This window comes from Girardinichthys multiradiatus, chromosome X (assembly GCF_021462225.1).
Source record: "Girardinichthys multiradiatus isolate DD_20200921_A chromosome X, DD_fGirMul_XY1, whole genome shotgun sequence".
In the NCBI taxonomy this organism is placed as follows: Eukaryota; Metazoa; Chordata; class Actinopteri; order Cyprinodontiformes; family Goodeidae; genus Girardinichthys; species Girardinichthys multiradiatus.
The window spans coordinates 13,226,543-13,436,517 of NC_061817.1; the positions used below are offsets into that span (position 1 = coordinate 13,226,543).

The 209,975-nt window shown below is 40.0% G+C and overlaps 7 protein-coding genes across 10 annotated transcripts; 5 read left to right on the top strand and 2 right to left on the bottom strand.

Annotated features, from left to right (window-relative positions):
- The first annotated feature begins 2,600 nt into the window (after positions 1 to 2,600).
- Positions 2,601 to 9,401, top strand: LOC124862235 (WW domain-binding protein 11-like). The gene is made up of 12 exons (XM_047356050.1): positions 2,601 to 2,785; positions 4,043 to 4,129; positions 4,259 to 4,290; positions 4,375 to 4,468; positions 4,606 to 4,802; positions 5,100 to 5,233; positions 6,047 to 6,201; positions 6,292 to 6,516; positions 6,644 to 6,769; positions 6,859 to 7,140; positions 7,259 to 7,444; positions 8,365 to 9,401. The coding sequence occupies exons 2-12, from the start codon at positions 4,066 to 4,068 to the stop codon at positions 9,009 to 9,011; spliced, it is 2,142 nt and encodes a 713-aa protein (XP_047212006.1). The 5' UTR covers positions 2,601 to 2,785; positions 4,043 to 4,065; the 3' UTR covers positions 9,012 to 9,401.
- Positions 9,402 to 9,570: 169 nt separating this feature from the next.
- On the top strand, positions 9,571 to 17,396 carry LOC124862454 (probable ATP-dependent RNA helicase DDX47). Its single transcript, XM_047356370.1, has 12 exons — positions 9,571 to 9,747; positions 9,955 to 10,048; positions 12,981 to 13,169; positions 13,250 to 13,321; positions 13,530 to 13,648; positions 14,865 to 14,936; positions 15,033 to 15,149; positions 15,248 to 15,394; positions 15,498 to 15,635; positions 15,726 to 15,796; positions 15,907 to 16,036; positions 17,043 to 17,396. The coding sequence occupies exons 1-12, from the start codon at positions 9,625 to 9,627 to the stop codon at positions 17,196 to 17,198; spliced, it is 1,428 nt and encodes a 475-aa protein (XP_047212326.1). The 5' UTR covers positions 9,571 to 9,624; the 3' UTR covers positions 17,199 to 17,396.
- Positions 17,397 to 22,187: 4,791 nt separating this feature from the next.
- On the top strand, positions 22,188 to 114,630 carry LOC124862636 (myosin-10-like). Its single transcript, XM_047356682.1, has 43 exons — positions 22,188 to 22,304; positions 25,231 to 25,608; positions 33,949 to 34,105; positions 72,712 to 72,739; positions 76,558 to 76,660; positions 78,201 to 78,230; positions 83,702 to 83,794; positions 85,347 to 85,410; positions 88,139 to 88,237; positions 88,682 to 88,825; positions 88,935 to 89,030; positions 89,759 to 89,877; positions 90,652 to 90,804; positions 90,943 to 91,116; positions 91,197 to 91,370; positions 93,725 to 93,839; positions 94,215 to 94,277; positions 97,631 to 97,824; positions 98,296 to 98,417; positions 99,107 to 99,176; positions 99,320 to 99,480; positions 99,586 to 99,694; positions 99,777 to 99,908; positions 100,654 to 100,860; positions 101,007 to 101,144; positions 101,313 to 101,436; positions 101,523 to 101,694; positions 103,194 to 103,406; positions 103,484 to 103,628; positions 103,718 to 103,924; positions 107,112 to 107,216; positions 107,308 to 107,460; positions 107,543 to 107,791; positions 108,642 to 108,854; positions 108,944 to 109,156; positions 109,276 to 109,437; positions 109,522 to 109,650; positions 109,780 to 109,868; positions 110,138 to 110,261; positions 110,419 to 110,627; positions 110,711 to 110,819; positions 110,920 to 111,092; positions 111,467 to 114,630. The coding sequence occupies exons 2-43, from the start codon at positions 25,264 to 25,266 to the stop codon at positions 111,618 to 111,620; spliced, it is 6,033 nt and encodes a 2,010-aa protein (XP_047212638.1). The 5' UTR covers positions 22,188 to 22,304; positions 25,231 to 25,263; the 3' UTR covers positions 111,621 to 114,630.
- Positions 114,631 to 129,909: 15,279 nt separating this feature from the next.
- Positions 129,910 to 131,325, bottom strand: LOC124863423 (pleckstrin homology domain-containing family F member 1-like). The gene is made up of 2 exons (XM_047357788.1): positions 131,046 to 131,325; positions 129,910 to 130,933 (listed from the first exon to the last, which is right to left on the bottom strand). The coding sequence occupies exons 1-2, from the start codon at positions 131,287 to 131,289 to the stop codon at positions 130,470 to 130,472; spliced, it is 708 nt and encodes a 235-aa protein (XP_047213744.1). The 5' UTR covers positions 131,290 to 131,325; the 3' UTR covers positions 129,910 to 130,469.
- A 9,327-nt stretch (positions 131,326 to 140,652) lies between these two features.
- On the bottom strand, positions 140,653 to 145,352 carry LOC124862550 (matrix Gla protein-like). 4 transcript variants are annotated; one of them, XM_047356528.1, is made up of 5 exons: positions 145,196 to 145,350; positions 142,522 to 142,609; positions 142,391 to 142,420; positions 141,797 to 141,890; positions 140,653 to 141,631 (listed from the first exon to the last, which is right to left on the bottom strand). In XM_047356528.1, the coding sequence occupies exons 2-5, from the start codon at positions 142,580 to 142,582 to the stop codon at positions 141,466 to 141,468; spliced, it is 351 nt and encodes a 116-aa protein (XP_047212484.1). In that variant the 5' UTR covers positions 142,583 to 142,609; positions 145,196 to 145,350; the 3' UTR covers positions 140,653 to 141,465. The 4 variants fall into 4 exon arrangements, with proteins under 4 accessions (XP_047212484.1, XP_047212485.1, XP_047212487.1 ...); XM_047356529.1 differs by having other exon boundaries at positions 142,522 to 142,606; positions 145,196 to 145,348; XM_047356531.1 differs by lacking the exon at positions 142,391 to 142,420 and having other exon boundaries at positions 142,522 to 142,606; positions 145,196 to 145,352.
- A 45,062-nt stretch (positions 145,353 to 190,414) lies between these two features.
- On the top strand, positions 190,415 to 192,655 carry LOC124862531 (retinal cone rhodopsin-sensitive cGMP 3',5'-cyclic phosphodiesterase subunit gamma-like). Its single transcript, XM_047356506.1, has 3 exons — positions 190,415 to 190,562; positions 191,542 to 191,697; positions 191,789 to 192,655. The coding sequence occupies exons 2-3, from the start codon at positions 191,555 to 191,557 to the stop codon at positions 191,904 to 191,906; spliced, it is 261 nt and encodes an 86-aa protein (XP_047212462.1). The 5' UTR covers positions 190,415 to 190,562; positions 191,542 to 191,554; the 3' UTR covers positions 191,907 to 192,655.
- Positions 192,656 to 200,078: 7,423 nt separating this feature from the next.
- On the top strand, positions 200,079 to 207,081 carry LOC124862505 (retinoic acid-induced protein 3-like). The gene is made up of 4 exons (XM_047356460.1): positions 200,079 to 200,425; positions 201,955 to 203,135; positions 206,187 to 206,242; positions 206,374 to 207,081. The coding sequence occupies exons 2-4, from the start codon at positions 202,013 to 202,015 to the stop codon at positions 206,461 to 206,463; spliced, it is 1,269 nt and encodes a 422-aa protein (XP_047212416.1). The 5' UTR covers positions 200,079 to 200,425; positions 201,955 to 202,012; the 3' UTR covers positions 206,464 to 207,081.
- Positions 207,082 to 209,975: the final 2,894 nt, after the last annotated feature.

A 209,975-nucleotide genomic window follows, 5' to 3' on the forward strand; every position in this document is an offset into this window, starting at 1 on the left:
ACAAAGTGGCTCAATAATATTTAGATCTGGTGACTGTGCAGGCCATGGGAGATGTTCAACTTCACTTTCATGTTCATCAAAGCAATCTTTCACCAGTCTTGCTGTGTGTATTGGTGCATTGTCATCCTGATATACGGCACCGCCTTCAGGATACAATGTTTGAACCATTGGATCCACATGGTCCTCAAGAATGGTTCGGTAGTCCTTGGCAGTGACACGCCCATCTAACACAAGTATTGGGCCAAGGGAATGCCATGATATGGCAGCCCAAACCATCACTGATCCACCCCCATGCTTCACTCTGGGCATGCAACAGTCTGGGTGGTACGCTTCTTTGGGGCTTCTCCACACCGTAACTCTCCTGGATGTGGGGAAAACAGTAAAGGTGGACTCATCAGAGAACAATACATGTTTCACATTGTCCACAGCCCAAGATTTGCACAATTAGTCCTCTTTTGAACTCTGGTATGTCACCCATAATGTTGTGTGCATTTCAATATTTTGAGCAAAACTGTGCTCTTACCCTGCTAATTGAACCTTCACACTCTGCTCTTACTGGTGCAATGTGCAATCAATGAAGACTGGCTACCAGGCTGGTCCAATTTAGCCATGAAAATGACAGGTGTTTCAGTTTCATTGTCCAACCCCTGTATATACGGTGGGGAGAACAAGTATTTGATACACAGCCGATTTTGCAGGTACTCCCACCTGCAAAGCATGTAAAAGTCTTTAATTTTTATCATAGGTGATCTTCAACTGTGGGTGATGGAATTTGCATTTTATTGCATGACATAAGTATTTGATACATCAGAAAAACAAAACTTAATATTTGGTACAGAAACCTTTGTTTGCGATTACAGATATCAAATGTTTCCTGTAGTTCTTGACCAGGTTTGCAGACACAGCAGCAGGGATTTTGGACCACTCCTCCCTACAGGTCTTCTCTACATCCTCCAGGTTTCGGGGCTGTCGCTGGGCAATGTGGACTTTCAGCTCCTCCAAAGATTTTTAGTTGGGTTCAGGTCTGGAGACTGGCTAGGCCACTCCAGGACCTTGAGATGCTTCTTACGGAGCCACTCCTTAGTTGCCATGGCTGTGTGCTTTGGGTCATTGTCATGCTTGAAGACCCAGCCACGACCCATCTTCAATGCTCTTACTGAGGGAAGGAGGTTGTTGGCTAAGATCTCCTGATACATGGCTCCATCCATCCTCCCCTCAATACGGTGCAGTCATTCTGTCCCTTTTGCAGAAAAGTATCTCCAAAGAATGATGTTTCCACCTCCATGCTTCATGGTAGGGATGGTGTTCTTGGGGTTGTACTCATCCTTCTTCTTCCTCCAAACACGGCGAGTGGAGTTCAGACCAAAAAGCTCAATTTTGTCTCATCAGACCACATGACCTTCTCCCATTCCTCCTCTGGATCATCCAGATGATTCATCATTGGCCAACTTCAGACGGGCCTGGAGAATTACAGGTCAGTTGGGAGAATCTGTGGACAAGACAGCTAGTCATATACTCCAAAAATCTGGCCTTTAAGAGTGGCAAGAAGAAAGAATATGGAGTAAACCTATGCCAAAATAAAAGTATTAATAGTTTTGTAGTGGCTATTGTGAAAAATGTTACGCACTGTTGCTTGTTCTGCTCTTTATAGACAAGTGTAACAAGCTGATAATTGCTGGTTAATAAGTTAATGGGTTATTTCCTCGGGTAGTCTGCCAACTGTAGCTTTAAAACAAAGGTGTTGGACTGTCCGCATTTTGAGCTCTTGGAAGTCAACAGTCTAATTTGTCTTTCTGGTAAGAAAGAGAAACGTGCAGTAGCCATCTTTCAGCCAGCTGACTACCAGTGAGCAGCATAGGTGCAGAAAGCTCTTCAGTGCTTTCTCTAGCATCTAATTAAATTAACTTTAAATTTAAACCGTATTACCAAATATTTGAGTGGTTTAGAAATGTGTTTCAGAAATCTCAAACTTTATTTTGAAGTATTTTTGAAGTACTACAGTTTGGGACTCAGCAGTCTAGGTGTTTCAGAATTTGGGCTAGAGATTCTCAAATGCATTCCAGATTCCTGAAAAAACAAACACTTAAATAGCCCTTTACCAAACCCCTGAATCAGAAGATGTAAATCAGATGACGTCAGCCAACTGTTGATGTAAATAAAGAATAACAAATTTCATTTGGTTGTCCCTAAGGAAATGAGCCATATGGCCCACATCAAATACCTCCACTGGACAGGCTAATTACAAGAATAACCCTCAATCCTTGTTCATAGCTTAGTTATTTGGAAAAGTATATGCAGTACTGGCTGGTGGGTTACATTTGCTTAATTGTATTAATTAATTATATTTTTAATATATTTTAATTATTTTAATGGATGGTCGTGTCACTTGGTAGTATCTGCTTGTAGTTTCCCCTTCTGGCTACTAGAGGGCAGAAAGTTGTAACGCAGGATAGAACTGTCTGAAAAGATATTAAAATATATTTATACATCAGATTCGGGCTTTTAATAAAATATGTTTTATAAAATGAAAGGAAAACATAGCCCTCACAAATCTAAGATAACAGAAATGTTTTTTATTTTTTCTTCGTGGTGACGTCACATTCGCCTTTCCGCTCCTGCGTGCAGCAGCAAACATGGCGGACGGCTAACACATCCGTTGTTTTAAAACAAGTCCTGGACGGGGATTTTTTCTTTAGGACTAAAACCAGTAACCTGTCCGTTGCTGTGTGTACCCAGAGGGGTGTGTAAGCTTCGCCGCGGCCTGTATTTATTTGCCAAGGAAAAGGTAAAGCCAGCGTTGCTTCCCGTTCTGCTGCAGTTGATGCTAACGCGGGCATAGCTTCAGTTGCATGCTAATATGACCAGCTACGACTTCACAGCTAATATAGTTTAGATCCAGGGGGGTAATCGTTTTTAAAATATGTGCATCATCTTATCTCATCTGCACTGAATTATTGCGACTTGTTATTTTGACTTGGCCTGATTAAATCGTTTTAACATGTTAGCTGACGGTGGCTAGCTAACTGCCAAATCAAAGCGTGCAGTGGTCGAATCTTTACGAAGCTTCAAGTTTATCAAAACGTTTAACAAAATAACGGGACAATAAATGTACCTTATTGCTTGACTAGAATTTAGTTTTTAGAATACTACTAAACGTAGCAATCTATGTTTAGTTAACGTGAGCAACATGTACTGTAGTTTAAAAAATAATCAGATTCATGTGGTAAACATAAGTATGTTGGCTGACGCTGTTAGACCTGTATGTAGATCATTATAGTAGAATGAGCATTAAAATACCTTTCAAATGATACCAAGAGGATGTATGTAGGTTAGAAAATACGACCGTTATGGCTTTTTAAATGAATGCATTCTAGGCTAATTTATCTACCTCAATTTACATTAAAATCTGTTAAAATAATAACAAGACATTGTTTAATTCCTAGTTTGTCTTTTATAATATTTCCATGAAACGTTCAGGAAACATTCTTGCGTTAATATTTAATCTTTTTTCGCTGGCTACAATAAATGTTTGGTAATTGACTGCAATCATTCTTTACTATAATTACAGACTGTAATTCTGCAGGTATTTCTTTTTTAACGTAAACATCATGGTTAAATTATAAATCAAGACACCATACTTTGCTCAAACCAAAAAAAGGCAATTGCTTACGGGTTAAATCAGTCGATTTCTGGTGTACAAGTACTTGAAAACATTAAAAGACTGTTTGGTTCAAACAGAGTCTAATCATCCTCAGGCAAATTAAAGACTTTTAACTTTGTGCTGTGTTGGTAAGAAGAATGAAAAGAAATAGATCAATTGTGTTCTGGTTGTGTTTTCTGTACAGAAACGGTCTGCTTCTTCCAACCTAAAATGGCAAATAAAATTTGGATACGAGTGGGTCCATTTGCCTGATCACAAATAAGCAGCTGCAGACTCAATGATAAAACACATGTTAAAGAAAGCTCCGATTTTTAATAGATTTGCATTGTGAACCTTGTTAATTGTGTTTTAACTCATCACTGGAGGTTTGATTTTTGGCAGGGTCAAGAAAACAAACTGCAAGAATGGGGCGACGTTCTACCTCCTCCACCAAGAGTGGGAAGTTTATGAATCCCACCGACCAGGCTAGTAAGTGTCAACCTGTAAATAGAGCTGCTTCGCCTGCCACTGACCTGTTTACCAACACTGGAAAAACATTTTACTGTATCAGTGGGTTAATGTGGGTGCAATAACTATTATTGTGTTCCGTTTTTACAGGAAAGGAGGCCAGGAAAAGGGAGTTGAAAAAGGTAAATACAGCCTTTAAACCCAACATTGACTTAAATGTACAAGGTGTTGCATTGAGTCGCTGACATTGTGAATTTGTTTGTTAGAACAAGAAGCAGAGGATGATGGTGAGAGCAGCTGTGCTGAAGATGAAAGATCCCAGGCAAATCATCAGAGACATGGAAAAGCTGGATGAGATGGGTGAGAGGGAGGAATGTTGTGCAGTAACGTGTTTTTGGGAGAATTTACCTTTTTTAGGTTAACGTCAATGAGTCCGGTTTTTGCACATTAAACCCTTTAAATGTCAATAAAAATGGAACGTCTTTTTCGTTTCTCAGAGTTCAACCCAGTCCAACAGCCCTTATTGAATGAAAAAGTACTAAGGGACAAGCGAAAGAAGTTACGTGAGACATTTGAACGCATCGTCCATCTGTATGAGAGGGAGAATCCTGAAACCTACAAGGAGCTCCGCAAACTGGAACTCGAATATGAGACCAAACGAGGGCAGCTGGCTCTTTATTTTGACTCGGTCAAGGTACGACTCAACCCATGTGTACATTTATATCCTAAACATTAGGTAAACATTAAAACATCTGTTGGATGCAAAAAAAAAACCCCAAAACAAACGGCTGTTGTGGTGAATGTCTAGTCTATTGAAAAAGTCCTGTTTGATCCAGTCTAGCTTATTGGAAGCACTGTTACAAATTCCTTAATATAAATTATGAATAGATTGTGTTATGTTTGAGCTCTTCGTATCTGGGTTCAGCATTATTTAGTCCATGCCCTGTATCCTACTCACCTTCTGATATTAGATACATGATCTTTTGTTCAGAATGCAGAGTCAGTGGAAGTGGACAGCATCCCCTTACCCGACATGCCTCACGCCCCATCCAACATCCACATCCAGGACATCCCATTACCAAGGGCTCAGCCTCCCTCTATACTGAAAAAGATCTCCTCCTTTGGGTAGGCTCAGTTTGGTAAAGTTTTCACATCCTGATTTGCAAAAGTATTTACACCCCTTGGATGTTTCTATTTTTAACCACAAACCTTAATTTATTTTTGGGAAATTTTGTGAAAAGAACCGATGTATGATTTTCCGAATTGTGGAGCTGCAGAGATCCACTTTCAGGTGGGAGAATCTGTTGGCAGATTAGTCGTGCACTTGACAGATCTGGCTTTTTTGGAAGAGTGGTAAGATAAAAACCATTATTGCAGGAAATCCAGTTTGGAAGAAGGTGCTCTGATCATAATGAGACCAAAACAGACCTACATGCAAAAAGCTATGGGTGGTGTAAAACACTGAACAGCATCCCCATGGGAAAACCTGGTAGTGGCTGCCTGATGTTAAGGGGCTGCTTTTCTTCAGCAATGCTTGTCAGAGTTGATTGAAATTTGATGCTCAAAGATGCTCTCCGTCCAATCCTTCTATTTTGCCAGTAAAAATTGGTAAATTAGGCTCTAAATGTGCAAAGCTTATAAAGACTTGCAGCTGTAATTGCGCTGAAAGGTGATTCTGCAAAGCATTGACTTAAGGACACTAAATACAAATCCTTGTCACACGTTTTAGGTTTTTATTTGCAAAAAAACATGTAGAATTTCCCTTGCACTTACTTGGGTTGAACTACTAGATAAAATCCCGCCAACGTGCATTAATGTATGTGATTGTATTTTGATGAATGTAAAAAAGTTCAAGGGGTATGATTACTTTTGAAAGGCTCTGTATAAAGCTATAAACTGTTTGCCACAGAAGTAATTCTGTTTTTCTCAATATTTCAGCAAACCATCCTCTGGAACAGGACTGCCAACAGTTCCCAGTGTCCCGCGTTTACCTCCTGGGAAGAAACCTCCAGGACCCCCTCCAGGCCCACCACCTCCACAGGTGCTGGCGCTGTATGGCATTCCATCTCGACGAACGTACGGCACAGATTCAGGTAACATTCAAACAGATTCTGACCATTCTGACTTCTTAACGGGCTTTCTTTTAGATGTGTTTCATCACTTTGTTTGTTCTATTTGAGCAGACCCTTCCGTTCCTGGGTTAGAGAGGGACTCTGCCATGGATTTGGGACGGGATCGCGACAGCGGGAGTGAGAGTGACAGAGATCGGGATGATGCGGATGACGACAGCGACTCTGAGGAGGACAGCGACGAAGACGCAGATGAAGGAGCAAATGGAGATAGAGCACGTGCGAATCGGCAGGGTGATGACAGGGAAAGGGACGAAGACAGGAGCGAAAGACACACTGGTGAGTGTCACTTCAAAGATCCAGTAGGTTTTAACTCTTCAGCAGCCATAAGCAGTTTGTAAAACAGACGGCATGTGTTTTTGTTCGTTCACTTGTTCCTTCGTATATTGATGTCTGATTCCTGTAGGTCGCAGTGTTCGCTTTGCAGATATAACAGCAGATGAGTCCCAGGATGGAAAAAGAAAGAAAAAGAGAGTAGTGAAGAAGACGAAGGCCATTACTCCACTGCAGGCCATGATGTTAAGGATGGCAGGTACTCACCATCGCTACCTTGTTAATACATCTTATTATTGTTTAGTTTACATAAGAAGAGGTTGCATGCAATTTCTTTCTTATCTTCAGGTCAGTCAATTCCTGAGGAGGAAGAAGAAGAGGAGGTAGAAGAAGAATACACAGATGAGTCAGACGCCTCTGACACTGAGGATAGAGGGCCACCAGGGGACTCTCAGACCCATGTTATGGCCAATCAGCATCTGCCCCCTCCTCCTGGGGCAGTTGGACAGCAAGTACCTCCGCCCATGCAAGGCCCACCAATGACTGGACCTCCTCCACTAGGTCCTCCACCAGCTCCTCCAATGCGACCCCCCGGTCCTCCTTCTGGCCCACCCCCTGCACCCCCTCCAGGTTTGGTTTTTTTTTTTTTAGACAAAGCTTGGTGACATGGGTTGTTGTTTTTTTGGGTGTTGTACATATCTGCTAATATAATGCCATGAGTAATTTAGATATGTTCTGTCATTTTTAGGTGCCCCTCCATTTTTGAGGCCTCCTGGTATGCCTGGAGGAATTCGGGGTCCAATGCCTCGTCTCCTGCCCCCTGGTCCTCCACCTGGCCGACCACCAGGCCCTCCTCCGGGCCCCCCTCCCAGTCTTCCTCCAGGCCCTCCACCACGTGGACCACCTCCCAGACTACCACCCCCAGCACCACCCGGTAGGTTTATGTACAGCTCCTTGCGAAAGTATTCGCACCCCTTGAACTTTTCATATTTTTCTCTGTTACGACAAACTTTGATGTGCTTTTGTTTGATGGCCAAATAATTCTGAACTGGTAGAAAGAGGACACAGTTTTCAATACTTTTACCAAAAAAAATCTTTACTCTGATGCCCCTAAATAAAATTGTGCACAATTAGTTGCCTTTAAAAGTTACCCATGGTAACTCTGTAGGAGCTGCAGAGATTCACGGGACAGGTGGGATCTGTCAACAGGCCTTAATGCAGGGGTGTCAAACTCCAGTCCTCGAGGGCCGGTGTCCTGCAACTTTTAGATGTGTCCCTGCTTCAGCACACCTGAATCAAATATCTAGGTCATTAGCAGGACTCTGGTTATCCAGCCATTTGATTCAGGTATGCTGGACCAGGGAGACGTTTCAAAGTTGCAGAACACTCGCCCTCAAGGACTGGAGTTGGGCAACCCTGCCTTAATGGAAGAGAGGCATAAAAAAATCCAGTGCTAAAGGAAAGTTGTAAAAGTCCCATTTAAAGTTTGCTTCAAGCCATGTAGGAGACGAGGCAAACATCTAGAAGAACATTACGTGTGGCAGAAAAATAACTGTTCATCACTGTGAGCACACCATCCCCACAGTAGAACATGGTGGTGGCAGCGTCATGTTGTGTGGTCTTTTTTTCCCTGATCCTAAGCTATTTTAACAGATTTAGTAAAACCTTCAGGTTCTAGATGTGCTGAGCTGATAGAGAACTACCTCAAAAGGCTTGAATCTTTATTTGTAACTGAAGTTGTCAAATAACAAAATATTTTTACATGACACTTTACACAGAGGTTAAGAGGAATATTTTATGTAGTTTTCTGTATCTGTTTTCTTTAAATGACCATTTTTGTGTGTCCCTGTCCAGGTATCCCACCTCCTCCCCCAAGAGCAGGAGGCCCCCCACGTCCTCTTGCGCCCCCACTCACCATGTTTCCTCCACCTCTCAATTCCAATGTGCTCAGTGCACCTCCCAACATTGTTCCAAGGAAAGGCCCAGGTTCCGGCCAGGAAGGTTCACAGAGCAACATGCCACCCCCTGCCATGCCCATGCGACCTGGAATCATGCAGATGCCCCCTCCCCCAGGTACAGCTGGCGCCCCTGGCAGCCATCATCACGCGGCCACCATTGAAAAAAGAGCCAACATCACTTCCGTGGCGGGTGCAGGAGGCAGCCTGGCGGCAGGTGCTGGCGCAGGAGGGGCCACCATCTCAGCCAAACCTCAAATTATCAACCCCAAGGCGGAGGTCACCCGCTTCGTGCCAACGGCACTGCGGGTGCGTAGGGACAAGGGTGGACCAATGCCAGGGGCAGCGACCGAGAAAGTGGGGGGAAGTGCTACAGGACGGAGGGGAGACGAAGGGTTGGGAGGAGGACACTGGCAGAAACAGCAAGCGGCTGCTCCAATGGGGTTGGTCCACCCATCCCAAGTGGGTTCTGTTCCTCAGCCTACCATGAAAACTAAAGACCAAGTTTATGAAGCTTTTATGAGAGAGATGGAGGGACTGCTGTAAGACTAAGGAGGGTCTTTAACTACAGAAGTGTTTTTCTTGATTGCTGTGCAGAGTTGTAGAAGTAGCTGTATTTAGAGCCTTCAGCAATATCATTTTCTCTCTGTCTGAGCTGTAACCATAACATTATAAATTCGATCCTAAATTTATATTAAAAATAACATTTCAATTATTGGTTATCTCAAGGCAACTGAACACTATGTGTTTTTATTTTTTAAATCTAAAGACTTGTTTCCTTCCAACAAGTTATTTGACCTCAGTGAAGCAACTTTGTGTAATTGATTTTTATTTTTGCTTTAATTATTGATCATCTAAATGGATTGGTTTTCAGAATGTCAGAAGCAAAGTGTGAAACAGTTGTCCTGCAGCCAAATAAAAATCGGTTCCGACATGTTTTGTGGTCATGTTTTATTGAAGAAGATATAAGCAAGCATCTTAAAAGAATTAATTTTCTGGTTATTTAAGCGTAAAGATATTGTTTAAAGTTCAACGAGACGTTTCTGTTATTAATAATGAAGAATCTATCGGAAAAACCCAACTTCCCGTCATCCTGTGGGTCGTGACGTGTTTCCGCATCTGCGCACATCGGAGGTGACCACACGTTGCGACGGAAAGCATGGAGGACCGGAGCCCGAAGGAAAACACAGCTCAAAGTGTGAAAGATTCTAGCAGTGATTGTGATGAAGAAAAGGTTAATAACGGAGGATGCGAGGAGGCAGTGAAGACTTTTAAGGACCTGGTTGGTTTCTTCTCACACAGACAATAAGAGTAGATTTGGTAGCAACAACGTTTTTTTCGGTTAGCTAAACCAAGCTAATGCGTTATGTAAACATTAGCTCCTCAATTGAGACATCCTTACTGTGTCATTGTCTGAAAACTGTTCGTAACGCTGAATAAAAGACATCTTCCATCTTGTAAAAGTGTACCCGGTATCTGCCTCCTGCAGGGTGTAACTGAGGTTCTCTGTGAGGCCTGTGATCAGCTGGGATGGAAGAGTCCAACTAAGATCCAGGTGGAAGCTATACCTGTCGCTCTTCAAGGTTAGAAACATGTTACCTCTCTTACCTTCACTGCCACATACACCCCTCACATTCCTGCAGATCTTTAAGAATATGTTTCCATGGGACAACGCTGACACTTTGACACAATGAAATGTAGACTGTGTGGAGCTTATATAAAAGTGTAAATTTATTCTTTCCTCAAAATAACTAAAGATACAGCCATTAATGTCTGAACCACCAGCAACAAAAGTGAGTACACCCCTAAGAGACTACATCCAAATTGAGCATTCTTGTCATTTTCCCCCCAAAATGTCATGTGACTCGTTAGTGTTACTAGGTCTCAGCTGTGCATAGGGAGCAGGTGTGTTTAATTTTGTAGTACATCTCTCGCACTCTCTCATACTGGTCACTGAAAGTTCCAACATGGCACCTCATGGCAAAGAACTCTGAGGATCTGAAAAGACGAATTGTTGCGTTACATGAAGATGGCCAAGGCTACAAGAGGATTGCCAACATCCTGAAACTGAGCTGTACCACAGTGGCCAAGATCATCCAGCGTTTTAAAAGAGCAGGCTCCACTCAGAACAGACCTCACGTTGGTCGTCCAAAGAAGCTGAGTGCACGTGCTCAGCGTCACATCCAAATGCTGTCTTTGAAAGATAGGTGCAGGAGTGCTGTCAGCATTGCTGCAGAGATTGAAGAGGTGGGGGGTCAGCTTGTCCGTGCTCAGACCATACGCTCCACACTACATGAAATTGGTCTGCATGGCCGTCATCCCAGAAGAAAGCCTCTTCTGAAGTCTGTCCACAAGAAAGCCCGCAAACAGTTTGCTGGAACCATGTCCTATGGTCTGATGATTAATTTGTCTGGTTCAGATGGTCTCAAGCATGTGTGGCGGCAATCAGTTGAGAGTACAAAGATAAGTGTGTGTTGCCTACTGTCAAGCATGGTGGTGGGAATGCCATGGTCTGGGGCTGCATGAGTGCAGCAGATGTTAGGGAGTTACATTTCATTGAGGGACACATGAACTCCAATATGTACTGTGAAATACTGAAGCAGAGCATGATCCCCTCCCACCAGAAACTGGGCCGCATGGCAGTGTTCCAGCATGATAATGACCCCAAACACACCTCTAAGACGACCACTGCTTTATTGAAGAGGCTGAGGGTAAAGGTGATGGACTGGTCAAGCATGTCTCCAGACCTAAACCCAATAGAACATCTTTGAGGCATCCTCAAGCGTAAGTTGGAGGAGCGGAAAGTCTCAAATATCCGCCAGCTCCGTGATGCCGTCATGGAGGAGTGGAAAAGTATTCCAGTGGCAACCTGTGAATCTCTGGTAAATAATGGTGGCCACACAAAATATTGACACTTCAGGAACTTTCATTAAGGGGTGTACTCACTTTTGTTGCCGGTGGTTCAGACATTAATATCTATATCTTGAGTTGTTTTGAGGGAAGAATAAATTTACACTGTTATATAAGATGCACACAGACTACTTTTCATTGTGTCAAAGTGTCATTTTGTCAGCATTGTCCCATGAAAACATATACTTAAATATCTGCAGGAATGTGATGGGTGTACTCACTTTTGTGATACACTGTAGTTTTACATAGCAGTCCGTATAGCGTAAGAAAAACAAGACAGATTTAGCTTGATTAGAAACTATAACTTCTGACCTGATGTTAGTATATTGTTTTTACAAGTTAAAAAATATAGTAATCAAAGTTTTCATAACCCTTGAACTTGTTCCCTTTTTCCCACATACATTTTTTTTTTCTAGTGATGTAATGTTACTGCCCATAGTAGTGCATAATTGTGAATAAACATCTGCAAAGTGTGATGTGCATTTATATTCAGCACCTCCATGAGGAAATATGTCTAGGTAAATAAGTTTTTTGGGCTACGTTCCTTTCAGGTTTTGCTAGATACCTTAAAGACAGATTGGACGAAGAGCATCTGTCAGCATCAGTTTTCTACTCGGTTGACTCAGATTCAATTGAATTTTGGTCTGGACTTTGACTAGGCCATTCAAACACACAAATATGCATTGCTCTAAACTATTCCACTGTATCTCAGGCTCTATGTTGTGGATTATTTGCTGAAAGATGAATCTCTACCTGAGTCTCAATGTTTTTGCATCCTTTTACATGTGTTTGCCTCCACTCATCTTCCCATCAACTCTGACCAGTCTGACCAGCATCGGATTATGCTGTTACATATTTTATAGATCAGGCATACACTGGAGGATGATACAATGTCTGCTCTGTGCATGCTGCTGCAGTTAGTGACTGTTTTTGCTTGGATGTCACATACCCTCAAGAATGATCAGCCAGCCTCTGTGTGCACTGGCTTCTCTGCTTCAGTTAAACATCCCTCAGTCCGGCGCTACAAAACTATACCTGTAACATGACCAAATGAATACCACAAGGCCAACCCCCTCCCCTCCAGAAACACACACACAAACAGCAACAAGATGGAGATAAACATTGGTTATTAATACCAGCCAGTTTTACCAATGGGACCAATACCGATATCAATGCCGATATAATTTGCATTCCTGGCACTGGAGGATCTCTCAGTCGAAAGCTGAAATGAAAGGATGATCTAGAAGGCGCTAGGGGCGAGGTGGAGTAGATCTGCAAATATGATGGCTGTGAGCAATGTCAAGTTTCTCCACTACAAGATCTCTGGAGACAGAGAATCAGCTGCTGCTTCAGCCACCTCATTTCAGCATCCTCCTTGTACTTCAAGAAATGAGCAAGTCTGAGCTCAGGGTTTAAAAAAAGATGAAATAAAGAATAAATCGTTTTTCTTCTGATTAAAGCTGAAACAAACTTTCAGTACGTTCCACCCTAAAAGTAAAACTCAACAGCCAATATATTGTGTCAGATGAAACAGTATTTGGTTCTCTGCAGTAGGGTAATGTGGCTCAGCTCTCTTTGTGTCCATGTATCCTCTTTGACCCGCAGGCAGGGATGTCATCGGCCTGGCAGAGACGGGTTCAGGGAAGACTGGCGCTTTCGCTCTGCCTATCCTCCAATCACTGCTGTCTTCACCTCAGAGGCTCCACACGCTCGTCCTCACGCCCACCAGAGAGCTGGCCTTCCAGATCTCCGAGCAGTTTGAGGCTCTGGGCTCCAGCATTGGGGTTAAATGTGGTATGTGTCTGTGAGAGGTCACCTGGTTTGTTGTGGATGGTGAACACTCTTGTTTGTAATTTGTCACACATCTGTTGCAGCTGTGATTGTTGGTGGAATCGACATGATGTCCCAGTCCTTGGTGTTGGCTAAAAAGCCACATATTGTTATAGGTAAGAGAATAGTTGTTCCCTTTTTTCTGTTTATTGTTTATATATTGATGTGTTCTTTTTCTGAAGAGATGTGGTCAAAACGCATGTTAATCGTAAAGAAAGGCAGAAACATTGTGCAGATATCTATCAGCCATTAAGTGCACTGTTTATCTGCTTCTGTTCTGAGTCGTAACCCTTGTAGTTATGATGCTGATTCAATGTTTTTCAGCCACTCCTGGTCGATTGATCGATCACATGGAGAACACAAAGGGCTTCTCCCTACGAGCTCTGAAGTTCCTGGTCATGGATGAAGCAGACAGGATCCTCAACATGGACTTTGAGACTGAAGTGGGTCCTCACGGGAGAGTATTCACTCTCCTTTGACCTTTTCACATTTTTCACGTTACTACAAATTTAAAGGAAGAAGATCCATTTTTTTCCAAATAAAAATCTGCATAGTGTGACATGTACATGTATTTAACATCTTTTACTCTGATACCCGTAAATAACATCCAGTGGAACCAATTGGCAGACAGGTCCATAATTAGAAAAGCAGCAAAGAGGCCCATGATAACTCCAGAGGAGCTACAGAGATCCACACCTTGAGTGAAGAAACTGTTAAAAGGATAACTATTAGTCAGCCATTTGACAAATCTAGTCTTTGTTGAAGAAGTGCAGGAGTAAAGCTATTGTCCTGTTTGCAATTTGCCATAAGTGTAGGAGGCACCACAAACCTCTAGTAGGAGGCGCTTTGTTCAGATGAGACTATACTTTGACCTTCTGTCCTACAAGCAGCATGCTACATTTGGAGGGAAGCTAAAACATCACATCACCCTAAACACATCAAACCCTAGGGTGATAATATTTTTCTTCAGTAGGGACCAGGGCGCTGGTCAGAATAGAATGGAAGACGGATGGAGCTAAATGCAGAGGAATCCTGGGAGAATATCTGTTAGTAAACCTGAGACTGGGACAGAGGTCATCACCTAGCAGGAAAACGAATCGAAACATAGCCAGAATTGTATCAAAGCAACGTGTTAGAATGGCTCAGTGAAAGTCCAGACATAAACCCAACTGATAATTTATTGCAAGACTTGAAAATAGGTGCTCACCAACGCTCTCCAATCTGATTGAGCCCGAGCTATTCATACTCCCTAAAGACCTTCAGCTGCAGTAAAGGTGGTTCTAGAAGGTAGCGACTCAGTAGAATACACATGCATACCACACCTGGATTTCATTAAATATTTATATTGTGAAAACTATGTATTGTTTCCTTTCCGAAACCGCAAATATGTTGCTGTTTGTAGTTGTAATGTGAGAAAATTTGAAAAAGTCCAGATTTTATGAATACTCGATACAACTGGATTACACCGTGTTCTCTCGGCTTGTAAAAATAAAACTACACATTAGATGAACTTGCTATAAAATTAAACACCAGAGGAGCATGGATACATTATGTCACCTCTGAAATATGAATTAAATAGTGTAGATTTGCAGTCACATATCTATCACCTTGGCTGTTCACCCATTAAAATATATATATATATATATTTTTTTTTTTCAGGTGGACAAGATCCTGAAAGTTATTCCCAGAGACAGACGGACCTTCTTGTTCTCTGCCACCATGACCAAAAAGGTAGGCAAACACTTTTAGTGAAATTCCAGATGGTGTGGTGCTTTCGGGGCCAGTATGGGTTTCCGGGCTCAGATGTTGTGTTGCCTTCACTGACAGGTCCAGAAACTCCAAAGAGCAGCTCTGAAAGATCCTGTAAAGTGTGCTGTATCCACAAAATATTCCACAGTAGACAAGCTGCAGCAATACTACGTCTTTATCCCTTCCAAGTACAAGGTAGGGGGTTATATGATGTGATCTTGTATGTTATCTACTGTAGTCTCATGTCTGGGCTTTTGTTCGTTGGCGTGTAAAAATTGTCTATGCTGCTGCAGGACTGTTACCTGGTGTCCATCCTGAACGAGCTGGCCGGGAACTCCTTCATGATTTTTTGCAGCACATGTAACAATGCCCAGCGGGTGGCGCTGATGTTGAGGAATCTGGGTATCACTGCCGTCCCTCTTCACGGACAGATGAGTCAGGTAGACCTCACTTTGCTTTGTCCTATTGGACTGAAAATTCTGAAACATTGGTCTCTAAAACGGATCAGCTTGCTAAGTCATCTCTCTCCTCTCTTTTGGTCAGAATAAACGTCTTGGAGCTCTTAACAAGTTCAAATCCAAGTCTCGTTCTGTGCTCCTGGCAACTGATGTGGCGTCTAGAGGTCTGGACATCCCTCATGTTGACTGTGTCATCAACTACGACATCCCCACACATTCAAAGGTACGACAGGGTTGATTTTGCTGTAGTTATCCAAAGATTTGCTTCTCTGATAAAATTATAAGGGTTCTCGTTACCTGTCTGTCCTCACAGGATTACATCCATAGAGTTGGGCGAACAGCCAGAGCAGGGCGGGCTGGGAAATCCATAACTTTTGTGACACAGTAAGAAAAGCTTTTTTATTTATTTTAGCTGTGCATTCAGGTTTCTTTTCACGTTGTTAACTCCGTTCCAATCAAGTATTTACCTTGTCTTGCCATCTCTGATCCTGAAGGTATGACGTGGAGCTTTTCCAGCGAATCGAAAGTTTGATCGGGAAGAAACTCCCTGCATTTCCTACACAAGAGGAGGAGGTGATGATGCTGGTGGAGAGGGTGAGCGAGGCTCAGAGATTTGCCAGGCTGGTAAGTACCCCTCAAAGGATGCTCACTCTCAGATGTTGCCACAAACATGTAAACCTGGGTTGAGCTGTGGCTTGCCAATGTTCTGTCATGAGTGCTGTGCCTCTGATGTCTTCTAGGCTCCATTTCATTTTAATGCTCCAACCTGCAGAATTTTATTCAATCTGATTTAAATTTTTAATGGTATCCCTTTAATCGATGCATAGGTGCAACAATAATATATATTGACTGAATATTTTTGAGTGATGAATAAAAGGGTAGAATAGCTTCATGTTAAAACAATTCTTCCTTCAAATGTTAGTTAACATTAATTGAAATAAAGAAGTTCTCATTAGTTGCTATCAGTTTACTTAAATAATGAAATAATGATTAAACCAATATTTTAATAAGCTATAAAAAATAGAAATGGGTTCTTTCCCTACAGCCCTTTTCTTAATAACTTAAGCAAGTAGGTGGAGGCATTATGGGCACTTGTAGCTGTAGCGGGGTATGCAAGATGATGATTCTAGAAACAAACTTCCAAGATGAAAAAAAAACTAACTGTGATGAACCACAGGAGGAAAATGAGGTGAGCTCATCTTCAGGGTATCTGATTTTTTATACTTGGGACCTTCATCAGTCAGGCAGGTTATCTGTGTGGAAACTCTGAGCAGAACCGGCTGCTGAATTATGTCATGCCAGGTTGATGAACATCGTTATAGTTGTTTCCATCTCTGACTGTCCATCCATCTTCAGGATTCTTTGAGATTCATGTAAAGTGGGTGAATACGTTTTTTTTGTGGATGTAGATGTTTTCTAGACCCTAATATCTGTTCTCTTCCCCCCACATTTGGATGTCCTAAATATAAGAAAAACGTTCAGTAACTTTTTATGTTAACTTGGACATAATACAAAAACTATTACTTTAAGACGGCACTCAGTGATGTTCATTAAGAGGTTCCTACGCTCCCTTGAGGATGTGTGAAGATAATGCTACATATTTATACTATGCTTTTGGAACATCTTTCAGGAAATGAAGGAACAAGGAGAGAAAAGGAAGAGGCCCAAAGGTAGAGATGGGGATGAGGATGACTCTGAACAGGCGAGCGGAGTGAGGAAGAAAGTCAAAGGCGGTTCAGGAGGAGGGAGGAAGAAGGGTGGAGGAGCCTGGAGAGGAGGGCGCTGAAGCATGAAACTCATAATAAAATGTACATAACCACAACACAAAATGCCTCTCCTTTCTCTGATGTAAACTTTACTATTCTGACGGCTTGTTTTCCACACTTCATTTTGCAAGCTGACTATTTAATTACACAATAAGGTCTTTCTTTGTCCATGTATGACTTTTTTCCATTTGTAATAAAACGTTGCAGTAAAACCTAAATCCTGCCTGTTGGAGTTATGTTGGGCTTCAGATGCTGCATCCATTCAGAGAAATGAAGGAATGACGCTTTGCCTTACGGCCATTAATGTTTTAAAAATTTTTTCTTTTTCTGACAAAAGTGTTAAGATACATATTAGGTATTATTCTCTACTTCTACAACTGCATAGTGGTGCTTGTTTGATGTGGATTTTGTTATAGAGCAAATCGGTGGCGGTTTTTGAAACAAGTGATATGGCTTCCCGCCCAGGGCAGCAGCAGATTTGAGGGTGGCTCGAGCATTTAATGTGAAAGACTACATTTACTCCTTGAATGAGTTTTCTACCAAGTGTTTGCATGTCCAGTCAAAGCAGAGTGGCCCCCTCCCCTGTTGAGCTGTGTTTAACACTGTCAGTACCTGATGTGTACCTGAGTATAGTGCTCAATTTTTAATACTTTCTAACCTTTTACTATTTCATTTTATCTACTGCCTTCTGAAAAAATGAAGACAATCAAAGTCTGTTTTACCAAATTAATACATAGAGTGCATATGGAAGGTGTGTGATAATCTTTAAAGTCTGTCCGTCGTGTGGCCACATCAATCAGTTGTCAATCATCCTCAAATATCAATTGATACCTGATGTGTATTGCTTGCTTTTAGCCCATTGAGTCGATAATCGTCATATGAAACGGGTTTTATAAATAAATTACCAAATCATCAGCATACATCAAATGATTACTACAAAGGTTACTGACCATGCAACCAGTCTTACATTCATTTATCTTGACAGAAAGATCATCCAGATACAAACAGAAGAGAACAGGACCAATTATCAGTTATTATATACTCTTAAAATCTTACTCTCCTTAACTGCTCGCTGACATATTTGGGCCCTGCTGAGCACTCTTCTTAGATTTTGATTTTAACCTGCCGTAAAGCAGAGTGCATACCTCCTTCTGTCTGAAAGCAACCTACAGGTCCTTCTCAAAAAATTAGCATATTGTGATAAAGTTCATTATTTTCTATAATGTAATGAAAATTTAACATTCATATATTTTAGATTCATTGCACACTAACTGAAATATTTCAGGTCTTTTATTGTCTTAATATGGATGATTTTGGCATACAGCTCATGAAAACCCAAAATTCCTATCTCACAAAATTAGCATATTTCATCCGACCAATAAAAGAAAAGTGTTTTTAATACAAAAAACGTCAACCTTCAAATAATCATGTACAGTTATGCACTCAATACTTGGTCGGGAATCCTTTTGCAGAAATGACTGCTTCAATGCAGCGTGGCATGGAGGCAATCAGCCTGTGGCACTGCTGAGGTCTTATGGAGGCCCAGGATGCTTCGATAGCGGCCTTTAGCTCATCCAGAGTGTTGGGTCTTGAGTCTCTCAACGTTCTCTTCACAATATCCCACAGATTCTCTATGGGGTTCAGGTCAGGAGAGTTGGCAGGCCAATTGAGCACAGTGATACCATGGTCAGTAAACCATTTACCAGTGGTTTTGGCACTGTGAGCAGGTGCCAGGTCGTGCTGAAAAATGAAATCTTCATCTCCATAAAGCTTTTCAGCAGATGGAAGCATGAAGTGCTCCAAAATCTCCTGATAGCTAGCTGCATTGACCCTGCCCTTGATAAAACACAGTGGACCAACACCAGCAGCTGACACGACACCCAGACCATCACTGACTGTGGGTACTTGACACTGGACTTCTGGCATTTTGGCATTTCCTTCTCCCCAGTCTTCCTCCAGACTCTGGCACCTTGATTTCCGAATGACATGCAGAATTTGCTTTCATCCGAAAAAAGTACTTTGGACCACTGAGCAACAGTCCAGTGCTGCTTCTCTGTAGCCCAGGTCTGGGGAATGCGGCACCTGCAGCCCATTTCCTGCACACGCCTGTGCACGGTGGCTCTGGATGTTTCTACTCCAGACTCAGTCCACTGCTTCCGCAGGTCCCCCAAGGTCTGGAATCGGCCCTTCTCCACAATCTTCCTCAGGGTCCGGTCACCTCTTCTCGTTGTGCAGCGTTTTCTGCCACACTTTTTCCTTCCCACAGACTTCCCATTGAGGTGCCTTGATACAGCACTCTGGGAACAGCCTATTCGTTCAGAAATTTCTTTCTGTGTCTTACCCTCTTGCTTGAGGGTGTCAATAGTGGCCTTCTGGACAGCAGTCAGGTCGGCAGTCTTACCCATGATTGGGGTTTTGAGTGATGAACCAGGCTGGGAGGTTTAAAGGCCTCAGGAATCTTTTGCAGGTGTTTAGAGTTAACTCGTTGATTCAGATGATTAGGTTCATAGCTCGTTTAGAGACACTTTTAATGATATGCTAATTTTGTGAGATAGGAATTTTGGGTTTTCATGAGCTGTATGCCAAAATCATCCGTATTAAGACAATAAAAGACCTGAAATATTTCAGTTAGTGTGCAATGAATCTAAAATATATGAATGTTAAATTTTCATCATGACATTATGGAAAATAATGAACTTTATCACAATATGCTAATTTTTTGAGAAGGACCTGTATTTTACAATCATGGCCATGGAGGGTTTGTGTGTCCTAAAAAGCTTGGGTTTACATGTCAAATCTGCAAAAGTTTTTGAATTGAATCACTTGTAAATCTAAGTTTAATGACTTTTACGTTTTCTAAACAAGTCATATGATTTGGGTATTGAGATTTGTTTTTTCTAAAATTTGACCCTACAATTGAAAACGTAGAAGACGTAGGGGTGTCTGCAATTACATAATGAATGCCGATGACTTGATTTCTGACTTTATGATGCATAAAGCAATGATACCACCTCACTCTGATTTACATTAAAATGTTTTTATTATCATTTATGGATGTACTTCTTTAAAAATGTCTAAATACGTGTAAGATTAGTTGGACATAATTTCAGAAAAGTCCACAGAGCAGAGCACAGCATTTTAAGCCCTGGGTCAGATCTGTCAATTTAGATGTTCTGGACCGGCCGATTTCGGTCTCTGTTTGGGCAGCAAACATTAGCATCCTCATGTGAGCACTGATGATTGCTCAAGCTAAAAAGAGAAGCTGATACTACATATAGAGGGTTTTTTAACAGTGCAACAAAGGGCTGCACAATACATCCTTATTGCAATATGAATAATGCAAAGATTTGTTTGGAAGTCAGTATTTTGTTGGTTTCTTACAGCTGTCATGAATGCACAGTTTGCATGCCAATAAGAAATTTGGTCTTTTGGATGGAGCCTCAGTGCTGTGGAGGCTCCACACCTGCCACAGATGATGCTAAAGGTCATGGCGTGTTGGAGTAATATTACAATCTAATTTCCTGTCACCATGCAGCCCTTTTCTTAAGTATTTATTTACCAAAGTCAAAGGTTAGGTGGCTCTGTTTTTGCGAAACAGACTGCTGTTCTCAGGAATTACAGCTTTAATTAACATAATGACAAATGCTGTGAAATACATACAAGTTGCTCAATTCTTTTCAAAACCATAATTATTCACAGTAAGGCAATGCTGTATACATTTTCAGTTGTCTGTATAGACTGTTACCTTTTATTAATGCAATAAGAGTTTGGAAATCATAACTTTTTGTGTAAATGTTTTATCCATCCATCCACCCACCCATCCATCCTTTTATCCATCTGCCCATCCATTCATTTTTCCGTCCAATTATTCATTCACCTTTCCGTCTATTTGTTTCTCAAACTGATTATTTCTCAGTTCATCTGCTTGTCCATTGTCCAGTTGTTTGGCCATCCATCCATCCATCCATCCATCCATCCATCCATCCATCCATACATCCATCCATCCAAACCAGTCAATTATCCTGCCGTTTATTCATCTGTTTGTCCATGTATTTATTTGTTCGTCCATCTATCCATTTGTCTATCGTCCAACAATTTATCCATCTCTTTTAGATCTTTTTGTTTGTTGTCCATCATCTATCCATCCTCCCGTTTGTCCATTGTCCATCCCGATCGTTCAGGCTGGATATCCATCCATCAGTTAGTTTGTCTGGTTGTCCACACAGCTGTCCATCCATTTGTCCATTCGTATCTCTGTCTTTCCGTCTTTTTGTCCATTGATCCACCCGCCTGTCCGTCTACAACCCATTCCTTTAATTTACTATCCGCCCATTTATCTGTTCGTTAATTTTCCCATCTTCGTCCATTCATCCATCATCCGTTCATCTACACTGAAAACTCTGGAAATTTGAGTCTGGAAAAGTTTGCAATTTTGACTTGAAAAATATGTAGAAACCCTGGCATCCCATTAGAAATCCAATATAGAATTTACTAGCAAACATCATGTGACCCACCGTAAGGAACTGGCCGAGGGCGCGTTTCATGGCTGAACCGCCACTGGAGCAAAGCAACAGTTGTAAGAGGTTTGAAATATTCATATCGTTTGTTCCCAGCAAATTAAGTCTTTGTGTTTTTACAGCCAATGATAAATGAAGAGGAGCACCGCAAGCTGAGAGCCCAATTGTTCCGAGGGTACATCCAGGGAGCGTGCGCAGTGCATAGATATTTGTGCGCTAGACTTTAACAACAAGGTCCCAACAAAAATGTTTCATTTTTTTCAATGTTTAGGTATACGTAGGAGCGGACTTCATCTGGTATATTTACAATGATCCCCTGTCCTCTAGTGAGTGGGCGGACACAGCGTCCTAGTGCTGGCGTATTGATCTGGGTGAAGTGTATCTAGGTGCGCTCGGTCCGTCGTAGGCGGGAGCAGCAGCGGTCAGGTCTGCTCCGGTTTGGAGAGGGGAGGCTCCTACTTCAGAGGCAGCTCTCTGAGCCTGTGGTGCGCCCTCACAACCCAGAAATACATGCCTGCATCTCAGAGGTGTGGAGCTGTTAGCTGCTGCTGCTGCTGCTGCATACGACGGCTACGTCCATCTGACCGCTGAGTCGCTGACAAACAACAGGTAAGTTTGTGCTTGTGTGGCGCGCGGGCAGGTTAGGGATGATGGTGCGCGTGGTGAGCGGACCACCACGACCAGTCGGTCTCCAGCAGGGAGAGGAGCTGCTTCGAGAAACTTCATTATGTTACTGTTTATTCTATGGTTCAGTTTAAACCCGGATTCTAGCGGCTGTAGTTAAAACACGTCACACAGGGCTGCTTCACTCATGTAATTGTTAACGGGGTAACAGTGATAACATTGTAACAGTGTAATAGTAGCAGTGCTTTACTTGCCTACTGGTAGCTTAATTGGTATAATTAACAGGTTCGCTAGGGCTAAACATAACGAAAAATATCCAAACTGCGTTGTTAGTTCACTTTTAACGACACATTTCATACACATTTTTCCTTTTTATCTACGGTGTATTGCACATTCCTGTCACCTATTTTGCGTTAGCTCGTTATAGCTGTGGCGCAGGTTTATTACTGCAGATAGAGCACCGTATGCGAGCAGCAACTTTTATTAGCCGAATGACGGCATTATGGGCCTGAAGGGGACAATTTACTACGCGGTGAAGTCTCCAGGAGGAGGAGGAGAGGGGCTGGATATGTGTGCCATCCACGACGCCACGGCTTCCCGTATGATCTAATGCATAAGCGTCTAGCCTACGCAGTATGCGCATTGCTGTTGGGCAGGCCGATCCAATAACTCAGCCTCAGACCAAAACCTGCCATAAAAAGTTTTCATCTGGATTTGAAAGCTGCATTCCTTACCCACCCCGTCCTGTGTCTTTGGTGGCATTACATCAGGAAGAAGGACAGGACTGCACACAACGGGATGTGTCATGGACATTTAATACCCAATTTACCTATTTAGAATAAGACCAGGATCTCAAAAAGTCAGAGGACTAGTATTTATTCCAAAATGAGGGATAAATCAACTAATGTGACAAGGAAAAGAGTTTTGAATGTTATGGAATAGAAAAAAGTATGAATAAATAGAACATGAGACACTGGACGACAGACAAAATGTCAGTGAGGACATTAAGGCTGACTATAATGAGAGAGAAAATACCTGCTAAAGAGCAAAGTGACTAAATGGAAACAAAGATGGCTGCAAGAGATGCACTGATCAAGCATTCTGTGGCTGATTTCCGATCACGATTTTGTAAAGCTCTGACATGCCAATACCAATTTTTGCTGGGTTCTATGTTATTGCTAAAACAGTTCAATTTATCCAGCTGGATAAATTGAACTGTTTTAATTCATCCAGCTGAAGGTCCTGGGTTCTGGGACGTCCCTGGTTTCGAATCCCGGGCTAAGATCGTTCTGCATGGAGTTTGCATGTTCTTCTCGTGCATGCGTTGGTTCTCTCTGGGTACTCTGGCTTCCTCCCACAGTCAAAAAACCCGATGGTTAGGTTATCTCTCTAAATTGCCCTTAGGTATGAATGGGTGTGGGTTGTTTGACCTGTGTGTCTCTGTGTTGCCTTGCAATGGACTAGCGACCTGTCCAAGGTGTATCCTGCTTCTCGCCTGTAGACCGCTGGAGATAGGCACCAGCTCCCGTTCGACCCTGTACGGAATAAGTGGATCTAGAAAATGGATGGATGGATGGATTACTTCTTCAAAAATAATCCAAAGTTGCAGAGCTGTCTCTTCTAGAAAAATGTATAAATAAAGTAAAATCCTGCAGGTTATAGGAGAGAGGTAAACATGAATAAAATGGAAAAAAAAAACAAACAAACTACCAAATATCTCATTTACTCCTTTACCAGTAAATTATAGCTTTTCTTTTTTGCACACCTCAAAATGCCATGTGAATTACATAAAAATATATTTAGTTTTTCTTTTCATTTCAGTCATTTTAAAATAAATAACTCAGTGGTGTCCAAGTTAATAATTTGAAAAGAAAAAGCTCAGGTTTGCACTTCTGTGTTAGATTGTGAAGTTATCCATTCATTTATTGTAGCAATGCAGGGCCCTTAAAAAGCGTTTGTTTCTTGGTCGATCATCATTCACACAGTATGTGAGAGCGAGAGAGAGCAGTCAGTGCTACACAGCTCTGGAGTTAAACAAGGTTTCAGAAATACCTGGAAACAAAGAATGATTTAAGAGTTGTCATTGTAAACTGTCTTTCACATCATGGTAAAACAAAACGTCTTAAAAGTTTAGAGATATATCCCCACATCTTTCACTATGGTTCTTTTTCAACATATTCATCTCTTATTCGTCCACCTGGAATAAGTGCTGGTAAAAAAGCTGGGTGTTCCATCTTATCTGTACGAAACAAACTCCACATATTTACATTTGTGATGGTAGGACAGAGAGGTTCAGAGATTTTTTTAACCTCTGTTACCATTCTCCTTACTGTACACACTGGCTGGATAAACTTAGGTCACTATTCAGCCTATTTGTCAAAGGTGTTCCGGTTGTTTTAAACTTTTTAATTATTAATTATTATTAAAACAATCATTTTAATTATTTAAAATATCTATCTATCTATCTATCTATCTATCTATCTATCTATCTATCTATCTATCTATCTATCTATCTATCTATCTATCTATCTATCTATCTATCTATCTATCTATCTATCTATCTATCTATCTATCTATCTATCTATCTATCTATCTATCTATCTATCTATCTATCTATCTATCTATCTATCTATTCCCATGAGAAAAGTAGAAGTAATGGATTATAAAAGAAAGAGTCCTAAACACTTAATAAATCCATCTTTTGTTGCAGTAACAACAAAAGATGGATTTATTTTAAGACTTTTTATACATATTTATAAGTGGCACCAATAATTGTGGATGGTAATATATAATTCGCCCTACATTATCCATTGCAACATGTATAGTTGTATAATTCTGAATAGCAGTAAAATAAAGTTAATCTTAGTTGTAGCATCAATAATAATAACTCCGCCCCCTCTGCCTTTTACAGGTGTCTACATTGTACTGGTAAATCCCAGGGAAGATGTCCCATCGAAGTGGGCAAGAGGACCCGGAGCGGTACCTGTTTGTTGACCGGGCCGTTGTGTACAACCCGGCCACACAGGCTGACTGGACGGCCAAGAAGCTGGTGTGGGTCCCCTCGGAACGCCACGGCTTTGAGGCGGCGGGTATCCGGGAGGAGCGCGGTGAGGAAGTGCTGGTGGAGCTGGCAGAGAATGGCAAGAAGGTGGTGATCAACAAGGATGACATTCAGAAGATGAACCCGCCCAAGTTTAGCAAGGTGGAGGACATGGCTGAGCTCACCTGCCTGAATGAGGCATCAGTGCTGCACAACCTGAAGGACCGCTACTACTCTGGACTCATATATGTGAGTGTTTAAGCCTGAAGGCTTTTAAAAAAATTGTGATTTGGGACACTTTTTCCTGGAGATCCCTAATTAGATTTTTTATTCATGGTCTATTTTAAAAGGTAATAATCTGTGTATGTTCTTGTGGAATTTGACCAGTTTTGGTCATCTGTCTTGTGGATTCTTGTTAATTTAGGATATTATTTTTGTAGAAGTAATTTTAGAAAGGGCATTCAATAAGTACATACTTCCTCATAGAATGACTGACAAAGCTCGCATCCACCATAAAACCTCCAATCTCCTGCTGCCCATATATTGTTACCTTCTCTTTTATAATTATAGAAATATGAGTACTTTGCAAGACACTGTATGTTTTTGTGTTTTCTCAAACGTGTTCTTTGAATCTGAATCTGAACAAAACCTCATTAAAATGATACTTATTTTTTAATGGTCAAAGTTTATACTGTTTTTACACTGCTCTGTCCCCATGATCTTATTTCAGTAGAGCTGAAGGTTCTCTGTGATGTTCTGCTTGTGATGTCGACCCATTTAGTGGCATGTTTTCCAGGAATAGAATGTGGGCTATCACCTCAGAGACTCTGATTCGGGCACTGCAAGGCCGACTGTTGCACTTGCTGTTGTCCTTCTGCAGGACAAAAGATTCCAGCTGATTTCCTTAAGAAGTCAGGAACTATTTGGATGTTTTCATGGGACACTGCTGATAACATAAACAAAAAAATAGTCAGGAATATACAGAAGTAAGTGAATTTTTCCATACGATTTAAATTTGATCTCATTCCAGAAACCTCCTCGTCAGTTCTCCTGTAAACCAGGTTGAAATTGGTTTTGGAGCTTGTTAATTGTCCCCTTGCCGAAAAGAAATTGAAAACATGTGTCTGGCTGTGTTAGGTTTCTGTCAGGAAGAGAATCTTCCCCTTTCAGCTCAGTCATAGAAAACAGCCCCCCTCTGCTGTTCCTAACACTTTCCAGAACATTTACCCCCCCAACACCTCTGTAGGCATAATATAATGGCCCCCGCAGGGTGTGCTGTTTTTTGGTGTTATTGGAAAAATGTATTTTTCTGAATCATGCTCTAATCACGGTGAAGATGGTTTATTTTACTAAGGTTTATTTTCTTTTCTATTAATCACTCTAAGTGATAGCCCACCTGTGATCCGTAGTGACATCTTGTCCCGTGCTTTTGTTTTCTGTAACTCAGGAAATTTCATGAGACGTGAACAAATATTAAATCCTGCTTTTGGTCTGCATTACGGCACCAGCTATTGGCCAGGATGACGTTCTCACAATATTGGGACATTGAGTAAAAATACATTTTCATGGTGTCGGTGTGTTAACAAAAAACCTTTAAACAAAAAATTGATAACGTGATCTAACTGTTATTATTTCAAACCAAAATGGTGTTGCTGTTATTAAAATACTATAACATATTGATTATTACAATGATAATAATGTTATCTACAGTTTCTATTTAGTTTTTCATATATTGATACATTGACAGAAGCACACATATATACCAGGCACTCTCTAAATGTAATAGCGATTTCTTAACACTTAGTATATTATAGCTTTTGCCTTTCTGCTCTTTATAGTTTGCCAACTGCAATTTCAAAACAATATGAAGTTTATATATATTTGTTCACTGTCAATGTTTTTCATACCTGGAAATATTGGGCTGGAAAGAGACTCTCGAAGCATGAAAAAATCAGAGTAAAAATACCATGGCTTCAATGCTGTTAGCAAAACAAAATTAACCAAATAATGTGAAAAAAAAAGATTTTAGCACTTTGAGTTGAAAACAAAAAGCAACAGTTACTTTTACTCCTGCTAAAATTGCACATTGATTCTTACAGTTATTGATAATAATATCTATAACATGTTACTGTTTTTTGTATTTGATTCATAAACTTAAGCTACAATAAAACTGAATAAAGATCATTTTGCCATTCTTCTCCTCTAACTGCGTATTAGGCTGATAATTAGTCAGGTTATCTGCTAATATAACCAGCCTGCATACTTCTGCTTAACACAATTGCCACCCAGCGGTTGTTTCAAAACAGCCTTACCGTAACAAGAGTGATAGGAAGTGCTCCTTTAGTTTTTAACTATAATATAAAAAATGCTAAATTTGTCTTTCTTGTAAAAAAGGGAAAGGTGTAGTAGGCCTTATTCAGCCAGCTGAAGGGCAGCAAGAGGTGGGTGAGGGGCAGCACTTTTGTTCCAGGCTCCACGTGACCACAGAAAACTCGGGTTATTTTGGCACTTTTTGTGGCTTTTAAAAGGATTTTAACCCATAGGAAGGATATCGTTGAAAATGTAATCAGTTTTGAACCTTTAACTTTTTTAAACCGTGGTATAATTTAAAACGGTAACCTGGCCATATCTATTTCCAAGCAGTCAGATTTTTATTTCTTGTGAAAGAGGGACAATGTAGTAGCTTTCTTTTAGCTTGCTGACTGGCAGTGTGCAGGAATAAGCGGGGAGAATCAACCCTGCTTGACTTTTCTTCGTACATACGGGTAAAAACTCAGTTGGTCTGGCACTTTGTCTTGCATTACATGAAAAGGACTTGAAACGTTTGGAACATTTTCAAACCATATATTTTTTAAACCTTGGTATGTCTTAAATACCACTCCATGGCTATTGCACCCACCTTTTTTCCTAGTTATCCTATTAGCATTATCAGTTTTCTACCCTATGCAGCATTCTAGTCTGCTTCTGGTCCCTGTTTATAGATGTGAAGTCAGTCAAGTCGTTGGGCGAGCTCTCTATCTGTAAGGTAGTGAGTCACAGGTCCCTGGAGTGCTACATGCTGGCTAACTGCACTCGAGTGGTGCTACAAGCAGGCCTTTGTCTTGTCAGATAAGCCTCAGCTGTCAGAAAACCTCAGCATTTCTCCATAGCAATAGGACTGTCTGTCTATCTGCTTCCTGACGCCCACTTCGACCCTAATGTGGCTCAGCCTCTCTTCTATCTCCATCAGCTCTATTACTGTTCCCACTCCTTCTGCTTATCCAGTGTTTGACTCACTGATCTGACAAAACATTATTAACATACACGGCTTTGTTTCTTGGCATGTATCCGCACTCTTGCTTTCCATGGCTTTTCATTTATTGTTTAGTGTGAGGCAACAAAACGTCCCTCACATGGACAGAAACCTTGTATCTCCAAAAAATTTAACTTCTGCTGAAATGAAATAAACATCCTGCTTCTTAATGTAAATTCAATTGGAAGTGTATAAAAATCCCTAGACAGATTTGAAGAGGGATCAGTAGTTACTTTTTGCAAAAAACAAAATCACAAAAATTGAGGTTTTTACGCAGTGAATGACAGCAGGTAAAGCTGCATAGAAAATAAAAATAAAAAAGCCATTTTATTATCACATTTTAGTGCCTTACAAACATATTGATATCTCTAAAACGTTTCCACGGTTTGTTATATTACTGTGGTTATGTTTGCTAATATCACTAGCTTCAATTGTCTAATTGATACATTATGTGATAGACCAAAATGAAGTAGTACATAATAGTGAAATGGACAAAAAGGATTACATTATTTAAACTTTTTAAAAACATAATTATTGACATGTGTTTGTATTCAGCCGTCTTTATTTTGATACATCTAAATAAAATCCATTGCAACAGGATGCCATAAGAAGTCACCTAATCGGTAAGTAGAGTCCACCTGGGTATAATTTAATCTCAGTATAAATGCAGCTGTTCTGTGAAGGCCTCAGATGTTTGTTAGAGAACATTAGTGATAAAACATCAGGAAGACTAAGGGACCCAGCAGACAGGTCAGAGAGAAGGTTATAGAGAAGTACAAAACAACATCCCAAGCTTTGAAGTACTGTTCAGTCAATCATTGGAAAATGGAACAATTGTGGTATACATCCAAATCTACTAATCTACATTTACAAGCTGGACAAAGAGAGCATTAATCAGATGAGCAGCATGATTTGGTTCTCCAAATTATTGGCTCAGGGGGCTGAATATTAACACTTTTGCAGGGCAGTGTATATATTAAAGCCAAATATGAGTTATTTCTACAAAATGTTCAATATGATGCAACACACTACCACAGTTTTTGTCTCTGTACTGCTAACATTCAAACTATATGTCACCAAAGTTCTTGTAAAATATATTTAAAAATGCTGAAATTGTCCTGTTTCTGGTGCAATCATTTGATGTCATGCATCTCAGAGTTGTTGGTATATTTAAGATATGAGGTCTGAACATTTGTTAGCTTTGTTATGAAACCGGTGGAGCGCAGTCTCAAGGGAACGGTCAAAGTCTTGTGTGCTGCAAATAGATCAATGCCACAGTGGCGGCTTCTGCAGCCATAGCGTCGTCTTTATGGGGAATGTTCCTTTAATTTTGGCACGCTGACTGTGTGATCAGAGGCGGCAGATGGGCTCGGCTGTTGTGCCTGCTGTTACTTGTGTGTTGCTCAGCTGTTACCAGGTCACAGCATCCCCTCCCGTGGATCTGATTTCACTGTGGAAATTTCACCTTCTCTTTCCTGGGCTGAGCAGGGCATAGCTGGTTGGCAGGCAGTGTTGAGTTGGTTGAATGCTCTTCTGGCTGGTGTAGTAAATGTAGTTGCAGCCACCCCGGCTGTGAAAACTCTCCATACTGCACAGTTGAACAGAGAGAACAGAATAGACTCTATTTAAAGCAGCTCCAAATTACATTTTCATTAAAAAGAGAGTGCTGAGCTTGAATTTCTGCTTGGTCTCTCCCTCTCTCCTTCTCTAGGCTCTCTTCTTTGGTAGGTAGTAATTTACAGAATCGCTGAGAACACCACACACGGTTCGTTACACCTCTGCCTGTCATTCGAATCAGACCTCTGGGAGTTCTGTCAGCTGGATCGGTTCTGTACTTCTCCTTTCTGTCTGCCTACCTCTCTCACCACCTCCTTTTTTCCATCTCCCTTTTTTTCTGTATCAGCACTAAAGCATCAGTTGCTCTGTGCTGACTGAGGGGCCTAACTGATCTGTTACATAATGGCTGCAGCATGCTAGCTGCTTACTGGGGCCCCCTTTACTGAATATGTGGCTGCTCAGTCCTCCAGAACCTCAGTCTTGAAAGTAGATTTAATTACTTGGGAAATGTAAAATTATACATTGCTTTGATGTAAAGAGTTTCATGTAAGGCATACCTTTTAAATTGTTAAATATTAGTGTTACTACTGTACAGGTCCTTCTCAAAATATTAGCATATTGTGATTAAGTTAATTATTTTCCATAATGTCATGATGAAAATTTAACATTCATATATTTTAGATTCATTGCAAACTAACTGAAATATTTCAGGTCTTTTATTGTCTTAATATGGATGATTTTGGCATACAGCTCATGAAAACCCAAAATTCCTATCTCACAAAATTAGCATATAATTAAAAGGGTCTCTAAACGAGCTATGAACCTAATCATCTGAATCAACGAGTTAACTCTAAACACCTGCAAAAGATTCCTGAGGCCTTTAAAACTCCCAGCCTGGTTCATCACTCAAAACCCCAATCATGGGTAAGACTGCCGACCTGACTGCTGTCCAGAAGGCCACTATTGACACCCTCAAGCAAGAGGGTAAGACACAGAAAGAAATTTCTGAACGAATAGGCTGTTCCCAGAGTGCTGTATCAAGGCACCTCAGTGGGAAGTCTGTGGGAAGGAAAAAGTGTGGCAGAAAACGCTGCACAACGAGAAGAGGTGACCGGACCCTGAGGAAGATTGTGGAGAAGGGCCGATTCTAGACCTTGGGGGACCTGCGGAAGCAGTGGACTGAGTCTGGAGTAGAAACATCCAGAGCCACCGCGCACAGGTGTGTGCAGGAAATGGGCTACAGGTGCCGCATTCCCCAGGTCAAGCCACTTTTGAACCAGAAACAGCGGCAGAAGCGCCTGACCTGGGCTACAGAGAAGCAGCACTGGACTGTTGCTCAGTGGTCCAAAGTACTTTTTTTGGATGAAAGCAAATTCTGCATGTCATTCGGAAATCAAGGTGCCAGAGTCTGGAGGAAGACTGGGGAGAAGGAAATGCCAAAATGCCAGAAGTCCAGTGTCAAGTACCCACAGTCAGTGATGGTCTGGGGTGCCGTGTCAGCTGCTGGTGTTGGTCCACTGTGTTTTATCAAGGGCAGGGTGAATGCAGCTAGCTATCAGGAGATTTTGGAGCACTTCATGCTTCCATCTGCTGAAAAGCTTTATGGAGATGAACATTTCATTTTTCTGTACGACCTGGCACCTGCTCACAGTGCCAAAACCACTGGTAAATGGTTTACTGACCATGGTATCGCTGTGCTCAATTGGCCTGCCAACTCTCCTGACCTGAACCCCAATGGAGAATCTGTGGGATATTGTGAAGAGAACGTTGAGAGACTCAAGACCCAACACTCTGGATGAGCTAAAGGCCGCTATCGAAGCATCCTGGGCCTCCATAAGACCTCAGCAGTGCCACAGGCTGATTGCCTCCATGCCACGCCGCATTGAAGCAGTCATTTCTGCAAAAGGATTCCCGACCAAGTATCGAGTGCATAACTGTACATGATTATTTGAAGGTTGTCGTTTTTTGTATTAAAAACACTTTTCTTTTATTGGTCGGATGAAATATGCTAATTTTGTGAGATAGGAATTTTGGGTTTTCATGAGCTGTATGCCACAATCATCCGTATTAAGACAATAAAAGACCTGAAATATTTCAGTTAGTGTGCAATGAATCTAAAATATATGAATGTTAAATTTTCATCATTACATTATGGAAAATAATGAACTTTATCACAATATGCTAATATTTTGAGAAGGACCTGTATTTTAGTACCATGTAAAAAAAAAAAAAATGAAAAAAATAAAAAGCTTACAGTGCCTTGCAGAAGCATATGCATATGTTAAAACCAGATGTCTACTTACATGGAAAATGACCCAGCCTTTTATTTCTTAATGTTTGACAATAAATCAGACTAAACGTTTCCTGTTATATGTCAGTACGGATTACTAAAATTGTTTCTATTTACCAAATACCAAAAATAATGAGAATTTAGAGTTGTTTTTTTTTTTTTTTACTTTCTTCAGAGTTTGTTTGTATACTTTAATGTTTATTAGAACTACTACTACTACTATTACTACTACTATTACTTCTACTACTCCAAAACATTGACTTATTTGCATTTAAGCCCCTTTGTAACTCATTTGACTTTATTCTTAGAGTAATTGTACATTTAGGAGACCCATTTGTGTCCAAGCTTTAACTTCTTGGTTGATGTCTTGAGATGTTGCTTTTGTGTTTCCATTAGTATTGCTAGTATTCTTTATAGCCAAACACTTTCATTTTCGTTTCATTAGATCACAGGGCATGTCTCCCAAAGTTGAGGTTTTTGTCTCTAAGTGCCTTTGAAACTGTAATCTAGCTTTTTATCTTGATTTTGTCTTTGTACGTTTAAAGATTGAATTTCTTACACATTCATCTTTGCATAATAGCAATATCTCAAGCTCAGTCTGATTGGATCGTGAAACATTGCTTGGAAATGTGCCACAGATTCTCAAATGAATTTAGGTCTGAACTTTGCCTTGGCCTTTCTGTGCTTCGATCCAAACAATTTTATTGTAGCTCTGACTCTATGTTGAGGCTTATTGTCCTGCTTGAAGGTGAACCTCCACCCCAGTCTCAAATCTTTTGCAGCCTCTATCAAGATTTTATGCCCTGTATTTAGCTCCATCCATCTTTATATCAACCCTGACCAGCTTCTCTGCCACTTTTGAAGAAAAGCAACTCTACAGCATCATGCTGCCACCACTGTGTTTCACCATAGAGATTGAGTTTTCAGGTTGATGTGTAGTATTGGTGTTTCTCCACACATGGTGTTCTGTATGTAGGTCAAACAATGTAACTTTGATCTCTTCTGACTGGGGAACCTTCCTCCATGTGTTTGCTGTCCCAAACACGTGGAGGAAGGTTACATTCCTTCCTCCAAGGAAAAAAAAAGAAGAGTTGCCATTTTAGTGCTGCATTTAATCAAAGTTTTCTCAAATCTGTGTGATGGTCTGTTCTCTGTCTGTCACTATGTTGCATGCCGTTTATAACGATGTAACCTCCTAAAGGTCTTGTTGGATTGATGCTGTGCAGATGATTTAAAAATATAGAAATGCACAGGTCCCTTTAAATCTAAAAGGAACTGATGATTAACATCTTCTCTGTATCCACTGACAGTTCTCCAGGGAGTTTAAATATGTCCTGGATGAAAATTGGATTTAAAAAAAACAACTATGTTATATACACTTTTTGTATTTGTAAAAAGTGATTTTTTGCTCCACACTCATGTTTTTGTTTGTTTTGTTTTATAATTACAGACATACTCTGGTCTTTTCTGTGTGGTCATCAACCCCTACAAGAACTTGCCCATCTACTCAGATAACATCATAGAGATGTACAGAGGAAAGAAGAGACATGAAATGCCTCCACACATTTATGCCATCTCTGAGTCAGCATACCGCTGCATGCTTCAAGGTAAAATATACCCCCACTGTATCATTAGATGCTGTGTTATTATTGTAGGTGTGCATTGACACCTTGGAGGTGTCATTTCTTAATTGTTTAATGTTGGTAATTTGCTTGGTGAGATACAGAGATCTGTAAAGAATATTTTTTCTTTGCATTAGTTTATTCAGGTGAAATCACTTCCAGTAAAAGAGGGGGATAAACAGATCAACCCAGAAAACTGATATCCTTTTTTGTTTTATAATAAGCTACATTATTACCCTCCATTCTAATCATCCAACGCTCCTTTCTAATCATCCAACCCTCCGTTCTAATCATCCAACACTTCGTTCTAATCATCCAACGCTCCGTTCTAATCATCCAACGCTCCGTTCTAATCATCCAACCCTCCGTTCTAATCATCCAACGCTCCGTTCTAATCATCCAACGCTCCGTTCTAATCATCCAACCCTCCGTTCTAATCATCCAACGCTCCGTTCTAATCATCCAACGCTCCGTTCCAATCATCCAACCCTCTGTTCTAATCATTCAACCCTCCATTCTAATCATCCAACCCTCTGTTCTAATCATCCAATGCTCTGTTCTAATCATCAAACCCTCCATTCTAATCATCCAACCCTCCATTCTAATCATCCAACGCTCCGTTCTAATCATCCAACGCTCTGTTCCAATCATCCAACCCTCCATTCTAATCATCCAACCCTCCATTCTAATCATCCAACGCTCCGTTCTAATCATCCAACGCTCTGTTCCAATCATCCAACCCTCCATTCTAATCATTCAACCCTCCATTCTAATCATCCAACCCTCTGTTCTAATCATCCAATGCTCTGTTCCAATCATCCAACCCTCCATTCTAATCATCCAACCCTCCATTCTAATCATCCAACGCTCCGTTCTAATCATCCAACGCTCTGTTCCAATCATCCAACCCTTCATTCTAATCATCCAACCCTCCATTCTAATCATCCAACGCTCCGTTCTAATCATCCAACGCTCTGTTCCAATCATCCAACCCTCCTTTCTAATCATCCAACGCTCCGTTCTAATCATCCATCGCTCCGTTCTAATCATCCAACGCTCCGTTCTAATCATCCAACGCTCCGTTCTAATCATCCAATGCTCCGTTCCAATAATCCAACCCTCTGTTCTAATCATTCAACCCTCCATTCTAATCATCCAACCCTCTGTTCTAATCATCCAATGCTCTGTTCCAATCATCCAACCCTCCATTCTAATCATCCAACACTCCATTCTAATCATCCAACCCTCCATTCTAATCATCCAACGCTCCGTTCTAATCATCCAATGCTCTGTTCCAATCATCCAACCCTCCGTTCTAATCATCCAACGCTCCGTTCTAATCATCCAACGCTCCGTTCTAATCATCCAACCCTCCATTCTAATCATCCAACCCTCCATTCTAATCATCCAACGCTCCATTCTAATCATCCAACCCTCCATTCTAATCATCCAACGCTCCGTTCTAATCATCCAACCCTCCATTCTAATCATCCAACCCTCTGTTCTAATCATCCAACTCTCCGTTCTAATCATTCTAGTCATCCAACCCTCTGTTCTAATCATCCAACGCTCCGTTCCAATCATCCAACCCTCCATTCTAATCATCCAACCCTCCATTCTAATCATCCAACGCTCCGTTCTAATCATCCAACTCTCCGTTCTAATCATTCTAATCATCCAACCCTCCATTCTAATCATCCAACGTTCCGTTCTAATCATCCAACGCTTCGTTCCAATCATCCAACCCTCCATTCTAATCATCCAACGTTCCGTTCTAATCATCCAACCCTCTGTTCTAATCATTCAACCCTCCATTCTAATCATCCAACCCTCTGCTCTAATCATCCAATGCTCTGTTCCAATCATCCAACCCTCCATTCTAATCATCCAACGCTCCGTTCTAATCATCCAACGCTCCGTTCTAATCATCCAACCCTCCATTCTAATCATCCTACACTCCATTCTAATCATCCAACGCTCCGTTCTAATCATCCAACTCTCCGTTCTAATCATTCTAATCATCCAACCCTCTGTTCTAATCATCCAACGCTCCGTTCCAATCATCCAACCCTCCATTCTAATCATCCAACGCTCCGTTCTAATCATCCAACCCTCCGTTCTAATCATCCAACACTTCGTTCTAATCATCCAACGCTCCGTTCTAATCATCCAACGCTCCGTTCTAATCATCCAACCCTCCGTTCTAATCATCCAACGCTCCGTTCTAATCATCCAACGCTCCGTTCTAATCATCCAACCCTCCGTTCTAATCATCCAACGCTCCGTTCTAATCATCCAACGCTCCGTTCCAATCATCCAACCCTCTGTTCTAATCATTCAACCCTCCATTCTAATCATCCAACCCTCTGTTCTAATCATCCAATGCTCTGTTCCAATCATCAAACCCTCCATTCTAATCATCCAACCCTCCATTCTAATCATCCAACGCTCCGTTCTAATCATCCAACGCTCTGTTCCAATCATCCAACCCTCCATTCTAATCATCCAACCCTCCATTCTAATCATCCAACGCTCCGTTCTAATCATCCAACGCTCTGTTCCAATCATCCAACCCTCCATTCTAATCATTCAACCCTCCATTCTAATCATCCAACCCTCTGTTCTAATCATCCAATGCTCTGTTCCAATCATCCAACCCTCCATTCTAATCATCCAACCCTCCATTCTAATCATCCAACGCTCCGTTCTAATCATCCAACGCTCTGTTCCAATCATCCAACCCTCCATTCTAATCATCCAACCCTCCATTCTAATCATCCAACGCTCCGTTCTAATCATCCAACGCTCTGTTCCAATCATCCAACCCTCCTTTCTAATCATCCAACGCTCCGTTCTAATCATCCAACGCTCCGTTCTAATCATCCAACCCTCCGTTCTAATCATCCAACACTTCGTTCTAATCATCCAACGCTCCGTTCTAATCATCCAACGCTCCGTTCTAATCATCCAATGCTCCGTTCCAATAATCCAACCCTCTGTTCTAATCATTCAACCCTCCATTCTAATCATCCAACCCTCTGTTCTAATCATCCAATGCTCTGTTCCAATCATCCAACCCTCCATTCTAATCATCCAACCCTCCATTCTAATCATCCAACCCTCCATTCTAATCATCCAACGCTCCGTTCTAATCATCCAATGCTCTGTTCCAATCATCCAACCCTCCGTTCTAATCATCCAACGCTCCGTTCTAATCATCCAACGCTCCGTTCTAATCATCCAACCCTCCATTCTAATCATCCAACCCTCCATTCTAATCATCCAACCCTCCATTCTAATCATCCAACCCTCCATTCTAATCATCCAACGCTCCGTTCTAATCATCCAACCCTCCATTCTAATCATCCAACCCTCTGTTCTAATCATCCAACTCTCCGTTCTAATCATTCTAGTCATCCAACCCTCTGTTCTAATCATCCAACGCTCCGTTCCAATCATCCAACCCTCCATTCTAATCATCCAACCCTCCATTCTAATCATCCAACGCTCCGTTCTAATCATCCAACTCTCCGTTCTAATCATTCTAATCATCCAACCCTCCATTCTAATCATCCAACGTTCCGTTCTAATCATCCAACGCTCCGTTCCAATCATCCAACCCTCCATTCTAATCATCCAACGTTCCGTTCTAATCATCCAACCCTCTGTTCTAATCATTCAACCCTCCATTCTAATCATCCAACCCTCTGCTCTAATCATCCAATGCTCTGTTCCAATCATCCAACCCTCCATTCTAATCATCCAACGCTCCGTTCTAATCATCCAACGCTCCGTTCTAATCATCCAACCCTCCATTCTAATCATCCGACACTCCATTCTAATCATCCAACGCTCCGTTCTAATCATCCAACTCTCCGTTCTAATCATTCTAATCATCCAACCCTCTGTTCTAATCATCCAACGCTCCGTTCCAATCATCCAACCCTCCATTCTAATCATCCAACGCTCCGTTCTAATCATCCAACCCTCTGTTCTAATCATCCAACGCTCCGTTCCAATCATCCAACCCTCCATTCTAAGCATCCAACGCCTCCGTTTCTAAAATCATCCAACGCTCCGTTCTAAATCATCCAACCCTCCATTCTAATCAGCCAACCCTCCATTCTAATCATCCAACGCTCCGTTTCTAATCATCCAACTCTCCGTTCTAATCATTCTAATCATCCCAACCCGCCATTCTAATCATCAAACCCTCTGTTCTAATTCATCCAATGCTCTGTTCCAAATCATCCAAACCTCCATTCTAATAATCCAACCCTCCATTCTTAAATCATACCAACGCTCCGTTCTAATCATCCAACCGCTCTGTTCAATCATCCAACCCTCCTTTCTAATCATCCAACGCTCCGTTCTAATCATCCATCGCTCCGTTCTTAATCATTCAACCCTCCATTCTAATCATCCAACCCTCTGCTCTAATCATCCAATGCGCTGTCCAATCATCCAACCTCCATTCTAATCATCCAACGCTCCGTTCTAATCATCCAACGCTCCGTTCTAATCATCCAACCCTCCATTCTAATCATCCTACACTCCATTCTAATCATCCAACGCTCCGTTCTAATCATCCAACTCTCCGTTCTAATCATTCTAATCATCCAACCCTCTGTTCTAATCATCCAACGCTCCGTTCCAATCATCCAACCCTCCATTCTAATCATCCAACGCTCCGTTCTAATCATCCAACCCTCTGTTCTAATCATCCAACGCTCCGTTCCAATCATCCAACCCTCCATTCTAATCATCCAACGCTCCGTTCTAATCATCCAATGCTCCGTTCTAATCATCCAACCCTCCATTCTAATCATCCAACCCTCCATTCTAATCATCCAACGCTCCGTTCTAATCATCCAACTCTCCGTTCTAATCATTCTAATCATCCAACCCTCCATTCTAATCATCCAACCCTCTGTTCTAATCATCCAATGCTCCGTTCCAATCATCCAACCCTCCATTCTAATCATCCAACCCTCCATTCTAATCATCCAACGCTCCGTTCTAATCATCCAACGCTCTGTTCCAATCATCCAACCCTCCATTCTAATCATCCAACCCTCCATTCTAATCATCCAACGCTCCATTCTAATCATCCAACGCTCTGTTCCAATCATCCAACCCTCCATTCTAATCATCCAACGCTCCGTTCTAATCATCCAACGCTCCGTTCTAATCATCCAACCCTCCGTTCTAATCATCCAACCCTCCGCTCTAATCATCCAATGCTCCGTTCTAATCATCCAACGCTCCGTTCTAATCATCCAATGCTCCGTTCCAATCATCCAACCCTCAGTTCTAATCATTCAACCCTCCATTCTAATCATCCAACCCTCTGTTCTAATCATCCAATGCTCTGTTCCAATCATCCAACCCTCCATTCTAATCATCCAACGCTCCGTTCTAATCATCCAACCCTCCATTCTAATCATCCAACGCTCCGTTCTAATCATCCAATGCTCTGTTCCAATCATCCAACCCTCCGTTCTAATCATCCAACGCTCCGTTCTAATCATCCAACCCTCCGTTCTAATCATCCAACCCTCCATTCTAATCATCCAACCCTCCATTCTAATCATCCAACCCTCCATTCTAATCATCCAACCCTCCATTCTAATCATCCAACGCTCCGTTCTAATCATCCAACCCTCCATTCTAATCATCCAACCCTCTGTTCTAATCATCCAACTCTCCGTTCTAATCATTCTAGTCATCCAACCCTCTGTTCTAATCATCCAACCCTCCATTCTAATCATCCAACCCTCCATTCTAATCATCCAACGCTCCGTTCTAATCATCCAACGCTCCGTTCTAATCATCCAACTCTCCGTTCTAATCATTCTAATCATCCAACCCTCCATTCTAATCATCCAACGTTCCGTTCTAATCATCCAACGCTTCGTTCCAATCATCCAACCCTCCATTCTAATCATCCAACGCTCCGTTCTAATCATCCAACCCTCTATTCTAATCATTCAACCCTCCATTCTAATCATCCAACCCTCCGCTCTAATCATCCAATGCTCTGTTCCAATCATCCAACCCTCCATTCTAATCATCCAACGCTCCGTTCTAATCATCCAACGCTCCGTTCTAATCATCCAACCCTCCATTCTAATCATCCTACACTCCATTCTAATCATCCAACGCTCCGTTCTAATCATCCAACTCTCCGTTCTAATCATTCTAATCATCCAACCCTCTGTTCTAATCATCCAACGCTCCGTTCCAATCATCCAACCCTCCATTCTAATCATCCAACGCTCCGTTCTAATCATCCAACCCTCTGTTCTAATCATCCAACGCTCCGTTCCAATCATCCAACCCTCCATTCTAATCATCCAACGCTCCGTTCTAATCATCCAACGCTCCGTTCTAATCATCCAACCCTCCATTCTAATCATCCAACCCTCCATTCTAATCATCCAACGCTCCGTTCTAATCATCCAACTCTCCGTTCTAATCATTCTAATCATCCAACCCTCCATTCTAATCATCCAACGTTCCGTTCTAATCATCCAACGCTCTGTTCCAATCATCCAACCCTCCGTTCTAATCATCAAACGCTCCGTTCTAATCATCCATCGCTCCGTTCTAATCATCCAACCCTCCATTCTAATCATCCAACCCTCCATTCTAATCATCCAACGCTCCATTCTAATCATCCAACCCTCCTTTCTAATCATCCAACGCTCCGTTCTAATCATCCAACCCTCCATTCTAATCATCCAACCCTCTGTTCTAATCATCCAACTCTCCGTTCTAATCATTCTAGTCATCCAACCCTCTGTTCTAATCATCCAACGCTCCGTTCCAATCATCCAACCCTCCATTCTAATCATCCAACCCTCCATTCTAATCATCCAACGCTCCGTTCTAATCATCCAACTCTCCGTTCTAATCATTCTAATCATCCAACCCTCCATTCTAATCATCCAACGTTCCGTTCTAATCATCCAACGCTTCGTTCCAATCATCCAACCCTCCATTCTAATCATCCAACGTTCCGTTCTAATCATCCAACCCTCTGTTCTAATCATTCAACCCTCCATTCTAATCATCCAACCCTCTGCTCTAATCATCCAATGCTCTGTTCCAATCATCCAACCCTCCATTCTAATCATCCAACGCTCCGTTCTAATCATCCAACGCTCCGTTCTAATCATCCAACCCTCCATTCTAATCATCCTACACTCCATTCTAATCATCCAACGCTCCGTTCTAATCATCCAACTCTCCGTTCTAATCATTCTAATCATCCAACCCTCTGTTCTAATCATCCAACGCTCCGTTCCAATCATCCAACCCTCCATTCTAATCATCCAACGCTCCGTTCTAATCATCCAACCCTCTGTTCTAATCATCCAACGCTCCGTTCCAATCATCCAACCCTCCATTCTAATCATCCAACGCTCCGTTCTAATCATCCAACGCTCCGTTCTAATCATCCAACCCTCCATTCTAATCATCCAACCCTCCATTCTAATCATCCAACGCTCCGTTCTAATCATCCAACTCTCCGTTCTAATCATTCTAATCATCCAACCCTCCATTCTAATCATCCAACCCTCTGTTCTAATCATCCAATGCTCTGTTCCAATCATCCAACCCTCCATTCTAATCATCCAACCCTCCATTCTAATCATCCAACGCTCCGTTCTAATCATCCAACGCTCTGTTCCAATCATCCAACCCTCCTTTCTAATCATCCAACGCTCCGTTCTAATCATCCATCGCTCCGTTCTAATCATTCAACCCTCCATTCTAATCATCCAACCCTCTGCTCTAATCATCCAATGCGCTGTTCCAATCATCCAACCCTCCATTCTAATCATCCAACGCTCCGTTCTAATCATCCAACGCTCCGTTCTAATCATCCAACCCTCCATTCTAATCATCCTACACTCCATTCTAATCATCCAACGCTCCGTTCTAATCATCCAACTCTCCGTTCTAATCATTCTAATCATCCAACCCTCTGTTCTAATCATCCAACGCTCCGTTCCAATCATCCAACCCTCCATTCTAATCATCCAACGCTCCGTTCTAATCATCCAACCCTCTGTTCTAATCATCCAACGCTCCGTTCCAATCATCCAACCCTCCATTCTAATCATCCAACGCTCCGTTCTAATCATCCAACGCTCCGTTCTAATCATCCAACCCTCCATTCTAATCATCCAACCCTCCATTCTAATCATCCAACGCTCCGTTCTAATCATCCAACTCTCCGTTCTAATCATTCTAATCATCCAACCCTCCATTCTAATCATCCAACCCTCTGTTCTAATCATCCAATGCTCTGTTCCAATCATCCAACCCTCCATTCTAATCATCCAACCCTCCATTCTAATCATCCAACGCTCCGTTCTAATCATCCAACGCTCTGTTCCAATCATCCAACCCTCCATTCTAATCATCCAACCCTCCATTCTAATCATCCAACGCTCCATTCTAATCATCCAACGCTCTGTTCCAATCATCCAACCCTCCTTTCTAATCATCCAACGCTCCGTTCTAATCATCCAACGCTCCGTTCTAATCATCCAACCCTCCGTTCTAATCATCCAACCCTCCGCTCTAATCATCCAACGCTCCGTTCTAATCATCCAACGCTCCGTTCTAATCATCCAATGCTCCGTTCCAATCATCCAACCCTCAGTTCTAATCATTCAACCCTCCATTCTAATCATCCAACCCTCTGTTCTAATCATCCAATGCTCTGTTCCAATCATCCAACCCTCCATTCTAATCATCCAACACTCCATTCTAATCATCCAACCCTCCATTCTAATCATCCAACGCTCCGTTCTAATCATCCAATGCTCTGTTCCAATCATCCAACCCTCCGTTCTAATCATCCAACGCTCCGTTCTAATCATCCATCGCTCCGTTCTAATCATCCAACCCTCCATTCTAATCATCCAACCCTCCATTCTAATCATCCAACGCTCCATTCTAATCATCCAACCCTCCTTTCTAATCATCCAACGCTCCGTTCTAATCATCCAACCCTCCATTCTAATCATCCAACCCTCTGTTCTAATCATCCAACTCTCCGTTCTAATCATTCTAGTCATCCAACCCTCTGTTCTAATCATCCAACCCTCCATTCTAATCATCCAACCCTCCATTCTAATCATCCAACGCTCCGTTCTAATCATCCAACGCTCCGTTCTAATCATCCAACTCTCCGTTCTAATCATTCTAATCATCCAACCCTCCATTCTAATCATCCAACGTTCCGTTCTAATCATCCAATGCTTCGTTCCAATCATCCAACCCTCCATTCTAATCATCCAACGTTCCGTTCTAATCATCCAACCCTCTATTCTAATCATTCAACCCTCCATTCTAATCATCCAACCCTCTGCTCTAATCATCCAATGCTCTGTTCCAATCATCCAACCCTCCATTCTAATCATCCAACGCTCTGTTCTAATCATCCAACGCTCCGTTCTAATCATCCAACCCTCCATTCTAATCATCCTACACTCCATTCTAATCATCCAACGCTCCGTTCTAATCATCCAACTCTCCGTTCTAATCATTCTAATCATCCAACCCTCTGTTCTAATCATCCAACGCTCCGTTCCAATCATCCAACCCTCCATTCTAATCATCCAACGCTCCGTTCTAATCATCCAACCCTCTGTTCTAATCATCCAACGCTCCGTTCCAATCATCCAACCCTCCATTCTAATCATCCAACGCTCCGTTCTAATCATCCAACGCTCCGTTCTAATCATCCAACCCTCCATTCTAATCATCCAACCCTCCATTCTAATCATCCAACGCTCCGTTCTAATCATCCAACTCTCCGTTCTAATCATTCTAATCATCCAACCCTCCATTCTAATCATCCAACGTTCCGTTCTAATCATCCAACGCTCCGTTCTAATCATCCAACGCTCCCTTCTAATCATCCAACGCTCCGTTCTAATCATCCAACTCTCCGTTCTAATCATTCTAATCATCCAACCCTCTGTTCTAATCATCCAACGCTCCGTTCCAATCATCCAACCCTCCATTCTAATCATCCAACGCTCCGTTCTAATCATCCAACTCTCCGTTCTAATCATTCTAATCATCCAACCCTCCATTCTAATCATCCAACGTTCCGTTCTAATCATCCAACTCTCCGTTCTAATCATTCTAATCATCCAACCCTCTGTTCTAATCATCCAACGCTCCGTTCCAATCATCCATCCCTCCATTCTAATCATCCAACGCTCCGTTCTAATCATCCGTTCTAATCATTCTAATCATCCAACCTTCCATTCTAATCATCCAACGCTCCGTTCTAATCATCCAACTCTCCGTTCTAACCATTCTAATCATCCAACCCTCTGTTCTAATCATCCAACGCTCCGTTCCAATCATCCAACCCTCCATTCTAATCATCCAACGCTCCGTTCTAATCATCCAACGCTCCGTTCTAATCATCCAACCCTCCATTCTAATCATCCAACGCTCCATTCTAATCATCCAACTCTCCGTTCTAATCATTCTAATCATCCAACCCTCCATTCTAATCATCCAACGTTCCGTTCTAATCATCCAACGCTCCGTTCTAATCATCCAACTCTCCGTTCTAATCATTCTAATCATCCAACCCTCCATTCTAATCATCCAACGTTCCGTTCTAATCATCCAACTCTCCGTTCTAATCATTCTAATCATCCAACCCTCTGTTCTAATCATCCAACGCTCCGTTCCAATCATCCATCCCTCCATTCTAATCATCCAACGCTCCGTTCTAATCATCCGTTCTAATCATTCTAATCATCCAACCCTCCATTCTAATCATCCAACGCTCCGTTCTAATCATCCAACTCTCCGTTCTAATCATTCTAATCATCCAACCCTCTGTTCTAATCATCCAACGCTCCGTTCCAATCATCCAACCCTCCATTCTAATCATCCAACGCTCCGTTCTAATCATCCAAACGCTCCGTTCTAATCATCCAACCCTCCATTCTAATCATCCAACGCTCCGTTCTAATCATCCAACTCTCCGTTCTAATCATTCTAATCATCCAACCCTCCATTCTAATCATCCAACGTTCCGTTCTAATCATCCAACACTTCGTTCTAATCATCCAACGCTCCGTTCTAATCATCCAACGCTCCGTTCTAATCATCCAACCCTCCGTTCTAATCATCCAACGCTCTGTTCTAATCATCCAACGCTCCGTTCCAATCATCCAACCCTCTGTTCTAATCATTCAACCCTCCATTCTAATCATCCAACCCTCTGTTCTAATCATCCAACGTTCCGTTCTAATCATCCAACGCTCCGTTCTAATCATCCAACGCTCCGTTCTAATCATCCAACGCTCCGTTCTAATCATCCAACTCTCCGTTCTAATCATTCTAATCATCCAACCCTCCGTTCTAATCATCCAACCCTCCGTTCCAATCATCCAACCCTCCATTCTAATCATCCAACGTTCCGTTCTAATCATCCAACGCTCCGTTCCAATCATCCAACCCTCTGTTCTAATCATCCAACCCTCCATTCTAATCATACAACCCTCTGTTCTAATCATGCATCATGCGTTCTGAACGCGCTTCATTCTACTGCAGGACGAATGAATGCAGGAAAATGTTAATCAGCTGACAGCTTAGTTGGCTACTAAAAAGTGAAGCAACAAAACAAACCAGTGTACCCACTCCATTACTCCTCTGTGTAGATGTAAAGGCATTTTAGGCTAATGTGGCTAATGATAACACAGGTTATGGTGGAGCCAGAAGCTGAAGCTGACAAAAAAGCAGTAACCCATAGCAACTTACCCTGTTGCTGTAGTTAATAACTAAAGAAATCATTCTGTGAAATTGACAGAAAGACAGAAATTGTACTTGGCATTTGAATGGGCCAGATTATTGTTTACAGTGAAAAATATACTTTGTATGTGCCGGATCTGGTTTTTTTTTTACACAGTTTATTTTAGCATAGAATGATCCTCAGTAGTAAAATGTATTTGTATGTTGTTTTTGTAAATGTATTTGTAATTTATTTATCTAATAAGACATAATAAAATAAAATAATTGCATGACTGAATCAATACAAGGATGCAAGAAGGATATTGACATCTATACTAAGTGTTATCTTGTCTACTCTTTTGGCAAACAGGAAAGTTACATTTCTAAATTATATATTTTTCTAAACAAAGGATGAATTGTCCCCTACTTATTGGTTTTGCCCTAATTAAGTAAGTTAAAATATTGTCATATTGTAACTTATATTTCTTTGTCTTAACTACAAGGAACCCTTTGCCTTCAAAAAATGTTGCAGCAGTTTTGAAAATGCTATAGAGTTTGAAATATTAGTATCATGACAACCCTAGTAAGTTGATTAAGTAATCAGAGGCTGTATTACTAAAATCAACACTGCAAAAGTTGAGCAGAAGGGGTTTTGTTCTGACTGCATTGCTCATACTGAGATCACGGTCAGTTTTATTGGCTAGTATTGTGGTTCAGTTTTTCATTCTCTTTGAGAACCTTTCTCTAAAAGCCATTTTGTTATTTATTTACATATTTTCAAAAGTACATACGTTCAAATTCAGAAGGAAGAAAAGTTTTAGTGCTTATTTAAAGTGGTGACAGTTATTTAGTCAGTCAGTCATTTTCTACCGCTTATTCCATAATGGGTTGCGGTGGAGCTGGTGCCTATCTCCAGCAGTCTATGGGTGAGAGGCAGGGTACACCCTGGACAGGTCACCAGTCCATTGCAGGGCAACACACAAACTACCAAGCACACACCTAAGGGCAATTTAGAGTGACCAATTAACCTAACAGGCATGTCTTTGGACTGTGGGAGGAAGCCAGAGTACCCGGTGAGAATCCACACATGCACAGGGAGAACATGCAAACTCCATGCAGAAAGACCCCCAGCTGGGAATTGAACCCAGGTCCTTCTTGCTGCAAGGCAACAGTGCTACCAACTGCACCACCATGCAGCCCTGTGACAAAATGTAAATAAACAACATAATCAAAATATATAAAATACAGCTTGTGTGATGGTAAATTATACACAAAATACAGATTATATTGGACTACCAAGCTAAATTCCTCTTTATTGATTGGTCAACAGAGAAAATAAAATGAATATAAGTTTTTGGGGTTGCTTTTGCAATGATGAGTGAAAGTTAATGGTAAGATAGTTCAAGTGAACTGCCAAAAATATCTATCTTTGTATGTAAGACATCAGTAAGAAATGATGCTGTTACCATGTTAAACCACCCCTGTGCTAAAGGGTTCTTGTAACTGACCCATTGTTGAAATATATAGTTTTTCATACAGCAGCATGTAGGAATATTGTACAGCATTTTACTATATACATGTAGTATATACCACGTGCCAAATAATAAATTTCCTCTAACAATGGGTTGATGTGCCAGTTTGAATTTGGCACATAAAACAGAATGGAGGGTTGTGACTGCGTGTGTAGAGTCTTACTGGATAGGACAAGTACAGATTGTGATTTATTTTTGCACAACTATGAGTCTCCTCCCAACTGTTTGCCTCAGTGCTCACCCACGATTTATTTCCCATTTGCCTCATAAATTGGACTCTGAATACAGGTCCTTCTCAAAATATTAGCATATTGTGATAAAGTTAATTATTTTCCATAATGTAATGATGAAAATTTAACATTCATATATTTTAGATTCATTGCACACTAACTGAAATATTTCAGGTCTTTTATTGTCTTAATACGGATGATTTTGGCATACAGCTCATGAAAATCCAAAATTCCTATCTCACAAAATTAGCATATTTCATCCGACCAATAAAAGAAAAGTGTTTTTAATACAAAAAACGACAACCTTCAAATAATCATGTACAGTTATGCACTCAATACTTGGTCGGGAATCCTTTGGCAGAAACGATTGCTTCCATGCGGCGTGGCATGGAGGCAATCAGCCTGTGGCACTGCTGAGGTCTTATGGAGGCCCAGGATGCTTCGATAGCGGCCTTTAGCTCATCCAGAGTGTTGGGTCTTGAGTCTCTCAACGTTCTCTTCACAATATCCCACAGATTCTCTATGGGGTTCAGGTCAGGAGAGTTGGCAGGCCAATTGAGCACAGTGATACCATGGTCAGTAAACCATTTACCAGTGGTTTTGGCACTGTGAGCAGGTGCCAGGTCGTGCTGAAAAATGAAATCTTCATCTCCATAAAGCTTTTCAGCAGATGGAAGCATGAAGTGCTCCAAAATCTCCTGATAGCTAGCTGCATTGACCCTGCCCTTGATAAAACACAGTGGACCAACACCAGCAGCTGACACGGCACCCCAGACCATCACTGACTGTGGGTACTTGACACTGGACTTCTGGCATTTTGGCATTTCCTTCTCCCCAGTCTTCCTCCAGACTCTGGCACCTTGATTTCCGAATGACATGCAGAATTTGCTTTCATCTGAAAAAAGTACTTTGGACCACTAAGCAACAGTCCAGTGCTGCTTCTCTGTAGCCCAGGTCAGGCGCTTCTGCCGCTGTTTCTGGTTCAAAAGTGGCTTGACCTGGAGAATGCGGCACCTGTAGCCCATTTCCTGCACACGCCTGTGCACGGTGGCTCTGGATGTTTCTACTCCAGACTCAGTCCACTGCTTCCGCAGGTCCCCCAAGGTCTGGAATCGGCCCTTCTCCACAATCTTCCTCAGGTTCCGGTCACCTCTTCTCGTTGTGCAGCATTTTCTGCCACACTTTTTCCTTCCCACAGACTTCCCACTGAGGTGCCTTGATACAGCACTCTGGGAACAGCCTATTCGTTCAGAAATTTCATTCTGTGTCTTACCCTCTTGCTTGAGGGTGTCAATAGTGGCCTTCTGGACAGCAGTCAGGTCGGCAGTCTTACCCATGATTGGGGTTTTGAGTGATGAACCAGGCTGGGAGTTTTAAAGGCCTCAGGAATCTTTTGCAGGTGTTTAGAGTTAACTCGTTGATTTAGATGATTAGATTCATAGCTCGTTTAGAGACCCTTTTAATGATATGCTAATTTTGTGAGATAGGAATTTTGGGTTTTCATGAGCTGTATGCCAAAATCATCCGTATTAAGACAATAAAAGACCTGAAATATTTCAGTTAGTTTGCAATGAATCTAAAATATATGAATGTTAAATTTTCATCATTACATTATGGAAAATAATGAACTTTATCACAATATGCTAATATTTTGAGAAGGACCTATATTGTTGAGGGAAATGCTTCACAGTGCACTGTAAGAAAATTAAGACTCGGCTTCCCTGTCTGTTGGAACGAGATGTTCTCAATAATAAAAATATCATGATGCATCCATAAAAATAGGGTTGTATACCGCCATCTCTTGTCATGCTTAACCGTCTCTTTTTCTCATCTGTCAGTGAAGTCACTGAGAAACTGAAGACATTTTTGCAGCATAGCATCAATGGAGTTGTGTCCACTGAAGCTGTTGTCTTGTCTCCTCACTGGGCAGCATGGCCACAGCAGGCCGACCTGTAGCCCCGTGCTGCTTCACATCCTCCTCTGGCACTGCTTCCACAAACTTGAGGACCTTTGCCTGCTGCTTTGAACCCATAATTTCTTCTTATGGCTTTTGTGTTGACATCAGTGTCACACTTTCCTTCCAACACCAAATGTAAGGTTTGAGGGTGAAGACACTTCCTTTTGTCTTTAGAATGACCAGGGTGGCAAAAATACACACCAAATCGAGGAATCACACCGGACCCAAAGTTGCTGGGCTCTGAATTATATATATACATTAAAAAAAAAAGATTCTTCTTACCTTTTTGACATGGATTCCCCTTCCTCAACCACCAGAGCTTGAGAGGCACAAACTGTTTCAGACCACTCAGCCAGCTTTTAAAGCATTACAGCCTATACCACTGCTAATCAAAAGACTGTAGACTCCTACCTTAACTCAGAGATTTCCAAAAGACAGCAAAACATTTATAAATCCAGCATGTTCCATGACAGACAGAGACTGGACGCTCAAAAGGATGAAACAGAGCAACTTTCCTCTAATACATTTAGCCTTCCTGGACTCTGCTGAAGTCTTTGTCCCTTTGTAAATTCAACAAAACGTCTCAGAGGTTGCATGGATTGACGTGCTGTGTTTTCCAAAACTGCTAAAAGTCAAAGTGGTAATGGAGGAAAATAATAAGGACTCCTTGAAGCCTAGCTCCCTGTTGTAGCAATCTAATAGTTGGTCTTCTTATCTCAGTAAAAACATCCACAGGGAAGAGAGTCAATGTCAACTTTCACATTGTTGTGATAAAGTGTGGAAAATCATTTAAGCATGATCACAAAATTAGGACCTGACAGATGCAGGACAGTGACCCATGTTTGTTCGGAAAATATGGAACATGTCTGCTGTGCCACAATTCTTTTCCCTGACCTCTAATTCCCGGCTCATTCTTTCGGACCGTTTATAACGGGCAAAGCCGCCTGTGGAATGAGGTCACCGCTGCCCCAGCTCTCCGTACTGCGCTGTGCTAAATTCTGCAGGCTGAGTCATTGTCAAAGTTGACATAGCTGACTGAGCTGCCCATCAGCCTCAGCTGGATTCCAGTTGGAGGGGGTACCATGGCCACCATGGATACCTCAGTGTGTATCTCTGGGTTAGACCAAAATAACAATGCCTCTCTGTGAGGGACTGGAATTTAGCTGTTTGCAACAAGGTGCTTTGTATGTGAATATGGACACTGTCCTAATCTGATGCTGTCCTATAATGATTTGAAGCCTTAAAAATGTTTTTGCAATCTCCTGCTGTTACACTTGCATTCTTCTTTGAACTATTTTGAATACATGTTTAATTTAAATAAGTTTTCTTCTTCTTTTTTTTTTTACCCTTCTTTCAGCCAGAAAGTTCTGGCTTGGAATAAATAGAGAGAAAACTCCCCACATCCTGCCAGACGTTTTAGCTGCCTTTCACCAAACATGAAAACTACAAACCACAGCTCTGCTGCAGCTCAGTCTTCTTTGTCTCACTTTTCTTTATTCTTGAATTGGGAAACACAAGGGAAGAATTTGGAGGAATGTCCGCCTTCCTATCATGGCTCCATGTCAGGTTATAGCCAGGGTTGCCATGGTTAGCCCTCTCTTTTTGACTGTTTAACTTGAGATTTCCACCTTAATTTCACCTTTCAGCTTGTCAGCTAAAATAAATTGTGTCTGCATGCTTTTACTTATGTCTGTTCAGTTTTATCCATTTTTTACTTCTCTCTGTATTTACTGGTGCTATGTAAGGCCTCAGCAGACCTAGTCATTAGTTTATGGTAAAATGATCAAAGGAAAAACATTCATTGACTGGGTTATGTAACAAGACATTGATATGTTGAATGTTTTGCTGTTTGATTAATGAACACATACACATACACCTACACCGGGTGCAAGATACATTTTAGTTTCTTGAATATGTTTTTTATTTCATAGCTGAATTTATGGCTGTATCTTGGTCCCTGAAGCATATGACTGGTTTGAACCTCTTGGAACGTTATGAAGTCCTGTAATTTCGAGCAACACAGATGGGACAACAGGCAGAACATGTTTGGAAACGACTGAATGAAGAGAGCGAGGGAGCTGAATTTCTGTGTATTTGGGGATTTTTATTTTTAATGGATAAGCATATTTATAACAAAATTTTATGAAAGTTGTTGTTAAAGACAATTTTCTTGCTAAAAACATTGACCACCACTGTGGCCTCACCAGTTTGTGCTGTGATCTGCTATTCATATGAGTTATTCCATCTCTCATTCATATATAGTTTTTTAGTTATACATCATTAGACAGAGATAGATAGATTGTTTGGTCATTTCATAAAAATAAAACAACATTTTATCATTTGGCAATGTTTAATTGGTTGAATGATACAATATAATCATGTATTTAAGTTTAGGTTTATAGTTGAAAGAATAACATAAAGGTCCCTGAAAGTGTGTTCCCATGTGGGAAAGTCAGCAGATTCCCACCAACCCTGACCTCAAAGTCCAATATGACTGTCCTTTGTATTAAACTTAGTGATAGACACAGTAAAAAGTAGTTTTTATGCAGTTTTGATGATTTGTATCTCATTAAATATCCTTGTTGATTGAACAGGGTGTTACAGTGCTCAAAAGGACAAATTGCTGAGAAAGATACTGCCAATGGTTTGCTAGTAGATGTTAACCTAGTTGTTGAGCAGATCATTTAAAAAATGCCATTATCTTGAACTTGATACTGGAACATCAGCGTCGTCGGTTTACAGTCATTGCTAAATCCAAGTTTTGACTTCAGAGGTGAATAAAACACTTCATAAATAGCCAGTTCATTTGTATTTACTAAGTGAATACCAGCATTTTGTCTGTGTACCTATAAAGGCAGCCCAAGTACCACACACGGTCCGTGTACCACAGTTTGAAATACAAGAATTTAGATCAAAGTCTTCTCATGTGCAATTTGTCCAGTCAAAGTTCAGAACTTATTCTAGTTAGAAATCTGTGAAGAAATTGATGTTCACAGACACTCAGCATTGAATGTCATTGAGATTGAGCTATTTACTGAGGAAGAATGAGGAAAAAGTTCCATCTCTAGATTTGCAAAGTTTGTAAACACATACAGGTCCTTCTCAAAATATTAGCATATTGTGATAAAGTTCATTATTTTCCATAATGTAATGATGAAAATTTAACATTCATATATTTTAGATTCATTGCACACTAACTGAAATATTTCAGGTCTTTTATTGTCTTAATACGGATGATTTTGGCATACAGCTCATGAAAACCCAAAATTCCTATCTCACAAAATTAGCATATCATTAAAAGGGTCTCTAAACGAGCTATGAACCTAATCATCTGAATCAACGAGTTAACTCTAAACACCTGCAAAAGATTCCTGAGGCCTTTAAAACTCCCAGCCTGGTTCATCACTCAAAACCCCAATCATGGGTAAGACTGCAGACCTGACTGCTGTCCAGAAGGCCACTATTGACACCCTCAAGCAAGAGGGTAAGACACAGAATGAAATTTCTGAACGAATAGGCTGTTCCCAGAGTGCTGTATCAAGGCACCTCAGTGGGAAGTCTGTGGGAAGGAAAAAGTGTGGCAGAAAACGCTGCACAACGAGAAGAGGTGACCGGACCCTGAGGAAGATTGTGGAGAAGGGCCGATTCCAGACCTTGGGGGACTTGCGGAAGCAGTGGACTGAGTCTGGAGTAGAAACATCCAGAGCCACCGTGCACAGGCGTGTGCAGGAAATGGGCTACAGGAGCCGCATTCCCCAGGTCAAGCCTCTTTTGAATCAGAAACAGCGGCAGAAGTGCCTGACCTGGGCTACAGAGAAGCAGCACTGGACTGTTGCTCAGTGGTCCAAAGTACTTTTTTCGGATGAAAGCAAATTCTGCATGTCATTCGGAAATCAAGGTGCCAGAGTCTGGAGGAAGACTGGGGAGAAGGAAATGCCAAAATGCCAGAAGTCCAGTGTCAAGTACCCACAGTCAGTGATGGTCTGGGGTGCCGTGTCAGCTGCTGGTGTTGGTCCACTGTGTTTTATCAAGGGCAGGGTCAATGCAGCTAGCTATCAGGAGATTTTGGAGCACTTCATGCTTCCATCTGCTGAAAAGCTTTATGGAGATGAAGATTTCATTTTTCAGCACGACCTGGCACCTGCTCACAGTGCCAAAACCACTGGTAAATGGTTTACTGACCATGGTATCACTGTGCTCAATTGGCCTGCCAACTCTCCTGACCTGAACCCCATAGAGAATCTGTGGGATATTGTGAAGAGAACGTTGAGAGACTCAAGACCCAACACTCTGGATGAGCTAAAGGCTGCTATCGAAGCATCCTGGGCCTCCATAAGACCTCAGCAGTGCCACAGGCTGATTGCCTCCATGCCACGCCGCATTGAAGCAGTCATTTCTGCCAAAGGATTCCCGACCAAGTATTGAGTGCATAACTGTACATGATTATTTGAAGGTTGACGTTTTTTGTATTAAAAACACTTTTCTTTTATTGGTCGGATGAAATATGCTAATTTTGAGAGATAGGAATTTTGGGTTTTCATGAGCTGTATGCCAAAATCATCTGTATTAAGGCAATAAAAGACCTGAAATATTTCAGTTAGTGTGCAATGAATCTAAAATATATGAATGTTAAATTTTCATCATGACATTATGGAAAATAATGAACTTTATCACAATATGCTAATATTTTGAGAAGGACCTGTACCCCAAAAGACTTGAATATTAGGCAACCATAATAAAGGAACTGTAATTATGTCTTTCATTCAGTAAGATTTCCAACAACCTGCATTAAACTCTGTTTCTCAAATATTAATAAATAGTTGGAGAATAAGGTGTATTCTGTCATTTTCTATGTCTAGCATCATGTGCCACAGCTCGCCCAGTAATATCTATTCAGCAGAGCAGAAATGTGGGTAGATAAAAGAGCAAAGAAGCAGAAAATTGTTTAGAAATGCAATAGAAGATGGACATAGATACGGAATGTTAAAAGTTTTGTCTTTATAAGAATTTTCAGAAAGAAAGTGTAGCACAGATCTGAAAACGATAAAAACACAGGATATTCTCAGATATCAACTGGATTTGCAGTACAAAATAACAAATGCTAAGTTAAGGATTGAAATAATATGAGGCTAAAACCCAAAAGGCTGTGATTTAGGGGATTGGGGCAAGAACAACAGGATGCAGAAAGTGAAAGAGTTTTTGGGGAAGAAAGAAGAGGGTACAGGGGAAAGGCAAAGGGGGCGGCCAGTATTGTGCCTTACAATGGGCGCTTTGTGCAGTCTGAAGGGGGCTGGGATCATGGTGCTGCGAGCATGGATGCAGACAGGGAACTCCAGAGTTCTTTCCTGGGAAACGGGGCCTTTTGTTGGAGCAGTATGTGCTGCAGAGGAGGGCTGGTGAAGGGCACACCCAGGGTGTGAGTGACAAGACAGGTGTGTGTTTGGGACTTTTTCCTGTAGTGTTTGTACTTTTGCATCCAGGATAAATCTCCCACAGGAATGGAAAAGTATCCAAACAACATACCTTTACCGATGAACCTAAAGTATATCATCACTCAAAGAATCATGCAAGAAAAAACTTAAACCAAGCACATGAGCAGATGCATATTTTATATCAGGCAGCTAAGGGCTTCAGATAGTATACAATTGATTTTCTTCTTCTAGGATTATTGGGCATCAACCACATCAGCTTGCAAAAATATCCATACCCCTTGAAAATTCTTGTGTTTTTTTTTTTTTTTTTATGTGACAGAGCAACACAACATAAGATGTAGAATATACTTTACAAGTTTACAAATAAAATGCTCAAAAGTGTGACATGCATTTGTCTTCATTCCCCTTTACTCCAACATCCCTAAATAAATTCAAGGCCAACCCTTTCAGAAGTCATCTAATACATTCCCAGCAGAAAAGCAGCAGTTCTGCACAAAGGTTTAGTTAGAGAGCAACAGTGTAAAAACAACCTTATTACAACATTTAAAGTATTTTTCAAAATCAAACAAGTGAACAACAAACAAGTGAATTATCCAGATTAGCTCAGATGTTAGATTACAGGTTATGTCTGTCTACTTTTGCATGAGTTTTTACATATACAGTCAACACCGTATTGCTCTTAGTCACCTTAAATGCATAAGTTTTGTGTTTGAAAGAGCAAAGCTGTGAGGACATGATTTAAAAAGGGGGCTATGTTCTGTACTGCATTTGTCCTCAGATAGTTTTATCATGAGTAACGCGTATATGCCTGAAGCTTCAACAGATAGGATTACCTGTCTTATGCTTTCACTGCCCTCTTTCTGACACCCATAATTTACATCCTACTGAAGCCTCAGAAAACAGCAATCTCACTGCAAAGGACCGGGTTGTGAGTCATTGCTTCAGGTTTGTAGAAACAGTTTTTTTTATCTCCACATGTTACACTTTATCTAACCCAGTTTGACCTGGATAAGTCATATAAACTAGTTGTCTAACCTTTTGCCACATAGATTCATCAATCATTCAGGGCCTGTGGGCTCGTCGCTGCGGCTCCCTGGGGCTTCTGCATTGTCGCTGCTGGGTGGTTCCCCTGGGACTCTCCACTGCTCTTCTCTGGGGGGGTTGCGGTAGTCCCGGCGGTGGTTCTCCTGGGGTTCTTATGCTTTGGGGGGCCTTTAGATGTCTGTGGCTCGGATCTCCTCAGTGTCTGTCCAGGGACCATGGGGCAGGCCTGTGGGTCCTCACACTCAGAGGTGACTGTGGCTCAGTAGGAAGAGTAGTTGTCTTGCAATCGGAAGGTTGTGGGTTTGATTCCAGCTTCCTCCTTCAGTATGTCGATGTGCCCCTGGGCAAGGCACTTAACCTCAAGTTGCCTACCGATCTGCATGTGAGTGTTAGTGAGTGTAAAGCGCTTTGAGCAGTCTGTATGACTGGAAAGGTGCTATATAAATTCACTCCATTTACCATTTGCATATTTTTGTGGAGAAACCTTGTATACAAAAGCAGGTGTTAAGCTTCAGGTGTTGACAGATACACAGATGTTCTATATTGGGCTGCACCTCTCACTAAGTACATTTTACATTGAGAATTACCGTGTACTATTTTGTATAAAAAAACCAAAAAATAAAAAAACAGCTGCAGGTGTATAAGCAAGCAGGGTGTAATCTTGTATTCTCTTCATCCTCCTTTTCTCCCGTTTTTCCCCATCTCTCTCTTTTTTGAGCTTCTTTTTTCCTTTTCATTTCAGTCTCCGTGTCCATAACAGTTGAAATATTCCCAAAGAAGTTTATAATAAAGTTTCTTTTATAAATATCAAGCAGAGCTTTAAAGCATTAGCTGTGATGCTCCGCTTGTGAAAGTAAATCTGTTGGGCACTCAGACAACAATTCTGAGCGATACTCTGCTGGACAGGACACGGTAAAAAAAACAAAAAACAATAACATATAAAATGTATACAAAAGAAAAAAAAAAAAAAGATTCATCAATCAGTTTTATCAGACGGAGCCATGACACTGTTGACTCCCTGTGACTGCACTTCCTGCCAGGCTTCAAAGATTAACAGCGTGATATTGGATTTGCCAGAATGACATCCATGCTCACTTTCTAACACAGGAAAACTGCCTCATCCTTTTGGATTATGGCAGGCCTAGCCATCACAAAAACCCACCAAACAAGCCATCGGACGGCTGCCATCTGCAATCGATTACATTGCCAAATAGCTTCTACCGCACCAGTGTATCTCCTACAGCAGCGATCTCTCTCCTTACATTGGGCTAAAGGCAACACCCAGCAGCATGAGGCTAATTTGACTCCCTCTGTAGGCTCTGCTCGGCAACATAAACAAAGCTGTGCACATAGAAAGGTCTGTCCTTAAGCTGCTACTTAAGACATCAGTTGTCTTTATTGTATTCAGCAGAAAACATTGGCTTTTACAGAGTAATAAAATGTACTGTGTTTTTATAATAGTACAATAAACAGATAATCCTTTCTGACAGTGACAAGAAGCAGTAGTTGGATGTATTGAAGTATGTCAACAGGAGACATTTAGAAAAGTTATCTGTGATGTTCCTGGTAAGACAATTCATTAAAATCTAAAAAAGTATGGCTTGTTTGGAAGGGTTGCAAAAATAATTTCTCATCTCTACAAAAACGAATCAGATATCAAGACTTATGTTAGCAAGGTTGGATTTGAATAAACCACAGGACGTCTGGAATAATGTCATTTAGAGAGATGAGAGCAAATTAGAGACAATTAGAGACGTTCACACATAATCTACAGCACCTTATTTGAAAAAAACCATACAAAACAGTTTTAGCGTAAACACCTCTCTCCCCCTTTTTTTTTACATCGTCTACCCCTTGTTATAATTGAGGCCATCTGTCCAACAGCTGAAAACTGGCTACCATTGGGTCATACAACAAAACAGGAACTTTAATCACAGCAGCAAATCCACAACAGAATGGATAAGAAGAGGAAAGGATCTAGATGCTATATTGACCTAGCCAAGTCCTAATTGAAATTCTGTCAGTCCTTAAGAGCTGTGTAGAAACAAATGCCTGAAAACCTAAATGAACTGAAACAATGTTGTAAAGAAAGTGGGCCAAAATTCCTACAGAAATACAGGTCCTTCAGCACGACCTGGCACCTGCTCACAGTGCCAAAACCACTGGTAAATGGTTTACTGACCATGGTATCACTGTGCTCAATTGGCCTGCCAACTCTCCTGACCTGAACCCCATAGAGAATCTGTGGGATATTGGGAAGAGAACGTTGAGAGACTCAAGACCCAACACTCTGGATGAGCTAAAGGCCCGCTATCGAAGCATCCTGGGCCTCCATAAGACCTCAGTGCCACAGGCTGATTGCCTCCATGCCACGCCGCATTGAAGCAGTCATTTCTGCAAAAGGATTCCCGACCAAGTATTGAGTGCATAACTGTACATGATTATTAGAAGGTTGACGTTTTTTGTATTAAAAACACTTTTCTTTTATTGGTTGGATGAAATATGCTAATTTTGTGAGATAGGAATTTTGGGTTTTCATGAGCTGTATGCCACAATCATCCGTATTAAGACAATAAAAGACCTGAAATATTTCAGTTAGTGTGCAATGAATCTAAAATATATGAATGTTAAATTTTCATCATGACATTATGGAAAATAATGAACTTTATCACAATATGCTAATATTTTGAGAAGGACCTGTACTTCAGGCAAAATAAGTTACTGAGAAACGATTCCTCTAGAAGGTGTTGATACATGCGTTACAATTTACAAATTTATTTTAGTTCTTTTAACTCTGAAATTCTAATTCATGTGACTCACGTAAAAGCCAGACATAAACCTGTGTTTGCCAAATTTCATAGATTATGCTGTGGATAACGACAGGGCATGTCAACAACATGGAATGGACTCCACCCTCCCCTTCTATTGTGTGAACTGAGACCACTGTTGAATGTTTTGCTGCTATTTGGACACTGCCGGTAATTTGTGGGAATGCACCACTTTGCTTACTGAACCAAAAAAAGTAGATTATGTGTGAGTGTGGCCATGCCTCTCTGGTCTCCATATTGCATTTCAATATTAATGTTTTTAGATTTCTGCTTTTGTCTGTATTGCCAGTCAACCTTCACAATATGTAGGAGCCACAACTATTCAGTCTAATTTTAAGTTTAATGAATATCTATTTAAGTGCTATGACATAAATGTTTGTGTCATTACGTCATTGTTAATATGGTTGGAACATATTTTCAGAGCTGTAGACACAAACTAAGCCCAGTGATGTTTATCTCATCTATCCTGCACCCCAGGTGTGGTTGTCCACTACATCATTCTCTTTCCCACAGTCTGCTATGTCCCCCCTTTTTTCCTTCCAGATTATTCTCATTTCACCCCTGCATGAGAAGCATTTGAAAAATGTGTTTTGTGGGACTTGAAAAGAAAAGAAAGACTCCAAAAGCCCATCTGAATTCTCTCTGTAGAGTAAAGCTCAGCATAACATAAGTCTTAGAAGTCAAAGCCAAGCTGACAGGACACTGACTAAAGTAAATCAATATAACATGGGAAATATTTTACCTACCATATGTGCAATAGCTTTCTACAATGTTTTGCTTAATCTTCTAAATGACATTTTCCTTCAGAGAAATTTCAAAGCCATTGTCACATTTTCATCTGTGTTTAGTTTGTTTTTCTTCTCTCAGCTAAAGCTTTTGAGTCTGTACTGAATTTCAAGTTTATTTTGTACTAAAGATCTTGTGTAAAAAGGAAATTGGCAGGCCTTCAGACTAACCTTTTCACCTGTAGCAACAACTAGCAACTGAAAGTATGAACAACAACACTTAAATGTAACTTGAGTCCAAAAGTATGCTTGTCAAATATTATTTATAACCTTCATAATAAAAACTGACGTACTTTCTTGATTTTTCCACTGGTATTTTGACAATTTAACGTTGGTGATGAACTTCTTTTGAGGTTAGAAGGCCTCTTTGCCATCATCCTTATCTGCCTCCATAGATTCTCCATCAGATTCATACTGGGACTCTGGTTGGGCCACTCCTAAACATTAATATTACTTCCAGTCAGAAATAAACATATTGGTTGAATTAAAAGATTACTAAGATAACCTAAATCTAATAATTTAGAGCTTTACTGTATTATCTGAAGAAAACAGCAAACCTACCTTTAAATACAAAGGGACAAAAAGACAATTATTTTCTTAAATAATCTATCAATTCCTCAGAAACCCCTTGATTATATTTCTCTATATTTTCTTTTAAAATATAGCTGTTCTTCTTTTATTGGCTAATGGATAATTTGCTACCAAAGAAATTCTTTGCATCATATAAGGGCAAAATATCATTAAACTTCACATGCTATCTGCTATTTAGGATTATTTGAAATAATGAAGAGCATATCGTCTGTTAGTTGATTCCTTATTTTCAACATTCAGAATTTCCATGCAGTCTGGAAACATTTGGAAAGGTATTGAGCTTGATATAAGGGTTTTCACAGTTTGAAAATATGGAAGAAGAAGACAACAGAGTCTCTCATAGCTAAAAGTAATGTCCATCCGTTGGTCCATCCATCCAAAAGCTAGTGCTCAGACATTGCTGCTACTGAAGGTGTTGCAATGACTTCTGAGGCAGTTCTGCTGCTGCTTGGGTATCAGGAGGGTGTTGGTGTGTGGCTCTACTCCAAAGTGCTGCTTAAACCGTTGTTCAGAGTTTTTGAAGATCGGTTCTTTAAATTTATTATCAGCAATAATTCTCTTACTTGTAGTGGAAAGATGTCATATCACAGTGAACTTGTTGCAAAATTAAGAACATCTTTGCAGGTGGTCGAGACTAACACCATCTTAGATCAGGGAGGGTCCATGCCATTATAGAGTATTTAAAAAAAGTGATTAAAGCTAAAAATGCTTATAATAGTTTTTATTTCTACACAGAAACAGATTAGGAGCACTATACACGATTCCAAAGCAAAGCCTAAAGAATTATTTGCAATTATAATAAATGAGAAAAAAATAATCTTAGGTTAAAATATAGCAGTGACTTCATTCTCGTTTACAAACTCACAGACATTTAAAGTATAAACTGAAGAGATTCTTAAAGAATGAGTTTTAAAGGGAATCACTGAGCTAGTATTTGTCACGATGTGTTTTGGTTTGGTATTTCTTTACGTTTATTCAGTCAGGGGTTTTTCTGTTTACTTCAGTGTATGGTTATTTTGTGATTCTTTGCTTCAGGTGTGTTTTCAGTTTCTTATAGATTTGTTAGTTAGTTTAGGTTTTGCTCTGTTCACTGGGTTTTTAGTTGTATTCTTAGATCTGTTATGTTCCCTTGTGTTCTGGTCCCTTGGGTTTGTTTACTGTTGTCTGGCTCCTCATGTTCTCGTTCCTCCCTAATAAGGTTCACCTGCCCTTCTGCCTTCCCACATGCCGGATCCACACCTGTGTCCGGTTTTCCCGATTACCAGCCCTATTGTTTTGTGTCCACCTTTGTCTGTATTTAAGTCTGTCTGTGTCCTTGTTTCCACGCGGTCTCGTAGTCTAATTTAGTCATCTAAGTCGACCTTGTTTATGATTACACCTGAGATCCCGATTCCAGAACCCTGATTTGCTCATGTGCTGTGTAACCTGGATGACCTGTCTAGCAGCGTCTTTTTGTAAGTAGGCGTTCTGATTAAATCAAGATTCCAACTCACTCTGCCTTCTCCGTGCTTGTCTGCATGTTTGGTCCAGCACCAAACAACCTTATGGCAGTATTAAGTTGTATAACTACTGTTTCTGAGATCTGCTCCACATCTGTTTTGCATGGAGTCGACCATCTTCATGCACCTGGAAACGGGTATTCCAGCCAGGATGAAAAGATTATGTTCAACATTTACTCTGCATTTCATCTTTTTGCATCAGAAACAGTATGTTTTACGTCATCCCAGAGGTTACCTGTTGGATTAAGATTCATGGATTGGACTAGGCAACCAATAACGCACTGGAACCAAAGTGCTGCTCGCCTACTGATATGTATGCTGTCTTGCTAAAACACCCATTTCAAAGGCATTCTTCTTCAGCGTGAGGCAACCAACGTGACCATTTATAGTATTTTTTTTTTTTCACTTTGCAGGGGCTGCTTCCCAATAGCTTGGCTACATATAGGTGAACACAGTCACAGTCCTCAAAGCTAACTTTCTATCTTCTTTGATCACAGGAGCTGCTCAATGACTCTGTCTTTGCCATTTTGTCTGTTCATTTATCCATTGGAATTGTAGTTTTCGCTTTCTTCCTTGTCTTTTTGGTTTTGGTTGCCATTTATTTTCGATCGTTGCAGCTCAGAATCTAACCCTTATCTGCACTTCTTTATGTTTTCCCCTCTCCACTAAACTTCATCCTTAAATCCGTCATCCTGCACCTCTCACACACTCTCCCAGGTTTTTCCTTACACTCTGCTGTCATTTCCTCGAGGGTGGAGACATTCCTTCACCCATTATGAGCGTCTATTTATGTCCCTGATCTCAGCTGCCGACTGGTATCACAATCTGCAGCTAAATCACTGAAATATCACTACAGATTTATTTGCAAACAGTCAGCTGTTAAGCTGACCATATCTGTTAATAGACAATCTTATTTTAATCCCTTTTTTCCCTTTGTGGTGTTATTGAGCTGTGGTTGTCTGAGCTGTTCCTCTCTGATATCTCTATTTTTCTCTTTTCGCTCTGTTATTGGATCCCCTTCCCACCACACCCCCACTGTCTTTGTCCACACTCTCTTAAGAAGCATTCACTTCCATGAGGGAGCATCCTGCGAATGTCAGTGGAATTTACTGCTGTCTCTCCATTTGGTAATTTGCTGACGTATGAAAAGTTTCGCCACCCTACCTCACATTGTTACTTCAAATGTTTTGTCGCCGATTTGCAGAAACATAACTGTTAAATATAAAGCACTCAAAATACAAACAAAGAACCATAAAACCTTCCTGCATTTCCATTTACTGAGATTTTTTGCACCACTGACTTGCAGAAAACAACTCCTGTTTCATACCAAAGAGGTCCCTGTGCTGGGAATGAGTTAAATCCGGTCCGTCCAAATTCCAGCAATCACTCACACACTGAAACGTATACATCCACTCACCTCTGTGGGGCCCTCTGCCCTTCTGTTCCCCTGCCGTGTGAATGCCTAATTGACAGCTGATTCAACAGCCTTACCGCCATTGCAAATGAGTTATTTAGTTGCTCAGTGACTGTAAATGAACATACACTGGGTGGAAAGATGTGAAGCACAAGCTGAGCCAGAATACTTTAAATACTGCTTGTTTTTTCATTAATTTTATTTATTTCCCTAGTTTTCTTCTGCTTCCCTGTTCTGAAGTATATGTATTAATTAAAATTGGATATCTGATATATGTAACTTAAATTTTGCATTGCATTAATACTTTATTTTCACCAAATGCTGGCTAAATGTCTCATTGTTTAAGATTTCATACGACATACGACATACGACATAAAGTTTGGATTAGCTCAAAATTGGAAATGACTTGAGGATTTGCTCTTTGACACCGATTTGATACTATTTCAGGAACCTAAGGGACAGTATGAAAACTAACTTATTAAGATTTTAAAGTTTTCAGTCCTGCACAGTTAGAGCATATCTATCTTTTCTTCCACAAAGCTAATCTCTATATTTAATATATGATTGACTACTCTCTTATGTCCTCCTTCACACTAGCCAGAGACCACGACAATAAAAATCAGCTTGAGCATTGATGGTCTGTTTAGTGTTGGAGAAGTATGTTGGGGTGCAGAAAGAGAACAGTGCGATCCCTATTATGAGTAAAAGAGTGTGAGAGCTCCCTGAAAAAAACTACTGTGGCGGGTTTGTGCTTGTTTATTTTTGAGATGGAAACATATCAGGGTCTTGCGTGCTGCATAGAGGAGCCTGGTAGCACCAGTGTCAGTTTATCCTTAACATGTGGCATGTGCACACTAGTCATCAGATAATTTAATGGAGGAGTGGCCATCCTGGCCTAATGCCAAGGCTACAACATGACCCCCGCATTAGTCTGACACGGCTCCAAGTATTTTAATGTAACCCTTGGAGGCACAGCTGCTGCACGTATTGCATCCGGTCACAGCTATGGCTGCAACCTCAAAGATCTGACTCAATTGTTAAAATGAACAGTCCCCACCAATAAATACAGTGCCATGATCAGACGTCAAGCACAGAAAAGTCAGTAGGCGTTGTGCTTCCTGTGTAATATAGCCATTAGCTATGAAGAATTGCGCACATCTCCAAATTGCGCACATCTCCAAATTGCGCAGACTGACTGATTATTATCTATTATAGTTGTAATAATGGCAGTGCAATGTATAAAAAACTTCAGGCTTCAGAACCTCAATATGACTGATTTGGATTTTGTGTGCATGATACCCTCTGACTGCACTCACTGGGACATGTGCACAGATCAGTGTGCCAGATCATAAATATTGCTTAGGAGAGCACGCTCAGGGATGTCATGAGTATCTCCTCCTGCAGCCAATTAGTTTACTGGGAAATTCCACAGATTTGTAAGAAAAGTTCAAATATCAATGGGATTAGCGTTTATAGTAGGACAGTCAGAATAGTGGAAAAATCTAGGTGGGACGTAATAGAGCAGTGGTGCCTTTACACTAAAATTCCATGTTCCACATTTGCAGCATTCCAGCAGGGTTCAAACAATAATGGAGATCCTAGAGACAATAAGGGGGTCTCAATCCTGTGTAAATTGGGCCTTATAAATCAGCAGGTCAGACCTTAAAGAAAGCTGTTAAAACATTTTGTGTGATCACAATAAAGGAGGCTGTGTAGATTTTGAAATTGATGTCATTGTCTCTTCCGTGCTGTAGCCCTGAAGTATACCTTTTTTCAAAAATAAATTTGTTCTTTGATTCCATTATTAAACAATGTGTGCAAAATTATGTATTTACTTATTCACTGCAAACAGGATGGATGTTATCACAGTTGTTCAGGCTTAATGTGACATTTATACTCTGCAGATCTCCACAGACCATGACACTTCCCAGGTCCCTACTTCTAATGTCTGGGAATGTGAATGAGCTCTGTCTCACACACATCCATACACACGAACCTGAACACACTCACACTTGCTTTAGTCATCTGGTTTTAAGTAGCTCTGGACTCTGTTCAACCTCTGCTCTAAGCCTTTATGAGCAATTGGGGATATTTTTATATTACCTTTGTGCTAAAACAGTCGTCATATTCTACTGTGATTGGGGAGTTATGTGTGCATTAAAGTGTGCATCCATGTAAATGTTTAGGTAACTCTAACAACATGTAATAGATGTAAGACTAACTACTGGCTTCTGTTCAGGATTATCCCTGCGTGTAAAGAGGTTTCCATGACGCTTGATTTTCACTGTGTGCTGCTATGTTTTATGACTTCTTTTATGAAGCAAACTGTGCAAAGAGTTTGAGCTTCGATGTGGAAAAACTGGAGCACATACATCTGCCAGGATCCCAAAAAAAAAAAAAAAATTTTTATAGCTGTATGCAGCTTAGCATGAAATAGCATTTAATTTGGTTTTGTGAAGAACATATTTGTGTTGGAAAAAGGAAACTTGAGGATATAATAGCTATTGAATTTCCTTTTTTCTGTGTTGTAAGGCGAAAGGCAAATTATGCATGGTTTTCAAACATTTTTGTTACAAATAAATATCTAAAAAGTTTGCTGTGCATTTGTATGCAATCTTTTCTGGGTCAATACTCTATAGAGAATCATGTTTTGCTGCAATTGCAGTCTTTCGGTATATTTAAAATCCACCAGTGTTGCACAACCTGAAACTTTTGCCCATTCTTCTTTGCAAAATAGCTGAAGCTCAGTCAGATTCGATGGAAAAAAAGTCAAGTGTTTCCACAGATTCTCAACTGACTTTAAGTCTGGACTTTTACTGGGTCATTCTACCACATGAATATGAACAAAACTATTCCACTGTGTGTTGTATGCTTACGGCTATTTTAACTACTAAGAGGTTAATCGTTTATCTGCAGCCATCTTCCCATCAACTGTGCCCGACCTCTATGCCCCAGCTGAAGAAAAGCATCCCCACAGCATGATGGGGCAATTATTGACATATCATGCTTTTTCTCATGGACAATGTGTAAATGACAATATCGTGACTATTTGAGGATACAATTCCATAGCAGCCATTACCCATCTGCAACTAACTAGCTCTGTTTCCCTTAGCGCTTACTAAGAGGCCAGCTAGATACCCTGAGATTTCAGCGTTGGATGATATGTTACCAGAAGCACGATATGTTTGTAATGGAAAGGAGATCTGGATCAAGGATTGGTGAAAAGGTGGAGACGGTAAACAAACAGGCCTTTAGCGGGACGTCATCCTTGATGAAGGATCTCAGCTTAGCTCCTTTAAAACCTCCTGGGTTTGTGGAATCTCTGGTTTGGCTGCTTAATTGGCTAAAGGATGATAAACTTTAATATTGCGGCCCTTGTCAAAGGTTGGGTAATTTGGTTGCAAATAATTTGCTAAGCTGTGGCTTTGTAAAACATCTTTTATTGTGGTCTCTGGTGCTTTTTAGCCAATACTTGAGTTAATTTGAAATGGTCATTATATAACTTATGTTCCCATAAATACATAAAATGTTTTTGCTGATTATGATCTGGTTTCAGCTGGATATGTAGGGAAAGTTTTTATGGCGGTGGTTAGGAGTCTTCAAGGCTTTCTTAGTCAAAGTTTGAATGAGATGTTTTCTTTTCACTTCTGGATCTATGAACTGTGGCTGCTGGAAAATTCAAGATCAACCCATCTAAAGTCACAGTATTTAGCAACAAATTAAGAACATTAGTACATTTAAAACAAATCATGTATAATTAACATGACTTATTACCAAATATTTTATTTTGTTTTCCTTCCTTAGAACTTTCTTCCAAATTATAGTGGTGAGTGGCTGTAAGAAGGAAAATAAAACCCATGAGCAAACAAAACGTTAGTTAGCCTCTTGAAAAGTAGTCTTGAAAGTAGTCATATTTGCTAGGAACAGGACCTCTGTGGGATGGAGAAAGGTGGAGGTAAGTATTCCACTGTGGAGTTTGATAGCTTGAAAGATATAAAGTCACCAAATGGGTTCTAAGGCTGTACAAGGTTATAGTTCATAAGGAGGGTAATGGAAATGATCTGGAGTTTTGTGGAGAGGAGGTTGGGGTACCGGGACTACTCTGAAATTTCAAGAATGAGGGTTTGATTAATTGTCATAGGGAACTTTATATAGCAAAAAATACCACAAAAAATGCTAAAAAAAAATATTTATGCATGTGTCCATGAGATACGGAGCTTTACATGGCTTCCAATGTAGTTTAAGAAGTACAAGCTTTATTATAGTTTAGCCTGTGCTTTATCATCTACAACCACCTATGTTCCACTGTATATATCTGGAAATGGCTACTGCTGAGCTGAAAACATTGTTTCTGTAACTGCCTAATACCTGAAATGAACTAAAACATTAGGCCTTGACATGTCACTGCAGCAGTTTCGTATAAGGAACTTTGTTTTTAAAGTTGATCAGTATCTTTTCACTCCCTGAATAATTGGCTGTGAGTTGCAGAGGAAATTATGAAAGCAACTAAAAGCAATAATAGTGCTCAAATTAAAACCATCTGTAGCTGAGAAAGAGCATGTTTCTAATCTTATCATTCAGGGTTGTAGTTTTGGGAGTAATCTGTCTTTGCACCATTCATGGGACAAAAAAGGGAAATGAGAGCAACTGAGGGAAAGGTGAATAACAAAAGGAGAGAAGATTTAGTGAGGCGATAATAAGCTACTGGAAGAGAAGAGCATGTTCCGTTTTATTGGTTCACTCGAGCCTAGCCAGCAGGGCACCCTGGGTCAACTGGATTCAGGAGTTTGTGTACAGTGGCTTGCAGAATTAATCAAATCCCTTAAGCTATTTCCACAGTGTCACATTTCAACTAAAAACTCTGATCTATTTCACTAGGATTTTATATGACAAACCAATACAAAGTAGATCATAATTGTGAGGTGAATGGCATGTGGTACATGGCTTTTGAGATTCTGGCCTTTATGGAAGAATGGCAAGAACAATGTCATGGTTGAAAGAAAACCATAAGAAGTTTGCAGTTTGCTACAAGCCATGTAGCAACTACGTGGAAGAAGGCTGGTCAGATAAAACCAAAACTAAACTTTTTAACATGCATGTAAAATGCTTTGTGTGGCAGAAAACTAACAATGATCATTACCCTGACAACACCATCCCTATAGTGAAAGAAGGTGGTAGCAGCATTATGCTGAGGGGATGTTTTCTTCTGCAGGTACAGGAAAACGGGTCAGAATATATGGTAAAATAGATGGAGCTAAACACGGGGCAATCCTGGAAGAAAACCGGACTGGGATGGAGGTTCATCTTTCATCAGGACAATGCTAAACATACAGCCAGAGCTACAATGGAATAGTAACTTTTTATGTTACAATGGCCTAGTCAAAGCCCTGATCTAAATTCTATCAAAAATCTGACTAGACTTGAAAATGTATTTTTACAGATACTCCCTATCCAATCTGACTGAGCTTGAGCTGATCATAACGAAAAGAGTTCAGTCTCTAGATGTGAAAAGCTGGTAGATCTACTGTGGTTTTAAAAAGTTTTAACTCTTTTGGGGCTAAGTACAAAACTCACCAGTCTTTTATGATTTTTATATAAAAAAAGATTTTTAAAACAATGCACACTTTTCCTTCCATGTCACAATTATACATTATGTTGTGTTAATCTCCTATGTTAGATTCTACTTTAGGATTTGTTTTTGAAATATGGCAAAATATAAAAATGTTTAAGTTGTACAAACACTTTGCAAAGTGACTGAACATTATGCATGATGCACACAACAAACATCTAATAACAACAATTAATTGTTTTTATGATAAATGTATATAGTTGACCAATGGACGCACATGCAAAGACTATATGTTTGACTTTGAGTTAATTACCAAACTTGGCTCTCAAAGGTAAAAAGGAGAATTTAGTAAAAATGTTGTTCTTGCAGCCATTTAGGGATTTTTTAGGGTACGCCTCAGCTCCAACTGTTTTCTGCAGAATCAGAGGAGGCATTTTATAAAACTAGATTTTACCTGTGGAAGGTGAGGATCTTCATTCTGGCCGACCATAGAGCTAAATGTCAAGATGGGGATGCTGGATTGAAGGTTGAATTAAAGTTTGGTTGCCAATCAAGGAACAAACTAAGGAGACTTGATAATATCTCAAAGTCAAATAAAAAAGTGTGAGGGCATCAGAAATATCATTGGTTAATAGGTAGTAGATTAATTTAGTCTGAAGTGAGTATGTGAGGATTTTTTCTTGCTCTTTTCTTTCCATTAACAGTACATTGTGAGTTTTATTGTAAAAACCGGTGTTAAATCTTTTATATACACACACAAGAATAAATTTTTTCCTCATCATTTGAAGATTAGAAGCATGTGTTAGTGTCACAGAATGAGGTCACTCATTAAATGCCTCTTCTGTTCAATCATGTAATTCTTAGCTGATGATGCTCAGAAGCTGTGTAGCGAATGTGTGTTTGGTTCTGATATTCATGGTGGGTTTCACAGTTCTCCATGTAGTTTTCCAGTGGGAGTTGTGCCTTTGTGAAAAACCTGCCTTTAGTACATATGATAACAATCAGGTCTATGGAGAGCTATGAAATAAGAACAGGAAAAGTAATCAAGCTTTGACTCATTATCAAGAGACACATCTTTAAATAAACAGCTCATTTATCATTCAAAACACAAGCTTGCATATTTGATTCTTAGTATTTTTGCAGATGTTTCAACTTGTCTGGTTTACATTTACATCCCCTGTGAAAAACAGGCTTTCAGTGTATATGGAAGCTTTTTAAATCAAATAATAATCTGCACATCTACACAGTCAGTCAGTTTTACTTGTTACGAGCTTAACAGAGGTTTACTCTTCAGTGCATGAAGAAAAGGTGATGTTTCTGGGAAAGATAGCCCCTTCAATCTGTATGAGCCACCTGTGTCAACTGACCGACATAAGTAAGGTGTGAGGAAAATGTCCGTGGAGCTGCCAGTTCTGGTAAACCACTCACTTCTTTGTAAGGCTCACAGACAGGCGTTTATTCGATAGGAGTTTTATAGCTGAACCCCCCTTTACTGTCTGTAAAGGTGCTTTAATACTCTAATGTTTTATCAGAAAGGTATTTATTCTGTATATATTACTAAGAAATTCTTTAGGATTTTCTTACACGGTGCATAGACTAGATACAAGAAGCTATAGATTAATTAGTTTTTATGTCTTACCTTGGGTCTCAGTCATAGAAGGCATAGTTAATATGAAATTCTTCCTTTTATTTCAATTAATAAATTTTTTTTTTACTCAAACCATATATATGGGAACATGTTTGCAATTATTAGTTTTGTAATCTCTAAGCAGAAGCAACATGGGCAAAGGAGGAACCCATTACGTGTTGGTGCTGATACAAACTGAGCATCTCTCAGTTTTATTGTGTAGCAAACTGCTACATCACTGTTTTCCTGATGGGGTTTTGTGTGTTGCAATCTGAAGGTTGTGGGTTTCAGCTTCCACATGTAGATGTGCCCCAAGACAAGACACTTAACCCCATGTTGTATACTGATTTGTGTGTTGGTGTGTGAATGTTTCCGTGTCTGTGACTGTCAGTGGGTGCATTTGGCTCTTGTGTAAAACGCTTCGAGTGGTTGGGAAAGTGAATTAATGTTTTGTCCTAAATGAATGTAAGCCTTAATATGATGCTCCAGTGTGTGTGTGTGTGTGTGTGTGGGCGGAGAGGCATTTTAATTAGTAAGCTACTATAATTTCTGACAAAATGTAATTAAAAATGTGCATGGCTTTATTTGTTTCTGAACATATATTTGACAAAACATATAGCTAAATTGTTTTGATAAGCTCACATCTTGCTGTTGTTGAAAAGGTTTCCATGCGGAACTGTTTGTGAAATGCTAGGCTAATATTAGCATGTTTACTCTCTGCTTTGATATGACTCGCTGATTTAGCTTATAACACATTTATATCTTTTGCAGACAAAACTTGGAAAACAGTTGTTGTCTTACTTCATAACATTTTTCCTTTGCTTTGTGTCTTGGTGAAAAACATTTACTGTTATAGAAAACTAAGATGGCTGCACAGTGGCGCAGTTGGTAGCACTGTTGCCTTGCAGCAAGAAGGTCCTGGGTTCAATTCCCATCCTGGGGTCTTTCTTCATGGAGTTTGCATGTTCTCCCCGTGCATGTGTGGGTTCTCACCAGGTACTCCGGCTTCCTCCCACAGTCCAAAGACATGCCTGTTAGGTTAATTGGTCTCTCTAAAATGCCCTTAGGTGTGTGAATGAGTGTGTGTGTGGTTGTTTGTGTGTTGCCCTGCAATGGACTGGCGACCTGTCCAGGGTGTACCCTGCCTCTCACCCATAGACTGCTGGAGATAGGCACCAGCTCCCCAGTGACCCACTATGGAATAAGTGGTAGAAACTGACTGAAAACTAAGATTTGTTGGATTACCAAGATACTGTCCAGTGCCTCTAATATGGTTTTGCAAGTAGTGAACATTGATAATAAGCTGTGAATTTTAAAAATCCGCTGCAGAAATCATGCCTGTTCTACTTGCTGGGGTTTCGCAGACAGCACAGGCAGTAATCAACAGCAGGTATCTAGAATTGAGATTCTTCAGGGGCCCAAAACAGATAATTAAAAATGAAATAATCAGGAGCTCAAGACAGTAGCTGAAACAAATTGAGCCATTTTCTAGCTTTTAGTTGAATAACTTAACGTTTTTAGCGATCCTGAGTGATTTTCTCCTGGTTTTGCAAAGTAGTTGTGCAAAACATAAATGTAATTAAAAAAGAAGCATTTCCCCTGATGGCACTGAAGTAGATTTGGATGAAAACAATGAATAAAAAATTTTAATCTGTTTGTTGAAACAAATTAAATTGTGAGATTTATCTGATTAAATAAAATGCCTAAAAGTTGAGCGTTATTCACTCTATTTTTGGCTATTTTAATTGCCAATACATCATGCAGAAGAAATTCAGCACTATAAAAGATATATTTTCTCTATATCAGCATACACCTGGAAGTGTTATCCAACATCCAAAATAAAAATCTACCAAGTTCCCAGATTCCATTTGCAATTTGTACCCACGTGAAGAACTACTTCTTCACTTCTTAATCAGTGTGTGCTCTGATTGTAACAATGTGAAAAATGTTGAAAGTATGTTGTATGTAATTAGCATGTCTTGTTCTTGTTAAATGTTGTTTTTAATGTTTACTGTAGTGCACAGGAGGCCTTTGACAGTTGAGAGGTTACCCATTTCAGTGGGAAACACTAAACCTGTCATCTGGACTTGGAATGAGGTCTATTGTGTGGGATGGCTATAAAACTGTCAACACACTCAGTTAGTGTGACTTTGAAGCAGCATGTTAGAACTCTATGTCAGTAATAACTATTATGGATCATTTAGGAAGAATAAAAACCAGGCCTGGTTAACCTTTACAGTTTTATCTGCTGTCTCACCACTATGTTAGTAAAACAATTTGGTTTTCCTTTTTCTGTAAACAGATCGAGAGGACCAATCAATCCTTTGCACGTGAGTACTTCTCTCTTCTTTTCTTTGCTCTATTCCTGAGGTCGTGTCTAAGAACAGATGGTTAATATGTACCCTAAGTGGTTCTTGTTCTAGAGCTGCTCAGTGGGCTGGCAAATGAAAGGTTTAACAAATAGAGATTATATATCACCTAATAGCCTTACTTACTGGCCTCAGTTCATGCTCTTGAACTGCTTATACAGGTCCTTCTCAAAATATTAGCATATTGTGATAAAGTTCATTATTTTCCATAATGTCATGATGAAAATTTAACATTCATATATTTTAGATTCATTGCACACTAACTGAAATATTTCAGGTCTTTTATTGTCTTAATACGGATGATTTTGGCATACAGCTCATGAAAACCCAAAATTCCTATCTCACAAAATTAGCATATCATTAAAAGGGTCTCTAAACGAGCTATGAACCTAATCATCTGAATCAATGAGTTAACTCTAAACACCTGCACAAGATTCCTGAGGCCTTTAAAACTCCCAGCCTGGTTCATCACTCAAAACCCCAATCATGGGTAAGACTGCCGACCTGACTGCTGTCCAGAAGGCCACTATTGACACCCTCAAGCAAGAGGGTAAGACACAGAAAGAAATTTCTGAACGAATAGGCTGTTCCCAGAGTGCTGTATCAAGGCACCTCAGTGGGAAGTCTGTGGGAAGGGAAAAGTGTGGCAGAAAACGCTGCACAACGAGAAGAGGTGACCGGACCCTGAGGAAGATTGTGGAGAAGGGCCGATTCCAGACCTTGGGGGACCTGCGGAAGCAGTGGACTGAGTCTGGAGTAGAAACATCCAGAGCCACCGTGCACAGGCGTGTGCAGGAAATGGGCTACAGGTGCCGCATTCCCCAGGTCAAGCCACTTTTGAACCAGAAACAGCGGCAGAAGCGCCTGACCTGGGCTACAGAGAAGCAGCACTGGACTGTTGTGGTCAAAAGTACTTTTTTCGGATGAAAGCAAATTCTGCATGTCATTCGGAAATCAAGGTGCCAGAGTCTGGAGGAAGACTGGGGAGAAGGAAATGCCAAAATGCCAGAAGTCCAGTGTCAAGTACCCACAGTCAGTGATGGTCTGGGGTGCCGTGTCAGCTGCTGGTGTTGGTCCACTGTGTTTTATCAAGGGCAGGGTCAATGCAGCTAGCTATCAGGAGATTTTGGAGCACTTCATGCTTCTATCTGCTGAAAAGCTTTATGGAGATGAAGATTTCATTTTTCAGCACGACCTGGCACCTGCTCACAGTGCCAAAACCACTGGTAAATGGTTTACTGACCATGGTATCACTGTGCTCAATTGGCCTGCCAACTCTCCTGACCTGAACCCCATAGAGAATCTGTGGGATATTGTGAAGAGAACGTTGAGAGACTCAAGACCCAACACTCTGGATGAGCTAAAGGCCGCTATCGAAGCATCCTGGGCCTCCATAAGACCTCAGCAGTGCCACAGGCTGATTGCCTCCATGCCACGCCGCATGGAAGCAGTCATTTCTGCAAAAGGATTCCCGACCAAGTATTGAGTGCATAACTGTACATGATTATTTGAAGGTTGATGTTTTTTGTATTAAAAACACTTTTCTTTTATTGGTCGGATGAAATATGCTAATTTTGTGAGATAGGAATTTTGGGTTTTCATGAGCTGTATGCCAAAATCATCCGTATTAAGACAATAACAGACCTGAAATATTTCAGTTAATGTGCAATGAATCTAAAATATATGAATGTTAAATTTTCATCATGACATTATGGAAAATAATGAACTTTATCACAATATGCTAATATTTTGAGAAGGACCTGTATATGTAACTTATATAAATCTGTATACAAATCATGACTAGGGGATTTTTTTCCTTCTTTTCAATGTGGTTTTCCTATTTCTTTTATCTCTGTAAAGCCCTTTTCCATCTCCCTCTTTGCCTCCCTCACCCTAAGCGAGTTGCCCAGCTCCCATCATCCTGCTGTGTTGTATTTAAAGACTAGTTACAAATAGCTTTTTGCGGATGCAGGGCTGTGGAGTGGTTCGGCCAAATACTGAGAGTTATGAGTGTGGTTTGGTGGCCTGCCCTCATCCTCTACGTCAGAGTGTAATTAAGTGGCACTTTCTTTCAGCCTGGCATGAGTCGCCAGTGACGTCAAACCCAAGCTGAAAAATACATCACTTCTTGATGATAATTAATCCGTTTTGCTACAATTGTTCTAAAAACAATGATTTCTGTTGAAAGAAAGGTTAGACATTAACATGTGTAGCATGTCATGTCATTAATGACATTTGCACACATTTGTAGAACTTTAATTAAAAATGTCTTCTTGAAAATCCTGTTAAGCATTTTCACAACGCACCATTCTTTTATGCATACAAAGTTATAATGTAGCATAACACCAATCCCTGCTACACTGTTAGAAAAAAATTAAATCATGAGGTTGAAGAGTTACAAGATTTGTTTTTAGTCAGGAGAAACTGCTTATTTGCTACAAGAACTACAATATCTCCTAAAGGCCCCCCTTAATGCCAGAATAAGTTTGTCCTACAGTCCCCAGAACCTCCAGGACTATTCAAATGTCTCTGTATTCCATAAACATTTGAAAACCTACGTTCATCATGATGGCGGTCATGCTACTAAACCTTTTTTTCTTAACCATAAAGGTTTTTACTGTCAGCTTTCACAGCTATCCTACTAAAATGCCACCACCATCTGCACCAGGATGTTCCTAACAATCTCTGGAATTGAGAGGTTTGTGTGCCTCTGCCATCAATTTCAGTGCTAAACAATGTTTGAGAGCAGATTAAAGCCTTATGCTTTTTCTGTAATTTTAGCCTTTTATCATGTTTATAAATGTTTATTTAGTAATTTCTTTTAGAAATTTAAAGGAAATCAAACAAGGTTGTACAATTTAACTTTCATCAATATTTACTATATAATTTCTGAAGTAAGAAAGCTTTGCTTTGTAGCAGAGGAAATTTTTTCATCTTAGTGTTTTTTGTATGTTGTCAATTGTTCAACAATTTACTCTTAAACTGATCCTAGCAATGTCAATTTAGTTGCTAATTTTGGTTTGACTGATAAACTATGACTGAAGCATTTAGTCTTAGTTTATCAGCAAAACACCAGGAAATCTCATTTTACTTGAATTTCTTAAAGTAAAATGATCAGATGAAATATTTACAACTATCAGTATATTGTTTTCTCAAGCAATGTTCCAGCTTTTCCCGTAAAACTATGTTGCTTTAAAATCTTAAGCCAAATACAGATTGACGCCTAATTTGACCTACATTTTTAATCATGTGTTCAGCATTCGAGGTCTTGCCCCTTAGATTCTAGTGAATCATCTAAAACCTCAGTGTACTATGTGCAGTAGAACTAATAACCAGCTACACTAAAACCACTGGTATGTACCTAGATGTAGTGTTGCTGGCCTGATTTTGCTGTTGGCTCTGAGACCTGACTGCGGGAACTGTGGAAGGCCCTGCCTGTACACAGCTATCATTAGAGACAACCAAAAATCAGAGCCTGGAAACTTTGGAGACTGGCTCACCAGACCACAGCATTCTCCAGTCAAACATGGACAAACAGGGAATATATATAAAAATCCAGATGATTTTGGTGTTCGTCCAGTCACTCTTTACCGCAATAGTAATGATTAAGGGGGATTTTGTTCATGGTTTTCCAATGGTTTGTTAGTAATTTGCAAATCTTTGGACAATTTACACATTTTCATGTCAATAATAAAACATTTTGCTGTTGTTTTTTTTTCACCAATACTTCATTGGTCATATTTTTATCTACATGTTTCTGTGTAAACTGTTCTTTTTAGAGGAGAATCAGGAGCCGGCAAGACCGAGAACACAAAGAAAGTCATCCAGTACCTGGCCCATGTTGCCTCCTCACACAAAGGGCGCAAAGACCACAACATTCCTGTGAGCCTCACTGCCTGAATTTCTCCTACTTTGTCCCTTTCCCTTTTCTTTTTGCTCCCCCTTTTTCCCTTTTAAAAATTATCCCATGTAAACTATCTGTATAAACAGATGCAGCTAAATGAGCCTTGGAAAATAGTCATCTGTTTTGGCAGTACCATAATCTGACACTGTAAAATTTAGAAAAATCCAGATCCTAATTTGAGCACGTCACTGGTGGCACAACCCCCAACAATTTAAAATATATATAACTAAAGCTGCTTTTTACTTTTTAATGTTAATCAGAATATCTAAGAACTTTTTTATTAGCTATCCAGGATGTCCTGTTTCCTTGGGGTATAAAAATGACACCATGCAAAGACCCATTTTCAAAAGCCACTGGGCTCTAGGTTTGACCAGAACCAGAATTTTATTTTGCCACCACGCATATTGAGCAAGGTGGTAAGGGAGTTAAAAAATCTCCAAAGCTCACTGTTAGAGAGCTGCAGCAGAGGGGCATCTTTGGTCTTGTTAAAATGTTTTTTTTTCCCAGTGTGTGTGTAAGCATATTTTGAACGACTGCAAAAATATTCTACCCAAGGGTACAAATAAAGTGACCTTAAATCTTAACCTTTAGGTCACCAAGTCCCCATTATTAGATGTCATCTAGATGCCAAAATATACCAGAAAAAAAAGCCCATTATTATAATTGAGACCATGACTTTAACTTAAAATGTGTTCTTTGGTCAGATGAGAATAAGTGTGAGCTTTTCAGGGCAAAAAACACTTCAGGTTTAGCATTAAAATAGGAATGAATGTACAAAAAAGTACTTCATTCCAAAGTGTTAGGTATGGTAGTGGACCTGTAATGCTGTGGGCCTCTTTCTTTCCAAGGGCCATGGGAACATTTTTAGAGGGCACTGCGTTAGGACATCTTTGAACTACCAGTCAATCTTTCAGCATAACAACTGGTTGAACATATATGGCCAAATCAAAACACAAATGGTTCACCACATACAAAATCAACAATTTTCCTATCTCAATCCCCAGATCTAAATTAAGTAGTGGTGGGCTGAATAGAAGAGATTATAAGAAATTACCAGAGGGAACTATCTGGACTATCTGGAAAGATTGTGAAAGAAGAAAAGTATTTTCTGTCCTATTGGTGAAAGTGGGTTGTACAAAAAGCATGGGTAAACAACAATAACTGTGCCACCAGTGGTTAAATAAAAAAAATGTTTCCACTGAAAAAAGATTTGGGTTTTGTTTATTTTTTTGTGTTGGAACATATTACTGTAATAAAAAAATCCATTTTATTTTTGGAGTTTTTACACATGTAAGATTAAGCATTCATGGCCTGATTTTTTGGTAAGAAATGATGTAATAATCAGGAGCTTTCTAATGAGGTAGTGTGTTCTGGCTACAAAGCTCACGCTTCCTACCAGGCAGTGCCACTCTGGGACAGCCTAGCAAGATGTGAGCTGATGTTCTGTTTTCTGTTGTTTGTGTGCGATATGAGCACTTCAGCTTTTAACACATGCATTTGTTTATCCATAATGAACAGCCCGATTCCCCCAAAGCATTCAAGCTACAGGCAAGTGGATCTCCCGACGAGTGTGTCATCTATTTTGATGTTTGTACTGATCTGCATGCCCTCCTCTTTGAATCTCTGGCTTTTCCGTAATGATGCTGACAGACTAATCTTAGCTATGATGTTATGAGGTATTTGTTTGTGCTGGCTCAGTCTTCTCACATGGTTTTTGGAAAGCCGTGAATCTTCCATTAAACCAACAGGCTCGTGATAGTAAAACAACATTTTATCAGTTGGTCCTGGTTTATTAAAACTGTTTGAAATGAAAGTTTGATGAGAAACATATGCCAGCCAATAAAAGCTCTTCATTAAGCCCTAATGGAGCCTGATGTTGAGCAGTGTGCAGATCAGATGCAGCCACACCAAACAACTCTCCTCCAGCTTCTTTATTTTCTATTTGTTGATACAAATTGAAGAATTCAAAACAAATTTTCGGCATATTTATGCATGTTTTCATTTTGTTAAATTTTTAAGTGCATGCCAGTAGTTAGAGGCCCATATAAACTGATGTTATTATGTGTTATAGTTAGGATCCTATATCTCAATGGTTTTTTTCTAGATTTCTGTTCTGTTGTGATAAAAATGTCTACTGACAATACCATCCTTTGTTTTTCTTAGTTTTAAGCAAACTCTATATTTTCTAGCTCACATTGTTTCTGCATGATCTGTGCTCCTGCTATTTTTCTTTTTCACCTAAATCAGAACGTAATGTTTTCCAAATCTAATAACTGCAGATGCAGGGAGTCTTTATGACTCCTGTAACCTAAAACATTTGGCTCAGACAGTCTTAGTACATGGTTATTAAGCTAAATTCCAGCAGCTGAAAGTTAGAAGCTGTTCCATAAGTGCCTCTGTGGGTCCTTGACCTAGCTGTGCCATCCACACTGACCTTCTTAATGTAGCTTTCCGTCTGCTTTGCATTACAGCTGCCTCTGTGCACAAGCCAGAGGAATGTAGGGATTGAGGGAGAGCAAAGAAAATGGTACAAAAGATATGATTGAAAGGAGGTCAGGTGGGTGAGGAAGAAGAAGTGGAGAAGACACTTAGACTAGAAGAGCATTGGCTCCCATACTATGGGAGTGAGATAGCTTAATGGCAACATCATTTCTAAAAGCATGTACTGCTGTGAGTGGCCCAGTCATGGAGAATGCAAATGTGGCCAGAAAAGTACAAGGAGAGCAAATGCAATGTTTTTTTTGTATTTATGTATTGACACATGTAGGGTACCGAAGGACATCGATGCCAAAATTTACATAGCAAACAGTATTACACACTTAATTGAGAAATTTCTTTGCATATTATAAATCTTGTGTGAGCAAAATATCCGGTCAGAAAGATAAAGATTTGTGTTTAGCAGTGTGTTAGCATCCAACATTCTTAGAAAGGTCGTGTATAGTCTTTGTCTCCATGCCTCATTACTCTTTCTCAAGGCTGGACGTGTCAAGTTGAGCTTTTGCTACATAGAGTCAAGAGAGATTGAAATCTTTCTTGACTCCAAAAGTACAATTGGTTTTTATGTTGATCATTAGTCCTACAATTATATTTATGGGGTCCAGCAATGTTCACAATGAAACAGTAATCTGTTTTTAAAAGTACTTTTCAAAGACATGTTTGCAAAACGCCGTACAAGATGAGAAATTAATGATAAAAAAAGAACATAAAAAAACTAAAAGCACAGGCATAAAATGTATAAGACATAAAAGACAAAAAAGAAAAATATAATTATAAAGAAATACAAGTGCTAATATAAGCAATTTTTTGCTAAATAGATGGGTTGTTACCAACGTAAAAGGCTTGATCTCCTTTAGTTATACCAGTCTTTTGTGGGAAATGACTAACAAATTTGGATTTTGAGCAGAGTGAGAAACAATTGTTTAGTAAGATGATTAGATGTAGATATTAGATACTGTCTACTGGTGCTTGGCCTTTCACTGCTTTCTATGTGAACACTTAAACTAAATGTTTTAGACACACTTTCTCATTTAATGGTTTTCTTTATATTTATGATTATTTGCATTAGATTCTCGCTGAAGGCTTTAAAACTGAATGAACAAATATGCAATTACTGTAAAAGAACTTTAAATATGTTTCGTATTTTAGATTCCTTAAAGTGATTCATTGCTGTGATGACTGAAATATTAACCTTTGGCCCTCTTTCAATGAACATCTGGGAAGTTCTTTCAAGGCTCGTTGGAAAACCATTACAGGTGACCACCTCACTTGGAGAGAATGCTAAAAAAGCAAAGCAGTATTCAGAGCAAAGAGTGGCTATTTTGAAGAATCTAAAATAGAAAAAATGTTCAGTTATTTTTACACTTTTTATAGTACATAATTCCCATGTGTGATCATTCACAGTTTTGATGCCTTTGGTGAGAATCTACAATGTAAATAGTCATGAAAATAAAGAGACCCATTAAGTAAGAAAGTGTATCTAAAACCTTTGACCGGTAGTGTATATCTTAAAATAAAGTCTAAACTTAGTGCCAGTGTAACACATAGAAAACATGACTTACAGCAGCTTGCTTCTTAGAACATCTCAATATCCTGGCTGCAACATTCAGTTTGATTTGTAAATGCTTTGGTGATGTTTTATAGGCAAAAGAAAATACATTCATTAACCATTTTTTCAAGTTCAGCAGATTGCAAACGCGTTTGAAAGAGGGATGACCTTGGGGTGGATTTTACGTGAAAATTCAGTGTTAGGTTGTCTTGCCTTTTAAGAGAAACTCCTGTTGTTTAAGTTGGAGGAAACCAGTCCAAAGCAAAGCCAGAAATACAGGCCAGATGCCTACGCCTGTTGAGTAAAATACTTAACAGGCTGTATCAAAAACTGTGGTCAAGTAGATCTTTATGTACCTTTAATAGAGCAGAATTTATAGAATGCTGTTTTGACTGCTACAGTGCCTTGCGAAAGTATTTGGCCCCCTTGAACTTTTCAACCTCTTGCCACATTTCAGGCTTCAAACATAAAGATATAAAATTCTAATTTTTTGTGAAGAATCAACCACAAGTGGGACACAATCGTGAAGTGGAATGAAATTTATTGGATGTGTCAAACTTTTTTAACAAATAAAAAACTGAAAAGTGGGGCGTGCAATATTATTCGGCTCCCTTGCGTTAATACTTTGTAGCGCCACCCTTTGCTGCAATTACAGCTGCAAGTCGCTTGGGGTTTGTCTCTATCAGTTTGCACATCGAAAGACTGAAATTCTTGCCCATTCTTCCTTGCAAAACAGCTCGACCTCAGTGAGGTTGAATGGAGAGCGTTCATGAACAGCAGTCTTCAGCTCTTTCCAAAGATTCTGAATTGGATTCAGGTCTGGACTTTGACTTGGCCATTCCAACACCTGGATACGTTTATCTGTGAACCATTCCATTGTAGATTTGGCTTTATGTTTTAGATCATTGTCTTGTTGGAAGATAAATCTCCGTCTCAGTCTCAGGTCTCTTGCAGACTCCAACAGGTTTTCTTCCAGAATGGTCCTGTATTTGGCCCCATCCATCTTCTCATCAATTTTGACCATCTTTCCTGTCCCTGCTGATGAAAAGCAGGCCCAAACCATGATACTGCCACCACCATGTTTGACAGTGGGGATGGTGTGTTCAGGGTGATGAGCTGTGTTGCTTTTACGCCAAACATATCGTTTTGCATTGTGGCCAAACAGTTTGATTTTGGTTTCATCTGACCAGAGCACCTTCTTCCACATGTTTGGTGTGTCTCCCAAGTGGCTTGTGGCAAACTTTAAACAAGACTTTTTATGGATATCTTTGAGAAATGGCTTTCTTCTTGCCAGTCTTCCATAAAGGCCAGATTTGTGCAGTGTACGACTGATTGTTGTCCTATGAACAGACTCTCCCACCTCAGCTGTAGATCTCTGCAGTTCATCCAGAGTGATCATGGGCCTCTTGGCTGCATCTCTGATCAGTCTTCTCCTTGTTTGAGATGAAAGTTTAGAGGGACGGCCGGGTCTTGGTAGATTTGCAGTGGTCTGATACTCCTTCCATTTCAATATGATTGCCTGCACAGTGCTCCTTGGGAGGTTTAAAGCTTGGGAAATCTTTTTATATCCAAATCCGGCTTTAAACGTCTCCACAACAGTATCTTGGACCTGCCTGGTGTGTTCCTTGGTCTTCATGATGCTCTCTGCGCTTTGAACAGAACCCTGAGACCATAACAGAGCAGGTACATTTATACAGAGACTTGATTACACACAGGTGGATTCTATTTATCATCATCAGTCATTTGGGACAACATTGGATCATTCAGAGATCCTCACTGAACTTCTGGAGTGAGTTTGCTGCACTGAAAGTAAAGAGGCCGAATAATATTGCACGCCCCACTTTCAGTTTTTTATTTGTTAAAAAAGTTTGACACATCCAATAAATTTCATTCCACTTCACAATTGTGTCCCACTAGTTGTTGATTCTTCACAAAACATTTGAATTTTATATCTTTATGTTTGAAGCCTGAAATGTGGCAAGATGTTGAAAAGTTCAAGGGGGCCAAATACTTTCGCAAGGCACTGTAAATACCTACTTTTATATTTTGTTAGCCTCATAGCCTAAGTCATATGACTTAGCCAATTATGCAATAAGGCCAACGATTTGCAATTATACTTAATATTACTATAAAAGAAATGGCTTTAGTATTCTGATATTAATAGCTGTTAATAGACTTTGTACTAGATTCATAACAACATCCAACCTTAGAGCAAGTCAGAGCCATGTGAAAACACATTCTGTTCATTCTGGGCAATACAAAGTCCTCAGTCAGCTCAGAATACGATCCAATTTACAGTAGAAATAGTTTTTGCACTGTCATTATCATTGAAAAAAGAAATGATGTTAACTCTTGAAGAGATAAAATTTTTTAGGAGAACTTTTTAAGAATTTATTTAGTTATTTATTTAAATGTAACATGAGTGTTTCAGTCCATCATTTTGATGAGCCAGATTTAGCCATACAGGATAATTTCCATCTGCAGTCCCTGGCATGTTCATGGTGTGAAACAAGATTAGAAAAAGATTGTGGCAAACCGGCCATTAATGCTCGTTCGCTACATACTATACAGTTTAGATTATCACAGCGTGATAACATGCAGGCCAGCAGAAACGTCTCCAAAGTAACCTCTCTCCATAAAACATTTAGAACAGCACCCTTATTTCAGTGCCTTCATAGTTTAACAAGGTCTCTCAAACTGTTTGGTTGTCTTGGCCCCTGAATATTGTTGAACTCGCTTGACAAAAATACCACTGTTCAGTTGATTTAAGTAAAGACAACAGAACCTTGATGAATTGTAGCTTAGCAAATTGACTTGGCTTCATTTTTCTCTTTTTGCTGTCATGAAATATTTATTTAGCTTCACATACCTGTGTGTGTATAAAAAGACAGAATTATGAAAATAGTAACTAAAAAGTATTGGGAAGGAATTAGAAACATTTGGGAGCCTCTCATGTTTTTGTATTTGTTTACAGGGGGAGTTGGAACGTCAGCTCCTGCAAGCCAATCCAATCCTTGAGTCATTTGGTAACGCCAAGACAGTAAAAAATGACAACTCATCTCGCTTTGTGAGTTTAAATTATGTGTTTAAATGAATGTTTTCTTAATTTAACATATTGAGGAAGACAATCAATTTTTCACCCCCACAAGATCAGTTTTTGATGAACTTCTATAACTTGGAATACGTTGATTAGGAGTGTGACAGTTCCTGTGGCATGAGACTCATGGTAATAAACAATATTCTCATCGAGGTGAACTCTGTCTAAGTCAGTTCTTTTCAGCCTGTGTCTTAACTATTATTACAGACCCTAGATATAACGATGGCAGCTTTAAGCTTGATACACCGAATGTAAGTTTGACACTTTTTTGTAGTAAGATAGAAAGTAGTTCTTGAGTTTCTCTAGTGTGTCTACACAACATATAAAGACTTTTCTCGTTTTACGAAAGCATTGAAAAGGTCTGCACCACTATTGGATCCCTTGTGGAGCAGCATTTTGTATACTCAACAGAAAACAAAATGTAACAGATAAGATACAAATTATTTGTTAGCACTATGAGACTAAAGCAACTAGCTAACCTGTACTTGATCATTTTGCCACAGTTATCATCTCTTTGTATATTTAATATTACTTTAAACCTAAACATGGTAGAGATATGAATAATTCTGGGTTTAATCATATACTGGTCAAAGTTTAACTTGATTATTCTACACTGATTAATGATTCTTTAAAATACAGTTTGTGATTAATTTTTGGTTCTTAGGTGTAGCAAAAGTATAACTAAAATCTTATCTTGTTTTCTTGTGCATCATCTCATCTCATGACTTGGATGTTGATAGATATTACAAAACTTTTTTTTCTGTTTTCTTCTTGTTTTATTTTCCTATTGTAATTGTGAAACAAACATTAAGAACATTAAGGAAATTTAATGTAGAGGATTCTGCAAAACACACATACAAAATATTCTTGTAATTGCTCAAATAAAACTTTAGGTCTCTTGCAAGCAGCAGAAAAATCCGGAATGTCAAGAAACTGTTTTTGATCAGGCACAAATCTGTTGAAAAACCATGCAATATATTTTTGTTGTTTTTTTAATAAAAGGAGGTCACTTTGTCACCTTTTAAGGTTTTGTTAGGCTTTACAACATTTGAGCCACTAATTGAACTTGGTTTTGTGCACAGTAATGAAAACAATAATCGCCCCAAGCGTTTTACATTTCTTTGTGACTAAGTAAACCATGTGGTCTGGATTAAGCACCATGGTGGTCAGGTCCACATTAATCACAGGTGTGTCTGAAGAACCGCAGTGAATACTTGCAAACATAAGGGCACACGTTCCCACAGACTTACACACATTTGCTGTCAGGAAACCACAGGCATGCCTCAAATTCCTGCTTGACATGCTAACCTGGCACCTCCTAATATAGGCATTTTGGTTCCTCATTGCATTTTTGTCATGAATAAGAAACCACAGGGAGGTATGTAAAATACAGCTGAGCCCAGAAGGAGAAGAAATGTAGATGAATGAAAGATGCAAAACACATGAAGCCATAAAGTTACTATATGGATGTATCGTAGTGATTTTGATTAATAAAGAGTTGTACATTTGTCTTGTTCTACAGGGGAAGTTCATCAGAATCAACTTTGATGTCACAGGCTACATTGTAGGGGCCAATATTGAAACCTGTATCCTTAATGCCAGGTCTGCTTGAAGGAGCTGAATGATGGATCACTGTTTAAAACAGAAGCTAAAAGGGGTGTTGCGTGGTGTAGCGGTAAGGTGGGTGCCTCATCCATATACAGAGGTCATTGTCCATGATGTTGCTGTCCTGAGTTAGATTCCTGACCTTTAGACCTTGGCTGCATGTCTTTCCCCCTTCTCTATCATTTCCTGTCTGGTAACTGTCAATAAAGGGCACTACTGCAAACAAAACAACAACACTTGAATTAAAAACAAGAGCTAAACCACAGGCGTGTTAAGATGCAAAAAAACAAGGCGTGTTCAACACATAATGTCTTTCTTTCTCTACATACATTTACTTAATCTTTTTCTTTGGTGAGAGAACAAATGGAAAAATACTTGTACTCGTACTCGTCGTCTTCCGCTTCATCCGGGACCGGGTCGCGGGGGCAACAGACTCAGCAGAGACACCCAGACGTCCCTCTCCCCAGACACCTCCTCCAGCTCCTCCAGGGGGAGCCCAAGGCAAGGCGTTCCCAGGCCAGCCGAGACACATATTCCCTCCAGGGTGTCCTGGACCGTCCCCTGGGCCTCCTCCTGGTGGGACGTGCCTGGAACACCTCCCAAGGAAGGTGTCCAGTAGGAATCCGGTATAGATGCCTGGGCCACCTCAACTGGCTCCTCTCGATGTGGAGGAGCAGCGGCTCTACTCCGAGCCCCTCCCGGATGGTCGAGCTCCTCACCCTATCTCTAAGGGAGTGCCCGGCCACCCTACGGAGGAAGCTCATTTCAGACACTTGTATGCGGGATCTCGTTCTTTTGGTCATGACCCAAAGTTCATGGCCATAGGTGAGGGTAGGATCGTAGACCGACCGGTAAATCGAGAGCTTCGCTTTTCGGCTCAGCTCTCTCTTCACCACAACGGACCGGCACAGTGCCCCGATTACTGCGACAGCCGCACCGATCCGTCAATCTCCCGCTCCATTCTTCCCTCACTCGTGAACAAGACCCCAAAATACTTGAACTCCTTCACTTGAGGCAGGAGCTCCCCTCCAACCTCAAGAGGACAAGCCACCCTTTTCCGGTCAAGAACCATGGCCTCGGACTTGGAGGAGCTGATCTTGATCCCAGCCGCTTCACACTCAACTGCGAACCGCCCCAGCGCATGCTGTAGGTCTTGGCTAGAGGGGGCCAGCAGGACCATGTCATCTGCAAAAAGAAGAGACGAAATCCACTGGTCCCCAAACCAGACCCCCTCCAGCCCTTGGCTGCGCCTAGAACGGGGCCCTGACTCCATACTCCTGGAGTACCCCCCATAGGGCACCACAAGGGACACAGTCGAATGCCTTCTCCAGGTCCACAAAACACATGTGGACCGGTTGTGCAAACTCCCATGAACCCTCGAGTACCCTGTAGAGGGTATAGAGCTGGTCCAGTGTTCCACGGCCGGGACGAAAACCACACTGCTCTTCCTGAAGCCGAGGTTCGACTATCAGCTGGACTCTCCTCTCCAATACCCTGGTGTAGGCCTTACCAGGGAGGCTGAGGAATGTGATCCCCCTGTAGTTGGAACACACCCTCCGGTCACCCATCTTATGAAGGGGGACCACCACCCCAGTCTGCCAGTCCAGAGGCACTGTCCCCGACCGCCACGCAATGTTGAAGAGGCGTGTCAACCATGACAGCCCCACAACATCCAGAGACTTGAGGTACTCAGGGCGGATCTCATCCACCCCTGAAGCCGTGCCACCACGGAGCTTTTTAACCACCTCGGTGACTTCAGCCTGGGTGATGAAAGAGTCCAACCACGAGTCCCCGGCCTCTGCTTCCACCAGGAAATGCGTGATGACAGCAGGATTGAGGAGATCCTTGAAGTACTCCGTCCACCACCCGATAATGTCCCCAGTCGAGGTCAGCAGCTCCCCACCCCCACTGTAAACAGTGTTGGCAAAGTACTGCTTCCTCCTCCTGAGGCGCCGAACAGGTTGCCAGAATTGCTTTGAGGCCAACTGGTAGTCCTTCTCCATGGCCTCATCAAACTCCTCCCAATGCCCGAGTGTTCGCCTCTGCCACAGCCCGGGCCGTGACACGCTTGGCCTCACGGTACCCGTCAGCCGCCTCAGGAGTCCCACAAGCCATCCAGAGTTAATATGTTGTAGAACCACCTTTTGCTGTAGCAGCAGTTGCAAGTCTTTTTGGATGTACCTCTATCAGCTTTACGCATCTGGAGACTAAGAGTTTTGCCCATTATTCTTTTCAAAATAGCTAAAACTCAGTCAGATTGGATGGAGAGTCTGTAAACATCTATTTTCAAGTCTCGCCACAGATTCATAGCTGGTTTTAGATATGGACTTTAACTGGACCATTCTATCTCTTGAATATGCTTTGATCTAAACAGACAATTAAAGGCAATTAGCTGTACCAGATTTTCTTTAAGGGTATTAGAGTAAATGGGGTCCAAAAAGAATGCACACCACACTTTGAAGATTTTAATTTGTAAAAGATTTTGAAAACCACATATGTTTTAATAGTTCATACTTCATAGTTAACTTCCACTACATTGTGTTGGCCTAAGATCCTCATAAAACACATTGTTTGGGGCTGTATTGTGACAAAATGTGAAGATTCAAGGGATATTAATGCTTCTGCAAAGTCCTGATTGTAGTTTTTTCTGAAGGGAATTTAATTGTTCAGATTCTTATTTCCTTGGTAGGCCTTAACTTTGGCCCTCAGATCTTCTAGAAAAGTCACGAGCCATCAGACAGGCAAAAGAGGAGAGGACATTCCACATCTTCTACCGCCTGTTGGCAGGAGCTGGAGAGCATCTTAGAAGTGAGTGTGTGTTTGTCCATTGCTTTAAGAGCCAGTTAGCATCAAAGCTCTAACAGCTACATTTCATTTGTGTGCTGGCAAGAAGCAACGCTCAAGATACCTGGTTTGGATTACAGCAAATGCAACTCGTTTGTCGGAGCAGTTTGCTTTTAATTCACTCCATTAGCACATTGTTTCAGGGTGATGCGAAAGATATTTAGACGGCACTGAGTCCAAACAATGCTATGAACTGCTCTCCAGACCCAATCAACAAATTCTCAAAGAATGCCAAATTGTTACTGTGACTTTGTATCTGTGTATGGGATGGGACTGAATCTAATGTGTATTTCTTTATATAGATTGGATTTGTTTGTTTTGTAAAGCGCTTTGAGATCAAATTTGTTGCAACTCTTCCTCTTTGGTAAAAACATTTTAATAAGATTTTTACTTGCCTTCTTTAATCAGCGGATCTGCTTCTTGAGGGATTTAACAGCTACAGGTTCTTGTCGAATGGTAACATTCCCATTCCGGGCCAGCAAGACAAGGATAATTTCCAGGAGACAATGGAGGCTATGCATATAATGGGTTTCTCCCATGATGAAATAGTGTGTAAGTACCACTTCCAGATGCTCCATCCACTTCTACGCCGCCCTTAGCTCAGTCTTACCTTATTCTCCCTGGGGTCAACAAATAAAGTTTTATTTTGCTCTGAATTCAGGCATGTTGAAGGTGGTCTCTGCCGTGCTGCAGTTTGGCAACGTTGTGTTCAAAAAGGAGAGGAATACCGATCAGGCCTCAATGCCTGAGAACACAGGTAAGCTGCCGATGGATGACGCTTCTCGTTGTGGATGATATTAGGGAACTTAACCCCATTTTATATCCGCACACTATTTTTTTGCAGTATATGCAGAATCACCAGGTTTTTCGCTGTTTTTTTTTCTAATTCAACATCATCTGGTGACCCTAATGGCTGAGATTGGCAGGGAAACATTCACTTGGAGAATCACTGGCAACAAATAACATAAATTTAGTCTTTCTTTAGACTAAAATGCTGAAAATGTTTGACTTTTATGTAACTAACCAGTCATTATCAAATGTCTGACTGATCACAAAGCTCCCAGTATCAAGGGAACGCTAAAGAAAATACATCATTTAGCTTCTTTAAACTATTTCAGGACAAGAGCCCTTAAATATATTGCTCCTGTGTAAGCAATTTAGAGTTTGACCAATCAGCCAATCCCACTCCTATTGTATTTTGTATTGTATAATTATTGCTTTTATTATTTTTTCTGTTCATATTTTTTATTGATTTTTTACAAATGTTTTTACTGACATTCTTGTAGATAGCAAACAAGGAATTTGATTGTACAGGGAAACCTATTTCTGCAGTACCCAATCTTACCAGGTTGATTTTTATTAAAATCTTTTGAGCATATAATTAAACCAACAATCAGAAAGTAACTTTTTATACTAACTGCTGGGTAAAGTCTATATAGATATTACACAATATGTTACTCACTTCTTACTCTGTACGTCTTTTAGCGGCGCAAAAGCTCTGCCACCTGCTTGGCATGAATGTCATGGAGTTCACCCGAGCCATCCTCACCCCGAGGATCAAAGTTGGACGAGACTATGTGCAAAAAGCTCAGACTAAAGAGCAGGTAAAGCCCTATACTACTGTTGGTTGCCAGGTACAATCTGAAGAATAGACTAGAGAATTTGTTGTTTCTATTGAGATATTCTCCCACCTGAGCTGTGGATCTCTGCAGTTCCTCCAGAGGTGCCATTGGCCTCATATCAGGTAGATGGTGATGTCTCGGTAGGTTTGCTGTTGTACCGTACTCTTTCCATTTTAAAATCATGTATTGAACAGTGCTCACTGAGATAGTTAAAGGTTTGGAAATCGTTTTATAACCTAACAAGCCTTCACAGAAGAGCTGTATTTATGTTGAGATTAAAATACACAGAGGTTGACCCTATTTAATTGGTTGCTCTGGATTTTATTTAGGGTATTACATTACACTTTTCAGAATTTCAGTTGTAAAAAATTTGGAACACCATATATCTTTTACTTCCAATTATCCACTACTTTGTGTTTGTCTTCTGCTTGAAGTCTTTAATTAAACTAAATGCCTCATAATGTTTACATTTGCATGTCATTTTTCAGCTCTGAAACATGAAAACAGGTTTCAGTTATTCCTTTTTTATCTTTTTGTTTAGACTACACCTTATGGTGCCAAATCATAACATATGTTTGGTTAGGTCTACCACCATCTGGCTGATTGATTGTCCCATTTGAATCCTTTTGTCTGAACTCTTACTGAGATAAATATACAGCTCTCCCCAGACTGAAACAGTGCTTAAATTTCTAAACGGTACTCAGATCACTTGAGGTTTTGCATTATTTATGGTGTGGTTTTGCTTTGTTAATGAAGGCTGACTTTGCTGTTGAAGCCCTGGCCAAGGCGACGTATGAGCGGCTGTTCCGCTGGCTGGTCCACCGCATCAACAAGGCGCTGGACAGGACAAAACGACAGGGGGCCTCCTTCATTGGCATCCTGGATATTGCAGGCTTTGAGATCTTTCAGGTGTTGATCCTGATGCTTTAATACTTACAAACTCTTTTGTGCACAATGCAAAGCACTTATCACTTGTAGTGGCTGTGTGAGGAACAAGGAACATTATAATCTGACTAACTTGAACTCTGCTTTTCCTTTATTATTCAGCTCAACTCTTTTGAGCAGCTCTGCATCAACTACACCAATGAGAAGCTGCAGCAGCTCTTCAACCACACCATGTTCATCCTGGAGCAGGAGGAATACCAGAGGGAGGGCATCGAGTGGAGCTTCATCGACTTCGGCCTCGACCTGCAGCCTTGCATCGACCTCATTGAGAGACCAGTCAGTAAAATACAGCCTGTCCATACATCTGAGTGTCTTCTTAAATTCTTTGCTGCTTTTGATGATGCATATCTTCTCAGAATAATCCTCCAGGAATCCTAGCTTTGCTTGATGAGGAGTGCTGGTTTCCCAAAGCCACAGACAAGACATTTGTGGACAAAGTGCTGCAGGAGTTAGGCACGCACGCCAAGTTTCAGAAACCGCGGCAGCTGAAAGACAAGGCAGACTTCTGCATCATCCACTATGCGGGGAGGGTATGTATATGTTGCTTTCTGAAAGCTTTCTTTGTGAGTTGGAGTTAGGAACCTTTTCAACAGCTTTAGGAATCAAAAGTTGCATGGATTTTATACAGTGACATTTTAGTCCCTCTCAGAGACTGAGATGTTTCCTTGTTTTCTTTGCACAGCAATTTTGATCCAGCCAGTTTTCCTCTGATGCACAGACTATGCTCCCCTTATAGCATAGTTACCCAGGTCTCAGTGTAAAAACAAAGCAACAGTTGTTGAACTGCTGTTGCAGGAAACCCACATCTGGTTCAGATCTGTATGAGATGGGGTTTTTGATGCCTGCTGGTTACATAACTAGACATTTTTTTATTTTATTTACTTTCACCTTTTTTTGGAGGTCTGGCATCTGTTAAAGTTAAACTGATCCTCCTCAATATTCCTGAGAAGGAGCCTGTCATTCACAGCACAAAATACGATATTACGTCTCGAGCGGTAGTTTAATCATGTTTTGCATGTTGTTTTTATTTCCAATGTTGCGCATATTTGCAGACACAAAGAAGTCACAGATTATTGGACCTGATCTATAATCACAAATATGTGAAATGCCAGATTCCGTTAGACAGCTGGATCCAGGAAAACCGTGGAGTTTAACTAAACAAATCCTGCATGACGGCAATACTGAAGAGGAAAATAACTGCAACATTATAGGGTTGTTTTTTAAAGACTCCTGATTAAACCCACATGCACAATTTCCTCTTAGGGTGCTGAACGTGTCACTTAACTTCTGTTCTGGTTTTTTATTATCTAGCACGGTTTGTATGCACTGTGCCTTGCAAAAGCATTCATACACTTAAACGTTTGCACATTTTGTCACAAACAAGTATTTTATTGGGATTTTATTTGAGACCAACGCAAAGTAGCAGAAAATGATACATGGTTTTCTAACATAAAAAACTGAAAAGTGTAATTACTTTATTAGTATAAATAAATATACTAAGCATAAATATAATAAGCAGCGCTCTCTCAGAGCAAATCTACAGCAAGACATTGCTATCCACCTTAACTGACATGCTGGTTTATTTATTGAAAAGGCAGCTAAGAGGCCTATGATGACCCTAAAGAAGTCCACAGCTCAGATGGCATAATCCACAAATCTTCCCTTTATGGAGGAGTGGTCAGAAGTAAGCTATAAGTAAGTCCTATAAGTCCTCTTTGAAGTTTTTAACAAGCCATGTAGAGGACACAGCAAACATGTGGAAGAATGTCCTCTGATCAGATGAGACCAAAAGTTAACTCTCTAGCCTACATGCAAAACATGTGGAAAAATAAAACTCCACATCTCCCTAAACATGATCCCTACAGTAAAACATGGTGGAAGCTGCATCTTGTTGTGAGTATGACTTTCTGCAAAAGGCAGAAATGAAGCTGGACAGAGCCGATGGTAGATGAATGGAGTTAAATACAGGGCAATCCTGGAAAAAAACTTTTAGAAGCTACAAAGACCTGAGACTAGAGCAGAGATTTACCTTCCAGCAGGATAACGAATGGCCCAGTCAAAGTTCAGACATAAATTCAATTGAGAATCTGCAGCAAAACTTCGGACTCGCTGTATTCAATCTGACTGCGATTGAGCTATTTCACAAAGAAAATGGGCTAAAACGTCAGTCTTAATATGAGCAAAGCTTTTAGAGGCATAGCCCCAAAATCATGCAGCTACCAAATGCAGCAAACGGTGGATCTACCAAGTATTGATTCAGAGGGGCTGAATATAAATGCATTCCAGACCTTTGAGATTTTTATTTGTGCAAGATTTTGGAAACCATTTATCATCATATGCACTACTTTATGCTGGTCTATCATATGATATCCCACTAAAATATATAGAAGATTGTGAGAAACTGTCAAAAGTTTTTAGGGGTTTACAAACTTTTGAAAGGTACTGCAATCCAACAACAATTCTTTAATCATCAGCATCAAGTGTGGTTAGTTAATAAGGTTGGCCTGAAAGTTTTGCCCCTGTGATCTTAACCAGTCCAGATCTCCTCAAACATTATTTCTCTGTGAAAGTCAGCTGTCACTGCAGACAGGTGAAACAACAGAGCACATGATGATGATCACAGACTAAAAACCACTCCCATTGGGGTGTACTTTAAAATATGTGTTCAAGCTGGAGAATTGCCATAGAGAACAGACGTAACATGGGTAATATAAAAACTAGCATGTATAAAATCTGATTTTAGTGATTAATCATTTTCCATTTCTGCTTGCAGTATGCCAAACTGTAGAAATAAATCATAAAACAAGTTTTCTATAACCGAAAACCAAAAGGTTTGTTGTGCAGCTGCTAAAATAAATAATCCCGACCTGTTGTGTCTTAATAGGTGGACTATAAAGCAGATGAATGGCTAATGAAGAATATGGATCCTCTGAATGATAATGTGGCCACGCTGCTTCACCAGTCAACTGAGAAATTCGTGGCTGAGCTCTGGAAAGATGGTAGGTCTTTCATCACTTAAAGACTTCAGCTGTCTCAAACCTTTCCTGTTGATATTATTACAGCATTTTTTGGTTTTATCTAATCTTTAATAAGCTCAGATTAGATAGTAATTTTCATCTGGATGATCAGCTCCAACACAAAGCTAAATACTTATTTTACACTTAGTTATTTAAATATTTATTAATTAGCTTTTTAACCATGCACATAACTGTAACCAGTATTCGGACTAACATTTCCTCTTCAGGCCTCTTTCTAACATCTACTCAATGCGCTGATAACTTGTGCCTGAGGGAATTTGAACAATGGGTGTTTGTGTATGCATGCCTACTTTCTTTCTCTCTCTCACGCCTGTCTTCCTCTCTCTGTTGCTGTAGACATTCAGACGTTTCAGAGAGCCTCTTTCTATGACAATGTGTCTGGGCTTCATGAAGCTCCAGGTGAATGTTAGTAACAAGCTTTGTGTACTTCTTACTGTCTTTCATCGCTAGCACCGTAGGGCTCATTGGTTCCCTTTCCTGCCATCAGCGCATACATCAAAACACATTCCTCTAGCTTTGCATGGCTGAGCTCTTGTTTTGGGTAAAGTCTTGGGTACAAAAATTTTCCTCCTGCTTTTAATGGTTGTAGCTTAGTCAAATTGTGATTATTATAGCAAATACTCAGGTTAAAACTCTGCTAACATCTGGATGGTCCTTGGAAGGTCTTGGCAAAATCTTTTAGAACCAACTTGTTATAGTGTATTAGAGTCTTGAACTGTTGAGTTAGTCTTTGGTTGGTGCCTAGAGTGAACATAGTGGGCAGCATTGGTATTGTAACCATTCTGTGGGTCCTGCACAAACCTGTAAGCCTTGTTTATCAGAGTTTGATGAAGGACCGGGCTCTCTGGCCTCATGTCAAAGCTACAACCTCATTACTCTGACACCGGCATGCAGCGCTTGCAATTAGTCACTGCAGTGGTGAATCTTGGTGGTGAATCTTGGTGATGTAGCTGTGATGTTCATCTCATCCTAGCCCAACTCTGATTTAACTCAAACCTGCAACTGCAAAGAATATTCTACAATGGCAACAACTACATTCCCACACAAGTCCCCTGCACACAGAGGTTGGAAAAGGGAGTCTGAGGAGAAGAGCATTCTACTCAAATTTTGCGCAGGTTTAGCTACGTTGGTTACTGGGAAACCCATAAAAGCGATCAAGGTTGGAATTCCAGTGTAATATGCACATCAGGCTGTGAAAGAAAATTTAAGACATCATATTCAGCAATGACGAGAGAAGGGGAAGGAGTAAGAGGAGCAAAAAACGAGAGCAGTAGCTCATAGAGTTTGACATTTTAAAAGCTTAAGACATGATTTGCAGTTTGGTTTGCAGAAAACACCTTCACAGCAAGGCTGAAACTGATGGTTGAGGTACAGAAATGAATATTTGACATTCAATGAATTAGAATATGCATTCCGATGAGGCTCGGTTCTTTAATTAAAAGTACCTTTTGAAAATAATAACATTTGAGCAGGTATTAAACAACTAATTTAGGTATTAAAATGTTTTTTTTCTTGGTCTGATTAAATATTCTAATCTTAAATGTCGTGTCTTCATTAGCTATAACGGTAAATCCTCATATTTAAAAGAAATAAAGGCTTGAAAACATCAGTCTGTGTGCATTGATCTATTTGATGTATTTTACTTGGAAATTGAGTTACTGAAATTAACGACCTTTTTAATATTTAATATTTAAATGTATTGAATAAAACTGTATATAGAGAAATTCCACAGAATGAAACAAGTTAAAGGAAATTTGGTAGTGCATATGTTGCAGGCTACGTGGTGATAGCATTGTGGTATGGCTTGATCGTTGAGATGCGTCTCGACACCATCTGAGAAAGTTGTGCTAGGCCTGGGCTGGGATCTGGTACCATCATGAGTACATGGTAGGAACTTTAATAGGAATGTGGTGCTGATGAGATACATGTTATACAAGGTGAGGGTGCAGAAAACATACTCAGTGATTGGAGAATTTGGTGTCTACTGAAAGCAAAGAAACATGATAACTGCCTTCTGATTAAAGATGATCCAGGCCTGCTGTAACGGGTCACCCAGACTGTGGCATAGTCTTAGTCTCCTGAAAGGCGGCATATTTAAATGTTAAATCATTCATTTAGAGATCTTGTTTTTTTCTGCCCCAAATGGCTAAATATGAGGAAATAAAACATTGTTGAATCATCGCTGAAACACATGTTGACTGTAAAGTAGGCACATGCAATGCATTTAAAGCAATTATGTGAGAGTTGCAATTAGAGCAGGGACTTTAGGAGAACAGCAAATCTGATAAATTGATCCTTTTGCTTTCAGCAGTTTCATCAGAACATTTAGCAGATGGAAAGAAATGGTTCCTTACCAAGCTCACTGGCTCCAAGGATGATTTCAGTTTTTTTTTTTTATATTCTTGCTGTCCTTTATTGGACCAAAAGTATGGAAACTTCTGCAGGCCAGATATCTGATCCAGATTTAGAACACGATTTACTTATTCAAAAAAATATGTGTTGCACAAGAGCTTCCACTTCATCAGAGATTAAAGAAATGTTTTACATACTTGCTGAATTCATTAGTTCCATGTGGACACTATAGGTAATGGCATGTTATAAGCAGGGATATTCCTGGAATGTATTCAAGCAAGTAAATAATTCTTCAGATGTTTGGACATTCTTGATCAGATTTATAACACGGTAATAGCACTTTTTGATGCACCATGGGATTTTGGGTCCCATTTTTGTTTACATTATAATTGGGGGCATACACACAATGACAAACAATCAGTGTTTTGTAATATTAATAGAATAACAAAGCACTCAACAATAAAAAACAAAAAACAAATCGTAGCTACTAATAAAGAGCAAAACATTGCTATCCGATTAGATACTCATTTAGAACTACCATCAGTGTTGTATTCTCCTCCACATGTTGATAAAACCTCGCACAGCATCACTACATGCATCCCTTCCCCTGCCAGATGACTGAAGACATTAACCTAGCTGGCTGGCTGAGAATGGTCTGGCTGTTAACATTATGCTGAATTGGTTTTATTGTTCTGCTCTGATCTATTATTCAGTGTTGTTCTTTACAACGTAGTGAGTTACATTTTGCAGCTGTATGTTGAGTTTTAAAAATACCTCCGGCAGCCGCACTTATGTCCTCAGGGAGTTTCCGTGGTTACATTTGTTAATTCAATTTCCATGTATTTGAGAAAATGTATCCATGCGAAGTTCTAAAACAAATTTGTATTAAGGAAAATAAATGAAAGTATTCATTTATTTGGTTCCTATTTTTAAAAATATAAGTTTTCCTTTGGCTTCATAGTACTGTTTTGCATGTTATATCTCAAGTAGCCTCTTTGTGACTTGGTCGTATGCACTATATTGAAAAAGCATTGAACTGACAGAGAGAAATGTGCTTTTTACAAATGTTAACTTCTGTTTATTTAACCTTTCATAAAATCCAATGACTGACTGGTCTTCAGTCACAGCTCATGTGCCAATGTGGATTGTCTTCATGCTTTCATTGAACAAAAAGACTGTAAAATCCTTCTTAGCTCTTCATTTCAGTCTTTATTTGCAGCATTTCATTATGAACATCCAGATTTAATTTAAACATCAAAATTCTCACTTTGTTGGCTTTCTTTTTTGTAAATAACACAAGCAGATGTTTTTCTTGTTAACAGTATGAGAGAAAACTCACTACATCTTTTAATCTCTCATTAGTTTAGCTTTTGTGTTTCCTGTTGATGTTTTATCATTAGTTGACCGGATCGTGGGTCTGGACCAGGTGGCAGGCATGAACGAGACGGCATTTGGCGCTGCCTACAAGACCAAGAAAGGCATGTTTCGCACTGTTGGACAGCTGTATAAAGAGCAGCTGTCCAAACTGATGGCCACGCTCAGGAACACAAATCCTAACTTTGTGCGCTGCATCATCCCCAACCATGAAAAGAGAGTGAGTCATTGTGAAAAGTGACTGAGAGTTGAATCATAGCATCTGTTGACCAAGCAGTTATGTTCTCTCACACACCATATACTGAAGAATATCAACTATATGGAATTGTATCTGGATATCCACAGTCATATATTTGTAGGATATTTGTTGTTTGATGACATATTGTAATCATATAGACATAAACTAATATGTTAAACACTTCAGTATCAAAGTGATAAATACAGTATGAAGTTTAATCTGAATGCAGACTATTGACCCTTTAGATAGTATTTCATAGCTTTTTAACTTCCTTTCATTTTATTTTGAACACAACATCGAGCTGTTATACTGTAAATATGGTGACACCGTTGTTCATATATGTTGTTTTTATTTACTTATATATTTTTAGGATTATTTTGCCCTTTTATTTCCCAGTCATGTTTGAAATACACCAAACTAAATATACAATCCTTCTTTTCCTTCCCTCCTCAGGCGGGTAAATTGGACCCCCACCTGGTTCTGGACCAGTTGAGGTGTAATGGTGTGCTGGAGGGGATCCGTATCTGCAGACAGGGATTCCCTAATCGCATTGTTTTCCAGGAGTTCAGACAAAGGTAATCTTTTAGCCCTCATTTCTTTTTCATATTAAACATTTTCGATTGTGACGTTTTCGATTGAATCAGAAGGATCAGCTCGGGGTCCCAATCTCTGCATTTTTAAATCAATTGTATTGGAGTCCCTGACCAAACTCAGTACTGGTACCCAATGTCGGTCTACTGTCTGTGATTTTATCTCACTGTGTGTGTTCAGTCAGAAAAGGGGGTTAGAAACATTAGGCTGTCTGGCAAAAAGTGCTGTTGTGACAAAATATCTCATTGTCAAGAAAAACTGAGATGGCAGCGTTTGGAGTTTGGTGGGACGCACTCCAGATTCTACTGTGGACCATGTAGTCTCTGGGTTACTACATTTTAAAGCAAAAAGGGTTTTAAGCTATTGCTTTTAATAAAGTGCTGGCTAGGACTCAGAATGGACAAATGCTACATCACATTATATATCATTTGCATCCAGGGCATTATTTAATTTGCGTACATAATACAGATAAGGTGTGTAAAGCTTTTTGAAATTATCTAAAATGATAAAGAGATCACCGCAGTATGCTTTCATTCTCTTGTAGAAATGTGATATCAGAATTTGCTTTAATGTTATTTTATCAGACAAAGAGGCTATGCTTGTCTTTTATTAGAGTTTGAGACTGTCCTTTTGTCTTCTGTCCTCACAATGGATGTCTCTATTCTATGTCCAGGTATGAGATCCTCACTCCAAATGCCATTCCCAAGGGATTCATGGATGGCAAGCAGGCCTGCGAGCGAATGGTAGAGACCGATTTATAATGTTTAACATTTTAAACAACAGCCTGACAGTTTTAAGTCAGTAAATGAAATATATTTAAACATAATGTTTTAAAAAGAACACCCAACATTGTTCAAATAATCCTTGATCTTTGTTTTTTTTGTAGATTAAAGCACTAGAGCTTGATGGCAACCTGTTTCGTATCGGCCAGAGCAAGATATTTTTCAGAGCTGGAGTCCTTGCTCATTTAGAGGAAGAGAGAGACCTGAAGATCACTGACATCATTATTTACTTCCAGGCCGTCTGTAGAGGATATTTGGCACGCAAGTAAGGACAGATTGTGACTATATGAACCATATAACCAAAGCAGAAAATATTTGTTTCCTGCTCTTTCACTGTTTGTCATCTTCATCTCTGGATGTGTTGCTTCAGAGCCTTTGCTAAGAAGCAGCAGCAGCTCAGTGCCCTAAAGGTCCTCCAGAGAAACTGTGCTGCTTACTTGAAGCTGCGTCACTGGCAGTGGTGGAGACTATTCACAAAGGTGCGTGCTTGTCTGTGTGTGCTTTGTTGTTTAATTTCTTTTTTTTTTCAACCAGGATGTTTTTAATGCATTGTAACTGCAGGTGAAGCCGCTGCTGCAGGTGACCAGGCAGGAGGAGGAGATGCAAGCTAAAGATGAAGAGCTGGTCAAAGTGAAGGAGAAGCATATGAAAGTTGAAGGAGAGCTGGTGGACATGGAGAGGAAACATCAGCAGGTTATTTACTACTACAGCTTTAATCTTCAGTTTCAGTGGGAAAAATACTTTAATTTATACATATTTTGTCACATTCCAACCACAAACCTCAACGCATTTTTGGAGGACTCTATGTAAGACCTTTGTATGCTTGTGAAGTAAAAAAATGATACCTGGTTTTGAAAAGACTTAAACAAATGAATTGGGTACATACTTTTCCAAGTTAGCAATCCCACATCATGATCTTGCCACCAACATTTTTAACCATGGGTATGGTTTTTCCAGGATGATTTGAAGAGTTAGTTTTTCACCACATGTAGCATTTTACAAGTTTCATTTTGGTCTCATTTGACCAGAGCAACTTCTTACATATACCTGGTTCTTGGTAAACAGCAATTTGGCCTTCTTATGGTTTCCTTCAGGCCTTCCTTCTACAGAGGCCCACCGGTGGGCTCAATTTACTAATTACGTGACTTCAGAAGGGAGTTGATTGTGTTGGATTTCATTAATGGGTACCATAATAAAAGGGGCTAAATATAAGTGCAGGCAACACTTTTTAGATTATTATTTGTAAATAGAAATTTCTTACAGTTCACAATTATGCACTACTTTGTGTTGTTTTATCACATCAAATTACCTGTGAAATGCACTGAAGTAGGTGGTTGTGATGTTACAAAATGTGGAAACGTTTGAGACGTGTAAATATTAATACTGCACTACTATTAAACCAAGCAGATCAGAGGTATGAACATTATTTTTTGTGTAGTTACTGGAGGAGAAGAACATCCTTGCGGAGCAGCTTCAGGCAGAAACAGAGCTGTTTGCAGAAGCAGAGGAGATGAGAGCTCGGCTGGCATCCAAAAAGCAAGAGTTAGAGGAGATCCTGCATGACCTGGAGTCCAGGCTGGAGGAAGAAGAAGAGAGGAGTCAAGGACTGCAGAACGAGAAGAAGAAGATGCAGTCTCACATCCAAGTATGTGTCCAAAAGTTTTAGATGTGAGCGGGTGGCCAAGTTCTGGAGTATTACAGTCAGACACAATGAAATCTATGAAGCTCTGGATTATGAATAACAAAATGCTTGCTTGTTTGAACCGTATTAGCTGTAATTTCTGTTTGTAGGACCTGGAAGAGCAGTTGGATGAGGAGGAGGCTGCCAGGCAGAAACTTCAGCTTGAGAAAGTCACAGCTGAAGCTAAGATGAAGAAGTATGAAGAGGATATTTTACTGCTGGAAGACCAGAACTCCAAGTTCCTGAAGGTCAGAGAGACTGGTTGTCCATAGTTTAAAAGAGATAAAAATGTTTTTTTTTAGAAATCTGAATGTTTTCTTTCTAAGGAGAAAATACTCTGCCACAAGTGACTATATGCCAAGATTCAGCTTTTACTGCAAAACTTCGTTTATGCTGACCTGTCTGTGCTTCTTCAGGAGAAGAAGCTGCTTGAAGACAGAATCAACGAAATGACATTGATGTTAGCTGAAGAGGAGGACAAAGCCAAAAATTTGGGAAAGATGAGGAACAAGCAGGAGATGATGATGGTTGACCTGGAGGGTAAATGACTGAATAGCAAAGCCGAGCTAAGAGAAATAAAACCTTGAATTTTCATATATTTCTATACTGTTTTAATCCCTATTTAGAGAGACTGAAGAAAGAGGAAAAAACCCGTCAGGAACTTGAGAAGGCCAAGAGGAAGCTGGATGGAGAGACATCCGACTTCCAGGACCAAATAGGCGAGCTACAGTCTCAGATAGAGGAGCTTAAAGTTCAGCTGAGCAAGAAGGAGGAGGAACAGCAGATGATGCAAACCAGGTGGGAGACACACTGACCCAGGATCAGCAAAGACGTTTGTGAATAAGTTTCAGCTAAGCTCCTTTTAATATACAGTCATTAAGATTCAGCTTTAAAACAAATAAAAATAAATCACAATATAATTATTTTGGACAATTAAAATTGGCTTTTTTTAAGGTGCATGTATGGAATGCTGAAAGAATCAACAGTTCAATGAAACTGAGCACACAGTCGCCACCCAGTGGAGACTTTCTATACCAACATGAGTTCAATTTGTAGACTCAATGACCTTTATTTATTACGTGAAAAAAATAAGAATACCATGCTCATTTTCACACAGATTTCAGGATCTTATCATTGTGGACGTGAGCGCCATGTTTTAGACTTTACACGCAGTTCTGTTCAACAGAGAAAACATTCTCTAACATTCTTGGAGAATTTCTAGCTCAAGCGTTAAAATAATGTTCAGAAGTTCTAATTTTAAGGTCATATGTTCATTGTGGATTTTTAAATATTTTTTATTAATTTGTTCTTTCTTGATTTACTTTAAAGATTAAAGAGTATGTAAGGTCGTGTCAAATACTGTAGAGGTTTTAAGCAAAACAAATTGAAATTCTTAGCCTGGATATTTATTTGACAAGACAATGGATAACAAACCACAAAAGCACATTTAGCATGTAATGAAAGACTTATGCCAACATCTAGAACCAATCGGAGGAGAGAACCTGGTGTTGCAGAGTCATAACATTGTAGGTGCTTTGTATTCTGGGGTCTTTGGGCACCGGGGTCATTCAGGGATTGAACAGGTGATGGTGGAGAGTTCCTTTAAGGAGTATTGAAGGGGAGATGGGTCGGCCTTGGATCGGATGAAAAGACCCTGTTGTACATGTCTAAAAAATCTTGTGACATGCTTTTAACCTGTGACTGTGGTGTGTAATTTTGCACTGGACAGTTGGATTTAGTTTGTTGCTCTGCAACTAGATGAACCAATCTCTCCTAATACCCATTAGCACCTTATCCAGCATTTCTACAGTGTGACTGTTAAGTAATCTTGTTTAGTAAGAATGCCATTAAAATACCAAAGCATTATGATACTACATTTGAGATTATTTGTTTGATGATTCATGGTTCAGGTTTTGTTTGTTTTTTTAGTGGGTCAGTCTTCTGCTGTGACACCATCACTTTAAAATCTGAGAGAAATGTACCTCTTTACGGTAATTTATCAGTGAAACAAATTCTGTGGGTGAGGTCACCAAAATTACTAGTAAATATTGGTGTGGTAAGGGAAAACTGGTTGTTTCCAGCCAGCAGATTTATCAACACCTGTCTGTTAGCACGCTGGGATTAGCCATTGTTTTGTAAATCTCACATGGAACTATGATCATTTCTGTACCCAAATCTACACCTGTTTTCGATAAATTGGGGATATTATGTTTTCTGATGGTTAACAGTTGACAGTTTAAATTGATGAAAAACCTGGGTCCTTATATATAGTTTTCATCATTTCCACTTCTTAACAGAGGAGAGGAAGAGATTAACCAGAAGAACAACGCTCTAAAGCAGATCAGGGAGCTGCAAGCCCAGCTGTCTGAGCTGCAGGAGGACCTTGAGTCAGAGAAGCATGCCAGGAACAAGGCAGAGAAACTCAAGAGGGATCTGAGTGAGGAGCTCGAGGCCTTGAAGACAGAACTGGAAGACACCCTAGATACAACTGCAGCACAGCAGGAGCTCAGGTAGCACTTTCCACATTTGTTTTCATTCTTCTTATGCAGGGTGAGGTTTTTGCTGACGCTGTCAGTGCTCTGTGTAGGACCAAGCGTGAACAGGAGGTGGCAGAGCTGAAGAAAGCCATTGAAGAGGAAACTAAGAACCATGAAGCCCAGATTCAGGAGATGAGACAAAGGCATGCAACTGCATTGGAGGAGCTGTCTGAACAGCTTGAGCAGGCCAAGAGGGTACGAGACTTTCACACAATCATCTAATACCACACCTAGCCTTGCTTTAGTATCTAACATCACAGTTGAATTGTTCTTTTTTAATCTAGTTCAAAGCTAACCTAGAAAAGACGAAGCAGAGCCAAGAGAGCGCCAACAAGGAACTGGCCAATGAGGTGAAAACCTTACAGCACGCAAAGACGGAGTCCGAACACAAGAGGAAGAAGCTGGAGGGTCAGCTGCAGGAGTTCATGGCCCGAGTCACAGAAGGGGAGAGGGCCAAAGTGGAACTGGCTGAACGCACACACAAGCTGCAGGTGATTGATTCATACTTGTAGCTTCATTTAGAAAGACTTTTTCTTTTCTGACCAATAAAGGTTTCAATGTTTTGATATGACCCTGACAATTCAGCTTAAAATAAATTTTAGTGCTCTTCTGGTTACTCGCATGCAGACAAAACATATAAAAAGTTGTTCATCATAAAATGAGAATCATGTTATTGCTTGCAACGTCTTCAGATTTCAGCTGCTCTCTGCATATCTTTCTCCTACCTGGACCTCTGTATGGGTAGCACATTGCAAAGCAGGTGACATCACAAAGACAGACAGGAAATGCACCTGCCAATACAGTCTCTCCTTCAGTATTAACATCATTGTAGAGGGTACAAAACAATTTAAACTGTTTTGAGGGAAGACCCACATTTATTAGATCAACAAAATAAGGTGCGACTTTGCAAACTGCTTACAGATGAAAGGCTGTGATTTTAACACAGATTGGCTGCACAAAACGCAGGCACACACCCCCACGACTAATATTAGGAGTGTAGCTGACATAAAATCACCTAAGGTAAATCAGCAGCAGGGATCAGGGATCTTCAATCCTAGTTGTTGCTGTGGTCTGGACCTCGATCGAATACCATGAATCAGATCAGGATGCCCAGCGTAACAACAAGAGAAAAGCTGCTTAATAACTGCTGCCCACATATTTTCTTTCATAGTAAACTTAGAGTTGACTTTGTTGAATTCAAAAACTCGTTCAACCATTAAAGCAACCACATTTATTTACATTTACAGTCATCAGGTTTTATTTACAATGTTCAAATCAAAAGGCAATGATCCAGTTTAAAAAATTTTACTGATTTTACAACAACTGATATATTATGACGAAGTATTAGGGCCAGACTAAGAGACTGTTTTCGGGGAAATTACGAGAAGAAAGTTGTAATATTAAAAGAACAAAATCTTAACACAAGAATAAAGAATAAAGTTGTAGGCTAATATTATGAAAATAAAGTTGTATACCCCCACGTATACTCCTATACCCCAGATACTGGTAATAATTTGATGCTGATGTGCTAAAAGATTAAGAATGTCCTTGTGGCAATGAGCCCCTGTTCCATTTATATTGTAGATCCATAATTGTTTTTTGGTAGAGACACATGTGTACAGCATAGGTAATAACAATACAGCAACTGGTTTTTCATTTGGTTTATTTGTTTGCTTGGAAGGCGTGTGTGTATGGGCGTGTCATTCACTGGGTTGGAGGGCCTCATTTTGGCATTCCCTCCTATAAAAGGTGAACAGACAATAATGTTAAGTTTCTTCAAAAGATGATTGATTTTAGCTCCAATAGTATACAAGGTTGTCTTGGGTTTTTTTTTTTTGGTAAACACTTACCTCTGCCATTTTGTATCTCCCAGCAGGTGTGCACAGATAAAACATTCCCCGGGGGTTTGCATACAACTTATTAGTTCTGGGATGGTACCAAATAGGAAGTGGATTAAGAAGGGGGTGGTTTGGCGAGATTATGCTTTATATTTTGATCTTGTAATAATTATTGGTATGAAATTAAAGTAGTTTTACTTTGTACGAGTTTGTAAATGTTTTGTTTTGTTTGCTCCTTATTTAATGTAAATATTGTTGTGGTGTTATAGATCTTCATTGGAAGCAGTCCTAGATATGGTTTCTTCCCATTTAGATTCATTTGTATTTAAGCAGTCTGTCATCCATTGTTTTGGGGTTGGTGGTTTATAACACGTCTGGCACCAAAATAAAAAGAAGCTTCCACGGATCATTTTTGGCCTTCCTTATTGCTGCCATTTTGGGTCCCACCTCCATGGCTGCTTGACCAATCTGACAAGCATGTGACAGTCCTTATTTGAGAAACTGATACAAAAGTATAACTTCACAAGATGCTTCCTCACGTTAACGCATGGAACACTGTGCTTTTTTGTAAGGGTTGTCATAAAAATTACTTTATTCTCATACTTTCCAAAAAATAAAGTCTCTTAGCTTGGCTCTAATATTCTGTCGTAGATACAGTACAGACCAGAAGTTTGGACACACCTTCTCATTCAAAGAATTCATCTGGCGCAGCACCCCATCACTCTCCTTCTTAGTCAAATAGCCCTTACACAGCCTGGAGGTGTGTTTGAGGTCATTGTCCTGTTGAAAAATAAATGATGGTCCGACTAAACGCAAACCGGGTGGAATAGCATGGCGCTGCAAGATGCTGTGGTAGCCATGCTGGTTCAGTATGCCTTCAATTTTGAATAAATCCCCAACAGTGTCACCAGCAAAGCACCCCCACACCATCACACCTCCTCCTCCATGCTTCACGATGGGAACCAGGCATGTAGAGTCCATCCGTTTACCTCTTCTGCGCCGCACAAAGACACAGTGGTTGGAACCAAAGATCTCAAACTTGGACTCATCAGACCAAAGCATAGATTTCCACTGGTCTAATGTCCATTCCTTGTGTTCTTTAGCCCAAACAAGTCTCTTCTGCTTGTTGCCTGTCCTCAGCAGTAGTTTCCTAGTAGCTATTTTACCATGAAGGCCTGATTCACACAGTCTCCTCTTAACAGTTGTTCTAGAGATGTGTCTGCTGCTAGAACTCTGTGTGGCATTGACCTGTTCTCTAATCTGAGCTGCTGTTAACCTGCGATTTCTGAGGCTGGTGACTCGGATTTTTTCTTGCCATAATACAAATTCTAACAGTCTATTCAGTAGGACTATCAGCTGTGTACTGTATCCACCTCCTGCACAACACAACTGATGGTCCCAGCCCCATTTATAAAGCTTGAAATCCCACTTATTAAACCTGACAGGGCACACCTGTGAAGTGAAAACCATTTCAGGTGACTACCTCTTGAAGCTCATCAACAGAATACCAAGAGTGTGCGGAGCAGTAATCAAAGCAAAAGGTGGCTACTTTGAAGAACCTATAATATAAGACATATTTTCAGTTGTTTCACACTTTTTTGTTCAGTATATAATTCCACATGTGTTAATTCATAGTTTTGATGCCTTCAGTGTGAAGCTACAATATTCATAGTCATGAAAATAAAGACAACTCTTTGAATGAGAAGGTGTGTCCAAACCTTTGGTCTGTACTGTATATATATGTCATTTATTATTCTTTTTTTTTGCTTGTTTTTATGTTGTGTTAATGTGCTAAACATTTTATTTAAAAACATTACCTGGTGTGAATCTGTCCATACAGACTGAACTAGACAATGTGTCCGCCCTGCTGGAAGATGCAGAGAGGAAGGGGATCAAGATGGCTAAAGATGTTGCTGGATTAGAGAGTCAGTTGCAGGACACACAGGTGAAGCTGAGTATTTCAGATTATTTGTCAAGTTAATTTTTCTTGAATCCTTCCTATTTAACTTGCAGCATTCGTGTTTATGTTTATATAGGAGCTTCTCCAGGAGGAGACCCGCCAGAAACTGAATCTGAGCAGTCGTATTCGCCAGCTGGAGGAGGAGAAAGCCACTCTGCAGGAGCAACAGGAGGAGGACGAGGAGGCACGCAAGAATCTGGAGAAACAGCTGTTGACTGTACAGGCTCAGGTAAGATGTGTGATTTTCTGTCTGTGTTTCAACAACATGCTGATTAGTTTTCTTCTGACTGATGGTGTGAATGTGTTGGCAGCTGTCAGAGAGCAAGAAGAAGCTTGAGGATGATGTTGGGACAATAGAAAGCCTGGAGGAGGCAAAGAAGAAACTGCAGAAGGATCTGGAGCTGTCAAACCAACGTCTGGAAGAGAAGACAATTGCTTTTGAGAAGATGGAGAAGACAAAGACTCGTCTTCAGCAGGAACTGGATGATCTCACTGTTGACTTGGATCATCAGAGACAGATTGTCTCCAACCTGGAGAAGAAACAGAAGAAGTTTGACCAGGTTAGAACACTTTATATCATGAATATTGTGTAGGCTTCGAAAAGTATTCATAACCCTTTGTTAATTTTTGTTTGTGTTACAACTATAAACTTTAGTGTATTTTATTGGGATTATGTTTTATATTTTGTCTTTTAACAAAAATGCTCATTATTGTGAAATAGTACTACCAACCACCTTCAGAAGTCACTTAAATAATTTATACACCTGAGAGCAAAAATTAAATACAAAAAAAAAAACAACTAATACTGAGTATTGCTTGGCCACACCATCCCCATGGTGAAACATGGTGGTGGCAGCATCATAATGTAAGGATGTTTTCTTTGGTAGGGGCATCGTTTATGATTACAGTTGCTGGAACAATGGATGGAGCTAATTACAGGGCAATCCTGAAAAAAAGGTGCTACAGTCTGCAAGAGACTTGAGGCAAGGGTGGAGTTTCCCCATCCAGCAGGACAACAACATTAAACATACATTAAGAGCTATAGTAAAGATCAAAACATGCTCATTTGTTGGAATGGCCTAGTCCATGTTTTGACCTAAATACAGTTCAAAATTTGTGACAAGACCTGAAAAGTGTCTTTCACAGACGCTCTGCATCTAATCTGACTGGAGAATGAGCTAAAATTCAGTCGCTAGATGAGCAAAGCTGGTAGATCCATTCCTCAAAGATCTCGCACCTATAATTGCAACAAATGATGTTCAAGGGGTTTGGTTAAGAATGCCAGATTTTACAAGGCGCTGAACAAGTTGTCTTTTTGAATACCACAAATCACTCTTTTTTTTTTATTATTTTAAAATTTGTAAGTTCTGAATATAATTTGCAATATAATTACCTTAATCTCATCTGTAGATGCTGGCTGAGGAGAAAAGCATCTCAGCTCGTTATGCTGAGGAGCGGGACCGTGCCGAAGCCGAGGCCAGAGAGAAGGAGACCAAAGCCCTGTCCATGACGAGAGCTCTGGACGAGGCCCTTGAGGCAAAAGAGGAGCTGGAGCGGATTAACAAGCAGCTCAGAGCTGAAATGGAAGATCTGATGAGCTCAAAGGATGACGTTGGCAAGAATGTGAGTGTCACAACACTGAGATTTTAGAGCATGTTTTTTCATGTATCCCTTTGTTTTATATTCGTTTTTAATCCCCATGTATTTTGCAGGTCCATGAGCTGGAGAAGTCCAAGCGCACTCTGGAGCAGCAGCTTGAGGAGATGAAGACCCAGCTAGAGGAGCTGGAGGACGAGCTGCAGGCCACAGAGGATGCCAAGCTGCGTTTGGAGGTCAACATGCAGGCCATGAAAGCCCAGTATGAAAGAGACCTTCAGGGACGGGATGATCAGAATGATGAGAAGAAAAGAGCCCTGGTCAAGCAGGTGCCAAATTAAATCCCACTTTTATGCTACTGAGTAAAAAATATCCTCGAGTTAACCATAAAAAGCGCTTGTACATCTCCTTACTCCTTTTCTGATAGCTTTAATGCCCTCTCCTGCAGGTGCGAGAAATGGAAGCTGAGTTAGAGGATGAAAGAAAGCAGAGAGCTTTGGCTGTTGCTGCCAAAAAGAAGCTGGAGATGGACTTAAAGGATATAGAAGGACACATAGAAGGAGCCAACAAGGCTCGGGATGAAGCCATTAAGCAGCTACGCAAGTTACAGGTGAGCATTTTATCTACATTTCATTACGTTGGAAGTGATACTTTGTTCCTACATCATTCATACTACTTCTATTGTCTACTTCAGGCTCAAATGAAAGACTATCAGAGGGAGCTGGAGGACACCCGAGCTTCTAGAGATGACATTTTTGCCTTGTCTAAGGAGACTGAGAAGAAACTTAAGAGCCTGGAGGCGGAAATTGTTCAGCTACATGAGGTCAGGGCAGCCTTACATTCAGGAGTTCTGCAGAGCTCCTTTTGGTCTTCCTGTGTATATGTTGTTAAATTTGTCTTTCTTTGTGTTTTGGAAGTGAAATTGCAACACAATTCCTTTTCTGCTTCACAGGATCTGGCAGCTTCTGAAAGGGGTCGGCGTCATGCTGAGCAAGAACGAGACGAGCTGCAGGATGAGATCTCGAACAGCACTTCTGGAAAGTAAGTGGGATAATGCTGTGGAACACATGGCAAAATAAAATAACCTTTTTTAAATAAGCGTAGGCAGAAATAACAGTCATGTGGTATTGGTGATGACAATAATATATTGTTTAATTCAGATTGACTAGAGAGGTTTTTGTCAGTCCTCAACAATAAAGAAACTTTATCTGGACATGACTCCACTGACTTCCAGGGAAGCATATGGAAATGTTTGGAATACCCATAATGAAGCTTTTTAAGGTCACTTGATTTTTAACTTGTTGTCTCAGGGCTGCTCTGATGGATGAGAAGAGGAGGCTGGAGGCTCGAATCGCCCAGCTGGAGGAGGAGCTGGAGGAGGAACAGGGCAACATGGAGCTGCTCAATGACCGCTTCAGGAAAACAAACCTGCAGGTAAGACGTTTTGGAGCTGCAATCTAATGACTGATCGTCTTAATTCTTCTATGTGTTTCTTGCATTAAACTTTTTAAGAATATTAAATTGTGCCAGCATGACCTGTTTATTACCTCTTTTTTTCTCATTCTGTGTCCTCATCTTTCCTTTTTTTTAGGTGGACACCTTGACTACAGAGCTGAGTGCGGAGCGCAGCACTGCACAAAAGAGTGAAAATGCCCGGCTGCAGTTGGAGCGCCAAAACAAGGATCTGCGTGTCAAGCTGAGTGAGCTGGAGGGGTCGGTGAAAAACAGGTTCAAGGCCTCCATCACCGCTCTGGAGGCCAAGATAGCACAGCTGGAGGAACAGATGGAGCAGGAAGCCAGGTGGGCAAGAGTTTTAGTTTCCCCTTTCTTACACTGAGTACTGATCTAGTCAACAAAAATAAACCATTGGTTCTTCACTAAAGGGAGCGGGCAGCAGCCAATAAGATTGTGAGAAGGACAGAGAAGAAGCTGAAAGAAGTCTGCATGCAGGTGGAGGATGAACGTCGCCATGGTGATCAATTTAAAGAGCAAGTATGTCTGCCTCTAATTGTAATACTTGATGTGATAGGTTTTTATCATGATTTCTGGTTATTAAGGTCTCATATCTTAATTCTCCCTTCCCTGTGCGAAGCTGGAGAAGGCGAACTCCCGCATGAAGCAGCTGAAGCGGCAGCTCGAGGAGGCAGAGGAGGAGGCCACCAGGGCAAATGCCTCTCGCAGAAAGCTGCAGAGGGAGCTTGATGACGCCACAGAGGCCAGCGAGGGTCTGAGCCGGGAGGTTCACACTCTCAAGAACCGTCTCAGGTGCAGTCTCAAAAACAATGATCTTTCACTGTTTATATCTAAAGGACAATATGTGTAAAGAGTTGCTTCTGCCTGAGTTGGATTTGGTGCAAAATGCGCAACCAGTAAAGCGTTTTTACAGAGAACTTTCTCCTAAACGATGAAACTCCACAAAACCTCAACCAATAGTTCGGGCTAAATCAGAAAGTAATGCCTCCCTACCAGGGCCTTTTTCTGGGCTAAATTTCTCCTCTGCTTATCTGTTTTAACCCTGGTGAATACAGTGGAGAAGACGTAGGGTAATAATGGCCCCGAAAACCATCCTGTTTCCTTGTTGATGCTCCTGCCTCCATGTCAGAACCCTATGTTTACCTCCACTCCTCTTCCTCCCACAGACGTGGCGGCCCCATAACCTTCTCTTCCAGTCGCTCAGGGCGACGCCTGCTGCAGGTAGAGGGAACCTCCTTGGACCTCCTGTCAGACGATGAGCTGGAAAACAAGATTACTGACAACAATGCGAATGAGACCCCAGCTCCCCAGCTGGAGTAGAAGAACCTATCATCTCTCCTTTATACATATCACTAAACCACAACAATCATTCAGACTTTACCTGCTTCAACAGGGACCCTCTTCTTCCTTCACCACTTTAGGGTTTCAGTGAATTTTCCAACAGCTCCTCTGTTAATATTTCCCAAATTATTAACCGTGTTATTTTAGCCAGAAACCCTTTTATTGCTCACCTTATCAGATATATCTTATCTTTAGTAGACACCAGCAGTTGTAACCCCAACACCCTCATTACCACTCCTCTGAAGTTTACTTCAGCAAGGCACTACTCTGCCTTATCCTCCTGTGTTTAGTTACAGTGTTGTAGGCAAACCTTTAGAACTACCAATCCTAGCTTGTAGAGGGTGCACAGGTTGGTGGGCGATAAATATTGTTTGCTGGGGCAGTGATTAGCTGTTCAAAATGGTCCCAAACAATATGCCAACAGCACTGCAAAACAGGGAAATTATTAGACAGGAGCAGATTGTGATACAGTGCCTTGCAAAAGTATTTAGAAAAACACTGAACCTTTCCACGTTTTGTCACATTACAACCACAAACATTGTATTTTGCTGGGATTTGTGAAGTTGAAGCGACTTGATACATAATTTGTATCAGTACTCAGTACTTTGTAGAAGCTTTTGCTGCAACTATAGCTTCAAGTCTTCTGCGGCATGTCTCTAGCAGTTTTGCATATCTATAGAATTAAGGTTTTCTTCTTTGCAAAACAGTTTAAGCTATGAGAATATCTGTGAACGGATTCTCAATTGCATTTACTTGGTCTATACATTGACTGGAACAGTTTAATACATAGTTATGCTTTGATCTAAAGCATTCAGTTGGAGCTCTGACTGCATGTTTAGGGTTTTTGTCCTACTGTAGGGTCTGGTGCTGCCTCTAACTAGTTTTTTTACAGCTTTGCCTTGTATATACACTATATTGCCAAAAGTATTGGCTCACAGCCCCAAATCAATGAATTTTGGTGTTCCAATCATTTCCATGGCTGCAATTCTGGTTTTCTCATCTAAATATGAACACACTCCTAAACCTTGCGGGAAATGTTTACAGAATACTTAAAGTTGCTGTTGCTGGCAGCGGTGGGTCCATCAACCTTATAGATTAAGAATAGCATGTCATCAAAGTTCATGTACATGTAAAAGTAGAGAGATAAATTCTTTGGGCAATATAGAGTAGCTCCACTCATCTCCCCATCAACTCTGACCAGCCCATCTGACTGCTGAAGAAAATAATCTCCACAGCAAGATGTTGCCATCACCTTGTTACACCATAGTGATGGAGTTTTCATAGTGATGTGCATTGTGTGCACTGGATTGTATTCCAGGCATCAGAGTAAAGGAGGCTGGATACAAATGTACACCACACTTTTTCTTACGAATGAAAATCTGAAAACCATGGACCATTTTTCTTTCAGTTTACTATTATGCACTAATTTATGGTGATCTATCACATAAAATTCCAATTAAATAAATTCATGCTTGTGGTTTTAAGTTGATAGAAGGGGAAAATGTTCAAGGGCACTGTATAAACAAATACCATCATGAGTTTATTTTGTCATTGATTTACCTAATCCAGTGTGAGCATCTTGTAAATTAGTTTAATTCTGTCAGTTGAGCTGTAATTGAATAGTGTTTGATCAGTCCTGAACTAGGATTGCTTGCTTTCACATGAATATGGAATTGTGACTGTGTGCTGCCTTCTTGCTCTTTTCTCTAATGCTCGACAGTAGGTCAGTGTTGAATCGAACCTGTTCAGTGTGAGTGCTAAAGACAGCAATCGTGCCCCATGTTATCTCACTTTCTTCTTCTTCTGTGCCTTTCATATTCCAGAAGCTGCACATCCATTTGTATCACATATATAGTTCATATATTGAACCATGTATAATGTCATGAAGATATTTTCTTAAAAATATCATAAATTTGCATATTTAATGAAATATATGTCTCATCCTAGTGAACGTCTTCCTTCGGCGTTGTGACCTTTATAAATGATATGTCAGTAGTGAGGAAATCTTTGTAGATGGGTGCTATGACTTTTCTTATTGATAGCTTTTGTACGTTTGGAGTTACTAAGAAATGAAAACAGTCCAATAGGTATCAACTGTATTTATATCTCTGCTATTGTTTACAATACAAACTGCATTCATAATCCAAACTGCTCAGTATTGCACATTGATCACCTACACCTCTACTTTTTAATCACAATGCCAGCCACATTTATTAGCATCTCTAGGGAAGATGTGGAAAAAGCCTTAAAATAAAATATTTTATTGCAATGGTATAATCTCACACTGAAGCATTTTGAAACGCACAACCTTCAGGTTAATTATGGGAGTAAAACTTCTATGTTGACAAATATTTCATTTTTGAGCCATTTCACCTTTGGCTCCTAAAACCCTTTAAAGTAGAAGTTATTGAAGCATGTTTAAAATGTATTTTTTGCTTTTTTAAGTTGATACAGAATTGAGACTTATAATTTTTACATAAATATGAAATAGTATAACATGGCACTGAGGCCTTTTTAAAGGTCTTTTTGTTCTAGGAACATAAACATAAATATTTGGAGTTTATAAAAGGTTAGTGGGACTTAGTTTGTTTGACAGGAAACTTTGCAGGTGTATTTAGGGTTAAACAAACTGGTTACGTTGAAAAGCTCTTTATGCCCGTTAAGTACGGTGGAGGATGTGTGATGCTCTGGGTCTGTTTCTTTTCCAAGATCTTAGTTACGAGTACATGGAATCATGAACTCCTTGAAATACCAGCAGCTTTTAAATACCAGGATAATGATCCACAATAGTTGACCAGATCAACACAAATGGTACACCAGACAAATAATCAACATTCAAATATTGTTGTCCTACTGCAGAAAAAAGGGGGCTGCACCAACAATCAATAGTGTAACAAGTTACTGTCAAACCAATGTGTTTGATAAATAATTGTCTTAACATATGATTTTTACCCAAATGAATAAATGTACCTAATGGTGATTTTTATTATTTTCAGAGTGAGGTTAAACTGCTAAAGATTCATTTCTTACAATACTTTTTAACACAGCATGTTTATTTACGCAACTAACTCACTGTTAGTGTTGAAGTTGACTGGTTGTCATGGAGCTTTCTGACCCACATGCAGAATCAGCCAGGACGCGAGGTAAAGGTAAGTAAGTTTATTTACAAAAATGAATTCTGAACTTCAATGATCTGGACAGGATCACCAGGATCCTGACAGAAGCTTACATTGAATTGACTTTTCATTAGATTATTTTTACCATTAACGTGTTAATTTTGATCCATCCTTCGTCTATACCTGCTTGTTCTTTCAGGGACTGTGGGTGGGGGAGTTTCTGGTGCCTAACTCCAGCAGTCATTAGGCAATAAGCTGACAGCCCATCGCAGGACAACACAGAAACACACATGGCAAACAACATTGCAAGGACACACTCATACCTAAGGGCAATTAAGAGAGACCAATTCACCTAATAGTCATGTTTTTCATCTGTAACAAGTGTTTAAATGAGTTATTATTAGCTGTCTGAGCTCAGGAGAATACTTCCTCATGTGTTTGGCTGGTAGCAGGGAGCCAAGCGGGATAACAGGAGTAAACGTGAGCTGAAGACTGCTTTTGAGAGTCACAGATTATTGCTACCACGGAGCCTTAAACATTTAAAATGTAGAGCCAGACCATGAGACATCCCGAACAGGGGTAGAAAAGAAACAGGTGAATTTGTGTCAGGATTGCCATGCCAACATGCTTTCAACCCTGAAAGGTTGTCTCTTTTTACCTTGTTGCCACTTGGCATATTATTTAGTGTTTAGACATTAAGAAAGATACATTTCATGTAGAGGATTTAAAAATCACATTTCCTCTAAAATGCAGTGACTGTAAAGAGTAACACAGAGAGAGGTTCAACACTTCTGGATATAGAAACCATGTTCTGCAAAATATAGAAGTGTTTAACTTTTCCCAACATATAGTGGTTGCAGGATTTAGAAGTGTATAAAGTGTAAAGCTGCTGGTTTAATACTAAGACAGTTTTAATCTTACTAGATCTGAATCTGAATGCGTTGGAGTAAAGCTATTGAATATCATGATAAAAACATAATTTCTATTTATTAATTCAGTCAATAAATAAAATTTATTGGAATTGAAAACCTTACTTATTGTCACAAATGTTGCTATTTAGGAAAAATGTGATTAATCATGATGATTCATTTTTTTAATCAGTTCCCACCTCTATTTTTCCTAAAATTACGATCACTGTCATTTCAGACTAACTTGCCATCTAAGATCATGTTACACATTTTCTTAAAAAAATATGTAAATATTTTTTGTAAACACTGTAAAGTTTGACATTTTGAACTCAATTTATTTATTTTTTTATTGATTTCTAGACTTTGGTTATTATCTTCACCATTTAACTGTATTCAGTCAGCTTTCTCAAATCCTCTTCAAGGATAATTTACATTTTTGCAGCTGGTGGCTTTTAAGCTGTGGCATTATGGACATTATTGTTTTTGAAGATTAAAAAAAAAAATTCAAAAATAGATCAATCGACTCATTTTCTGAATTAGGCCTATTTGAGTGGTTAAATTTAATGTATAAGCTTTGCAGGTTAGGGTCTGTCATTCATACCACTAACAGATCAGCAAGTGGGATGGCAGATGCAGAGTTTCTGAAGTGAAATTCCTGGTTTCTTGACAAACGGCTTGAAAGGATGGGACACAAGGTGGCACATCTCTTCCTTCCTGTGATGGCTGAAGGCTGCTGCAGACGGCTACAACCTCCGCCCGAAGAACAGCACCCCAACATCCAAAACCTCCACTGATACAGTGGGTTAGAGGGATGCAAAAATTCTTCTTCGACATGAAGTTTACACTTTACGGTACAGGGGTAACTCATCCCACAGCATGAAATACATACATGTTACAGTGGACTTCTGTGTTTCCCAGTTCAGCAGGTTGTCTGTCATGACACATTGAACCAGTTCATCATCATGTTTAAAAATGCATATTCCACAAAAATTATCATTTAAACAATAAACATGGGCTGCACGGTGGCGCAGTTGGTAGCACTGTTGCCTTGCAGCAAGAAGGTCCTGGGTTCGATTCCCAGCCTGGGGTCTTTCTGCATGGAGTTTGCATGTTCTCCCCGTGCATGCGTGGGTTCTCACCGGGTACTCCGGCTTCCTCCCACAGTCCAAAGACATGCCAGTTAGGTTAATTGGTAACTCTAAATTGCCCTTAGGGGAATGAGTGTGTGCATGGTTGTATGTGTGTTGCCCTGTGATGGACTGGTGACCTGTCCAGGGTGTACCTCGCCTCCCGCCCATAGACTGCTGGAGATAGGCACCAGCTTCCCTGCGACCCACTATGGAATAAGCGGTAGAAAATGACTGACTGACTGACAATAAACATTCATAATTTAGATGTATATGATATATAAAAATGTCATGTTACAATATTGGAGATTTATGTTTACTCTGTACTAATTATACAGTGCTATGAAAAAGTATTTGTCCCCTTAAAGATCATTTTGTTGTTTTATTAGGGAAACAAGCTAACCAAACCAATGTGGTCCTGTGATCAAAAAGTAATAACTCCTTCAACCTAACTACAACTACTTCCATCAAGCATTTAATTCAGCCTGTTGAAGGTGGCTCCACATCATCATAACTATGCCGCTCTGAAACCATCCATCCATTTTCTAAACCTGCTTCTCTCGTACAGGGCCGCAGCTGGTGCCTATCTCCAGCAGTCTACGGGCAGGAAGCAGGGTACACCCCAGGCAGCCCATCATATGACAACAGATAGACACACACTCATAGCTAAGAGCAGTTAAGAGACACCTATTAACCTAAGAGTTATGGCTTTGGACTGTGGGAGGATGCCGGCGTACCCAGAAAGACCCCATGCATGAACGGGGAGAACATGCAAACTTTGTGCAGAAAGAGCCCAGGCCGGGAGTTGATTTCTTGCTGCAAGCGAACAGTGCCACCTTGCAGCCCCTCTAAAACCATAATCCTTTATTTATTGGGTCATTCAGAGGTGGATCTACTGGTATCCCCCGTATCATTGTCCTGCTGCATTAGCAATTTGAGCTTGAGTTCAGGGTTACACACTGATGGCTAGAAATGTATATTCAGGATTTTCTGCTAGAAAACTAAATTGTGTTCTCCACTGAGGTGGGATGTGTTGCTTTTTAAAGTCTTTTAGCCTACTTCATGTTGTCAGACAGGTTCTTTTGAATTGATTTCTTGACTGTACAGATGTGAGAGTAACCAGGCCTAAGTGTTGCTATTAAACTAGATCTCAGCTTTCTAAAAAACATTAGCTGATCACAGTTACAGAGGTTTAATACTACTACTAATAATAGTTTTAGAAAGGTCCAGGTTGGTTGGAAAACGTTTTTCACTTAATAAAATCATCTGTTCAAAACTGCATTTTGTATTTAATAGGGTTATCTTGATCTGATAATAAATGTCTGATGACTTAAAAAAGCTAAACTAAAAGAAATCTGTTAGAAGGCAAAATTTTTTTTACTGCACTGTTCAAATCCTACAAAGCACCATAGAATTGTACTTAAGACCACGTTTAAATTCAAAGTTTCTTCTTCTTGAAGCCTCAGACTTTAAAGCTGCTAATGTAATAAACCTAAAAACAATGTAACAAATGTCAGCCATGGTGGTGGCAGCATCATACTGAGGATTTGGACGGCATTATGAAAAATAAGGACTACTGACAACTTTTTCAACTTCACCTCAGATCAAAAGCCAGATTGTTGACACTTGGACTCAGTTGGGAGTTTCGACAGAAGAATGATCCCAAATATACATCCAAACCCATTTCAGAATTCGATGAAGCGTGCTTACAATCAGTTTCTGGAATGGCCCAAAACCCTCAATGCTGCAGGGTCCCATCTAGAACAGCAAGGGAGGTAGGTGCCACTACTTTTTGTGGACTATAGCACAACATTCAGCACCATCATCCGGCACAGACTGGTGGACAAACTGAGGAACATTTGACTGCCACACTACCTACATGTGAATCCACAGCTTCCTGTCAGGTTGCAGCCAGAAGGTCAGACTGGGTCAAGATACATCTTCGGCCCTCATAGCTACACTCAGCACAGCTAGAATGTAAGGGAGAGGCAATGCTGGTGTTTGCACATTAGCTTTTATTTGATCTTTTCAACAAACTACTGCTATTTTTCTATTTTAAGTCAATTATTTATTGCTCATGCACGGACCAGATAACCTTTTTCTCAGTTTTGTTGTACTTGTGACAGTGACAATGAAGGATATTCTGATCCTATTAAAAATGTATGGACTGTGCTAATAAACTATGCCAGTGCCAAGTACCAACCCATTTAAAAACACAAAACATGCTGCTGTGTCAGAAAATGAAAAAAACTTGAGTAATATCAAATCCTGTCCAATAGATGTCGCCGTTTTTATTAGTAGCAGCTGCAATCTTCTGAGTCCTTTTTAAAAAGACTTCAAATTAGATACAAAGGGCCAACTGAGTTTCTGTTTTAAAGCAATTCTATAAATTGTTTAGATCATCATAAATCAGAGACTGATTGCACTTCTGCGCACAACACACACTCTGGGAACTTCATTATGTTCACTGTCTGAAAAACATGCTCAGCAGTAGGCTTGTTATTTCTGTCTGCTGCAGCCAGAGACTGAAATGAATCTCAAAATTCCTAAAGCTGGACTTTTTATCTCCAAGATGGAATTTAAAGCTCTCATTTATGGGCTAAACCAATTTTCTTTCAGCTGCCGAGGTTTTATTAAAGAGGTCCGAATTTACTCAAATTACTGGCCTCTCAAATTGGCTGTGGTTGTAAATAAGACATTTTTCTTAATCTGTCCTGCCTAAACACTAAATAAAATTAATATAAAATAAATGTTTCTTACAAACCTTTACTCGTTTATTAGGGGGAAAATGACATTTAGTTCATTTTCATCAAGTTGGAGGGTCAGGTTTTTGTGATTGAAGTCTTTTTCAAGTTTTTATTCAGTATATTACATAAATCAGAAGAGATGCAGTTAGGATATAGAAAAATGCAAGGTGATAGAGATGGTATGAAAACAAACATTTTTTTCTATCTTTTTTCATTTCTGAAAGTTGATGACAGTAAAACTAGTCTTTAAATAATATAAGGAAGATTTTGTTTTTCAGGAAATGTTGCTTGTTCTTCCCTTTTAGTTCTCGACACCAAAGAGAAGACAGACTGGTTAGATAGCTGAGGTATGGGTAACATTTCTGGTCAAGCATTGTTTCAGTGCCAAAACCCCACAGGTTTAGGAAAGGTGAAAGCTTGGCTGCGTTATCAGATTACTGGGATGAGTATTTTTAAGCTAAAACAGTTTTGCTCGTCTTTGTTTAGTGTTTCTGACGGAAACCCAGAAAATCCCCAGTTAATCCAAAATTCCAGTTTGAGATTATGAGTGCTCTGGTGTTTTTAATATAAAGGGATCCTTTCAAACATTCCCTTAAATGCAGTAAATATTTTCAATTTTACTATTGATCACTCTGTTGTTAAATATTGTGCCACCACTAACATTATTAAATGGATTGGGAATTTCTCTTTAAATGCCATATTTTCCTGTATTTCTTCCCATTCTCACTTCACATACTGAACAGTTCTTAATGTCTTTTTAAAAAAAAAAAAAAACATAACACAAAAAAATTCAATTCTTGTTTTATGATATCCAAAAAGGGGACAGGTCTGGACTGTAGGCTGGTTAGGTTCACGTGAACTCTTTCGTAGACCTGTGCTATTTGTTGTTTGGGAGTTTGTGCTTCAAAGTAGCAAAACATCATATTAATGGTTATATGTAGAGTGCTTTGCAAAAGTATTTATTTTCCTTTTAATTCTTCCACATTTTCACATTATAACCACATACCTCAATGTATTTTATTGGAATGTTTTGGGATATATCAACACAAAGCAGTGGCTAATTAGGAGGTGGAAGGATAGACAATTTTGTTAGAGACCATTAGTGAACCATCAGCATCGTGAAGATCAGGGAACACAGCAGACAGGTCAGGGATAAAGTTATGGAGAATTTTAAAAGCAGGGTTAGGTCACTGTATTAGCCCAAGCTTTGAACATCCCCTGTTTTTAAATGATGTTCAATCCCTCATCTAAAAACAAAAAGAGTACGGCACAACTACCAAAATATGGCGGTTCACATAAACAGACACACTGGGCAAAGAGAGCGTTCATCATAGAAACAGCCAAACGACTCATGGAAAAGATGCAGAGATCCACAGCTCAGGTGGGAGACTCTGTTGACATGACAACTTTTAGATGAGCTCTCCTACAATCTGGCTTTTATGCCAGAATGACAATTAAAAGGCCGTTGATGAATGAAATTCAGAAGAACTTATGTTTATAGTTTGCCACAAGCCATAGGGTCACAGCAGGCCTGTGGAAGGGGCTTCTACTGCCAGATGAATCCAAATGTGCACAATGCACATAACCCTGAACACATCATCCCCACTGTGAAACATGATAGTGGCAGCATCATGCTGTGGAGATGCTCTTGTTCCACAAGCGCAGGGGAACATAGAGTTTGTTTGAAGATGGATGGAGCTAAATACAGGGGACCCTTAAAGAAAAACTGTTAGAGGCAGCAAATAGTCTTGAAATCTGTAGAGGCGGTTCACCTTTCAGCAGGAACACAACATAAGCATACAGCAAGGGTACAATAGACCACATTCATGTGTTAGAAAGTTCCAGTCAAAGTCCAAACCTAAATCCAACTTAGGGGGCTGAATGCAAATGTGCACCAGACATTTCAGATTTTCAGATTTATCTGTAAATAATTTTGAAATGCAGGGTATCGTTTTTTTCATTTCACAGTAATGCACTGGTTTGTTTTGTTCCATCACATAAAATCCAAATAAATCTTTCTGATGTTTGTGATCATAACATGATAAAATGTAACAAAGTTCAAAGGGTATGAATATTTTGCAGGCACTGAATGAATCAACAGTAAAGGTGTGTCCACAAAGATTTATACACCTCCAAACTTTGACAGATGCTTCCCTTTAAACTGTTTGATCCGTCTTTGGACTCAGAGAAAGACGGCAGTTTAAACTGTTAAAGCAGAAATGAATTGTATTCGCTGACAGGTTTTTCAAAAGTGGTACCATGTTGATGCAGCATGTTTCACCAAAGGTGAATCTGGTGTTTTACTGGCAGGAACCAAAAACACGCTGGCTACTGAGTAACAAAGAAAAGCCAGTCCAGGAAGTAGGTCACTGCTTTAACCTGACAATGACAGGTTAAAGCAGTGATTTATCCAAATCCTTAACACTCGAAACTCCCCTGAGCTTCTTTATATATAAAAGCATCAAAATTGCATTATCCAAACAACACTAAGTATGTAAAGAGCCTCCCATATCCAGATAGGTGGTGTAGCAACAACAATGAACATCTGTAAGCCTATCTATCAGCAGTTACACATCTTCACACTTTAATGCAGGCTAAAAATAAATCACTGTTACAGGAATCAACCCCCACCCTGGTGGCGTCAGTCCTCTGTTCCCTTCAGCCAACACAACCTATTCAACAGGTATTTCCTTTGCTCTTTAAGTTGTCTCACCTTAATAAAATGCCATTGTGATTTTTTTTCCTATATACAGCTATGCACCTACAGTAATGGTATCGCTGGCCAAAATGTGTAAAATGCTATTTCTATTTGCTGCTCCTCGAAACAGGAAGACAAAAAACAAGCTATTCAGGTAAGGCAGATGTAAAGGGAAAATCGCTACTTCTCTAAACTTGCAAAAATTGCATCTAAGTTAGAGCAATAACTAAAAAGTTTTAAACATCTGAACAAACTTAGCTGCACAAAGACCCCTGTTTAACTTTCCACCACATTGTGAGCAGCATGGTAGGAGAGGAAAGGAAATCTCCACAGCTCACTGCTTGAGAACTGCAACAAAAAGGGCGTCTTATCCAGGAAAAAGCCTTTCCTGACTTACCATTACAAGTGCAAACATGTGGAGAATGCTAGACACTTTAACTGGAATGTTTTGGGCTTTGTGTGAGCTTCCCAGCAACAAAACACTTAGAGGAATGGAAGAGTTTGGTGTGAAACAGAGGATGAAGAGGTAGAGAAATATCTCATGGTAAGTATGGTAGAAGATCTGTAATGCTGTGGGCCTGTTTCTCTTCCAAAGACCCTGAAAACATTGCTTGAGTGCATGCCATCACGAACTCATTGAAACACTGTAGCAATATACAGTATTTTAAATGGGAATGTGGTGGAGTCTGCCAGTAAACTGAAAATGGGTTGTCATTGGGTCTTTTAGCAGGATAATTACCCAAAATGGAGTGAGACAAGAGTGCATTAGAAAGGTCCAGGGAGTCTTGTGGATGTAAAAAGACCCATTTGCAAATAGGAATCGTCAAAGGATTTTTACTATGGAATTGTTGCACATTGGTTCTAATCTCTGCACACTCAATCACACTCAATACAGCCTTGACGTTGGCCCTTCTACGGCATAAGAGACAAAGGACTTGGTGGACTAACCAAAAACTCTGCTCCAGTTTCTTTACAGTATTATCAGCTGCATTTCCATTTTTTTTGTCCTGCTGAACAAGCATTCCTGACAGCTCACCCCAAGATCTGATTCATGCATTCCTGATCACTTTCTTATTGTTCCTGTTTCCATCTAAAAACACTGCAAAAACATGGCAAGTAAAAATTGTTGTGCTGTTTTCAGGAATCACTCACACAAATATCCTTCAAGGGAAAAACATAAACTCCTTTTTCTTTATGGGAAGCCAGTTACCATTGTATCAACGTACCATTATGTTGAGATGTTGTTTAATCATGGTTTTGTAAAGGATCACCTTGACTGATTAACCTACTTTCATGCCAGGAAAGTACCAGTTGTTCCAGTTTCCCATTTACAGCTGTTGATTGCTCTGACATCTCTAGGTGTGAGCATTTTTGAGGTCAATGGGCTGATAGAAAAACATTTATTACATCTGTACGTAGTGTAATCCACTTTTCAAACTGGGGTTTTTGTGTGTTTGGATAGCTAAACGTGTCACTGTTTCCATCTATACTGTTCATGCTTCAGAACTGTTTAGAAAACACGATTAATTTTCCCTGTTCTGGATAGATATACTGCTTCAGCTTTGTGATTCTTATTTATTATATTTTTATTTCAGGATGTATTGTACAATATTAGTGGGTAACATGCCAAATCTATGTTATGATAGAATGTGACAGACTGGTCCCATCTTCATCAGAGGTAACCAAAGTTCTGCATTAACAAACTTCCTGGTACCAAAGAGTCATATCAAGACATGAACTTATGCCTCTTAGCTATATTTCCTCAACAGGTGTCAGGTCTGGACTGCAGGAAGTTTAGTTTAGCTCCTGGATTTTCACAGCCGGAACAAAAATGTAAGCTTTTTTTGCTATGTTAAAACCCACCACAACACAACAGGAGCAGGAAAAACACACACATTACTTCTTAACGTACTTAAACGAGTATATAACCTGCTACAGTGCCTTGTGAAAATATAAAACCCCCTTTCGAACCTTTTAAAAGTTTGTTACAATAAAACCACAAACTCACATTAATACCAAAATAATAAAAAGACATATTTTTATTATTTGTATTTTATGTGTTAGACCAACAGCTAAAAATGTAAAAGTGTGAGAAAAATTATACATGGATTTTAACTTCCTTGTGTCAATACTTTCATGAAACACCTTTTCTGCATTTACCATCTTGGTTTAAATTTGTCCGTTGAAGCTCTGAGGATACGTTTGGAGTCGATGTCCTGCTAGAAGGTGAACCCCTTGTCTCAAATGTTTTACATCCTCTAACTGTTTTTTTTCCCAGGATTCTCTCTGCATTCTTTCCAGCTTCTCTGTCCTTGCTAAAGAAAAGCAACCCCACAGCATGATGCTGCTACCACAAGGTTTTGCTGTGAAGATTGTTTGTTCACAATGAACAGTGCTAATTTTCCCACCTCACAAAGCATTTCGCACAAAGGCAAAAAAGTTCGATTTTCTCTGTTTTTGACCGGAGCCCCTTCGTCCACACAGTTGCTGAGCCCAGAACTTGGCTTGGGGTAAACTGCAAACAAAACATCTTGTGGGTTTCTTTTGCCACTCTTCCATAATGGTCAGAATTATATAGTGCCCCACAAATAGTTTATTGAATAGTATAGTTTCTACAAATAGATTCTCCAACCTGCATTGCTGTTCTCTGCACCTCCTCAGAGTTATTGCTCTTGTCTGGTTCTCTGATTAATGCTCTTCTTGCATGGCCACCCCATTTAGGTGAACAACCATGTCCTGATAGGTTTGCAGTGGTGTCACTCTCTTTCCATATTCAGATGATGGATTGAACAGATCCCTCTGAGATACTCAAAGCTTGGGATAATATTTTAGAACATAACCCTACTTTAAGCTTCTCTACAGCTTTCTCCCTGAACATTTGATTCACAATTATATATAGATTATGTGTATCATATTCTCTTAAATATGTGATGTGTGATCAGTCCAACAGTCTTAGACTGAGAGATCTACTTTATCAACCATTTCAGGGAAATGTTTTAACTCTGTCTTTGTTGCATCTCCTCTGCACATCTCCTCTCTTCAGTCTTGTTATCTTTAGTTTCTCTTATTAGTTTATTTCTTATGTTTTTGCATTTATGGAATATTTAGGTTATTACCAACTTCTGGCATGAATTTCATGTCAATGAGTGCATTAACAATACACTATATGCATCATAAACCATATTGCCAAAGAGAATTGTATGTCCCTCCTAATCCCTAAATATACAGGTCCTTCTTAAAATATTAGCATATTGTGATAAAGTTCATTATTTTCCATAATGTCATGATGAAAATTTAACATTCATATATTTTAGATTCATTGCACACTGACTGAAATATTTCAGGTCTTTTATTGTCTTAATACGGATGATTTTGGCATACAGCTCATGAAAACCCAAAATTCCTATCTCACAAAATTAGCATATAATTAAAAGGGTCTCTAAACGAGCTATGAACCTAATCATCTGAATCAACGAGTTAACTCTAAACACCTGCAAAAGATTCCTGAGGCCTTTAAAACTCCCAGCCTGGTTCATCACTCAAAACCCCAATCGTGGGTAAGACTGCCGACCTGACTGCTGTCCAGAAGGCCACTATTGACACCCTCAAGCAAGAGGGTAAGACACAGAAAGAAATTTCTGAACAAATAGGCTGTTCCCAGAGTGCTGTATCAAGGCACCTCAGTGGGAAGTCTGTGGGAAGGAAAAAGTGTGGCAGAAAACGCTGCACAACGAGAAGAGGTCACCGGACCCTGAGGAAGATTGTGGAGAAGGTCCGATTCCAGACCTTGGAGGACCTGCGGAAGCAGTGGACTGAGTCTGGAGTAGAAACATCCAGAGCCACCGTGCACAGGCGTGTGCAGGAAATGGGCTACAGGTGCTGCATTCCCCGGACCTGGGCTACAGAGAAGCAGCACTGGACTGTTGCTCAGTGGTCCAAAGTACTTTTTTCGGATGAAAGCAAATTCTGCATGTCATTCGGAAATCAAGGTGCCAGAGTCTGGAGGAAGACTGGGGAGAAGGAAATGCCAAAATGCCAGAAGTCCAGTGTCAAGTACCCACAGTCAGTGATGGTCTGGGGTGCCGTGTCAGCTGCTGGTGTTGGTCCACTGTGTTTTATCAAGGGCAGGGTCAATGCAGCTAGCTATCAGGAGATTTTGGAGCCCTTCATGCTTCCATCTGCTGAAAAGCTTTATGGAGATGAAGATTTCATTTTTCAGCACGACCTGGCACCTGCTCACAGTGCCAAAACCACTGGTAAATGGTTTACTGACCATGGTATCACTGTGCTCAATTGGCCTGCCAACTCTCCTGACCTGAACCCCATAGAGAATCTGTGGGATATTGTGAAGAGAACGTTGAGAGACTCAAGACCCAACACTCTGGATGAGCTAAAGGCCGCTATCGAAGCATCCTGGGCCTCCATAAGACCTCAGCAGTGCCACAGGCTGATTACCTCCATGCCACGCCGCATTGAAGCAGTCATTTCTGCCAAAGGATTCCCGACCAAGTATTGAGTGCATAACTATACATGATTATTTGAAGGTTGACGTTTTTTGTATTAAAAACACTTTTCTTTTATTGGTCGGATGAAATATGCTAATTTTGTGAGATAGGAATTTTGGGTTTTCATGAGCTATATGCCAAAATCATCCGTATTAAGACAATAAAAGACCTGAAATATTTCAGTTAGTGTTCAATGAATCTAAAATATATGAATGTTAAATTTTCATCATTACATTATGGAAAATAATGAACTTCATCACAATATGCTAATATTTTGAGAAGGACCTGTAGATGTTCAGATCACTTCCATGGCCTCAAGTGTAAAAATATAACAGCACATTGACATGTGTGAAAGAATGGGTCACTCTCAAAAGCATCGTGAAGGAAGGAATATTACTTTTAGTTGTATTTAAGGAGTTGGGCTGAGCCCCTTATTTCCAGGGAATAAAACTTTTATTGTTGCACCATATAAAGACAATTTGGACAGTTCTAGAGCTCTAGAACTCTGTTGGAACAATTTAGGGATGATCCTTCCAGTCCCAACATTAGGGAGCACCAGTGCAATAAGCAAGGTCCATAGGGACAGGAATGAGAGTTTGGTGAGGAAGAACTTGACTGGTTGGCATAGATTCCTAGCCTCAATGTGATAAAATTCTTTTGGAATGAATCAGAGAGAAGATTCAGGTCTTCTTTCCAATATCAGCGTTGGGTCTCACAATTGAGCTTATATAAGAATAGTCACATATTCCCAGAAATACATTCCTGTAATTAAAGTTCACATGTGTATCATCTGGAGGATGTTGCTGTCACAGAGTGACATTTTTGGACTCTGTTTGTGGCTTTGTGTTTGTTTACCTTTTGCTTAGATGTTTCTATTTTGGTTTTTGTATGATGTTTTCTTTTCTCCCTCTTCCGCCTCCTAGTGTTTACTTCTTAAGTTCTTTTATATGTTCTTATTACTTTGTATAGTTTATTATTATTATTGTTGTAATTATTATAGTTCTTGGTCTTCCCTGGATTCTCTAATTTTATTTCTCTTTAGTATCTTTGTGGTTAATTGTGTTTTATTTGTTCCTTTGCATTCTTCTTGTTTACTAGTTTATTTTCTGTTTCCTTTCCAGTTAATTCAGTCAGTGTGGTTAAGTTTGTTTACTTTTGTATTTTGTATTGTATTTTCTTTATGGGTTCTTTGTTTGTTCTCAGGTTGTTATTGTTGTTCCTATGTTCCCTCTAGTTTCTCTGTTTACTTTAGTCATGATTATTCTAGTTTTCTTATTCCCCATTTGATTATTTATCTTTGTTCATAGGTTTGCTTGGTCTGTGTTTCTGTTTATTAGTTACTTTGCCCATGCTCAGTCTTTATATTTGTTTCACCTATTCCTTCTGCCTCCCTGCCTCCTTGTCACACCTGTTCCCGGTTTTCTCTGATTACCTGCCCTTTGTTATCCCTCAGTATATTAGTTGGTTTTGTGTCATTGTTTGTTGCTGGTTCCTTGTGTTTGTCACACCTCGTTCTCAACCCACGTATTTGTGCTGAGTTTTTTCCATGTGCCTGCAGAACCTCTTGTAAGTTTTTGGATCAGGACTTTGTTTGTATCTGCAGTGCCTTGTTTGGTTTCTTTTGAAAACCTCTGGAAATAAAGCTAAAACGTTTTACAACATGCTGCTGCCCAGCTCTTGGTCCGCCCTCAAACCACATCATGACAGTTGCATCTCTCAGGTTCCGTGTCCCATCTTTGTTAGAAATCTTTCCCAGTTTTTCATCTCAGGAACATTTCATTCGTTTTTTCACAGTTTTTTCAGCCTCACAGCTTTTTCTTTTGTCTTCCTCTCTTCTGGTGTCCTCATTTTAGTCATTAGCATGTAATATGCTGTCATGATCATTTACAATAACTACAAACAAAATGTGTGAAAAAGCAGCCATGTTATAAGTAATTTTTAGTAATCAATTCTCAGTAATCAATGGAAAAATTGTTGTTAGCTTTACAGCAATAAAATCATTTTTATAGCTGCTAAATAGCTTTTTGCATTTTACTTTAGTGATGAGCTCCAAGTCTTTCAGGAAGGCCTCCTTGTCATCTCCCTAATCTTTATTCAGCACCCCAGCTGCAATTTAACCTAAATTGATTAGGTTTAATTACTCTACACCTAAATCAGGGATGTGAATATCTGTATATGTGTTTACCTCAAAAGATGAATGGTGGTTCTTTAAAGCATTCACTCCTGCTGTGTTGTGGTTGCAAAGAAATTTTGCAGAAACATAACACTGAAATAAAATACACTGAGGTTTGTGGTTGCAGCATCTGTTTCAAAAACACTGTCTGTTTTAACATTTCTATTTTTGTGCTGATGCGCTGCAGGCTTCCTAGTAATGCATTAAGAAACCAGTTCAATTGGGAGCTTTGATGCTGGGAAACAGAAAGCATGCAGCAGAAGTGGGTCACTGTTTTTAGCCAGTTAAATTGCACAAGATGAAAAAATGTCATAGCTTGACCAAAGCAATGTGCAATTTCATACTGATGCAATATGATTAATAATAAAAGAAACACTGTTCATAGAAAAGAAGAATGCTCTGAACAGAAACTCTTTACGTTCATCCTTTATCGATAACGTTGTAGCAGCAGGTTTACAAGTGCTAGTTGCTTAATTGTATACATCAACAAAGACAACTTATAATTAAAATTATAGTTTGATGATTGGAAAATTTGTCTGCACATAGATGAAAAATATATACAGTTTGAGCACAATGGTAAGCGTAGATATACACTACCGGTCAAACATTTTAGAACGCTTTTTTCACTTAATGGGTCTCTTTATTTTCATGACTATTTAAATTGTAGGTTATCACCAGAGACAACAAAACTCTGAATGAAAACACATGGAATTACATAGTGAACAAAAAGTGTGAAATAACTAAACATTTTTATATTTTAGATTATTACAAAATAGCCACCCTTTGCTCTGATGACTGCTTTGCTCTCTTAGCATTCTCTCCATGAGCTTCATGAGATTGTCACTTGCAATGGTTTTCTAAAGAGTCTTTAAAGAACTTCCCAGACGTTCATAGAGAGAGGTTAATATTTCAGTCATTACAGCAAAGGGCGGTTACTTTCAGGAATCTAAAATATATAACATATACAAAGTTATTTTCCAATTTTTGGTTTGCTACATAATTGCATATGTGTTTATTCACTCTTTTGATGCCTTCATCGAGAATCTATGTACAATGTAAATAGTCATAAACATACAGAAAACCATTAAATGGGAAAGGCGTTCTAAAACGTTTGACCGATACTGTATGCCAATATTTTAAATCGCTTACTTTCCAATACTTTACGTCTTGTAAGGCTTTATGCCTTTTGCAGCAGGTTTAATTTCACTCAGCCTTATCGATCAAGAGTCAAACAGTCTTTTTAGCAGTTGTGTTGCTCCTCTGCTGCCTTGGACTGTCTTATCAACATCTTCATGTAAAACACAGGTGACAGCTGACAGGTGTCCAACACCTCCCTCACTGTTGGGAACATTTTAAGTCTTTCATTCGACACATGCTTCTCCTAACAATGATTCCTGATGCTCTATACCGTATCACACCTTAAATATTGTCTTTTGGCTACATTTTCTCCAAAGAGGGGACACACAGTATTACATTTCTGTCACATCACTTCAATTTGAACTTGCAGTGTGGTTATTATAATGTGGTTATTATAATGTGGTTATTATAATTAGTTTATTCATCACCACTGGATCTTTCTTCTGCATCATCCCAAAAGCTGTTTCCCCGATTGCAAAAATTCTCATCTGCCTTGCACGTTTTGCTGCAGTTCTTGCAGATACGCACCGGTTTGTTGGGGTTAATGTGCTCAATGATGGCTCGACCCTTGGAGCACCCGTTGCACACCACAAAGCCGCACTTTCTGCAGTGGTGCCGCCGGTTGGTGCTGGTGAACGTTGCAAAGCAGCGCATGCATTTCTGGGTGGCATGGTTGGGGATCCAAGTTTTGGCAAGCGTGAGGTTTGGTTGGAGGACTTGCTCCTGCAGGAGGGCCTGCTGGCAGGCCTCAATGTGGGCAATCCAGGCTTTCTTCTCCTCGTAGGAGGGGGCACAAACAAAGAAGGACTTGCAAGGTGTGCAGATTAGCCACTGGTGCTTAGAATCTTCGCCATCCTCCATGTCTTCCAGCTTGATGTCCTCTAAAATGACACACATTTTATGCAATCTTAATACAACGTAACATGAACAGTTTGGCCACTATCTAAATTTACTTTCGAGTGATCAGCTGGTGTCTGCATTTGAGTGACTCACGTAAAAGGATGACCTTCTGTTTCTTGTACCAACGGTTGTTCATGAGGATGCTGCCGTACACGAGGATATCACTAAAGAGGAAGAACGCTTTCTGCTCCCACTTCTTGCGACCCTGCTTCATCAGGGTGCCCTCGCCCACCAGAACCCGATCTGGTATGGAAAGCTGCACCCCTGATGGACTGAAAGCACTCTCCACTTCTTTGATCCGCTTTCGATTCTGAGTTTCAGAAGTCAGTGCATCCATAATGCCAATGTTATGTCTGTTGCTGCAGCAGCAGGAGCAGCGTAGTTTGTGCAGTAGCAGCAGCCAGAGTAGCGTCCTTAAATACATTTGCTTCCTGGTGACGTCAGAGGAACTTCCCAGGTGGAGGCCACAAACAAAGAAGTTATGCAACCAACAAAGACAACAAAAAGGCGCAGATCCATAACTAACCATGATTGTTTTCTATTCCTTAAATCTCTGAGGTATTAACCTCAATAAAATCCAAATGCAAGTATTTATCAGATTTTCAACGTTAATTCAACACTTCAGCAGTTCCTAATAAACCCTGAGGGAAGTTGTTCCATATGTGGATGAAGAAAATCATTGTAGAGTTGAAGTTTGAGTTTAAACGCCATCAAGCTTAACTTTAATTTAGCTATTTCAAATTGTTGGTGGTACTTGATGACAGCCTAAGGTAGTAATGAATTTTATTCAGGTGTGCTGGAGCAGAGCTATATCTAAAACATGAGAGACTTTGGGCCCAGAGGACCAGGGTTAAAAAACACTGATTTAGAACATAATCAACACAAACACAACTGAAGACCAAAACCTAACACATAAGGATCATGACAGTGTAATGTGCAGTGTTAGTAACATATTTGCTGTGTCCCTTACAGGTCTTCTTATAGCTTTCAGATGCCCTAAGCTTATGATATTATTTATAACTTTACTCTGCTTTAAACGTCCTCAAAACTTTCTCCCTGGCCTGTCTGCTGTGCCCCTTGGTCTTCATGAAGCTCCTTGCTCACTAATGTTCTCCAACAAACCTCTGAGGCCTCCACATTGCAGCTGGATTTATACTGGAATTAAACTGCACAGAGGTAGACTCTATTGACTTCTGAAGGTTATTTGATGCATAGGATTTTATTCAAGGGTAACAGGGTTAACGGAGCTGAATACAGAAAATATGTCACATTTTTACATGTCATGTAAACAGTTAAAAACCATTTCTAATTTTACTTTCATTGCACCATTCTGCACCACTTCATGTTGGTCTATCACATAAAATCCCAGCAAAATGTCTTCAAATTTGCGGTTGTAACGTGACAACATGTGAACTATGTGAGCTTATTATAGTTGCCGCTGTTAAATGTTGACTGTGAAAAAGCTTGATTGTCAAATCTGGTCTCTGGGTTGCAAAGATTTGTCATGCTGCTTCAAGTGCATGACAAATGCACTTGAAGCAGCATGGTTTTTTGGCCTTTTTTTGTGGCCTTTAAATGCCTTTTTTGGACACATGCACCTTCTATTGCCTATTCAGCCTCAGTGAGGAACTTCCTCAGCTGAATAAATGAACATGGATTGTTTATTAAATCTACAAATCAGTCGGACACATAAAACCTGAAACTTTAGAAAAATGGGTTTTGCAGGTATTTCTTTCTTTCTTTTTGTCTGATAAAAGCATTTTTTAAAATCAGTGGCAATTCTTAAGAAACCACAGAGGATAGATGGTTTCTCAAAATAAGCATTTAAGTGTCAGGGACTGATATTTCAAGCAAACTTTATTATCAGATTGAAAAATGTTTGGACAGATACTAAAAACATTTTTTTTTATTGTGAGGCTGCACTAAAGTGTGAGAATGAGGAAAAAAGAGAAAAGGTATGTAATGCTGGGAGATGTAACTCTGATCCACCCTCACTGTCTCCCTTTGAGTTTCACTCTGACTCAGCAGTTATAAATATCTGACATTTCTCATACTGGAAACTTTATCTCATTTTTTATCTCTATTATCTTTGCAAAAGGAAGTAAAGAAAACAGCAAATTAGCACAAAAACATGTGCGACAAAAACCCCTCTGGCCTGATAGTTGAGCAGCATCTGTCAGTAATTGATCTGTTATGAGTAATGGTCCAGAAATATTTCAACCATACAGGCTGGACTGCAGATGTAATGTTTGCTGTTTGATCAGAGCTTTTACTGTCTGAACACGCTAAAACTACATTACATTGAATAATGTTTCAAGGGGCAGAACCTTTCAAAATTTATATCAATATTCTGGGAGTTTTGTGTTTTGGAAAAGTGACCTCACCTCCTTTGTATGAAACATGTCAGATACTGAGGATTGCACAATGCTTTCACTGCAGAGGTTGTCAAAAATAGATCTGCAGGTCACGAACTAATCACTGATTTTTCAAATGCCTGCTGAAGTTTAGCTCTATAAAATTCCGCTTTTACCCATAGAGGTATGGTGCATGGGCATGTAACTGTGCAATTTCCGTACCTGCCAGGATAAACAACAGCATTATTGAAATGGTCCAATCATGCACTACTAAGCAGTCTGCTGAATGTTTCACTCTAGTACATCATTGCTTGAAGACGAACAAACAGCAATGGGTAATAAGACAAGCTGGAGTGCTGAAGAGTTGGAGATAATATAAGATTCACTAACTATATGGCACCAAAAAGCAAACTAAAGGCACTTCACATGACAGACAGGCTACATCCAGTTAGTTACAATCCAATTCAGTTCAAATCATTTCAGGTCTGTTTAATTCAGTTAATTCAGATTCAAGGCCAAATGCGCCAAACTGAATAGGTGTATGCATTTATAAGACTATTATAAAGAAGTTGTCCCACCTATTGCCAAAGGTATCGGGTCACACCACCAAATCAATGAATTCTGGTGTTCCCATCACTTCTATGACTGCAGTTGTATAAGGTTTGGTGTGGAGAAACCTGACTGGCCTGCACAGAGTCCTGACCTCAACCTTTCTGAACACATTTGGGGTGCATTAGAGAGGAGGCTGCAATTCTGGTTTTCTCATCTAACTATGAACACACTCCTAAACTTTGTGGAAGATGTTCACAGAATAGTTGCTGTCAACGGTGGGCCATCAACAAATTGGACCTTATAGATTAAGATTCGGAGGGCATCAAAGTTCAGACACATACATTTGGCAATATAGTGTATCTCGAACTGTAATCAGTTTGGATGAAAATATGTAACTCAAATTCAATGTAAAAACTGCATTTTTCCAGGTACCATTTTCCTATTTGAACAAACCACATTGTAGCACTAAAAATATATCCAGAAATAAAGTTGATTCATGCACCTCTGAGCAGAGTTTCACTATGGCCCGAGCATCTGCAGGGTAACCTTACCAAGCCATGCAAGGTACTACAGTATTAAACTAACTTATTTTGACAGATTGAACTTTAAATATCACCTGTGTACTCCAAAGCAAGTTCAGTTATTAATGGAAGCATCAGCAGCATTATCAGCTTTTAATAACATAATATGTTGCAGGCACAAACAGTACAAATAAAGATAATTTGCTTTAAAAAACATCTGAGAGTAAACAACCAAGAAGGAAAAGTTGGAAACCAATCGCTGCAACAAGCTGATCTAAATCTCAGTGTTATATAAAAGTACCTTGCCAACCAGGAAACATTTAAACCGTCAGGTCGGGTTTCTGTCGGTCACGCAGCTCCCTCAACAACAAACTTAATGACAAGCTTACATCATCTTATTAGTGTATACCAGCAATTGATTTGGACAGAAACGTTTTTTTGTTTCTTTGCACACCCAATAAGGCAGTATTTGTAGCACTAAAGCAAAAACATGCAGAGGACAGGTGTTTTTACAAACTCATCAACAGAATTTAACATTTAAAATTATATATCAAGCATTTTATGTTTCATTTTATGTCTCATTAGACTTGTATGTATGTGAAAGACTTGTCTACCAGCATCTTTCAGTGACTCCTTAATGTGTCAAACTGTTGGCTCATACAGAACCACAATAACATCTGAGAGCTTTTTATAATTCTCCAACCTTATTTATGTAAGCAGTGGAACCTTAGTTCCATAGTTCCCAAGTGAATTTGCATTAAAGGGGACATATCATGCTTTATAATCCTTCCTATTCAAACAGTTGTGGTCTATATCTGAATTCCTTGTTATTGTAGCCCCACAGGCTCCTCTTTTACCTCTGTTTTGTGGAGCGTCTGAGAGCAACTCGTTTTGGTGCCGTCTCTTTAAATGCTGTTGAAGTACTTCACACCCTGCCCCCATACAGGTCAAGGAGCACTGAACTTTAACCTGTTCGGCCATTTTTGTAGTTTAATAACAATTATCTAGCACCACAGAAACAAGATAAAAATGGCAAAAACAATGCTAAACTGTAAAAACACAGTATGGTTATATCTTTATGGAGCAGCACACAGCACTGAAATAAGCAGAAGGCACGATCCTGCTGCTATCAACACAATGGCCAGGATGTCATATCAACACACAATAAATTCATGTCTAAAATACAGATGTCATTTTAGTGTTATTTGCAGCTGACTGCTTTGATTCCTCTGTCGTTTCCATAGACAGAAGGAACTGACCCCTTAATCAGATGAAGCCTTTCAGCAAATCCTTCTTGACACTGGTGGAGGTTGCTGAAGAACTCATCCTTGAAGCGGGGAAATTGGAATTTTCCCACTGATTTATGGGTAGATTTCAATGAAAAATTACATTTTACCAGACACTTTCAAGGGTTCTGATGCTGAAGGATGGTGTAATGAATTATGTGGGTTAATGCACCCAACAACCGAGCCAAACTTATCCATTTTCAGCGTAGGCATACTGGAGCTCAGACAACAAAATAAATATGGTGGATACGTAAAATTGATCAGCCAGAAGTCCATCACAAGATTTCGCTATTCTGACGTAACTGTTGGAAAAACGTAACAGATGATGGAGAAAACTAAACGGACTGAAAAATACGACCCAAACAAAATACATCGATATCTACACGGCACCTGGAGAGACTAAATTAAACTTTTCTGCACTCCTACAGACTCCATGTACACAACAGAATGCATTTAAAGGCTAAAAAAAGGATTTGGTATGATATGTCCCCTTTAAACAAGGATTATATGATGGTTGCAAGTTATTTCTGACAGTCAATAAAGCTGCTGGATGTCTACGTTTGTTTATGCAAATAGAGGTGTAGCAGCATGAATTGCATTGACCTGGGGGAACTGTGGTAGAGAGAGTGTTGGCGTCACGGTCGGATTTGGAGGATCAAGGCACCTGGGCTAAAGCCTGTTTTGGTGCCCTTCTCACATAGTTTGTTTTAGGCATGCACTGTACAAAATATTGCTTCTTAGGTACACATCAATGCTTTTAGGCCTTGTCCAAATGAAAATGGGTTTGCCGATGCTTTTCATGTCCTTTTGAAAAAGTTTCTCTTCAAGATGCCATGATTTGTACTTCTTCATCTGCTGCCATCAGAAAAACAGAACCAAAGCAGAACCAGCAGACTGTTACACAGCTTTCTGCCTGAAGTTGTTTAAATACTGAACTGTTAACATAAAACACTTTTTGTTGCTGTGCTTGCTTTATGTGACTATATCTATATTGTGATTTAATCTATTTGTGTTTTGCTTGTTTTAATGATGCTTTCAGGCCCACCTAGACTTGGTTTAGTTACTTTATTAGTTAGTCACTTGTAAAGTAGCTAACAGTCTCTACTAGAGATTCTACAACAAGACATTGACTGGAGACTGGAACTGGGTGAGTTTCAGGAGTAAGAAACGTCGGGGAAGGAATCTATTTTGCGTGGAGGCGTGTTCATTCAGGCTGCCTCAACACAGAGCTACACCACAGCAAAATACAGGATGATGATTGTATTACAACAATGTTGCTTCATTCTACAGTTTTTAAGGAGACTATATTTGTCAATCCTCCTCCTGAGGAAACTCAAGGCAGCTGGATTTAGCCTATGAGCCCTCATCTCCTTTCACAGATGTGTGGTACGGCTGTGGTTCAGTGCTGGATACGACAGCTTTTCATTGTGTAATCAGAGCTGGCAAGATCAGTGGAAGTAGTTCTCTATCCATCAGTGACATTTCTATCAGCCACTGCCTGGGGTTTGCATCCTCTCCCCTACCATGTGTGTGTGTGTGTGTGTGTGTGTGTGTGTGTGTTTGCGTGTGTATATAACATTGTGTGGATCAATACCTGACAGAACACCAACATTGTGTGGACATGTTGTCTTGTCCACACAAGGTTAAATGGGTTATGTGGATGGTGGTTTAGGACTTTGGTTTTGGTTAGGTTTAGAGAAAGAGTCAGGGTTAGGCTATAGAAATGAATGGAAGTCAAAACACTACATGTGTGTATCTTATTGTTTGTCTCTGTGTTGACCCTATGTTGGATGTCCAACCTGGATGGGGTGTATCCCATCTCTCAGCTTTAGGCGGGAATAGACAATTCTGTGTCATAACCTGGAGGATTTTAATGAATTTGTAGATTTTCAGTAATGCGGGAAGAGAGAAAGAAAGCTTGCTAACTATTGTCTATTTTTGAGAAATTTCCATTGAGACCAGGATTGTTTTTGCATTTCATACAGATGTTCTTTATCCGTTTTAATGCCAGGAAATGGTATAAAATAAATTTGTCTAAATTAAAAGACCTATACACACTCAAACTTTTATACATCCAATACAAGACACAGGGGACATCTAGTGGCCAAAACATGTCAAATCGAAGTGAGTGTGATGCGTGGTTCATGTTTTGTCCGGCTGATCTCAAATCAGCCAGGAGTTAGAAGTTGGACTTTTAAAAGTTTTTCATTCAAAGCAACTGCGGTCTGGGCCTCGCCTGACCACTCTTTGTTCCAGTTTTAATGCTGGAGGTTTTCACTAAGTTCCCGCCTCAGAGTTTATGACTCTTTGTCAAGATTTGGGGCGATCAGCTGCTAGAGCCTAAAGGGGCGTGGCTCCACCGTTTTATCAGCTGATGGCTGCAATCGAGACATCAGAACACCAGGAGGATTTCTCTTTAATTTTAACCCAAATTACACATTTTGTCCATAAAACTACTGGTTTGATCTTCATAGACACTAAATGCGCATATATGTTTTTCTTTTATTATTATTGTTAGGTAGTCATTTTTATTCCCTTTGTGTAGAATAGTGCTTGTTAGCTAGGTGAAGGTTTTTGGACCAGAATAATGGTATATCCGAATTATTTGGCTTCAATAAATCTTCATATATATAATTAAGAGAAGCGTTTATGTTTATTTCATGCAAGAGTGATTTTTCTAGTACCGTAGAAGATCCTCCATCTTCGGTGAAGTGGTTGAATAAACAGTGACAGTTGGTGGTTTTGGTTAATAATTAGTAATTATTAAAGAGCTTTGAGCCCATAATCACAACACCAGAGGACATCTCTGATTTCTATTCATAAGTAATGATTTTTGGTTAAGAAATTGTTTTTCCCTCAAATTATGATTTTAAATGATAATGTTTGATAAATATTAATTAATCAATAATCATAATCCTTACATACGTACAATTGTGTTTTTGTTTCTCAATCTAGCAAATGGGAGAAATGTTGAAAATAAGATCTACAAAAAGTGAGTGGCAGTGATTTGTTACATTTTATTGAACCTTTAAAAAAACTGGTAGCTGGCAGCCTGGGGAGGCCAAAGTTTTACAGTAACCACAGGCTTTTTAGATTCAGAGCATTCGGTCCAAATGGCAGCAAGAATCATACATTACAAGCTGAAGAAGAGAAACCTGCCATCTCTCATGATGCGACATAATTTTAATCTGAGGGCTCTTTGTTTTATTGCAAACCGCAGAGACTCACCACAAAGAGAAGACAACATTTATAAGCCAGAGCTCAGAGGACTTATAGAATATGGACAGAAACTGGAACATGCTATAATTAAAAACAGTCCTTTGCAAGATGTTTGTTTTGTTTTGAAAACTATAAATATCTAAGTTTTAAATTTTATTATTAAACTGCTGCAAGGTCATGGGGGGGGGGTTATTTCTTAAGAAAAGGCACTTGAATTACTAGAATTTTTAATATGAAAATATTTTTGCTTGAATTTCTTAATTTGTCTCTTTCCTTCTATAATTGTTTTGTTTTTGTTTAGTGGATGTTTAGGTTCTTGACATATCCTGACAGACAGTGAGGGGTGTAATTTCACTGTCTGTGTTTGTATTGGGGCCGTCAGGCACAGGCTTTGGGATTCAACTTCCGGACAACCTTTTAGGGTTTGTGGGCGGCGCGCCTTTACTCTGTGCTAACTGTGCATGCAGCAGGAAAGATGTCAACACATAGATCTGCTCTCAATTATTTATGCTGAGTTTTTAAAGATGCTTAGATTTTTCTCTTATTTATGCTTATTTTTGCTACTCTGCTGGATTCCGATGGAAATTATGACACTTTATTTGGAATATTTACACTAAAGTGAAGGTTTAGTCTATTTTTTTATGTGTGGTTTAATCATTGCTCCAAAGCCTTCTCTAAGCAGTTTTATAGTTGAAAGATGACGTTACAATAAACTCATCAAATTTTCCAAATTTCTTTTACTTTTCTGCTCTTTTACTCTATCAACTCCAGTTAGTATTAAGATTGGTAAACATGAATAGGTTCCCTGCAGACAGGAATAAGATTGGACAACTCAGACATGTGGTGATGTAGACTCTACATCATGCTAACCAGAGATCACGTATTGTTATGAATTGGGTTTGTTTGGTTTCAGGTTTTTTCTTTATATTTTCCACCTTTAAGGTTTTGAATCTTTCTTCTGTTTATTATTATTATTATTTATTATTATTATTATTATTCTTGTTAGATTTTTGAATCATGTTTCTGTTTGTTTTTTTGGTCATGCTTTAGTTTTGTCGTCTTGTTCATGTTTTGTCAAGTTTGGTTTTCGGATCTGGTTATGCTTTTGTTTCATGTTTTTCTAGTTTCTGTTAGTTTGTGTTCAAGAGTCTCTGTTTTGCTCCAGCCACGTTTTGTTCTTCTGTCAATTAACGTTATCCGGTTCACCTGCACCTAGTTAATCTGTCTTCTTGTTTCACCTGGTCACACTCCATATATACACACCTGTCCTGTTTATTCCTCGCGGAAACATTCTCAGATCATTCTCATTTCTTGTTTTGTGGATCATGCCAAGCCTGTCCTCACTGTCAGTTTATTGTTTTGTTCCTGCCACTTCTGAGAGTGAGGTTTTGTTTTTTATTAAATCGTTTTGCACTTACCGTCATGCTGCCTACTAGTCTGCATTCCGGGGTCCTCTATCTCGCAAGCCCTAACACTTATGGGGTTCCTCAAGGCTCTATTCTTGGGACAATTTTATTTAAAATCTACTTGCTTCCCCTATCTCAGATAAAAAGATTATTACCACCTCCTTTACTATATATATATGCTAATGGCACACAACTCTGCATTTCTGAGTCTCTAAAAAACTACAATCACCTTCAGTCACTGAATCAGTTTTCCATAAAATCAATATGTGGATGTAATGGAATTTTCTCCAGATTAATACTGAAAAGAGAAAAATCATTGTTTTTGGTCTGATACTGATAGGTTGTGATTATAGGCAACCAGAGAAAATGCATAATTCTTTATTGAGGTTTATTTGTACTTACAGTAAACATGAATTATGACTACAGCACAGACACAAGCAAAAGAAATTATTAAACTAACAACTTGAAAATAGGATTGTTAATATAACTATAATGATATTTCTCTATATGATTACAAGTGGTAAATTTGTCAATTTTTACTATAAATTTAGAATGCTATTCTAGAAGAATTTGACAACAGAAAATCTTCTCTGCAAATATACAGAAAGGCTCATCCTTGGTAAATAGACCTTCCAATCTATTGATTTGAGATCTATATTCGGCATTAGGGGCTGCCAGGGTGTACCCTGCCTCTCATTCAATAACTGCTGGAGATAGGCACCAGCTCCCCCAAAGCTCTTGGGTGGGCCCTGCTGGCACCAGGCAGCTGGTTATTCCAGGGCTCGGCTCTGTACCTAAAAATTTCATCAAACTCTGGTTGAAGAAAGAAGTTTAATTTTTATTCTTTCATAGAAACAAAAAAATCACCAACAACATAACTGGCCTAGATAGATAATGGGTTATATAACAGACATTTCATTCTGGTATGTCTTGTTCATGTCAAAAAGGATGGGACTGCATGGTGATAGTAGATGACACTAAAATGAGATTACATGTGAAATGAGATGTTAATATTCATAAGCATGATAATAGGATTCAAGCTACACTGGAGTCCTGTATTTTCCAGGTTTTTCTCTACTGACAAAACTGAAAAAGGTACAAGAGCATAAATTATACAAAACTTTGACAGATGGAAGGAACAGGTGATATAGAGAGTGTCACCTTGACACTCTAGTTTAGAACCGACGAGTCACGGTCGGTCTGTAGGACTGCTGCGGAGGGTTTCGGGTTCCGAAGAATCTCTGGTAGGCCTGCTGGAAGCCAAAGCGATAGGCGTAGAAGCGACAGGGATTGTGGTCTTCACAGGTCTCTGCACGGATCTCTGCAGGAGACTTTCTGTTCCTAGAAATGGTGGAAGAGACATATCATTCTAATCTTTCATTTGCCCTAAATCGCTGCCCTTGTATATTTGCATTTTTGTCAGAAGTCTTAGTCTTATCTTAATGCTGAATAGTCTAATCTGTCCAAGATAAAGTTATATGGTGTGTTTGCATGCCTGTGGTTTACCTCATGTCGTACTGGTTGTAGCGGTTCCCTCTGGGTGGGGTACGCCTGTTGCCCGAGAAGAAGGAGTTGGCTCGATTTCGAGGCACAAATAAATCTGGAAACACAAAACTTCCCTAAACGGCGATCCGGCTACAATCATGTAAGTCAGTCATACAAACTGTATGGCTTAAAAGCTTGTTCATGGGCAGTGGAGGTTCTTGATACGGGCCATTTGGGCAGCTGCCCAGGGCGGCATTAGAAATAAGAGAGCAAAGCATCAGATAAAAACTGAAGTTGTATAAATCTGTCAGTTAAATAAGATTTCTGTTTTATTTATGCATGAGCAGTCAGTGAAGAGTAAGGAGACTATTTTATGTGCTTTGTGCAGGACTACACTACATTTATCCCGCCACACAATTTGTTACCTTTCGATTGGTTGGGAGCAGCAGAAGGTGGGGCTCACCCTGGGCACCATTCATATAAGAACCTCCACTGCCGATGGGTGATGATAGTTAAAGGTAAAATGAGCTTGTAAATGTTTGATATTTTATGCAGGCTGTGTTAGAAATGCATGCATGTTTTTCCAGGTACTGAGATTTTTTAACATTTAATCACCTTCATGAGATTCATTGCTTTCATGAGAATCTAAAGGAAAAACATGAAGTTGGTTAATCATGAGTGCTGAACACAAACTGAGGAAAACTGATGAGTGGCTGCACAGTGAGGACGTTGGGGATGTTTTGTACCATAGCAGACACAGAGGGACACCACAGCGCAGAGGGCCAGGAACTGAAGGAGGCTCCTCATCTTGGGGGTGTTGGACCTTCGTCGCTGCTAACACAGAAGAGAGATCATGTGTTTCATCTTATTAGGACATATGGCTGAAAAAAAACTGTTTCTGATATTCACCTGACGCCTTAAAGCACAAATATTAAAAATATAAGAGTGTCAGTTTTCCTGAATTCTTTTATAAAAGGTACCGTCCTCCGGACAGACATTTAAAAATAGTAGTAGTGGTAAAATAGTAGTTGTAATAGTTCAATTCCTTGTCTATATCAACTTGTCCTTGTAGGATCGCAGGGGAGCTGTGCCTCTCTCCAGCGGTCATTCAGCGAGAGGCAGGGTACACCCTGGACAGGTTGCCAGTCCATCACAGGTTGTACTAATAATACTAATACAACAAAAGATTGTGTCCGTTGGGACTACTAGATAACAGCTGGTAGACCCAGTATTATGGGTTTGGGGATTACGCCCATGCGAAACCAGCCTAAAGACGTTCCGATGTTATTTCAACCCACATGTAAAGACCAAGGAGACTGCGGCTGCTCGGCAAGACCCTGCTTTTTTCTGATATATATATACATTGCACAGTCTTGCTTTCATAATGTTTTTGCTATTCTCTTCCCTAACCTGACTTGTATGCACATTGTTTTTGATTTAACTGTCTGACTGGAGGTGAGCTAGTTCCCTTCTCATGGGGTCATGCTGTTTGTTTAACTTAGTAACAAGCAGTTATCCTCTATTTTTATCCAGAAGTTTAAAGGGTTGAAGTTGGAGGACCTAACAGTACAGTCCCTTTGAGTTAGAATTTTAGGTGGAAATTTTAGAGGTTGCCTTACATATAAAATCTAAAAACAGATCATTTGCGATTTTGACAATTTATAGCGTGCTGCATGGTGGCACAGTTGGTAGCATTGTTGTCTAGCAGCAAGAGGGTCCTGGGTCCAACTCCCAGCCGGGGCTCTTTCTCAATGGAGTTTGCATGTTCTCCCAGTGCATGTAGGTACTCTCTGGGTACACCCCCTTCCTCCAACAGTCAGAAAAAAACCCATGACTATTAGGTTAACTGATCTCTCTAAATTGCCCTCGGGTATGAATGTCTCTGTGTTGCCCTGCAATGGACTGGCAGCCTTTCCAAGGTATACCCTGCCTCTCACCCGTAGACCTCTGAAGATAGGCACCAGCTCCCTCGTGACCCTGTGCAAAAGAAGCAGGAATAGAAAATGGATGGATGATGTATAACTCATTTAATCTTTTCCACATGTTATTATAAGGCTCCTTTAGTTAACATGTTGTTATTGTTCACTGGTGTTTGAAAATAGAGAATACAAAGAAATACAAGATAAGTAGCTGTACTCATGGCATATCAATTACTAGATCCAGCTGGTTCTTGAACTTGATACTGAAACCTGGGTAAGATGGGTTTGAACTCATTCCCACATTCAAATTCCAACTGTAAAGGTAAACTGGATGCAGCATGAGTTGCAACCAGCACTTGGTTCTGGTTTACAATTTCTGGTTTACTTCATTAAGGTTATGTTGTTCCGGGGGAAGAAGCGGTAGAAAATGACTAACTGTTCCAGTGCCACTAAAGGCAGCCCTTTTACCACCAGTGGTACGTATATATTTTTAGGACCACAGGTTTATGGCATACTTTATGAAACACATTGGTGTGGAATGTCAGCATAAAGGCAGTGCAAGCATGGTATTTATTTGGCCAGAGGAAAAATTTAAAACAACTGAACTAAACCCAAGACTGATCCCAGAATTGTGTTTAAGCTCCAGTTTTATGGAAAGAGACATTGGAGAATAGCTGTGGCTGAGAGGAGCTGTGCAGCTGCCAGCTTACTGGGTCCAAACTCATTTTTCTTAACAGAGTGTAACCATAAACTGTTCTAGCTCAGACACATGAACACCCACAAAGCATATATCTACATGCAAAAGACAATCACAAGATTGAATGAGTCAACATAAAGCATATGACACCTGCATAAATACTTACACCAGATGTCTGAACACATGAATGCGCAGCAAGGCACACGTGTGCTGTTCTTGTGTGTGAGCACTGCTGACAAAGTTCCTCTGCTTGTGTGATTTGGAAGGAATTCTGTCTCAGCAGCCTGGCTTCTCTCGCCATCAATAGCAGCTTTCATTATACATGAACTCACACATCAAACTCAGGTCTTCACACAAAAACGCAGACTGTACACAACTATACACACAACATCTTCTGCACCTGAGGCATTTTCGGTTCAAACTCAAGACTTATGGTGGGTACAGAAAGAGCAGGCCTGGAGCTAAAAAGAAGCTTCCAATAACTGGCAAGGACATAAAGACTTGTGTGAATGTTTGTGTATTTAGAAAGTTTTATGCTGGTCTGGTTCTCAGAAAAGGTTTCCAGCCTTCTTGCCTGCTGTCAGAATGTGGTTCACCTCATGCAAAGAGTCAGCCTGAAGCAACGTCCAATGCTCTTATTCCACAAAACGTTGTTGTTGTTTTATTTTTTTTAAAGATTTGCAAAAATTTCATTTGCAGAGTGAACATCAGATAATAAAGGAATGTTCCTCTTTCTCTGTCTAAAAGTTAAAACGGATCAAAGATTTAAATTCAGCTGTGAACAAGAAGCAATAAAGTACTTACTGTGCAATGTGGATGAAAGGAGAGGTTTTGGAAATATCTCTCAGTATTTACTCCTGTGAAATATTTCCTAATTCCCTACAGCAATGCCTTTATACTCCACACATCCCTCCACCCTTTCATTTTTTACCTAAGGACTCCCTCCCCTCTGCCGCCTTCTCGTTCTCCTCTCCTCTCATACTATCAACCTTTTTTCCAGCATTTAATCAGACCACAGTATTAGCTCACGGTCTCACTTACTCCCACTCCCAGCACCCAACAGGACAGCACAGGGCTGTAGTTGATGGAGAGGCCAGGAGAAATTGAGAAAAACAAGTTGGGGATAAACAGAGAGAAGGGAGGTTGACAGAGGGCCGTCTAACCTGCTTCATAGCATGTACATGATAATATTCACCCCTGTTTGCCACCATGGTAGCAAAACATGAAAAAAACATCCACCATGCGGGCACAGTATGGATTGCTTGCGCCCAAATGTGTCTGAGAGTACAGAAAACATCTACTGTTAGCTCCCTACTGATATATATGCACATTTAATCATAGTTGTTACAGATATTTTTGTGGCCATTATGTATCATAATTGTTTCCTCTTGCTCTATGTCACCATGTTAACATGGAGGAGAAGGTTGAGTTCCCCTATGATCCTAGGGGCCATGTAGGGTCTCCTAGGGCAAATTAGCCTCAGGGGAGGGGTCTTACTACCCACAATTCAAGAACCTTATGAAGCAAGATCAGAGAAACAGTCAACCTCAACCAGATTAGGTGGACAGAGGTACTTTGCTGGAGCAAAGCCTGGGAGGTGGGCTGACCTGCAGATGGGGTCAAGACTCAAGCTGAAAAATCAACCAGAAGTCCCAGGCAAAGGCAGGAGCCTGGGCATGCCAAGTCCTGGATTTCTAACTAGAGTCTAGTGACATGGAATTTAACCAAGTTACAAATACCGTGTTTTTTTTTTTTTTTCCAGTGGTGCAAGGATGGAGCAGGAAATGAACGGTTGGATTGGGCATCATTTGCAGTAATAGAGGCGCTTCTCCAGTCTGTCATGGTGAAAAAAGAGGTAAGCCAATAAACTAACTGTCTAAATTTTTACTTTAATCTATGGTCATAAGACATGGATCATGACCCCTAGATTGAGCCTCCTCTGGTCTGATGTGTGGGAGGAGCACAAAGTGGAGTCACTGCTACCTTAACTGACTCCAATGAGTCATTTAAGGTAATTTGGGCTATGGATGAATCCTAAAAGCCTCCCTTTGGACCATTTTCAGGTACCTGAAGGGGAACCCATGGTAGAGTCAGAAATTGCTGGATGGGCCATAAATGCTGCTTGACCTATAGCTCGGGGTACCCTTGAATGAGCAAAAGAATCCCACTGAGGAACGGATTGTGTGGTTTCTGTCTGGTTCCTCAATCTTTTACTTAAACAACCTAATCTCAGACAAGCAGAAGACAATGGATAAATGGATGTACCACCAACTTTTAAGGTAATCTATGAAATAAGTGTAACGTAAAGATATAGACAATAATGACATTTTGAACAGCATTGTTAAAGAAACAACAAAAAATAAAGAAAGAAAGTAAAGACATGGAGAATATCATTCTGGGGGAGTCCCAGGGTGTTTCCAGGCCAGAAGGGATATATAGTCCCTTCAGAATATTCTGGGTCAACCTAAAGGAGGGGAGAGCATACAGGTTTTATAATGTGTCAATATATGTGCACCCCACTCTTGGAGTCATTTATCACTTAACAAAATGACCATATGTAGAGTTTTATAATATTTTGTCATGATCCTCTAGTATTACATGTTCAAGTTTCTTTCATTTTTGTTTTTTCATTTCCATGTGGTTTTCATTCTCTTAGTGTTGCCATTTCCTCTCTTTGTTTACTTATTTCTTGTGTTTTATTACATGAAATATTTCAGTTAGATTTTTTCCTGTGTTTTCTCTCTGCTCAGATTCTGGCCATTACTCTTCTCTCCCTCAGGTCCTCTGCCTTAATTGGTCTCCGCTGTTTCTCATTTCCACCTGATTGCTCTCACCTGCTTGCCATGCCTTCTTCCCACTTGCTCCATGTATTTAAGTTGTCTGGTTGTCTTTACTGAACCATTTGCTTCATGCCTTCCTCTGCCACCTGGTCTGTGTTCTGCCCTGTTCTCCGTTTGAGCTCCTTGTTCCATTTGTAAGTTCGTTCGTTCGTCATCTTCCGCTTATCCAGGACCGGGTCGCGGGGGCAGCAGACTCAGCAGAGACGCCCAGACGTCCCTCTCTCCAGACACCTCCTCCAGCTCCTCCAGGGGGAGCCCAAGGCGTTCCCAGGCCAGCCGAGAGACATAGTCCCTCCAGCGTGTCCTGGGCCGTCCCCTGGGCCTCCTCCCGGTGGGACGTGCCTGGAACACCTCCCGAGGAAGGCGTCCAGGAGGCATCCGGTATAGATGCCCGAGCCACCTCAACTGGCTCCTCTCAATGTGGAGGAGCAGTGGCTCTACTCCGAGCTCCTCCCGGATGGCCGAGCTCCTCACCCTATCTCTAAGGGAGTGCCCGGCCACCCTACGGAGGAAGCTCATTTCAGCCGCTTGTATCCGTGATCTCGTTCTTTCGGTCATGACCCAAAGTTCATGGCCATAGGTGAGGGTAGGAACGTAGACCGACCACTAAATTGAGAGCTTTGTTTTTCGGCTCAGCTCTCTCTTCACCACAATGGACCGGCACAGCGCCCCCATTACTGTGGCAGCCGCACCGATCCGTCTGTCGATCTCCCGCTCCATTCTTCCCTCACTCGTGAACAAGACCCCGAGATACTTAAACTCCTCCACTTGAGGCAGGAACTCCCCTCCAACCTGAAGAGGACAAGCCACCCTTTTCCGGTTGAGTACCATGGCCTCGGACTTGGAGGAGCTGATCCTCATCCCAGCCGCTTCACACTCGGCTGCGAACCGCCACAGCGCATGCTGTAGGTCTTGGCTAGAGGGGGCCAGCAGGACCACGTCATCCGCAAAAAGAAGAGACGAAATCCACTGGTCCCCAAACCAGACCCCCTCCGGCCCTTGGCTGCGTCTAGAAATCCTGTCCATAAAAGTTATGAACAGGACCCCATTTGTAAGTCCTCTTGTTAATTATTAAACATTGTTTTCCATTATTCCTCTTCCTCTGTGTTGCCTGCACTTGGGTCCAACTGCTAACCTACCATGACATATTTATCCTAAAAGCCATCGACAAGAGAAATGATTATGTATCGTCTGAATTTTCAAAGTGTTTAATGTGTTTAGTCACATTAGATGGACTGATAAAACCACTGAAGATGAAGTAGTTCAAGGTTTTCTGGGCATACCTCACTAGGAGGAAACCCAGGGGCAGACCCAGATTACCATGGACGGGGATATATTTTCTTTCCGGTCTGTGGAAACCTTAGAGTCCAACAGAATGAGCTGAACACTGTTGCTGGGTAAAGGGATGTCTTGAGAGATGTCCGATGGATCGATGGATGGATGAATGGATGGATGGATGGATGGATCCTCCATCCTCAGAGTTATTCTGATCATCACAACATGGATACTTTTGAGAGACAAGCTCCATTTTATGAAGTGAACTTGGGGAAGGGGGAGGTATAATTACTGCATCATACTGTTTTACATGAGAAGCTCTACGTCAAGTTAACCCAATTAATTTTTACGACTGAATTTGATGAAGCTGTAAAAACGAGCACTTTTTTGGCAGCAGAAACGTTTTAAAAATGTGGCATGGTGCCTTAAATACATAAAGAAAGAACAAGCAAGAAGAAAAAAAACATTAGAACTTACAATGGAAGTTGTCCTTTACAAACCTATGATGAGGGATTGGAGTCCCAACATTCATCTTTTATTAAAACTTTAAAAGAACCCCCCCCCATAATTTACTAATCAACCATATGGTTTGCCTAAGACCACACATCTCTAAACTATGAAATAAATAGCCCTGTACTTTGGCCCCACTGGTTAGCATAGTTGCCTCAGAGGAAGAGTTTGTGGGTTCAATTCTCAGCTGAGGTTTTCTAAGTGGAGCTTGTGTCTTATCCCCAAGCATGTGTGGGCTTTCTTCAAGTACTCCAGCTTCAAGCCACAGTCCAAAAGTATGTGTATTTGGTTTAGGTATGATTGCAGGGGTTTGTTGTGTTAGATTTGGTCCTGGGATGTTTTATAGAGAAAAGGTTGCTATTAGTCAGCAAAAGCTAAAAGAAAGACTATCCAAGGAGACCTCAGTGCATGTCTTATTGTAATTAGTAGCCCCAATGACATGTGCACACAAAGACTTTTTCAACTAATCATTGATAGTCTAAAAAACCAAAATCAATTTAATTCCCTTTAAAACTTTATTTAAAAACTACACTTATTGCTGATAGCTCACACAATGTTTCTAGGGACTGGAAAACCCCTACTTTAGACAACTGGATACACTCAGCAAAACATGCTAAATATAATAGTTTTGGATCTTTAGACAAATCCAGAAAGGAATTCAAACCTACAGTAGAAAGATTTTACAATATTCAAAACTCTGATTAAGTGTTCAAAAAAAACTAACACTCTTCCCAAGATGTTTTTTCCATTGTACCCGTGTGCACTTCAGTTTCTAGATGTACTGAATTTAAAAACAGTCTGCAAACACTAGTTAACTTTGACCTAAATCTCCATGTATAACTTTAAAGACTTCATAAAAAAAAAAAAAAAAAGAAAAACTACTAAATGACTATTTTACTTTGTAATTGTGTCACTTGGACTGATCTAAAGTTGTAGCATTTATTTAACAGACATTTATTTAACAGATCCTCACAATGTTGCACATAATCCCTAAATAAAACCCAAGGCAGCTAATTGCCTTTAGAAGTCACCTAATAAATAGTGTCCACCTGTGTGTCCACCTGTGTGCAATTTAATGTCAGAATAAATGGAGTTCTTCAATGGAGTCTTCAGAGGTTTGTTAGATAACATTAGTAAACTTTTCAGCATCATGAAGATCAAGGAACAAAGCAAAGAGGTCAGGGAGAAAGTTGTGTGGAAGGTTGATGCTGGGTCTCGCCAAACACTGTTTAATCCATCATCTGAAAATGGAAAGAGTATGGACAATTGCAAACCTACTAAGTCATCATTCTGATCTGACAGGCCAGGTAAGGAGAGCATTTATCAAAGAAGGAACAAAAATGCCCATTTTAACTCTAGAGGAGCTGCAGAGATCCACAGGTTAGGTGGTAGAATCTGTCAAGAGGACATGTATTGATCATGCACTTCCAAACTTTGACTTTTATGGAAAAGAAGAAAGTGATTACCAAAAGAACGCTATAAGATGTCCCATTTTAAGTTTGAAAAAACCAATGTAGGGGACACAGGAAACAAAATGTGGAGAAAGGTTGTTCTTCTTTGGCCTGTGCTAGTGTGTAACAGAAAACAAACAGCACACATCAGCCTGTACACCTCATACCAGCAGTGAAACATGATGGTGACAGCATCATGCTGTGGTGATGCTTTTTGGTAAGCAGGGACAGGGATTCTGTTCAGAACTGATGTGAAGACAAATGGAGCTCAACACATGGCAAAACTGGAAGAGGCTTAATACACGGCCTGAGGTTAACCTTCCAGCAGGATAACAGCTGTAAATCTGCAGCCAGAACAACAATCAAATTATTCAAATCAAAGCAAACTCGTGTTATGGTGGCCTAGTCAAAGAATCTGTGGCAGTTGAAAATTGATGTTCCAAGACCCTATCACATCTGAGGTTGCACTATGACCTTAAACAATTTGTTGAAGAAACTGAATAAATCTACTAAATAAATCTAATATGTTAAACTCATATATTATGAAAGTAGCCGGGCTGGGCTGGCTTTACCAAAAATTATCTGGCATGTCTCCATCTCAGAACCTTTACTTGCAAATCTTCAGCACGCTGAATGTGATATGATGGGGCCTAAGACAACATCTCTATGGAGCATATCTTAGAGTTATGTAATACCACATCACAGCTGCCTCAGTCACAGAACTCGGTGAACAGTTATTTGAACGCAGACCCTCGCCAAGAGCAAACAAACTGAATAGGGGATGCCTGTGCCAGGAAACGGAAAAATCCAGACAGACAGATAAATACTAAGACAGTCCTGGAAGAAGATAAACTCTCACTATCTGATAAAAAGGGAAACAAGAAGGTTAAAAGAATGACAAAATAAAAGGGAGACAAATGGAGACAGAAAGTAGAATTTGTTGGATTGAACACAGTAGGATGGAACAATGGAACATCTGAGCAGCAGTTTTGTCGGTACAACACATTTTAAGTCCCTTTTTTCACCAAAACATACATATGCCAAAACAGTGGAAGGAAATAAAAATCAATGAGAGGTGTAATTGTGTAAATTTTAGGCTATTTGCAGGGTTAATGAAGAGTTTAATTTTGAATTTGCTCCTAATTTCTGAGGTTTTGGGTTAGATGAAGGCAAACTAACAGAAATGATTGCATGAAAAATAAATGCACAATGGTAAATCTGTACTCTTTTCCCTTCAACATTCTTGAAATGCATTCCTTCACAGTCGTGAGACGGTGTTCCTTTCATTTCCTTTTAAAATATTCCAGTCATTTGGCTTTCTCCCACTCCTTCTCATGCACCTGGAGGCATGTTCTGACCAGTCCCCCCCTCAGTCAACCGTCCAAAGACCGAGATGGAAGATAAATGAGAAACAGAGGGATGTGGTAAACAGGATGAGAGTCAGCCGGCAGGGCGGTATATGACTGCTGCGTTTAATGGTGCTCATCTGTACGGCACCTCCCAAGAGTAGGAGCGACCTGATGCTATCAGAAGGAGATGGGTATGGAGGGAGAGGTAAACACATGTGAAAAGAAATTTAGAAAAATCAACGCCTGTTGACTTTAAACATGTGATAATGAGATACATGTCTGTTCATGAAGTTCTGGAAAGAGGTGGAGGAAGGCGGGTAGAAGGAAATAATGAGCTTTTGAAAACAGGAAAACTGCCTGGAAAAAAATGAAGTAATGAGTTTTGACTTCATTATGAGGCTATTACCACAAATGTGTAAACTATCCATGTAATGTCTGGGAAAACACTATTTGGGCGGCCTTGCATTTCCCTCAGTGGGTGAGCAGGTCTACCTCAGGTTGCTATGTGGCTCAGTTGGTCTGAGTGGACACAATGCAGACTGACAAACACTGATCCGAAAACAACCCTCTAAAAAAGGCAACATAATAACAGTTCTTCTATTTTTAAGCCTTAACTCTTAACCTGATGCAGCCGTTATTGACTTTTCACTTTCTGTGCGAATAAAATGAAAACATCACGGGGTGTGTGGCTCAGACAGAGGCCATGATGAGGCCAAACTGCTCTCCCCCGTCTGAGGGATGCGAGAGGGGTGGGCCAGAGGGCATGGACAGACATGGAGGGTATGGACAGACATTATTCAGGACTGTCCTTCTCAGATGGAGATGTCAACTTGTGGTTGTGAGTTTTGCCATGTGGATGACAACAAAACTTGATGCAGATTTATGGATGTTGCAAAGCACTGCTGGTCTCACATATCTTTTGCATTGTCCTTCCAGCGCTTAGCTCCAGTTTGCATTATTTTGGGTGAGGTTGGCCTATTGTTGTGGTCTGCCATTCGTCACTGAACAGCTCTTAGCTTGACCCTAACCCTGAACCCATATTACTATCAGAGACCTTTCTAGGAGCCGAAACCCTGGACAACATAGCCCCGAGGATAGTTGGGCTACTCACACTACTCCACAATGTTTTGGTGGGGATTCTTCAGATGATTCATGCTTTCACAATTTTTAACATTAAATATCTGAAGTGTGGCATGTATTTATGTTTAGTCTCTTTTACTGTAACACCCCTAAAAAATCCTGTGTAACATTGGGTCTGCCTATGTGTAATTTAGTCTTGGTATAAATTCATCCATGAGGGCCTCAGAGGTTTGTTAGAGAGCAATAATTAACAAACAGCATAATGAAGTCCAAGGAACACAGCAGGCAGGTTAAAGATACAGCTGTGGAGACGTCATCTGAAAATTGAAGGCGCACAACAGCACAATTGCACACCTATCAAGACACCATTGTCCACCTAAACTGATATGCCACATAAGGAGAGCATTCATCAAAGAATCAACCAAGAGTGTTATGGTACCCCTGGAGGAGCTGCAAAATTCCACAGTTTGGGAGGGAGAATTTATTGCACAGGACACATATTAGTCATGCACGCCACATATCTGGCCATTATGAAAGTGTAAAGATGAAAGCCATTGTTGAAAGAAAGTCATAAGACGTCCTGTTTGCAGTTTGCTACAAGCAATATATGGGAAACGGCAAACATGTGGTAGAAGGTGCTCATTTTTGCAAAATGATGTGAAAGAACGAGAGCGGTGGCATAATCATATTGTGGGGATGCTTTTCATCAGCAGCAACAAGGAAGCTGGGATGATGAGTGGAACTAAATGCAGGCTAATTTTGGATGAAAACATTTTAGATGCCACAGAAATCTTGAGGCTCGGTTTGAGGTTTAACTTTCTATATAATTGTTTATTCTACAGTTTATTTTTAGCTTATCAATGCTTGAGAAATCTTGCTCCTCTGCACCTCAAGTATCTACTCCAGCCTCATCTTCCTTCACGGGTGCTTAGATCAGCCCATCTGCTTTTAGTTGTCCCAGAAACTAGGCAAAACTTTTATAGGAAATAGAGCCTTCTCTGTTATGGCTCCCAAACTTTGGAAAAAACTGCCTTTGAAAAGTCAGACAGGCATCTTCGCTTCCTATTTTTAAGTCTTTTTTAAAAACATCTTTTCTCAAAGCATTTGACCAGTTGTGAGTTGACTCTTCTTTTGTATCTATTGTATTTTATGTGTTTTGGATGTCTTGTTCTATCTTTTATTTATTTATTCTAGTTTGTACGGCACTTTGGCAAACTTGCTGTTAATAAACGTGCTTTATAAATAAAGTGGATTGGATTGGAAGGACCTCAAGCATACAGCCAGAGCTACAATAGTTTAGATGAAAGCATATTCATTACTTTGAACAGCCCAGTTCAAGTCCAGACAGTCTTTGGAAACATGCAGAGCTAGCTATTGAGCTATTTTGAGCTAGTTATGCACACCACACTTTTCAGATTGTTATTTGTAAAAACATTTTGAAAACATTATGTTGGTATTTAACATAAAATCCCATTAAAATACAGTTTGTTGTTGTAATGTGACAAAATGTGACAAGGTTCAAGGGGTGTGAAAACTATTGCAACGCCCGGTAGTTTACCAAATCAGGCATAAATATACCCTGTTTACAAGGAGTATTTTTCCCAGACCCACCTCTGTGTCAGGCTTCCACCACTTGTAAGTGCCTATACTGACTACCTTTTTAAAGCAAATTGTCATCAGTCAAACATTGTCTAGGTGGGACCAACTAAATTTGTTTATGTGGTGGCACTGCAAAGATCTGGTATCGTTTGGTGCTCCAAAATCACTCCTGTTTACTTTTAATCTTTCTGATCTTTGAACTGTCAAGCTAAGTGGTGCTTTGGGTAGAAGCAAGAGCTTCATGAACACTTTTAAATGACTTGTTTCATTTATTTTCCCTCCATCTATTTTAATCTCCCAAACCCGCCATTACAGAAATTAACAGCAGAGTCTTGATATCATCTACAAATGTCCAGGATTTGACTGAAAAGGTGCTTAGCTCTGCCAATTCAGTTGTTATTTTAAACACGCTAAGCTCAACTCTTTATAGGAATTTAATGTTACATGAAAAGTCAAACGGGGGATTTTGTCAGAATTTGTGTGTATCTGACTGCATCTATGCTTGTGACTGTGTGTGTTCATGTTTTTTGTTGCTGCATAGCTACCTACTTTTATTTCTCATAGGAACAGTAGCCTTTTTCTTTTTTTTTTTTGATAGGCTGTTTACTTAAGCTCAACCCCAAGCTCCCCACTGCTCTTCTAGTGCCAAATCTAACAAACAGGCCTCCAGGACATGCAACCAGCACCCATCTAACCTGTTAGGAATTTCACTTGGGCTCTTACAAAATTCCAGTGAATCAGACAACCTTCAAAAGCTGACTACATAAATAAGTAATCCCAGACAACTAGATATTTTCTCTAATCCATTGTCTAAATGTTGTGTCTTTCCTATCATCATTTCTTCTTTGTGTCCTTTTCCTTTTCCTTGTTTACTTCCTTGTATACTTCCTTCTGTTTTTTCTTCCTTTGTGTCCTTCCTTAATTTCTTCCTCATAAACTTCCTCCATTCTTTCAGTTTTTCATTCATTCATTTTGCCCCTGTGCCCTGTCTTTACTTCCATTGTTCCTTTCTTTCCTACGTCCTACCTCCTTTCCATCTATCCTTCCCTCTTTCCTCTCATCCTTTTGTCCTACCTCCCTTCCATCTGCTTTTCTTCCTTCCCAGTATCTTACCTCACTTCCATTTGTCCTCTCTCCATGTCCTACCTTCATTCATTCTTTCATCCCTTGTGTCCTTTCCTTCCTTTAGTTAAAACCCCCTTTCTTCCTTGTATCCTAATTCTCTTCCTTCATTCTTTCCTTCATTCATTCTTTCATTTATTAGTTTGTTCATTTATTCATTACTTTGTTCCTTCCTTCCTTCTTACTTCCTTCAAGTCTGTGTTTTGCCAGTTTTGTATATAAACTTGCACTGTAGAAATATCTGCCATAAATCCAAAGTACTTTATATGCTAAAATAAACGTAACAAACTGAAAACTATGGAAAGTTGACTCACTTTTTTGTGGTTTATATCTGCTTTCCTTGGTTTTGTGCAACTTTTTTGTAAGGCAAAAACTGATGTTTCAAATTACATGTTGTCACTTTTTTAAGATCCCAGACTTAAAGTTTAAAGTTGCACAGCAAGTGGTCCAAATTATATATAAAAAAAGTGTGCACTCGCGCAATAAATTTGCCATGTGCTTCTAAAGGGCCTCCAAACTTGGTCAAACTCATTCGGTTGACTCACTTTATCTGTCTTCTTTTCCAGCCGTCGCTCCGGCTCTCTGTCTTTTCCTCTCTCCGCTTCCAGCTGTCAGAATCTCTTGCCGTAGTGTGCTTGCAAAAAACACAACATGCCAAACTGTAAACCAACACAATGAAAGAAAACTAGCTTGTGACATGCAGGCACCAACTAGCACAGAGTGGTGAAGAGGCTGCTGACAGCCATCTACACTCTCTTACCTACACTTGTCATCTTGCTTTTTTTTAACAATCAGTAAAATAGAAGATAAAACATTAGTATCAATGTTGTGCTAACAATGAACTATTTTTCAGATTACAACCACAGCCTTCAATGTATAGTATAGAAGTATTATAATAATAATATTTTATGTGACAGACAAACACAATGAAATGCATAATTGTAAAGCTGATGGAAAATGATGAACAGTTTTCAAAAGGTTTTCTAGATACAAATCTGAAAAGTGTGTTCACTGTTCAGCCCCATTCGCTTTGGTACTTTTAATAAAAGAAAATAACTCTGGATTTACTCTTTCCACTAAACCACAGCCACGGTTATTTCATAGCAACCATTAAGTGGGAGAAGGTGTATTTTTAAGCAATTGGTCAGGTAAGGGCTGTGGACAGAAATCCAATTTATTGGTCAAGTAGTTGATAAACAACGAGAGACCATGACAGAATATATGTAGAAAGCAACTCTGCAACAGTTGGCATATATGTAAATACAAAATGAGTCCAAAGCATGACAGAAAAACCTCTGTCGTCTGCATATCAAGTCTGTAGTTTATGCAAGTAAACCACTGACTTTATTCATAGCAGGCTCCGGTATGTATGAAGTGTGTATAATAGAGAGCTGTGGTTAGACACGGTGAACTGAACCGCAGAGACCTGCCTTCTTTAACCCTTTTAGCAAGAGTCACGAAAAATAAAAACAGAAACAGAATTTTTTTAACATCTCTCCTGGAATGAAAGGACGGGATCTGGCAGAGTGAGCTTGACTGCCCCCTGCTGGACCAAAATGGTAATTGTTACTAGAAATGACTGGAATCTGAATGAATTTTACTTTATCACTAACACTGTAAATATGAAAGAAAAGCATGTATTATTAACAGGGACTGGCCCAGTGGTTCGAGAGTATGAGCACTTGTTTTACATTATATGATTATTTATGACACAGAATATCTTTAGGGCTTTCTCTGTTGTTATTACATCATGGTTCCAGGAAGGTGTGTTCCCACACGTTGCTGCATGAGTGTTTAACCCAGCACAACTCTCCTCTGAGGCCGTTCTTCAAAGCCTTTCCCCATCTTTGGGCTTTTATGCTGTTGGGCTAAATGAGAGTCTCGCTGTTAGTTTGTCTCCCTGGAGCGTCTCTGACCTCTGCCTGACTGCCTGAGATATGCCGACTGAGACTTGTAATGAGATATTAGCTCTGATGGAGGTACCTGGGGAAGGGAGGACAGTCCATCTGTTCTCTTTTTTCTCTTCTCTTTAAGCATCACTTCAAGATTTTTCCCTTGTTTTTCAAGTGTGGCAGCTTCTGTGTTTTACTCTTTGTTCTGTCCCTCCACCCTGGTCCTGTCAATTCTCTCTCTCTGATTTTCTGGGGGACCGCAGTCAGTCTTTCCTGTGCCGTGTCCCCGTTTTGCTGCAGTATGAGTGGGTGATGAAGAGAATCGTCTACATGCCTACAGCGGGGATTTGAGCTCAGAGGAGCTTTTAAAGTTCATTGTGGCTTACAGGAAGCACAATACGCTGCAGCAGAGTGGTGGTTGAGCCATCTCAGGCACAAAGATCCAAAAATATCTCCTCGTGGTCTGAACAATCTGAAATTGTATTGTTTTTTTTTGGTAAAAAGATATATTGTTTTACAACGTTTCTCCATTAATAGGCTGCCGTTTGATATTTTGTCTTCAAGGTTGATAAGTTAGAAGCAGGAAAAATATTCAATAATGAGTGAGTATGATAAGGGCCAAATTGTGAGATAGAAGGGTCAGACCATCTCCAAAACTGCAGCTCTTCTGGTCTGTTCACAATTCACAATGGTCAGTATCTTCAGTGGCAGATGAGCCCCTCCTTCTGCCACATCCCAAACAATCAAAATGCATTTAAATTCTGGGGTACCACCCAAAGCATGTAATAAGTCCCCCATTCTTAGCAGCTAGCAGGAGGCATAAACTACCCCCATTGGCTGAACATGAATGAAAGTAATACAAACTTCAATACATAAGACCGTCTAATCCCTCCCTGAGCAACTGCCCATCACAAAAACCACCACTGATTATATATGAAATGTCTAAGAAAGGAACAGTGGAGAACAGCGACAGGGCAGATGGCAATGGCTCATTGGTGCATGCAGATAGCGAAGGCATGGTCTTGTGGTCTGATCCAGCAGACAATCCAATATAGCTCAAATTGCTGAAGAAGTTAATGCTGGATAGAAAGCTGGGAATACACAGTGCATTGCAGCTTGCTGTGTAGCCGCAGGCCAGTCAGGATGCCTATGCTGACCCCTGATGACTGTGACCTCTTTCAGCAGGAGAATGCTGCCCTGTCACAGAAGGGGCTCTGGAATGGTTTGAAGAGTTTGTCAACCCCCTCAAACTCCATGTTCGAGAGGGTTGACAAACTCCCTCAAACACTTGGCCTCCAGATTCCCTACATCTCAATCCAATCCAGGAATTGTGCTGGACAAGAAAGTCTGACCAATGGAGTAAGTCAACTTACAGGACTAAACCGATCTACCACATATACCACAGCACATTCAGGGCTGTTTTAGTAGCAAAAGGGGAACCACCACATGATTAGCTAAGTGGCTAAAAGGTTTTGTCTGTCTGTGTGCATTGGCAGATTTAAAAACATGTTTCAAATGTGTTTAAACATGAAATGAAGAGCAATTTGTGACACATTAAGGCCTGTCATGTCACTGAAGTACATGTATCTCACATTGAGCCCCTGTTTTGTATACTGTGTTTGTATTGGATAAAGGGTGTAAAATTTAGAGTTCTGTTGGGTCAGGACAATGCAGCCTAATGTGCCTCATCCAGCACATAACAAGGTAACTGAACTTCTTTTGATTCTTGAAGATGTTTGGCATGTGATGCAAAAGGTTTCATTAGTTCTGAAAATGGGTTGCCAGTATCAAGCTTATATGTTGTATTCAGAAAATTCACACTAACAGGACTGTCAAGGTCCCTAACGAGGTCATTCAGGTCAGATTTGGTCCCGTTTGGTTCAATGGTCAGGTTGTTGTCAAGGCTGACAACACTGCACCTTAAGAGATGTGACCAAATCAACTTATATGTTGCCATCATTAGGTGACACATTTGAATCATAAAGAGACGACTTTAAAGTCCAGCTGCTTTGTAATAAAAACCAAGCAGAGATCAGGTTACTTTTACCATTATATTCCAATCTCATTTCTCATTTTATTTATACCTAATGATCAAGAGTGTGAGGGGGTATTAGTAGTATTACAACCAAAGAGATGATTGATAATTAACTACGATCTGATACACAGTATATGCATTTGAAAGTATTGATACAAGAAGGCATTTTCTACCTTAATGATGACAAAATACTCAGCTCAAACCTAATAGCTCAAGCCTAATAGCCAAGCCTAATAACAATGAATTATATCTGAAAACATTTTATCCATTCAGAGCATTACTCATGAATGATTTATTAGTTCAACACTTAATGTACTCAAGTTCCTTATGCAAAGCTGCCTTTGCTTTTCCCTTTGGAAAGACAACCTTAGAATGGGAATGCAGTTGTGGAGCCACAGTCGACACCTTAAGAAATGTAAATAGTACGTAAATGATTTCATGGTTCCTTGCAAAGAAAAAAAAGGTTTTAAACACGGCGAAATGAAAGTTTCATGTGTTGGCGGGGGGTGGGGGGGGGGGGGGGGGGGGACTTCCCATGATGCCACTGGCTGTATAAATGTATAAAAGCACCCCCCCCTTTCCAATGGTCCGATCTCTTCCACACAGCTTCCAGAGGGACTGGATAGTGGGGGAACAGCGCACTAATGTCTTTTTGCCAGCAAAAAGACATAAACTCTTCAAACTGGATCCAAGGATGGCATAAGATCACATGATCATATGCACTAAGTTAAGTACTGATGAATTACTGTCGGTGTACCCGGTAGATTCATTCATGAACGGGGAGGTACAAGTATTGCTTGACTGTTCTCTCTGAGATCTGCAGAAGCGAACTGTCTCCAGAGAGTTCCCAGCACAACGCCGAGTGCAGCAGTTTCCCAAAGAAGGACCGCATCATGGCAATTAACGTGCAGTGTGGTCAGCGGACAGAGCGGGCCCCCAGCCACTGTTCCGGAGGTTAGCTGGAAGCTAGCCCTTTGTTCACAGAACCAGTGTTGCCAGATGTACGATAATTATCGTATTTGTATGATAATTTTGCTCTCTGTACAATGTACAATCAATATTCCTAAAAAAGGCCAAATGTACGATAATTTGACCATTCCGTGAATGTGTGGTTGTAATCAGTCGTCATCAGCCAATTGCCAAAGTCTGTCGGAGTTTTTTTGTGAACCCTGAAGGCATCTGTGTCCGGATTCGGGAACAGATGCTGGAAATTCCAGCCAGCCGTGCTTTTCTAAATGTGTATGCGTTGGCCTCAGAACAACGGCCATGATTGGCTGAATAGTCCACTGCACCCGCCCATGATTGAGGAAAAGAAAAAAAGAAAAGAGGAAGAAGCAGAGCCCAACACTGTGGGGCTGCAGCTGTTGATAAGTCCATTCCGTACTGACGCCTCAAAGCTGCGAGTGCCTGTTAGACGATATTCAACGCATCAACAGACTTGTTATTTTGGTTATGATGAGTGTATGATAATTTCCCTCAAAATACGATAATTTTATCCTACATTTCACACCTGGTAACACTGCACAGAACTATCTTCAAACTTCGTCGTTGCGTGGTTCAGAGGTTAGGTTTGGGCAGAATAATAGAGAAGGATTTAGATTGAAATGATGTAAATGTTTTTCATTTTATGAAATATGTTTTTGTTTTTGTGAAACTCAGCTATTTTAGTGCTAGCAGAATATCTGCAGCACACGTGTTCAGTTTTGTGTTCTGTGTTTAACCCTTTTATTGACGGTATTTTAAAGGTGTGTGTTTGATTCTGGTGCTAAGCTATCAGCTTCTTTGTTAGCTTTAACTGCTAATGGCTTAGGACACGTACTTGCCTGCTAAAGAATATTTACCTAGAAAGGTTTGTTAGTTTTCAAGCTAGTAAATAATAGTCCCTAAACATTATTTTACTAAATTTGATAACTAAGTAAACACCATTAAGCCCCAATTTCTCCAGAAAGATTTGGCTCTTTTCCAAAATATTTCCTTAAATATTTTACCATCCCCTTAATAATATTTATTTGAATATTATTTTAATAAGTAAAGGCCGCTAATGAGACACCGTTGAGAATTAATCATCCAGAAGGTTGGTTTTATTCAGCAGATCATTCTTTAAAACATTATTTTATTAAAATAATATTTTATCTGATCTTGCATTGTGAATGATTGTCTAAGTTGGTTCCAAGACTAACTTAACTTCACTTCCAGATTCTTCAAGATAATCCTTGGTTCTCAAACATAAACATTGCATGGTAATGTTGCATCACTCTTTCAGTCATGGTTTTCAACCATCTTTAATCAACTTGTTTATATTGTACATAGCCCATTAGTCTTCGTTATTCTTTAATTCTGCTTGGTAGATTATTTGGATTATTTTAGCATAGTAAAGAGTTTGTTAATTGAAATATGTTTGACTTTGAGTTGACTTATTTTTTTTTTTATAAATTCTTGTATTTTAAGAAATTGTGTGAATTCATTCCATGTGTGTGCAGAGTTTATGCTGTTCAATAATGTCAGAGCTCGTCTCACACCTTTCTATTTTGTCCTAATACCATCGCCTTATTGGGCTGGCATTCAAAGGACAACCCTTAACAGACCGAAATATTATTTGATAAAATATTAAAATATTAATATTAAATAATATTCTCAGATTCATAATCACAACAAATAGCAGGACATCTGGTTAAGGAACCTTAGGGTCTCGTCTCATCTTTGAGTTTTGCAGATGATGTGGTCCTCTTGGTGCCTTCGGGCCATTATCTATATCAATTTTTATTTTTAGCTGAGATCATTCAGTCTGAGACCATGGCTCTCAACCATACAAATGGATTGCTCCCTCTGGTTCTTTGGTCAGGCAGAGGAGTAGTTCAGGTATGTTGAGATATGTCATGAGAAATAATAGGATGGACCAGGATAATAGATTATTTGGCAGTCCTTGAACCATTTTCCTTCTATAAATTCATCTGGGTGTTGCTCCAGTCCTTTGTGGTGAAGAAGGAGCTCACCCAAAAAGGAAAGTTCTCAATTTATCAACCTTCCTACATTTTGACCCTCACCTATGGTCATGAGATATGGATCATGACTAAAAAATGACCCTGTATACAAGTGGCTTAAATGAGCAGGGTGGAAGAACACATCTGGGGGAAGCTTGCAGTAGAACCATAGCTTATCCACATCGAAAAGAGTCGGCATCTGATAAAGATGTCTTCTGGGTGCATCCCTTTGTAGCTTTTCTGGGTATGTCTTACTGGGGAAGACCCAAACAACGCTGGAGGGATTATGTATCCCTTCTGCCCTGTTAACACCTTCTGGGACCTCCTTGATTTTGGGTAAGAAGAAGACAAAGATGAATGAATGACTTTTGTCAGACTTCATTCATAGATACAAAGGAACTACAATAACTTTAGGTGTTTTGTATTTTTTTACATTGAAATATTCCATATTTATTCAGGGGTATCAATGTTGACTTACCACGTTCCGTAACCACTTTTTAAACTCAAGAGTCAACAAAACAAATGAAGATCATGAACAACAGCCTGTTCATTATAAATAATGCACGATGATTTGGAGGTTTTTGAGAGAAAACTCTTGAATATTGGTTTACTAATTGCATATTACACCTAATTAATGAATACTTCATAATGACTAATTCAGAGCTAGTGTGCTTTAGACGCTGGTTAAAGGTTTATTTTGGTACAATAAATGGTGCTCCCTATATAAGTTTTGGAGATATATAATATTGCCAAAAGTCTTGGATCACTTTTTTATATATTTGGATGTTCCAGTCCCTTCCATGGCTACAGAGGTATAAAATCCATCATCTGGGAATGCAGACTGCTTCTACAAACATCTATGAAAGAACGAGTTGCTCTCTGGAGCTCAGTGAATTCCATCATGGTACCGTCATAGGATGTCTCCTGTAGAATAAGTTCAGTCAGTTTCCGTGCTACTAAATATTCCAGTCAATTTGTAATGGAATTATAAGAAAGTTTAAGTAATTGGTTAACGACAGCAAATGGTAGGCTATGTAAAAATCACAGTGAGAGGTCAAATGAGGCCGAGGTGCATAGACATTGCCAAATTTCTGAAGTCAATAGCCACAGATCTCCAAACTTCCTGTGACCTTAGTTTTAGGTAAAGAACAATGGATAGAGATCTCATTGAGTATGTTTCCTTGGCAACCAGCTCAGTCCAATCCTTACATCACAAAGTTCAATGCAAAGCGCTCGTTGCATTGGAATGAAGCACCCCACCTCTGGGCTCTTCATTAGACATATTCTCTGTCTGGCAATCCAAAGGACAAACCTGGGTTTGGCAATGACCTTGAGAAGGGCTGAGGGGTAAAGCTTGATGCAGAGGGCTAAGGGTGGGGGTCTGTGTCCCTTATTTCCAGGAAAAGTGGATGTTGCTTTTAATTTCAGCATTGATGTGCACTAGTGTACAAAGCAAGGTCCACAATGACATAGATGGGTGAGTTTGCTGTGGAAGAACTTGACTGGTCTGCACAGAGTCCTGAACCGAGAGAAAGCCTTGGGGATGAAGTAGAGCAGAAACTACAAGCCAGACTTTCTTGTCCAACATTAGTGTCTCACCTCACAAATGCGATTCTGTGAGCAAATACAGAAGTAAACAAATACCTAAACCTTTTGGAAAGCCTTTCCAGAAGATTTGAAGCTGTAAAAACCACAAAGTTTGTGTTAGTCTAAAGGCAGACAAAACAGGGTGCATTTGGTGTAGAAAAACTAAAGAACACTGTAAAGGCAGATGTAATCATTCTTTGTGTGTCTTTGTGGTCAGTTCTTCTTTATAAGTTGTGGTTTTCCTGTTGAAGCAGAACTCTGTTGCTGACAGGTGTTAATGTGAGGGATTAAGACATATTCAAACACGCCAAATGTTTATTAATTCCGCTGAATATCAAAGCTTGTAAAATGATTTTTTTTTTTTAAACCAGCATATTTATAAACCAAAGCCCTTGAGTGTGTTTACCTAATGCAAAAAGAAGCAACTGCATCCTCAGCAAAAGTAGGGGGAACAAATCTTTTAAAAACAATTGTTTCAACTGCATTTCAGCTGGTGATCATTGTTTTTATTATTATTATTTACATAAACTAAACAGTTTAATACAGCATTCCTACTTTAATTGTTCTCTTTGGCTTTGTAAAGTTAAATGCTAACACTTATAGAGTCCGTATTGAGTGAGGGAGACATAATTAAAGTGTGTTCGCTGCGTTTGTCATTTGTTTAAAAATGTGCAGTTATTATCTCACAGCTGCCGAAAACTTACAGGACCCATAATGTGCCTTCTTCAACACCCCTCTCAGGTTTTAATAACAGCCGGAAAGCCTCCTTCCCTCCATCACAATGTTATAGAGGGCTCATAAGTATTTATGAGCACATTACCGAACAAGCTGGAAATGGGTTGTTTAGAAAGCCTAGGGCGAATGTGGTAGTGGAGGTAAATAATGAAACAGAACAGATTGGGAATTTATGGGCTACAACTGAAGATACTAATGTAGAAAAACAAAACCAAACAAAAAACATGCCTCTAATCTTATTCATTAGCAGTAAAGGGAGTTATATTCCAGCGAAACGTGAGCATGTGGTCTGTGGTAGTGGGAAAGTAGGACGAGATGTACACAGAAACATGCTGATATGATTGCTGCCATTAATGGTTTTAACATTAAGGAAGCAGGAATGATGATGTGGCTGTTATAAACATGTTTCCCTTGCTGCATCCTCCCATTTATTCCCAATCCGACAACCACTGCATCATTTACAATGTCTGCAGGTAGAGGAAATCTGTATGATGTACAGTACAGACCAAACGTTTGGACACACCTTCTCATTCAAAGAGTTGTCTTTATTTTCATGACTATGAATATTGTAGATTCACACTGAAGGCATCAAAACTATGAATTAACACATGTGGAATTATATACTGAACAAAAAAGTGTGAAACAACTGAAAATATGTCTTATATTCTAGTTTCTTCAAAGTAGCCACCTTTTGCTTTGATTACAGCTTCGCACACTCTTGGCATTCTGTTGATGAGCTTCAAGAGGTAGTCACCTGAAATGGTTTTCCAACAGTCTTGAAGGAGTTCCCAGAGATACTTAGCACTTGTTGGCCCTTTTGCCTTCACTCTGCGGTCCAGCTCACCCCAAACCATCTTGATTGGGTTCAGGTCCGGTGACTGTGGAGGCCAGGTCATCTGGCGCAGCACCCCATCACTCTCCTTCTTGGTCAAATAGCCCTTACACAGCCTGGAGGTGTGTTTGGGGTCATTGTCCTGTTGAAAAATAAATGATGGTCCAACTAAACGCAAAGTGGATGGAATAGCATGGCGCTGCAAGATGCTGTGGTAGCCATGCTGGTTCAGTATGCCTTCAATTTTGAATAAATCCCCAACAGTGTCACCAGCAAAGCACCCCCACACCATCACACCTCCTCCTCCATGCTTCACGATGGGAACCAGGCATGTAGAGTCCATCCGTTCACCTCTTCTGCACCGCACAAAGACACGGTGGTTGGAACCAAAGATCTCAAACTTGGACTCATCAGACCAAAGCACAGATTTCCACTGGTCTAATGTCCATTCCTTGTGTTCTTTAGCCCAAACAAGTCTCTTCTGCTTGTTGCCTGTCCTCAGCAGTGGTTTCCTAGCAGCTATTTTACCATGAAGGCCTGATTCACACAGTCTCCTCTTAACAGTTGTTCTAGAGATGTGTCTGCTGCTAGAACTCTGTGTGGCATTGACCTGTTCTCTAATCTGAGATGCTGTTAACCTGCGATTTCTGAGGCTGGTGACTCGGATGAACTTAACGTCCGCAGCAGAGGTGACTCTTGGTCTCCTTTCCTGGGGCGGTCCTCATGTGAGCCAGTTTCTTTGTAGCGCTTGATAGTTTTTGCGACTGCACTTGGGGACAATTTCAAAGTTTTCCCAATAGTTTGGACTGACTGACCTTTATTTCTTAAAGTAATGATGGCCACTCGTTTTTCTTTACTTAGCTGCTTTTTTCTTGCCATAGTACAAATTCTAACAGTCCATTCAGTAGGACTATCAGCTGTGTACTGTATCCACCTCCTGCACAACACAACTGATGGTCCCAACCCCATTTATAAGGCTTGAAATCCCACTTATTAAACCTGACAGGGCACACCTGTGAAGTGAAAACCATTTCAGGTGACTACCTCTTGAAGCTCATCAACAGAATGCCAAGAGTGTGAGGAGTAGTAATCAAAGCAAAAGGTGGCTACTTTGATGAACCTAGAATATAAGACATATTTTCAGTTGTTTCACACTTTTTTGTTCAGTATATAATTCCACATGTGTTAATTCATAGTTTTGATGCCTTCAGTGTGAAGCTACAATATTCATAGTCATGAAAATAAAGACAACTCTTTGAATGAGAAGGTGTGTCCAAACCTTTGGTCTGTACTGTATATTCAAAGGAAGATGCAAGAAATACTCCATGTGTTGTGTACCATAAACACAAAGCTGGTTCCACCTATCAATCCAACCGATTACTTTTCAGGATACTGATGAGCTTCAGGGATATTACTGAAATATTTGAGGAGTGGTCGTCTAATCAAAGCACATGCTTTCACTCTCCAGACATGTTGAGCTCAAGAAGATGTCAACATGTATTGTGCCTTTCAAAAGTTCGGAGGGTTGTTAGAGAACATTAGTGAACAAACAACATCATAACGACCAAGGATTACAGGTCAGCAGACAGGTCAGAGAAAGTTATGGAGAAATCTTAGATGGACCAAGTTATCCAAACAACATCACAAGGTTTGAATATCTTACAGAACACTATTAGATGTTCAAACCTGCGCATGTGAAAATGGAAAGACTGAAAAACTGCATGGCCATCCACCGAAACTGACTGGCCAGGCAAGAATAGCATTGATCAGAGCAGCAGCCAGGAGCTCCACTGTAACGCTGGAGGAGTTACAAAAATACAAAGCTCAGGTGAGACATTCTGTCTACACTGCAATTGTTAGTTGTGAGCTCCACAAATCTGGGCTTAATGTGAGAGTGGCAAGAAGAAAACTATTGTTTAAAGAAAGCAGAGTTCTTTTTGAAGTTTGCCACAAGACATGAAGAGGATGCGCAAAACATGTGAAAGATGTTGGAAAAAAACTAACTATTGAAATGACATGAACACACCTTTCCCAGAGTAAACCATTGAGGTGGACGCTTTATGCTATGGGAATGCTTTTCTCCAGCAGGGACATGGGAGCTGGTCATAGCTGATGTAACGATGACTGGGGTGAAATACAGAGCAAGAAATAAAAGGAAAACTCATTATAGGCTGCAAAAGACTTGAGACTGGGGATGAAGTTCACCATCTAACAGAACTAAACATAAAACCAGAGCTACAACGGATTTAGATCAAAACATTTTAACGTGTCAGAGTGGCCCAGTCAAAGTCTAAACCCGAATCCAAATGAGAATGTGTGGCAACCCTTGAAAATTGATTTTCACAGATTCTCCCCAGTCAGTTTGTCTTTTTTGTGCTTGGGTTGCTTTAGTATAATTAGTCTCAAATAATTGCCGCTGATTGCTGTTTCTAGGACTTTCAAGCCCACTGCAACATCTTCCACCCACACCATCCGGTCTTGTGCTATGAAAACAGCAATATCTTTAAATCAGAGGCATCCAATTAGTCTCACCCTCTGAGAAGCAAACATTACAATCCACCTAGTGTCCTCTACTAATAAGACTTAAGGCTCAGATTACACCTCCATGCTTTATCCCTATCTGTCCATTTAACTTTCAGATCTAGTGCACCTTACATTCTCATTCTTGATTCTTTACCGTATTGCAGCTCCTTGTTTGTTGCTCTTTTTCAGTAGCCTTGTGCTTTAATTCAAATGTTCCTGCTCACATGTATCCAGTCCTTCATCTTCCAGCTGATTTGCAATAATAATTTTGTCTTCAGTTTCATGCCTGCAGAGTTAGAAATACATTATTGTCATTATCATTATTATTATTATTATTATTATTATTATTATTATTATTATTAGTAGTATTAGTATTAGTATTATTACTACTACTATTTCTCACCCTCAGCTGCCTTGATAGAAAATAAGGACCCTTTTACTATTTTACATGTCAGTACATAGTACTCCACAGGAGGTCTTACCATTAGATACAAAATGCAACAACAAATGCAACATATCATATTGTATCTCTAAAAAAAACTACGCCAACAGGAAAACAAACAGGCAGTGCTGAGGAAGACAAAGTTAAAAGGCTTTACGAGCAGGAAAGGGAGCGTCCACCAGAGGGCAGTCTGGAGGCCAGAACCCTGCTTTGATGGTTTAGATAAATCTCTAATTAAGCTTAAATTTGATTGAAAGACTAAAATCTTTTAAGGGCTGCACGGGAGTTGGTAGCCACGCAGTTGGTAGCACTGTTGCCTTGCAGCAAGAAGGTCCTGGGTTCGATTCCCGGCCGGGGGTCTTTCTGCATAGAGTTTGCATGTTCTCCCCGTGCATGCGTGGGTTCTCACCGGGTACTTCGGCTTCCTCCCACAGTCCAAAGACATGCCTGTTAGGTTAATTGGTCACTTTAAAATTGCCCTTAGGTGTATGAATGAGTGTGTGTGTGGTTGTTTGTGTGTTGCCCTGAAATATTCTGAAGTCAGAATTTTGTAGTCAAAAATAAAATAGAAGGTGTTCCCCTGATGCTGGAATTCCAACATGGAAAGCTTTAAACCCCTGTCCAACGTAAAGCTCACATTCACGAATTGCACGAATTTAAAGGAGAATCACTTTGTAAAGTTTCATTGTTTTATGGTGTGGATGAAGTGAATGCAGCCACTACGAGTTTGATCATATTCAGCCCTTGAAGTTGACCTTTGGTCTTTTTTGGAGAGAACCTAGAACTGTTGGACATGTTGAACTAAAGAAAAATATTTAGAGCTTCACTGGCCAACATGAGGTAGATTGTAGGGAAAATTTTTTTATGATCCTTAGGAATTTGTAATTTTAATGTATTTTAAACCAATGATATATTGCTTGGAGTTGTTGTCTTTTGTCAACGTTCTTCTTTATAAACCTCACTTCCTGGTTCTATTAATTACCTCCTATGTTACTCCTTAAAATATTCTTCTGTTGTCTGCTGTTTACCCAATCTCACCTTCTATGTCTGAACCCTCTTATTAGTATTCCTGAAATTCACATTGCCTACCTGCCACCCGTGGCTTGTTCCTCGATATGTTTGAGTCCTTTCACAACACTAAATCATGACAGGATGTCTATGTAATGTGAAATTATTTTATAGTTTATTGTGCAGCTTCAAGATTCTTACTAGATACTTACATCATGCAACCATTCGTCTTTACATCATAATGACTGGTAGCTCATCCAATTATTATTAAATAATATTAAGAAGTGTATGAGTAACCTCTGATGTGTTCAATCAAAACTCTAAAGTCGGAATTTCTCAGTCAAAAATAAAATAGAAGGTGTTCCCTGATGGTTGAATTCTGATATGGAAAGCTTTAAACCCCTGACAAACCTAAAGTTCACCTTCAATATGGCTACCACACATATAAAATGTAGAGAAAGTTGCAGGAATCAACTGTTATTTGCACGTTGATTGTCTGTATGTTATATCTAATAACTACTTGTAGCAGTATTGAAACGGGAAGCTTAAACGGAAATATTGAAAGATATGAGAGCAAGACTCTAATGGGAAATACAGTACATGTTCTTGGCATTATATGTGCTAATATTCCTCTCATCTGTACTATCACCAAATAATCAATCAATCAATCAATCAATCAATCAATCAATCAATCAATCAATCAGAACAAATCAAAATAGAGAAACATCCTGACACTCCGAGGGTACAGTTGTTCAAACATTTCTTTATCAAATCTTTGATTTGAATATATATTTTAGATTTATTTTGAGCCAGTGGTTAAATTTGATACAATACCTGTCTTCTTGGTCGCTGGCAGATAAAAGAACAGAGATATTTTATAACCACATAAAATCAACTCATTTGGAAGACTGACTGGAGATGGAAGACTGACAAGAAAGGTTTGATAAGTTCTGTCGTGGTGCATCGTGGTCAGAAGTGAGAGTTGCTGCTATGAGAAAAATCCCACTTTCAAACTGGGCTCTTAGAGTATGATCTACAACTTTGCACTGGTTCACCAACATCTGACTCCATACTGAGCAAACCAGACAGTCTGAGCTTCCTGCCTCCATTCATTCAGGGCAGACATGCTGCCACATGATTTGTGATGGTTGACCACATGACTAATATTAGCCAAGGTGTTGGGTTATAAAAACAGTAACATGCGCATAAACATAGATGTATAAATAAGGTTGAAACTGTTAGATGTTAAAGAAATAAATGACCTGCTTTTTAAGTTTGACAGTTTACTTTTTTCAACATGATCCTGAGATGTTAGATTTGGATTTTCTTTTGTGAATGTATTTTGACTCTATTTTGTTGTTTATTTTGTTCTTCAGGTATTGCTTAAGTGATGTATACATGTTTACTATTGTTAGATATTTACCTTATTAGCTGTGTGTTTTAGTGTTCTTTATACATTTAGTTATTTTCCTGCTAGACTTACCTGGATTTCTCAGTCTTTCTGCTCCATTCATGTTAATTAGCCTCCCTCCATCCGCTGCTCTACCTTTTCCTCTCTGCCTCAGCTGCAACTCATTTCCTTTTATTTGTTTATCTGGTTTGCCTGTCATTTCTCCACCCTTCCTCAGTAAATGTGCTCTCTGATTTTTTCTGTTCCTCGCTGGTTTCTTCTGTTGACGGCATGTTCCCCGTCGCTCAGCTTCCCTGCCTGTTTCTGCCACGGTGGTTCCTGTCCTGTTTCCTCTGTGCCAATATTGTAAGCTCTTTTCTTATTGACTTATTGACCTCACTTCATCACTCTGCCTCTGATTTGTCAGCATTTGAACCCTTTATTAAACCGAAACATGACAAAATAACCTCATGGTTCTTTGTTACAAAATCAACATGTGTCAGTCCAGAAGCTGTAAGGCGCAAGACTTTTCAGCTTTTATTATGTAGGGAGGATCTTTCAAAAAATACCCATAAGTTATTTTTGCCTCATAAAGATAAACATTTCAGATGTCAAGAAAAAAACAAAATAGTCTTATCCATAATCATCAGTTTATGTACTTCAAATAAATGGAGAAATAAAATCATAATCTTTTCACACACATTTTCAGTTAGAGGCATTCACAAATATGTTCTCCATCAGTTTAGAGATCTATAATAACATACAAGCAATAGGTCTCATTTTAAATATCCAAAATGAAAAAAATAGTTTCTGATTATCTTTAAAATCAGTTTGGACTTCCATAAACTACATTTGAACTATTAAAATGTGATGCGAGATATCATTTTCTGAGAATAATGTTAAAAAGCATTTTCAGACCTGATAAGGATTAACAACAATATTCACAAAGTTATTTTTGGTGTCTGATTGAAATTTTAATGGGATTGCCTTTTATCTGCATCTATGGTTTATCCATTTCTTTCTGTGACACTAAAGCCAGGGTCCAACTTCATAGATCAAAACTCCCGATATTTGGTGCAACATGAACCTCTGTGTGCGTTCATTCTTATTTTTGATGATGACTTTATGGCTGTAGGGCTGCTCAGTTGTTCCCCGCTGCATTGTTTTTTTCCTTTGCCACGGTGTTTTCACTGCGTTCCCTGAGTGAAATATGGAAAGCAAATGAGAGCACACCCACACACTTGCTGCAGTGCACGTCGCTCCCAGCTTAGCCTGAGAGGAAAATGATAACAGGATTTGATGACAGAGCAGACCTTGCTGTGACTGATCTGAAAAATCCTCCTCTTATGTCACAGAGATTCAGTATTTTGGAGACTCTGAGATGTTTGAGAGGGAAGCAAGAGATTGGTGGAGGGTCTGCCAAAAAATGAATCTTGCTAAAAGCACAGTGTACAATGCCTTGTACAAGTAATCAAATTGTTTTGAACCTTTTCACATTTTGTCATGTTACAACCATAAACCTTAGGCAATGTTACTGGGATTTCATGTGATACATCCAAACAAAGTAGTGCATAATTGTGAAGTGGAAGAAAAGTCATACATGATCTTTTTTCCAAATACAAGATTGATAAGTGTGGCATGCATGTCTTTTCAGCCCCCTTTAAACCGTTGGACTATTTGCTCACTCAGTTGTTCACAAAGAAGTGAACCCCTGCCCATTATTGCTTGTGAATGACTGAGCCTTTCCTTTTATACCCAATCATGACACTTACCTGTTTCCAATTAACCTGTTCACATGTGGGATGTTCCAAACAGGTACTGTTTGAGTATTTCTTGACTTTCCCAGTCTTTTGTTGCCCATGCCCCAGCTTTTTTGGAATGTGTTGCAAACATAAAATATAAAATAAGTGAATATTTGCCAAAAAAAACCAAACAATAAAGTTTATAAATTTGAACATTAAACATCTTGTCTTTGTTGTTGGTAACACTGTTGCCTTGCAGCAAGAAGGTCCTGGGTTCGATTCCCAGCCGGAGGTCTTTCTGCATGGAGTTTGCATGTTCTCCCCGTGCATGTGTGGGTTCTCACCGGGTACTCTGGCTTCCTCCCACAGTCCAAAGACTTGCCTGTTAGGTTAATTGGTCTCTCAAAATTGCCCTTAGGTGTATGAATGAGTGTGTGCGTGGTTGTTTGTGTGTTGCCCTGCGATGGACCGGCGATCTGTCCAGGGTGTACCCCGCCTCTCGCCCATAGACTGCTGGAGATAGGCACCAGCTCCCCCGCGACCCACTATGGAATAAGTGGTAGAAAATGACTGACTGACTGACTGACTCTCTTCTGTTTTTATTTATGTTTCATACAACGTCCAAACTTCATTGGAAATAGGGGTGTATATTTAAAGCTCTTGTCCTGCTGGAAAGTGAACGTCCACCACAATCACAAGGGTTTAGGAGCCTCTAATAGTTTTTGTTCCAGGATTACAGCAAATCCATCCTCCTAAAAACTCTGACTAGTTTCCCTGTCGCATATCCATAGTATGATGCTGCCACCACCGTGTTTCACTGTCAGAATGGTCTTTTCCCGCTTATGTGACGTGAACATTTTCAAGGGGTCCGCATACTTTTGCAAGGCACTGTATAAGCACCAGATAAACCTTTACGTTTAAAAGTCCATTCCTTTTAGTTTGTTTATTCATTTAATAAGAAACATTTTTAAACTGTTGTGGACAAAAGACTTAAACAGTTCCAGAAACTGAGCTCAGAATGGCCTAATGACGGCATAAGCTTGTAAAATGAGATTTAGGTCAATCTGCGCATCAGAGGATTCTTTCCAGAGTGCAATTGGTTTAGCACACTGGCTTCTTAAGCTCTTATATAACACTGATACAAGAAGGAAAACTGGCAGCAACCCTGGAGGAATGCCAAACTTAGAAATACTTTTTCTGCCAACTATTGAAGGAACAAATGATTAATTTAAGGCCCGAATAGGACAATATATTTTGGCAAGAAAAATACATTTCTTACCTTCCTTGAAGAGGTCTGTGATGATAAACACAAAAGGTAAAGTCGTGTTAAAAAAAATATCATGTTCCTTAGTCATTTAACATTTAGACAAATCAACAGATGCAAGATATATTTGTAAGAAACACAAAAACATGCTTTAGTTATATAGAACAGAAAAGAGAATTTGAAAGCTTTACAGCTTTATCACTTCATTAAAATCAAACAGAAAAAAATAAATACAACCACTGCAGCCAATTCTATTTAGCAATAGAAATTGCAGTTGCCACATGAGTCAAAGATTAAAGCTAAAAGTGAAGGGATTTTTACACTTCAGAGCCTAAATGTAGATTCGAGAGAAAATGGAAATGCATTATATGTTTGCATATTTCAAGTACATTTCTGCAAGCTGAGCTCTGGCATTGTAAAAGGAGAGGAGACTGAACTGAAAGTTAAAAGCCTTATGCAAAATCCAAAACTGGATTTTGCATAAGGCTAACATTGGATTAACATTGATGCAACATTGGTGCAACATCGGTGCAACAACAAAAACAACCTGTCTGTTTAACCATTCTTGCCTCTAATACAAAGTTCACAGTCAAGAGACGTGGCAGCAGATGTAGAGAAAAATGTTCAAGCTATCACATCAGATCATTGTGAAGAACATAAATTCATATGATTATGTCGTACAATGACATTAGCTGATATTCTTTTTTTGTGCATTTAATTTGTTGATTGGGAATCATTTCATGTCTTTTAACCAATCACATTATTAGACAGTACAGTGGATGTGAACATTTTGTGTACTTAAAGCATTGGTAGATCCCTGATGCAGTGAGAAGGTCCTCACAGTTCAGTTGACCTGCAGACGTGCACAGGCATGACGTTGGACCTCATGTTGCTCTAGTATATTGATTGGTGTATGCATATATTAAAAGGCTGCATGTGCAGTAAAAAATGCTGTATAAAGTAGAAAGGGAGCACCATTAGTTTCCACAAAGATCCTGCCACGCAATAAAGTCAAGAAGGTTCCTAGAAGTGAAAAGGTAAAGAGGACAGACTTTTTACTCATTTCAGTCTGAAACACTTTCACCCCAGGATTATGAAACAATTAAAATCTCAAATCAACATTTGCTCCAGCAGAATCAACAGCCAGTCCATTTAAGTGTCTCTCAAATAGGAAAATGTGACCAGTTGCCATGATTTTTACTTTTTATGTGCCAGAGCCAAATGAATGAGATAGCCTTTGACTGCAACTGATTGTATATCAGTTTTTTTTCTCTACTTAAAAAGCTCCACTCAAAGAGTTTTGCAATTGTGAGAAATGCCTGCTGAAAAAAATCAAGCATATTTCTGTGTAATTTTAACATGTTAATAGACTGAATAGGAATTGCAGTGCAAATGGGAGGCATTTGATTCCATTGTGGCAACCTGAGAATAGAAACAGTTAAATTGGCATATTTGAATAAGACTTGTAAAGCAGCAGTACGCAAGTTATTTTTCAGTCATTTACATGTCTATTCCCTCGTTTTCCAAAGAGCTCCATTCAAATTATCCTGAAAACAAGGAACAGCGTGAAGCCGCACTGCAGAAAAATACCATGCAGTGAGCGTTAAGCTCCAGAGCTATTTACAGCAGAACAAGCAGAGCTGCTGAAAGACTATGAGAGATGTTTTTGGAAGACAGGGGAGAATGTTGAAGGTTAATGATAGATTTCTGATTACATTATGGAAAATGACTACTACATTACTTTACAACCACTCACTTATGGTTTCTCAATATGCGTATGATTGAACTAAGCCTAAATGGTGCAAATTCATTTAAGATGGACATTTTTTTAATTTGTTGCATTACTGAATCATTGTCCAATCTGGATGAACACCCTGAACAACCACATCAGAAAACCTACTTGATCTGGCATCAAATCAAATCTGAAATCATCTGAAAAATGTGGCAAAAATGCAATGAATGTGCATCTTTACATCACAAGAATGCCAAAAAATCCCAAAGATTTAAGTTTAGAAAAATTAAAGAAATATGACTCTAAGCCAACATTGAGAGCGATTTTATGACAAATTATAAAAAACGTAGATAGCTGCATTAATTTAAAGAAGAATCACTTTGTAAAGTTTTAATGGTTTATGGTGTGGAAGAAGTGAATGCAGCCACCATGATTTTGATCATATTCAGCCCTTGAGGTCTTTTTTGGAGAGAACCTAGAACTGTTGGACATGTTGAACTAAAGAAAAATATTTAGAGCTTCACTGGCCAACATGAGGTAGATTGTAGGGGAAATTTTTTTATGATCCTTAGGAATTTGTAATTTTAATGTATTTTAAACCAATGATATATTGCTTGGAGTTGTTGTCTTTTGTCAACGTTCTTCTTTATAAACCTTAGTTCCTGGTTTTATTAATCACCTCCTATGTTACTCCTTAAAATATTCTTCGATTGTCTGCTGTTTACCCAATCTCACCTTCAATTCAACCCAGTACCTACAGGGTACCTATAGAGGTAGATAAAAGATATATATTTTTACTGGGGAACCAGGAGGTGCTTACAGGATACCTTTAGGGTTACTTCTAGAGTAGCTGAGTTGTATTACAATGTGACTTTTTACCCTGTATTTATTGTGCAGCTTCAAGATTCTTACTAGATACTTACATCATGCAACCATTCGTCTTTACATCATAATGACTGGTAGCTCATCCAATTATTATTAAATAATATTAAGAAGTGTATGAGTAACCTCTGATGTGTTCAATCAAAACTCTAAAGTCGGAATTTCTCAGTCAAAAATAAAATAGAAGGTGTTCCCTGATGGTTGAATTCTGATATGGAAAGCTTTAAACCCCTGACAAACCTAAAGTTCACCTTCAATATGGCTACCACACATATAAAATGTAGAGAAAGTTGCAGGAATCAACTGTTATTTGCACGTTGATTGTCTGTATGTTATATCTAATAACTACTTGTAGCAGTATTGAAACTGGAAGCTTAAAGGGAAATATTGAAAGATATGAGAGCAAGACTCTAATGGGAAATACAGTACATGTTCTTGGCATTATATGTGCTAATATTCATCTCATCTGTACTATCACCAAATAAATCCAATCAATCAATCAATCAGAACAAAACAAAATAGAGAAACATCCTGACACTCCGAGGGTACAGTTGTTCAAACATTTCTTTATCAAATCTTTGATTTGAATATATATTTTAGATTTATTTTGAGCCAGTGGTTAAATTTGATACAATACCTGTCTTCTTGGTCGCTGACAGATAAAAGAACAGAGATATTTTATAACCACATAAAATCAACTCATTTGGAAGACTGACTGTAGATGGAAGACTGACGAGAAAGGTTTGATAAGTTCTGTCGTGGTGCATCGTGGTCAGAAGTGAGAGTTGCTGCTATGAGAAAAATCCCACTTTCAAACTGGGCTCTTAGAGTATGATCTACAACTTTGCACTGGTTCACCAACATCTGACTCCATACTGAGCAAACCAGACAGTCTGAGCTTCCTGCCTCCATTCATTCAGGGCAGACATGCTGCCACATGATATGTGATGGTTGACCACATGACTAATATTAGCCAAGGTGTTGGGTTATAAAAACAGTAACATGCGCATAAACATAGATGTATAAATAAGGTTGGAACTGTTGCAGTTTGATGTTAAAGAAATAAATGACCTGCTTTCTAGCTTTTATGGTTTATTTTCTCAACATGACCATAATTTACCTCATGGTCCTTACATGTATAAGCACAAAAGTCTTAAAGTGCAAACCGTTTTGGCCTTTTTTATGTAGGATCTTTAAAAAATCTATTCTGCTTTGTAAAAATAAACATTTTAGATATGAAGAATTACATTTTTCTTTTCCATAATCAACAGTTTAGATATCTCAAATATCATTCTTCCTCGGAGAGATTAAATCATAAGTGTTTCATGCACATAACATTCTTAGCTGCAGACAGCCTTGTTATAGATATCTATTATAACATTATTACAAGTAAAAAGTCTCATTTAAATGTCCAAAGTGAAACAAGTAGTCTCTGATTATCTGTAGCATCATTTTAGGCCTCCAATAATACAATTTTATCTAGTAAAATGTTATTCAGGATATCCATTATTCATGTACTATTGTTAAAGTTGAAAGTATTTTCAGACCTGAGTAATGACTAACAACTAGATCCACAAAGTCAAAATAAACAGGAAAATCTTCGATTACATTTGCACTAGAAACATATAAGTCCAAGACAAGGGACAAAGTAATATGCCATTTTAAATTTTGACACGTTAGAATGTTAATTTGACTAAAAGGAATGATGTTATTGTTAACTAACATGGTGAGATTGGTGCATTTTTATAGTCAGTCAGTCATTTTCTACCGCTTATTCCATAGTGGGTCACGGGGAAGCTGGTGCCTATCTCCAGCAGTCTATGGACAAGAGGCGGGGTACACCCTGGACAGGTCGCCAGTCCATCACAGGGCAACACACAAACAACCATGCACACACTCATTCATACACCTAAGGGCAATTTAGAGTTACCAATTAACCTAACAGGCATGTCTTTGGACTGTGGGAGGAAACCGGAGTACCCGGTGAGAACCCACGCATGTACGGGGAGAACATGCAAACTCCATGCAGAAAGACCCCAGGCTGGGAATCGAACCCAGGACCTTCTTGCTGCAAGGCAACAGTGCTACCAACTGCACCACCGTGCAGCATTTTTATATTAAATGCTAAAATAACTTATTAAAGTTAAGGCTCAAAATATTCTAATGCATTAATGCAAACAAAACCTTTAATGTGGTCCAAAACCTTTATTGAAATCATGACATTTTTAAGATTTTTTTGTGGCATTAGTAAGCAGGGTGTAGGAGAAAACATACAGCACTGAAAATTATAAGAGATCATACTTTGCTCATATTTATGTAAATCATACAAGCTGAATCATATGGCCTGTGAAGCCAAATATGTGACAAAAACCCACGAGGCGTAGAGCACCTGTCTGAAGACTAGGATAATATTGTTGCTCCTCTGCAGTGTTTTAATGCTGTGTTCTTTCCTTAATCTAATTAGTAAAAGACGTTTTAACTTGTTGCCGTCTGGAGCTGCAAAGAAGACACACTGACCTGCCAGGAGAAGATGGGGAACATGACATCATATGTATCTACAGCGATTTAAAAAAAATTGCTTTACAAGGTTCCCTAATTTTCATAGAAAATGTGCAAAACAAAAACAGGGTTACAAGACAGAAAATCATGTAAACATGTAAATTGTTACAGTCTTATTTAAAGTGTCCAGACACCACTATGTTCAGTCTACATAGTGATAAAGTGGCTTAGTCATGGCCATGTCCTCCTTTAGAGCCCGGGGGTCAATGTTCACTGGCCAAATTAAGGATATAATCAACCACATTTCTGCACCAATTTATAGAATACAGATCAGCTCAGACACTTTACGACAGAATTGATGGGTGTGTTTTTATGTAAAATAATGACAGACGAAGCATTTCGATTTTTATAAAACAATCTATATGTAACATGGCCTTACAACAGTATTCATATCAATTGAACTTAGTGAGAGCATTTGTGAACAGTAGTTTAAAAGTCTTGGAACAGATTCTCATTTGGATAATGACTGAGCCATTTTGTCATTTGTAAATATGCCTTGAACCAAGCCATCCTATTGCAGCTCTGTAAGTTCAGGGACAGTGTCTGGCTGGAAGGTAAATCCTTGCCCAAGTTTCAAGTCTTCCAGTTTTCTCTTCATTTGCCTTGTATTTAGCTCCATACATCTTCACATCAACTCATACCAACCTCCACATTCCTGCTAGTGAAAAGAATCACCTCATCATCACCACAATTACATTTTACTGTGGTATAGGTTTCTGGTGATGTCAGTTTTCCACCACAAATACTGTATTGCAAATAGGTCAAAAACTTTACTATTGGTCAAGTCTGACCAGAGCACTTTTTCCACATGTTTACTTTGTCCCTATATGACTTGTGGCTGTCACTCTTCCACAAAAGCCAGATTTGTGGAGTCCACAAATGACAATTGTCTTGTTAACATTCTGCCACCTGAGCTGTGGATCTCTGTAGGTCATCCAGAGTTACCACAGGCCCTATGGCTGCTTCTCTAATTAATGTTGTCTTTACCCAAGCAGCCAGATAAGGTGGATGCCCATGGTCTTGATAAACTTTTAGTTGTGCTATACTCTTTCAATTTTCAGTCTTCGTGTTGCTGTTTTTTCACTAATGTTCTCTAACAAACCTCTGAGGCCTTCAGAGAACAGCTGCGACTGAGAATACGTGGCACACAGATAGACTACTGCTCACATTATTTACTAACAAGGTGGTTTCAGTAGATTTTATTTAGCTGTCACAGAGTAAATGGCGCAATGCAAACCGTATTTTTCTAAATTTTATTTGTAAAGGAAAATTAAAACGTGTGTAATTTTTACAACGATTCACTACTTTGTGCTGGTCTATCACATAAACTCCAAACAAATCCACAAAAGCATGGGTTGCTTTGCTACAAAATGGGTAAAATTCTGTGACAGTGCACACACACTCACATGCTCATATAAACATAGGCACCCTAACATACATCCTTCACCGTATCCCTGCAATATGTTGTCTCGTATAAGTGTTGCTTATTTGCGCTGAGTTTTTTTTTTTTTTTGATATCTCAAACTGTATCCTGCTAAGAATAAAGTGTGAAATATGATTTTTTCCCCTCCTTACCTAATGTGGTCTTTCTTCTTATCCTCTTTTTTACCTAAATGTGTCTTCATAAACTTTTTGATTACTTAGAAGGCAGAAAAAAAGGAGTTTAGGATGTCATAATCTGAATTAATGTATATTTTATGACGTTTGCTTTTGTTTGTGTTGAGAAACTCAGCTATCTACGTGCTAGCAGACAAGCTGCTCAGCTAATGATGTGTTCTGTATTATGTTTTTACAGTTAAGACAAACTTTAAAGGGTGGTTTTTAAACAAAGATTGGCCATAGCTCGTCGTCAACACTAATGCATTTTGATTATTTTATTAATTCAGTTCAATTCAGTTTATTTATATAGCGCCAATTCACAACACATGTCGTCTCAAGGCACTTCACAAAAGTCAGGTTCATACATTCCAATTAATCCTAATCACTGAACAGTGCAGTCAGTTAGTTATTTATTCAATTTGGATAAAAAGTTTTTCTGTCTAAGGAAACCCAGCAGATTGCATCCAGCCAGTGACTTGCAGTGTTCCCTCCTCCTGGATGAGCATGTAGAGACAGTGGACAGTCACTGGCGTTGACTTTGAAGCAATCCCTCATACTGAGCATACATGTAGCGACAGTGGAGAGGAAAAACTCCCTTTTAACAGGAAGAAACCTCCAGCAGAACCAGGCTCAGTGTGAGCGGCCATCTGCCACGACCGACTGAGGGTTTGAGAGAACAGAGCAGAGACACAAAAAGAACACAGAAGCACTGATCCAGGAGTCCTTTCTATGGGAAGGAAAAGTAAATGTTAATGGATGTAGCTCCTTTAGTCGTTTCACCTAGAAAGAATGAACAGATAAACTCTGAGCCAGTTTTCAAGGTTAGAGTCTGAAAGAGACCACATAGAGTTAGTTACAGTAAACGTTCAGTCAATTGCCATGTCTAGGAGAGAGAAAGGGTTAAACACTAAAAGACATGGCCATGTGGATCATCGGTAGAGGGTGAGCATTAAGTTGTTGCCAGCAGAAGTTTGGACGATGCCCCTCTCCAGAAAGGTGTCACAGGTAGACACACAGTCAGGCCAGGTGAAGCTTCTAGGAAGAGAAAAGAGAGAGAACAAAGTTAAAAGCTGAAATAACAGCAAATAATGCAAAATTGGAGTAGCATGAGAATGTAGCAGAGAGAGTGAAAATGGTCATTATGTCATCCAGCAGCCTAAGCCTATAGCAGCATAACTACAGAGATAGCTCAGGATAACCTAAGCCACTCTAACTATAAGCTTTATCAAAAAGGAAAGTTTTAAGATTAGCCTTAAAAGTAGACAGGGTGTCTGCCTCACAGAGTAAAACTGGGAGCTGGTTCCACAGGAGAGGAGCCTGATAACTAAGGGATCTGCCTCCCATTCTACTTCTAGAGACTCTAGGAACCACCAGTAAACCTTCAGTCTGAGAACGAAGTGCTCTGTTAGGAACATATGGAACAATCAGATCTCTGATGTATGATGGAGCTGGATCATTAAGGGCTTTATATGTGAGGAGGAGAATTTTAAATTCTATTCTGGATTTAACAGGGAGCCAATGAAGGGAAGCTAAAGTAGGAGAAATATGATCTCTCTTTTTAATTTTCATCAGAACTCTTGCTGCAGCATTTTGAATCAGCTGAAGGCTTTTAACTGCATTTTGTGGACATCCTGATAGGAAAGAATTACAATAGTCCAGCCTTGAAGTAACAAATGCATGGACTAGTTTTTCAGCGTCACTCCTAGATAGGATATTTCTAATTTTGGCAATGTTACGGAGATGAAAGAAGGAAACCCTAGAAACCTGTTTAATATGGGATTTAAATTACATGTCCTGGTCAAAAATAACACCAAGGTTTTTTACTTTATTATCGGAGGTCAATTTAATGCCATCCAGGTTAAGTGATTGACTAAGCAGTTTCTTTTTTAAAGACTCCGGTCCAAAGATGACAACTTCTGGCTTGTCTGAATTTAGAAGCAGCAAATTTAAAGTCATCCAAGTTTTTATATCTTCAAGACATGCTTGTAGTCTATCTAACTGGTTGGGCTCATCAGGATGTATAGATAAGTAAAGCTGAGTGTCATCAGCGTAACAGTTAAACTTTATTCTATCCTGCCTGATAATTTGACCTGTTGGAAGCATATATATAGTAAAGAGAATTGGGCCAAGTACTGAACCCTGTGGTACTCCACAATTAACCCTGGAGTTTAAAGATGATTTATCATTTACATGAACAAACTGGAATCTGTCAGACAGATAAGATTTAAACCAGCCTAGCGCTGTTCCCCTGACCTCTACAGCATATGATTGACTGTATCTAATGCAGCACTGAGATCTAACAGAACCAGTACAGACATAAGAATATCATTAGTGATTTTCAGCAGAGCTGTTTCAGTGCTATGATGAGCTCTGAAGCCTGACTGAAACTCTTCAAACAGGTCATTGCTGTGTAAATGCTCACACATTTGATTAGCAACTATTTTCTCAAGAATTTTAGATAAGAATGGAAGATTGGATATAGATCTGTAATTTTTCAAGTCATCTCGATCAAGCGAAGGTTTCTTAAGTAAAGCTTTAATTACAGCTACCTTAAAAGCCTGTGGTTCATATCCATTTACTAAATATAGATTAATCATATCTAAAATGGGGCTGGTAATCAGAGGGAACACTTCCTTAAATAATTTGGTTGGGATTGGGTCTAACATACAAGTTGAAGGTTTAGATGAAGCTAATATTTCTGATAACTCAGGAAGCTTCACAGGATCAAAGCAGTCCGAACACAGATCAGGTTCTAGAGTTACTTCAATGTTGTCTCACTTGCTGAGGATGAAGTAATCATCTTCGGGAGTATGTCAAAGATTTTATTTTTAATAGAATCAATTGTATTTAAGAAGAATCCCATAAAGTCATGACTGCTAAGAGCTAAGGGAATGGATGGCTCAACAGAGCGATGACTCTGTGTAAGTTTAGCAACTGTACTAAAGAGAAACCTAGGATTATTCTTGTTCTCTTCTATTAATGATGACAAATAAACTGTTCTGGCTTGGCGAAGTGTCTTTTTATACAACAGTAGGCTATTTTTCCATATTAAGTAGGAATCCTCTAGGTGTGTAGAGCGACATTTTCTCTCCAATTTTCTAACATTGTGCTTTAAAGTACGCAGCTCTGAATTAAACCAGGGAGCCAGCCTCAATAATTACCTTCTTTTTCAAGGGGGCTGCGTTGTCTAATGCACCATGCAATGATAATGTGACACTATGAACAAGAGAATCAATTTGTGAAGGGGAAGAAACAAAATTATTGCCCTCCACTGTGCTTTTCTGTGATAACGAGGAAATCAAAAGTGGAACAGATTCTTTAAAGGTTGTTACAGCATTGTCTGATAATGATCTACTATAATAAAATTTTCTTTCAGGTGTGGAGTACTCGGTTAAATTAAACTCAAAGGTTATTAAAAAATGGTCAGACAGGACAGGGTTATGAGAAAATATTGTTATGTCTTTACACTTAATGCCATATGTCAGCACAAGGTCCAGAGAATGAAGACAAAGGTGGGTGGGTTTGTTAATGTTTTGAGCAAAGCCAATTGAGTCTAAGATAGCATTAAAGGCTATATTTAAGCTATCACTTTCAGTGTCAACATGAATGTTAAAATCCCCTACTATAATAACCTTACGGGTCCTTCTCAAAATATTAGCATGTTGTGATAAAGTTCATTATTTTCCATAATGTCATGATGAAAATTTAACATTCATGTATTTTAGATTCATTGCACACTAACTGAAATATTTCAGGTCTTTTATTGTCTTAATACGGATGATTTTGGAATACAGCTCATGAAAACCCAAAATTCCTATCTCACAAAATTAGCATATCATTAAAAGGGTCTCTAAACGAGCTATGAGCCGAATCATCTGAATCAACGAGTTAACTCTAAACACCTGCAAAAGATTCCTGAGGCCTTTAAAACTCCCAGCCTGGTTCATCACTCAAAACCCCAATCATGGGTAAGACTGCCGACCTGACTGCTGTCCAGAAGGCCACTATTGACACCCTCAAGCAAGAGGGTAAGACACAGAAAGATATTTCTGAACGAATAGGCTGTTCCCAGAGTGCTGTATCAAGGCACCTCAGTGGGAAGTCTGTGGGAAGGAAAAAATGTGGCAGAAAACGCTGCACAACGAGAAGAGGTGACCGGACCCTGAGGAAGATTGTGGAGAAGGGCCGATTCCAGACCTTGGGGGACCTGCGGAAGCAGTGGACTGAGTCTGGAGTAGAAACATCCAGAGCCACCGTGCACAGGCGTGTGCAGGAAATGAGCTAAAGGTGCCGCATTCCCCAGGCCAAGCCACTTTTGAACCAGAAACAGCGGCAGAAGCGCCTGACCTGGGCTACAGAGAAGCAGCACTGGACTGTTGCTCAGTGGTCCAAAGTACTTTTTTCGAATCAAAGCAAATTCTGCATGTCATTCAGAAATCAAGGTGCCAGAGTCTGGAGGAAGACTGGGGAGAAGGAAATGCCAAAATGCCAGAAGTCCAGTGTCAAGTATCCACAGTCAGTGATGGTCTGGGGTGCCGTGTCAGCTGCTGGTGTTGGTCCACTGTGTTTTATCAAGGGCAGGGTCAATGCAGCTAGCTATCAGGAGATTTTGGAGCACTTCATGCTTCCATCTGCTGAAAAGCTTTATGGAGATGAAGATTTCATTTTTCAGCACGACCTGGCACCTGCTCACAGTGCCAAAACCACTGGTAAATGGTTTACTGACCATGGTATCACTGTGCTCAATTGGCCTGCCAACTCTCCTGACCTGAACCCCATAGAGAATCTGTGGGATATTGTGAAGAGAACATTGAGAGACTCAAGACCCAACACTCTGGATGAGCTAAAGGCCGCTATCGAAGCATCCTGGGCCTCCATAAGACCTCAGCAGTGCCACAGGCTGATTGCCTCCATGCCACGCCACATTGAAGCAGTCATTTCTGCAAAAGGATTCCCAACCAAGTATTGAGTGCATAACTGTACATGATTATTTGAAGGTTGTCGTTTTTTGTATTAAAAACACTTTTATTTTATTGGTCGGATGAAATATGCTAATTTTGTGAGATAGGAATTTTGGGTTTTCTTGAGCTGTATGCCAAAATCATCCGTATTAAGACAATAAAAGACCTGAAATATTTCAGTTAGTGTGCAATGAATCTAAAATATAGGAATGTTACATTTTCATCATGACATTATGGAAAATAATGAACTTTATCACAATATGCTAATATTTTGAGAAGGACCTGTATCTGTATTTAACACTAAATCAGATAAAAGGTCTGAAAACTGATCTAAAAATTGAGAGTAAGGGCCTGGTGGATGGTACAAAACCACAAACAGAAGTGGTTTTAGTGCTTTAATAGTATTTTAAATGTACATGTTTGATTTTAAAGAAGTGATAACAAGCTATTGGCTCCCCTTTTGTTAGCTCCAACCGCTAACTGCTAAGGCTAAGCACGTGATTTGCCATCTTATGAGTCCACTATGAATCATTTATCCAGAAAGGTTGTTGGTTCTTATTCAAAATAATATTTCCTTAAATTTTATTTTAATATTTCCTTAATAATATGTCTTTAAATATTAATTCACCAAATAAAGGCAGCTAATTAAACACCATTGAGAATTAGTCATTGGTCAGAGGGATTTTAAGCCATTCCTCTTGCAGGATAGTGGCCAGGTCACTACGTGATACTGGTGGAGGAAAACGTTTCCTGACTCGCTCCTCCAAAATACCCCAAAGTGGCTCGATAATATTTAGATCTGGTGACTGTGCAGGCCATGGGAGATGTTCAACTTCACTTTCATGTTCATCAAATCAATCTTTCACCAGTCTTGCTGTGTGTATTGATGCATTGTCATCCTTATACACGGCACCACCTTCAGGATACAATGTTTGAACCATTGGATGCACATGGTCCTCAAGAATGGTTCGGTAGTCCTTGGCAGTGACGTGCCCATCTAGCACAAGTATTGGGCCAAGGGAATGCCATGATATGGCACCCCAAACCATCACTGATCCACCCCCATGCTTCACTCTGGGCATGCAACAGTCTGGGTGGTACGCTTCTTTGGGGCTTCTCCACACCGTAACTCTCCCGGATGTGGGGAAAACAGTAAAGGTGGACTCATCAGAGAACGATACATGTTTCACATTGTCCACAGCCCAAGATTTGCGCTCCTTGCACCATTGAAACCGACATTTGGCATTGGCATGAGTGACCAAAGGTTTGGCTATAGCAGCCCGGTCGTGTATGTTGACCCTGTGGAGCTCCTGACGGACAGTTCTGGTGGAAACAGGAGAGTTGAGGTGCACATTTAATTCTGCCGTTATTTGGGCAGCCGTGGTTTTATGTTTTTTGGATACAATCCGGGTTAGCACCCAAACATCCCTTTCAGACTGCTTCCTCTTGCGTCCACAGTTAATCCTGTTGGATGTGGTTCGTCCTTTTTGGTGGTATGCTGACATTACCCTGGATACCGTGCCTCTTGATACATCGCAAAGACTTGCTGTCTTGGTCACAGATGCGCCAGCAAGACGTGCACCAACAATTTGTCCTCTTTTGAACTCTGGTATGTCACCCATAATGTTGTGTGCATTTCAATATTTTGAGCAAAACTGTGCTCTTACCCTGCTAATTGAACCTTCACACTCTGCTCTTACTGGTGCAATGTGCAATCAATGAAGACTGGCTACCAGGCTGGTCCAATTTAGCCATGAAACCTCCCACACTAAAATGACAGTTTCATTGTCCAACCCCTGTATGTCTTGAACCATTGTAGTGTGTAATGTTGTATCTGATGTTGCAATGTGAATGGTGGTCTGATAGTACAACAGTCAGTCATTTTCTACCACTTCTACCATAGTGGGTCGCACAGAAGGTGGTGCCTATCTCTAGCAATCTATGGGCGAGAGGCAGGTTACACCCTGGACATGTCGCCAGTCCACTGCAGGATAGTACAACAATTATTGCCTAAGTTATTTCCAAGACTAACTTCACCTCATTTACAGACTCTACAAGAGAATACTTTGTTCTCATCACTCTTTTGGTTATGCGTAACTATCTTTGATTCACTTGTACATATTTGTACATAGTTCATTGGTCTTCCTTATTATTTCATCCTGCTTGGTAGTTTAGTTGAAATGGTCTAGTATAGTAAAGAGTTTGTTGATTGAAATATGTTTGACTGAGTTGACTTATTTTTGTTAATAAAGTCTTGTATTTTAATAAATTGTGTGAATTTATTCCATGTGTGCACCGTTTTGCTGTTCAGTAATGTCAGAGTTTGGCTCACCCCTTTCACTATTGTCTTAATACCACCACCTTATTGGGCTGGTATTCACAGGAAAACACTTAATAGACCAAATTATAATCTAATAAAATATAAAAATATTAATATTAAATAATATAATCATAATGATAATCACAACAGGAGGGTCTGCAGAGATCCAGTTCAGGTTGAAGAATCTTACAGCACCACTACTAATCATCAAACAGTCCAGAAATCTAGCTTTTGTGGCAAGAAGAAAGGCATTGATAAAAGAAAGAAGTCCTGTTTGCAGTTTGTGACAAGTTATGTAGGGGATAGGCGCAGTGCTGGTGGTGTAGGGGGTTAAGTGCGCGACCCATACACGGAGGCTTTAGTCCTCAATGTGGCCGTCCCTGGTTCGAGTCCTGCCCCCAGGGACATTTGCTGCATATCTTCCCTTCTCTCTCTCCCCCCATTTCCTGTCTATCTACTATCAGAAACATACTGGGAAAAATAAAGGCCACTAGTGCTGTACAAAAAAAAAAAATCTTAATAAAGAAAACAAAGGTTATGTAGGGGACACAGCAAACATGTAGAAGAAGGTGCTTAACATTGAAATATTTTGGCCTATTTGTAAAACACCATGTGTGGAGGAAAACTAACACTGCACATATACCTAAACACTGTTAAATATACTGGCTGCATTATGCTCGGGGATGATTTTCTTCAGCAGGGAAAGGAAAGCTGCTGTGACTTGAAGGGAAGATCGATGGCAATATGGGGCAATCCTGTATGAAAACCTGTTGGACACTGAAACTGAAGCACTTAAAACAGTCAAGTTTGAAGTCCATGCCTCAATCCAATTAAGAATCTGTGATAACACTTGACAAATGTATGCGAAATATACTTTTTCTCACTCAGAATTTTGTTGGGGAAACGTTTTTGGATATGGTCAAAGGGGGCAGAGGTCAAACCTGTGATGTCAGACTTCCTTTGGCTGTTTGAAAACAAGATGTAAACATCAATGTCGTTGATGTCACGGGTTTCATAGAAAAAGAGTAAACTCCCCCTTCATGTCAGCATTTGTGATTTGTTATTTGTATTCTTATTATTATTATTTAGCTTCCTCCATTTGCTGTTTGCAACACATATCAGTAACGTTTCTTTTACTCATGTTCTTTGCCGACAAGGATCTCTACAGATGGAACGTTTCCCCATTCGTTTAACACTGTTTTAACTGTAAAGGGTGGTGCCAAAATACAAAAATAAAATTAGATATACATAAAAAAAGAAAACTGAAACTCACAGATGCTGCCTATCCAATCAAGGCTGGCTATTTTGCAAAGAAGAATGATCATAAACTTCCATCTCTAAAGCCAGGAGAGACACACCCCAAAACCCTTGCACTGGTAATTACAATGAAAGGTTACACAGGCTACAAATGGACGCCACATTTTGTAGATTGTTAGGTTTAAGCCATGTATCACTTTTGTTCCACTTCACAATTATGCACCACTTTGGGTTGGTGTGTCACTTAATATCTTAATAACATTGAGGTTTGTGGTTGTAATGTGAATAATGTCAATGGGAAATTATGTGTATAGCACATAAAAAAACAACAGAGGTTGACCAAAGTGCTTTACAATTCAGTCAAGCAAAAAAACACCATAAACAGTAGCACAAAAGAGGTAAGGAGCAATTAATTAGATAAAATACCAAATCCAGTAACACCTAGAACAATCATATCTATTTGGGTCTCATATTATGCTTCAGTAAAAATGCCAAACATGTGGAAAAGTACTTAAGGCACAGTGGATTAATGGGGTTGCAATTATCAGTTTTGACAAAACATCTAAAAATGTCTGGAATGTTTTTTATCTCAGAATCTAATCAGACCCGTCATAGTCAGCAATAGCTTAAAATAAAATCTTTAACTATTCATCCAAAGAACAGTCTTATGAGACAATATTGTTTTCATATTTCTGTTGGAATTTTGCTGATATTCCCAAGAGTTACTCTTACTTTTGTCTTCCTGTGGCTCTACAATAAAACACACAACAACAAAATGTCTCACATGTGCGAGCAGCATCACACATGGACATGAAATGTGACCAGTAGATTGTCTCCTCACAGCAGAGCTAAAAGCAGGCGTGTTGGGATTTAGAGTAAGCCGGACAAAATCTTTCCAGACTGATCTCTGACACTGTTTTCCAAGCGCCGTGAACCTCTTCCATGTTGTTGCATAAAGGTAGGGAGGGGCAGGATGGAGCCCAGGTGAAGCGATGGAAACAAGTGGAGGGAGGGGAGAGAAAGATGCTAGGTTGCTCGAGAAGTTTGGCTGACCTCTACCAGCGACCATGTGACTGGTAAGAAGAGGATGTGGGGATTAGAAATGGAGGTATAAAAGCACAATGCAGGCAAGGTACCTCCGAAAGTCGAGGAGAACAAAGAAGAAGCAGTGAACAGAGGCTTTGTGGGATACCTGCAACAACAGGTAGGAACTGACTTGACTGATGCAACTTTGTACCCTGCTTCAAACTATAACATTTTCTTGGCTATGAAAACCATTACAATGAATATATAGATGTAGATGTGGAAGGAAAAACACCATACAATTGGCAGATAGTTGAGAGGAGATGAGAATAAAGCTAAAATACAGAAAAGGCGATGTTCTGATGACACACGTTGAACTAATGGCAGAGAAGAAGCTGTAGGGGTTTTGGAATAGGGAAAATAATCTTTGCTGCTTGAAAAACCACTAAAGCTTGTTAAAGACATGACCAGAAAACTGAAAAGGGAGCTGTGCGTGGACTTTAAAAGGCTCATCGTAAAGCGGATTGACTTCAGGAGCAACAGTCAGAGAAGACAGATGGCTGAAAGTTTGTCCCCACAGCAGAGCTCAGCAAGAGGCTCCTTAACAAGATCTCTCCGGTATTCTGAAGGAACCTTATCCACGTGAATGCAGGTGGTGTTTCTGAGTTACATAACGAGCTGAAACGGGTGTTTTAAGCTTTGTGAAAGTGTCAGCAGTCAGATAAAGGGCAATAGGAAGTAAATCTGATGTTCTTTATAGTGAAAGAAACAAAATGGGAATTACCTTATAGTAGACTGACATCTTGATATATTTTGGCAGGTGCTGCCTTATATCAGACCTGACAAATAGTGAAAAATCTACAACAGCCAAAGTTGGAAAACCCAAACAGGTTAGGGTTTGACTTGAAGTCTGCTGCAGGTTGGAGGTTAACTTAAAGATGAACTAAAAAGTTTGGAGGTCAAGGATGAAGGCTGCTTTCTGTTTGCACGCTGAGTAGAACATATAGTCCTCCCAGGATTGTAGTTGGATTAGAGCTAATCTGGCAGGTTAGCCTAATCTATAAAATCTGCACTGATTAGCATTAAAAGCTTGATGGAAACAAGATTACTGCTGGGCACCACAAGGCAGAGGCTTAAAAAAACCCCTCTGTCTTTCTCAGAAACTTGACTGAAATGAACGCCAGTCCACCAGCAGGAAGTGCCCTGTCCCCCGGTGGGGGCGCAGGCCCCACCACTCCCAAGAAGGGCCCACCTAAATTCAAGCAGAGGCAAACTCGCACATTCAAAAGCAAGGCTCCCAAGCCAGGCCAGAAGGGGTAAAAATCTCTAAATTATTTGTATTTATTAAAATTTAAAAGAGCTTCACCAGAGCACAGAATCTGATGGCTTTCCTTTTTACCTCGGCAGCTTTGGAGACGACATCCCCGGCATGGAGGGTCTCGGCACTGACATCACAGTGGTGTGCCCATGGGAAGCCTTTGGCGACATGGAGCTCAGCGACTTGGCCAAATACGGCATCATCTAAGCCTCCTGCCTTCCTGCACCTTTCCTCTGTGTGATCCTCTCCACCTGGCCTTCTCTCCATCTCAGCTCGGCAGGCCGTCATAAGGCTGCCAGCCAACCCCCTAATGCCCTCTCGTCTGACTACCTCATGCTTTATTCCACTAAGTGGATATTATTATTTTTATATTATTAATATATGATACTGTTTACAGTATATGTACTTGAAATGAGAAGACGAGAACAAACCCACAAACCTTCTTCCGTCCCATCAGCCATGTAGAGTAGTTCTGCCTGTCTTCTCTCCTCCTTCGGCCTTCCCGCTCTCTCCCTGCCTCTCCATACCCAGGGCGACGGATGCAAGCCAAACGCTAGCTCAACACTAGCCCGTATTTGCTTCTAGCTAAAAAAATGTAAATAAATCTGCTCAGATTGAATCTTTTTACCTTCCTTTTGTACTTTCCTCCTCTTTTTTTTGCATTGTGTGTGTGGTGTGTGTGCATGTTTTTCTTCTGCTCCATGTGACTGAGGTTACCTTCAGCACCAAGGAGAGCGTGCAACATGCTGCAAGGGGTGAAAGCTACAATGCACTTTCACACGATCATGGAGGAGCACCTCCGCCTCCCTTTTTCCCTGTCGCTATCTGAACCCAGCTCCCTCTAAGAGAAAATAAGACATAAACTATGTTTATTTTTGTTTGAAAGCACAATACTACAGAAAATGTACTGTGAACTGGTGTGTACTGATAGCTGCCAGTAAAGTGTGTATTTTCAGCATCTGTGTCAGCCTCTGCTGTTTTTAAAGCTGGTGTAACAATCCAAATATGATTTTTCTTAGAATATAGCTCTGATACGCTGCTCAATATATTAAAAGATGAGGTAAGCATGTAGTTAATGGGATATGTAGATAGAGAGATATAGTGCTTTACAAAAGTATTCATAACCCTTGAACTTTTTCACATTTTGTCATGTTATAACCACAAACATCAGTGTATTTTATAAGGGATTTTTAAGAGTTACCACAGGCCTCGTAGGAGACACAGCATAAATATGTAGAAAAAGGTGCCCTGGTCAAATGAGACAGAAAATGTTTGGCCTACTAATTGTGGTGGAAAATTAACACTGCACGCCAAGCTGACAACGTCACCCACACTGATCGGAAGATGGATGAATGTGATATGGTGCAATACTAGAAGAAATCCTGTTGCAGGCTGCAAAAGACTTGAAGACAGATGTTTATGGATCTTCTCTGTCCAATCTAATGGATGATGAATTATTTTACAAGAAGATTGGGTATAGAGTTCAGTCTGTTAGTTTGCAAAAGTGGTAGACTCCCTGAAAGACTTACAGTTGTAGCTCTAGTATTGACTCAGGGTGGCACTTTATAAATACACTCCACACCTTTCTGATTTGTTGATGTAAAACATGCATGCTTTTTGTTCCACTTTGCAATTATGCTCTACTGTGTGTTGGTCCATTGCATGAAATCCCAGTGCACTGATCTGAAGTTTGTGATAGTAACATGACATAATGTAGAAAACATGAGGGAGTGGGAATGCTTTTGCAAGCCACTGTAATTCCAAAGATAAAGAGAAGTCTGGGAATGATTTATAACAATTTAAAGACTATCAAAAAATGATTATCATCCTTCCAATTTCTTTACTAATTTAAGCCTTGATTTTTAATAATATTAAATAAAATTAGGGTTTTTATGCACTACATTACAGGCTAACGGAAACCCAGGACTGGTCTGAATTGGGGATAGTTATGGAAACATGTAAACCAGTTTAGCAGAGCAAGACTTTTATTCTGAAGGTCTTCTGTAGGTTTATTTTGAAGGCCCAACAGAATTCATTTTTAAGCTCTGTTTTAGGTCCATGAGCAATTTGAAACCCACTCATATAATAAGGAAACTCAAAATAAAAGTCAGACTTTTATTTTGAAAAGTAATACACTTAGTAACATGTATCCAATTTTTGTAATAATAAACCTATGAGGAAAAAATTAGGCTTTTGTTATGAAGACAATCTATAAACTTTATTTCAAAAGTTCACATATGTACATCTTGATTTTACTATCAGATACATATAACCTGAATAAATAAAAAATGCAGACTTTAAATGAGCTATCCAAACCAACCTAGCCCTGTGTGAAAAAATAACTGTCTACTTGTGAAATCATCACTTAACTGTGGTAAACCATAATTAACAAAAAAACATCTTGATTCCCAAGAGTTTTATTAAACTATTCTGTTAACTAACAATTCAATTCAGTTTTATTTATAAGCGCCAGTTCACAACACGTCGTCTCAAGGCATTTCACAAAGTCAGTTCAATTGAATCATACAAATTTCAAGTCAGGTACATACATTCCAATTAATCCTAACTACCAAACAGTGCAGTCTGATACAGTTTATTATTCAAACTGGTTAAAAGGTTTTCTATCTAAGGAAACCTAGCAGATTGCATTGAGTCAGTGACTTGCAGCATTCACGGCTCCTGGATGAGCATGTAGAGACAGTGGACAGTCACTGGCATTGACTTTGCAGCAATCCTTCATACTGAGCATGCATGTAGCGACAGTGGAGAGGAAAACTCCCTTTTTTTAAAAGATATTTTTTCGGCACAAGAGGCCTTTATATTTCATTTTTTGAAAGTAGGTTGATAGGAAAGAGAGGCAGAGAGAGGGGAAGACATTAGGCAAAGGTCACCGGGTCCAGGACTCAAACCCAGACAGCCACATCAAGGACTATAGCCTCTATATACAGGTCCTTCTCAAAATATTAGCATATTGTGATAAAGTTCATTATTTTCCATAATGTCATGATGAAAATGTAACATTCATATATTTTAGATTCATTGCACACTAACTGAAATATTTCAGGTCTTTTATTGTCTTAATACGGATGATTTTGGCATACAGCTCATGAAAACCCAAAATACCTATCTCACAAAATTAGCATATTTCATCCGACCAATAAAAGAAAAGTGTTTTTAATACAAAAAACGTCAACCTTCAAATAATCATGTACAGTTATGCACTCAATACTTGGTCGGGAATCCTTTGGCAGAAATGACTGCTTCAATGCGGCGTGGCATGGAGGCAATCAGCCTGTGGCACTGCTGAGGTCTTATGGAGGCCCAGGATGCTTCGATAGCGGCCTTTAGCTCATCCAGAGTGTTGGGTCTTGAGTCTCTCAACGTTCTCTTCACAATATCCCACAGATTCTCTATGGGGTTCAGGTCAGGAGAGTTGGCAGGCCAATTGAGCACAGTGATACCATGGTCAGTAAACCATTTACCAGTGGTTTTGGCACTGTGAGCAGGTGCCAGGTTGTGCTGAAAAATGAAATCTTCATCTCCATAAAGCTTTTCAGCAGATGGAAGCATGAAGTGCTCCAAAATCTCCTGATAGCTAGCTGCATTGACCCTGCCCTTGATAAAACACAGTGGACCAACACCAGCAGCTGACACGGCACCCAGACCATCACTGACTGTGGGTACTTGACACTGGACTTCTGGCATTTTGGCATTTCCTTCTCCCCAGTCTTCCTCCAGACTCTGGCACCTTAATTTCCGAATGACATGCAGAATTTGCTTTCATCCGAAAAAGTACTTTGGACCACTGAGCAACAGTCCAGTGCTGCTTCTCTGTAGCCCAGGTCAGGCGCTTCTGCCGCTGTTTCTGGTTCAAAAGTGGCTTGACCTGGGGAATGCGGCACCTGTAGCCCATTTCCTGCACACGCCTGTGCACGGTGGCTCTGGATGTTTCTACTCCAGACTCAGTCCACTGCTTCCGCAGGTCCCCCAAGGTCTGGAATCGGCCCTTCTCCACAATCTTCCTCAGGGTCTGGTCACCTCTTCTCGTTGTGCAGCGTTTTCTGCCACATTTTTTCCTTCCCACAGACTTCCCACTGAGGTGCCTTGATACAGCACTCTGGGAACAGCCTATTCGTTCAGAAATATCTTTCTGTGTCTTACCCTCTTGCTTGAGGGTGTCAATAGTGGCCTTCTGGACAGCAGTCAGGTCGGCAGTCTTACCCATGATTGGGGTTTTGAGTGATGAACCAGGCTGGGAGTTTTAAAGGCCTCAGGAATCTTTTGCAGGTGTTTAGAGTTAACTCGTTGATTCAGATGATTAGGTTCATAGCTCGTTTAGAGACCCTTTTAATGATATGCTAATTTTGTGAGATAGGAATTTTGGGTTTTCATGAGCTGTATGCTAAAATCATCCGTATTAAGACAATAAAAGACCTGAAATATTTCAGTTAGTGTGCAATGAATCTAAAATATATGAATGTTAAATTTTCATCATGACATTATGGAAAATAATTAACTTTATCACAATATGATAATATTTTGAGAAGGACCTGTATACTGCTCAAAAAAAATAAAGGGAACACTCAAATAACACATCCTAGATCTGAATGAATAAAATATTCTCATTGAATACTTTGTTCTGTACAAAGTTGAATGTGCTGACAACAAAATCACACAAAAATCCTCAATGGAAATCAAATTTATTAACCAATAGAGGCCTGGATTTGGAGTCACACACAAAATTAAAGTGGAAAAAAACACTACAGGCTGATCCAACTTTGATGTAATGTCCTTAAAACAAGTCAAAATGAGGCTCAGTATTGTGTGTGGCCTCCATGTACCTGTATGACCTCCCTACAACACCTGGGCATGCTCCTGATGAGACGGTGGATGGTCTCCTGAGGAATCTCCTCCCAGACCTGGACTAAAGCATCCGCCAACTCCTGGACAGTCTGTGGTGCAACGTGACGTTGGTGGGTGGAGCGAGACACGATGTCCCAGATGTGCTCAATTGGATTCAGGTCTGGGGAACGGGCGGGCCAGTCCATAGCTTCAATGTCTTCATCTTACAGGAACTGCTGACACACTCCAGCCACATGAGGTCTAGCATTGTCCTGCATTAGGAGGAACCCAGGGCCAACTGGACCAGCATTTGGTCTCACAAGGGGTCTAAGGATCTCATCTCAGTACCTAATGGCAGTCAGGCTACCTCTGGCGAGCACATGGAAAGAAATGCCACCCCACACCATTACTGACCCACTACCAAACCGGTCATACTGAAGGATGTTTCAGGCAGCAGATCACTCTCCACGGTGTCTCCAGACTCTGTCATGTCTGTTACATGTGCTCAGTGTGAACCTGCTTTCATCTGTGAAGAGCACAGGGCGCCAGTGGCGAATTTGCCAATCCTGGTGTTCTCTGGCAAATGCCAAGCGTTCTGCACGGTGTTGGGCTGTGACCACAACCCCTATTCGTGGACGTCGGGCCCTCATACCATCCTCATGGAGTCGGTTTCTAACCGTTTGTGCAGACACATTCACATTTGTGGCCTGCTGGAGGTCATCTTGCAGGGCTCTGGCAGTGCTCCTCCTGTTCCTCCTTGCACAAAGGTGGAGGTAGTGGTCCTGCTGCTGGGTTGTTGTCCTACGGCCTCCTCCACGTCTCCTGGTGTACTGGCCTGTCTCCTGGTAGCGCCTCCAGGCTCTGGACACTACGCTGACAGACACAGCAAACCTTCTTGCTACAGCTCGCATTGATGTGCCATCCTGGATGAGCTGCACTACCTGAGCCACTTGTGTGGGTTGTAGAGTCCGTCTCATGCTACCACGAGTGTGAAAGCACCACCAACATTCAAAAGTGACCAAAACATCAGCCAGAAAGCATCGGTACTGAGAAGTGGTCTGTGGTCCCCACCTGCAGAACCACTCCTTTATTGAGTGTGTTTTGATAATCGTCAAAGATTTCCACCCTGTTGTCTATTCCATTTGTACAACATCATGTGAAATTGATTGTCAATCAGTGCTGCTTCCTAAGTGGACAGTTTGATTTCACAGACGTTTGATTTACTTGGAGTTATATTGTGTTGTTTAAGTGTTCCCTTTATTTTTTTCTGTAATACAGATGATACACTTGATAAATGTGGAAAACAAGGTAAAGGTGACATGTTTTAAAAGGTGTGCATCCCAATAAATCTTATACATTATTCTGGCAGTCTAAATTGTTGAAATCTTTTGATTTAGTTGATTTTTATACAACTTCTATATAAAGCCAATAAAAATATATTACCTACTGACATCCAAAAGCTCTTTACACAGAGTGAAGGGGCTTATTATCTGAGGGGCTGTGGTAACTTTAAGATCCAAGTGGTGAAAACTACTAGGAAACGTTTGTGTGTTTCTGTTCCAACTTTGGAACCATTTGGGATCACAGCTCAAGCAATGTCAAAGATATAAAGAAAAGGTTTGGTCACAATACACGGTTATTGGCAGGGAGGTCTGACTGGACCTGTAATGCGCATTTGCATATTGTGGTTATCATAATTATATACTGAATATGCTGATTCTTTTCTATATGTATATTGTCATTGATGTAATATGCTGTGAAGATTTAGTTACTAAGCTGTTAATGGCAGCAATAGTGTAATTTCTTAAGAAATGGGAATGGGGGGTGGGACTAAATACGTTTTTCTTTATCCCACTCCTTTTAAGTCATTCTTAGTATTATTATTATTATTGTATTCTGTAGTACACTATACTTATTTATTTTTTTATTATATGTGTTTTCCTACTGGCTTGGAATAAACCTTTAAATAACAAAAATAAAATTTAAATAAAATAATCTGGCATAAAACTGAAAGCATTTCACAAAACATAAAATTATACCAACAGTCAAATATGGTGGTGGTAGTGTGATGGTTTGAGGTTACTCTGCTTCTTCAGTACCTGGTTGACTTGTCGTATTTGATGGAAACATGACCTTAGCTATCTAATGAAAAATCTTGAGGGAGAATGCCAGGCCATCCTTTTGTGACCTAAAGATGTGGCACACTTAGGTTTTATAGCAGGACAATCATCCAAAACACACCAGCAGGTCCACCAGCCAGATGCCACGAAAACAACACATTGAAGGTTTTGGAGTGGCCTAGTGAAAGTCTGGACTTAAAACCCTCTGAAATGCTGTAGCATGGCCAGTGTGGCTGAATGAACAGAACTTAGCACAAAAATGTGCCAGAATTCCCTCACATTGACCGATTATCAGGTGTTGCAAATGCTTGATGGCAACTTCATTTCACATAGGCTCAAGTTGGTTTGAATTCCTCAGGTCTTCTTTGTCTGATATTAAAATCTGTTTGATTATCTGAAACATTTAAGTGTGACAAAAAGCAAAACAGAAGAAATCTGTAAGTGGTTTAATAAATTTCCATGGCCCTGCCTGCATTTTCTGCATGGTATAAACATGAAATCCTGCGTGGTGTATCCCCCACACTGAAGATGAAAGGGACCATCCAGGAAGCTCTCAGCCATCAGTTTTAAAATTAGTGACTTCTTGTTGGTGCATTAGTGTATATAGCATGATGAAGTAAACCTCTGTGAAAGCATAAATTATTCTCAATGACATTGAGATTTGGAGTGTATAGTATTATCTGTGAACAGCTCATTTAGAGAACATACGCTCCATCTCACCACATCCTTCTGCTGCTCTGAAGTGAAATCACTGAACAGGCTGTTATGTACAAATGAACAAAATGACAGTCTTTGATCATAATTACCTGTTAGAGTGCATGTTGCCCTGTAGAAAGTAATAATTACAGTCCATACACAGTGGTCATGAGCAGGTGGACATAGTCAGCAGCACCTCTATTGTGTGCTGTAGCATTTAAAGCCAGCTCAGTTTAGAAAGTGACCCTGGACAGATCCTAGGTTTTAGGGCTAACCCTCTGAATGTCCTCATATTGATATTTCCATCAACCAGCAGACGCTTCCCAGCATGTCTAACTGCTTTTCTGGCATTAAAGAGTGTCATCAGACTGAGTTTAACACACCCAAAATGAATGATCACTGTACTTGTACAGGCATGAGTTGAAGTGTTTTGTAAGGACTTGTAAGAGACAACAGTCAAAAGGTATTCTCTAGTCACTGCAACTCTTCCTGAGGCAAACTAACTGATTTCTAATGTTATCCTGATCAACCAGTAACTCAGGCAACGGCTGCTCCCACTCTGTATTTCGGTGACACCGGGATGAGTCAGTTGGACTCACCTTAAGGTTGTTCCTCAAAACTCTGTAATTTTCACCCCTCCTGAGCCTGTGTTTACACACTCGTTCCAAACTCTCTGGTTAATCCAGATTGAGTGCCAGCACCATCAGCAAATGGGATGCAAATTCTGATGGGAAACAGGATTCAGACCTATGGAGGTGTGACTCTGTCGCCATCACCGCTTCCAGGTATATGGGCACACCTCAACTCTGAGGGAGGGACCCAACTGGAACAGGGGAGAAAGGAGGGGAGGGAAAGGAAGAAGCACGTCTCTGGCTACTGGTTTCTGTTTTCTGTTGCTGTGAAGGGAAAACAATCCATTTTCAGATGGCGAGTGTATGACCTCACCACCTTTGTTTTACACTGAGTTGGCAGAGATATGAGCACACAGGCAGGATAAGAGCTGCATGGCTGCACACTGAGGAAATTCAACACCAAAGTGCTCAAAGTTACTTCTGGAAGGACGAAAGAGTAAGTTCCTTTTTATTATAAATCTGTTCAGACATAAACAGCAATATTTTCCTAAGATTTTAATAGAAACAGTTTAGGAGAGCTTTAGGAGATGAAAGCACGGATCCAGCTTGGCTCACTCTGTGAACGTGTTGGTATTTTCTGCACACTAACGCATGCTTAAACTCTGGGCTGCTTAGCCTCAACACCTCAAAAATCCCATCTAGTCAGTTCAAAACCTGCCGTTCAGGTTTTGAACTGCGATCAGAAATCAGGAGACATAAATAATATTTCTTGTCTCTTTCTTTCACAAGAGTAGAGAAATAAAGCTAAACTTCAGATTTGTAAAACAAATCTGTCATTTTGAATCTCTGACCTGGAAACAAAGGCTCCACTTTAGGCTGACGGAAGTGATACTTGCATATCAGAACTGCTTATCTCTGAGCTCCAGCCTGATATGCACAGAATATAAACCCCATGTGTGACTGATCCAATCAAATCAAATTTGATAGGTCAGCAATAAAATCTTAAAGTTGACCTTACAAAGAGTAAATGGCAAAGGATGAGAGGCAAGTGCTGCATTTTACACCAACTGAAATAAAAATTAGGAGACCTGAGTGATACCAACATCAAAAGAATCACAATTATCAAGTTGGGAAGCAAGATAAAACATGTTTTTGATAAACGTTTGATAAACACCTCAGCTGAAGATAACAGTTTTTACCACGGAACTGACTTTTTTACTGTCTAATATCACACACAGATTTTTGATGTGCAATTTCACAAAAATGTCCCATCTAACCAGATCCAAAGTAAATGTTTTGCAAGTACCACTAGGACCAAAGATGATTATATCTGGTTTATTCCGATAGGCACTGAGGACGTTCAGTGCTTGCAGGACTTGATTTCATCAAGATAAGAACACAGTGGCAAAGAAAAGTGAGTTGTAACAGTTTAATTGTGTGTAGATCTGGGTATCTTTGTAGATATGAAAAGAAATGTAAATGGTGAAATATAGCTGAGGGGAAACATGTGTAGGGAGAATGCTATGGGTCTGAGAATGGAGCTATGAGGTACTCCAGAAGAAAAGAGCACCTAGGATGAGACACTCTCACCCAACTTCTATCAGATAAATAAAATATGTGCAGAACTTTTAATGCAGACTTAATGATCCAGACAGGAGAACCAAATATTGTGATCCACTGTGTGAAAAGAACGTGTGTGGCATAAAGGAATAAGAACAGCAAAAGCTACAGAATCTGTTGTCATAAAAACATGATTAAGAACCTTTTTACTGTGCTGTACTTTGAGGATCTGTTGGGAGCTTCATTTTCTGTTCTGCCTCAGCCATTGCTCCGTACTTTATTTATTGGTGTATTTTTCTGCACCTTTTGTTCTGACTCACTCACCATTCTGCTTTGTTCTGGCATGTTTGCACACTCCCTGTTCCTGCACTTTGACTGAGAAACGTCTTTTGCTTCTTTTATGCTGTTATGTCATGTTAGCCTTTTGGTATCAGACTCCATAGTCAAATGTGCTCTTTTTTACAGGAACAAGGAAGGAGAGTTTATCAAGCAAGGCTGAACTCTTGTGTGGATTAAAGTCATTATGGCTTTTTCATATAAGAAGCACACATCTATCTTCGCCCTCTTCTTCCTCCTTTATGCCCCTCTCACCTGCTTATGCCAGTCCCAAAACAACACCACGATAAGCCCCACAAACAGCGCCCCAACCTCTCCCTCAAACATTTCTTCCCTGAACGGTGTGCGAGGCTGTGGAACTGATCTGAATCCAGTATACCGGTACCTATGTGACCGCCGGGCAGCATGGGGGATAGTTATGGAGACCTTGGCCACTGCAGGCTTCCTGTTAAGTATAGGTCTTCTTTTAGGCATGCTACTCTGGGCTCTATGCACCTGTGTCTCTTCTCGGCACCGCCTCAGCACCACCATTGGGAGTAGAGTCTTCTCCATGTCCCTGTTCCTGCTGGCCACAGCCGGCATCTTCGCCATCACCTTCTCCTTTATCATCCGCCTCAGCCCCCAGACCTGCCCCACTAGGATCTTCCTCTTCGGGGTGATGTTCGCCCTGGCCTTCTCCTGCCTGCTGGCTCGGTGCCTCGCAATGCTGGGCTTTACAGCTGCCCAAGGCTGGGGGGAACCAGGTGTGGCACTGGGCCTCTTCGCCGTGCAGGTTATCATCTCTACAGAGTGGCTCATCATTGTCCTGGTCCGGGACAAGAAACCTTGCGAGTACAGCCAGGAGGAGTTTGCCATGCTGCAGATATTTGTGCTGTGCCTCTTACTGATCAGCCTAATCCTGTCTCTGCATATCCTGTGCCGCTCCTTCATGTACAGTTACAACTACACCGGCCCCACCAACCAGTTGTGGAGGGCTCAGGCCTTGATGCTCTGCTTGACTCTGCTGCTCTCCGCCTGCATCTGGGTGGTGTGGATTGCCATGCTCACCAGGGGAAATCTGGAGGTGGGCCGCCGACCAGTCTGGGACGACCCAGTACTGTGCATCGCCTTGGTTGCAAATGGCTGGGTGTTACTTGTGGGGCATGGTCTGTCCCAGGTTGCCTTCTTCTGCAGGGGGGAGGCCACAGCCCAGGAAGTTCCTATAAGCTTTGCATCCTGGACCAGCCCCGGTGCCGACATTCCCGGACTGGGAAGCCAAAAGGAAGGAAAGGAAAACGGAAGCTTTGAGAATGATGGCGAGAACAGGAGAGGTGAGATGGAAACATGCTCTCAATCCACTCAGCAATTATTTATGTTAACATTGTATGAAAACAAAAGCCATTATATTTCATAGATTTGGAGGATGTTTAGAGTCCTGCACATCAAGTGTGATGAAAAGATTTGTACTGAAAACAAATTTGTTTTTGCCTCATTACAGGTCAGAATTGCAGCACATTTGTATTTTTTAATAACCAATTAAATATGAATTAAATATTGCTGATAAGATGAATTACCTTCATAGATAGAAACTTAAAACTCAAATATTTCTTTATTCTTAACAATACTGCTGATGTCAATGAAACCTTGACATCAAACAGTTTACTTGAAGAGCCACATTCAAGTCATACTTGCACAAGAAAAGCAGGATTTATTTTTTTTGCTGTATTGGTGTGAAATGGAAGTAAAGAGGAGTTAAAAATATAGTACCCCCCAAAAAAGGTTGAATTATATATTTTTTACTTATTTTAGACCAATCAACAATCTCATTTACAGGGCCCCGCAAAAGTATTCACACCCCTAGACTTTGTCCTGTTGCAACAACCAACTTCTGTGTATTTTCTTGGGATTTTATGTGACAAATACAAAATATCACATTAATGTAAAATGGAATATGATACATAATTGTTTGAAAATCTCAGAATTATGGTTGTGTATTTGGTCCACTTTACTTTGATACCCTGAAAATAATATCCAGAGCAGTAAATGCAAACAGATCAAGGAGACCATTATTCATATGAAAATTAAGTGTTGGAAATGGGGAAAGTTCAAAATGATCAAATAAACCAACTGAACTGAAGCAAATACAGAGGCTCCAAAGCTGTGGTCCTACAAGTTGAAGATTTGCAAAATAGTTGCCTTGTAATATGATTGCCTGGTTTTATATGTCTCTCAAGCTGCGTACAGCGACTACACAGACCAAGTTACAGAAAAATGTAAAAGCTAATTCCTTGTTGGGTTCCTATGTAAACTGGTTTTGAACCCAATTATTAATATTTATGTTTTCCGACAATGTTTATTAGCCAGATATTTGTCAGTTTCAAATTACTGCAGCTCATACACACTAAACTCAGAGACTAAAATAAACTATTATGAAAATAGTTAGCACACAACCCAACTACGCCTATTTTCTGTTATACGCCCAGTAAGACAGGGATTGCCTAACTGTCCTTCATGTGTTGGATATTTCCCTTTTCCCACACACCTCATTTAAATGAATGGGTCATTAACAGGCTTCTGTGGAAATCAATGTCACACTCAGGAGGTAATGCATACATTTGAATCAGCATTGAACCCGAGACTCATCTAAAACATGTAGAACACCGGCCCCTGAGGACCGACATTGCTCACAGCTGCTGTAAAGCCAGGGCCGGATGTGAGACGAAGTGGGCAGTAGATTAAAAGTTCGGGTCACTTTGCATCAAGGTTGTTAGGACTTGTTAACTTGTTTTTCTCAAGATCTTTGTGTTTTGGCCTTTGGAGGCCCACCCACTGTAGCATATGTCAGTGTAGTAACCACGCCCAGGTCAAACTTCTGACAGAGAAGACCTGCAAGAAATATTTGTAGTTTTGTACAGCCCTGTAGAGGGTCCTCATAAACAAGTCTTCATCCAAATGTTCAGTTACTCTGCCAGGTGTGGTGATGTAACCCAATCACTGAAATACACCAAAAACAAATTACGATAGGTTAGAGGTCATGCTATGACATCATCAGTTGAGTAGTTGCACAAAAATCCAACAAATCAAAATATCTCCCCCTACTATGGGGTTAAAGATCTTCCGGGGAAACATATAAAATGCACAGATTAGAAAACATAATTCATTAATAAAATGTAATCAAAATATTCTGGGCCTTAGGATACTGCCATGGTAACCCCCTGCTAAAACCTGGCTCTGTGTAAAGCAATAATAATAGTGTTATGGTCGTTTATTCTCTACAATCAGCATTAAAAACTGCTGATTAGAGCTATTTACTGGTTTTTATAAACTTTGGGAATCTTTTCCATAGAGTTATGGTCAAAATTATTCGTAGTCCTGATTTAAAGGTGTTTTCATACCAAATGATTTTGGTATTTTCCAAAAGATAAGACAAGAAACATCATTTCAGAAAACACTTTTTTTCACCAAAAATTATGTCATAAACCATTTATATTCTTCTCAATATTCAAAGGAACAATCTTTATTGGCATCCCAGCAATCAAATCCTTTTTGGTGTTTCCTCTGGTATTTTTATGTATTATTTTTGGTGATGAGCTCAAGATTTTTGACACTGGAAGACCTCCTTGCCATCACCTTAACTTTTTGCTCCCTCAGGAGATCTTCTATCAGATTACATCAAAACTCTGGTTCCCCAGACTCCTGGTCACTCCAAAAAAAATGGTATTACTTCCAGTGAGAAGAAACATGTTGGTAATATTAAAAGATTACTTTAAAACTAAATCTGATAGGGGTATGAATAATTATGGACTTAACTATACCCAGTTTCTTTGTTAAAGCTCAACCAGATCTGGTAAAATACCTAAGAAAATAGCAATTTTCAGTCTTTCCATAGTTTTCTAGATTTTGAGAATCCTGTTCCTGCACTGGACAATTGTTGTAAACATTATCCTTCCATTTATGGCATGAGGATTTTAACAATATATTATGAAGAGCGCAGCGACAGTGGCGCAGGGGTTAAGCTGCATGTCCTCCCCTCTTTCCACCCTATTTCCTGTCTACTCACATGAAAATTAAATGCCACTACTGCCTAAAAAAATTATATAATCTGAAAATCTCATAAATGTCATACAAAACATCAAATAGCTACTGTATTTTGTACTGGGAAATGTTAAATCTGGGTGCATCATAAGGTGCATTTTCCTTGAGTGAATAATTTTTTCATAACAAAACTGGAAGAAACAGAGCAAAAGTTGAGTCTGGGCAGATGAATGCGTCAGTGCAGGATGAGCTCTGCCATCATTCAGCTCAGGTCTCACTGTGTCTGTTCATGATGAACTGCAAATACTGACCTGATTATTCCCAAACTCCATCATGTCTCCCCTTAGGCAGGAGAGCGGAACCAACGTTGCAATCCCCCTACGAGTCTGGCTTCTCCATGACGGTGAGTGTTAAAAAACATTCTCCATAGTTCCACCCTGAGATCTTCTTCTGCTGCAGATTATTACAACAGCTCAGAAACGTAATAAACTTAATGAAAACACTGCTTACCCTGAGCATCACTGTGTCTTTCAGGAGATCGACCCCAACAAAGATTACACCATTCCTCGCCCCAAGACAACCAACTACAATCAACCCTATGATGAATATTATGGACAAGAATAAAATTACAGAATAGCTCAGAAATGCACACAAAGTAAATCAGCTGCAAAGCCAAAGGTCATGGACATTTACACGTGCAAATGTAAATATTTTTGGTGTTATGCTTAGTAAGATGTAAACTTCCTCTGCTTCTGTAGGTGAAATAGGAATCAGACGTTTGATACACTGAGACCGAGTGGAAAACACTCAGAGGAAGTGAGTCTACGTCATGATGTGTCTGTGTGTGCGTGCACATTCTGTTCTGATCAGAGATGTATATATCAGCCCTGAGGTGATAAAGGAGGCATGAAACTGTCTCTGTGGAGGTGTCAAACCACAGAGGAGAGCAGGGGGCGTCTAGGAGGAGCAGAGAAAGGCCAACAAATGAGATGAAACATGAGGTGGGATCTGAAAGGCAGGATGAGATGAGATGAGATAGGAGGAGGACAGAACGGGAGATGTGTCAGGACTGAGGGACGGCCTGTGCTGTCATTGTTTTACATCCTCTCATTGAGATTCACAGTTTAGGGGTTCTGTTGTTGTTCTTGCAAGGCGTAAATTAAGACTACATGGAAAGATGGATAATAAGAAGCATTTTTAACACGTAAGATATTTAGTCAATAAAACGTTCTTGTGCATACACACTGTTTCTTGCAACGTGATCTATGCATACATGTGCAACTCAATTAGAATATCATAAAAAGTTTAGGCAATTCTGTTCAACAAGTGAAACCCAAAATTCTATTTCTCTAGATATAAATCAATAAAAAAGAGCTTTTAAAATGCAGAAATGGTATAACAATTGTAGGGAAAAGTCCATAGTTGCAGACAGTCACTGACACTCTCCACAAGTAAGGTAAGCCTCAAAAAGTCATTGCCAATGAAGATGGTTGTTCACAGTATCCAAGCAAATTAGAAGAACGTTTAGTTAAAAGAAAATATTGCGGCAAAAAAAGGTGTACAGGTGGCAGCAAAATCTACATTCTTGAGCAGATTGTGAAACACAGCAGACACAACATTTGAGAGTCTGGGGATATTAACAAGGGATGGACTGCAGCTGGAGTCAGTGGTTCAGGAGAGGACACATACATTCCTTGATACAGACATTCCTTGTGTTAAGCAATTCCTAATCTAGACTCTTTAACTGGGCTAAGGAGAAATGGGATTGGACTGCTGCTCAGTAATCCAAAATCTTCTTTTCAGAACAAAGTATATTTTGCATTTTATTTTGAAATCAAGATTCCGGGATTTAGTGGAACAATATAGAGGATCAGAATCTAAGCTGCCAGTGTAAAATCCTGTCAGTGACGACTTGGGGACCCATGTCATCTGCTGGTGTTGGTCCACTGTGTTTATCAAGTCCAAAGTCAGGGGCAGCCATCTACCACCAAATCCTAGAGAACTCATCCCTCCCTCTGCTGACAAACGTTATGGAGATGCTGATTTCATTTTCCAGCAGGACTTGGCACCTGCCGGATATACCAAAAACTGCATCAATGACCATGTTATCACTGGGCATGATTGGCCAGAAAAGTAGTCTGACCTAAATCCCAGTGAATCTACGAAATACTGTGTTGTCAAGAAGACACCAGAGCCAACAATGCAGACGAGCTGAGGGAGCCAGACCTTCCTGAACACCTCAGCATAGTCTGATCGCCTCCATGCCATTCTGCACTGATGCAGTAATTCATGCAAAAGGAGGGCCTGCGAAGTATTGTATAGTTACTGTACAATACCTTCTAGTGGGCCAACACGTCAGTATTAAAATTTGGTCTTATGTAACATTTGAATTTTCTGAGAAACGTTTTGCTTTTTTATTAACTGTAAACCATAATTATCAACAGCAAAAGAAACAAATGCTTGAAATAAATCAGTGTGTAATGAAGCAATGAGCTTCACTTCTTGAATTGACCCACTGAAACAAACTGTCCTCTTGATATTCAAATTTATGCATCACTCATCAGTAACTCTCAAACATCAGTAGCTGCTGCAATAAGGGGACTTATCTACACACTGAACTGTGTGAAAGTGTCACAGTTTAACCACCAGAGGGAGACATAAGGGCAATTCAAATGACGACGAGACCAATAATGGGCATAGGCCATTACAGTGCAGTTATTACATTGAGATATGAAATACTATCATAGAGTCCGACTAAAGCAATATACAGGGTTATTTAAATGAGGTAATTGTATTTTCTACTCCACTGAGAAGTGTAGTGATTCACTATCCACAAAGCTCCTAACCTCAATCCCTCCTTTTCTTTATCAGACACTTTTCAATCTATTCTTCCAATTACCCCAACTTCAATTACTCAGAAAGCACGTGCCATCAAATTGGCAATTGCCCTCTCGTGCATCAGAGTAATTAGCAGGGATATGAGGTTTCCTGCCACATCCAACCCATTCACGGCCATTACCTCCACATGCAATTAAAACTCGTTTCAGACAGTTTCCCTACGGCAGCAATGAGAAAGCAATGAGGTAGTTGGAGCAGCTTATCACTCAGAGGATTTTGGTCTGGGGGTGCAAAAGTGGAGACGGGATTGCCTCTGCAAGGCAAGTCAGCAGAGTCACTGTAATCGAGTGCAATTGCTGCTTCCATCAATCATCTGGACTTGCAAGAGCTAAAGCTCTCACTGTGGAGGAGAACTTTCTAGACAGTTTCTGGAGCGGATGTTGTTAGAGTTTTGCAACAGTCTGTTCAAATTCCCCATCAAGTTTTAACCTAAACCGGGTTTTCTTTATATTTTGCAAAGGTTTTAATACTATCGAACTTTCTCACATTACAACCACAAAGTTCAATGTATTTTATTGGGTTTGTATGTGATGGTCAAACACAAAGTAGCACATAAGTTGTCACAAGGAAGAAAAATGATACTTTTCAGATTTTTGTATTTAGTGCCTTTGAATCAGTACTTTGTTGAACCACCTTTAGCTGCAATAACAGCAAATCGTCTGGTGCATGTCTGCCAGCACTAGAGACTAAAAATGTAGCCTATTTTTGTTGCCACATAGCTCATGCAGACAGATTGAATGGAGTGTCTGAACAACTTTTTATTCTTCCCAGAGGTTCTTAAATTGGATTTAAGTCTGGACTTTAACTAGGCCATTCCAACACATGCTGTGATCTAAACCAAATGATTTCCAAAGTCAAGGGTCCATATCCTACATTTTCTTTGCTACACCACTGAATCAAATTATGGTTTATAATCAAGGCTTTACAGATCGTAATATGCCAAGGAGGCAGTTCAAGCAATTGAATCAGCTGCTCTGGAGCAGGGACACATCTTCCCTTCCCCCTGGGGGCCTGGAGTTGGACACCGGTTTTTGACGTTTCCCAGATTTAACACATATTAATAAAATGAATGAGCCATTGATATGTTCCTGCAGAACTCGATAACATGCTACGAAACTATTCAAGGCACCTGAATCAGCTGTGTTGGAACAGTAACCCATCCAAAACATCAGGACACTGGCCCCTGAGGACTTGAGTTGGACACCTCTGATCTAAACCATTCCATTGCAGCTCTGGCT

Coding starts and splice junctions, on each gene's coding strand:
- LOC124862235 (XM_047356050.1), top strand. CDS start 4,066: ATGGGGCGACGTTCTACCTCCTCCACCAAGAGTGGGAAGTTTATGAAT. Junction 4,469..4,605: donor GGAAAAGCTGGATGAGATGG/GTGAGAGGGAGG, acceptor TTCGTTTCTCAG/AGTTCAACCCAGTCCAACAG. Junction 6,770..6,858: donor CATGATGTTAAGGATGGCAG/GTACTCACCATC, acceptor TCTTATCTTCAG/GTCAGTCAATTCCTGAGGAG.
- LOC124862454 (XM_047356370.1), top strand. CDS start 9,625: ATGGAGGACCGGAGCCCGAAGGAAAACACAGCTCAAAGTGTGAAAGAT. Junction 13,322..13,529: donor AAAGCCACATATTGTTATAG/GTAAGAGAATAG, acceptor AATGTTTTTCAG/CCACTCCTGGTCGATTGATC. Junction 14,937..15,032: donor CTGCCACCATGACCAAAAAG/GTAGGCAAACAC, acceptor CTTCACTGACAG/GTCCAGAAACTCCAAAGAGC.
- LOC124862636 (XM_047356682.1), top strand. CDS start 25,264: ATGTCCCATCGAAGTGGGCAAGAGGACCCGGAGCGGTACCTGTTTGTT. Junction 88,238..88,681: donor AGCTGGAGAGCATCTTAGAA/GTGAGTGTGTGT, acceptor TTCTTTAATCAG/CGGATCTGCTTCTTGAGGGA. Junction 111,093..111,466: donor ACTCTCAAGAACCGTCTCAG/GTGCAGTCTCAA, acceptor TTCCTCCCACAG/ACGTGGCGGCCCCATAACCT.
- LOC124863423 (XM_047357788.1), bottom strand. CDS start 131,289: ATGGATGCACTGACTTCTGAAACTCAGAATCGAAAGCGGATCAAAGAA. Junction 130,934..131,045: donor ACAGAAGGTCATCCTTTTAC/GTGAGTCACTCA, acceptor GTGTCATTTTAG/AGGACATCAAGCTGGAAGAC.
- LOC124862550 (XM_047356528.1), bottom strand. CDS start 142,582: ATGAGGAGCCTCCTTCAGTTCCTGGCCCTCTGCGCTGTGGTGTCCCTC. Junction 142,421..142,521: donor GTCCCTCTGTGTCTGCTATG/GTACAAAACATC, acceptor TTTTTCCTTTAG/ATTCTCATGAAAGCAATGAA. Junction 141,891..142,390: donor AAGCAATGAATCTCATGAAG/GTGATTAAATGT, acceptor TTGTGTTTCCAG/ATTTATTTGTGCCTCGAAAT.
- LOC124862531 (XM_047356506.1), top strand. CDS start 191,555: ATGAACGCCAGTCCACCAGCAGGAAGTGCCCTGTCCCCCGGTGGGGGC. Junction 191,698..191,788: donor CCCAAGCCAGGCCAGAAGGG/GTAAAAATCTCT, acceptor TTACCTCGGCAG/CTTTGGAGACGACATCCCCG.
- LOC124862505 (XM_047356460.1), top strand. CDS start 202,013: ATGGCTTTTTCATATAAGAAGCACACATCTATCTTCGCCCTCTTCTTC. Junction 203,136..206,186: donor TGATGGCGAGAACAGGAGAG/GTGAGATGGAAA, acceptor GTCTCCCCTTAG/GCAGGAGAGCGGAACCAACG. Junction 206,243..206,373: donor AGTCTGGCTTCTCCATGACG/GTGAGTGTTAAA, acceptor TGTGTCTTTCAG/GAGATCGACCCCAACAAAGA.